Source organism: Calonectris borealis, chromosome 21, assembly GCF_964195595.1.
Source record: "Calonectris borealis chromosome 21, bCalBor7.hap1.2, whole genome shotgun sequence".
In the NCBI taxonomy this organism is placed as follows: domain Eukaryota; kingdom Metazoa; phylum Chordata; class Aves; order Procellariiformes; family Procellariidae; genus Calonectris; species Calonectris borealis.
The window spans coordinates 4,714,173-5,002,530 of NC_134332.1; the positions used below are offsets into that span (position 1 = coordinate 4,714,173).

The 288,358-nt window shown below is 44.2% G+C and overlaps 1 protein-coding gene across 1 annotated transcript; it reads right to left on the reverse strand.

Moving 5' to 3' along the window:
• Positions 1–207: 207 nt before the first annotated feature.
• On the reverse strand, positions 208–179,686 carry PAPPA (pappalysin 1). Its single transcript, XM_075170430.1, has 22 exons — positions 177,202–179,686; positions 150,630–151,698; positions 125,024–125,169; positions 120,315–120,608; positions 116,069–116,261; positions 109,403–109,524; positions 103,392–103,899; positions 86,190–86,318; positions 84,479–84,570; positions 71,756–71,952; positions 53,397–53,510; positions 52,853–52,988; positions 48,993–49,206; positions 39,446–39,614; positions 32,758–32,941; positions 29,953–30,163; positions 29,173–29,344; positions 25,648–25,795; positions 22,869–22,978; positions 16,169–16,240; positions 12,172–12,270; positions 208–315 (listed from the first exon to the last, which is right to left on the reverse strand). The coding sequence occupies exons 1-22, from the start codon at positions 177,596–177,598 to the stop codon at positions 208–210; spliced, it is 4,884 nt and encodes a 1,627-aa protein (XP_075026531.1). The 5' UTR covers positions 177,599–179,686.
• Positions 179,687–288,358: the final 108,672 nt, after the last annotated feature.

The window sequence follows — 288,358 nt, forward strand, 5'->3', positions numbered from 1 at the left end:
TATTTAAGATATAGTTAATACATAAACCCCTACTTTGAGTTCTCCTTGGACAGAAATTAAAGGCAGACTGGTTGAATTCTAAGGGTCCCTGGTGCAGAAATGCCATCCAGTTGAGCAGCTAAATGTTAAAAACGATACCAAAAGGGATGTGGTGTCTCTCCTAGCCTGCCTTGAGCAGTGTGGTCCTCCATTCCACGTTGCTTGGCATTACCCAAGACTGAAGCCGCGGAGGTCTTTCTGATTGTGCTCTTGGGCGTTGGGGTCCCGGCAAGCACACTCTCCTTGTAGGTCACAGGACATAGGGAAGGGAGTAACCTGGGGAAGGAAGCCAAAGACACAAAGACATGAAGGAGGGCAGACACCTACGGCACCCTGGAGAACAAACGAGACCTCTGGAGTGATATCTTCAGAGATCAGCTGCAGTCTTCAGCTGTGTTACTTTTTTTACAGTGATTTATTTTAGTGCTGAGCTGGTGGTGCACTGAGGCCTCAGGTGAGCTACCTGTCCGTAAGAGAGGCTGTGAAAAGTGTAAAGAAGAACCCGTTCAACTCATGCAGTTACTAGTCAGCAGATACTCCCTTAACAGTCCACATCAGGCACATGAACATAGCTGGCTAGGGAGACATGTACTTCTCAGGCAACTCTGGGGCTTTTTGGGGTACTTACCATGATGCTTGGATGACATTACGCTGCCAACCTCTTCTGAAAAGCTATCCTTACCCCAAAGGCTACAAACACTAAATGACAGCAAAGTTACAAAACCCTCACCTCACATGACCAAGTCAAACGATCACCAAACACAACTGGGTCCAGCAGGTCCCAACTCCAGTCTTCCCGTAGCACTTCTATCCACCTCCAGCTTGGGGCTTTTGGTGAACCCTACTCCTGGGCCATAATCTCCCCTCTGTAGGCTACCACTTTGCAGTAGGGCCCTATGGCTTGGGTGCTGCTGCCGTGCCTAAGTCCATTTGTGCACTAATTATGAATGTTCTTGGTTTCAATTCCTCAGGGCAGGAGCTGAACCAAATAGTACCTAGCAGATCCGTGAAGCTGTAATCCAATAGAGAGACTTCTCTAAATACCTGTGGTGTTTAAGGTCAAGAGATGCAGCTAACGGGCACTGAGGAACAGCAAAGGAATGCAAGTAAGAGACTGCTACGTACATCATCTGTCATCTGTCCGTGATCTCTTTGGAGAAGCGTGGGAAGGAGCTGAAACAATAGCCTGCAGTGCCTGGCTAGCGGAAGTTGATTCTGGCCTATTGCGTCATGGTATTTACATAAAGAAAAGGGGGTGGCGGTGGAACAGTGTCTCGCTTGCCCTGAAGTGAATTCCCAAGAATTTCTCCCATCTGCACAGGCTGAGCAAATGACCTCATTCCCCTCCTTTACACTCCTTCCAAGACAGTGTCACAACCTGTTCAAACGTTCCCGGCGAGGGCTACACGCGCGCGTTCCGTCTGCTTCCCTTGGCTTTGCTGCCACATGTTTGCTCTCTCTTTTCTCCAGGCTATGAAGCCTGGGTCTGCCTGTTCCCTATGTATCATCAACAGCACATCTAGGAATGTGGACCCAGCTCTGTGTGTGAACACATAGCTGTCATTTCCACCCAGACCTTCCATACGTGTCCCTGCACGTCCATCTCTAGCATGCCTTTCTCCCGACGCACACAAGAACGGGATGGAGAGGTGTGGATCTTTATTTCACAACTGGGGAGCCTAAGGCAGGGACATGCTGACAGAGACATTAAATAGCCAATGCTCATCACCAAATCAGGGTTTAGAGAGCCTCCTCCCCTTGCTTTTGACTTCATTCCCAGAAGACCTGACCCTCAAGGTAGAACAGGGTGATGACCCTTCATCAAGCCATGGCCTTGATGACTTACGAGCTAAATAACCAACCAGTGAATAATCTGAATCTACAAATATGGAGGTTGCAAAGAAAAGAGACAGTCCAGAAAGTTAAAAGCAAATTATTTCAAATAATTGGAAACTAAAGAAGTTTATAAACTGCAGAAAACAATAGGAGCTTAAGGGTCACTTGATCCAACAGAAGCCAGCCAGAGCAGGACTGTCTCATATCACAGTGTTATGAATATTCTTAGATAGGAAAACAGAGACGTCTGCAAACAATAGGGTTTGGGGAGGAGGCTGAGGATGGATTGTTTAATGACTGAATTAAAATACTGGAAAGGAAAAAAGAAAAGATACATGAAAAAAAAATTTACTTTTTTTGTTCAATGTAGAATGAAGCATTTTGGTTTAGATTATCTGCTACAGTTCAGGTTTGACCTTTCCCTCCAAAACATACAAATAAAAAAGATTATTTCAGAGCAAAAGTTATGTCTTGAAATAAAAACTTATTTCACTTACAAAATGTCAAACAAAACATTTAAATATGTCTGGAGTTTTCCCCTAGTTTTATATTTTATCCTGAATCATTCACTTCAGTCTGGATTTGGCAACAATTTTGACTTAAAAAATCCTCCCTGTTGTACAACGAAGCTACTGGTTGGAGGCAGGACCTGGGAACCTGATTCTTTCATTTGTCTCGATCAAGTTTTTTCCTCTCCTTGGCCTGGATTCACTGCGTTTCTCTGAAACGGTCTAACAAAGGCGATTAAGTGGCCCCTGCATTCAAAGGAGAGAGACAGGCTCACAGAGAAGGTGGATACACATTTTGCATTGAACACAAGACAACCACACACCCAACTCGGGCATTTCAGTAAAGTGGCTGAAATTAGCCGTTACAACCTACTGCACTTTGTGCTGCTGTCCATGCGTAAGTGGGACAGTAGAACGTGTTGCAGGCACAGAGAACCCATAAATGCTACCATTTCACTTGCCAGAACATCAGAGCCAAGAGTGAAAGCTCTGCACGACTTGTCTCCAAACTACCAGCTCACGTTCCCCTAACCTACTCTGTGGGCTGTGCTGAAAGAGTGACCTTAGAAACCCAAACTGCCATGAGTTTGATGTTGCCTTGAAGTGATCTACCTTCTTCATTCCCTCTCCTCCCATTTCTCCTTGTGAGTCCCTCGTTTTCCCCTTTGCTTTCTTACAGGTCCCTGTAAGTGCGTGCTCAGCACTGGAGCAACCTGAACAAGAGGTGCACATAAGAGACTAGATCGCTACTACATTGCAGACAGTTTCTGGGGAGAAGGAGCCACTAGAGAAGAAATGTCTTGCCATGTGTTGTTCTCTAGAAACCCTCCAGTCTCCTAACAGCGGTCATGGAGAGAAGTGCAGCAGCTTTCTCTCTGGGGCAGAGCCGTGGCCCTGAGAGCAGGCAGTTTCATGGCTCAGCAGCAGTCACAGCAGTGGGTAGACTGAATGTAAGAGGGTTTCTTCCTGATCAGATTAGCCTTATTCACTTTATGTCCCTTACAGAGGTTTTTTATGCAATTTGATTTTTACAGTGCTATTGTCCAGACAGATGAATTGTTTTGTCTTATGGCAGTGAGCTCCAGAGATCAGTTTTCTATTATGTGAAAAGGCAGAGATTTCTATGGGTAATGAGCACATCCACAGTCATGTTAGACAAGACAAAATTCTCCAAACACTTAGTGGTAATACAGGGTTTCCACTTTAAACATCATCTACAACAAATACACATTTGAGTTCCCCAAGGACCTGACTTCCATAGATATTTAGGGAATCAAACCCACACATAGCAGCTACTAGGACTGTCACAAGTACCCAACTCAGAGAAACCGTAAAACCCCTTAGAAAAAGGACTGTCTTTTACCTTGGGCTCGTACAGTGATAGCTCTCTGGAATACAGAGCCATGAATAAAGCTGCCGGATGTGGTAGAAATAATAAATCCTGAACCTTTTTCTGAATGATAGCCCATTTAGGTGTGGAGCCCAGATATACATACTCCAAGATTAACTGCTTCTTTTCTTTTTAAATAGGTCTGTGAAAGCCCAACTCATTAACAGAATATACGACCTGCACTGCAATTTCCAGATATGCCCATTGTAAAGCCAGTATTAAAGAATCAGTTCTTCTTCCTTCCACCTGCCAAGTCCTGCATTCACCCTACATCTATCTCCCCTTGTAGAAAACCTGGCTAATATCTAGGAGGGCAGGGAGGAAAAGCTAAAAATTAAGCTTAGGGCCTGGCTCGGTCATTTAATGTAGTGGTGCAGGATATTGTCTCCTGACACTAACTAAAATAGGTTGAAAAAGGCACGACTGAAGAACACAGTTCCAGATGCCTACACGCACATCTCCTGGAGATGATCCAGCACAGCCCCACGGTGTGGATCGACAGCACTCAGGGGAACGTGAGTCACACCTGAACCGCACTGGACCAGAGACTATCTATCTTCAAGAGAAAACAGACACAGCCTAACTCACGTCTGTCGCCCCAGGAGCGTGTGCTGCATGACACGCCATGCTCTGAACCTAAAGGAGAAATGGCAGCAGGCGTAGGCTTATGGGCTAGGCAGGAGGCTAGCATGGACGTCTGGGGTGTAACGCGCAGGAGATCTGAGACACCTCTACCTCGACCAACTCACCACCCACGCTGCGCAGCGTATGAACCCATACTTCCATTCTCCACAAAGGTACGGGAGCCCTAAGCATCCTCTCCCACACTAGGCAATGAGACCTTGGATAAAACCCAAGCTCCCTCTTGGAAACACGACGGCATTTGTCCTTGATGCCATGCTCCCGACTGTGGGAACAAAGACGATACGACAGACCAGTGCAGAACTGGGATCGAGGTCATAAAATGAGTGAGAGGCCACAAATCCTCGCTAGACGGCACCTATCTAAAGAGGCTGGTGACACCCCAAGACAGATCCCTGCTGAGAAAGGCCAGTCTATAGGGAACTGCTGGGAACGTTGACAGGAGAAAGGCCAGGGAGGGATGGGAAACAGTTCCGCAAAGGGTCAGAGCTCTGCCCTCGCTCAGGCTCCCATCAGGTTGACCCGGCTGCACCTCCCGTCCAGCGCACTTGGGGCTGGTTCGCAGCAGCACCAGGGCAGGCAGAACCAGGCCCGGGGAAGGGCCCGGCTTGGAGGCGGAGGGGGGGAAGCAGGGGAGGAGGGCTGCAAAGCGTTGGGAAACAGCCTGTTGTTAGATTTCAGCCCTGAAGTGTTTGCGAAATCTCCCAGACAAGCCTAACTGGAAATACGAAGGCCCTGCTGCAGACAGAGCCTCTGCGGGCGAACGCGGCCTGTCGAGATAAGCGTGGCAGGCCGTGCTGAGTGCCGCAGCCCCGCGCCTCCCGAGACCCTCGCAGCTCAGAAGCCGGGGAGTATTTTGTTCCCTGACAAGGCCCTTGTGGGACAAAAATGCATCTTGTAAGGGTCTTCTCAGTGGTTTTCGGCATTTAGGTCACCAGGGCTGTTTTGAGATAACAGAACAAGAGTGAGCCCCCTTGTAACTCCGGGGGCTGGTATGCAGGTTCACACCTAGGGCACCGCTCCCGAGGGCCTGGGAAAGGCGAAGATGAAGCTCGCAGGAAACCTCCTCTCTGTGCAGCGCATCAGTTTTAAAGGCTTGAATTTTTGTTAACTGCCCGGCCCATACACTCCCCCATTGAAGCCAGCAACCACGGTGTAACAAGACGTAGCTCAGCTGAACTCAACAGATGCTCCTCTCCCTCCGTCGGGTATAAATCGGGAGCAGCCTCACCAGAACCGGTGGAAGCAGGATGGCCCAAAGCCAGCAGGGATCCCCGGGAAAGCCCTGCCCGCACCGATCCCCGCATCCCCCCCTGCCCGCGGAGAGGAGCGAGGGAGCCCGTTTGCCAAACCACATGGAGCTCAGTTGCTCAGCAATCAGCTGCGCTTCCTACCCTCGTGCTACTGATTGTGCAAACATGAATGTAATTAGTCTAAATAATCACCAAAGATTTAATAGGAGCCAGACCACCCAGAGGCCAAATAGCTGGCGGTGGAGCAGGGAAGGTTTGTTCGCTGGTTTTTGTAACACTTGCTAATGAAGTGAGGTCGGATAGCAAAGCAAACACCCTCCACTAGCACGTCCCCTGGGAACGCTGTATGTTGTGGGAAGCCCCATGTCCCTTGAAGCCAAGAACGTTCTCTCAGGATAGGCAACATGTGCTACTACCATCACTGCTTTTAATTTATCGCCGCCTGGAAAGCCTCCCTGAACGATTATGAAACCAAGCTCTGAGCCCCAAAATAAGCTCCCATCCCAACCAACCATGACTGAAAACGCTCCTCACATGGCAAACAGCTAGCCACTGAGGCTGCGACCAACAGCTCATGGGTAAGTGAGGTCACCCACACGCCTGGGTGAACCAGCGTGCTTGGAGCACGCAGCAGCGCTCAGCCGCTTCCAGAGGCATGAAGCAACACTCCGCATTGTATCCTTCCTTCCTTCGTGCTCACCCACCATTCATTGTATCTCTCCAGCTAATTATAGAGCTGACAAACACACCCAGCTGGGGACATTCAAGTTGTTGGGAGCAGCATCGTGGCAGGAACATCAATTCTTCTGAACAAGCAGAATTTCCTCAGCCGGGGTGGTCACTTAGGCTGCTAATTGCACGAACTGCCTCAAAACCGTGTTCTGCCCATGGAGCAAGACCTGAGATTCCCCAAGACAGGTCTGTGTTGCAGTTAGAGAGCTGGGAGAAGGCGCTTATGTCTCTAAAATACCGAGAAGTAGTATTTCTGTTTTCTTAGGGGTAGGAGTGCAGCAGAGCCCCCCTTTCCAGGGAGGCAGGGACAGTCTTTGGAAATCCCTGCTGGAGCCAGCAGCAGCCCCTCAGTTCAAAGCTCCTTTCTTTAGGCCTTGAATTCTCGGCCATAAAGTCTCTGAAGAGGTTTTGATAACTTGCCTATCTTTCAGATAAGCAAAGCTTTGGATGAATCCCACACGGTCCTCTATCTACTGCAAGTCCTCATTTGTTTTCCGCTGAGGCACTTGCTGGTTTTCCTCTCCAAGGTGTTGGACAGAAATGTCAAGAGGCTGAAGGGGCGGCATTTGAGATGGGAATTTTTGCCAGGACGATTTTTCTTTTTCTCTTCTAAGTGCTATGGGGCAAAGCCGTTGAGGGAAAACCTGAGTGATAACTGAATGAGACAGGTTTTTCTCACGGGAGCAGTAGGTTTACTCCTTATGCGATGAAAAGGAAAGGTAGAGAGGAAAGACAGATGAAAGGCTGCCCTTTCAAATGGTTTAAGTTGGGGGAATTTTAAAAAGGCAAATTCTATTTAAATTTGCAGGGACCAGGCTGCAGAATCTTCAACTAAGCAAATCTGGGATCCGAGTCTGGAACAAAGTACGTAAGCAGAGCCTAAAGAGAGACGTTTCTGATTTCTGCAAGGCCTTTCTAGACAGCCTTGTCCAGGGGAAACTTGTAAAAGGGAAGTGTAAGAGAAAAGAAAAGAAGGAGAAAGAAAAAAGGGACTAGAAAGAAGATTTCCTGAAATGAATCAGAAAGAAATAGCCATAACCTCTCTCCCTGCAACACCACATGCCCCAGGATTCCTGGCAGGCGGCCGCCAGCCCAGAGACAGCCAGTTATGCCCAAGTTATTTATTTTTCTCACTTTAGTGGTGTCACGTATTTAATGTTTTAAAAAATAGTATCTTCTTTTATCTGCGGCAGGATACAAAGCAAGAAGCAGCTTCCTAGAGCAGCCAGGCGGAAGGAGCTGGCAACCTGTGCTGGGTCAGGAGGGTAGGAAGATTAAAAGGAGATGGGATTTTGCTTTGTCCTTCACGGAAGACTTTATCCCCTCCAGATACACAACAGAAGCTTTCTCTCCCTTGGAGGTTGGCCGGCAATGGCCTTCCTGTCTCTCAAAGCTGCTCTTGGGTCACGCACAGGGCAAGCTGCGAGCAGCGCAGCCCCGTCCTCTGCCCCAACTGCAAACCCTGCCGCCGGCTCCTGCTCCCCACCTCCCCGGGGCTGCACCGTCAGGCGCCGCAGGACGCGCGTCCCTGCTTCCTTGGGTGGCACTCGTCCCTGCGCCAGCCCTGGCTTCTTGCCCGCTGCAGAGGGATGCTGATCAATTAGCACACAACAAATAATTAAGCTGATGAATGTCTCTTTTTCCTGCTTGCTGACTGCAGTTGCCTCAAATTTATGCCCAGAATATGACTGAATTTATTCGTTGCCGTTTGTAGCATTCAAAAGAGGTCTTTAATGATTTCTTTTAAGCTCTCTAGCCTGATTGTGCATAGTGCAGGGCAAATACTCATTATTTCCTATCTAAGCAGCAGCGCTGATTAGTCGGCAGTTGGTCAGATAAGTCACACCGCTCTGTTCCCCTCTCGCTGCAGAAATGCACAAGGTCATTTGCTGCTAACGCTCAAACGCAAAGGGAAAACGTGGCCTAAGCAAATGCTGCATGGAAGTCTCTTGTGCATTTTCAGGGCAACAAAACAGGAGCGTGCAAAATCTCACGTTAAGTAAGAGGGCTCAAAATTAAAGTGAATATGGGTTGAATAATTTTGCTTTCACGCAGCCTGGTTCACAGCATTGTGTGCAACTGGAAGTTTTTGGGAGGGTAGTGGGATTGCAGTGAAACTTAAGTCTTGACAGTTTGCGGACATTAAGGATCTGAAGCCAGCTCTTACTTGACTGTTAACTCCTGAATCTTCACATGATGCAATGTTAATCTTCAGCCCTTTCCTAAAATAATGTGCGGAGTTGCTATGTTCTGTTAAATGTGAACCATGTGTCACCTCAGCAATGGCTGCAATGGTGAAAAGATGATAAATCTAAAGCTTGTAAAATGTCCTGTGACATTTTGGGAGAAAAACAGGTGTTGCATAAATGTTAGACATTTATGGGTAAACTTGCAGGGGCTTTAAAAGACTGACACATCTGCCACATAGTATGTAACCCTGAAAGAAAAGGAGCAAAGCAGTCTCTTTCATGTGTCTCGCTCTTTCTACAACCATATGAAAATACATCCTCATCTGGTATTGGAATTAACAGAGCTGGACTCGCCCCTCCCTATGTCTCCTCCAGGTTTTTGGCTTTTACACCCAATGTGTATTTTAAAATTGTGCCTTTTTAAGTAGGTGGCAAACTGCGCTGGAAGGATTTGGTATGCGGAGTATTTTTATTCAGCTCCCTTTTCTCTCACCTTTCATTGTTTTTCCCTTTGGAATATCTCCTGTAACGCTCCACTCATAAACCTCTTCAAAGGCAGGGCTGTATTTGAACAGCCTTGCCTGAAATCTGGTCCCAGTCAAAGGCCTCAGACGGGAAAATAACTCACAGAGCCGAGACCCGCGGCCCCACGGCTGCTGCCGCAGGTGTCGGCGGCCGCTTTGCAGGCAGAGAGGTGCTGCCTGCCGCCTCTTCGGCTTTGACGCCACAGCCCCGCCGGCTGGGTTATTATTCCCCCCTTTACCCTATAAATGTAATAAACTGGGACTTAGCATCTTGCTTTTGGCATGGAAGGTCCAAAGAAAAGGTGGTTTCCTCACTCCTCCCGAGCGCCTTGTTCAGCTCCTGGGATGTTGTTGGTATTTTGGGAGAGAGAAGAAGATTTTGGAAGCTGAATGAGTGCCGAGGAAGCGATGGGCTCTGTGGTTCAGCCCTCAAACCATGTGATCTCTAGGATGGGTGTTTCTAAAATACAAACTAGGGCAAGTCTAATTCCCCTGGTCACAAAGATACAGCTCCCAATGAAGTCAGTGAAAGCAGACTTATCTCCAAAAAGCTACAAAACCTCCCCCTTCATGGGGGAAATGCATCAGACGTGTGACCACCTGCCTGCCTCTGAACCACTTGCCCTTTGCATCGGGCAGTTTTAGCACAGAAACCAGTAACCGACAGGGCTACAAAGCGTTTTCCCCCTCTTGGGTGGTCATTTCATTTCTGGGTGGCAGCGAAGCAGCAGATATTTTGAGCGTGACTCGCCTGGCTGGTAAGTGCTCACGACTCTGTGCAGATCCCACTCTATCTCAACTCCCTGCCCAGCAATAAATTCTGCTCCCAAACCTTAATCCTATCCCTCTCCCCCTCAATTTGGCACTCACATCCCTTGTGTTTCAGTCCCGTCCCCACCCCAGCAATACATTGTGACCTTAGCTCCTGTCTTGATGGGGCTGGTTTGGGTTGGTCCCCTCCCAGCCACCTCACTTCCATTCCTCTGGCACCTCTTGGGATTTTTCATCCCCTGCTCTCAAGCCTGAAGGCAGCGAGATAAAGTTTCCCAGGCAGGCTGTTGTAGGAGGAGAAGACCTACGCCATGCTGAGCTACTGGGCACTTCCAGCTCTGCCCTCCCAGCAGAAGCCAACGAGCAAGCTGTGCCTGCCCTTGGGCTGCTCCTCCCAAGGAGGTGGAAAATCAGGCAGAGATAGGAATCTCTTCTTGGAGACGACACTGAAGACGAGCCGGTGCCTGTCACCCCACTCGCCTCTGCAGTGGTTGTTGCAGCAGGGAGCCCCGTACAGGGTCTCCCTGCCCTACTCCACCCTTGGGGAACAGAGAAGCTCACTTGCCCGTGCTTCCCTCCCAGCACGTGGCTCGCAGGGACTCACAAAAGAAACACAGCAATACAGGGGGAAAAAGTGTCCAAAAAAGCACATTTAGGAAAACTACCTCTTCCCCCACGTCTGCCCCAGTGGAGAAATGAACTCCTTCCACTTGCCAAGACATGTCCACTTCCCCTCCCCAGTGTTCCCAGATGGGCCAGAGACAGCCCACAGCGCTGTACTGGTAAGGGATCTTTGGCTGAACCAAGGAAATCTCCAGCAAAAGCTGTCTTAGAAAGGACTGTTCCCTGCAGAGAGGTCTTCAGTCCCTCAGCTGCGGTAGAGAGGACCTTCCTCCTCAGATGGGTGAAATGGATGATGTCATATGCTGAGCCCAAGCTCCCTCTCTCTGTTCTCAGTTTTTTTATTTATTAATATATATCAGATACTTAACATAGCTGGATTTTCTTCGTTCTGATCCACACTCAAATCTTGAAGACAAAGTAAAAATCTCACATGGCAGAAGCTAAAATTTTCTTTCCTTTCTTTGGGAAACAAAGAAAAATCTATCCTGGTTAGAAACACCTGAAATGTTGTACTGCTTCAAAAGCTCCATCGCTCATCTCCTGTCTCTAACAGTGGCCAGAAATGGGTGTTAAAAGAAGCATAAAAAAAGGGGGATGTGTGAAGGGATCCTTCCCTGGGCTCAAGCAGTCAATGGTTTAGATACTCCTGAGCCAGAAACTGCATCCAGATCAGTGTCTAGCCACTGATGGAGCTAACCTCCTAGAACACACCTATTCTCTTTTTGACTTCAAATATATTTTTTTCTTAATAATACTCCGTGGCAATGCATCCTATCATTCAAATACACATTGTGCGAATAAGCACTTTCTTTCACTTGTTTGGATCCTGCTTTGGATCCTAATTCCAGGGTGAATTACCATTTCACCCTCATTAGTGTGATAAGGAACAGCGGATTTTATTTTCCTAAGCATCCTTCCTGCATTAAATAATGTTTTTACAAATCTCTGCCACTAACCATGCCCACTGTCTCTTTTGCAGGATTTGCAGTTCCTGGTCTATGTGGTCTCTGTTTGTGCAGAAGATATTTCACACCTCTGCTCAGCCCTGCTGCCCTGCTCCCCACTCCTCTCTGTCCCACTCTATCCTTTTGGAGATGGGATGGTCAGCGAGCCGTGCACACGTGGGTACGCGCGGATCAAAGCACAGAACCTAGTGATGCTTTTGGTTTCTGTTCTTTTCCTAATGACTCCTAAACTTTAGTTTCCCTTTTGAGCATTGCTGGTGGATATCAGGACGGGCAAATATACCCTTCTCAGTGTTTCTGTGTGAAGGTCTCCTGAGCAATAGGTGCAGCTTTTCCGATGAACATGCCCCAGGGTTTTAGAAGGAGCCAGCCTTTGCCTACAGAGAAGCTAGGGTTTATTTACAGTAAGGATGAATGAACGCCTCTGACTACTTTATCTGAGAACCCTGCCTACTTTATTTGAGAACCTGCCTTGCACAGGTTTAAGGCAGGTTATGATGGGAAATGCACATGCATATCAAGAGAGAACTTAAAAATGAACCATCTAGAACTCAGTGCCTATGGTGAGTTGATGCCTGGACTGAAGGTCCTTCTGAGACCTTGGACCTCCTCTATTCTAGCAAAAATAAAATTTTTCTAGGCACAAAGCAGCACTCACCAAGGAATTTCCAGGGAAAAGAGGAAGGAGCATCCCTACCTTTTTGGTCTTGACCGTTGAGGCACAGCAGTCCCCACCATCATAGTTGCAGAAGGCTCGGTTGTTGATGGAGTCACAGTAGTTGTCCCCCATGAAAGGCTGAAAAAGGAAAGAGCAGAAAAAGACTGAGAACGCAGACATGGATGAAACCTGTAACAGTATGTCAGGAGGAAAACATGAAGACTCGAAGGAGCCGTATAGTTTGTAACATTACCAACTGCCCTGAAAAGCAAGAGATAATTATTCCCTCTCCTTTCAAAGAAGACAGAAAAAAAAAGAACACTAGATGGAAGGGAAATGAGCCCTTGTTGGCTTTTCACATCCCACATAAGATGATGCTTCAGGAATATTAATTTGACTACGCCCAGAGATAGCATCAAGGCATCTAAAATTGTGGCACCTTTCGATAATTTTAAGCTAACCTCCCGAAACTATGTGGGATAAGAAGGTTATGTATAGCAGCAAAACTGGCTTGCATTTAATAGCTGTACTTTCCACCACAGTTCTCCTAACTATGCAACAAGTGTCAGCACTGAGAGCACAAAACACATCACAAAGCGAAACAGAAGTGGCCTGAGCTCAGCACAGGGACCACATGCTCTCCTTCTCTGACCAGCAGTGACTGCGTGTGACCTTGGCCATGACACATAATCTCCCTCCGCTCCACAGCTCAGAGCTGGGATAATGGCAATTATTCAGAGGGACGTTGTGGAGAGCTATTAAGTAAAATTCATAAATCATCTTGAAAAAGAAAATGTGGTCACTAATCTGTGCAATGTGATCACTAGTCTATGGGCTCCACAGGACCTGAATAATAATCACAATTCTGAAGAAAAGGCTTGAAGTCTGATTTTTCATTGCACGTTAGAGCCCTCTTGGTGAGCAAGTACAAAAGTCTTTCTTGGAAGTCAAAACTGTGCCTGATGCTAAAAAAGGCCCATGCCAGGTATGAGAAGCCCAAGCAGCTCTGAAAGCTCGGAAAAATGGATGCTCAGCAGAGAGCAGAGTCATATCTCTGTAACACTTCTTACATGCACAGGCTCGTGGGGCCATTCCCATTTTATCTGCTCTTTGGAAAATTCATTTATTCTGCACTGTGAAAAACACACCAGGGACTTTCCTACAAGAAGGCATCATTGCAGAGCGGGTGGGGAGGCTTGTGGAGGTTTCCTGGGAGGCTTTTGCAGCAATTGCAGTACCAGAGTCTCCCTGATGATAGAGATCTGAAGAACCAGCAATGAGGGTTCGCTGTGCTCTCCCCAGACAGAGCCATGGCCATGCTCATCAGTATTGAAATGGACACTGTGGAGTGGTGCAGACGCAGGCTTTTACTGCTGATGTTTTGCAAAATTAAATACTTCTGTCAGGGTACAGGAAATCCAGGCAATGATGACAATATCGGACCAGAGCAGGACTACCAGGAGGTAACTGTCTCATCGCGTGTCACTTGTTCAGCTACACGCAAATACTACAAATGCTGACAAGGAAATCAGAGTTACAGGGTGAGGCTCCTATCCTTGTAAACTGACTTAACTCCATTGACTTCCACAGAGATTGACTTATTTATGCAGGCAAAGACTTTGTCTTGCAAATGCCCTTCCAATTTAATTAATATGCTAAGAGTTAAAAGGGAATGATTTATAAGTAGATGGAGAGATATTTTTATGCCAACCTGGTCATATTCAAAAAACTGAACTTTGCCCAACCTCCCAAGACATTTTGTAGGCTTCTCCATGTTTCCCTTGTATTGCCTGGCTGTGCCTGCCTGTCAAGAAAGGCTTGCCTTTAATTTTCCATGCCTATGCCTGTACCCTACACCTACGAACACTGGAAAACCAATAAAAAAACATTTGTGGAAGAATTTACCTTTCATTTGCACTGGCACAGAGTAGGCAAGTCAGTCCTTTAGAGGAGAAGAATGGGACAAATAACTTCTATTCTAATTTGGTACCAAAATCTCATTTGGGAGACCTTGGAGGCCTGGCGGTGGAGGGTGCGGTCTCTAGAAGTCTTTGTGGATCCTAGTGCTCCTATATTTTTGGGGGACTCTACAGGTAGTCCAGGGGGACCAGTTTTCTACTGAAACACCTAAGTTAGCTGCCGAGAAGTACAGGGCTGACTCAAAAACCTCTGTTCCTGCCACTAGGGAGCGATAAAAAATCACATTGCAGCAGCAGTCCGGGTTACCACTGCAATCGCCAAGAGTAAAATAATGCCCCACTTACAGCCTTCTATTCAGGGAACCCTCCCTAATGCTAAGGATATTAATACATTAGGGATTGTATCAGCTTAATAGCCCAGTATTATTGACCTACTGGCTTATTATTCCCTGTTTCCATAGTCATGAAAAAAGGCTTGGTGAAGATGGCATTTCTTCCGAAATCTTAATGCCAAAGAACAAGCGCTGGCCCATTCGTGGATCCTGGAAGCATCATCCTCTAAAAATGATGCTAGAGGCCATTATCAATTGTCTGGGCAAAGCCTTCCAAGATGATAGATTGTGATGCAGTGACACTGCTGAATGAATGATGAAAAGAAGAAAGTTCCTATTGATGCAGAGGGGTCTCGCAATTAACAATGATGGAAGGGGAGAAAATGCTGAGAAAAAGCATGTCAGTAATAATGGCTTCTGGTAAATTATTACATCATTGCAAAGTTTGCCTCAGTAACAACTATCCTTAAACAGCAGGAGAATGGATACCCAATGGTGCATCAGCACCTGAATGGCATTTCTTAATGGTCGCTGGATGTTATTTTAGCTCTCTTCGGAGAATAGGGGCGCCTAGCCAGCCTGCATGAATGTAATGCGTGAGATGGCTTATGACATTCAAAGCACTGACAGCAGAATGCTTTTCATTTAGGGAACAACTAGACAGAAACTATTACATTGTTGGAGAGTTATTACCCTCTTGGGCCCAACATTTGTATGCGAAGGAAACCTGTCTTTCACTTCAAGACAAATCACGTCGCACAGCAATGTGGTCTAGAGTTTCGTGTCAAATTTAGGAGTTCTGTGCCATGTTCTGCCACTCCAGGCAAATAACTTCAATGCGCCTGTAAAATTGGGTTACTGGGTGCTGAGAGCGCAGTCAGTGCTGCAGAAAGTCGGGAGATGTGGGGTCAAAGACACAGCTCTTCCGCTGCCCGTCCATGTTACCAAAGCAGCCATCTACCCCTCTGCCTGTGAGCTGCTCCATTTCTAAAATGGGCATGAAGCTTCCCAGCCTTAGAGAGGTACCACAAGGATTGATTTCTTGACATGGGTGAGATACTCAAGGGCTGGCATGATGGAAACTGCATGAGCACCACAACCCTGAGAGAGGTGCTCCAGCCCTGTTTAACCACTGGAAGCATCTTAAGGCTTCTCAGATTTTTCAAAGACTGTTGTCAACAGAAACAACACCCTTCAAAATAATTGCTTTTTTCAAATAACACACAAGACTGTAAAAATGTATCACAGCTGAAATGTAACCGCATTTTTCTGATTTTTTTTTCTAGTTCAGACAGAGGTGCACAGTGGAGGGACGTGTGATTTGCTCACTGTCCAGCTGTGCTGTCCACCCAGTGGTATAATTTCTGCCTCTAGCTTTCCTGAAGTTTATCTGCACACACCAATGCCCAAAGCCTTGTTGGCCTTGGAAAGAATTAGTCCTCTAATAAGATGTCAAAATCAAGGCAAAGCAACTGAAGGTTTTTGCAACTTCCCAGAAATTCCCAGATCCTGGGAAATTCTGACGGTCTACCAATGTTGTTGAGCCACTTGATCGTTTAACTCCCGTTAAGAGAGAGTCACCCAACCATCGGCTCTAGGAAAACAACCCATTTCACCACTGACTGTCAGAACTGAGGCAGGAGATCACAGTCTGTTTGATAGATAGTCAGGGCAAAAGCCTGTTTGCCCCACTTGAAGAACAGCATTTACAACCCCAGCGACTGCAGCGACTGTTACCGTAACACAGAGCAAGCACGGACCACCTGAGCTAACGTGAAAGCTCACCTCACAGCCTTTGACACAATGAATCAGGGAAGGGTGAGGGTACCACTTGAGTCCCGCCGTGCAGACAACGCTCTGGAGGGGAGGAGAAGAAAAAAAAACAGGTTAAGACAAAGAAATCAGTGTACAGAAAGTCAGCGTGCTGGCTCCTATGGCTCTCCTGTACTTAACCAATGAAGTTCAGTTCCTAACACCTCTTGTGTTCTCAGGACCTGGCTGTCCTCCAGGTATTTACAAGAAGTGTTGGACTTGACACTTGCAATAACAGAACATTTGAGATTAAAATAATATTTAAGGTTCTCCTAAAATGTCATGTCCAATATTTCACTCATGGTGGGGGAACGTGGCAGGGAAAGGCAAAGGCACAGGTCCACTGTCTTGCTCTTGGATAGGGGGGAGATATTTTAGGAATTAATTAAGGGATTTCTCTGGTGCTGCAAAACATTGTTCTCTCACTACCCATCATATCTGTGCTTCTTGAAGATGCTAAAGGTGGACTTTCAGATACATTTTCGCACCATCCTTTAGATCTTAAATGGAAGCACCTCCAACTACATGCCTTCAGAATAACTCCCAGAAAGGACAGGATCATCTGCTACATGATATGAGTTTTATAATAATTTCTGTATTTATAATAAATTCTGGAGCGCCTAGTTTTGGGCAAAAATGATGATCAGCCTACTCAATGATGACACACCAGGGCAGCCATTGTTTGCCTGTAGACATGGTAACTTCAATTTTAAGAGTGGATGAAAAGTTTGGCCAGTCAGTGGAGATGGTGGTTCAATACCATGGAGGTCTAGGAGATAGGACACCCATCCATTCACCAGGACATCAGGCACAACGTTCATTTGGGGTTATCGTCCATGGATGAAACACTACAATGTCCAGTTGGGCAAGACGAACACATAGGCACTTGCCCAAGGGCAGGAGTTGGGGTTGGATGGAGGCCTGGGGAAGGAAGGGATTAACATTTGGGAAGACCTGACGCACAAGCCATCCCTTCCCCTGTTTATTTGAGGGCTAATTTAATCCATCTGCAGGGGAACCTCAGCATGTTTTTACAGTTTCTGTCATTTGAGGCTTACCTGGCGTGTGCTAGAAAAAGGACTTTTATACTATCTGACTTGGGCTGTTTATCTTTCCGATGCTCTCGGATTTTCCACTATTAGTCAAGCCCGGCTTGCCCCACCTGCCTCGCAACAGGGCCTGTCTGTGTGAGCGGAGAAGCAGCCGGGCGAGGGGGGAGGACGTTGTTTATCCCCCAGGAGGGAGGCTGCAAGGTGCGGGGGCCCTGCGGTGTCAGACATTCCCCCAGCGCGCTCTTGACAGACAGCTGGAGATTTCCAGGCTGTTGCCTGCCACAAATGGTGAGATTTTTTTTTCCCCTCTTCTGTTTATTGCACTTCACAGGGAAAAGAAAGGAAACTTTTCTAGGTTTCAAAATAAACAAGGCCAGTCAACAGACCGGGAGGGGGTGAGTGTAAAGGAAGCAGTTCAAGAGCATTTGAACCCAAGAATTAAACCAAAGTAGAAAAACTCAGGCATTTGCCTCCCGCATCCAAGGCCAGCCAGACAATAAGTAGAAGAAGTGCACTTCCAAAGAGCATCTCGCATTCCCCTGGTAAGAAGCATCAATATTTACAAAACCTCTCGATATGTGTGAATGTGTGTGAGCATTTGGAGCTAACAAAAGGAGCCAAATAACCCTGAAACCTTGAGAAAGGAGCTTTCCAAGTGAGAGCGATCCCTCACAGAAGATGCACTGACTACTTTCCTGATCCTCCCGTATTAAAAACCCAGCACCCTCCCTTAGAGGAACACATGGAAGGCGAAGTCTCTGCTAGGATGGTGCCCTCCTCGGAGCTCTCACTCAAGGTCATCTTCAATCCCAAGGGCTGCACAGCCTTTGGGCGGACGTCCTCCAGGAAAAGGGATTGCAGCCTCGGGCCGCTCTCCACAGCGCAGGAAAGCCAGTTGACCTTGTGCTAGATTAACCACCGGGTCAGTGGGACATTCACATTGCTCTTGAGTGGTACCTGCCAATGGCTTAGTCCCAGTTACTTTGCCCTCTCCTCAGATGATACTTTGCTAGCGGAGACCATTAAACTACACCAGCTGAATTCAATCCTGCTAACATTCACGGAGCTGGAGGCAGAGCTCAGGGAAGGGCCCTCGGCCATGGTCCTGGCTCCTCTTGCTGGTTTTCCAAACCCTGAATTCCCACCACCCAGCCTGTTTGTACCCTCAGGCTGCTGCTGTGGTGTGTGGAGTGCAATGGGAATGGGAGAGGGGGTGTGCGTAGAGGGAGAGACCAGGTTGTAAAATTGAGAAATTGTGAAGGATTCAGGTTGCTGGGCATCGTTCCTGCCTCTTGCGGTGCAAACAGGCACATAGGTGTCATAGGGTGCTGCATGGGGCAACTGAGATAAACAGATGTATAAAAAGCAAGCAAGGAGGGATACAGGCAGCACTACTGCGGGACGTGACCAGGATCCGATGGCATCAGTGCACGGAGAGAGGAAGGCGGACTCACAAGACCAACAAAGGATGCAGTAAGAGGTGGATGGAAGGACCACATCTGACACGTGCCAGGCGGTGCATGGGGGATAAAGCCCATCTGGCTGCTGCCTCTGCGAGCCCCATCCCTTCCCCGTACCACCACGTGCTCCAAGCCGCTGCGGTGACATATGCCGCCCTCATGGCCCCTGCTCCCCTCATGCATCGGCTTCTGCAGCACAGCTGCCCTCCCGCGCGGGCCCTGCTGCGCAGCCGGGTGTATTGACTTTGGTCCTGTCCCCGTCCCAGAAACGCCATCCAGCTACATCTGCGGTTTGGTGGCTGTGACTCCATCTGCTGCGAAGGGAGAGGAAGCCGGGATGCGCTCCCACAGTAGGTAACAAAGAGCCAAGAAAGCAAATCAAGCTGTCATTTTCTCCTTGTGAGGGAAGACCTAGTGCCTCCGGTCACGGCGCTTCCCTCCCATGGTGGGACTAACACAATGATGTCAACCATTTGCGGACTGCGGAAGGGATTAGGTTTCCCCAAGAGAGGCCGGTGGAGAGCTCTCCTCCACCTTAGATGGGTCAAGTGTCCCCCAGGGCTAAAGCCCAGGGACTGGTATCTACTGGTCTCAGCTAACTCTCTCCTCAAGCACTAAATGAACATGACAATTAACCATGGGCTTAATGTCGCGGTGGTGACCGCTACTGCCAAGGGAGGGGAGACACGGCACTTTGTGGCTGTTTCCTCCTGTAGCTGCAGACGGGGTGGGAAGTCCTGCCTTCCTGGGCGCTGAGCCGCCGCACTGCAGTAAGTCATTTCACCGCTCCGTGACTCAGTTTCCCTGCCTGAAAAATGAGCCCAACACTCACAGAAAGAGGAGAGGGGAAGGAAGGAGGAAAACTGCAAAGTTTAAAGGAATAGGGGAGTATTTTTAATGACTTCTGGACATCCAAAATCCCAGGGCTTGCAGTGCACATGGGAAAACACATCACCAGCAGTAGGGCATCGTCCCAGGAAGGGCCATGGCCACACTCAGCGCCGCTGGTAGGCAGAGTCGGGGCATGCCGACCTTTCCAAGGCTATCCTGTGCGTGCACATGCTTGCACAGTGTTCGGCCTGCTCCTGCTCAGCACAAAGGCAAAGACCCAGATCCAGGCAACCTAAGAAATTAGGTGTCTGCCCTATTTCTCTGCAGTCAGTGGGAAAGAGCTGTCAAGCTGTCTTTCTGAGACATTTCACTTTTTTCTCTCCACTGCCTGCATAGTCAGCCTTGGCAGCTCTATCTATGGATGTCTTCAACAGCTCGCTGCCCCTTGCACGCGCACGGTAAATGGGAAATCGTGGCAACAGCAATGGTTGCTCCGAACATGGCCTGCTGCAGAACAACAGACACAAAAAAGACTTCAGGTGAATTTTTTTTTCCTGCTGAAAATACTGATTTGGAAGACACTGCCAACTTTCACTGATTTCAGCAAACTGTTTCAGACCCAACAAAGAAACTGAGCCTAAACCAATTCTGAAAAACACAGTAATATTTAGACACTTTTCAAATGAAGTAGCTGTTGTTGTTGTTGTTCCTTTAAGAGGACATTTAATTTCTAAGTTTTTTTCATTTTCATTAAACAAGAAGTTTAAAAAAATCCTTGGAAATGAAATGCTAAGTTATGTTCAAACCAACATGGTTTTTTCTCCAATTTTTTGGTTCACCAAAAAATCACAACAACAAAAAAGTCACTTTGATTAGGAGAAAACATTTTTTTCTAATTTGACAAAACTTCCAGCAAACCGAAAAATCAAGTGATTTGCACAGCTCTGCTCTAAACAACCCCCAGAGGAGGGATGGTTCCCTCTTCCCACTTTGCTTCCATAACAGCTGTTGCTTGAGCAGCTACATGCAAATCATTTTTTTTCTTGCCGGCTCTCCCTATGTTTTATCTGTGCCTGTCCTCTCAAAGGTAAGCTCCAGAGATCGGTCCTGCCTTTATCTGCTTCTCATACTGCACTCATTTGTACGTTACTTGTGCCTGAAATTAAGTAACTAAAAGCGTTTCCTTTGCGTCATTCAAGTACTTTGAGATCCACAAAGGCTTGCTGTGTAAACGCAACCAGCTGCTCGCTTTACTCGTATGGCACAACAGCAAGCTGTCACTGACCGTAAATAGAGACACATATTATTAATGATATATAACACATTGCCATGGGGACCTTCCCCTAAGGCATCCCAGTCCCGTCTCTCCAGGGTCTCCCCGGTCCCACCAGCAGCAGCATTTTCCCCAGCGGCACCCTGCGAGGCACCGCTCCCTGTGGGTGACGTCCCCTTATCTGGAGGCTTGAATAAGATGGATGTCTTACAGCTACCAAAAAAATCCCCTCCAGCGTGTCTTAGCACCATCCTGCTTGTCTCCTAAAGGCTCCCCTCCGTCTCCCAACGCAAGTTTTCAAGCCCAGATCTCACCCTCTAGTTACAAAGTGTTTATGGGGTCAAACTTGCGTCTGCTCACAGCCTAAAGCTCTTGCAAGATCCTCACCATCAGAGCAAAAAAGGTCTTATTTACCACTGTACTCTTGGAAACCATGATTTCTCCTCCATCCCTCACTCCCCTCATCTCCCCCTTTACTACTATATGTTTTCCCTGCTGCCTAATGAGCCCTCCAGAGACCTGCAGGTATAAAACTCGTTACAGCTCCTTCTGCGTACCCGCATCAATAAACGAAGGAGCACAGCAGAGAACGGGAGGGAAGCTGTCACTTTATTTCACCATGAATTACAAAACCACTTTAAAGTCTAGCACTCGGGAAAGGGCCAGTGAGAAATTGCCCCTAACACAGAGATAGGGGTTTTCTTTATGTTTCATGCCAGAAACTTGGCAAAGCCTAGGCTTAGGCAGTAATATAATCTTGGCGTCTGGAGTGAATGGGAAGCCGGGAAGGACACTGTGAGCTTGTCGTATTCTCTGGACTTAAGTTCCCCACCCCTTTCCAGGATTTATTGTTCCGTGTGAAATAGGGAAGTGTAAAGTGGCAGAGATTTTTGGAGCGGCTTGCTATCCACAGCCAAGGCCAGATTTCAAAAACACCAAACCCTGGGTACGTATTTAGGCATGTAGAGTAGCAAATAGACTGTCAAAGCTGCTCAGGACATGGTGGGGCTGTGTTGGCTGCTTGTTCTCCTCCTAAATGGAGTTCAAGTGCGTAAAACGGACTCCTGCAAAGCCAGGGCCAAGTATGTAAAAGCCAACAGTGTTTCCTCAAGCACCACCAGCAACCTGCACCCTGGTGACATGTGACGTGCCAGCGTCTTCCGACATGCACTTGAGCATGTCCAGATAAACGTCCACACCTACAGAAATACCGCGCAGGCACAAGCGCCTGGTTACAGGCATTTCTAGGGCACGTTTGTGCAGATGGCATGAGGGTTTTCAGAAAGAGGTAGATGAGTGTGTCTGGCACTGGTATCCAAGCGTAGGCATGAAACCAAGCAGCTATTTGCTGCAAGTGGCACGCGTGTGCAGGGGTGAGCGTGTGTGCAAGGTGCCGTATATGGGTGTGCATGGCCCCATCGGGGCAGACCGATGCCGGCGTGCGCTGGAGGACGCACAGGACGGAGTGCCGTGAGCAGTTAATGCTGCCTGCACCTTTGCAGCAGGCAGGAGGAAGGAGTGGTGACCTCTGGAAGGGGCTGTGCTGAGCAGGCATCTCTCGCATGCGGGCGAAGGGGCGGGGGGAGGACTCAGCCAGCTCTGCTGGTTTGGGAAATGAAATACCCTCTGTATCAGCTTCTTTTGTCATCCGAAAGCAGTGCAGAAAAATCCAGCCCTGCCACCCAAAGAATGCAAAATACTGAACGGGAGGAAGAAAAAAAAACCTGGCCAGTGCCCTTTCTCTCCCTGTCCATCACATCCTTCTGTGTGATGAATCATGTTTTCCAGATCACACCCACTGTAGGTGCTGGGTGGATCTGGGGCCTTTACCTTGAACTGACTTTCACTGGGAAATCACAGAGAGAAAGCAACTTGGAGAGAAAGCCACCACATTACAGAACAACATGCAAAGACACAACAAAAATCAGGAATTCTTTTCTAAAGGGCAGAATTCCTGATGTACTCCCCTCATTGAATGAACCACGGGTAACGCTGTTCACTCACTGCACGTAAACATGCAACAAGGGATACAGTTAGGGAAATCGTCAGGCACTGACCTTCACTCTTTGAGGGTTCATCCAGTGCTGGATGTCTTGCACAGTCTCGTTCACGCGCAGGAGGATGGGCTCGTGACTGTGATCCAGACATGAGGTGGTACACTCCGCGCCTGCACGAAACACGGAGAGGATAAAGCTAAAGGATAAGGCAAGCAGCTTCTGACCCTTTCAGCATCCTTCCAGCTGAAGGACAGGATTAGGGCTCGTTTTTCCTAAATTGCAATTAGCAGTCAACCATAACTATCAGATATCTTCTAGCCACACATGAAATGCTGAGTACAACCCTGCACCGCAGCAGGAGACCGTGGGGGTGGCAGATATTCCAGGGCCTTTTTGTGTGAGCTGCATATCTAGGTATTTCTCTGGTTATTAACTCCAAGAAGGGGGTCAGGTTTTGTGCTTTCAGGTCATCAAGAAAATGCGAAGGTTTTTCCGTTTCAACTGCTCTTTCAAGCAATGGGACTGATTAAGCAGAGGCTGTCAAACTCATCTCACCTATGACATGACAAAAACCTACCGTTTGATCTGTCAAATTTACAGACCTTCAATAATAATGTTTCGGAGGGTGACCAAGCCTAATGATATTGCAGACGAGCTATCACCTAAGTCCCACAGTCGATAAGAAGTACGCAGAGAGGTAATGATGGCTTTGTTCACACATAAACCTGCTTTTTCTCTGATTAACTGTCATGCCCAGTGGGAATCCTGTCCTTTCTTTATTAAAACATGCTGCGATACTCTGCAGCAATATCCCAGAGCCCTGTGGTGACACAACCGTAAGCCCTAGTGTGTTGGACCATTACCATTTCCCCCCTGGAAAATCACTCTTGAATGGCACAGCTGCTGCAATCATGTCATTAGGATTTCTGCACTCCAATCAGCGCTGGGGGAGGAATTAATCTCCGCGCTGGTTTGGAGAGCTGAACCTTTGGCTCAACACACACCTCAGCCTGGAAGGGCAGATTAGGTGTCTGAGGAATTACCGAAGGCGTGTGGGATTCATAGGGACCACGACTGGATGCTATTATTTCCCCCACCTGCTTCTGCCTTCTCACGTGCTCCCACATGGAGGAGTCAGTGGGAGCGGAGCAGACCCGGGATGTTGAGCAGGACGGGGAGCGCTTGGGGTTTGTTTTGCTTTCCCAGTGCATATGGTAGCAGCTCCACGGACCTGCTGGATGAGTGCCTGTTGACGCTAGCCCTACTGTGAGTAAGTGGCAGGAGAGCACCTTCTCAGAAGGACATCAATCAGGCTTCCATAAACACACAAAAAAGAGAAAACCCCAACAACCTGATCCCAAAAGGTGGTGCTGGGCGAGCCTAACAAAGTGTGTGGTATGTCTCCACCTGCTGAGGATAAGAGCCAATGGCCGCTGTGCCCTCGCTGAGCTCTCATAGAGGATCCGTCCCACCTCCATGATGGCTGCATGGTCCCATCCCAGGATCAGGCCCGCCGGACCTTGCATCTGGGATCGGCACCTGCCGGTGTCCCAGCAGGGCTGGGACAGGACCGAGGGCTGGCAGGCGCCCGCTGCCCGGGCAGCTGCAGACCCTCCTGCTTCCAGCACTGAGATGCTCCCCTCCAAACCAGGAATCGGTATTTCTCTCTGTGCAAAAACCTGGCCGGCCGCAGGAGGTAACCTCATCTCAAGGGTAAAACGCCTCGCCACATTAAGAGTCGCCGCAGCCTGCTCGCCGCTCGCTCTCCTGCGCTCCGCCACGCTATTTACGCTTACGGAAAGGAGCGGCTCGGAATTGTTTTGATATATGATCTGTAATTGGCATGATTACAGAGCGGTGATCTCATCCAGGTTGTGTTCTCCTCCCCGGGGAGGGAACACAAGGAGGCTCGTGGTCCCTCCCATGGCTGTGATATAATGAGGGAGCCGCGCAACGAGGAAATTTCTCCAAGTTCAAAGGGACAGGCGGAGGGAGGAGGGGGCTGGCAGGGGCTGGGAGTGGGGCTGCAGGAAGGGGCCTCACAGATCTGCACGGGCTGCAGCCAGTGCAGCTCCCGCTGCAGCCCTTACAGCAGGGACACCTCAAAACCAGGGGCTGAAAATACAATATAGTGTATTTTCAGTGTGTGGTCTATCCCTCCCTCTGCCTGGGTGACACAAAGCAAAGCTGAGCGCAGGAAGCGCCCCAATGCTCATCGCTCCTTGCAGAGTGACCAGGTACCACAGAAGGAAGGGGGAAAACATACCCTTACAACAGCTCCTAAACAACTGTCACACCAAAGGGGATGCTCAGCTGTTCTCATGTTCATTCTGGAGAGACCTGAATTATCCTGATGCTGCGCTTCCCTGCCAGCTTCCTGCCTTTCAGCCTCTGGGGTGTGCGTGTGTGCATGAGGTTGAAGGAGGGGGATATTCCAAAAGTGTAAGAGCAAATGCCGGTACAATCTCTTCCTGTATTTTGAGGACTCGACGTGTCTCTGGCATAGTCTGGCTTGCTGGCTGCCCATTAAAACCAGCTGGCTAAGAAGGGACACGATGAAACTGGAAGTGCTGCAAGCAGCAGGCAACCAGAGCATGTTACATGATGCCTGGCCTCTCAAAGCTTCATGTTTCCTAAAAGCAGTTCCCTGAAATGCCTCCCATAGCAGCCTCTCACTCAGGCAAACAGATCCACAGGAGAAGGTGACTTCAAGGACTGCAGGCTCCTTCCTTCCTCCCTCTTATTCCCATCCTCTTCCTCGTCTGCTGTCCCACTGCTCCCCACTCCCGGCTGAGCTGCATCCCCCCACGGCAGACGCCCGGGGCTGGTGCTCACAAACCTATGCCGTAGCCGCTGGCGCACTGCAGCTTCAGGTGGCTGTTGAGCTGCGTGGGCAGCGTGCACTGGCCCTGCATTTCCCTGCAGAGATGAAAGGAGCCGCTCCAGGTGCCATCCTTCCGGCAGTGAATCACGTTGCTTCCACGGCCCTGGGAATGAGAGAAGGAGATAACGAGGATGGTCACAAAAACAACAGCAAGGAGAGGCTGAGAAGCGAGAAGCGGGCAGAGCTCAGCTGGGAGCAAAGTTCTGCTGGAGCTGGAAGAGCCCCCGGTTGGGACTGCCAGCCCTTGGGGGCAAGAAGGAGTTTTCTTCCAAAGAATAAAAAAAAAGGAAACCTGCATTGCATACAAACACACCCACACTCTCCTCTTCTGTGTAATGCAATGTCTCTACAAGGCCCTTGCAAAGTCTCTACCTTAAAATAGACCCACTGCAGTTGCGATAAAGGTGCATTCACCCCATTTGCCTTCTTTCCTGTTGTTGAGAGGTTTGTGTTGAATGCAGACCTCTTCCCTCTTCCCATTTCCTGACTAGTTGTATCATCTTTGTCTCGAAAAAGAAAGAATCCCCAATGGCCATCTGAAGGAGGAAGGAAAGCGGGACACGAGCAGGGATGCTTAGCAGGGCAGAACGTGCTCTTTAGAGCTTGGCTGCCTTGAGTAACAGCAAGCGAAGAGGCTGAGACAGACACGCACAGAGGCAGGTGGAAAAGAGAAAAAAATCCTCTGGTGTGGGAATGGGCGAGGAATAGAATATGACATTTCTCTTATAGAAAAGATTCTCTGTATGATACTGAAGAATGAATACCAAAGTCCGAGGGGAAATATCTTGCCCTTTAGAAACAACAAAGGAGCGCACAGGCAATCTTTTGTCAGATCTATCCTCATGGCATTGGGGATTTCTGCACAAGCTGTTCTGCAGGATCTGCGAGCCCAACTGCCATGGGGTAATGTGGGACATTCAACAGGAGGATGTCTGGTGTGGCTGGGCTCCAAACCTCCCGCGGGGTCCTTGCTGGGTGGGAGAACCATGCAGGATCTCTGCTTCTCCTCACCCATTTTACATGCCAGGCATGTTGCCTGCAATCTACCCACCCTGCTCTTGGAGACTGTGCTGGATATCTTTGGGGATCCTTTAGTACGCTGTCTGTGCTGGGATCCCTGCAGGGCTGCTGAACTTTTCTCAGGAGCTCTTCCCCACGACCCACGCCCGTTGTTGCACAGGGCTCTGCACAAGCCCCTGGTACCGGCGCGGAAGATTGCACAGCCTTCAGTCTTAGTCTTGTCCTTAATATCCTAATGCTTTTTTTGCTCAGCTTTGTTGATGAACACAATGTTTAGTGAGATGCAAAGTGGTCTTATCAGCAGACTACTGCGTGGGACCTGCTTCCCCTTCTCTAGACATCTGGCCATTGCCAGAACTAATAAGAAAATCATATGAAAGGATGATGGACCAGATGGACTCAGGGTGTGATCCAGCTTGGTGACTCTCACCTAAGGGCCAGTTTGGCAGAGACTGATTAATATAGATCTGACTATTCATATGACTTGTGCACAATATTCAGAAATGGAAGACTCTTGCTCTGGGTGCCAGGGGAGGTACCTGCTTAAATGACCATCACGTTCCTGGTGATTAAGAGATGCCATATGTACAGCTGAATAATGATCTTTCAGCGTGGTGACATATTCAGGAAGAGATCGCTAAGTGATAATTGAGCACAATTTGCTGTTTTAGCAAGTGTGGTGCACTTCCATTGCAATTTGCATGCCAGGGTTCAAGCATGATTTTTAAAGGTAAGCCATGAAACCTGATTTATGTTCCTGGAGCTGGTTGTGTTTGAGGGTACTATTGTATAGTTTCTGCAACATACTCTGAGATCCCAGGATATCCATTGCTATAGTAACATACTGTCCATCATTCCCTGACCTGCAAAATCTCTTGTGAAAATCCCTGCTGGGTTTCTTGCTTGGATGCAACGTGCATTATCACCTTATATAGCTGAGAGAGACTTAGTGGGGTTTAATCCTTAAATAATTAACACCTCTCAAATGGTTTTGGCTTGTGCCAGGAGTCCTCCCTCTTTTTCTGTAGTCTATTTTCCGGGATATCTGGAAATACCTTTCTCTGTAAATCCCTTTCTCAAGATGTTATCTGCTCCTTTGCTTAAGGTGCTTTCGCAGCTGAACAGTCACACTCTTCCTTGCAGTGCACAGAGACATAGCTGTATCTCTCACTTTCCACAGCTCACTTCATTACTGCTGTAACCCTGACTCCGCTGCGTGCTCCTCTTCACGTTAAGCTCATTTAAAAGCAAACACAAACCCGTTACACCAGTTGCCGTTACCCTGGTGGCCCCACTTTCCCCTGCATGGCAGCGATGGTAAATGTCTTCAGCCACGCTGACCAGTCTGAACAAGTGGCAGAGGCACAAAGCCACAGACGCCGTATCCCAGAGCTCGCACCCAAACTGCACCCAGGCGTGCAACTTCTCATTTCAGAAGGCTCGTAACCTCTCCTAAGTCTTATACAAGGAAACTTTTTCAGGTGCCCTGATGCAAAACCCCAGGGCTCTGCTTGCTGTCTCTGTGAAGAGGGCAGGCCAACCTGGCAGGGAACGGGGGCAGCAATCGGCTTTTGACATTTGAGCAGGTGTCAGAGGTGTCTTTCAGACCACTGGCCCTAGGGCAGGGTTGGTGCCTTTTAATATGTCCTTAGAATCTGGAATGATATTAAAAGGCCTTTGACAGAGCACTCCCGGCTCTCTGCAGCATGTGTAGTAGCAGCAGCTTCTACATCCCCACTTTCTCTTCCCAAGCGTATTAAGCAGCAGCAGCACTTCTGGGAGAAGTTATTTCTCTCACAAACTGTAATTACCTCTGGTGACGAAAACTAAGCATTCCAAACAAGATACTAAAGGCCAGACCTTCTCGTATCAGTGAACACAGCTCTTAGGAAGTCAAAGGCAACACACTGATTTATGCCAGATGAGGATCTGACCCTTGATGCCAAATGACACCTTCACAGCCAGAAAAACATGAAAGTTTAGAGACAGTTCACCTGAATAGCTGTAATCCCTATAAAGTTAAATTATCATATGGCACACATACATATAACGATAATGAGAAAAAGAATTGGAGAGAAAAGCAAGATAAAATGGAATGAACAAATACGACAAGTGCGGGTAACTCATAACCTACTTACTTTCATTCATTACTCCTTATTTTCTAGCTAGATCACAGAGCCACTGAGGCAGATTTTTCAGCCACTTATTGTCCGGAAACAGTAAGTCACTCACTGCTAGTCCTCTATGGGTAATAGTTAATACCATTAAAATAATATTTCCAGGCTCTTCGCAGTAGCTCTCTCCCTCTGCTTTAATTATGTATTTCCCTTCTCCATTTCTCCGTCTCTGGTCTCAGAAGAGCTCAATGGCACTCGGCCCCTCCAAGATCAGGGTCCTTAGGGAACATATGATAAAACCACGCTTGTATGGGCTGAGATAATTTGGATAAGAGAGACTCACCGACTGATTGTCATCATCTTCGCACTTGATCCGGCACTCACTGTTGAACTGGAAGCCGTTGGAGCACTGGTAGAGCCCGTGAAACTTGGAAGGTGGAGGGTCACAGGTAACGGGCACGCAAGTGCCCGGCAGCCACGTGCCATCTTGCGTGCACTGGATCTTAAAGGCTCGCCTTTTTGTGCGGAAAAAAACAAGACCATTTAGTGAGCGGCTGAGTCAGCTAAGAGCCTCTAAAGCCTCTGAGCTCTGCTAGCAGGTTGCAGGGGATGGGTGTGCTTGAGCTTTTAACACTTGGGGAACAAGTTGTGAATCTGCGTCATGAGGTCTCTGAGCAAAAATAACGATTATTTGCAAAGCCAACATTGAGCTGCCCAGCCTAAACTCCTCTTTTGGCCTTGGACACATCTCCCAAAAACTCCACTTCCCAGGCTTGCGGGCTGTGGTTGGTTTGAAGTGGGTTTGTGCAGGGTCAGAAGTATATGATAGCACTAACCCTTTCCTGCAGAGTTTCAAAGGGGACTCCCCAGCCTGCATATCAAAGGGCTATTTCTAAGGTAAGGTCTGTTTTTTGAGCACTAGTTAGGACTTTCAAAGAAGCCTAAGTGAGCTAGGTGCCCAAATCCCCTTGAAACTTCACAACTATCTGTATGAAGGAATTGCTCAGTGATATACCCTACAGCACATACCGTCTGTTATAAACAGCCCATCCCTTTCCCAAAATCATTTTAACTCGTGGCCTTCTGAATCATGCTGACTGCATGGCACTACTTTTTCACGTACTTTCTTGCTTTTCTGGAGGATCCAGGGACATGGTAACCTGGTTTGCATTTGTACTTGCAAAACGAGCCCACTTTGTGCTTATCTTCTCGGCAACGAGTAGTCTGGAGATCTGCATTAGGGACGATGGAGGGTGCTCGACACATCAGCTCACACAGGGCCTCCGGAAAGGACCACAGCCCATCCTCCATGCAGGTCAAGTTGCTGTTGTTTCCTAAGAACAGTGAGCAAAGTTAACAACGTTCAGCAGGACTATTTTTTTCAAAACATCGTTACACCCATAATATATCAAAAGCCACCCCAGTTGGTTTGACAAATTCAACTGTGTATGTCCTATGCATTTTCTCTTTCTAGATGATGGCATTAAATCATTACGGACTCTGTTTTCAGATGACAGGCAGACAGTGCTTATTTCAGGAAATGCTATAGCATAGGGGAAACCACACTGGCTTTGTAATCTTTTGTATTTCTCTTCCTTATTTTGTTCTTCTCTGAAAGGAAGCTTGCTTCCTACATCAACCCCCTCCTCTCCAAAGTCATGGCATTAACAGAGGGTTTGGTGCCATTACATTCTTCATTCTGCTTCTGTGTTATATCTCTTCCCTGAATCTGTCCTTTTCATTTCAATTTTGAGCCTTTTGGAGCAGCATCTGTTAGTATTAGAGTCACTACTCCAACACAATGAGGAGCCATTCTCAGCTGGGGACTCTCAGTCCTTGGGGACTACTGTGATAAATACGATTCATAATACTCATTAGAGACTCATTTTCCTTAGGAAGCTTTCTTGGCCAGCACCTCAAAGGTAAAAGGTACAATAGATCTATTTGCCTCTGCTGTGACCTACTTGACTTCAGAAGGTTAAGCTAAAAGTAGCCTAGTCTCAGTGTATTTTACATTCTTTGTTATTTTATACCGTATGTTGAAAAGGAATAAGCTTTTCCTAAGAAACAAAGCACAGCTATGAGCCACTAACCCTTCTAAAAATCCCTAATACTCTATTGAAATCCCCGAGCATTGCTGCAGGAACTCTTCTCAACCCACAAGGCATATTTTCAACAGTAAGCCAACTTCGGAGTTATCCAAAATAATACTGACAAACTGCTAACCCCAGAGCAATGCCATCTCTCTGAGAGGGAAGGAAGAGAGCCGGGGCATGAGGCTGGAATTCAAAGAAGAAGAAAACAAAAGGCTCTGGAGGGCTCAGGAAGGTATGTGGAGGAGCCCTTCTGCCCTACCCACAAAGATAAGAGAAGCCGCATTAAATCAGCCCTGGCTTTCTCTCTCCCCTCCCCAACTGCAGATGATTGCAGAGGTATTTTGTGCAGAAGGGAGCTCTTTTCTAGAGCACCAGCATGCTCCTCTGCTCTGACTCATGCAGAGCTCTGCAGACCAGCCGTGGTGATATCATACTTGCCACTGCAAAGTGATAAGCTGTGACATTACCAACAGTGGCTGTCATGACGTCAGTGATTGAATTAGGCATGAGTCATTCGAACACCATTCTCCAGAAGCTTAGTAGCAACATCTATTAGTCATCACCGATGGCTGTACACCAAATGGTGCCTTTACCTCACAGCTCACAGAGTTTCTGGACAAAAGCGAAGGGATGCTACACAGCACAGCTGCACCCCCTGACCTGCATCCCTCCAGCTACCCCCGCCGCAGTCATCAGCTGAAGCTCTTGTTGGTCATGACGAATATAATTATTTTCACTGCCCCCTCAAAAAAATTCCAGGCATTTTCAATGAAAAAACACCTCTTATTGAAGATGACCCTCTGAATGTATGAACAGAAAAAAGGAATTCTTTGATAAAAATCTCCCCTTCGAGTAGTCTCAACTTTCACTGTGTGCAGGCTGCTTGTGGTTACTCTCCTAAGTCGGAGTTAGAAGAATTAAGCAATTTGGTTATCTATGAAGAAATCAACACATCTTTTCACTGAAATGAAGAATACTTCCCATGCCTCTTCTGGGGTTTGCAATGAATCCTAGCAGAAAAGGTGATATCACATGTACAAAAAAAGCGTTTGTACCTGAGTTGACAACAGCAGTTAAGATTACTGTACTTCAAGATGACAAGTTAATTTGGCTCTAATGTTCCTTCAAATTAACAATGATATCTTTTCGTGTTTCCTGAGGACCAGATCAAAAAGGGTAATGTGCCAGTGAGCAGAAGAGTTGATGGCGCTGAGAAGATGATGGGGATGCTAGCAGAAAAGCAGCAGGGAAGAAGATGGGGGAGAAAAGGAAAGAAGGCAGCAGAGTGTGTTATTTTTAAGAAAAAAATATTGTAGAGGGTCCCAAACAAGAAGAGGAGAGAAAGGTCAGAGGTAGAGCAAGGTGAGTGTGCAAAAGGAGAGAGGTGATGGGTGGATTAGGAAAAACAGTGATGGGGGCTGTGCCACTGGGACATGGGACTTTCAGTCTTCTCCTGCCTTTCCAATTACATGGAGGAGGCATAAAAGGAAGACAGACACAGAAAACAGAGAAAGCATGGGAAAGAAGATGAGAGAGTTCAATTTGATTTATCCCCATGACTTTTCTATGTTTTGGTTGTATGGAAGCAATATTCACTGTCATTACTGCCTGGCCAGCCGTGATCAAGGAAAGGTCAAAGGAAGGTAATAGAGAGACACAAAGGAACTTAACTTCTAATATAAATAAACCTTCCCATAGAGTCTCATAATTCTTCATACTTAAAATATCATGAATAATTCTAAAACAACAGCAACAGTAACATGTAGTGCTAGAAACAGTCTGTGTTAGCCGTGCAGCTATCCCCAGGTCACTGCGCAGACACCCTCCGATACCTTTCAGAAGAGCAGGAGGTCGGCAAGTGAAGGAGCATTTCTTGCCAAAGGTGGTCCCCTCGCTGCAGTTGAAGGTGGCTGGGTAGACATGGTACTGGTCTGGGACACCGCAGTCCACGGGCTCGCAGGTCACCTGCTTGTTCCACTTCCCATCCGTGCAAGTCATGGTGATGCTGGACTCCATCTGGAAAGAGACACAGGCCTACAGCCACCCCAGCCAGCCAGGCAGAGATCAAAACCATTTCAAGCCTAATAACAGCCATTATTTTGGCTCACAAGTTAAGCAAAACTGGGCCTGATCGCTACCATCATCATTTGGACAGCAGCTACTAAAACCACCAAGGTCCCTCAAGAAACAGTGTCAGAGAACCAGGATGTATTTCTGTTGCCTGCGGGGTGAGACACCAAAGTGCTTCAATATAAAGAGCCGAGCACTACAAATCATCTGAACTCTTGCCTGCATCGCCTCCGGAGACAAGCCGGGAAGCCTGCTGCTCTGCCCTGGATCCGAAAGGAGCGTGCAAGTCTGAGCTGTCTGGAGCCGACAGCTCTCCCCGCTCCCAGCCACCTTGGCAGTGACACAGCCACTCCAAGGGGATCCCCGTGTACTTCTCACTCCTGGGTTTGAAGTAAAAGCCAACCTGACATGAGCCCATTTGTGACTCCCATCCCAGGCTCTCCCAAGAGGTGCACCCACCCTTGGACTGGGGTACCAAGGGAGGTGGCCTGGGCCATGTCAACATTGTGTTCAGCTACTGACAGCTCCTGTTACGGCTTCCACTACCAGAGGGCCCCAAGGCTCAAATGAAATCAGGGCTCTGCTGCCCTGGCACCGGGGGTACACCCGCTGAGGGACAGCCTTTCTCCTGGAGGAGTTTGCACTGGACAGACCCAAGAGCATCCTGCCCGTACGTTCACCTGGCACGTGAGAGGTGGCATACGGAGTCAGTGCCTGTGCTCTGACTTCCCTAATGTCACTCCACCGTCATAGCTACACAGAAGCTACACTTCTATGGATTTGAGGAATAATCCGAACAATGCAGCAGAGTGAAATCCTGAAGTGCTAGGGAGAGAGAAAAAAAAGGGGGGGAGGTAAAGGAGCCACCCGTCCAAAGCTAAGGTGAAGAATTTACTGGGTGACGGAAGGACAAACAGATGTTGGCAAAGAGAACAGAATAAACAACATATCCACTTTCTAATTAAAAAGGAAAAATTATTAAAAACTAGAAGTGAAGAATCTGAAAGTAGGACTCTTCTCTCCATACCAGAATAAAGAGAGGGACAGAAGAAAAAGAAATGTGAGAAACCCAAACACGAGAAGGGGAAGAGACTCGTGAGGAATCTGACCAAGCCGTACAGCAGCACTCCTCTGCCTCCGGGGAATATTTTATTCAGGGCTGGGACGCTCACAGGAGATTTGCACCGCCGACCATTGATCTGGGTTTATAAAAGGAAGGGGAATTTTTCTAGCACACATCAAAGGGACCTGGATTCCCTTTTTGCAAAAACACCCTAATGGTTTCAACAGAAGTTCAGACCTGTCTCCCTTTGATATATGGTTGCGTTCAGAATGGAAAAAGCAGTCCCAGAGCTGAGAAACTGGACACTTCCCAAGTGGGCACAAAACCCCTTTTCTAGATCGTGGAGTTTATTTAAACAGGGAGCACTGCTGATGGAAAAAAATCTCGTTTCTACAAATTCAGAGCACATTCTGGGATTCTCAGACGCTCAGGTGAAGTGACACTTTGTGTTCTCATTCCCAATCATTTTGGTCCCAAGTGGCTATTAATTCTGCCTTTGTCACTTATCCGAATATCTGCACCATTAAGAAGTAGATATATTCTGTAGACAGTTGATGACTTGATGATGCCTGTGCTTCCAGGACGTTGCCATGTGATGGCCACAGGAGAAGGAATGATACAGCATATTCCCATGTCTTCATAACCCACACACAGCAGCATCACCACATTTGCACTCCAGGCTGGGCTGCTCCAGCATTCAGCAAAGCCTCCATTTCCCTTAACAGATGCTATCATCAAATAACACTCCAGCACTGTGGCTGCTGGGCACCTTGACAGCAGGAGGTTAAAACATAAAACCAAGCTATTGATGTCAGGGGCTATCCAAATGTTATGGAAAAGACACGGGTCTTGCACTGTATCTTGCTCGATGCTGGATCCACGCTGAGCACAGGGAAGCTCTATCAAGTGATAGGAGATTCAACTCCAAGAACTCAGTTATTAGTGTTGGTGTAATCTAATTTAGGAATAAATGATTGTTCCTACCAGCTGACACTGGCTGCTGAGACACAGTATGGTGCACAAAGGAGTTTCTCTAACAACAGGGTTGCACATCGGATGTACCTTTACAGAACACCAAATAAACAGTGCAAATTCAGAATCCGGAATATAACACAAAAATTTAAGCAGAAGCCATATCTGTGCATGACAGTCACATCTTACAGAAAATGGGCAAGAACGTTTTGCCCAAGCTAACACTTGTGAGAGTATTTCAGCTGCAGCCGTGGTCTTTGTTAGCAGAAAGCTGCAGGACACTACGGCCTGCTGGAAAGGCAACGTGCCTGGGGTCACCCCTCCTTGGAAGGGATCCCTCATTAGAGCCATACACCCACTGCACTTTATTTCTGCCCCTGTTCTAGACCTTGATGTGAAAAAAAAAAGAAGAGTCTCTCCACGTTTTCATCTCTGAGATCTTCCCCGTGGTACTTTCCCAACAAAACACTAACCAAATCTGGAAGAGTCACCTTCTTCCAGACCCATATGACTTCTCCTCTTCCTGGCACACTGGCAAGGCCATTCCCACGCAGAGAAGCTGTGCCCATGTGGGTAAGACCCTGGCTTCTCAGCTTTTTCCAGTAATTTGTTCCACACTTTGTATGATGGAAGCTGAGGTTTTCAAGGTCAGACATAATAATGGCACATTTTAGAGCATGTCTATCATGTCATCACTTCAAGCAAAAGGAGCACATGCGTTTCTGCAGCAGAACATAACAGAGAACACTCCCCGCAATGGAGACAAAGACTAGTGGCTTTGACTGGAAGCACAGAGGACAACCCTAACAAGGAAATTATTGCAGATGGCACCCACCAGCTTTCAGCTTCTCCCTCTTGCAGGTGGGACCATTGCAGGGCAGGACCCCAGGCTGCTGAGCAGGAGCCCGGCTCTCCCCAACATACGCTGCACCTCGGGGAGGGTATTTCCAATCGACAGCACGAGCAGTGCCGCCTTTGGATCCGGCACTGGGTCTTTGTGGCAGCATCTGCAGCTCCCACCCGAAGCCTGAGCGGGCAAGTGCCTGTTTCGCCTGTCTGATCTGACAAGGTCACCCAGCTCACAGCAGTCCATACGAAGCACTTGGCTTTCTCATCTGGTTTATTAGCTGTCACTTTGGGCACTTTGTGCTGCTTTGACTGGCATCACAGCAACCGCTTCCCTTCATGTCCTGCCTTCCAAAAGAGGCTTACGCAAGGAGGGAGGGTAGGTGAGGAGGAGAAAAGAGGGGAAAAAAAAAGGTCCTCCAAAGATACAGTGTGCAGTATAGTGAAGAGGATGCAAACTTAAACAAATCTGGTGCCAGAAAGATTTGTTTCTTGGGACTTTTAACAGCCTGGGAGAATTCATGTCTCCTTCCTGCTGCCCAAGATCCCAGCCGGCTCCTTCTTCAAGCGATGCTTCACGTGTGAAGTTTCCTCTCCTTAAAAATGAACAGCTGTGCCCTCCCCTCTAAGTATTCTTCCACTTCTGCCCACTACTGTGCCTCTAATTGAACCCACATGAGCCGCGCTTTCTTTTCCTGGCATGATTGATGATGCCTTTGCACAACATTAGGGAGCTGCTGGGTTTTAAATAACACCTCTTGACCAGAGCAGCAGTGGTGGTAGCTTCAAGGAGAGATGACAACAAGTAACTGAATGAGCGGGGGCTTTCAGCGAAGGACAAGGGGGAGGAAAGCAGTGAAAGACAAAGGGGGAGAAGGGGGAGAAGAGAAGAAAGAGCGACGGAGTTGTCGGGGGGGTGGGAAGAAATCGGGGGGAAATGAAAACATCCCGAGATCTGCTTTGTGAGGAAGATACATGAAGGATTTTGCTCCATTACTATGCAAACCCTTTTTTGTTGTTGTCGTTGAAGTCCCTAAATGAGGATGAGAGAGAGCCCAAGAGTCTATAAACAGCTCAGCTTTTTTTTCTTTTCAAACAGCAAACAGTTTCTACTGCACACAATGCTGATGGTTTTTAGGGTTTGGTGATTTTATGGAGTTTTAACAGAATTTGGGAATGGGAGCTTCTCAGAGAGCAGAGATGAATGAATTTTTTGCCCTAAGACTGATTAAAATGGTGGCTTCAGAAGACACAGAGGCCAGAAAGTGCAGAAACTGTTAAGAAGATTTTCAAAGACCTCTTAGATATAAAAGATTGATTTGAAATGTGACTTGTGCCCCTACATCTCTGAGGTGCTTTTGAAAATTTTGCTTTTAATTCTCTGTTCACCCTTTTTTTCTGCCTTTCAGTGAAACACGGAAGACAAATGTGGTTCAGATGCTAAACCAGGGTGTTTTCACTGGTCTGTCAATCATCTTCATCAGCATGCGGTGGTCATGGGCCACCGAGTTCAGTCTGCTCTTTAAGACGCTGCCCTTCACCTCAGCCTCCTCCCTACCCAAGAGTGTGAAACATCAGCATGTGCAAAGCTACTTTCCCTCCTCCTCTTCCTTGGGCAGCCCCCCACACTTTCAGTGAAATGAGAAAAAAATAGCTCTAGACCCTCAGATCAGTCAAACAAGCAAAATATCCAACTAAATGACAACAGCGAAACAACCAACAGCTTTGTGCAAGGTTCCTCAATCATGGCAGAAAGTCCCTCTGACCACAGATAACAGCCACATGCCCCATCTCATCTCCAATGCTCGTGATCAGAAGAGGAGCTGAAGCGGGGAAGCAATTGTGCAGTTCAATACAACACAATATGAGGAATCCAAACCACGGATTCCGGACTTTCTCAGATAATTCATTTCCACAAGTTCTGGCTTGAAGCACCTGACACAAAGAAATAAAACGATAGTGAAAGAAACTGCCTGTTCCTTTTCAACGGATCTCCGAAGCACATGAATAAACTTTTAAAGCATGTGTTTAACGTGCTTAGCTGAACATGGATATCTTTAAGATGCTCCACTCCTTCCCTGATTTGAGCAGTGAATGCACAGCACTGAGCAAAACAAAGCCATTGGCCTCAGGGTTTTTACTGGCGGAAAAAAGACGATGAAGTGCAATAGTAGACCAGGGTGAGAGGAAGCGTGTTGTAATAGGCAGTGAATCACGTTAGCTAGGGGTGCTAAAATCCTCCACTCCTGTCATATGAGTCTGATCAAGGCTCTGAAACCAAGCTTCTCAGAGCAAAACCATACACAGTTGGCTGAGCCTCCCCAAAAGGTACTTCTTGCGTTTAAATAACACAGGGCTGGTGAAACATGTTTAGGCTGTTTTATTTGGTTTGGGATTCCTGTGTGCTCAATGTACAGATCCCTTCCAACTATTTCCTGGTTCAGCCATTCAGGCTCGTTTGAGAACTTGTTTTCTGTTCTGTAAAAATGCTCAGCTGGAGCTGGGGTTCTGGTGCTGATGCCAATTAGGATGGAAGAGGCCCAGCTCGCGGGGTCCTGTATTTGTTTTGTAATTGAGTTGAAAGGGCTGACTCATTCCCCTCCATTCTGTCTCCCCCCTCTGCGAGCTGATGAAGAACACAGCATTTCACAAATACAGACAGGCTGCTGAGCGCCGCTGCCTGCCCCCAGCCCTCCCCGGCCCCAGATGTGTGTGCTGCCCCGACAACGCGCCAGAAGGTGCCGATGGGGGAAACCACCCCCACGTCGCGCTCACGGGATCCGGCACCATTTAGGGATGAGAGCACAAACTGGGGTGCCCGCGCTGCACCCGTGTATCCCGTGCACCCTGCTCCCGGCGGCATGCCGAGGCTGGGCCACGCTGCACATACACCTTGTCCACCTCCCCCTGCACAAAGCACATACTTTTTTTTGATGTTTAAAGAAATTGATAGTTTTCCTTGATACCCCACTCACTCCATCAGGACATGCTGCTTTTGTAGGACTGGATTATTAATGCACGGCTTAGAGAAGATGGGGAGTGCTCCCTGGCCCACCGGGGTAGGTTTTTGGTGCTTTGTTTGGAAGCAAAAAGGTTTGGGTGCTTCTTCTGCCCCCTTGATACCATGCATTTCTGCAGTGTCAGGGTGTGGTTGGGACTGTAACACTGCAAAGGACTTAAGACATTGTTAGCCTCAACCCGAGGAATAAAAATGAGATATTTTGCCCAGAAACTGGTTATGCAAAAAACCAAACACCCCACCCCCCAAAAACCAACCTAAGAAACACTGTTTGGCTGAGTAGAGCCAGTGAGATCAGAGAAGGCCTGAACGCATATTTAAACCTTTTGGGTTGAAAATTTCTAAATTTGGGGAACATTGAGCTTTGCTCACTGTCAGTACCTCTTCCTACGGAGTCAGATGGCTCCTATTCTGATGAGGAGTATTTGGATAAGGCCTTGTCCCAAGGCTGAGCTGAGATTTTGGGTTTTAGGCTGGGTTATTTCTCAATTTCTCCACATCTGTTTGCTCATCCCTGTCTGGAGGGTCACACAAAACCAGCAGAACAAACCTGGCTCTTGCTGAGATCGTCGTCTCGCTGGACTTGCAAAATGTAGCCTGTCTTGCAGCTCACGTTGCACTGGGCACCGTTGTACCACCCGCCACCGGTGCAGTTCAGCAGCGCGTTCTCGATCTCCAGCTTTTGGCAGTCGGTGGCTTCGCAGGAGTAGTGGACACAGCTAGGTGGGAGACAAGAAGTGGTATTTTTATTCAATTCATTTAATTCATTCCACAGGAGCAAGCGTGTCTGACTCACAAACTCATCACTTGTCAGGCAGCAGGTACCCAGCCTGCATACTGAACCCGACTCGGCAAAGGGCTCCTCCCCACCGAGCACACCCTCTAGTTACGTCTTCCGAAGGACAGGGATGGTGGTAACAGGGGTGATGACAATGAAAGCAAATCACAGATCTTGTGGCAAAAGGGAAGAGCCTGCCAATTCTGCAGAATTACTTTCTGTTCCGCAATATTCAACTGCACTGTGGCCTTCCTACTCCTGTACTAACACGCATCCATCCATCCATCCATCCACCCATCCATCCATCCCACGAAAACACTCTCCCTCAAAGAGCAGTCCTTACGCCCCATCCAATTTTAAATCTCTGCTGAATTCAGGAGTGCCCAGTACTGCCAGTGATGTGTGCATGTGTGTACGTGTGAGGAGGGGTTTCTTTGATAGACACTCTTATCTTTGAGAAACTCGATTGAAATCAACACATTCATTTTATTCCACTTCACGAGGAACACCAAACATCAGCTGTGTAGCTGTGTTGATAAGCTCTTATCAAGCTCAGCAGCATGCTGTCATTTCAGATCTCTCCGGTTGCTGTCCTGCCATCCATAAAATGTTTCCCTGGATGGAAACATCTGCTCTCCCTACAGTAAATTATTGTAACATTTAGCACAGCTTGTAAAAAGAGGTTTTTGTTTTATTTTTGTATACACGGAGATGTCTGGTTGACACAATATCTTTCACCATCTCTGATGACCTGTGTCAAACATTATAGCACATGTTCAAATGTGAGTATGGGGCAGTCCCTCAGCTAAAGGGCAATGAAAATGCTGAGAGTCTTAAAGCATGAGGGTAGATTTAGACCAGATATAAGGAAGACATTTTTTACTATGAGGGTGGTGAAACACTGGCACAGGTTGCCCAGAGAGGTGGTGGATGCCCCATCCCTGGAAACATTCAAGGTCAGGTTGGACGGGGCTCTGAGCAACCCGATCTACTTGAAGATGTCCCTGCCCATGGCAGGGGGTTGGACCAGATGGCCTTTAAAGGTCCCTTCCAACCCAAACCATTCTATGAGTCTACGATTCTATGTGCAAAGACGTTTTGCTGGATTAGAGACAAAACTTCTGGGGTTAAGGATTCCTACAAGGTGATATGCCTCTGCTGAAAATTGAAATGAATTTAAATTAAATACAGTTAAATTAATTCCGAGGAGGGAAAACCTTGCCTTATTTCACCATCTATGTGGGTAGGGAAGAACCTGAAACACAGAACGTTACTGAAAGAAGGGAAAGCAATGCATCAATACACGTGTTTTGAAATGGATTACAAGCAAGCTATTCCCATCTCCTAGAAAAAGGGTTAACAGCCACCAAAACCCCATCCACCTTAGCAAGCACAGGACTTAGCATGTACATGGTGTTTTGCTGTGTTCAAAGCATCGTGCAGACATTATCTAATTAATTTTCATGACACTCCTATGAGACACCTGGGCTGGTTTTGTTATCCCCATGTTACTGATAGAGAAGCACATCTGCACATGTCTCTATTGAGCTCTAGATCAGATTAAACGACAGTATTATGTACCTCCACAACTCATTTCTCTGTCCCAGACTAGTGCTATATGGGAAGTGCCTGCTGCTTGTAATTTAAGGTTACTTGTTCAGTGGTGGCCCTTCCCCGGAGTGCGATGAGCCATAAACAATTTCTACATTCAGAAAGATCTTATTTCTCATTGTGCACAAAGTATTACTGCTGACAGGACTGAGGAAGGAGAATTCCACCTCTGTGTTGGCCAACTCGATACCCTTGTATGCAACAAACAGCTCCCTGTCTATCAGCACTACAACTGTGACGCTCGTTACTCTGCAGAACGGATGGTCCTCTGCCAGAGCTGACCTACGCAGAGTGATCATGCCTTCAGCAGGATCCCCCTCCATACCAAGGGTTTCACGCATGTTTTCCAGTCGCTGCAACTCACAGCCTGACATAGAAATTTAAACCACCATTGATTTCACTTTGCACCGATCAATAAGACTGTGGATGAGATGGTGGAAGAACAAGTGGACAGTATACCCTAGTGCCCAGGTGGTCTTCTCTCGCAGAGAAATGAGGTGAGGAGAACAGCCATGTGCAATTGTCTTGTAAATCCCCAACATGAATCACCCAGGAACGTGAACCACAGACCTCACTCTGTTTCGGCAGCAGTCCCCCGGGCAGCTTCACATGATGAGGCTCCCCGAGCGGAGCAGTACCTTACTATTGACCTCACGGCACTGCTAGTTGAGTAACATTAGCAAGAATATCTGAACACGGATGTTGAGTGAGAGTGTAAATGATGAATGACACCTTGTCGAATCCTGCCTACGTGTCCCAGTTACACCTACCCATGAAGGCTAACCGCCACTTTGCTCCCCTCCGTTTTCAGACGGTGAGGCTGCAATACGAGTTCCTCCCGTGCCAGGGCTCCAGTGATGAGGAAGTTGACTCATTGAGGAAAAAAGCGAGCACTATTGCCAAGCCATTCTCAGAAGTACATATTGCGAACCTTGACTGCCCATTGCAAAACTCCTGCAAAATCTGAAAACCTTTTTGCACTAAAGTTGGAAAAATAAAATAATAGCAGACCTATTTCATTTAATATGTTATGTGAATCAATGTGCTACACATCAATGCAGCACTGAACTCAGCCTTGAATGGCTTCAGAGGGAAGGATGAGCCTAAGAAAACCTTTGCAATTTGCACAAAGGGAAATCTGGAGGAACGTCTCCGCAGTAAGTGGCATCGCTTTTCATTTCCATCAATGTAAAGGAGAAAAAGAATCCGGTTTCTTGAGTTCATATCAGGACACCAGATGAGCAAGCCTGGGCTTAAAAGTCCTACAGAACTGAAACGCCACAGACAAAGGCATTAAGAAACACTTATTGTGATGTTCTTCTTTCTGTTTACAAGTCCCCTTGTGGTCTTCTTAAATGGCCAGGGAACATTTTTAGCCACCCCCTCCAGGCTCCAGATTATGCCTCGGTTAGCAGATCATCTGGGCAGCTCTCTCTGTCTGTAACTCTATATGAATGACTTCAGTGACAAACAATACAACCATTCACTTTTTGTAAAAAAACAACCACTGCCACCAAATGTTTCCAATTTAAATATTTCTGGTTCTCTAGCTACTGGTTCCAATTTGGTATCAGCTACTGTCAGCCGTAAATCCCAATGAATTTTGAAGTCACGATCCTGAATTGAGTTCTGCAAACGCAGAATTAAGAAGGAGAAATGAATATCTCCAAGTAGGAAGTTTAGACAAAGAACCGATCACATCCATATTACAGAATTGTGGGTTACAGAAGCTCTTGCATGGGTACTGCTATTTAACAGTGGTTAATCATCACATGCTCCAGAAACTATGCATTCCTTGGGAAAGAAACAATATAGAGTATCTGAGAATGAAATCCTGGCATGGGACAGCTTATCCCATTTTCTTGCAATCAAAATTGGGTAATTCCATCAAAACTGCCTATTTCAAATCACCCCTGGTCTAGCCTAACTCCCCAAATGCACCTGGGAATTGCTTGCCAGAGTATGAGCTGGTCTTGGCAAAAGCTATGTAAGGGACCCAAGGACCACTCTAATGATTTGCCGATATCTACGTAACGAACAAGTGTCAGTGCCTGGGATATTCCCTGACAGTGTTGATTTTACTAGGTCCACCTCAGGATTCACCTGTTCCTGTTCTTGCCCTGGTAGCGTATGATTTCCTAAAGCAACGTTTTTACACCAAGCTGAGTGCAAGGAGCAGTGGATTTCTTGCACGCTTTCCACTGTCTGCAGCGTGTTAAAAATATAGATCAAGGCAGACCATTTAAATGATGTAACAAGTCCTGAACTGAGTTAGCTTCACATGTAGGCTGAAGTTCTGAGCCAGTTCTTACTTTATTCAAATCTATTCTGCCCATCCCTAATCTAAATGAGCTCAGTCATTAGCCTCTAAATCTTTATTTCTCTGTGCCAATATTGGCCCCAATTCAGCAAGGCACTTAAATATGTGCTTAACTTCAAAAGCACAGTTAAGTCCCACTGATAGATTTGACTACAGGGGGATGTAAGCAAATAGCTAAGGGCTTTGCTAAATTGGGGTCTTAGTGACACAATCCTAGAAACACTTGTATTTTAACATGTTTATAGAGAATTATAACAATTAAGTGGAACTCTTCCTTCCTCACATAAAAACAATCCAGGACTTCCTCTTTCGAAAAGCTTAGAGCAGCCAAACTTTCTTTTCCTAACCCTGGGGTCAAGCACTTTTCCAAGAACTCATCTTAACATAGCGCCCTAATTATTTGTTTCCTTCGCGATAGCTCTGACACATATATATGCATAGGTGAGCATAAAAGCTCACGGTATACACTTGTTATGAGAAGAGCCACAACATTATCTATTGTACATAGGAAAAACTTCCTTCTGCACAGTTCAGGCCAGCCTGGGCTGCAGATCTGAAGCATACTTTGGTTTTGTTCTACGCCACCATACATACAACAAGAGGTAACCTTCTGAGGGTGTTTCTAACAGCTTTACCCTTACAGTGGGTTCATCTTCCCCTCTGTAGAGATTCCCCTAAAGGCAGGAGCAGGTTCTCTCTCTCTAATCCAAACATATATGCACCATATTGAAAAGCAAAGGCTGCTAGCCACATTCCTTGTAGAAATAAAAAAGTATGAACTGCAAAGGTGGCAATGAATTTATCTTCTTCAGTCTTCAGCTAAAACACATTGGTCTCCTCGTACTAACACAAAATCTTAAAGAACATCTACCCAAATCCTTGGGGCTCGATGGGGACTGGTGCTGACCGTGCCACTGGAAGAGGATCAAGCCCTTTCCTTTTAGGTGTTTGCCTTCAAATCTGGTCCATGAGAGTGACCAAAAGAGTAGCATCACCTGTGGTCCCTTCAGCGATCTCACTGCCATACCATTGGGCCTGACTCCGATAACGATCACAACAAAACCTTAATTCAAACTGATAGGGTCAGGAATGTGGATAAACCCAGAGATTTCCAGAAAACACTTGATCCAACCCCAGGTAACTTGTGGGGAAGAAGAGGCATGAGCCAGCACGTCCCCACCGCTGTCCCCACCACCGGCAGGACAACATTCCCCCTGGGGACCGGCTCTGCCTTCAGCCTGCCTGCACCCCGTTGTGTGAGATATTCCTGCCCGGGGGGGTCCATATTGAACCGATAAAGCTCTCAAAGCCCCTCTGCCCTGCCAGCCTGAAAGCGGGGCCGTGCCTGGGCGTTAGCAGCCCCGCGGGTCTCCCTGCCAGAGTCTGTCCAGGCAAACAAAGAAAACGCATCGCCTTCCACTTTAATAAAAGCCAAATGATGCCGTTTGCCAATTACCAAAATGGGGCGAAGGTTAAAAACCCATTGAATTATAACACATGTCACGGACCAAAGCTTCTATGATTAACAGTTCTGTGAGAAATTCATTAATTTCACCAGAAGCAAGCTGACAGAGATTGCGCTTAATGACAGAACGCAGGGCAGGGGAAAGGCAGCTGAATCGGGAAAGAGAAAGCTGCATTAAATCACAAAAAAAAAAGAGACGAGGAGACCCTTTTTTCATCCCCCCCCTATAAAAAGGAAAAAAAATAACCGGAGTTACAAAGGGCGGTTGCATTTGTTCTGCTGCTGAAGATTTATCTTCATCATTTCTTGTTGGGGAAGCTGACAGCAGGAGAGAACAAGACAAAGAGAAGAGCTGGAGTGGGCTACGTCTCCCTGGGGCTTGTTTGGGGCAGCAAAGGGCGAAAGCTCGGAGGCCGGCTCTCCGCGGAGGCCGGGGCGAGGACAGGCGATGCCGCATTGGCCTGGCGTGGGTCTTGGTCTACAGTGCTACTCCCCCCCGGCTGTCAAATGCCCTGATGTGCACACTTATGGAGGAAGGTGAACCCAAAATCTTCTATGCAGAAACCCTTTTGCAGCCGTAACAGTGAGTTCATACCAAGATTTAAGCAAACAAAGGAAAGGAAAAATCTTTTTGCTACACTAACCCGAAAGCACAACGTGGGGCGTGCATGCTGGAGAGCCCCGGGCAGCCAGAGCCTGCTCCAGAGGAGGGGAAGCTTATCTTCATTACGACCTCGGAGTTAATGGAGAATTAGAAAGCTGGAAACTCCTGAAATCCACAATTCTGACAGCTGAATTGAGGTGTCTACCTGAGTTTTCACGCCTCCTGCCTGCAGTTTCCAGGAGAGGAGCAAATGGCACCAGGCGGGATGGAGGAGGGGACAGGTCTCATGAACGCGGCACGGAAATGCCAGCGAGGAAAAGCAGCACTTCACAAGGAATGCCTCGCCAGGGAGGGGAGACCCCCAGCTGGTGTCTCCTACACAGTGAAAAGGACAAAAACCTGGTTTCTGAGGAACCGCTGTCAAAGGCAGCCCCAATGCACCAGGATTTCTTGCTGCTCAAGTGACTGCGGAGTGGGAAATTATACCTCTGCATCTGCACACCCGATTTCACCGTCCACTCCACGAGGCTAAATAGGAAATAATAAAAGTATAATAATTTGAGCTATAAAGTGTGTGAGAAGAACTAACTGGGCCATTATATCTGGTCTAAGGATGCAATGTGAAAATAAAGTGTGTTGTTTTTACAGCACATCTCCAGCAGTGAGGTAAACTTTTGCTGAAAACAAAAAAGAGCCTGTGGTCAGCTGCAGCAAAAAAACAACTGGAAAAATACAACTGGAAAGTACAGAGGTTTTTTTTTAAACCCTCTATAAATGTCTTCAGAAGGATGGAATGGATTTTCAAAAGAGCTAACAATGACTGAGGACAACTACCTATAAAGTTCAATGGGACTTTTGCATTTAAGCTCCTTTTCCTTTTCTAAAATATTAACTGTAATACATATTTTAAGAAAAAAGAGTGAGCGCATGTTTTATTTTCAGTTATTAAGTTGTCACTAACCTATGGGAGTGATCCATTCACCCTCAAAATAAAAGCTGTGTTAATTTTTAAGGGCCAATATATTTCTTTTCCCTCACATATTTAAAACCTGCACCCTTGCCTAGAAGTCCCTGTATCTGGCTGTAAATCCTCTCCAACCAAAATAATTCTCCTTGAAGAGAGAGAAATAATATCTCTTGTAGAGAGAAGCCAAAAAGCAGGCAAAAATATCCATGTTTACCTAAGGAAAATGAAAGCGGTAAAATTGATGCTTACACATAGGAAGGAAAGTTCCTTTAAAAATTAAATAAATATTTTAAAAATCATATTAGGCAAACGCAGCCAGTGGGGAAAGGGGAAAAGGGAAGGATGGGCAGTGTGGGACTGGTGCTCAAAGGGGGTCTGATGGGGAGACCGTGAGCATGGGAGGTGCAAAACACACATCCAGCTTCTGAACTGGTTAAGAATAAATTTAAAAATCCCTCTTTCTATGTTCTTCCTGGATGGGGTAAAATAACAAAGGAAAAAGATGGTATCATCTATTTCCTGGCTGCACAACTTAATGCACAACTTTCTCTACATCTTGGATACCTGAACTGCTTAGAATTTCTTGTACAGAAGAAGAAAGCATATATGGTCACCCAAAACGATCCCGTCACAAGGCAAATTGGAGATTTTCCACTATAGCACTGTCATCAATGGAAAAAATCCCACTGATTTCAGTTGGCTTTGGATCAGGGCTTTATTTTAGAGAGTTTCTAGTTCCTTGACTGACATGGGAAACTTTATGATCAATCCAGCGTTGTAACCTGCAAGACCTAAAACGTTACCCTGAACGAGCGAGGCTCTCACAGAAGTTTTTGAGAGCAAGGGGCTGAGATGGTTCAGTGCATCACGAAAACAAAACAGTGCAAAAAAAAAAAAAAAAATCAAGAAGAAACAAAAAGAGGCAAACGGCGGGTAATTCTTCTCCAAGAGATTTCTAAAGGTTAGTTTGCTGGGCTGCAGAGGCTCACTGAAGCTTTGCCTAAGGGGAATGCATTTTTTATTAAGGAAATAACTTTCTAAACACAGAGCACTTCTAATTTCATAAGCGAACAAATGGTTCAATTCCTACTGAAAACTTGAGAGGCAGGAATGTGGTCCTGCGTCTCAGCCCTCTCGAGCTCCCTGTTGCTTCTCACCATCTCCTTCCAGTGGGTCTTTCTTGCTCTTTTTCTGTCCCACTCCTGCACTGGGATTTGGCCAAACTTCCACAACTAGACTTCTCATCTGAAACTTGATCCTGCTGTCTTTGGGCCTCTGAATTTATACAACCTATTGCACAGAATGATCAGACTCCTCGAATCTAGGTCAGAACACACTGACTGGATTGATTTAGCTATAGATATACTCCTTTTTTTTTTAATTTTATTTTCCCTTCCCTCTCCCCCTTCTCACCCTCCCGCCTTTCTTGGAATAAAAGCAGGTCCTAAAAACAAGCCAGAACATTATCAAAAAACCTGACAGCTTGCTTAGGAGGCTGAGCAGAGGTTTGCTGGGATATGCAACTTGTTTTACTATTGCTGCCGCTGTGGTATGACGACTGCTCACAACTTTGAATTCACAAAGGAAAAAAAAAAAAAATTATTCTTTCAGGGGTTTTGCTAAATTCTCCCCTCTTCTTTTCACTGCCTCGCTGAAAGGATCCGTGAAGCTGCCGCACCAGAGGCCACGAAAGGTCACAATCTCTGTGGGATGCTGTAAAGCAGAGACTGAGCGGGGTTGGTGGTGATCTATTGATGTGTCTGTAATAACAACAAGAATAAAACGGTAGCCATAAACCTTTCATCCTGGGGGGTCCCACAGAGCTTTTCAAAACGTGGGCCGGATCCGGAGAGGTGCTGAGGGCCCTTCCCCAGCCATAAAAGCACCACGAATGCTGGTGGCCAAGCACCCGCCACACGGAGCCGAGCACCTTGCAGGATCTGGCCCCGCCGGGGCACAAGCATCACTTTGTCTCTGCGCAACCGTTTCCGTGGGAGGTCCCTGTAGCACTTTGGCAGCACAAAGCGGTTTAGACCGAGGCCGGCGTGTGAGTGGGGAAAACGATGCCGTACTGGGGAATGCACGGAGAGTTAACTGGCCCCAATTCCAAGCTTGGGATAAAGGAGGGAGGAGAAAGGAAGAGGAAATAATTCACTAAGAGTATCCCATGCGGGTTAAATGTCCCATCCATCCTGATCAATGAGAACACTGCCGGTTTTTTACCAGCGACACAAAAGGGTCAGCAGGGTTCAGCTGCTGTGCCCCTCCTGCCTCCTCTTAACCCCCGGCGCAGGCGGGCGGCGCGGGGGGCGGTGGGTGGCGCGGCAGAAGGAAGCAAGCTGACAGGCTCACCTCTGCTCCGCCGGGCTGTAGGTCTGTCCTCGCTGGCAGCTGCTGATGGTGATGGGGTCGAAGTTGTGGAAGGAACGCAGGGCCACCCCGGAGATGGCCACAAACTGGGAGCTGAAGCTAATGAGGACAGCCTGGGTGTGATAAAAAGGGTGACTGAGGTCATGGATGACGGGGATAATCAGGGGATTGTTCCTGCAGCTCAGGACGTGGACACCTGCCAGAGGAGAGACAAGATCAGAGGAAGGGTCAGACTTAACACAATCGCTTCCCGAAGCCGTGGGCACTTCAGAAGCATTTCACCCATAGGAACAGCCCTATAGAGCTGAAAAGTTATGGTAAGCTGCCTGGAGGGGCTTCCCAAATCGCTCTGGAGAGCTTAGCCGAGAAGTATATCCCTCCAGACAGCCGAAGAAAGGCTGCCATTCTCTCCGCGAGCGCGGCAGGCTCTCAGAGCAGTTTCTTTAGACCACAGCTACGTTTCTATTGTGCTCTGTTAAATCAGGAGCAACCATCACGGAGGAAGCGGAGTTGCACTATTGTAAAACTGGTCTGAGAGGACAGTTGGAGCCTTTATACCGCGCATCAAATGGTGCCGGCAGGCTGGGTGGCTTTGTGCACCATGGGCAGGGCACCAGTGGCTTGTCTGTAGCTGTGCATGTCATTAGCACTCAGCGTAAAACTTTTTTGCATGAGGTCTACACTAAATGTGCCCAGTTTTGATTTTTTGGATGGTTTTCAGCCTCAGGGTATCTTGCTCTTTGCTAAAAAAGGCAAAGATGGTCCTGGAGAGAGAAACGAGGGTGATGGACCCACCAAGGATTTTACAGGTGATCTCATTTGAGAAGAAAATAATTGTGTCTCGGGGAAAACAAAAGTGTCTCAAGAGGCTGAGGTGCACAGAAGCACCAGAGAGGTGACAAGGAGACTTCTTAATCCCTTTTCTTCAGCAGAGAAGGCACTCAGTGATAGTCGGGAAGAAATGCCCACCCTCAAGTAGAGGCAACCTAAATTCAAATGGGCCAAATCCATCTCGGGGGTAACTCAAAGGACAGACAGCTGTCGGCTGGCCTCGAAATTCATTAATTGAGATTCACGGCCTGACGGCTGACTGCAAAGCTCTGCCTCCACGGCTCCATGGCATCGCTCCGAGGATCAGCTTGGCTCCAGCTCCATTCGCTTCACTGGAGCTCCCCCAGCAATGGCTGTGGCCCAGGCCCTTTGGCTACCCTGATATACTTACGAATTTGAAAATAAAATAAATTCTATTTGCATGTTTAACTGGCTCAGGGATTTCTATTATTATTTTTTTCCAGTTCAGGTTTCTTGACTCAAACGGGAAGGAATAAAAAAGTTTTCCTTTCTCTCTTTAGAAAGTGATTTCCTGTGAATTAAGACAGACTTCTGACCACTCTCTTTAAACATCTATCTCCCACCCTCTACTTTAAAAAAATCTTCCTGTAATGAAAAAAATAAAATAAAAAAGCAAACCTCTTTTTGTTTTGGTCTTTACCTGACCCTGCAATAACCTCCCTGTCTACTTGCCTCCCACAGGTCTTTTGATATCAGCTCCTTGTGGAACGGTGCACGTTTCTCACTTACAAACAGGTGCAGTTAATACTCGAAATCCCGGGTTCCCAAATTCCTTGGAAGTTTCTGCCTTCTCTGATGGAAAGCCAAGAAAGACCTTATGGTATGAGGCTGTTTATTCACTTCAGTTTCATTCCTCGCACTCAGGTGGTGTCCACAACAAAACAGACCCTCAGAGCTGTGCTGCAGTTGCTGGTGCTTTCTGACCCAGACAAGGTAAACGGGGGCTGAACAGGTCAGGTTCATTTAACCAACCTGCCTTCATTAGCAAAAAACCACTCAAGATAGTACAGGTGCCCACGGCAGGGGAGTTAGAGCTGTCTCCATGCTCGCCCCTGTTTCTGTAGCTCTGTATCCACCTATTCAACGCTCAACAGCTCTTGCGAACCAGCAGCTGAACCCCGGTGTCTACAATGGCTCTGAACTGACAGCGCTGAGGTGTTTGGCATCCCAACCTCTCCATCTCCTACCGAGACTCAGAAGAAGCTTCTCATTATCTTCTGGGAGTCCACATGGTAAAAACTTCTTCTGATTAAGGTGGGAAACTGCACTTCTGGATAGACTCCATTTTGCTCATGGGAGCGTCTTTAGCATACTGAGGACCGATCAAGCTTTAAATTATTGCTACTTCCTTTTGGATGTACTTTTAGTTTGCCACTGACTTCTGCTTAAGGCTGGCTGACCGTCTGCAGTCAACCCTGCACCCACTGCACGCCAAAGTTTGCATTTCAGCTGCAGTTTCTAGCTTGGCACAGTGATAATTCAAACACATTAAATACAATATCCAGGAAAAGGACTTAATGCCGCACCCAGAACTCAAGACAAAATAGCGACTGGGAGCTCTGCCTGAGCGAGAACTGCTGGGTAGCGTACCTACACCTCTCCTCTGCCCCAGGCCAGCCTCTTCTGAAATGGTCAGAAGGGCTTTTCCATGACGAAGGCAGCATTTCAGCTGTGAAGATCTCCAGGCGTCAGTCTCAGCCATGCCAAACTCATGTTGCAACTTCATCGAGGATTTCAAAACCTAACCCTCAGTTTCCTCTTTGCTCCTCTTTCTTGTTCTCTTTCTCTCACAATCTGTCTGTCTGTCTCTATAAAATGTCACATTAAGTATTTGTTGGCATGCTTGTGTCTCCATCATTTATTTCTCAGAGGGAAAGAGCTATGTGCCGCTGTTTTGTGAAAGGAGGAGGAGAAGACCAATCCAGGGGCTCTGGCAAACTGGGAGCTATTCTGACTCAACCTGCACAACTTGCTATGAATTTCGGTTTGTTCTCGGACAACAGACGCCACACACACTTTCTTTCTTTTCCTCCACACCCCACCAAATTATATATTACCCTGGAGAGTCATCCAACACCTGTCACTTGTGTGTGTCCCTTCTCCTTCTCAACACTACTAGGAAGTTCACTGGAGTTTCAGCTTGTCAAAATTGCAAAGTTATGGTAAAACAGAAAGCTGGGGGAAGGAGGTTATTTTTCCTTAAAAACTGCTCTCGGGATGACATGGCCAGCTTTATTCCCAGTGGAGAAAAGGGCAGGGGACAGCTGGAAAGGGACTATGTAAGTCCTACCCCGACACGGAGTTGGGAGCTAGGGTGAGCTCCGTGGTCCTGGAGCTTAAATGAAGCCAGAACACAGACACACCAGACACAACTTGCCCAAGTTCAGGGTGCCCAGGGTAGAGACAAAAATGGTCTGTCCTGGCACTTCAGCACAACCAGCAGGTCCACAGCCTCTGTCAGGCACATCTGCTTGAGGCCATGCAAGCAGCCCGCAAGGGCCCTGGTGTTAGACCTTCATCAAACCTGAAATACTTTGCATGAAAAATTTTGGCCATTAAATAGGTGTGGAAACCTCCCTGCAAGCAGGACTAGAGATCTGACCAACTACACCTTGCAAAGCAGAAGCATTTGCTGCATCAGCTGGTGCGGGTCCCTCACTCCCTGCTACCAGCAGTTCATCTGTATCACTGTCAACGTCTCTCCAGGGAGGTGCTGTGTGTGAAGCATTGAAATAGTGCTTATTTTAATGACTAAAGAGGAACAAATCACTTCTGAACACAGAGTGAACAGGTATGGAGAAATGTCTGTGTAAAATGATGTATCATTTTCAAAATACTCTAGTGAAACTCAGGTCTTGGAGCATTAAAGCAAGCGGGTTTTTTTGTCTGATCCTGGAAAAACTGAGCAGGAGTATTGGTCAGTTTGTGAATGGGGGTACCGACAGATTAAGCAAGCAATACAGAGGGAGTTTAATAAAATACAGTCTTACCAAGATCATGGCTTTGCTCTTTGGTGTCAAACAGCTGCACACCGATGGTCTCCTGCTTCTGATCCAGGTAATAGGTCCCATCAGTGACCAAGTGAACTAGGACTGCCGCAGCTACCATAGGCTGGGAAAAATAAGCCTGGGAAAACAAAAGCCCCACAAAGGCTGAGGTGGAGAACTGTGGCGGGCTTTAAAAAATACCAAGAGTCAGTCCAGGACTTTTAAAATAACAATTCCCATCCCAGGTCACACAGAAGTCTTCTCTTCCAATCTCTCCTCCACAAACTAGATACACTCGAGTCAAACAGCCCTGCAGCTGGAGGCTGTAACCTCTCAGAAATTCAATAGCCTTGTCACAGGAGGGGACTTCACCACTGACTCTCTAGACAATGCTCAGCAGCTTTGTTTTGCTATTTTGCACTAAACATGCTTCAAAGGAAGGAGCAGCTTGGCCCAGGGAAGGCTGTCCCATGATATTTTGCCTGCTGGAGAAACTTTGTACAGGCAGGCAAAGAGGAGACTTCTGAACGACATGTGCACTTCCTACCTTCAGCCAGAAAACGGTCTGTGTCATGTGGGAGTACTGGAAGTTGGCCGTGCAGGGATACCAGGCATACTGAGAGACGCCATCGTTCAAGTCAATCACCTTAGTTCGACACATCTGCGGGACAAAAAAGAAACACCAAAACACACGTAGATGACAGTAAGGAAGGATTAGACTGTTTAAAGTGGGGAAAAAAGTCCAGGTGCACTGCTAGAATAAAATAATACACAATAATGACGTTTCTATATACCACGAGATTATTCAAAAGTTGTTTCCAGTTCTTCCACCTCAATAAGAAAAATGGAAACATGAAAAGGAGCTGAAGACTCACAGCAGCTGGATGGCAGCCAGCAGTTTCCTCTTCATCCGGTGCGAGGTTTGACAGCGTTCAGAACAACTTTGCTCCCACCCAAATGGACCACGACTCTTCCCAGTGGAGTCAAAGTGACGATCACTTCTGAACGTACCAACTCACAGCACAGACAGCCTGCAGATGCTCTCCACAGCACTCACGCAATGTCCTATTTAAACCTGCATGTTACTGTAACCCCAGGGAAGCCACAGATGGCCATGTAAACTTGGAAGCAAGTGTAGCCAGGAAAGGCCTGTCTCTACAACCCAATTTAAGCAAACTAGTTTCTTGTTTTGTTCACTAGTTTCTGCAAGTGGAATCACCTTCTTCCTCCACCTACAGCACTTTCCACGGCAGGCAGCAGTGGGATTATAAGCAAACTGCTCTTTTCAATAAAGAATAAGTAGATGAATCCCAAGTGCTGGCATGGATGAAAAGCTCAAAGAAGAAAATGCCTGCATTTAAGTACCAGAGAGCCTTCCAGTGCCGTCAGTATGTAAGATGTGAAAATGAAGCTGCAAGAAATAGTAGGATTGACCCTGAAACCACACTGCTCAGGGAAGCTGCTTCAAAAAAGGAACACGCACGACCATAAGCCTTCATTCCCCCAACATTCACGAGAAAGGAAATGCCCACCAGGCAAAAGGCTACAACTGCATCAGAAGGACCCTTCCAGCGGAGGCTCGCGGGGCGTCTGAAGGGTACCTGTTAAGATTCACAACACTTCGCTGAACTCAGTGACTGTCATTACCAGAGTCATGGGGACTCTGGTCACACAATGTAGGGGCAAAGGAGCTACGAATGTAACCCAAGGGGCCAAACCGTCTCCAGCAGTTGTGCTAGCCACAGGAGAGCCTAGGACTGACCACACAGACCACCTGCGCTAGGTGCTAACTGGAGCTACATACTCCTGGGGACAGTATTAGATTTCTTTCCACGAGCAGAGCCTGAACTGAGCAATCAGGCGGTGATGTGCTGTCAGTAAAGCTGTTCCCATAAGCAATTTCCCTGATTATTAAAACAAAGAGAAAACCCTGAAGTGAAACGAGAGAATTAACAGAGATGTTTTTAACCATTCAAAATCCTATGCCCACTCAGTAATTCTGCATGGAACTGCCCTCTTGGTCTCGGCAGGCAAAGTCTGGGCAATGCAAAGAGAGCCTGGGATGCCTGGGAATGAGAAACCAGATTGGCTAAAAGTGAGGTAATCACCTCTATAATCTGAGTCCCTCAAGATCCAGCACAGAGGAATCTATGGGCAAAACATAAATCAGCTTTAATGGGCTGGAAGAAGATTTTTAGTTTATTTATTTTTTAAAACAACTGGGACCAAGCTTCATTGAGGCTAGCCAGTGGATAGTGTTACATTTTACAGCAGAGCAAGGCTTTACATAAACTATCTTCGGCATTTGAAATCCAGGCCAGCAATTCGACATGTACCATTTCGCAATTCTCCCTTCTTGCATTTTCAGCAGCCTGTCTCTTGTTGGGAGCATGGTTTTTATTTTAATACCTCTCCAGCTAGGGAATTTATCTTACCCACATCTGCAATTTATATGGTCAGAGAGCTCTTTGACATGAACAAAGGTCTCATTACTTTTATATGATTTTGTTCTTATTCTTATATCTCCTCCTGCTCTATTGGTCCAAAAAGGTGGTTGAAAGAAACAAAAGTACTGACATTTGGTGCATTTTAAGTGCCACTTAATGGATGAGTGAAAACCTGTATTAAGAAATCACCCAGACCTTCACCAAAAGTTTGAATCAAACCCAAAATAAACCCCTGCTGAGGTGGGTTGGAAATCTCTGATAACTTTTAAATGCCTTGTTTGATTTGTGTGCGTGTGTGAACTCTAGCACTTTCTGCTTCTGCCTGAGAATATTAGCAAAAATCTTAATGTTGCATAAAGAGCCTGTGTTTGAGACATGTGCAAGACTCGGTAGACTGGTCTGGTTTGAACAGGTTCGATAAGCTTCCTCCTGCTGAGACTGAGCCATTGCTGAGACTGATCAGAGAAGTGTTTCAAAGTGGTACCGGGGTAAAAAGTTCTTTTAGGAGAAGAATATAATTGAGAAGTGTGGGAAAAGTCTAACAGACACGACATCAGGAGTGGCTACAAGAGCCTCTTCTACACTAGCTGCTCTCTAGTGAACTTAGCTAATGGCAAAAAAGTTCTTTAAGATTTTGTAATAACAATCTGATTGGATAAACTGTCCCTATCACCTACAGACTCCACCATCTCAATAGGCTCTAACGCACGTGGTAAATACATCCCCTTTTCAATTCTACCCAGTTATTGAGTGTCACACCACAACTGCAAAGTCTGAGAACCATTTGCTGGGAGCACCTTTCACACCCCTGCTTTTAAGGCATCCTTAGAAGATGGCAGCAGCGTGAAGGCACTTACTACTGCAGTACCACCACTTTCAAGCTACAAGTTCCAATGGCCTGGAAGACAGAGCTTCATCTCTCCTCACGGCTACAAATTCATAGGAATTCACGCATAATTATGAGAAATAAATTATTTCCTAACATCCTCCGGTTTGCTACAGTGATGCAAAAGAGCAGCTAAAGCACCTGACAGCTGTAGAGGGAAGAAGGGATAGCTGTACTTTTTACTTCAGGGTGTTACCAAATACTAGAGTATTTGCTTTGAAGAATGACGGCATCACGCATTCTCAACGCTTCACTCACTGGGGCTTATCCAGGTTCTCAGACCCACACAGCAACTGGGATCCACAGGAGCTTAGTATCTGCTCCAAAGTATTCGGGGACTATTTGTCTCTACTTACTGGAAGCCCATGTCATACCCCTCCCTAGGAAGCTGTTTTCAATTAGAAGAGCTGATGTCTGTTCCTCACGGAGGTTCTAATCCAGCTCATCTCCCACCCACACATTTTGTACACAAACATCGAGAGACAGAATGAACAAGGCCAGAGAGCACTGTGGGATCTTCCCACAAGAGGGAATGCCTGGAGGATTCCCTTTGACTGATTTATACAACCTCTTGTCAATCACAGGGACAACATGTTCTTCAAACTGCCTCTCCTGTTTTCCTTCTCTTACTCAAGGGGACCGAGGAATGTGTCAGCAGAAAGGGAAAAGTGATATATCGGGAGCGCTTAGTTCATTGCCACATCTAAAACGCCTTTACTATTGCAATCAACTCCATTTCCTCATAATGTTTTCCTTCAAAGTAATATGGGAAAATTTGCTGAAGAGCAAATTTTGGAAGGCACCCTTGTGAATGATTCCCAGCCATCCCATGACTTCAGGCAATGTTAAGCTGTGTTGATGGGCTCCTGTTGCAGATGAACTACAGGTTAAGGATCACTGGTCCTGTGGACTGGGCACTGGACTAGGTCTCAACCTGACTGCGCCCAGTGCACGGCCCCATTACAACCTTCTGGGCAGCCCTTGGCTTCTCCAGGCTTGAGGCCCCCGTCCGTAAGACGAGGATGATATTCCCCCACGTCACACGGGTATCTTGAGGGTAGAAGCCATTAGCCACAAAAAGGTGCTCAGATGTTACAAAGAGAAGGCACAAACAAAGCACATACACGTGTGAAGGACATACCTCCCCACAGGAGTGGGTTAAATACTAACAGATGCCATCCCATTCTCTCCTTCCCATCGAGCAAGCACAGCCAGTCACCACAGGCTTTGCATACACTGGTGGCTCTCGTCTCTCACATTGTAACATCAAAATAATTCTAAATGCAGACAGGCAAAGCTGCTATTTAAACTAGGATGCTGCCCTACTCAGCTCTGGCATACGCCTGACGCCGCGGTTGGAGTGGACGTGCCTGTCTGCATGCCCACAGGCGGCTGTAAACAGAGCAAATCTCCAGCGCGCAGATCTGTCTGCTCCCAAAGTCCCATCTGCTGTCCCGTGGCGGGGCTCCCTCCAGACCGGGTCTTCAAGCTAAGTATGGCTGTGAAGGGCCATCGCAAGCGCTTGTCCATCAGGCAGTAGGGAGCAACTACTTCTAGAGGAGAAGTTTGGAAGTGGTTATCATGCCCCAGACGCGAGGCTGCTGCCTCTCCCTCCCCCCTTTTTACCGGGGACTGCGCTGCTGCCACTTCTGCACCGAGGCAGACAATGCTGTGAGCTTCTGGGATGAAACGGGCTATACCCTGTCCCATTTGCAAAACATCGACCACAGAACAAACAGGAACAGGATCTATTGGTAAAACCCACAGTACCATCTATTTGTGGAGCACTCAATACCCCGCGTGAGGTTGTACAAGTGCATGGAAATACTCATGGACTGATAAGAAACCCGTGGAGGCACAAACAGGACACGTTCTGTTGTTTGAAGATCCAGCTAAAGAACAGATTTCAACCATAATAATGGAACCTAATTAAGCCACAGTTTTTAGCCGACTGCTTTGCAGAATGTTATTTATATTTAACTCAACACATGCCAGAGAATCCCAACCATGACATAAGCAGCATTTTAACACATCCCTTACAGATGAAAACTTTCTCTCTCCATTGCCAGACATGGGGGCTGGCAGTCACCCAGATCTTTTATTCTTAAATATGTTATTGTTCTTGAGGACCTAAGGTTAATCTTACCCAAGGATGAGAAACGACGGTGCAGTTGCTAAATATCAGAAAGGTTCCGGCTTGTTTATCGCCCAATATTATAAGGCAGCTTGACTGCCACATGGACACCACCCAGTTTGCCGACTGCAGCACAGACCTCCAATCTGTTCTGAAAGCTGTTGCACTGTTCTTCTCATTTAGGCTGGGAATTGGGTTGGAGTTACAGAAAAAATGAAATCGTCCACATTTGTAAGCACTGAACCATTAAAAAGGCCACCATTTGGGTTCCAACAAACACCTCAAAAATCAGCCAACTTCTATGACCATTTCAAACCTCAGAAGCCCACATTGCTCAAATGGAAATTGTACATAAACAGGCCTAACTCAAGGGACATCAGAAATTTTGCTCTGCGTTTCCTTCTAGGTGTTGGTCAGAAATGCTTTAGGACTAGTCTCTTCACTAGTGTTCTGAATTTGTCCTGTCAGAAGATTTGCGTCAACACTTGTCTGCCCAACTATGAAAGTCAGCATTGGGTCATTTCAGGTTGGCCTCTAAAACTTAAGGGGAGCATTCAGAGTTACTTTTTCCAAACTGGTACACATATTACATTTTTCTGTGCGCTAACAACGAGTTTAAAATATCCTGTTGTTGTAAAATCAAAACGAAAAAACAAAACCAAATCTGAGATTCAGCAGTGTAGGTTATAAGCATAAGATGATGAGAAAGAGCCGTGTCCTCCCTCTTTCAATAGCCTTCTCACCTCCTAGCCTGCTGCTTCTTCCTCAGCAGCAACTTTCCTTTACCTCTGACGCTCATGAACTGCAGCTTCTACTCCAAACCTCTCCTTGTCCTCTGTGTCTGATAACACAGTTTTACTAAGTTTCATGCTCTTTGTCTGCTTTTGCCTGTTTTCATTGGGGTACTTAAAGGTCTGATGGCAAAAGATGAAAAACTGCAGCATGTCCTGCTCCAGGACAAAGGCATGCAGGCAGGTGATCAACAGAAAAGCTTCATCAACTGGAAGCTGATAAAACTCCTGGGGTAACACACTGATGCTATATTACTCCCAGATTCAGCTGGCTCAGAAGTAAGAGGAAATCTCATCTGTCAATTTTACCCGTGTAATGAAGAACAGGATTTGGCGGTGGGATTGGGAAGCAGCTTACATTCCCTGCAGGACGAAATAAAGCCCCATTGCCAGTTGCTGTGTCCAGTCTCAGCACAGCCACTTCCCCTTTGAATCTGGAGCAAGCGATGGTGTCTGGACCTTGCCGACTTAGTATTCCATTAGCATGTTACTACAGCTTGCTTCGCCCAGAACCCCAGTTTTCAGCTGAAGGTTTGGCTGGATTTTTCAGTAATTGGAAAGTGACCTTTATGTGTATGAAAACACCACAGCTGATATGACGTTGGCATCAGCAGTTCGTTTGCAGTGTGACATGATGATAAATTCTACTTTACAACAAAAATGACAGTGTTCATTTCCAAAGGGCAATTTCTTTGGGTAGAGTTTTGGATGTAACACAGGGCTGTGATTCAGAAATAAGTGGGACATGCAAGGGCTATTTTGTTTTGTCATATAAGTTGGTTTAGTTTCAGAAAAGTGAATAGGAGCTACAGGGATTTCCATTAGATGATGGCCCAGATTACATGTGTATTCAATGTGTGTTATTAACTTTAGCTTTCTCAAAAAATGCAGTTATTTCACTTCCAAAGAGTCTGTATGAACAATTTTTAAATCAGGCAGACCTGCATTCTTTGAGCTTTCCTTTGAATTTCTGTTATCTCCAGATTCAAAGCAAACTTCATTTAAAACCGGTGAGTTCAAATCAAAATCACATAAAACTATAAACTTCACATGGTATACCTGAAAAAACTGTAAATCAGTTCTGACTGGCCCTATCCCAAACCCACATCGGCTTTGACAACCAGCCAGGTGTAATCAAAATATCTAGGATGCTAGCTGGACCTGTGGAAAAAACAATATGGACTTTTGATTTTACAACAAAACCCTAACCAGATGATTTTTGCATGGTTCAAAGGATCACCCCAAAGACATCAGTTGAGCCAGGGCCAGAAACTACAGAAAAAGAGCGAGAAAAAGAAGAAATAATTGCATTAATGGGTTTTAATAACCAACTCAACTTTTGCACAAGCCCACCAGCATTTGGAGCTCATGAGTGCAATCTGTACGTGCCCCTGCTTCTTTTGCCATTCAGCAATGCAACCTGAAAGGATGCGAAAGCAAGAGATACCTCCGAGTGCACAGCCACACAGAATACAGTCTCATATGAAGCACATGAAGGTGTGCCATGTGCTCCTGTTTATTCATATTGGAGGTTTGCTATTTCTTCAACACAGCAGTAGGACATAAAGATGCTGCTCTTAAACAACAGCATCTTCCACCCCAGCACTGCCAGGATCTCACCTAGAAGGCATAATTCTTAGAATTAGCCCTAAACTGCATTCTGCTATTATGTTCAAATACACAAATACATCTACCGGTAGAAACAGCAGCCAAATGCAACCCGCTAGACAGATAGCATAAAGAAACAGCCGCCAAACAAGACCTTATATCTTTAGTTTTGCAAACATCAGCCTCATTAAAGCTAAAAGACATTTTCAATCTGTGGCAAAAGCTCCTGTCTACAACTTCCACATTGCTGCTCACAAAAGTGTGAAGGCATTATAGACTGATAAGTGCTTTAACAGACTATATATCCATCCACTGGAGAGCGAGGTTAAACAAATACAGTAGCCAGAACATTATTGTTGGCTGCACACTCGGGTTCCCGAACTGCCTGTCTCTAACTTGAACCAGCTAGGTCCACTACAGCAAAGCTTGCATGTAACTGCGGGCCAAGGCTGGCTGTGGGGGTGCTGCAGCAAAGGAAAACAATCCCATCCCATAAGCTTCCACCACTGATGAGCAAAGCAAAAGCCTTTTTTTTTTTTCCTTTTTTTTTTTTTTTCTTCCTTTGACTGGAGCGTTTCATCTGGGAGCAGCTGGCATCAGAAAATCAAACTGTCAAAGGCAGAATGTGCACTACACTTTAGGAGGATCTTAAATATATTTTTATTATTGTATTAGTGGATCCGACTCACTGGATTCATTGTAATTTTGCTGGTTTGGCACTCTTGCAAGGCAAAGCAGGATTGGGCTTGGTAACATCCCTTCCTTCCTTCCCAAAGCTGGTCCTATAAATTTGCTTGGACAAAGAAAGCATACAGCTAGTTAGAGAAAGCCCAAAAGCAACAACAAATCCCTAAAGAACTTCAGCTCGATGAGGAGTTCTCCATCAGAGTAACACACTGGCTGAGATGGACAGAGATGCTTAGAAGCACTTGGGCAACATTTCTGATAGGAAGAGAGACAAATAGGAAAAAAATTAAGCCACATCTTTTTCAACTAGCAAGGAGGAAAAAACCACAATGCTTTCGTTTCCAGCACAGTAGGAGTAGCCCCTAAATATCCGGGTACCTAACCCCACCTCCCCTGAACCGCCCCAAGTGCACGTGGGGCGCAGGAGCAGCTTCCGAGAGCTGTGAGACAACGCAGGTGCTACCACGAGCGCTGAAGATTGCTCGCTAAGCTTCGCCCGCGGCTGAAGCAAACAGCCGTGCAGTGGTTAATGTCAGCTCTGACCACATGATCGCATTCAGGAAAGGTCAAAAGAGTGATTTTTAATTTAAAAACATCTGTGTGTTTAAAGAACAAAACTTTCTCATGTGCAGAAAACCAGGGGTTTCCAGCGCTTTTATTTCCAGAGTTAAAGTCATGCTTTTCAGCTTTGTTTAGGGTTATGGACCATGTAAACATGCTGTGTAAACCACACGCAACCCTCATCACACAGCGTTTCCACATGCAAGGATAATTGGGGGTGCAAATCTCTCTCGCCCTGGCTCCTTTTCCCTCTCCAAGCTGCTCAGCTTCCCACACCACACTCCCAGCGAGCCAGCCAGCCACCCAGTTGTTGTCCTTCCCTATATGAAGATGTACACATGCCTCTAATCCTAAGGGTATAAGTCTGCTCTGGGCTGTCAACAGGCCTTAATTGGATACATCCAGGGAGATGATACATTGGGAAGAGGCCCTGAATTTAATAGCGGGAGGGAAGGCTGTGGCGGGGCTCCCAGGGAGTGCGGCGGGGGGGCACGGAGGAGAGCTGCCATGTGCCGTCCTGGGGAGCCAACTACGGTTACACCTCAGCAGTCAAACCCTTTCGGCTTCCCATCCAACTACTCAGCCCTACGTCAGCATGCATTAATTAAGATTAAACCGTGTGGCTTGTTTTTCTTAATACCTGAAGGCACGGCTTGTGGTATGCAAAGCAGAAGGTTCCCCCTTGCTTCACCGGGCTTCTCCCACTGAAACTGCTGAGTAACAGAACTGCCGCCGCGCGAGCAGATTCCTCTGAATGAGTTGGACCATCCAGGGAGAGCCTGCAGAGCAGCGGCCAGCTGCTTCCTCCAGCCCATGCACATCTGCACCCAAGCAAAGGTTTGGCTGCAGGTGACTGGGGAAGCCCGTCACTTCCCTCTAACCTCAGAAGAGCCCTGGTTGATCTGATAAACCTCAAACTCCAACAAATTAAACCAAAAGACCACTTGGAGTGTTTCACCCTTGATGTCCCAGGCCGGTAGGGGTGTTCACAGAAACTCCCAGCTGCTCCCCAAAGAAGTCACCCTGGGGACTGAATTATGAGCATCGTCTGTGGAAGGAGGCTCATGGTTTCTTCAGCCCCACTGCCTCCCAGGAGCAGGCTCTGGCAGGACAGACTGGGAGCACAGGGGATGGAGGAAATCATGGCTGCTCGGTCTCGGCCTCTCCCACCAGAAACAACCACTGGGACACAGTTAAATTTCCATACAGCGAGGCTTTCCTTTTCCAGCAGGTAAGGGTCACAGTGCAAACACAGTGCAGTGCACCAGGAACAGATCTGCTCTGCCAGAAGGGCAGATTTTTTGAAGACACTTGGTTGGAGAAAGGCGGAAGGAAAGTCATCTCCACCCCGCGCTTCAGCTTCCCCTCTCTGAAAACAGACTTGTCTTCTCTCAGGGTGATGACGCAAAGTTTAATCACCAAAAAATGGGAAAATAAGATCCACTGCCCAAAGCACTAAACATAAGGATTTTGGCCCAATGACCAAAATGGCTAAACAGAACTTGATGTTCTCCTGCAATGAGGCTTCTCCCAGTGAGTAGGTACATGCACAGACAGATAATAGCACTGATCATGCAAATACCCATTTCCTGGCACGCATTAAAGTTTGCAGCTGGACCCTGAGGCTACGGTGGAAACACAAGTCCGGGGAGGCTCCTGCTGATAGCAGAGGGAGCTGGGCCCACTTACCAGAGGGGTGAATCATGTCTTCTTACCAGATTCACCGCTGAAATGACCTCAGAGGAAACGGTGATCCTCCAGCTTTACAGGCAGTATTTCCAAAACTGAGCACGGATTTGGGGTTCCTCGACAGTTAAGACGCCAACTAAGGCAGCATGATTCAGGAGAGACTTAGAGCAGCTCAAGGTTTTTTTCCTTTTTAAAGCAGATACTTATTTGCAGGTGGAGACAGAGGGACTGACTTGAGAGACCTTCAGGACAGTGCTGGGTAAGCACCATCCTCCAAAAACCATGCCTTTTAGAGACATCTCAAGATGAACACCCTAAAATTCACTGGCATTCAAAACACGAGGTCTCTTATGACAATGTGGGCTAAAATGCCTACAGTTCTCCGAACAAGTAGTGCAGACAATCCTTCATTTAAAAAAAAAAATAAATTCTCCGCTCCTGGCATGAGAAAGTTTACTTTCAGGCTTAAAGAAATGATCGTGTGGTTTTGGGGATGGCATTCCGTTCTGCTGAAGAATAGCACCCTGCCTGCCTGTATATCTGTGGCTTTGTAGCTACATTACAATCCTGGAGAGCTCTGTTTACATATTTTACATGTTTTCTTGTGCAGAACATGAAACCAAATTACATAGTAAAAGCCGTTACGGCTTCGCTCTTGCACCCTTTTCCGTCCTCTCCTTCCGATCACTTGTTTCAATTCTATCCAAAATAATCGACTGGGTATTTTTAACTGCGCTTGATTGACCGGCAATGCTTCAGGCAGGTTTATTCGCTGTTGCACAGGGAAATCATGCAAAAGCTGGTGAAGCTACATGCCAGGGGGGTAGGGAGAAGACGGCTGGGGCGGGGGTGGGATGAGAAATGCCGAGGACCCTTCATGCATGAACAAAGCAGACGTGTCGATGCATTTATGCAAAATCATTCTGCTCTGAATGGAGAGGGACCCAAGACAAACAACCCGGATGGGATGCAGGAGAGCTATCCCACGCTTACGGCTGGACATGCTCTGCATCTAAAGGCTTGTGAGCAGCAACAGCAGACAGAGAGACTGGCAGGTTGAGGGGCAAGGGCCGAGGAGGGGGGTCTCCTTTCAGAAGAGCGCATGCTAACGAGCACCGCCGCTGTCGTGGGGTCCGGCTTTCCAGCTCACTGATGCCGGGGGGTCCAAGCTGTTTTCTATTACTGCATGTAATCTGGGTAGGCGGCTGGGTGTACAGCAGATATGATCATAAAATGGCAAGTTACCTCCTAAAGAAGCACATAATCCTTATTATTATCCAAGACAATATTCCTTTCTTGCCTTTCTTCTCGCCTCTAGCAACAACAAATGGCATGGAATTCTACTCTCGTTTCGTTAGTGGTAAATGTCTCCTGGTCCTAGGAAGACAGGACCAATTTCCGGCACCTGAGGATTTTTGGTTTGACCTTCATCTCTGAAAAGGTCATACTGAACCTCTCTGAGAGTACTGATGGCTGCTTTGCTCTCTGCATCATCCTTTGTTTCTTTTATCTATTTTCTGTACAGTACACAAAGGGAACACAGCGTACCAGCCCCTGGTACTCACTGTTCTGTTTCCCTTAGATGACTTGCATATGTGCTCTTGAAAAATTATTCTAAAAACTAAGGGGGGAGGGGAGTGGAAAGAAAAAAATATCCCTTGAGTGTTTGGCAAAATGCTTGGAATCTCCTCTGACATCTCATTGTGTTCTCTCTGTCCTCCCCTTACACAAACCAGCCAGAGGCTACGACATCAGCCATGGGCTCCGCTGGTTTACTACTGCTAGGAGCAGAGGAGCACGGGAAGACGTGGGGACGGAGGGGTGAGAGGGAGGGAATCACTGCCTGTCCCAGCAGGGAGCAGGCAGCCAGGTGATGGGCAGCATCCCCTTTTCTCCAGCTCTGGATCGACCTTAAGGGTAATGCTCTTTCTCAGCCATCTCTCTGCAACTGAGGCTTTTTCAAGCCAGCCTACCTAGAAATCCCATTTCTCATTTTATTTTGCTTCAGAGACCTCCCCAGCACACTGAGATCCTTCCTGAGCGGGAGCCATGGCACTGATGTTCGCACACATCTTTGTAGCATCCCCCACCTTGGTGTGGACCCTTCGCATGTGGCACCTCCTCCAAGGAGGCAAACCAGCAACACAAACGTGCAAATAAGGACCAGTGGAGTTCCTTTGGCAGAAAGGTTGCAAAATCCAGCTTTCCCTCAAGACAGGTGGGAAACAAGGTTTCTAGCCATTAAAGAAGGAGTTGGTGGGACAGTTTTCCAGTCCTTTTGTACTGGGAACAAACAGCCAAACTGTGCTAGGATAAAGACTGATTAATTCACAAACGGGAAGATGTGAGGCGGCTGACAGAGCTAAAATGCAGATTTAATGACCCCAAACCCCTTCCAGATCTCTGCTCCCAGACAGCGACTCTCAGCAGGCCCTGAACAGTTTTCTTTTTATCCAAGATTCGAACATTTCCCTTTCAAGATGTCCTGAACTTCCTAGTCCTGGGGAGGTCTAGGCTCAATAATGCCCAGTGCCTGCAACATCTCTGAAGGATATTGAGGTTTAATCCTCAAACAGTAGCTTTACCTTTCTGTGCTCCGGTTCCCACCTCTATTAAATGGAACGGAAACCAAGCAGTGTGGCTGTGATAAGGCTTAATTAATCCCTGTACATTGAAAAAATATGAAAAATATAATCACTTAAGCCAAGGAAGGAGCATGCCAGCCTGAATGTGCCTGATGGTCAGGGCCAGACGCTCCAGCCTTCAGGCAAAAGATCAAATTGGCTGGTCTGTAGTATCTGGGGGAAGGCTGAAATAAAGACGAAGTTTTGGACCCCCTTGAACTAACTTTAGACTTTGAGACTCTGTAACCTAAGCTGAAGCCTTTTGGTGGATCAGCCAGTACTGGAAATGAGCTCAGATGCGTACAGCAAACCTACATTCCTCTTGCGACAGCCTGTGCACAGTGTCCAGTTCATCTTTTTCCAGAACTGGTCTCTGATCACTCATGGTTCCTCCATTAATGGTTTTTCTTAGTGGGATTCTGCCGTCATCCTCCAGAGATTAGCGGTTCAAAGCCTGGCTCGGCTATAAATAACAAAGACATTTGCAACGCAAATCATCTTATTAAAAATGGGGATTTTTTTATCCCTCCAACCACAACAAAACTCTTACCGTTGAAGAGCAACAGGACTTGGCTGTGAATTGGGAAGTTCAAAAAGGGCCACTTGCAGAGCCGACAGACAGACACCCTCCCTCTTCTCAGCAAGATCACCCCAAAGGAAAGGAATGGCTTCTCCATTAAAAGTTGCAGGTTTCCTCTCTTCCCACTCCTGTTCAAGATTACTCTATTTGTTGGCTTTGCTAGATCTTTGGGGAATTATCTTCAGCATTATATTTATTAGACAGAATAAAACTGCGTGGCAGAGAAGTTCATCATCTTTCTCTTCAATTTTGTTACTGTATTTTCTTACCACTCTTGGAGCCCTTGCTCCAAGTATTTCTTCTAGTATCCAGAATATTTTTGTGTTCCTGTCTTCTCCTTTTGTGGGCAATTTCAGACATACTGCAATCCTAGACATCTTTCTGCTGCTGGTGGAAGAATAGGTTTGTTGCAGTGAGTCTGGACGAGTGCAGTTGTGGGAACTGTAATAGGGGCAGGAGGGGGCCTCTGTTTGTGGGAAAGATGTAATAAGAATCCTTTTCCACAACTTCTTACTCCATAACAGCCCCTGTGGGGTACCCGGAGGAGAACAGGGTGTGTTCATCAGTCCGGGAACGAAAACGAATCCCAGGATCTGTCTGTGCCCAGCAGCCTTGGGAAAGCGTCCCCTTTCAGTTAACTGTGCCTGAGCTGTGCAGCATTTTCTGTACAGGGGAAAACCAGGCTCGGACAACGGCATAGGGAGAAAAAAAAAAATTTTATATATATATATGGTTACTTGGTCTAAACAACTTCTGCACAACTGGGAGGAAATGCAATGAAAGTCATAGCTACTGGGGGACTGGCCCTCTAAATCGCCAATGCACACACCAACTTCTATGTCCTGAGCACGCATTGCCATAACAGGAGTAACACGGTTAATAATAAGTCACCTAAAGATCCATTAGTCCCTTCTTATAATTCTCTATTATAAAGGCCCCAAAGGAAACTGCAGACGAATCAGTTCTCCAAAAGCAGGAGAGCCACCAGCCAGAGGAAAGGAGAAATGGCATCTCCAGCCTCCCATGGTTGGTCTGCACCCAACCCATGGAGCAGCCCTCCCGAAACAGGCCTGTCAGAGGCTTCCTCCAAAGGCACATCTGTACAGAAAAGACACTTTACCAAAATATCCAAATCCTTCATGCTCAGTACAACCTACTCCAGAAGAGAGACTAACATACTAATGCACGCAACCCAGTGAAAACTGCGGTAAAACAAAACTGGCGTGCAATGAGAGCACGGAGATTGAGTCGACTAAGGTCAGTGCAAGACCCTGATCTCTTGAACCCTCCAGGACAGCCAACCTTTTACAGCGACCTAATCCAACTGCGTGTGCCTACCTGGCACTCCTCACCGATGCAGCTTCACCAGTGATGATAAAACAGGGGTCGTCCAGGTAGGCCATGAGTTGGCTTTTTAAACTCAGGCGTTGTCAAGCCCGGGTGTGCTTAACTTGGTGTCAGGGGGCCATGTCCTACCCCCTCCTGCTGGTAAAAGGAGGTTGACCCTAGCGGGGTACAAACTGGTCAGGGAAATAAGTCCCTGGGGACTTCCAGTACAGAAAAACTTGCAGCTATTCACAAAACAGATCAGCCGAAGCACCATTTGTCTGTCTGTTTACGCCTTCTGGATCTGTCCTTCAGCTAGTATAAATCTGCCCAGCGCTACTGCCTTTTTGTAGTCTTTGCCAGCACACACCAGCTGATGACTTAATGCTAGCATCAATAATCGTTAGCACAAGAAAGGCCCCAAGAAATAAACAGTGCTGTAGAAAACCCCACACAACCAGTACATCAACACTGATAATATTTCACACACAGTGGATGGCAAGGAGAGGCTGTTTACAAACTCACAGCAAGAGCAGTAGGCAAAAGAGCAGCCCAAGAGTGTGCAAAGTCCTTATTGCTGAATTCCTCCTGCAGTTGGCAACAGGTACTGAGCAGCGGCTGCTTCAAGATCTGCGGAGGACGCCAGATTAGAAATCAAACTGTAAAAATACCCTGCATCGGTGCTCGCATTTCTGTGCTGGTGCAATGTTGCTGACTGGTCCTCTTAGGCTCTAAATATGATGCTGTCAGTACTGAGAATATTTCTTAATCAGCACTGAAGAGTGGCTGCCAGGAAAGTAGAAGTGGCTGTCTATCAGTCTTGCTTCTGCAGAAAGAGCGATTGTTTAAAGGGGGGGGCTGTTTGACCTTTCCATTTTTCAAATGTGTATCTCTTCGCCAAGACCGTGTCATTCTTTGTAAGCATTTTGTTGTTCAAAACAAACCTTATACTGTGAACTTTTTTCCTCCTCGCTTAGTATGTTGCCATTCAGCAGCCTCACACTAACAAGTAAGGAACCGGCCTGCAAGATCCATCTCAAAATAATAAGCAAGTGCGGGCACCCTACTTCTAAGGAACAACCAACTCTGCAGAAATGGGCAATGTCTTAGGCGAACTGAGCAAACAGTGGTCAGTCTGCAGAAGCAACCCTACAATAACAAGCAAGTGTGCTCCAGCTTGTGCTCGTAAACAATCCTCCAACAGTGAACAAGCGCACGCAGGCAGATATTGCTGAGAAATACCACAATAACAAACCAACCTGCGATGCCTACTCCTCAGAAACAGCCTAGGCAAAACTATGACAGACGTGCAGAGAAACGGGTGTTGAGATATCTAAGGATGAGAAACATTTTAAATCATGAAGGACATGCTTAAAATGCTTTAAAGTACCTTGAGAGCGCTGGGGCAATTATGAGAAACGGGGATGGCTAACAAACAGGCAGCTTATGTATTCTGTATATTGCTGTGCACTGCACTCAAACATATCTTTCATGGCATTCTTGATGAGAAGCCAACACAAATGCCACTCTGATTAATCAGGAAACTACCCAGCAACAACACGAAAAGTTAGCACAACACCAGCAAGCACACAACCTACTCTGAAAGATATCTGAGTGAGGAAAGGTGCTCCTTTCATCAATACAAAAAACCCCTAAGGCTCAATGCTTGTGCAGATAATGAAGCCAAACATGTTTACACACCAGCGATCATTACATGCAGTGATTAGAGGAGATCTTAGGTTAATTTTCATCTCCGCTAGCTAACAGACTGATGACCTGCTGCCCCACCTAACCTCTCCGGAGTGACAAGTCAGGTGCTTTCCCAAGCCAACGAGGCTGAATTGTTCCTGGGGAAAACAAAGACTTTCTCAACATATATGATTAAAAAGGTCAATGAACCCCATGCACTCAAACTGGTGTAATAGGACCAGCTGAGCTAAAGCAAAAATTCCTTTTGCTGGAAGTAAATAGCACACTGTTATCTCCCCAGGGGCCAGGCAATAACAGGAGCATGTTCCCATTCACTCTGCCAGTGTGTGATATGCTAGTGCTCTGCCTATAAATACAACAGCTTTTTTTTTGCCTTTTTTTTTTTTAACAAGGCTGTGACAACTTCATCTCATCTGGGTACAACAAACACGCCTGAGTTGTGGCTACACAGCAGGGCTTTCTGTTGTGCGTGCGCGTGGTGGTGTTTTTTCCACCCCAGGACCATATGTTACCTGCTGCATGGCGTGGCTGCGTTTCTACCAGAGCAGTAGGAGAAAATCAGGGCAGCTCTCTGTAGCGGCTGCACGGGGACAGAGTGCTTGGGGACATGCACATAAAGCAGCACCTAAACTGGAGACAGCGGGCTTTGGACCGTAGTACAGCACAGGGAGCTCAAACGAGAAAGAAGTTACGAAGGCACTGGTAGGGGTCCAGAGGAAAGTTCCTTTTACAGTGTGAAATAATAAATGAGACCATGACAAAAAGGCAATACTGGGCTCGGGATTCTGTCTTGGTACTATGCCAGCTAACCACGCTTTGTGCATTTAAAACTGACCTGGTCATTAATTTGTTACAGACTTGTGCAATGTGAACAAGGCCAAGTCTCTTGGATAAAGATGTTTTCTCTTGCAAGCCAACTGGAAATGCTTAGCGTTTACTATTCACGGAGAAATCTGCTTGTCGTATCTGTGACACGGCATTCCTCTCTGCACTGCCCACTCAAGACACCTCCCAGATAATTAGACTGCAAGAACAACTTTGCTGCATCAAACCAAAAGCCCACCTAATCCACTGCTCTGTCTCTAGCAAGGGACAATGGTGGAGGCTGAAGGAGGAATATACGAAGCAGCTCTTATATATGATGATCCTTTCCCTGCTGTATCCTCTAAAAAACGAACAATAAGCAATGTGGGCTTTCCTGAGTCAGGTTGCATCTGGACTGTTGCATCTGCATCGTGTGCAGCTCTGTTTTCCAGGCATTTATCTAATGTCTTTTTGAACTCATTTGGATCTAATTCTCTCAGGGAGACAAAAGGTAAAGTTATGGTAACTGGAGCTATTTATGTTACAAAGGAGACATGTAAGAAGGGGGTTAAAGCTAATGAATGGCTTTGGGAATGGACGGGACCTTTCTCAGAATAGAACAATAGGGTGCTTTTATGAAACTGGGAGACAGAAAACACAAAACTATTAAAAAAGAAAGAACGCTCTTTTGTATTATTCGGCGTTAGCCTCCAGAACTCATCCCCACAAGATAGCACCCTGTGCTAGCTGCAGAGAGCCTGTATAGTCTTTTAGGTGATGATAGTTAGTCGAGGTGACTCCTACACAGCTTATTGAATCAAGCAGGCCACAATTTCAGCCAGTTTTTAGTTGGATGATTGGAATTGAATTTAAACTCATCGCTACTAATCAGGCTCAGAAAGAGGGAAACTGCTCTCAGGGGCCTGCCTTGGTGAAGCAGCAAGTTAACAGGCAGGGGTAACATCACACGTGAACGCTGACCATCTAGCTACGCTCATGAACGTTGTTCCTTCCTGGACTTCACTTTGGAGGGCTGGAAAGGCAGTACGCTTTCCTTACCTGGGTCGCTGCTGGCTGACCGATGACCACCCATCCGGGACACTGCTGGTCACTGTGATGCGAGACGGAGACGTTGGAAGCCCACTGATCGAGGAAGCCTTTGGGAGTGTAAACGCCACAGTCTTTGATGCTGGTCATTTGCTCAAATTCCTCGCATACTCCATCACCATCGTGGAAATAGCACCTGCTGGGTTCATCTGCCAGGAGAAAGCAGAGAAGAGAAATCAGAAAGGACTGGTTACACATGTCTGCAATCTAGTCGCTAGGACCTGATAACATCAGTGGTTGTGTGTCTGCTGGACCAGGTCACCGGGAAGTGAAAGCGTTGGTCACTTCTAGGCAATAGCAAGGTGATTTTAAAAAAGCCAAGCAACAATAGTCAACTTTTTTATTGGGCAATTCCCCCAAGATATTTCCTAATGCGAGGAGGTTCCTGCTTATTTTCATCTATCTTCATTTAAAAGGATGGAGACAGAAGAAAGCAGAGGTAGAAAATACATAGAGAGACAATGTGGGTGTTGGCATAATTCCACCAACTTGGATGGAAAAACGCCAACAGAGGGTCTGGTCCACAATGTTTCCCTTTTTGTTTTTAAAAGATATCTGCAAAACAACAACAACAGCAGCAACTGTGAATTTAGGGATGGTGAAAACTGCCAAGTTCACAGTTGTAGTGACCAAAGGGCCAAACATCTGTTTATCCAAAGAGCTGATACAGTATACGTAGTGTGAGGGTAAGCTCGCCACATACACACACGGCTTCAACCAACATGACTCAGATTTGACCTGAAAGGATCAAAAGCAGCAGGAGACTTTATTATCCTTGTCCATTTATTCTGTGGCTTCTCTAATGAGACTGCCAACAAAGATGCCAAATTTTTGAGGTTGTTTCTGTAACACTGGCCCATTAAAAACTGAACTGAGATCCATCTACTCTTTTCAAACAGACTGCATAGCAATAATGACTTTCAGTCATTAGAGTACTCTGTGAAATGGAAACCTTTGACCTGTTGGTATCCTATTTTGTATTGTATTATCATTGCCAGTCCCCAGAGGTATCCAGTTCTGACAGCCTGTTGTATTTTTGTCTGGCAAATAAGCCTCCTGAAAAAACGGTAGGAAATTAGCCAGAGCAGCTAGCTGGACTGATGGAAATGATCCCTGAGGAGAGTCCTGTCGGTAGCATTGGACTATCTCGAGCTAGGTGTCAGAAAATCCAACGGCTGCTCAATTTTGAGCTACTTCCAAACTACTAAATCCCCTGTTTATTTTTCCTCCTAGTTTACACAGTGAAATACCATCATGAGCCAGAAAAAAATCAGTTTATTGCAATTCAATTATTTAATGACTTTCACTCCTTTTCCCCTCCCTTCCTCCCAATCCCCCGTGCAAAATTCCAGGTCCTTAAGAGAGTGTGAGTTTGAAAGAATGGAGAAGTCTATCAGGGAAAAATGTCATTATGGTTTTGTTTCATCACGACCTCTGCGGCCAACTTGTGTACGTGGATAAGTGTGGGGAACTGTGTATTTGCTGGGCCAGAACTCCGAGCTGGCGAAAAGGAGCCAGCATGAATCTGGAAGCCGTTCAGGCTGCTGAGTACAGCCCTGCGTCTGAGCGAATATTCCCGGGGTGGCCAAACTTCTTGACCCTACATGTCACATCTTAAAATCTTCATACGGCTGGGAGCCACCAAACATATACCACACACCTCGAAGAGCTCGGAGGAGGAGCGCTTGGGAGAGTGCTTCACAGACAAAAGATGACAATGGCTCCCCGGGGTGCCCCATTACTCCACGGTGGGAGGGGGCTAGGGTGGATGTGCAGATGGGCCCTAAGGCAACCCAGCAGTGCTGGCCCCAGCAGCCCAGCTTGCCTTGCCTCCTCCCACGGCCGGATTGCCCAACAGCCCTGATGCCAGCAGGGCCCTGCTACTCCTCATCTGATATTGACCCAGCTGGGAACGTGTGCTTGAACTGCTCCTGAACCGTACGTGCCCCGAGAGCCCCAGCTTGGACATCTCTGTAACATACCTTGTTCCTCTGCAGGGCTTATCAATGCTGGCACAGGGCTACACCAGCGTGGCTCGTTCACCCCTGGGAGAGACACGCTCTGTGTCTGGCCAGCTCGAGGAAGGGGCAGAGCGAGCGTGTAACTGCGATGGCCACGGAGACAAACGCTTGGTTCCCTCACCTTATCCTTCTGCATCTCTTGTTCTGCTCCTCTCTCTGCAGAGACGTATCAAAGCGCAGGCCAGGTCTCTGCTGTACCCAAGAACAGCAAGATAAAGCTAAGCAGCTCACCCGCCTCAGAGCACTATGTCCCAGTTTGAGTGAGAGTCTCAGCAGAAATCTCTGAGAAATATTCAGCCCTGGAAAGACTTGGTCGGCAATCAAAAATCCTCAAAAACCAATCCCAAACATACAAAAATATGTATTTTTGGAAAAAGAGTTTCTTTGTGATTTTATGAAAAGGGGCTTATTTCTATAAAAAGGAAAAAAAAGAAAGGAAAATACCTACCACAATAAAAAGACCCAGCCTTCAGCCTATCAACACATGCACAGTCAGATACACACTTACAGTGAAACACCGGCACCCAAGTGCGTCCTGCTACACACCCACACCAACAGAAACATTGACACACAAACACATGCACGCTCTCTTTACACATCCCCAATGCAGCCACCCCACTGATGCAAACACACACCCAGAAACTCACAGCCTAATTTTAGGCATGTGCGTTTAGACAGTGTTTCCCTGGCCTTCCTGAAGCACCGACTTACTTTCACGACAGGCACTGAAGTAAGCACAACATTTATATAGCAACATACTCCTGCACTGGCTCCGAATGTTCCCTCCTAATGCGATGATAAACGTAATGGGCTTCTGATAAGATCATGTGTTTGGGATAAAAGAATACTCAAGACCTACTCCAATCCGATGACTTAATTCGTACTCACATGGATGGGAAGGCAGCCTTTGAATAGCTGCGATCCAGGCCAGTGTGTGATCCTAAAAGAGGCTAATTTGTTCCTGATTACGCTTAAGACCCCAATAAATCTGTCTGCTTGGAGTCTGCAAAACCCGAGGGAGGAACCGAATGGAGAGACTGAGATGTCTGAATTAAATGGAGACTGCCTAAATGATTAACAAAGTCTTACTGAACTGCACTGTCATGAGCCCTTCTGCCGTGCCGGTCCTGGAGAGTCGCGGCACCCTGCCCTCCATCGCAGCGCGGCTTCGCTGGCTGGATGACACCTCGCACAAAGGCTGAGGGATTAGGTACCCGCTCGCTTTTGTGTGCTTTGAAAAACGATGGGGGGAAGTGGCTTTACATCCCGAGTTTTCTATGAAGGAAGATCTGTAAGTCCTCTTACTGAGACGCCACCCCGAAGCATGCAATGCCATGCTCTGAGGGCAGCGTTGGTGAGAAGAGGGGAAGACCTTTCCTGCCCAGGAGCTTCCTACTTCTGCGTGATGGCAACGAGGGGGACTTCTTTAAATCCTCCCAGACACTGGTGAGGGGTCTGATGAGGGCATCAACCTACGGCAGCCAAATGTGGTGCATCGCTGGGTGGGCTGCCAAAAAGAAGCAGAGGCTCTTCCTTCCGCAGGTGTTGAGCACCAGCTCTGACTCCTGATTCTTACTGTGGTCGTGGATGCTTGGTAGGTTACACGTTGGACTTTACATTTTCATGAGCAAAGTGAAGAAAGACCAGATTGTTTCTTCCTACGATTGCCCTCACAAAATAAAAACTAACAGGCTTCTTCCCTTTCCGCAGTGGTGTGAACACAGCTCAGTTAAATCCGTAGAGCCCTACAGGCTCAAAGCCGGGGAGGGCAATGTCAGGAGTGCTATGTTTCTAGGAAGCAGTAGCTAACATCTTTATTTCCATAATGGTGCAAAATGCCTTTTCCATTCTCTTCTCAACTACTGTGACATGAAATGCACCCAGGGCTTTAGTTACATGAGCTAATTTTTGTCTCCACAGAGGTCTACGGGCTCCCAAGACCTGGTGAAGGTCACAGTGATGTATTGGTCACGTATGGCCTGCATCATGAACTATGTTCATCAACACCATGGACTTCAAAGTTGAATCTGACTTGAAGGAGACATGGAGGAAGGGAACATGAAGGAAATCTGATTTGTCCTCAAGGAAAAATGACTTCAAAAAATTAAAAAGCAGTTGCCTGAAAATCCAGCTTAAATCTAGAACAGTAAAATGGCTGCAGGCGCAGCACCTGGCAGCAGGAGACAGCATCTCTGGGGGACTGACAACAGATGCTGAAGGATCCTGAGCTGAACTCGGGGAACGTGTATTCATTCAGGCAGCCTGAGCTCCTTTTCCCTGACAAAGTTCTTACTGAAGGCACAAAAATGTTGGGGCCAAACCAAAGTCCCTCTCTTGCCCTTGCTTTGGGAAAAGGCAGTCTCCGGTTCAGCGAAGATTTCTGTGACATCTGGGAATCCCTGAACGCTCCGTGGCAGCCGTCAGCCTGCAGAAGGGGGGTTTGTTGCGGAAACAGATTGGCAAGACCTGGCCTGCTTACTATTGCAGTTGGGCTTCAAGATCCAGAACGATCTTGGGGCTCTTGTGTGTTGCACCAGAAAATGATGCAAACTCCATTTCTCCTTGCTGCTTAAGCTGTCCAAGCAGAGTTGCAAAAGGCAACCTTTTGTATTGAAATACAAACCCCTCCTCTGGGGTTCAGAAATCAAAGGATGCAGAAGGCAAGGCAGGGGATTTAGAGAGCACCTGGGAAGCGCCTGTCAGACCAGCTCTGGATGAGCAGGTAACTCCCCATCACAGTCGCCTGCTCAAAGCAAGGCTAGAAAATCACCAGCGAAGTGAATGAAGTCTGGTAAGATCAGGAAGCAGACATGCAGGACATACACTTATCTGTGATAGGTGGCCTTCCACCTCATTTAAAAAAAAAAAAAAAAAAAAAAACAAAAAGAGATAAAGAGATCTAATTCACAGCACAGGGCACATCCTCCAACAAGGCTTTTAATGTCCGAGCCGCATGGTCAAAGCGCTGGGGACAGACACTCAGGGCGGCTTCCTGTTTTCAGCTAGAACGCAGTGATTGGCATCAGCATAGTCTTCTTTTGTGCAATAACTACTATTTTTTTAAAAGGCCAGACAAAAAAAAAGGAGTATTTTTAAGATCAGCTGTTTACTTAGGGATGTTTCCAACTATAACAAGCCTCATGCCACATAACTATTCGTCCGAGAGAAAAAAAAAAAGAAGAAAAAAAGGGGGGACAAAAATGCAGAAGCATTGTCTCAGAGTAACAAATTCTTGGAACAGAGCGAGCCTCTCATTTTAACCCTGAAACATCTGGCCAGAGGCGTGCAGGCCCTCTCGGACACAACGAGGGCCAAATCACAGGCTGACCAAAGTCAGCAACTTCTGCAGAAGCACGATTTTACCACCGCGTCACTTAATCGGCATCTCCAGCGCTGGTGTTTATGTTCACAGATGAGAAGAAACGTATCCAGAGGTTTCTATCACAAAAGGAGAAATAATTCCACTGCAGATCACATGAACCCGGCGGCTGAGCGATCGCAGAACCTGCTCCATTTATTTCTAGGGGAGTTTCACCTTTGGCTTCAGCGGGAAGAGAGTGAATAACATGGCCTGCTTCCAGGATATCTGCTAATCTCTTCTTTAATATTGAAGAAGCCAGAGACAGAGATATTTCCTGCTACAGTAAAATATTCGAGAGTTACTTTCTTTCCTGGATATTCTGATTTGAAAAGAGGAAAACCATTACACGGAGCTTGGGCAGACCTTTCCGAATAAAGTTGCATATCAATATATTGTGACATTTTCCTTCAATGAAATAAAACAGACACCTTGGAAATGAAGGCAACACGGGTGTTGCAATCTACTGCGGAACATCCAGGGGCCTCGCAGGAGGCTTTTTTCTGTACAAAATGACAATCGTGTCTGAGCATCTCCTGAACCGAGCAGGCAGGCATAATGCATTTGCGGAGCACGGCTCCCTGGTAATTCAGCTGCTTCGTAGAAATGCATTCCTGGGCTTGTTCTTTGTCTGGCGTGACTCGGCTCATCAGTATGATATAGCGGTCGGAGCACAATAATTACGCAATTGATCTGCGTGCTGCAGACAGATACAATTACAACTCCCTCGCAGAGCCCGGCATTGAAATTTGATATTTCACCTCCAAGAACACGAGCCTTTGTCACTTAAGCGAAAGGATATTTTCCATCGCTGGCAGTGGCAGTAACACCTTATCTGCTCTGCAGCTAGCCAACAGGAGCCAATGTGGCCTTCCCCCAAGCCCGGGCAACCAGGCATGTTATAAAAGCACTGCAGCAGGCGTCCTCTTCCCACCTAATCTTGTTTCCCTCCCTGGGCGGTTGGATAAATCAGAAAAGCAGTGCTGAGAATATTTCAGTATTTCCCCAGACTTACACAGATCTATTAGCTAAACTTGGGGACTGTTCGACTGAAAGTCTTGAGGCTTCTGTCACACAAGGCAGCAACCGCTCCGACCATGAGCAGGCTGGGCAGCGTGGCCCTTCCCAACACCTGGACCACTTGCTGGGGAGGCTGGGAAGGAGCCCAAGAGAAAAAACCCAGCGGTGCCATTCACCAAGGGAAGCAAACTGCTTGTTTGTGCGTGTGGTCGGCTCTTATTGCAAAGGAAGGTCTTGTGCTCAGCATCGTCCTCCAAGCACAGCAAGTTGCTGTTGGGTCACAGAGGATGCTCTAAGGAGGGAAGTATGACCAGCCGTGGAAGCCTCTCTGATCCACGGAGAGTAAAGCATGAGGGATGCAACAAGCAAAGGAGTAATTCTTCTGTTGGGCTTTCATTGTAGCTGTGTCCTAAAAATCAAAGCTGGATTGAGCTGGGCTGGAGTCACTGGCCTAGGGAAAAATGCAGGCAAATACCACTCCAGCCCACATTCTCCCCCACAAAAAAGCATCTGTCCTTTGTATTTTGCTGCCTGAGATGCCTGCTCTCTCTGCTCTGTGGCTCAGCTGGCCCTGCTAAGATTGCACTATTAATGATGACAGTCTGAAAATCACTTTAAGAGACTTTATGACGATGCTGTGATTACTAACTTGCCAAATGACTGCTTAGACATTTTAGAACATGTAGCCACACTCCCATGAGCTGCAGGAAACAGTCAGCTTCGAAGTATTTGCCTTAAGCTGAAGGATTCACACAAATATCATCTGAATAGCCCCGGTCAGTAAATTCATTCCTATTTGCTATGAAATTCTGCTATAGAACCTCAGCTTCTTTATCGACAGCAATACTCGTTCCCAAGCCCCTTGGTCAACGCTTTAGTCTTACTGGTGCCCTGTGAGATGCTGAGTTTCTCTTGCAAGGTGGCTTGGTTTCTCCCATGCTGTTGTTCTACTGAAAGCCCTCGGCAGGGTCAGCCAAGGCTTATTTAATGTTCGTGAAAGGCGGCGAAATCGCCATTAGCTGCTGTGTGGGGCCGCGGTTTCGGCAGTCAAAGCCGTGTTCCTGTGCAGGGGTATGAGGAAGGGAGGGGGAGAGGACGGGAGCGAGGCGCGCTCTCAAAGCATGCCCACAATGAATATGGATGGTCATCCATCAATTTATTTTAAGCACATTACTCCTCTGTCAGAAAGGGAAAAAGAGGAAAAAGAAAGAAAGGAAAGAAAAGACATATAAAATTAGGTTTGTGTCACTCATTTAACACTGCAATTTCCCTAGAGGATTATGCACCAAACAGAGATAGCAAGCTCATGAATATTAATCATTTCCCTGAATGCAATGCAGCCCGCCAAACAATAAGATTAGGGGAAAGTGCTATGCTTAATTTATGGATAATGGAAGAGGTAAAGGATAGAGCTCCCACAAAGGTAAGGCTCACAGCTGGAGGGAGAGGCCTCTGAGGAGGAGGAGGACAGATCCAGATTTGTAAGGTAGCAAAAAAACATCTGAGGCCAAGCAGGAGCAAAATAAGAGGTGTTTAAGGATCATTGTCAAATTAAAATCATACTTCTCCCTGAACAATCACCGGCGACTAATGCTTCAAGCACGCCAGAAATTGGTGGGTAAATTCAAGAGCTAGACATATTTATTTTCTCTTTTCCTCTACTCTGTGCCTTTTCTTTGCATTTTACATCCCTGAGGCCCTGATCCAACAAACCACGGAGACGTGTATCTAACCTGAAACATTCACGTTCTTCAGTGGGACCACTCACATGTGGAAGCCAGCGGAAGCACTGCTGTGTTTTGCAGTAAAAAGGCTTTAGCGAAGAGTCTCTTATAAGCAAAGGAGATAAAGCGTAGCAATAACACCCCCAATAAGATGCGACTGAAAACCCCATAAATTACCAGGCAAACTTAAGGGTAGATAGAAGTTCTGACGCTACTTCCCAGCTGTGTTTCAACGTGTCTATCAGTCTTTACTCATCTCTTTTCATATTACTTTCTCTCCCCCTCCCTTCTTTTTTATTGATCTCTGCATCTTTTTTATTATATCCTTCTCTTTCTTCAGCACTGGCGAGCTAAATCAATGCATAATGCACATCACACTCAACAAAAGGAATGCAAATGAAAGCGGCGCTCTTTTTCAACATCCGCACATATATCTAGATGCGTGTGTACAATGTTGGTGTGTGGGAGAGTGCATACCAAGGACAAGGTGCTCAGCTGCTTGTTAGACACCCATTTCTCAACAGTCCGGTGGGAATGGATCAAGTGCTAAAAAGCTCCGGGTTCCCACAACTGCAAATCATAACTCTTACGACTGGGGCCTGTTTTACACAGGACACGTCGGCTGGAACTTGGCTGAGATCCGCAGTAATCGCAAAAATCAGTTATCCCACGAGTAATCAAGAGCAAGGTAAAAGAAAAGCAGCCAAGAGGTAGGAGAGGGGTGCATCAGTCACAGCGGACACGACTTTGATTCGCTTGTCTCCTACAAATCAAAAGGCAAAGCGAAACTTTCCTCATGGGAACAAATTCTGTGCGGAGGAGATAAAATATGCAAAATCCGCTACGCGAAGGGGAAAAAAAAGTAGAGATGATAAATTTCAGGATGGGGAAGGGTGAGTGTACCACAGAACTTAAAAAAGGAGCACTGCCAGATGCTTTCATTAATTAATTAATTAATCTCACTGTCGCTCTTCAGCATGTTGCAGGAAGAAAACGCTATTAATCTTATCTGTTTTCTGTTACTCGGCTTTGTGTTCAGAGAAGGCCAGGACAGCCTGACAGTAAGACCACACAGTTTTCCTCCCTGCCTCCCTCCTGCCTTCGCCCGCTCCCCTCCTCCCGTGGCAGAGCAGATTGATCCACTGTTATCTGATTAGAGAGGAAAGGAGGAGGGAAAACAAAACCGAGGGAAAAAAAAAAAAAGTCGCCTAATTTTATTACAGGCACTAGCGCAAAGTGTCTTGAGAGCCTTGTGCCATTTACTCAAAGGGATGTTGGACAAGTTAAAAAACCTCATAAACCTCATGATCCTAAAAGGCAAATGGAGCAAGAGAGGCAGAGGGACACCTGCAAAGAGGCTGCCTCCATCCTTGGAGATATCCCGAACGCAGCTGGACGTGACCCTGCGCAACATGCTCCAGATTTGAAGTTGGATCTAACTTTGACGTTGGCCCTCCTTGGACCAGAGACCTCCAGAGACTCCTTCGAACCTCAATTATTCGGTGATTCATGGCTCTAAATCTAAAGGTTGATGGTGTTTGCGGACTCTGTTGTTTTTCTCTTCTACCAAGTGAGGTGACTTGCGAGGTCTCTGCTTTGGAAGGAAGAAGCCTGCTTGGGCTTTGCTATTAAACCTCCTGCTATGGAACCCCCCTGATGACACTCCTTCAGCCCTGCCTTTGCAAACAAAACGTTTAGTGATTATTTTCAGCCATGTGGGACCCAATCCTGCAGACAATTTGTGACAAGCATTGCATTCACTGTTGTGGTTAGATTTGCTGAAGTCTAAAGAATGCCTTGTGGTAGTTCAGAAACATGCCTGGAAGGAAGCATTTGCAAGATCAAACCCTGAGGCCCCCAATTCAGCAAAGCCTCTGAACATGTGTTTGAGGCTCACTGAATTCTTTGGTGAAGAGGAGTGATTCCCGGGGCTCTAAAAAGCTACATAATACAACGAGAACATCACTGCAAAAATAACACTGTCTGAAATAATTACTTGTTGTCCTACAGGATTATAACATGTGTTAGCCTTGTAAACATGGAAATAAATTACACTTATTTTCCTGTGCTCCTCAAACAGGGACCCAAGCATTCTCTATTTTCCAAGAAAACACCCCACCATTCTCAAAGACGACTTTTGTTTGGCTGAAGGCAGAGGATCCGGTCTGATATTATTAGATTACAGAGAATGCTGAATTTCTGCTCTTTTTAATTATTACTTATTATGTAATACATACAGCCACTTGCTTCCCCAATATCTTTATGTTTATGTGAGATCTTAATGCTTGATATGTTAAAACCAAATACAAATCAGCACTGCTCATTTGTCTGAAAGATTAGCCAGCAGTTTCTCTCTAGCTCTTAACGTCCTAATTCTTGGTGGTCCAGCACCCATAAAAGCCAGTAGGGCTTGTTTCACAGATATTACCTTCCCTGGACCTTTCCTAGGGACTTGATGAAGGCAGTGTTTGCGCCAAAACAACAGCAGCTGATCTACCCTCGCAGACCCTGCACGCACACCGAGGCCATCACCACCACAACAGTCGCACCGCCACAACTGTAAAGTCACGCAGCAAAACATTTGTAAGGTCTGGGTCCATGCACCTTTCTGTTGATTCAGCTAATTTGATTCACTCAAGTGAATCCCCATATTCAGTATTTCACAAACAACTGAATTGGATTTCATTCGCTTTTGTAATCCAGGACCTGTGCAAAACCCTGAACTTCCAAAGCCCATGACAAACAAACAACTTTTTACCGCTGGAATTCCCCTTTCCTTTTCAACACAAGCAAATCTGAAAAATCACTTCCTCTGCAATGGCGTAGAAAAATCTGTGTCTATGTTTTAGTTGCTTCATTTTCTAATCATATTGCTGTCAGACAGGTTTTTTCCACACTCTTAACCAGCCCTGTTGCCGATACCGGAGATGAACATGTACATGGGCATAAAGCAGGCTCCTGCACTAACCCAGCAGGACACCGCTGTGCAGTCCAAGGCTTGGGACACCCCGCTTTTACTCCTGTCCATGGACTTATTTGGAGCATGATGCCGCTGCTGCCCAGCCCACACAACCCAGTTTCCTTGAGAACCAGCGTACACTGGGGAGGACCTGGGTCATGTCCTAACGTAATGCTGGGAAGTGGTCAAAGTACAGACCTGGACAAGGAGCTCAGAGCTGAGCAGGGCGATACAGATGCAATCACACAACTCCAACCCAAACCCTTGCTGGAACCAGTTTCACATTATGCCTGGCTTTTGGAGAAGCCAAAACATTTGCTTAAGTGTTTATCTCACTTTCAAAATATTGACTAATATCTTTCAGTGCTTGAGGCTCTAATGCAGCAAGTCACTTGAAACACAAACGTAACTTCAAGACCAGCAATAGCCACAATTAGCCTCGACCATAAACACTCTCAGATTTCAATAGAGTAATTTACATATGTAAATATGTAAATAAGTACATCACCAAATCAGGCCTCAAGTGCCACAGCGTGGGATGCTGAAGTAAAAACGTAGCCATTACAATGAGACAAGCAGTCCCCAGCTTACCATCCATGGGAAACATGGTGCCTGTGAGGTCCTTTCTGTGTTGCTCCAGGCACAAGAGATAGTCATCCGTTTGCCAAAAAGAGCAAATTTCAGTCTTGCCAACATTACATTATCTGCTTAGGACTGATGCCCCGAGCTGAAGGCATGGGATCACTAGATGGGTCAGACTATTTGCTTGGTCAGTCCAGATAAGGAATCTCATAAAATCTCTTGAGAAAAAGCTGACCCTTTATAAACATTAACTTTGGTTTTAGAAGCTCTGCCTGTTTCATCCTTCCCCAGATCTGCTGAGCCCTGTTTGGAAATGCAATCCCGTAACGCAGGGCTACCCCACAGAAGGTGCAGCGTAAATTGGTCTCCACTTCCCTTCTCTGCCCCCAGCATTCCTAGAGAGTTTAATAAATATGTAAAGCTCACAACTGCAGCCCTGCTATCCCCGATAGCTCGAGCATCTTCCGGCCATTGTGCTTACAGGTTTTGCTAATCAGAGCAAACCAGGCTTGCAAATGAAATCTGATTAAGTAGTTTTCACCTCTGAAAAAGGGGATTAGCTAGACCTTTGATCCTCCGATATTGATTTGCAACTCAAAGGAGGTGTGACCTCAGCTGGACTTGCTTCTGGTCTCAGTCCCTTCCCCTTTCACTCCTCCTCCTGTTTACCAGAAAAAATCAGTTCATGTCTTCTCACGTAGCCAGATCTAAAGCCTATTGAAGCCAGTGGAAAACCACCCACTGACTTCAATGGGCTTTGGATCAGTCCCACAATGGCTGACTTAGCCTTAAGTCCTAGGCTGTTTCAAAGCCAGCAGAACCAATTTCCCATCAAAATGACCAGAAGCTGGGAAGATATGTTCGCCTTTCAAACCTACAAATTCCACCTTTTTTTCTCTCTTCCATGACAACTCTTCAGCTGGAAATGCTGAAAATACTGTTGATTTTTTCCTTGCACTCTGCGTAGAGTTGTTGCCCACCGTGAGCGGAAGGGCTCTGAGCCAGACTTACCGATGCAATTAAAGGATAACTCCTGCAGGCAGAATAGGGAGCAGCCATCACCGTTGATCTTATTCATATCATCGCATTCTTCCCCCAAGTCTCTGTAGGCAGGGCACACACATGCAAAAAGGATTCAAATGGCAAATGGCATCATCCCAACAATTGCTGCAACCCCTCTGCAGAACCCCAAAGCCCTGAAATCCAGTATAGTGGCTTTGTGTGCCGACCCTTAAAATACTTCTCCCTTTCTCCTCCAGCCCTGACTTTCATCATTCCTGGTTCACAAGCTTGCCTGGCCACTTCCCTCCTGCACATGTGGATACCACTTGCTGTTCTCTGATGAGGATATGAGCAACTTCCTTCATAGCTGGTGTGGCTGCAACTCAGCAGGTGGGGAAAAAGAGAACAGGAATCTCTGAAACTCTTTGTATTAAATCTGGAAGGGCCAGACTGTGACCCCAGCATGGGAATAACAAGGCATAAAGCCTGGCGCTGGGCTATTCCAGGTGACCGCGCTCCGAGGAGAGCAGTCGACAGGGAGCAGGTGCTGTCGGGGACGGGGTCCTGCCTTGCGCCAGCCCGCACGGTTGCAGCAGCGTGCGGGGAGAAGAGCGCGAACCAAAAGAGAAAGGGGCTGCCACAGCTGCAAGTGGGGCCACAACCAACCGAGCTGTGACACAGTCTGGTTCCTGCTCGCTCCTGAGGCAGCTCAGCTATTGTTCGACGCTTGCTGCAAAGCCACAAGTGATGTTTGAGGAATGTGCAAACATAACAGTAGGAGAAAAGTTATGGAAAGCAAAATTAATCTGTCTTTCTCCACCTCTCTCTCCAAGACTGCCCTGGATTCACATGTCGTTTGATTGTTCTCTTTGATTTCCCTGCCTGTTGGGCCTCATCCTGCAAATACCTGCTGTCAGGTATATCATCTGACAGAGTTGTACTATGTGATTGCTGATCAGCATTATTTCAAGCAAATAATACTGGCTGGATTAAGCACTTGCTTGTTGTTACTTCCATAGTTTAAATAATTAAATTACCTAGAGCCAGGAAGCTTTGAGGCAGGTGGCCTTAAGGGCCAACATAGTAAAAGAATAAACCCTAACATAGTTGTGAATGATTGTTTTACGTTTTCAGTGGTCTGGGGATTGGCAGCCGGTGAGAGGGAGGAGCTGATTGAGAACATGCAATTCCCAGCACTCTCCCTCAGAGGCCAAATCTATCACCTCCAGATGCACCCCAGCTCCGGTGGTCGGTCAAACAAGAGGTTGCACCAGGAACTTGGCCCAACACGTGGCAGGGGTTTTACCCTGTCCACCAGCTGCCAGACACATGGGACTTCATGTGTAAGGACAGCATCAAAGGCTGTGTGAATTTTTCCAGCACTTACTTCAGCTCCATATAGGAAATGTCATATACATGTATAAAGATACAGATACACGAACAAACAGCATAAACAGCATATAGCGTACTTTCATATCGATCCTGCTGTCTGGACTCCATTATCTGTATCTCTGTCTGTATCTACTGGTGCCAGGATAGCAGGGCCTAAGTTCCAATTAAATGTCATCATCCTGGTAATCATCAAGCACATGAGTCATTATGTACAGATGAGAGCCGGCCTAAACTAAAGAGACATCAGAGGTCACCAATTCCTTTCTAGTCTCAGATTCTGGCTGAGTGGATGTGCCCAGATTTATCTGTTTGCTCGCTCCAGACTTACATTTGGATAATCCCGTCTCCACAGTATCCACTTCCAGAGATATACACAAGCGCGGGGGAAGGCTCGCTCTCCTCCGTCCCGGAAACAATGACGACCTGGTACGTGTATGTGGTCCTATCGCTCAGTTCCCTGCAAGACAAAAGGAAATATTAAGTGAACAGTACAACAAAGGCAGTAGCAAAGGGCAGAGAAGGAGGTACTGAAATGAGGGTTGGCTGCCAAAAAAGCAAGTTTTAGTTCAATCAGGCCCTCAGAATATTCCTACCTTGTTTTGATGGGATTAATTTTTGGTTGGGTGTCTTTTTCAGTGCTACCTACGTCCATGCTCGATTTATGCACAGCGCTGAAATAGGTGCAACTCTTGACTATTTGACAGCTAAACTATTTGCTGATGAAAATCACGCAGGTCGGTGCGTTGCTGCTTACATCTATACCCACTGTAGAGATGGCATTGCACTGACACCATGGCAGTGTATCAATCCTCCCCAGTGCAGTGGGAAACGGTAACAGCATTACCAACAGTCGAAAGTAGTGCAGCATTCGAGAAACCAGCCCTGTGCTTCACTGTCTTTAGCCTTGGACACTTCTGCTCCCGTTTCTCCACGTCAGGGATAGCGTTACCTGCAAGTTTGTGGCATAGTTCTTTTAAGGAACTTAAAATACCCTGTAAACACTGATTACTTCCTGAACAGCCCTGAGCTCAATGCAACTGCAGCTGGAGCCAGTGGGAATTTGCCTATTGATTTAAGACAGAATTGGACTGGGGATGTTTCAGTGATAGATAAATACGTTATCCACTTCGCGTATGGGTATTAAAACAGTAGAGTTAAAAAGAAGGTTTCTTCCTCTCTGGGAGAGCACCAAAAATAGGATCCACACCACAGCACTGGATCATGGTATTAGCATTGAAATATTCACAGAAAGAATTAGTAAACTGTTACATATTTATGCAAAGCCATAATTACCTAAATTCTGTGCATCTGTAAATGAGGAATAATTTTTTAATATGCGATACAGAAATAATATAAGCCTAATATAAATGTTTAGCTCTTTTACAATGTATTTTACATTATCAGAACTCAAAATGTTCCACAAAGAAACTCATTACCATTATCCTCGTTGTGCCGATTTGTAAAGCCACGGAGTGGCGAAGGCAAAATGATTTGCTCGAAGTCATCAATCAGACTAATTGCAGAGCCCATAACGCAACCCAGCTCTTTCCTAACCCATGCCAGTCCTCTACTTACTACGCTCCTATTGCCCCAATTACTGACAGTAATATAAATGTCTTTTTGTCACAGGAACTTGGTCAAACAGCATGTATTAATGAACTGTGTACTACGAAGAGATGTATCTACTACACAGAGCAACAAAGCCTCTGAAGTAGATATCAATGGACTGTAGTTACTGAAATCTTCAAGTTCGTGAAATAAGTATCTCCTTACAACATTCATTAAATTAACAAGTATGACTTAAACGCCAATATCACACATTACATTTTACAACAAAGCTGTTTCTCACGGATACTATGCCTGCAAAATAACTGTCATTGAAAGAATCGCATGCGAACAGCACTGGGATTTGATTCGTTGTTACCACACTTGAACTGGGGACTGAAACTCAGCGGAACGAAAACACAGCACGGCTGGCTTTCTCATGGCTTCTTCACCTGATTCCTGTCGGCAACATCTGTAGGTCCTTGAGCATTCAGGTAGCACAAACACTATCTTAATTCACCTACAGATTGGGAAGACAGCTACCCAGATATTGGTATGAGTGTTTATTCAATCAAAGTGAAAGATTTCAAACTTCTGCCCTTGGGACCTATTTAAAAAAACTGTTTTGAAAAAAAAAAAATGATAGGAAATAACTTAAGTGGCCAAATACACACTGATGTATAATACTGAGGGTTTCCTCTAGATTTTACTCCTGGATAAATCCACTTATTAAGACAGGAAGTTTCTGATATATACTGATGAAATCAAAGCAGAGGCAAGCTTTGATTATTAAAGAGCAGTTATTTCTCAAGTTCTTTCTTCAAAACCATTCGTAAAATATTTAAGATTAACAAGTATACTTGCAGAAATGTGGATTTTGTCACTGGGGATCTGCTAACCACAAAAAAGGTTCAATTCTTAGAAACGACTGTTAACAAATGAACAGTTCAGGCAGCTACAAAATAAATAAATCCATGCTGCTTGCTGATGTGCTGAGATCACGCACGCAAGTGCAAAATAGTAGTTTTCAGATTCTGATTTTTCCTGTGATTTCCGCCAATACCCATAGGTGATGGGCAGGCATTTGGCTAACAGCGGAAAGTGTGTTAGTATGTGCGAGTGTTTGTGTATGCTTGTGTGTACATGTAAGCAAACGGAAAACAGGAGAAGTTCACATTGTTTATGTACAGGGCGGGAAGTTGGCAGAACATAATGGAAGAAGACATAGTATTAAATTAAGCACAGGAGAGAATATGGTGTTTATGAATTATTAGGTGAATGGAGAAGAATGTGTATGTGGGTGAATAAGACAGAAAACTGGAAATGAAAGTTATTAGGTGGGGAGAACTCTGGCATATTTAACTGTATGGATTGTGAATGCAAACCTGCGTGTGGGGAAGGATCCTGTGGACATCGGAGAAGAGTGACTGCTGGCTTTGTGGCAGTGGGCTTTGGTCTAATCCTGTCACCTGCTACATGCTGGCGAGGGGAGATTTCCAGCTGCAGCCTGCTGCTCAAAAATGGAAAGCTCTTGGAGAAGTGATATGTCCTAACAGGCACATGATCCTTATAGTTTAGTGACAGGAAAAAAAAGGCCATTTCTCCTCTAAAATAGAAGGTGAGCAAAATACCTGACTTCTTACACATGCATTTAGGTATTTGCACAGCCTGGCGTCCCTTACTTCTACACAGCTTGGGTACAAAACAGCTGTTAAGTTATTTATGTTCACAATACCCCATGAGCTATGAACGTAATAACCTTGTCTTAGGTTAAAATACAGCGAAAGGGAAGACAAACGCCTAGAGACATATGGTCCCTGTAAAGCAACGTCAGGACTGGGAGCCAGCTCTCCAGTCCCACACTGCAGCCGCGGGGCCAATCCTCCCCATCGCACAGCCCAGGCGAGAGCAACCTGGAGCCTCGCAACCTTCCCCATGCTGGGGATGGCAGAGAAGACCCAGGCTGTCACACCCAGGGGCAGCACACCCAAACCAGCCATGCCCAGAGATCAGAAATGGGAGCGCGTGCTCCAGAGCTGCCCTCCAGCATCACGCGATGCCTCGACTGGAGCACCACAAAGCCACCTTAGAAACTCAAAACTCAAGCCAATGCGTTTTCAGCTCACCCTGGCCTGATGCAAGCAGTGGCAAAAACCTGATTGCAGGTGACTGCCTGGATGTGGCGTTTCACAAGTCTCAGCAACTGGAACTTGAGATACTTCTATCCTCCTGAACTGTTAAATATATCATATCGGCACAACTGAGAGCTTTAGCATTCCTTCACAGTACCCACATTTCGGAAAAATATAGCTGCTAAAGGGATGATATGTGCAATACTTAGGGCAGTAATCCAGTACCATAGTGAGGGAGGGAGGAAGGAATGCAGTAATGAAGGGAAAAAAAGCAAAAAAAAGAATTTATCTTCTCCTATATAGTTATGGGGCACCAAGGTCGATATTACAGACTGTATCTGGAGATGTCAGCAAGGCGAGCTCTGCTCCAAGTGGTGATAAAAGTGTGATTTTGGACCATTTATTTTCTCTCCTGCCTTCCCTCGGAGCTGACGGCACACTAACAGCGATAACGTGCTCTTTCCACTCTGCTGTCAGGCAGGTCCGACGAACGTCGGCTTCGTACGATGCTACTTAAGGAAGTGAGACAGAAGAACATCTTAAACATTAAGGATGTGAACAAACACTCTTTTAAATTTATATCTATGGTCTTTTAATGACCTTTTCGAGAACTGAGTAAGCCGCATTGATCGCTGCAGCTTCCGCCCGTGGGGAGGCAGTCTTATTAAAAAGCAATGACTCAAGCCCTCTGCTTAGAGGGGGAATTAGGACGTGCCGTGTGAAATACCACGAGGGCAACTTTCCTGTCTGCTGTGACGAGTGACAGATCCAGGGTCAGAAATATAAAACCCTCTAATTCTTTTCCTGTTTTTACTGGGGAGGCTGGGCAGTTGAGTTAATCTTGCTGTGTCCCCCAGGCAAGGGACCTCTGCTTTCAGTTTGGGTGTTCCTGTAAAACCTACAGGAAAAATTGTACCTCTGGGAAGTAGTTTTCTACTCGGATCAAGGTGGGTTTAAAGGCTCATTGAATTTACAGCAGCAACACGCACGCCCTTGAGTGCCAGCGGATCTGCCAGGGCTGACACTGCCCCAACCCCATCTGCTCTGTGCCCACCGTAGGGCTTCAGCATCTGAGGACACAGCGCGGCACTCGAGACGCAGTGAAAGCACCGAGGGAGAGCAAACATCCCATGCCTCTCTCTCTACTACAATGGCATATATGTTTTTCCTACTACAAATAACAGCAGAGAGGGTTTTTACACAGCAAAGACTCGTCTCCAACAAAATTGAAAATATCCTTAAGGCTGATCCCAGCTTCTGCCCTATGAAAACATAAATGGCCAGAAAGCAATGAAAGCAGACAGTGTTCCTGTTATTTAAGGACAAGATGACAAGGTCTTAGGCATCCCCAAGTAAATTATGGCTGTCAGAGGCAGTGTCATCTGGAACAGGCAAATTCTGCACCTCAACTGTCCTCACAAAGGACCCATCTTTCTTTGACCTTAAATAGCCACCAAACTCTTGAGCCAAAAGACGACGTTTCCTGGACAGCTCTCCGCAGCCCAGAACGAGCCCAGTCTGCCAGCAACATCCCGGTTTCCCTCTAACACCATTGCCTTTGCTCTTCTTCCCTAGCAAGGAAGCCTTGCCGAGCAAAACAGGAAATCTGCTGGTAGCAAATAGCAGCAACCGAACATCTTCACTTGTTGCAACGCTTTGGATCGGCTGCTCAAGGTGGACTGAATACAACCACACGCAGAAGAGCGAAAGGTCTACGCCACCTCCTGTCCCGTCCTCCACAGCCTGGAGCTGTCCAGTCTGTTCCCCACAGGCTGCTCACAGCCACCAAAACACCCAACATCATTTACAGAGGTCCTGAAATATCCCAAATATCCACTAACTCAGTGAAGAAGCACTGCACCGCTCAGACATGTTTAGAGCCTCCCAGTCCTGGGCACTGAACTGGGCTCAATGTTTCTAGATCAGAGGAGCTAACGCCGCTCTCGTCACTGCTGCTTAGAGGGTGGTCATTAAACTGCACCGGGTTGTACCTCTCGGCAATGCCACCGGGGCGTCTGCAGGCTCCCCCATCCTCAGGTGCTCCAAAAGCAACTGATAAAGCGTAACCCAGGGGATGAGTTCGCTTTAGGACAACCCGAATAGATTTGCTCTCCAACTCCCGTTCTTTCCCTTGCATTGCCATTGACTGTACAAATATGACTGTTTTCTTCTTTTATCTCCTCTCTCGCACACGCTCCCCCTCGCCTTGCCCTTCCTTCTTTTAATAAAAATGGCATGAGAAGCACGGCAGAAGATAATGAAGAGAATTCCTGCCCGGCTCTGCAGTTGGGAGAAAGGAGGGGTGGGATGCTGTAAACAAAAGAAGGACGTCAAAAATCCTGAGCTCTTGCGACGGGCTGTTTTTTCAGCTGCGGTCCGATCTCTCGCTGTTTGGATAAGCCCAGCGCCATGGCAGGTGCAAAGGCCTCAAAACAAGTCTCCTGCCTCCTTCTCAGACACCAAGCTGACTCAGAAGACATAAATGCCGAGGAAGCGGCCTCGGAGAGGCTTTTGTCTCTACCCGTGATAAGATAGGTCCCAACAGGGGCGGTGGGTTTGCTCTGTGCCCTCCAGCTTCTTTTATGATTTGTTTGTTTACAAGCAAATCAAAACAGGGTAGTTGAAGTATTAAATGAATGCTCATAGGCTGGACGGGGGAGCGGGGACTGGACGGTGGATTTCTGCTCCCAAGCCCAGCTTAAACCTGAACTGGGTATTTCCGAGGAAGAATGACAGAGCAGCCAACAACCTGAACGGATAATCTCAGATGAATACTTGGTGGGTACGTTTTGTACCATCAGGTGTCTCTGCCCTCTGAAGCCCAGTCTCACCATTCAAAGCAGTGGCATCAAGACAATGCCCAAACTCAACTTTTGCTCCTGACTGCATGAGGAAGGTATCTCTAAGAAAACCACCTTACCCACTTTTGCAACACCATGAGACCCCACGTATTTGAGACTGAAGTCAAAGGTTGAGGGACCCAATCTATTAGGAAAAGGAAAATATCCTTTGCTCCATGAAATACTTCTACAAACCAAAGTCACCACCACCTCTCATAATCACCACAAAATCAAACCCGGCAATTAGTGTGCAGCTCTGCTCTCACTTACACTGGTGCAAATCTCAAGTAACTTTAGAGACTTCACCAAAATACTCCAGGTTTAAACCAGTCTGTTCCTCTGAGTTGCAAACGTGTGCATTTGCTCAGACCAGCTCCTGCCTGCACAAGGTGCCCTGGGGCAGGACTATACGCCTGACTGTAGCACCTCTGCTCTGAAACCCAGGTCCTGTTTAGGACCTTAAACACATTTGTTTTTGAACATTTGTTTTTTACACAGACCGCTCTCTTCTGTCCTTCATGCAAGAACCGTAAGTTTTTTAAGTAGCAAACATATAGATATATATGCAACTGATTAACTCCAGCAGACTTTGATATAATCGTCCAAGTATTTGCCCTGGTACCAATTTAAAACACAGTAGCACATTTAATAAAAAACAAAGTTTGGAGCCAAGGCTTTAAAAATATTTCTTGTTTTTTCTCAAAAGAAAAAAAAATAAATGTCAACAGATAATTTTCTACTTTCATGTTTAAACAACAACAAAAATTATGAATTTTTAAAGTGGATGATATAAGTGGAGGATCTAAATGAGACTGGGTTACAAATCCTGAGATAAAGTAAATCCTAGAGGCCCAGGGCCTCACATGGGTGTTTGCACTAGACAGGCAATTTCACGGCAGCACACAGGTTAAGTGTCGGAGCACCTGGTTGCTATTAGAAGCAGGGAAGGAGGGGGAAAATCTGTTGTGTTTGCTTCTTCACCGCGGCGATCAGACCCTAAGCTGAGACGGGAGTGCTTCTCAACATGAAGCTCAGACGCGGCCGCCGCAGGAGGGAAGGCTGTTATGTTTTGACTGAGGAAGGAAAGATCTGGGACATGAAATGCAGGAAGCCCTGTTTCCAACCAGTGGAAGCCAGCACCTCTCTATTGATTTCAAGGGAACAGTGCCAGTATCCACCACCTGAGGATAGGGCTCCGGCGTACCGGCGCAGCAGGGAGAAAACAGTAACACGACCAGCGGGCAGGTTAGGACAGGTTAATTGCTTTAAAGGCCATCATCGTCACTGGCGAACCTTTGCCTGTTGCATCGTGCCTCTCGATGAGCACTGCCTGATTACTCACACCGTTAACGACATCCTGGTTGTGCCGCGGCTTCTCCGTGCAGGACCAGCGGCAGCATCACGCGCGGACTCCAGCGCTGGTTCAGACCACACTGCAGGAGAAGTGCCTGATGCACACCCTGCGCAGGGTCCGGGACCCCAACAACCACCCCTCAACTTTTGGATGTCGATTATTCATCACCGGGGCTCAGAGCACTTCGGCTGCTACCCTCAGCCCCATGCCAGTTGGTCAGGTTCAGCTCTCCCCGTGGGCAGAAGGCTCTTCCCAATTTAGGGTCATCAACTTCGCAGAATAACGTTCTCCAGCTTCTCTGAATCCAGACCTGACCTCTAGGATTTCCCTTCAACAGGCCTGAGCCAAGACCTGATTTTTCAGAACTAAATAATACCCTCCCGTTTCCGTGTAATCCCACCAAAATGGTAAACAGAGCCATGGGAGCAGACGCTCGCAGCGCCTGATCCAAAGGCTCCTGAAGCCCGTGGAAGTTATTATGTGCATTTTCAGTAGGGCTTAGCTTGGGCCCCAAGCGAACACAGATGTTTGCAGTTTTCTCTGGTTTCACCTCTACCATCCCTCCTCGACGAAACTCCGCTTTGGAGGGTAAGGGCACGGGGGCTGTGGGACTCCTGAGGCACTGCTGCTCCGGAGGAGGGAGGGAGCCTGTATGTACATGTGCATATGTGTGAGAGAGACGTATGTGCTGTCACGCACGCCGCAGAGCGGAGCACACAGAGATGGGCGAGGAGATGAGGTGACTATTCCAAAGGAACATTTTGTCATTTCCCTCCTTAGGGGCTCTGTGTTTTGCCTTAAGCCACTTCAGATTATGAGAAATCCTACTAGCTGGTCTCCAGTGGGATCTTTAATGGTTTAATAACTGAACATTACTGAACATATTTCCACCAGCCTCTTTCTAAAATCCCATCATGAGCTAATTTCCTCTATTGTCATTACATCTGCAACTGGTCTTACATTTCAAAAAAATCTGTACCACTGTGAATAAATGATCTCGTTTACTGCACTGAGCTCTCAGGGCCAGTATTTTTTAGTAGTGGCTGATAATTTGGGGTCCCCAATTGTCACTGCGGTACAATTTGCAGAGAAGAATGAGCTTTATTTCCACTTTTCCCTCCTATCACAAAAAGCTCCGGGAAAATGCTGGGGCTGGGGCATCGGCACGGAGATACCCAACGTCACTATACATTCAAGAAGATCCTGGCTAGAAAGACTAAGATCAAGTTTGGGTGAAGCAATCACACGATGGGTGCCGTGGGCCCACAGTGTGCTCAGTGCATTCCATGCCGTGCAATGACACACCTAAAAGGCTTCTGCCTTGTCTGTCGCTGTATCCAACAAGGTATTAAGGACAGCACAGGTATTTTAGTCTTACTGCAGCGTTGTTTTCAAGTCCTTGCCTGTTTGAGTGTAGCTCCAAATTTAACAGAGACTTGGAATTTATTTCCTAGGAAAATATATTAAAATAAAATGCCCAGGAAATGATCAGGGCAATAGTTCAGTAAAAGTAGCTGAAAAAAGCTGTACTGGCTGACACTGCTGATAAAAAGGTAGGTAACACATTTCTGCTTCTTCTGCGGTATTTGAGGCTCACTCCAAGTTTTACAAGAGAGTTATTTTTAAATTGTTGCATAACACATGTCTGTCCAATATTTCTTTCCTCAATCAAGCAAAGAAAATGCATTTGTTATTCCTGGGAGATTTCTGGTGCTTCTTATCTTATTTAGAGCCCAAAATAAAGATGCACACAAGAAGGCAAACATCAGAGAGAAATTATTATCCATGAGATAATGCACAGCCTAATTTACCACATATCTGAGACTGTTTCACCTGCAATAAATTATTTTGCCCAACAGGAAAAGTCCTGTTTGACCTTCATTTTTTTTTTCCCCTGCAGCTGAAAACTCTGCTACTACTTCTAGGTCGCGAGTTCAAATTCCACCCTGGCTGGGAGTGATTACATATATCAATTTCTAATAGTATCTATTTGGTTAATAATAGGACAGCTGTTAATGTTCACTTTTTCAGGGACACTTGCATATGGCTAAGTTGCAGGCTACGGGTCTGATCTCTCTACAGCCTCTGTGATTGCCCAGGAGGTACACTGGAGACATGAATCCAGGGGAGCAGCAGTCCTGGGGGAGTTCCTGGCTGGAGCAGAGCTGGCAGAGCCGATCCTGAAGCAAAGTGTCATTCCCCAAATGGGGCACCCCCTCTTTCCTAGCTCTTCCCATGCTCTCGAGTCGTATCTTTGAGAGAGGCAGCTGGGGGTCAATCAGAGCAATCCCACCCTTCAAAGATAGATCCAGGTTGAAAAATTCCTCTGGGCTGCCCTGTCTCAGGATCACAAACCCATAAAGATATAAACCCGCCCTTACTACCTTATTCTTGCATCATGTGCGGCCGAGCCAGAACAGGAGCTACGGATTTTGTCAAGTGCCAGCTATAGTTACAGCCTTACATAAGAAACCGCAACAGCGAAGAATCACAAATCTATCACTACAGCTGGCACCAAATGGCATCTCTGCGCAGGCTTAGCAGAAAAGCTGCCTACTGAATGGGCACAGACCGTCGAATTGTTCTTTCTCTTCTCCAGGGCAGGGTTAAGGCAATTTGGCAGAGGGTGGTAAGGGAAAAAATTGCTCTATCTGTTCTGTGTGTGGGGTCAGGAAGCAGGTTTTACTCTTTCGCAAAGATAACCCGGCACCTTTAATGAAGAAAGCGAGAAAGAAGGAAAGCCATCAGAATGTGGCTTCCAGCTGTCAAGTCACATCAGCCAAGCGGAGATGCATAATCCCTGAGAGCAGGGCACTGCTAGCCTCTAACATTTAATTGTGAGCTCTTGGAAAGAAGGCACCTGGCGTATTTCTTCTGTAAAACGCCCGGCACGCTACTGGCAGCTATAAATAATAACAACCGCTACCTCGGTATTTAGCAGCACAACATATGTGAAGGAAAGGTGCAGGAACAGTAGATGGAAAAGAAGCAGTTTTGCTCTTTCTGGCTTACCGAGCCCCGGTGTAGAGCAGGGGTACACGCTCCTATCTGGCACAGGGAGCAGAATCGGTCATCCCCGCTGCCTCCCTGCCCAGACCCAGCTCCCTGCTGCCATGCAAGCCAGAGGCGAGGCCACGCTGTTTGGGAAAGGAAAGGAATTTTCCTGGGGGGATGTTGGCGGTGAAGATGCTGCTGGGCGGAGGACTCTCCTTCCTACCAGCACTTCACCCCTCTTAGGTTCAGATGAGCCTATGACCAGTTTCCCGCTGTTGGAAGGGAAGGTGTGGGACAGGCAATCATCCCATAGATTTCTGTTCTTTCATCATGGGAAATTTCCAGGTTCATTAAGCAGAAACAGGGCAATCAATACTGGCTGCAGGAGGAAGGAGCTGACAATGCAGCCGAGGCTAGAGAGGGCCTCAGAGAGGCATAAAGGCGGACGATGCTTGCTAGTGGATCGCCAGCACCTCCGCTGAGCTCTGGGACTGCTACGCTGTCCTACACCAGCTGAATACTTCACAACTTTGCCAAAACTGACCACAGGCAGCTCCGATACACTCAAAGCTCTTCACTGACACGTGGAGGCTTTCAGACAGCGACAGCACAGCCACTACTCCACTGGGAAACTAGGGTCAGAGAGGCACAACTGAAACATTTACTCCTTAACCCAAGGACTCTGGATGAAGAACTAGGCAAGAACTAGCAGTGCTAGTACGGTACCTGAAACTGGAAATTATAGGGGTAAGAGAAACCTGATGGGACAGAAGGGTGTTTGCTTCTTGGGAAAGCTCAGAATAGCTTTGTCCATGCAGCACTGCAAACTAATGATAGGGAAGCTCTTAGGAATGAGCAAGAAAGCATGAATAAGAGTAAATCTGTTCCTGTTGAAGCTTGGTGAAAGTGTTTTTACTGGAGATGAGCTGTAAACTTTCATATGGATGCAGATAGAGATCTCTAATATATTACTAGAGAGACGTAATACAGGAATTGTGTAATTATGGGAAAGAAACCTCCTAGATGCAGACTGGGGAACAAATGCTTTTAACAAAGGTCTCTGGTACTGCTAGGTGTGAGAGCAGGCATCAAATACTTAGGGACTCAACAAGAGATGACACTGTTTTGCACTTACTTCTAGTAGCTGTAATAGGTTGGATTGAAAGAGAAATTTGAATGAAAATGGAAATTTGTCGTTCAGTTATCACTTTGAGGTTAACTAACAAACATCTCCTGCAAATAAAGATCCAAACCCCAAAAGTCCAAGTATCCGCAGACAACACAGAATTGGTAAATAGGCTCAGTCAATGCAAAGAAGGATGGAGTTACAATGTAGAAATGACTAATTTACAGGACCGGATGTCTCGAAATGGTGCATATGTTGGTATAATACAATATTATGCATGTAGGATCAAGAAATTCAGAATAAGCTGGGAGCTCTTCATTGCAAGCGAGAGGGGAAGAAGCAGTTGGGTGTATTTGTTCAATTGCAAGACAACTATGAACCATCAGTGGGATGTATCCACAAAAAAAGCATATGAGGTCCTTGCACGCACCAAGGCAAGGCATTTCCAGGGTAGCTGGGTAAGTATTCGTGCACAAGGACATCTGGAATACCATATACAGTTCTAAAGCCTGTTGGGAATCCAGATGTGTAGCATGCCGGTATCGCACGGACAACCTAGCAGCTCTTGCAGATAAATCTGGGCATGTAAAGTACTTTCTTAACATTTCAGTCCTATCTTAGATACTCCCCAGTATTTCCTGGCATATCAAGAATTTGGCATGGTAACTGTGGAGGAGGGGTGAGCAAAAGATGGTGATAATATGGGCTTCAGCTTTTGGTGTCAGGAGAACATCCACCCAGCGATCTGTATCTTGTTTGGGTGGAAATATGGTGTTAATTATCTTCATGACAGATGGATCTGGCAATTCATTTCAGCTGCTTTAGATCATACATTCCTCTGGCTGGTAGACCTTCAGAAAATAGAGAAATAGATCTTCAAGATGAAGGAAGGAATGCCATAATAAGGACAGATGTTGCCATGAAATTTCAGTGTTGCATTCAGCAGGGACTTAGGTTTACATATCATCATTGTGATATTCATATTTTTCCAGTCCTCTGTTCAGCTGGGCCTGTGTCATGTAAATGCAGTCTTCCTATTGAGTTCAGGGGCTAAAAGGCACACAATAATTGGCTGTAATGAATTACTGCTCACTATGAATAGCCACTGCTGATTCTCCAGCCTCTCTGCTTGTTCATATTTGTAGGAACCTTCAGACTACGAACTGTTTTCCATCTCCTTCACCGACTCATCATCTGGGGTTTCTGACAAGTCACTTATCACTGACCGGATACCAGTAACAAATGGCAAATGCATCAGTAACGCAAATTTTGAAACAAAGAATTGTTTTGGATAAAGTACAATGCTAAAGTACATGAAACACTAAGGACCCATGAACAATGCCACAGCAGCCCTTCCCCTACCTGCAGTCTTGATGATGGTAATTTCTCAGCCATTTTGCAATCACTCCAAGAAGCCCGAGTGAGATCTGCACTCCACCGTCTTAGGTGCGGAGTTAAAACACAGTAAATGACACGGAGTTTACAAGCTTAGCACTGAATGGAACTCCTGATTCTAACAAAATATTTAAAAATATTGTACTTACTTAAACAACAAGTGTACACAGATGACAACCAGTCCTCCAACTATTATCGAGTGACAGAAAAGTTTTAGCCATAGAATGTAGGCATAAAATAGCCAAAACTGAGAAGAAAAACATATTCCCTATATGAGAAAATGCAACTTTCTCTCTCAGTTTCTCTTTTTTCTTTCTTTTTCAAGTATGAAAAAGGTGTCACTTAGGTGTCACTGAGGTACTAAAGCTCTAGTCAGTGTAGGAATGGCTCAGATGAACATATCACAGGACAGCATACTTGCTTCTCAGTGATGCTCAACTCTGCAAAGCCAAAACTCGTACCAGGGCTCTGTGCTGGGATTCTTTCTAAGGTTATTTCAGTCAATGCCTTTGTCTTGAAAAAGCCTACAGGTTAACACCACAAAGACGACCTGATCCATTGCTGTCCACCACATTTTGAGGTTTCCTACAAAGTCTGTGGCAGAAAAGTTGGGAAAATTTCCAATTCTTAGAGACTTTTCTAGTTATTCTGACAACTTTCCAAAACTAACCTCGGTGTCCCTCGGCTTGGCCTGCCAGAGGGGAGAGTGTAGATCTCGCCAGCACACCCGGCTGCTCGCCACTCGCAAATTTGGCTACCGAGAGTGGAATGGGGAACACGGGCTGCTCACCCCCGACTGTCCCGGTGGGACTGGCACCTCAGTGTACCCGTGACATCCTCAGGAGAGCAGCTCGTTGTGGGCACTCACTTGTCACTGAGCTCTTAAAAAATCAGTGGTTGCTACAAATGAATGCGAGAGCAACGGTTACTTTCCAACTGCAACGACGTGAGCGTAAAAGCGCTACACTAAGGGCAAAGCGAGGGCAAAGCAATTACCACGTTTGCCATTGTGACTACCTTGCACTTTATTTCTAGAGAACAGCCAGAGCGAAACCCTCTACGTATGAGCACAACCCGAGCTGAGACTTTGAGACTTGCAGATGAGGCTCTTTCCTTATCACTCGCTGCGGTGTGAAGACTCAGCAGTTCTGTGCTGCACCTGGCCTGACCTCTTTTTTTTTTCCCCACTGATTTATTTAGCTTTCTGCTCTCTTCCTAGGCTCTGACTCTCATTTTGTATCACACATACCAGCAATTCTGGCTGATCATACTCAGTGGAATTGAGTGTATCTTGCCTGGTTTCTGTAAGGTCCAAGGATAAGGTCCTGTCCCTTAGAAATGATTGTTAGCCTCAGCCTGAGCCAAGAGCTGAGATGAAAATTCAGCTTGAGAACAGAAGGTGCGGCATTATTTTGCATTTCTTAATAAAAGGTTTCCACTGTTCCAGTTATTTACTCTCCTCTGTGGAGCACCCAGTGCTGACTAGGCAAGGGCTATCCATTAAAGGCTGTCTCTCCTCTCAGCTTAAAAAGAAGTTCCCTCTCTTTGACGGGAAGAAGGTAGGAAAAATTAATTTTTCTTTCAGCATCACCACACCTGGGGAAAGGATCTCGCTCAAAGATAACAGTGCGAGCAAATATTTTCTTTGGGAGAAAAAAAGAAAGTGAAGATCAAGGTCAGAGGAGGCAAGGGTAAAGATATGCGACTGCCTTCAAAATAACCTTCCATAGAACATGTGGGGGTGTCATTTTATTTAATATGGAAAACATGCAAAAGCATAAAGGAGGGGTAACTGGCTTGGAGCTTACAGAGAGATAAAGGGGCTGCAAAGTCTGGTTGCACAGATATGCTGAATTCCAGCTGTACAGAATGAGACAAACAGGCAGATGCAAACAGGTCGAGAGAGATTGCATCTACCTCTACATATATATATATGTAGGAGAACAGCCCAACACCTCTGACCCTGACTTCCCTGAAGCATCTTCCCTCCTCCCTGCTTTCAGAGTATAAGGACTGTGGCTACTCTTTGCAAAAGGTGCTAATGGAAAATTCATCTTGCCTTTGCCTCTGCCACATAACCACAACCCCATGCAGAGTTTCAGCGAGTTTGTTGTGCCTCAAGGTACGGCCCAGCAGCAGCCTGGACAGACAGCATCAGCCTACGAATCTGCACGCCCCCCCATCACAGAGGATACGGATCAGTGCTGTGCACACAGGCATATTAGGATAAATCACCCCACTTTTCAAGATTTCAAACACACGCTGAAGTCTTGAATCAAAACCAGCTACAAGTGCTTAAGAGTCTGCATCTTTGACTCCTCACCCAGCGACTAAAAACTTCATTTTAGTTTTCCAAGCATCTCATCGAAGCTCACTGGCAGGATTTTCCCTGTACTCCCTGGAAAGACACAGACAACCTGAGGCCAGCCAGACTAGAGGGTTTGGTTCGGTTGGCTGTGCCAGCCTCCAGGAGCATCCGTTTCTGTCTACTGATCACAGGTAGAGCCCAGAAAGACTACAGTAAATTTTAGGTCTGATTTTCAGCTGGCTATGTAACTAGGTGAGACATACCGACAGGTACAGTAATGTTACCCCATGTGATTTATTCAATGACGCACAGGAAAATTGTCATTAATCCCTTGCTACTGATTTAATTATTAGAGCACCCTTTCACTACAGCTGGCTATAAGCTAGAAGTTACCCGCAAAATCATAACAAAAGACAAGGGAATAGAGCTCAGAATACAAGTTATGTTTTGGGCTTTTTTTTTTTTTTTTTTCTCTTCATATTTTGTTATGAACTCAAAACTGGACCTGCTTCTGTGGGAACTTGTGCTAAGGTATGCAAATATTTCAAACCAAACCAGTCCCATTTTCCAATGAGAGTGGGCCAGGTTTCAGGCAAAGATGCTTTCACAGCAAAACCATGGGAAAATTCACCATTTTCCATGTTTCCAATATGCCAATATTCATCTCATGCTAAGTGCCAGCAATTGTTGGAACAAGGCAACAACCCAAGAAAGCACTTAAGCACATGCTTAATTTTCAGCACATGAGTAACCTGAGTGATGTCTTGGGTCTTGTTTTTATATTCACTATTGTTAGTCACCTTGAATTTTTAAATCCGTAGGGACGATTTGCATCTTTTGAGCTGTACAACTGGGCCATGAAAGGGATGGTAGCTCATGATTACTGAATTGTTAATTAATCATTTTTATTGTATTTAAATATGCTTTAGAAGACCATAATGATGTATGCTTCCTTGATATTAGCTGTACTAATTAGATCATCTTTTCTAAATTAGAGTGCAGTTTTCTTAGCAGGTTTCCTTTTATCTGGTGTTCATTTTTCAAAAGAACTTCATGTTGTTCCCACAGATGAGTGAATCATTTCCAGGGAATTGTGTTATGCAAAAGATGGTTTTCTTGCCGCTGTAGAATGCCTACGGGTAGATCATGGATCTCCTTGAAATCATTAAATATTTTGAAGTTGGACTTTCCTCAACAATCATACGTTCTTTGACTAGATAAGCATAACTGCATCTGGCATGAAACTCGGTCCCTACAACAAACTAGCGCATTACTATGTTAGAACAATCCCACTCCAACACAATTTGTTTTAGTGACACATGAAAGCAGAAAATGAAAGTGGCTGAAATATACCTGAACACGCAAGTGTATTTTTTTGCATCCTTTCTTTAGCAGTTAATTGGTGCTCCAGCACTGAAAGCCATTCTGTCTCCTTCTCGATCAAAATATTACTTTCAAAAGATTTCTAAGGAAATGATGACCATGTTATTCCAGAGGTCCTCATTTGGGTTATCTGAAACATTTAACTTATAATAGCTCAGGTAGTTTGCAATTTCCTTTCTGGTTAAGCAAAGCCCGAATTTCACGTCTCTGCACAACTAGCCCGGAAATTTCTCAAAAACTATCCGTGAAATCTCAGGCTATTTCACCTGAGTGTGATGCTGCTCGTTCCCAAGAGAAACTATGAGAATATCCTCTACTGGTGATACTTGGTACGTCTATCTAGTTCAAAATCCTAACAATCAATTGTGATGCTGGACGTTAACAGGAAGAGAAGAACAGATTATTGTTTTTCTCTGAACAAGTCTATTCAGCTCTCTGGAAAGCAGTACTTACGTGTCGACAAATCTCCTGCTGAGGTTTGAGATGACAACTGGAGATCCAGACTGGAAAGGAGGGTCCCGAACCATTTTGTATTGGATGGGTTTGCAGTCCGCGCACAGCGTGCTGTGGGGGACAGAGCTCAGCATGGCAGCATCAATTTCCAGGTGCTCATCCAGAGTGTAGATCTGGATCCCGTACACCTCCTCGCCCACTTGTCCCGCATCCAGCTTTATGGTCAATGGGATGTCGCAGAAGACGTTCTGCGGCCCGAGAGAAATGTTCTTCCCGCTGATGGTGAGCAACTTGATGTCATTCACCGCCCCGCTGGAGTCCCAGTCCGGGGAAACAAATGTCACCCAGACTGTGAGGGACTCTGGAGTCAGGGGATAACGGAACTCCAGCTGCAGGTAGCAGCCCTGAGGCTCGGGACAGGCTGGGGGCACCGTGTGTTGGTTGACTGCCGAGTTGGGACTCCATGTTCTGACACTGGATTTACAAGGCTGCTCAACATCAGGGTGCCCTGGAAAGAAAGAAGGAAGCCAAAAGGCACAAAAGAAGTTAGAGAACATGGGTTATCATTGGCATCAGTCTTGAAAGACAAACTGGTGGCAGGAGAGCATACCTGTCCAGGAAACTCATTATTTACATGCAGAACAGGCATGGCCAGCACGGAGAGGAGGAATATAATGCCAACGTCTCCTGGCCAGGTGAGAGACGCAAACCCAGTTTAAGTGCCCAGCTTGATTGGACACCACACAACACACACTGTGCCAGTGCATCTGGTCCTGTATTTCCTATTTCTAGTGCCTTCCCCTGTGCCAAACAGTATTTTCTACCCCTTCCGCTTGGTACTTTACCTGATAAACAGAGTCACTTTGCATTCAGTTCACTTCCACGCTCCTGCTTATTCCCTTGCCTCTCACTCTAAAATACAACCTTTTTCCCTCTAACGGAGACAAGAGTTTTTGTTGATTCCAAGAAGCTGTTGCACTGTGCTGTTGAGGGGCAGCTCCTATGCCACTTACAGGCTAACCTAGCACGTTGTGCAAGACCCCTTTTTTGGAGGCGCATGGAGCACAGGTCTGAGCTATCTCTTGGCGCTCGTTGTGATGAAACAACAGGCACTTGTACTTCTACATTTCTCACCGTTGGCCATGTTCAACTACATGGGAGGTATTACTAAAAACTAATGAAAGCCACAATGCTTGCTGGGTTCCCAAATACTATGGTAATGTTACAATTTGGCACGGAGTCATGGACTGCAAGATCCAGAGAGGTCAGATGGGTGGAACAGTTGGTAACAGAATCCAGTGAGAGCTATAAATTCCCTCTTCCTTCCCAAATAATCACACGAGAAGGGAGCAAGCAAGGGAGAAGGCAAAGTATAGAAAAGAAGAAAGGGAAAAGTAAAGATAAAGAAAGGTAATGAGAGGAGAGAAATGGAGAAGACAGAGGAAAAAAAGAGAGCACAGCTGTTTGCAACTGAGGAAGAAAGCAAGATAAAGCACTGGGCAAACATGAACAAACAGGACATCACTACTAATTTAAAGAGAAAAGGGCAATGTGTGAAGGTTATTCTTATTGTCTGTGATCCAATGAAGTGTTAGAAATGTGCCTCTTTTGTCAAGGATAAACAGCACAGGGAATTCTCCTGTTCATACCAAATGAACCCAGACGCAGAATAGATTTCCTGGTATCTCAGGCAGTCCTTCCCGCGATCCAACGCAATTGTCCTGCAGATGCACAACTTGTAACGCTTCTCCCTCACCCGCATAGCCCTCCTCTCCTCCTCGCATGCCACAGAGCAGCGGGAACGCCACTAACCTCAGCATCTGGAGAGACCACAGCAGCGATATATTTTGAAGAAAGCCAGAGTTCCATTTAACACGCTCAAGTTTTTTCCCCCTGGCAAGCTTGCAAGCACCGTGTATAATCATTCTGAGTAGCGAATACCCCATTCGACTCACGTTATCTCACAGCATTCGCTGCCGTCCGCATGTGCTTGGCTGGGCCCTCCGATGACTTTCTCACAGACTCGCAGCAAGCTCCTGACTGCAGCCCTAAGGAGGTGGTTTTTAACCGTAGTATCTCAGAGGGTTTTGGAAAGATCTGTGAATCTTATCGCTGTCATCTCGCAGATAGGAAAAGAGAGTTGATTAATGGCTCACAGCCTAGTACGTTTTCAAAAGTGGTCTCCTGCAAATTCACCTCTGGCAGTTCAAGGCCTTTGTAGGACTTAAATAGCAAATAAACCTACGTGTTTTGGTAGATCAGGGTGTGATACCCGGAGTTACGTGAATTGGACTCAGCCTCCAGGGAATTTAATGCAAATCATTACCCCAAAATGGGAGCTTGATTGTAGTCATCCATAGACTAAAAACTCAATGAAGTTGAGACCCTTTCTTAAATATCACCAAACACTTAGACCTGGGTAAGAAACATTCATTTAATTGTAGAAGAGGATGGAAACCTTATTCCATGTAACTAGATTTCTAGAGATGGGTAAATACTACAAAAATTACAAATATTTGTACATAAAAAGAAATAGTGTAGTAGTTATTCTGCCCCTGCGCACTCCGGTTCTGAAAATCCTTTGGCTTATGAGATCGTCAGCAAGATCATAGAACAGCACCTCATACAACATCATGCCTTGCCTAACACAAACAAAATATGAATGTGAGGTTTGTGAGGAGAAGTCAAATCCCATCTCCTGGTTAAAGAGCAAGGATGGGAGGCTGGGTGGGAGGCTGCCCCCAAAACGTCAGCCACAGCCTGGTGTGTCATGCAGTTAAGTGAAGTGGCTGGGATGAATGCCTTGGCACATGGACAGAGACTCAACACACTTGTACGGGGAGGCCAGCTGGGATCAGCAGCCTCTTGGGATGCAGCCGGTGTCACAACTACCACTCACCTGCCACATTTCTTACGTGGTCAAGACAAAGGGACAATCCAGTGGGACTCTAACGTCCAACTGAGACAGTTCCACTTGCAAATACAGAATTAATCGCTCTTGAGTCAAATATTGGCCCCTGGGAAACGCAGGGCACTAGAACAGCCTAAGGCAGCAAGATTTTTTATTATATTCTCACACTTCTTTTGGTCAATAGTGAGCCAGGCAGTAGGACTTGACTGATATATGCATATATTGCACAGCAAGCAAAAGTACTTACTTGGGTTTGAGCCAAAATCACCTTTCATATATAAAAAACCCCTTTGACCGAGTTGTGGAGGTGCTGTAAGGTTTGTTTATCTAGCTGGTGTTGCTGGTGAGAATCCAGGTAGGTTAGAGCTTTCTTGCTCTACGGTGAAGGTAAAGAGTAAATCAGAACGGCCTGATCTCCAATGCCTTCCCACAACTGCTGCCGAGGAGCAAACAGCCCCTCATGTAAGGGGCACAACTGGCTGGGAAAGAAGTCACAAAATATCTCAGGCCAGGGGGTTGGACCCCACCACGCTCGGGCACAAGCAGGGCACTAGGAAGGACACAGTCCCCACGGCAGAGTTTTGCAATGGGCACGGCTCACACGTAGTCCAGACCACAGCTGGTGTCAGCTACCTGGGGTAACTGCAGCGTTACAACGCTACGAGACCTCAGGAAAATGAAATCAGACCAACCAGGTTCAGAGCCGCTTCAGAGACACGCGAGAAATGTGGTTTTCTGGTAAGAAGCTGGATGAGTACTACGAAACATTTTCCATGAGTGTCGTCTCAAATTCTAAAATGAGTTCATTTTGGCCATGCTTATGCCTCTTTTGTATTCACTTTCCATGAACATTCAAGCAGTGGAGATTTACACACAGGAACGCTTGCAGAAAGTGAATTTAAAGCTTGCATGCTTGAGTACTCACAGATAGACAATTAAAGAAGCCAGACAATGATCTAACTGTGCTATTTGTAACTCAGACCAAGTGCAAATAGGCAGAGATCCTGAATGTCAGGGAGTGTGGTAGTGATGACAGAAAATTACAGAGCAACAAATACCATACACTTGGTATAGTTTCTACCCTAACGTGGAGAGAACTTATTAACGTAGTAAGAGGATAGGATTCCCAAATTTTCTTTCCAGAGCAATGGCACAACAGCAATTGAATGAGACAGATAAGGATCAGACTGCACCCTTCATAGTTAAGAACATGCAGGCACACACTGTAAGAAGAGGAAATTAAATGCAAAATGCAGCTGAGTAATAAATCTTAGAGTAGCTTAGTTTCTCTAGGAATGATGCCGCTGGCAAGACATGTGAGATCTAGAAGTTTTCAAATCAGAGCTCGTTCGAGAAATTTTGATGGAACTGCTATCTCAATGGAATATGCAGTTCTTTCAAAATCAAAACACTTTGCAAAATCAGGTGTATTCGGTCAAAATTTTATTCTGGATGAGAAAATGGGAAGAAAGTTCTAACAATATTGGAACATTGTGTTTTGACATTTTTGGAAGAAATTGTTTCACTTTTGCACTTCAAAACACTTCTCATTTTGATATTAGAAGTTGCTTTTGCCCTAGAGTGTATACTAAAAGGGGGTATTTTCAAATGTCATAATTTAACTGAAGTTCATGAAAGAGGAATTATATGAGCTAAACAAAACATTTTGGCCAGCCTCAAACACTTTTTGTTTTTAATTTTCCTTCATGGAGAATTTAAAAAGTTTCAGGTTTTGTTCCAAACGAAACCAGGTTTCAAAGTCTTGTAATCCTTGGCTAAGTGGAAATTCCACCTTCCACCCTGCACTACTACTGCAAGCGATCCAAACTTCGCTAATCCTGTTTACTTGATAATCCAGTCACACTTGTAGGCGGAGCACTGCTTCCCAGGTCGAAGCTCTAGAACAACATCCACCCAAGGAGCAGGAGCGCTCCGCGCTGCGCTCGGCAGCCTTGGTCCTTGGATGTCCAAACTGCGGGGGGTGAGCTGGAGTGAACCGCAACCTCTGCTGGGCCCCCACCCTGGGAGATGGGTGTGCGGGGCAGAGGACACTTGCCCACACATCTTGTCCCATCACGCAACGGGGACGCAGCTTGCTTCACGCTGATCTTAGGACTAGGGGGCCTCCTGGGTGCCGGGACTGCATACATCACCATATTAGCTTACAAAAAATCTTCCTTGCAGAATAACTCCCACGTACTCTAGCTGCAGGACAGAGAAGCCCTTAACGTAAGGAAGTATTTGTATAATGAGTTTGCAAAATCCAGGGATCGGCCTTTGAGTTCAGTGAGCCCACCTGTGTGATTACAGTGAAGTCTGGGCCCAGAGCGTGCTGCTCCCAAAGGAATAGCTCGTGATGGACAGATTGAAATAATATTCTGTTCTTTCCAAACCGTAACTTGTGATTACTGACCTCTGCCTGGCATAATCTTAAATATGCTCTACCACATCCACCTACTTACGTAATGGAAGGTACATATGGAGGAGAGTTAATAACGGAGATCTAAAGGCATTGTACGACCAGCTCTGCAGACCATTCTCCCTCCAACATGCTCTAAGAGAAGCAGTAAGAATGACTTGCAAAACACCCTGAACTAGACTGGGCTTGACGTAGTCACTTGCGTTCATGCTGCACAATACTTGCCTAAAGGGCAATCTCCACTCCTTTCAGCATGTCTGCTGGTGCAGCCCGCTAGTATTCAATGCAAGGGCAGCAGAAATCAGGCCCAAATAAGTAACATGCCATTCTTCACGTTCGGAGTTGGAGTAGAAGGAGTAAACAGCTCCCCTGAGGAATTCATCTGGCAGATGTGAATGGTCAGCATTTCTTGGCACTCCGCTGCTTCCTGAAATTCAGGTTCAGCTCCCGGAATTCATTTAATTCATGGGCAGGGTCAGGACACGGGGGGCAAAACACAGGTATTTCAGCCAGTGGCATTTCTTCAGGGCACAATGTATTCATCTGTCCTCTAGTTTTGTTCATGCTACAAACAGATAGCAGTCACTCTCTCCCAGATTTTCCCACTGTCTTTGTGGCTCTCCTTTTGCTCTGGCCCATCTTCTTCCCCGCCACATCTTTGTCCCCAGCCCTGTGACTCACCTTCTGCTTCCCGCGGGCTCCAGTGCCCCGAGGGATCGCAGGGCATCGGGGAAGAGGCGCTGAAGGCGTACTGCACCAGGATTCTTCCTTCCGCACACAGATCACATGCTGATCCCACTTCTCTAGGAGGCCAGGAAAACAGGAAAACACACCAACTTAGTAACAGCTGAATGAGCTGCTTATTCAACTATATTAAAAGCAATAAGACTTAGAATTCAGTTCCACTTAACCCTCTTCTCACAGCACTGACGAGAGTGTTTTCTGGTGCTGACCTTCTGTAGGTTTGGGCTAACGGCCTGCATAGACAGCATCTGTGAGCCCGCCATCCAACACAAAATGACAGCAACCTGTGAAATCACGCTCAGCTATATCTTTTTTTTTTTCCTGCACTACAACTGGATCAAACCCTGACAAAAGAAAATACGTGTCGCTTAGTGGTAGGAGAAGAGAAACCCGCCTCAGGAGATTTCAGATCTATTTCTGCTCCCACCATGGATTTATTGCTTGAACTTGTAGTATCTTTAGGATTGTGAAGGACTTGGGCTTAGTGGTGATTAGAACAGAGGCGAAGTCCCAGGCTCTGAGAACATCAGACAGAGCTGCTCTGTGAAGCACGGCTTTGCTAAGTATGCAAGGACCTGCTTTTGGAGATGTATCACAGCCCAAATCATTACAAGCCTGGAAAAGGGGTGGGTTATGAACATACAGAAAAGAACATGCCCTTAATCCTTTTCGCAGGGGAAACTGGATTCGATACCTGGCAGCTTTGGCACCAGCGGATGGCTTTTTCTGAACTGGAACATCTTACGGCTTCACGCCATCAGATGGCATGACATGGCATTAAGAAAGGCACTTCACTGCCCGGCGCCAGCATTACTTCACCTACACAGTACATCTAATGCCAGCCATTGTCAATAAAGCACTATCAGCAGAAGTGGTTGAACAGGAAAACGCAGTTAAACACTGATTCACAAATATTTTTGCTAATACATTCACAAGCTCAGGGTTTAAGCTGATGTAGACTGGAGTAACTCTAGTATCTTCCATAACATTACGCTGATTTATATCAGCTGAGGATGCAACTCACACAGTTCAGCCCTACGTTCCTTGGGGTCACAGAATTTGGAACCGTGTATGACCCAGAATGTGCGGTTATTCATCCCAGTAAGTTGCTTATTATTCAGAATTCATTGTTCTGCTTTAAGGAACGCTGCCCACTCAAAATGAAAGGAAAAAGTTAATTATCTTATTGATTAAATGCACCCAGGAAAGGACAGAAGTTTTAGGCAAACAATTTGTGTGTAACACATAGCGTACTCTCAAGTAAGTATGCATTAAGTCATCGATTATTATAATCAGCTGTGCAAATTTTAACCATCTCCCATTGCGCAATTTATTTCGGTGCTGCTTTGCGAAAGGCACTGTGATCCTCAGGCAGAAGTTATTTTGGATCCTCAGCGAGGGCACCGGGACTGTAAATTTACTCTCACAGCCCTCCCAGGCTGTGCGATCTCCCTCCCCTTTGGTGGTAGGGACGACACACGCTCAGCTGCTCCACAGCTTAGCATCTCCTATTTGTTGACAGGGACCTATTTGAAAGTCAACTTTCTGTTGGCTTAATTAGGTGGAAGCAGGGATTGTCAACAGGGGGACTTGGAATGAAATCGGTGATAAAACTCATATCCATTTCAATATGGCCCACAGCCACCCCTACAAAGAGCTGGTAAATGATTGAACTCGCAGACAGTGCAGCAAGGGATGCACCTGCTGAAAACATCTGAAGAATAAAATGTGGCAATGGGGTAGAAAAAAGAAAAGGGAGGCAAAAATGCCCTCCTCTTCCTTGCAAAATCTGTAACGCTGGTAATGAACAAATTTGGGTATGTTGCGAATAACTTCTCTCTCTGTCTCATTTCACCCACCTGCACTATTGGTATGACACTGCCTCCCTATTTCATTTCTCAGCTGTCTTTTTAGCAGTGGTTTAAATGTCTAACTCAGCTTGCCTAAATAATATATGCAAAAAAATTCAAGAATCCAGAATAAAAGGTACTGAGAAATCAAAATGTAGAATTACTATTGTGCAGTTGTTTTTCAGACACATCCACCAACAGTCAGGATAGAAGTCCCTGCAATAATAATCTTTCAGTTTCTCTACAAAGAGACTCCTGCATTAGCGCTTGGTCCTGGATGAGGACAGGGCTTTGAAAGCCAAGTTTCCACAATTAGGACTGCTTTTTACTCGAATTAGCAGCTATACAATTTCATCACAGGCTGCCATGGTGGAAAAAACTGTAGGCTTATGGACAAACATTTCCTTTTACCAGCAAGGACTTGGAGGTAAGAGAAATCACAAGGAGCATCATGTGGGAAAGGCTATGAGCGAACTTTCTCTTTTTACTTTTCCAATTTGGGAGCCAAACTCAACCCTGATGTAACTCCACTGGCTGAAAGGAGTTACACAGGGGATGACTCCTGGGTTAAAGTTTTTGGTCTGCAGACTCTTGCACACAAATCCTACAAACAGTCATGAATGTCAAAACTAATTATGGAATCGCATTTACAGGCTTATGAAAATCTAAGCCAGATCCTTACACCTTATGCAGCCACTGACATCAAGACAAAATGAGCGTAAATTCGTTCAAAACACTATTAATTAGGAACGATAGCATATCTGACAACTTATACACCGGTGCACATGACTCCCCAAAGTGCAGGGTAATGGAAAATCTAGACTTCTCTGTTTTCTAATAAGCCAAGTACTGGGGAAATTCCAGCTTATGAAGTTCAGAGCGCAGGAGGAATTCATTCCTACAGCATGATATTTCAGTGAAGTGGATTCAAAATCTAAAGATTACTAGTGAAAAACAGACAATTCTCTTCAGGGCCAGCACCAGTTCAGTGGGCAACTCAAAACCAGTAAAAATCTGTCATTCCTTTCAGTAAAGAGTGCCTGTTTTCAGACTAAATTGTATCTGCTTACTTGAAATTCAGAATTGGTGCCCTCCCCTCCAAGGCACTGAAACTTTCCAGCAAGGTTTAAGCAAGCAATTATCAAGCCCAGCCATCTAGATCTGGGACACCATACTGACCAAAATATTTGCTTGCTAAGAATGAGATAGCATCAGATTCATGGAAATTAATGCAGTCACCTCAATGAAAACTTGGAAGAGCAGATGTATTCAAAGTTTCCTCTCCAAGCAGAATTTGCTGCAGAGCCCTATTACAATAACTGTTTACATCCTGCCTACGCATATCAAACAGGAGGCGCATGAATGGATGCTTAGCGACAGCAGATGAACGCATCTAATAGATGCAGTCAGGAAATGAATGGAGTTTTCTTTTTCTCACTTGTTTTCACTTGTTTTGTTGGCTCTATTATTATTTTATTATTACATATTATTATACGCGCATGCGACATTTTTCATGCTTTTTTTCAATGGGAGGATGGAGAATGGTAAGTATTCCAATCCCGTGTGTAGTAGCTACAAGAAGAAATGCTGGTTCTTGATATATCTGATTATCAGAGATGTTTAGAAGCTCAACCAGCTGCTGGAGTTTAGGGTCAAACACATGCTGGCAAATTTACGTGCAGGTAAATGACTCTCTAGAGTGATACAGCAGATATCAGTTGAACACACTTAAACAGGTCAGCAGGGTCTGTCAGGAAGAAGGTTTTACTTCTGTGCACAGCTCATGTCGCTACTCTTGCCAAGGTGTGAGGACACAGGATAGTCAACCCCAAATTTACAAGAACTATGAGTTAGCATTACTCTCTGTCCCCAAATCCACACAATTCATCACATAATTCCTAGAACTGAGGCCCTAAGAGAAAAGCACCTAATACTGTGGCACCTGTGACAACGTTGCATCTAAGCAAGGAAAAGACACATAGTCTTTACTTCCACGCTTCATCTCCCCTCAACTGCAGACCTGTCAGGAACCTCACCCACAGATACAGCCAGCCCAGCGTGACATTTTAAACACAAAGCTAAATTTTCCCTTCCTGACTTTCATTAAGCAGAGGTCACTGCCTATGCACAGCTCTAGAGAATAAAGGGGACATAAAAGGAACTTGAGTTACACTGAGCGCGCCTACAGCAGCATTGTAATTTGGATCAGGAGCGAGTTTTTGAAGTGAAACTCTTCATCTTCCCCACTTACAGCACTCGGAGCAATCCTGGATCGTGGAAGCTGGACCCGGTTTTGCCTGAAACCAGAGTGGAGACGTGCTCCAGGACCACACCTGATGTGCTCCAACTGCTGCTGCCATGGGGCCAGGCTAAAGCTAGGCTGAAACACACCCCCCCCCCCCAAAACCCCTACAGCGTTGACGTCAGGTCTTCATTAACAAGTGTTTTGCGCTAGAGATCTACTTATATTGGGCCACAATACTTGCTAATGTAGCCAGAGCCATTCATCCTTTTAAGGCCCTTTTACACTGTCAAAACAGCATGGAAGGGGCCTCTGTGCATTAGAAACCAGGCCCAAGGCTCTCGGCAGTTGAGTATCAGTCTTCTGTCTTTTACATGAATAGTCCCATTGAAGTGAATGAGTTTATTCATTCAAGTGAGGCAAGTAAAATTTGGGCCATGGTGTGCACTTTGTGTAAAAATATCTGCAAAGATTTACAGTATTCCCACACACAGATAAGATTATACTTGGCCAATTTTACCTCCTACTTGCCTTGCACAGTGACCCAATTTCACAAATTGATACAGGCACGTATCTCTAACCGAGCAGCGCTGGACACATCGGTACTGGAAGTTCAGCACGTGAGCTTTTCCAGTATTCGTCACTATAATACTACTATCGTCCTTGTTTTGATTAATATATCAGAAGTTTGGGCATGTTTTAGACAGGATCATTTATATATTTCAGTGACATTTTTAAATGGTCACAGCAACATTTCTGTATCTGTTAGCGTTGGGAATCTCATTTTAACAAGGAATTGGACTCAAAGTATTTGAGGCTGTCTCTTTAAATCTCTTCAGTAATACTGAGCACACAGATTTGAAAACCCAAAGGATTTTTTTTCTAGAAGATCACTGTTTATTTAACATATGATAACTCTGTTATGAAATTTTAGATTTAGCAGGCTATCCACTGTATGTTATTTAAGAACCAACTAACTAGGGGTTATTAAGAACATATTGATTGAGTTATAAGAAATATGTAATAAAGACATATTTGGTTACATAACAATTAACTCTGCATCAATGTGTTTTAAGAGGCAGATGGTATTTATTTAACACACAATAAGTATCTTCTGAAGTCTAAATTAAATTGGAGAAACTTAATTTACCTAAAAATGATTATGGGCTAAAAAACTCTGAATTAATTTTCAGAACTTCACATAAGTCCTTTTCACACGTAGGGAATAAAAGGATTCAGTTGCAACACTGCAATTAAAACAAATATTGTTTAGAGCACAAGATCTTTCTTTATCAACCCCTAATATGATTTGATTGCCCTCCCCGTAATGATCTGCAATAAAGGTGGAAAATCTCATCTGAGCAGAAAATAACAGCTATCTGCCTTCTCCGATAAAGTGCAAGCTGGCCACTGAAATGGCCACGGTGTCCTAGCAGTGCTGGAAGGAGTTTCATCCCTGATGGAAGCAGTGGCTTTCAAGGTGCTCTCACTGAACAAAGCAGCAGTGCTGAGACAGCTCTTTGGGTGCTAATATGCTTGTAAATTCGGCCTCCTGTGATATGTACTGCTACAGCCCTGAAGGACACTTGAAGTTTGTTCTCTATAAAATAACAAAGCAAAAAGTGGAGAAGAAATGCAAACAGGGAAGGTGAGTTAACGGTAATGCGAGAAGGTCAATCATTTAGGAAGTTCTCTGCTAGAACTCCCATAGCTCCTGCAGCCCATCCAAGCGCTGCATAAGAGTATTTAGACGAACTACCCAGTTGCTCAGGTCATCCTGGGGTAGAGTTGCTCCGGCTGTGAACTGCAATGTGGTGCACCTCTTGTCCAGAGCCCTGCATTCATTTAATTTTTATTGGTACCAAGTAGCTGCGTGCCTATCAGACACGAACACACACACATACTCTGACATACATGCTCTACTCAGGGCGCAGCAAGATGACACTTGCATGATACTCAGGGTTTTAGGTCTTTGACTCTGCCCTGCTCAGCTCCCATCTCAGACCTGCAGCTCAGGGAAGGAGGCAGCATTCGTCCCTCTTCCAGGCCCTGCCACCACCTTGCCCTGTGAGACTCCACTGCCCATGAGCTCTGTGTTGTCACGGGAGTAGAAACAAGATTCACCTTCTCCTTGCAAAAGAAACGTGCAAGAGGAGGAGGGGGAATGTGCAGGCAGAGCTGAAGCCCACAGGTATTTGTGAGGAGCAATAACAGCAGGAATCACAGGGCCAGAATCGTCGATTGAAAATTCCTCCCATAACATATGGAAAAAGATTTGCCCTTCACCTGGCAAATCAATGGCCCTCAACAGAGTGCTACAGGCTGAGAAAGGAAGAGCAGAAAACAGATCAATAACCTCCTCGATATGAACCAATTTAGGAAAGAGCCTTAGCCCAGACTGAGCGTACCACATATTAAAGCTGCGCTCCTGGAGTGCGGCCCCAGGTTGTTCCCCTCTTTCTCCCCTTTCCATTCAATTCAGCGCAAGAGTACAGAGCAGCGCGTGATCACCTTTCAAAGAAGTGGCCATCAATGGGCGGAAACCACTCCAGGGTGACAGAGGTGGAGGTCCGAGCCACAATCTGGGGGGCAATTGCAATAGGAGCCGGTTTCTTCGCGGGCTGCCAGCTCTGATAGACGAGGTCCAAGTAGCAGTGCATCCTGGCCACTTGGTTGGGCGTGAAGGAGTCGGTGCAGTCATCATCTGAAATTAAAACAGAAGCCACATCAACCACGTGGGAGATAAGGTGGGAGCAAGAAAGAGAATTACGACCTGGAGAATGGCAACTTCTTGCAAGGGCCGGGATGGGGTCTCACAGCACTCAAAAGTTAATAGCCTGTGAGCAAATCAGTGCGGTCATCACTTGTGGAGGCAGGTGAAAGGAAACAAAAGTTAAAAAGGAAAAAATAAATCAATAAATGTTCTTTTCCTCTTGTTCAGGATACATATGAAGCACCTAGAGATCATCCCAAGATAAGACAGAGACACGTGGAGGTGAAGAAACAGAAAGCCTCAGTGCAGCACCTTCTGGTCAGAATTGGGGCTACCAGTGGACCTCTGGGCTTAAAAGAATTTCATGTCTAAAAGAATATCTCTGAGAGAGGATAAAAGGGCAAAGGACTGCTAGTGTTAGGATAAAGCACTGACTGAGATTCATGCAAACTGTGCGCAATAGACTTTGACAGATTTCTTAGCGTAAAAGAAAACAGAATTTTAAAAATACATAATTTTTTTAAAGTTCTTAAATTTTCTAATGAACAAATAAAAATGTTCTAAAAGATCAATTTTTTAAAAAATCATTACAAACACTGATTAAAAATTTAAGTTTTTGGTGCCGTAAAGTAACTTTATTTCTATTAAAAATCTCCCCTATTACCATTATGATTCTAACCCCTTTCTGAACTTCTCATAAACATTTTTGATATTTCAAATTTCTTTTTCTTTCAAAATGGAGGAATCATTTTGCTGGATAATTTCCCATGAATAGCCATTTCTCATTTCATCTGTTTTACCCAAACATGATTTGGCAACAAGAACACATCTAGTGCCCTCTGAACACCACACAACTTTACAACTACAATGCCCCGGAGAAGTAGAAAATTACTATTTCTCTATTGTGCAGATCACAGAAGGAATAAATATGTTGTGCAAAGTCACTCAGAAAAGCTATGCTGAAGAACTTTTTGCTACCACTTTAACCATTTTTCTGGTACTCTTCCCATCAGATGAAAAGCTCTTGAAAACACAGTGTGTTTCTTCACATGTGCCTGCAGAGTTCCCAGCCCAGTAAAGCTCAGTCCCAGATGGGACCTCTGCCTGCTGCCGCGATACAAACAACAATGACAGTTTTGCACAGGTCAAGTAATACACTTTTCTGTGAAGATGCAGGCCACCAAAGGCCGTGCAGAGAGTCGCTTGCATGTGTGTAAATTGGCAGTTCAATATTGTAATAGCGTTACTAGATGCTCTGACGTCTGCAAGTCCGTGCCCTGTGGAACTCAAGAGGAACGAAAAGATATGAATTTGTTCTAAAGAGAAGTGTGAATTTGCTCGCTAATTTAAAACCTTACCACATCTTCCCTGAGATGCAAGCAAAAGGAGACAGCTTCGGTTGGGATCCTGCTCAAATGACAGCCCCAAATACAGTCCTATCACAGTACGGACCCGTCAGTTCACATGTTCTCCTGTGTCTCTCCTAATTCCACTGAGCAGCGAACCTGCCCTCATCAAACATGCACAGCAGACAGACAGACACTACCGGCTTGAAAGTATCTACAAATCCCTGTGGGTATGCAAAAAGCTGCTTTAATATGGCATCTCTGGATTTCCCTAATAATTATCGATAGTCTACCCCTAAGCATGTTGTTAAAGCCGTAAATATTCTTCACGGGAGCTCAGAAGGAGACAAAGGCCCTTAATAGCCATCATAAAGGAACAATAAAATATATATAGGACAAAGCAGTGAGACAATGGCACAGGAGAACGATGACCTGCATTCTCAATCTGTTTAAACATCAGCAGAGGCTATGTCCTGGGGGAGGGGAAGGGAGGAGAGGGAGAAAGGTATTTCACTTGATCACTCGATTTCAAGAAAGGTTCAAGATCCTCTGATGAAGTAATAATTAGAGAAAATCAAGAGACTTTGCTGGATGATCATTCCAACAGAATTCAGAGGCAGCATTCCTGCTGATTTCATGGAGAGTGGTCTAAAAGACTAACTTATCTTTTTTATTTGGGAACACCATGGCTATTTGGACTTGTAAAAATAATTTACAAGTCCAATTTCTCACACTTCTCCATCTTCTGGACATCGTAGCTTGTTATTTCAAGGAAAGAAAAGTTACCCTTTAAGTCAGTGCTTTGCTACAGAGGTGGGGGTAGCTGGACAGATGGATGTTAGACAGACAGACAAACACAGTATGATCAAGCTGTATACAAGCAGCAGAACAGAAAAGAAAGAAAGGCAATGTTTAGAGCTGCATGACCTCAACCTAGATGTTTCAAAGGTATTTCTACAGCAATTTGATATCCTGATATATTTTTATTCCACTGGCAACAACAGAAAAGCAGATTCATGCATGAGCTCTAGAGATGCCTATCATGTCGCTTCACTTAATTTTTCAAGAAGAAGGAGAAAAAAAAGATTTCTGCTCAGAACACCAGCACATATTTAGCTCCCAAGAGCAGATAGGTATCTCTGTGGTCTGCCTCTCTGTCTCAGCTCTTGAGAGAATTGGCAAGGCAAGTCTCTTTGGAAGAGACCTCAGCATTTTGAAACACACACGCTCCACCCCTTGTCACAAACAGACAAGCAGATTTGGTGGAGGGATGTTGTCATCTGAAGTGGCACTGACTTATTTGTGCGATGTTACCAGGAGGCCGTATCAGGCAGCAAGACTCTCTGTCCTACCGCATGCACAGAAGTGCACAACACGCTGAGGAGCTGACTTAGTGCGTGTATGCTTGTCTCTGAAAACACCCTCTAAACAAATAGAAAACCAAGCATCACTTTTAGCTAGCGCCCTGAAGGGCATAAAAGCATTTCTGTTATAAATCATTTCAATCTGTGCCCCAGATGACATTAAACACTTTGCTTCTTTACAGTTTTGTTACAGAATAAGCACTCCTATGACCTTTTGAGCGGGCAATCTGTGTTTTTGCCTGGAGTACAAAGGTGCCCTTCAGTGGCTATAAGTATATTGGTCACCTTTAAAATGTTGTTGATGCTGTCAGCTCAATGTCACAGACCTTCATCACGGCTAGACCCTGTGACCCACAATAAGGGGAAATACGAGCCAAGGTATCCCCTTTTGTTTCTGGGAAATAACAGAGGATCCCTCAACTCCCCTAGAACTTCCACGGGTGCAGCAAGGACCCCACCCCACCCTTGTCCGATGGGCAAGGCTCACAGGAGCTCATGTCCTCTTTGCATTACGCTGTGTTGGTAGGAGTGCCACGAACCAACACCCCTGAGCAACACAGCTGTGCCTGCAGAGTTATAACTACAAAATCAGGCTTTTGCTTAAGCAGCTTATTCCTCTTGGAGGGGTGGTTTTACCGCACTGATATGGAGCCTTTGTAATTGTACTCCCAGCACAAACCAGCACAGCACACTGGTAGTCTTTGACCAGAGAGCAATCCTGATCCAGGTACTATCCCAGTATTCACACTCTGATGATGAAACTCAGATGTGAGTGATTGTAACTGAATGACAGTGACTCCAAATCAAACACCAAACATGGTATTTGAGCAGACGCATGGAGGCATGAGCAGTGTTTCATTAGATGTCTACCTATCACAGGTTCATTACACAGCCTCGGTGGTATCAATATTCATCTGACATTCAACATGTCCTTGGGGGAGGGTAAACAATCTCTGAATTTGGGTTTTTCCAAGAAGACCTCGTAGATCAGGCATCCGCATCCCAGGGAAATAGGGTGTCAAATTTGCTGTAGAGCCTTTAGAAGTTGTTTTCTTAATGCTTATCTCATTTCTTCCCTCACCCAAACCTTCTGCCTGGTCATCACATGAAACTATGTAAAGTTGGGGAAAACTGGGAAAAAAGAACAGGAGAACTGGATGGGATTCCTGAGGCCATCAAGTTCGGTCCCTCATCAAGTCTGGTCCTAGACCAATGGACACACATGTCAGCATAAAGCCCCGCATGAACGGTCTGTAGAAATCAGAGGTAACACTGCTATTCTCTGTTCCTGCCCAACCACAGACACCAACAGCAACCCAAGGAAACCCAAGTACCTGCGTAGCTCATGAAGTTACTGAACGGCGTGTTTAGGAAACTGTGGAAACCGCATGTGTCATTGCCAGGTCCAGGATCTCCACACAGCTTGTGCTTAGGAGCAGGGTTGGTGTCACTGCAGAGGTCCCCGGTCTCGAAGGAGGGCTCAGTTTCCATGCACGGATCGCTGCAGGAGAGGATCTCTGAGATTCCCCGGAAGACGTGATAGAGTCCCAGGCTGTGCCCAATTTCATGGATCATCGTGTGTGTGTGGCCAGGGATTCCATAGAAGGAAGGATTCAGCACAATGCCACCTGCAAGGGGAAAACAGAAGAGCTTTGTTTGCCTTGTCTTCCTCGGAACAGCAAGAGAAAGGGAAAGGAAGACAATCCTAAGGGCAGATCCACTGCCAGTTCATCGGATCCTCTATAACACAGACTGGTTTTTGCACAATCAGGCACATTGCCTGCTCAGAGAAACTGCACAGCAAGGTTTAATCTCACCCTTAATCTGGGGCTCTAAGGATGAGGACTCATGGGGCAAAGTCCAACGTCCTAATGAAAAACACAGTGACAATCGGTCTTTCCAATGAAAATGGTCAGTTTGGTTGGTTTGTTAACTCAAAGAAAAATCCTACGTGCAATTACCTCATATTATGCAATTTCAAATCATTTAGTGTGCTTACATAGAATGATTCTGCCCAGGTAAGTGTAAGCAATGCGTTTGATACCAAGACTCAAACAAAACATACCTGAAGCACTCTCTGTATACTATTCCACAGAGTAAAGACACAATAGGAGCCCATTAACTTCTGAAACACCCTAAAAATTGCAGTAGGTTGCACCAATATTTGCAAACTAATAGCTGGACAAAGAAAACAGAACACACCCAAGGCTGGAACAGTTTTTGTGGGGTGTGCTCTGATCATATAGACAGCTTTGAAGTAAACTGTCAGAAACACACTCTGTTCATACACTCAAACAAGCCTAGTTTGATCAGAACTGCACAGTCCACTAATGAATATGCATAAGTCTAATGTGTCAAAATATGAAATCCTGGAATGTGATAATTCTAAAAGAATTGCATGGTTGTTAAATGTGCACGAAGAAAATCAACGGTGATTTTTTTGTTGTATGCATTATGGGATGTGTAGATAAGCAAATAGTAAATTAGTGAGGCTTTACAGTATATTGAATTAATCATAAGAATTATATTTTTAGCTCAGCTAGATGTACCTTTGGATTTATGATATGCTTCATGTTTTCTTTACTTAGCTTGTTGACCTCAACTTTTCCAAGCCTTTTATTTAAAACTGTTTGTGTATATTGCCTACCATGAGAACAGGAGACTGCTTTGTAAAAGTTATAGTGGGAAAATAAATCTTGGATATGGTACACTAATAATTTAGTGACAATGAGGAGAGAAAAGGTTTTGGCAGGAGGAACTTTATCAGTGACTGTAGCGCAGGGAAGATGAGATCACTGGGTTCTGACACACCATAGACTCTTCCTTCTCATCTGCCTGGAGACTTGGTTGCAATAACCATGAAATTACAGGAAAATAAGACTGAGAGGATCTTAAGAAGTCACCTAATTCCACTCTCAAACAACACAGGACCAATGAGGTCTATACCGTCCCTCACACATATTGGCCTAGCATCTCTTTACAACCCCTGATGACATGACCACCCCAGCAATCAATATCAGCACTCAGCATCCTCACGGCTGCAAGGATTTAACTCACATCTAATCTGAATTGATTTGTTGGCAATTTAAGTTCATGACTTCAAGTCCTGCCTCACACGGATACGAAGAACAGAAGATTCTCCTCCCCTTTCATCAGCTTTTATGAGATTGTCATCATCCCCACTTCAGACTCTTTTCCTTCAGTCTGAATAACTGCAATCCATTCAACCTTTCCTTGTAGCTCAATCCTTTTTCTAGACCTCCCTGACTGTTGTTCTCCTTTGGTTTTCCCAGTTGTCTCACGTTTGCCATCAAGCACAGTGTCCACACGTGATACAGTGTTCCAGCTGAAATTTTATCAATGCTGAAGAGAGAGGAAGAACCACTTCGGATGTCTTGCAAAGACACAGGCAAATTTAAATACAGACACAAAAGAGTGAACAAGATCAATCACACTGCGACACCATGCCTATTATGCCACACGCAGCATCTGCACATCCTTTTCACAGCACTGAACTGGTCCTTACGCTAGCTCTCCACAGGCTCAATTAATCGTCTACAGACCTATCAGTATGCAGCCACTGCAATCCCCATGCTCCTTGCATCCCTCTCTCCCCCTTTATAAAATACATGCTCTGAGTCCTCCAGTGCTTGGGGTCTACCCATGTGGAGCCATTTACACCCAGAGAATACCCTGGTCTATTGTTTTATGGGGGTCTCTTTCCCAAAGATACTTCCAGGGTTTGTTTTCCAATGGCAGGAGTATTGGTGAAATTCCTCAGCAGGACGTGCCTTCAAAATAAAGGCTGGGTAAATGGTTCTGGCATTGGACAGCCCTGAAGCAGCTGGAGACGGAGATTTTATTTTTGCCTTTGTTGAAAATTTATATTTTTCACAGCTGTCAACAATCTAAATCAATTGCAGTTTTACAGAAAAGATAAACTCCCTCACCCAGACAATCTCTATCCCAGCCTTTAGATCTGCACCACAGGACATATTTCATATTTTTTATTAAGTACATATTGGATTTATAGAAGAGAGTAAAAAAGATTAAAGATGAATTCTTACAGACCACGCACAGGTCTGGGAGGGCTATTATGACAGGAAATTATGACCATTATTTATTTATTTTTACTTTTTTCCACTGCAAGTCAACTCTAAACTGTTGGCTACTGTCTGTTTTTCTCATGAGATCTTTTTTTGGTCAATGAATTCTGTCAATACACTGTAGGAGCTGAATTTAAATTGGTTTGCTCAGGCATGATGTTGACAATTAGCTTAACGAAGTGACAGAAGAACTCATCAGGGCTTTGGGCAAGCCCCAGCCCTCTTGCAGAAGGTTCTTCTTGGCACTCTGGAGCTCTCCCCTTGTTCTCTGCTCCCTCCCATGGCAACACCAAGGGAAGCTATGAAAATACTCATTTAAGGAAGGATCGGCTATATTGCAGCCTTATTTCACTCCGGCAGTGGCATTAGGGCTAATGTTTCCCACCAGCAACCCATATTGTTGCACAATCAGAAGCATTACTTCTGTGGGGCTAGTGCAGGAGTAGGGGGTTGTGGTATTACAACGTGATAGAAATCACAGCAGCGTGGGTGCTGGTCGAGGCTGGGGTTAATATCTGTCTTTGTTTTTGCCATAAGATGTTGCCATGGGGGATGCTCACTGGCAGGCATTTACAGAATCTTCTGTTTTGGGTGCTCCCAGCAGAAGCCCGTGGAGATGGGGCTGGAGGCAAGGCAGAGTGGAAGTGGCTTCACTTCCAGCCTAGCTTGGCAGGAGGCTGGATGTGTGTCAGTGCCGTTCCTTGGGAAGGGAAGTTTGCTCACACCTCTTCCAGAGCAGCTGCAGAGCTGAATGTCGTAATAAAACGTTTACTAACTGAAGTAGGGCAGCCAGCTCCAACTGCTTGGTTTGACCACGGAGCCTCTCTCAGCTATGGAGACAGGTGACTATAAAGAAATGTTAACATCTAGGTCTTGGGGTAATGTATTTTTGAACATGGAAAAGCCTCCCTGACTGATGGCTCGAATTGTAGTTCAGCTCCCATAGTATGCTTTAGAATAATAAACACCATATTTTGTCCTCCTCGTCTAGGTTTACATTTGCCACAACTTTTTTGTTTTGCTCAACATGGGGTTGGGTAGTATAAAAACTGGCTGAAACAGCCTTTCACAAAGACTGAACTTGGCTGAAACTAGACTTCACTTCCAGCCTAGGAAGGTCTGGACAGGCTGGAGAAATATCTGGAAATCTTGTGAGAAACCCTGCTCTTGTAAGATGACCAGATCAGGTTAACAGCCCCAGGGAGGTTTGTGCAGTTAAGAGAAGTACATACAGACTCAGTCGGTGCCTTCTGAACCTTTTGAAGTTCATCTAACATTTTGCAAGGAACACAGGTCCAGTGGCACTGCAGGTGTCAGGGCAATGAGTCATTTGGGAGGTTGCACAGCTTTGTCTGGATCCCTGGGTTCCAGCAGCCATAGTCAGCAACCTAGTTATGAAACATGCAGGGCAATCTGCAGGGCAGTGAACTCCTTCCAGTTCCACTCAAATGAACGTTAGAAATACAATCTCTCAGCAGTCTGCTCTTTTGCTCATTGGTAGAGAAAAACAGCAACAAATGTGAACTATAGTCTGTGAGGACAATTAAATGAACACTTACTAAGTAATGAACTAAGGATCAGAATGTAACAGGCTAAGGTTAAAAATTCACTTCTGCCTAGCATTCTCCCACCTATCCCCCCCAATCTTCTTCGCAAAGTGCTCCCATGGAGTGAATGCCCTGTAAAGTAGCTTCACTTAAAAGGTGAAATACTTTCAGCTTGACATCATCTACAAATACCATAATATGCTTTGGGTTTATAACCTAATATTTTCCTGGTTGTGAGCCAGTATCTGGGAATCGTGAAATACTTTTTTTCCCCTGACTATATATTAGAGGAATGATAAGAAATCAGAACAGAGCCTAATGCATATTTGTCTTTCCTTCTTAGCGCCTCAAAAGAATGCTTTACAAAGAAGAAACATCTTTATCACTCACCTAGATGCATCAAGGCTTCCTTGTCCCAGGGCCAAGTTGCCACTCCAGCCAGCTCTTCCTCAGAGGAATTGGCAAAGAAGATGTTGAGGTGTGTGGATCCATCCAGTTTGAGTATGTTCTTTAGTTCATTCACATCTAAGTATGCTCTGTAAAAAAAGAAAAGCATTTTTTTTTCTAAAGGCGACACAAAAAGCAACGAAGTATTGAAGAAATGCTGCAATCCAGGCAAAGATCTTATAATATCCTGCGTATCAGTCACCTGAAATATTTTAATAACCCACTCCCAAACTTCAATTACTTTGCATTCATATAGTGAATCTCATCTAAGGACTTCAGGCCATTGATTAACTACGGCCACAAAATCCAAGGTAAATACATAAAGCTGTCCACATTCCTAAGATAAGTATAGGAATCTATTTATTATGAACGTAATTAACCACATATTATGGTCAGTAAATCTTTTTATATCAGCAGTTACCTTGCACATTTCCTCTAAGCTGTTTATTATTGTTACCTCTAATTTTCCTTCACAATAACAAGTTTCACAACTTCAGGCTGGCACAATAACTAACACCAGCTCACGAAGTTATTCCTTTAGCACCAGTGGCAGTCACTTCTGCCGAGTTGCACATGGTCTAACCCCGACATAGGATGGTTGGTTGGGAATTGCTATTTCCAGTAAGCAAAGCTGTGCCTAAAGATCTCCTTGCAAGAGATCTCCACAGGAGTGGCACCATACCATGACATAAATTCCTAAGGCTCCTTAAGGCGAGCAGTGTTTCTTCTTAGCTTTTGGGATGTCTGGAGGTTTCAGGGCAATCTGCTTGCAGGCAAGCAAAGCCAATCCCTTAAGCCTGATGGCCGCTGGAAGTACTTTTAGCGCTCCTTTGAAGGAGTAGGCTTTGTCAATACTGGAATACAGGAGGAGCTACTTGCCGAAGTGTGTACCGTGGTGCCACACTGCCTTCAGTGCCACCGTGATGCTCTAACTCAGAGTAAAGCTGGAGAATGTGAAACATAAGAGTAAACCCATTGCTTCTCCGTCTCCAGCTCACATTATCTTTTAATATGAAGCATTGTACTAACACATAGTCTAAAACAAGCATGAGTTGTACTATCTTCACTGGACAGGTGGAAACAATGGAAAGAGAGATCACACTGAGCCAAGCACAGCTGACTAGCTTGTAAGGACACCATGATGGTCTTGAGCAGGTTGATTCCTGCTTCCCAAAGTCCCCCTTTCCATATATGCATGGGTGTGCATAGGGCTCGTGTAGCTCTCACAAACCAAACGCGCTCACATTCAGTACGTAGGGTTCCTTGCATACTTTGCAAGGCTTTCGTTCCCAGAAGGGTGAAGAAAAAATAGGGGAGTTGGCTCAGCACCAAGATCTTTCTGTCCTTCCCTGGAGGACTCCCCAATGGAAAACACATTCATATTTCCACAATAGCTTCCCCTGCCACTTGCTGAAGTCATTGCCTCCAAAATAGTTCATGGCTGGGTGTCCCCAGGCCCTCGCTGACTCATGGAGGAAGACGTGCTCTTTGGGGACACCAGTGGAAGGGTATGTTTCCATTCCATACAGTGTTTATCTTCCGATCAAATGTGGATGACATCCTGAAGGACAGGTCAGCACTGTGACCCTTTACACATTTCTCATCTCTCCACTGCTCCCAACACATCTATGGAAAATACACAGATCTCTCCCTTAGCTCCTCAAGCTTGTTCTGCATGTATCTGCAGAGTGTTCTGAGGCTGCGCGTAATCTGTTTCCAGGATCTTCTTTGTGCCTCTGAAAACATCTTTTCCAAACATGGGCTCATACTTACACATGTCCACGAGCAATAGTTTGCAATTACATATGAGAGCTGATATGCATTTCCAAACGGAAGTGTAAGCGCATTGGGGGAATACGTGACGGAGGGTGTGTGCACGTGAAGGGGACGATGTGTATGTCTGCACATATAGCAGCATCAGGAAAAGACAGTGAGCAAAAGTGTGAGGGAGAATGTGGGAGCGATGTGATACTTTGTGCTAGAGAGAAAAGGACAGAAACAGAAGCGCTGCGTATCTCTGAGTAGAAAAACGTTTGTGTGTTTTGTATCACAGTGGGAAGGAAAAGCCCACTGTCTGTATTGAGACTGCAGTTGTTGACTCTGGATGCAGACACTTTATGGCCTATGCAAATCCCTGTAGGAGTAACTATAATCGAACTTCCCTCCTGAGATTACCATTTTTATCCTCCCTCTTCTCTTATGGTTTCAAATAATTTAAACTAATATTTCTTTATTCTCAGCTGTCTCTTTGCTGATTGTTTACACAACCAAACCCCATTTATATCATCAGTTCATGGCCACAATCGCTCTCTCACTTGCATACAGGCTATGTGCTTCAACATCTAGGGCTGTTTTGTACGTGGATTATTACTGCAGACAACATCCAGAGCAGACAGCATTTAACTAATTGGCCAGTGATGTCAGTGCATCACCGAGACTGAACTCATGTCTTGCGTAAATCCACCATAGTAAGTCAATCGGACTTGGTTTTAAAGTATTTCTCTGACCACTAATTCTCTGCTAGCCAACGGAAGTCTGCGAATGAGCAGAATATACTCAAACAGCGTAAGAACAGAATGCTGAGAGGATTTTTAGCAAAAGGTCTGCACAGGAGTAGGTGTAAACAGACCACGCTTGGGAGGAAGTAAATGCAAACCCCTTTGTAAAAGCAGCCGGCAACCCCCAACACATAAACATGCTCAAGCATCTAACTCAGGCAAATCCCTTGTAAGCGTGTGAACATGCGCCTGCATGTGCGTGCACGAACGGAGGTGTGAGTGTGTAAGCAAGGGTTTTGATTGTGCACACATGCAAGACAGCCAAGAGTATGTATGGAAAGGAACCAGCATGTGTGTGTGTGTAAGAGATAAAAACACGAGCTGGAATTCCATCCTCTCCTTCCTCCCCATGTTTCTAATAACCTCCCATCCCTATCCATCATCGCCACATTCCTACACTCAAGGAGGCATAAATTAACTACTTTTGCAGTTCATGTCCAACTACGTAGCCGCAGGCAGCAGACCCAACAGTTACCAGGTCAAAATAGTTTTCAGTTATTGCGTTGGACTAGGCTGACTCCCCCCTGCTGCCGCGGCTGCTTTGTTATCAGCCCAGACTATCTGACCCAATGCAATCTGCGAGCATTGCTTACACTTCTCAAGGTTATGTGGGTCCCCTGATAGAGGACATAATGTCTGTCACATGGGCTCATGCCAAAGAGAGCCAAAGAGCCCAGCCTTTCCAGCACTGCCAAACTCGCATTTCAAAGACATGAGTGCAGTCTTGGAAAGGGATCAAAGCCTTTCCAACTGTCATTAGAATATTTCCTTTATGCATCTCTCCGTGAGTGCCAGCAACATATTTCATAAAATTCATTGGCTCGAGATGGTACCTCCAATATAAACCTGAATGGGGGAACTGTCAGGGCAAGTCTATGTGGAAAACAAAACAAAACCCAAAGCACAACAAAACACGTGTAATTCCTGTAATGGAAAAAACATACGATGCTGTGAGCATGCCTTGCTCAAGAAAGCCTAATGAGCCTATTAGTGCATCATAAAAGGTCTCCTTTGCTGGAATCTGTTTCAGACGTAGAAATTCTATGGGCTGTTTAAGGCCATTTGGGACACCAAATCATATCAGGCAATGTGCACATTCCCACCCAGATCTTTTCATCAACTTATTGGTCCAAAGTACAGCTTCGGTTTGCTTTTTTTCTCCACCGCTGTGTAAATAACCCTCTGAAACGGTACTGTACAGCAGCTCAGCCTTTCCCCAGTAAGCCCCAGACTTCAAACAGTAGTATGTATCCCATACAGTGCTCCAGTTCAGTTTAGTGGAGTCTTTAGCTCATCCAGCAGTGCCTCGTGACTGCCCTACCCACCACGCAGCCTGCCCCATCAGTCCTACAAGCCATTATCCCCGTGCCTGTCCCATCTGCCAGGCCTGTTCCCTGTCCATTTGGGCTGTGGCTTTGCCGCAGCAGGACTTGTCCCCGGGCGGCGAGGTGGAGCCCCAGCCAGCAGCCCCAGCTGCCCACGGGGGCCGCTGCGAGGAGCTCCCTTCTGCGGCCCTCAGCTCCAAAGCCAAATCCAGCCACACATCTCTGCCGCTTAGCTACAGACCCATTTGACAATGGCTTTTAAACTCAGTTGGTATCAGGTCTATTGATATCAGGACCTGTATCAGGTCGTATTAAGTCTGGCCTTGGTGACTAGAGTTGAGCAGTTTTGTAACTGGGTTGGAAACTTTTCTTCCCCCATTTTCTTCCAGGTCAGAGAGTGGCTTTCCCGTGTTTCCCTAATGTGGCTGGGGTGCAGCCTCTTGCACTCGTGGTTGTTTTTGCAAGAAACACGGAGCCTTCCAGCCCTTATTGTTAGGAAATGTTTTCTACTGTTTGCTCTGAGTTATTCTCTATTTGACTTTGTTTTGTTTTTTTCCTTCAAAGACAAGTGTCGCTTTACAGCAAGAAAACAAACAGGGTACTTAAGGGATTATTTGCAAGACCCCACCCAAACACAGAGTAGGAACTTTGCTATCTGCTCAGCATGGAGTATGGTCTCCCACTGCCTGATGAATTTGTTAGGAATAAAAGGCACTGCATTTCATCATTAAAAAAAGAAGAAAAAAAAAAAAACCAAATCAAAACCGCCAGCATCTTCTGAATTGGGAAGTCAGCCTCAAAAAGTCTCCATTTTATCTCTTGACGTACAATGTCCTATCCTTTACCTAGCGGGTTCAGCACATGGCAGGACAGAGTAAATCTGCTGGAATCGTAGGGACCCAGTACATCACCTTCCTTCCCAAGACTCCTTGTTTCTGCTTTCGTTTGGCGCTCTCAAAAGAGCTGTCAGCCCACCTTAAACCACGGTATACAGTTTAGCAGAAAAGAGAAAGCTTTTCTGGACAGCTCTGGCAACACTCGCCGGCAGCCTGTGACAGATCCAGGTTCCCAACGTAGTGTGGCTGATATGTCTCAGTGGTGTTCCCTTTGTCCCTCCAGCTCTGATCTTTGCCCCAGGATTGACACTAACTCATTAGAGCAGCAAAGACCACAGCAGTCAGGTCTGTAGACAGGCACTCACCAACTGTCTGTCCTGTTTGTTTAAGCAATGTGGGGGGCCCAAGGTTTTAGGGTGCAGTGTCCACCTAGAGATTTTCAGTATCTGCAGCGAACAGCAAGAATGGTTTTGAGATAAATGATGTTCTTCCTGAAGATAATAGCAACAGCCGTGACTTCAACAGCACTGAAAGCTGACCTTGAAATGGGGCCATTTGGCAGACGCGCACAATTGTAATTTAGCGTTTCCCCCTGTGATTTCTCAGTCTTGGTGGTTAGACGTGGAACTCTCCTTTTGGAGACGCACTGTTGATGCCAGTGTCTAAGCTGCCTTTTGCCTTCTGTCATAGAGTCACAGAAAACCAAATCTGGAAAAGATGTCCAGAGACCATCGCTGGTAGCCCTCCACCCCAAAGCAGGGGCATCTCTAAATGTCACACCAAGCAAATTTTTATCTAGCTCATACTTAAGACCACACATGACAAGGGCTCAGCCACTGCCCCAGCAACCTGCAGCCCATGTTTCAATACCTTTACTGTCAGGAAGTTTTTCTGAAGGTCCACCTGAATCTTTTTTTGCTGCAACAGATGTGTGTGACTATTTGTGCCATTCCCCACAGACAGGGAGATTAGATGATTCCCTTCTGCTTTACCAAACCTATTACTTATTAGGAAGCTTATTATATCCCCTGTAAACCATCTCATTTTTAGCCTAAAACCACCTTATTTCTTCAGCCGCTCCCCACTGGTTATATTTTTTACGACCTCTGGTCATTTCTGATGCTCTCATCTGCACTCTCCACATCTTTCCCAAAGGCAGGTCATCAAAAGAGGACACAGTCCTCGAGCTGAGAGCTAATCAGTGCCATGTAACTGCTACATTCGTCCCGTCTATCACCTCCAACCTGACATAAAGTACACAGTAGAGATTTCAGACCTACAAACATTTATAACATTTTTTCTTCTTTTTTGCCTGAAGTGCTACAGGTCTATCAAAAACCTGAACAAAAAAAGACAATCTACAAACCCTCTTTAGCAGTGGACTTGCAATAAAATTTTTGTCTGACCTGATGTTAAAGATCTGCCTTTGCTGGCAAATTTAATTTTGCTCCTCATTTCAGACAGATTGCCATAAATCATGTGAAGCAGGAAGCGTGCCTCATCTACATTTAGTTTAGTGTTAATTTAAGACACTGGTGTAAGTGTAGTAAAAGTCATGATAATTTATTGATAAAGGTATAAATCTTTCAGTGATTGGGACAGAGCCTGAAATAGAGCGGAGCCAGAATATTACAAAGTGAAAGGCTTCAGGTCCCAATTTAGATCCAGATCACTGCCTGGGTTCACACTGAAATCCAAATGTGTAACTGTAATTCTGACCGCATCCAAACCAGGCAGTCACTAGGTCATGTCCACAAGCATAAATTGCAAGCACTGTCAGCACATGTAGGCTTGGCAGCTTTTAAAGAATTTTGGTTTATCCGCTGCAGCACAATGTCCTCTACAGCCCCCAAATCTGATCTCCCGCTAGGAGGGATGTTTTGGCCAAAAAAATAACAATGATAAGGATCCAAGAAAAGACACTTAGGATAATTGTTCAAATATAAAGCCAGCTTCTTGGGTAGGTTTGGTAGCCTGTGCTGAACTCTGTATCACCCCCTGTGACACTGCTAATGCATTCAGGTTAGCTGGTTAAAGCTGCACGAGGTTTTTTTGTATCAGCAGCAGGTCCTACAGTTAAGACCGACCCTAAGCAACATATATTACAAAAGAAAAGCCCACATGGCTACAAAAGTCTGGGTGTTCGCTGATCCTAGGGTGCCCTCTTTTCCAAACTGAATTAATTCTACCATTACGCTAGTGACTCAGGCTTTACTCATCCTATGAAAAAAAAAATTTTAAAAAAAAATTATAGAAAGAAGAGTTTTACTGTACAAAATATAGGACTCATTTGGGTCTGGGTTTTCTTTATCCTGCAACAGAGACTGAGAGCAGCTCCTTGGTCTAAAGTAGGAAATTTTTACAATTGTCAAGTCATCAGTTTCATTCCATTTGCTCTGAAATGCTGGCTTTCCAGCAGGACAATCCTAGAAATAAGCATATTTCTACTGTAACATATTGCACTATAAATCTATAGGACGCAAGGAAAAAAATCCACCCCATACATTAAGGAAATTATTTGCCACCGAGTTCTAAAAATCAGTAGTATCATCTAGAGAACCCCAATGGCGCAGCCCTGCTCAGCCCTTTCTGACCTTCTCATAGAAGACCTCTAATAAATGATACAGCTATATTTCATACAATTGCATATAGATAACTTCTGGATGTTGTAAACGCAATATCTACTTAATGGGCTGAACCACAGCAACAGGTTGGAATAAACCTGACGGTTGGACTACTCCAGACCTAGCTCTGGGTCCTCTTTTGGTTTGGTTCATGTGAGCTTGCACTTTGAGCCAACTCCTGTTCTCACTGGGCTGCACACAAGTATCAGCTCCGACTGTGATGTATTTGCTCCAGTGTAAATCTAGAGTTAGTCAGAGCAAAATTTGATTCTCAAAGTGCAGGTTCAGGTTCAAATCCAAAATCTCAAAGGAAACCTCAGTTGAAACGACCAATTTTTGCCCAATTTCTGGCCAACGCAACTTGCTTTTTTAAGGAGGGAGGAGGGTTTCCTCAGATCTCCACACGGATTCTCTCAAAGGTTTGTAAATCCTTGCCAAATCCTTCACAAACCTGGGCTGAGATTCAGAAATACAGTGAAAACAGATTATTTTTTTTTTTTCCCCGGCACTTTTGCTGCTGGTTCTGGCCAGCATAAGAAAGAGTAGAGGCTCAGGGAAAAAGAATGGGGAAAAAGATGATGCAAAAATTTTCAAATGTCAAACATGTTCTGTCTGAGCTCTGGGCAAAATTCTGGGGCGGCTGTTAGCGTACACAAAATTATTTGTTCCCTCTCTCCCTTTACCCTCCCAGGCTTTACTGCCCACTCCTTATACCAGAGACCCCACCTTTATATAACTTGTATGTACGTTTATAAGGAGTTGTTGTGCTACACACCATAAATACGTGATCTCTGAGCCTTCTTCCTTTCAAGGTCTACGTCCAAGAGCGGAGCAACATTTGAGTTCGCTCATGCAGCAAGAACTGAAAAGCCCCGTTTCCTCGCACGACCATAAAAAATAATTAAGCTAACCAACTACACAGAACTAGGAAAAGATATGCTGGCTGGCCAACTTGCAGGAAGAAAAAAGAAAACAAAGGGAAAGCCTTGGCAAAGAGAATTGTGATCTTACTGTACAATTAACTTCTGAGACAGTGAGTAGGATTAAAGCATGGAACATTTCAAGACGCATCTCTTTAAAATAGCAAAGCATTATGAAGCATATATGCACACTTCACAGACCTTTGAAATCAGCAACACTGGCAGGTTTATTTGTTTTGATTGTCTCTTTTTCTTTCTTTTACTACTTTGGGATTTTTTTTCTCTCTCCTTTTCAAGACTAGAGCCAAATGACCCATGAGAAATGTACTGTAATTTGTCTCTTATCCATCCCTCATCTCCATCTGATATTCCCTCTGCCCTGGTTACCCTGATGTTTTTCCAGACTCTACAGGCTGAACCGTTGTAACAAGGAGAAAAGTCAAACGATAAAGAAAGCAGTGGTGTAAGGATAATTTCAGGGACCCGTTCTGTTAGAACAGATTTCCTTTGCCGCTTTCTGAAAACCTCTTTTGGCGGCAACAAACCTCATTCACGTATACCCGAGAATTGAAATCAGTATAGGAAGGTATATATATTTTAGGCTATTTTAACCATCAGTTATACTGCTTGGCACTTCCACAGTGCTTCCCCTCTGGGCCTCAAAATGCTTCCTAAACACGAAGAGAGAAATTCCACTCTGGTCAAAGCCCTGACACAAGCCCTCTGCACCGCTCCAAACCCCGTCCAAGGGCTTACGTGATACAAAAGTGGGACAAGAACCCTTGCGCTGGGCCTCCCCTCAAGACATTTTACCGTGACTGAAGAAGCCATGAAATAGGCAAACGGAATAATTTTCCTTGTCTTCTGAATGGGAAAACGGAGGTAGAGAAATGCAATAATTTGTTCAAAGTAACAAAATCATTCAGGGTGACGGCTAGGATTAGAAACTCAATCTCTTGAGCCTACTTTCTGTGATAATATGGATCATCTTTCTTTTAAAGAAGCGGTGGCTTGTGTTACTGATCCTTCAGGTTTTCTGTTGGTGGCCACTAATCATATTTTACAAGCCTTCACTCTTATTTTACAATCTTTTACTCATATTTTACAATCTCCAAAAAAGTCCTCAAGGTCTGGTGCTCAGCAGATGGAAAGTCAGAGCTCCCTACAATAAGCTGGTCCTTCCTGAATCCCTTGGCTTCACTGTTTCTGAAGACAATGTAGCACATTTATTTCATAAACAGATTTTCTTGTGGAACCAGGGCTCTGCTTTCAATGAGCGAGCAGCCACCGTTCTAATAATATTTGGCATTTACATACCGCCTCTCATCCCAAAGCTTCCAAGAACAACCAACAGATATGTGCATAGCACACTGCACAACAGTTCAAGCAAAGGACATTTTGGTTTCAGTCACCAGAACAAACCTGATTTTTTTATAAAAAGCACCAGAGACCAGGAATGCAGCCTGTCATCACTCCCTTGAATCAGGTCAAGAGTTAGGTAGAGCTTTTGTTCATCAGACTGGAAGTTAGAGATCAAGAGGCAACTTGAGGCTTTGACACAGAATTTTCTTTAATTATAGGAGTAGCTCATAGCAACTCTCTATATTAAAGTTGTCTAACAATTTCCACTACTAATATTCAACTCCAGCCTCGTCTTTCTCATCTCCATCCCAGTGGCTGTGGGGTCAGGCTTGAGGTCACATTTGCAGCCTGCCCAAACAAGTGCCCGGCTGGCGTGACGCTTGGGAGTCACGGCTGGAGTGACCCAGGTTTTGGAACTTCTGGAGCACTGGGAAACACTTTGTGTCCCCTCCTTAGAGTCCACGGAAGGCATGCGGTTACCCTACTGTGTGGACTCTGCTCTGTCCTGGGCTCCATCCACCTGTGCCATCTGCCCTTGCAGTAGGCAACCACAGGCAGGCAGGATGGGTCAGGACCCTGCCTGGGTGGGCTCCGGTGGGAATATCTGGTCACCTACCGTGGGAATATCTGGGATTTTTAGGAAGCCGAACAGAGGTCAGGGTAGGGAGCACTGTGGCCTTGAGGTGCTCGCAGTTAGATTGCAGTTGGTCACAGCGCCTGCAGAAGGGTGAGACGTGGCGCTGTCCCTGCCGGGGTGTGCAGCTGGGACTTTAAGGGACCGGTTCTTTAGCATCTTCCCTAATCAACACGCAGTAAAAAATGCAGGATGAAAAAAGAACAAGATCAAATTCTTTGCTCCTTTCATCTCACTTTTTGACACTAATCCTCCCTGCACATAAACCCCTTGCCACAAAATGAGATATACATTGCTATTGGAATGAAGAGTGACTTGGAATCAGGCCGACATCAGCAAAAAAATAAAATAAAATCATACATAACCACAAAGGACCTAGCGTGTTTATTACAGATACGTCTGGAGTTGATGGGCCAAAATAACCAGTCCAAATATGCATCTTGCAAAACATCACTTTTGCTTTGGAGATGCCGCTTCTTTTCTGTTTTGTTTTTACAACTCACGGACTTCCAAATCTCATTTCTTAACCTTCTGGCAGGGTTGTGCATAAAGTTGGTCTTGCTGCAGTGGGCAGATCATCAATGGCTTATAGTTAGGATAATCCCAATTTTCCTCTTTTCTGAGAAAGAAATGAAAACCTGATTCAAATGAGATTGGTTGAAATTTCCTCTTATTTCATCTTATGCAGGAAAGGGTAGGAGACACCAAAGAGAGATCACAAGGAACACAAGTCTGGTGATGGAGACTTTGATTCAGGGAAACCAAGAAAAGCTTGTGCCCTGGCACTAAAAGCCTCACATTTTAAAGTTCATGAGATTTTTTTCTCCCTGTTACAACAAAGGACTAATACTTGGCTCTTTTTGTTTTCTGTTTTTTTTCAGGGGGTTTTGGTGGATCATACCAGTAAGTCTTAATCTTCAACAGTGAAGTCTTGAACATGTTTTTTAAGGAAAAAAAAAGAAAATTGAATAGTCAGATTCAAAGAACCACTAAATATTATGAGATCTACAAAAGCTGGTTACTCTTGTTCTTTCCCAGCAGTGAAGAGATTACAAGGAAACAGAAAATGTCAGTCGCTGAAACAGAAATTTCGCATAAGAACATTTAGCTTTGAAGTTCCCAGAATCCACAGTAAATTGCCAGGTGATCTGGCAGAAACACCAACACACCTGCAATGAAAATAGTTCAGAATTGCAGAAAGAAAATATTGTGGACAGTGTTTTTTCTATATCCAACAATTTTTTAAAATTCTCCCCCCCCCATTTCTATTCCTGTTCACTAGGAAGACAGACAGAAAGAAAGAAAAAGAAAGAGCAGGAGAAAGGACTTGGTAGATCATGACTTTGTCAAGCGACTACTGTTGGGAGACAAAATGTTGCAGCAATGGCTGCAACAGATACTGCTCATGTAATTAACTCCCTGACATCAAAATCCTGCCCCTCATTTCTCTCTGTTGAGCTAGAGACAAGCAGCAGGAGAAAAGATGTAAATGTGCTTTTTCCAAACACTCAAGAACTTTCAGACTTTCTGGTTTTTAAACCTATGCGGGACCTGCAACTTCTACATAGATACAAGGTAAAGCAAATACCATTGTACATGTGTGCTTCTGAGAGTGGACGCTTCTTGAACTGAAGAATGTATCAAGCAGAAAAGGTCCTCTATCCCTTAAGTAAACCGTGGGCAGCAGACACATCTAATGCCCAGGTTATTAGTCGGATGGAAGGACATTTGGGTTGCCTCACATATGGATCTGCTAACATGTGTACCAGAAAACAGGCACTATCAGTGCAAAACATAAGGCTGATTGTAAGCATTCCCTGGAGGACACATTTCCCAAGACCCTACAAAATTGGACTGGCAGCCTATGAAACGTACAATACTGATCCAGCATGTAACAGTAAACTATAGGAAATCATACCCATATATTTGGCCTTCAGACATGAGTGCAGAAATTGCCTGTTTTGGCACCACAAGCCTGTGGATCCACTTGAATCAAACACAGACCTCTAGCAAAGGGCTACGAGAATGCAAAGATCTGTTCTCCATTGTCGAATACTAACACAAGAGGGGGAAAAATCTAATTTTCCTTTATGGCAACTTTCTTGACCAACTTTTGCCATGAGTATGACCGCTATAGACAGGCCATGCAGTTTAATTCCCCCATAACATTTGCACCCTCTGCCATTCTATTTGCGTATCTCAACCACACATCAACTTTCACTCTGGTTTGTTGCAGTAATTTATTGGTAACATGTCGCTAACAACTACTACAGGACTTAAGATCTTCATGACTACAAAACTAGCTTTGCAAAGGATCCAGCAAAAATTGCAGGTTGTCAATTTTGTCCACTGTTTCCCACACATAGACCCTGAATTATACAAACCCACATTTATAAAACGTATGTTAGCATAGAAACGTCTTGCAGCTCCCTGTCAAAGACAGAGGGGGGCTGTTATGAATTCCCTCACTTCCACAACTCCTCTGCTGCCAGCTCAAGTGCATCTCAAGAACTTTGTAAAACCTGACATCCTCCTTTATTCAGTTGTGGGGGAAGAGAAGGCATCCCGGAACCACCTTTTGGACTATCTCCTCCTGATGGTTTTCTAGATCAAAAACTGGAAATGCTTCAGGTATTGTTCCCAGGTGGATAAAAAAAGAACTGTGTGTCTAATCAAGATGAGGATAGCTAAAGGTTTGAGCCTGCATTTTCAAGACAAAGTAAGACATTTTGAAGCAAAAACACATGAATAAATCTATGCCCAGAAGTAAAACTATTAGAGGAATTCTGAGTCTATGAGGAGGAAGCCAGGAGACTCCTAGCCCTTTTCTGAATCCAACTGGATGCAGGGGGGGAATCAAACGGCACAGATTTCTCCAGGCAAACTGGGAGAAACACTCTGATGTGTCTGACGGAAGCATTTTACTCTGTGTTTGGAAGTTTATCATGACCGATCAATTCTGGAAGAATTAGTGAGTGAGTTCTGGTTTTTGGCACTGACACAGTCGTGGTAAAAAGGCTGGAGGCAAAAGGGAAGTAATTTTCATAATGCTGTGAACTGTTGCCATCAATCCTTACCCAAAACATTTCTTCTACTTACTCTAGTGCAGTGCTGTTCTGTAGGAGCTTTCCTCCTAGCTATTGCCCTTCGTCTCAGGAAGGCTCTCGACCTCACTCGTGCTCTGGATGTAGCGATCCAAGCCAAAGACCAAAGTCTTTGGGAGTTCAATCTTCCTACGGACTTCAAAGAGCTTGGGATGTGTAACTTAGTCCAGACAGAAAGCATAACATACATTTGGAACAACGTATATACGTAAAAATAGAAAAGACTGAATGGCTTTTAAGGAATGCAGTGTGATGGGGAAGCCTGATGTAAACTGTGCATGGCATTTACATAGCTATTTTCAGCCTCTAACCTAGATGCTCTGAATCCTAGTGGAAGAACCTACCTTTTCTCCAACAATTATAAAGACTTTAAGATTTAATTCTCTAAATCATGCCTATGCCGTGTGTCTATACCTGCTGTGAGCAGATGGCGTGACTGTTCCCCTAAGGAACTAACTGAGCAACAACTACAAATAGCCAATGCTTATCCTCAGCACTTTGTGCAATAACATTGAGATGACACATTTTGGGAGGAATCAGCAACTCGCAGAATTAGTCCTTAAGAGAAAACACGCCAAACATGGAGGCAAAATGAAACCCCTTAACCAGAAATGCCAAGCCCAAACATATTCAGGTATTTTGAATAATATAAGTTTAGATAATTCTTAATATTTCTCAGGCATGCCTATGTTTGTCTCCATTTGCGCTTGCTGGGATTGAAGACAGGAGTAGAGCATCATCAAGCTCGTGGAAATCAGGAGATCACAGAAAAATGCTATTTTGTAATTGTTCTCAACCAGTTCTGCAAACCTAAGCAGTTCAGACAGTTTGGAAACATTTCCATACTCTCTGACGCTCACGTGAAGCAAACTAAGCTCTGGCCTTTTTGAGGTCTACCCACGTTCTCTAAATGAGTGTATCATATTTCTTTATTTACTTAGAATTTTTCACCAGTTAATCTCTCCCTGTCTCGTTTTTAATTAAACAAAACAAATAAATGAATCAAGGAAACACAAAACAACTTAAGGCAAAGCTTTTCAAAGTGTAAAGGGGATTTTGATACCCACACACTACTGATCGTCAGTGGGTCTTGCCTTGGGAATAGAATTCCCTTTTGTGCCTTTGGAAGGTGTACAGCAAACGGGTAGATGATTACAGTGATGGGTCTATTAATTGATATCATCTGGATTTTATGTTATTTAATCAATGTCTAAGCTCTGACTGCAAAGAAAGCTTAAATTGACACCCTCACTCCTTTCTGCTCAATGCTCCCTAACCTGTCTTCTTCAATATACGAATATAATTTGCGAGTCTGACAAGGGCACAAGTCTCATTACATCGTATCACAGAAATTAGAAATGAATCAGTAAACAAAGAGGCAAACTCCCGATCAGCTCGTTCCTACCACACAATGTGGAATTCTTCACATTTTACACCTAATCCCATGTCTGATCAAACTGAAATGTCTTCAGGGTCAGGAATGCCTCCGCTTCCTTTTGGTATTTCTTTCACAGTCTAATCACATCTCAGAAAAGCTGGTATTTTGTGTCTATGTGTCTTATCTTTATCCTTTGTATAATTTGTGCTGTTCAATGCTGAAGAAATAATTCAGCAACATACTTCATGCAATGGGACAGATCTTTAATGGAGGAGAAATGCTGGCATGGCCCAAGTAACAGACTAAATCCCCTTCTTGGCATATTCATTTTTACTGTGTCTTTCAGTATAATTTCGACATGGAATTTTCCTGGCATAAATCACACAGGTTTCCCTATTCCCCTCCACACCACGCTGCGTAGCTCTGTGTTTTGGTAAATCTCATCTATTAATAGTTGCCCTCTGTGGCTATAAAAAAATACCTCAGTAGTCAAAAGCCAACCCTTGCTAGGGAACAGCTGTGGATGCCTGAACGCACGCAGGACCCGACATCACACAGCAAAGCCCTTTCTTGGCTCCACGTCAGAGCAAACCGATTAAATAAGGCCATAGTCAAGCTAACGGAAAAGGAGCCCCTTCCCTGCAACAGAGGGGGAGAGAGGCCGACTCCAGCACTAGGCTGGAGAAACATCAGGGTATTTCCATTTTCTCACTGACATTTTCTTTTTCCTTTTTTAACTCAGCAAACCCCCCTCCTGTGTCTTCCTCACTCCACCCTTCTGCCAAGTCCCAATAAACTCTTGCACTTAAAGAAATAGAACAAAGACGTCATCACAGCAAGTATCAAAGGTCGCGGGGTAAATTTTAAGGTCTAGTCTACTTTTTTTTGCCTGATTGATTTAACTGATTAAAGCATTTCTGCTCTTCCTGTGCTTTCAGCAGCATCCTGGGTAACTCAGGGGAAATTCAAACCAACCAGCTGTGATCCGTATTACAAAGTCAAGGCTGGAAATACAACACAAGGATGTTGACGGGGCCGTACTAGAAAGGCTGAAAGAAGAGGAATATTGTCTCCCGGTAAAGCGACAAAGTGTTTTATGTGCCAGAGGATACAGGGAGTTCACCACCCTCTCAGCACTGAAGGGTACCAGTCCCATCACAGAGGGGCTGGTCGGTGACGAAGTACCTGGCTCCAGGCAGCAGGAATCCTCCCCGGATTTCACTTTGAATTTTCATTTGCATGAACTAACGTTCTTGAAAATCCTCAAGAATTGCTGAGTTTCAGGGACTTCCATGCAAAGTCCATACAACGCCACAGCCATCGCGAGGGTTGGTAGGGAAATGGTACGGGAGCCTCCAGCCCTCTGGAAACCAGGCTCGGGCTCTCCACACTTACAGCACCCCTGGTCTGAGGCTGCAGGCACTTATAAAGCCGATGCCACATAACTTCAGCACTTTGCAAATCTCCCTAGGGACATTTCACTAAGATAAATTCTCCTTGCAAAGCTGATGGGAATGATTTGAAAAACCAACAGAGCCTTGTGCTGGGGAAACTAGCTACCACAGCTTCTCACTGAAGTCCTCAATTTATTGACACAACAAGGTTATAGCATGAGAAGCAAATTTATTCCATATTATCTGCTGGCAATATAGCTCAAAAGATGCATTTTGAGGCAGCAGAAAGAATTTTATTCTCCAAAGCCTTGTAATTCAACCCTGCTGAAGCTGCCTTCACACAAATCAGTGATGACACATCTTTTCAATGTCTAGGGCCAAAATTATTTTTAAAAGCATTGCAGGTAATTGCCACTGCTGTCATTCCAAACCACTGCAGTTTCCACTATTTTACCATCACTGATGTAACCCAACCCAAGTATCAACAGCAACCGTGGGCTCCTTCTGCAATTATTGAATTAACGGAAATAATACATTTCACAACAAACAGCTCACACATGTCAATGGCCATGACCAGACCTTTAACTAGAATTAACATGAGATGTTCTAAGTTTCCAAGGTTTGTTATATACTACTCAAACATCTGGGTACCTTCTAAAATAATTGGTCTACAGGGTGCAGATTTTATCGATCTTTTTCACTGGGGTGGATTGGCCACAAAAGTCTTTAAAACAACGGTAGAAAAAATTTGCTGAACCTAGTTCTCCTGAATAATTTCAGAAAGATCACATTAGGCCAAAAACTCTAATCTTGTTTTCAGTGGGGTCCCTTTTTAGCAGGGGTCCCTCTAGTAGGGTCCGTCCTTTAAAAGAAAAAGGAAATTAAAAATGAAAAACAGCACTGGGGAAAAGTTAAGCATGTACTTCAAACTCACACATGCCAGGAAATTTAGAGTTAAAGGTGAAACTCCACCCTAAAGAGCTCCATACTGGAGATATTTCAGCAAACAAACATGACGTGTTCTGAAATACAAAGACGCAGTAGGGTGCACTAGGTATGGAGTTTCAGCCTTCACTCCAAATTTCCTGGCTTTTTGGAGGTTTATTAGAGTTTCATACCCCAAACATTTAAGTACTCCAAGAAGTTTCCTCAGTGCAGCTCACCCGGATCCTTTTGGAAGCTGAGAACAAGCCCTCCGATGGTGTAGCCATCCATCCATTATTAATGAACCTGAAAACACTTTCTTGCAAATTTATGTTAATTTGAGTGCTGAAATTATGTGCAAACTAGGTAGTTTCAGTTGAGTTACCCTGAGAAACTCCAAAATTGCAAAACTGATCAGAACAAAACTGAAGGACAGGATTTCATTGACCCCAGCAGAGCGAGTGCTCCTAATCTTCCTCCACTGTATGTGGGTCCTGTAACTCCGCTTCAGCCAGGGCTGCAATCAAGCAAACGCAGAATTGCTTTTGACAGTAGTGGTTTGAATTCCTGGTCTAAACACTCTACCTGGTTGTGCGGTGGGGATATATCCATCCTACTTCTCAATGAATCTGGCCCTAATGGATGAAAAATGACTATGGCTATCAGCATCACGCTTTTTTACAGCACAGCTTCTATGAACATGTGTTAGAAATATTGAAGTGGTTCCAGAGTATCTCAGTAATCCTAAAAGATCTGTCGTGAGGCTCTGCATCATTGCATTTTCCTGATAGCTCTAAGGAAATTATTACCAGCAACTCTCTGTAGCACCTCTGATCACCCACACTCTTCATCCTTCTCAAATACACACACAGAGAAAGCTTTAGGACTCTCTATGACGATTTCAATGGGTGTTTGACATATAGCTAATGGAGAAGACATCACACGTACTTTGAAAATGGCCTCACCAGTCACTCTGCAGAAGCATATCTTAGTGGTGGGCAGGTGCAAAAGTGATGGGACAGCTCCACACTGTCCTGATCTTGGGGTGTTTGAGGGACAACTAATTCTTCTCGCTGCACGTAAGATAAACTGAGACATGCACTTCTTGGGTTTCCCCTAGCCCCAAACTGGGCAGAGGAGAGAGCCTATACTGAAGGGATGACCTGCCTCAGGGAAAGAAGGAAAACAGAATAGGGAAGAGGCAAACAGGGACTTAAAACATCAGGAACTGGTGCCAAAGAAGTTCAAACAAGGGCCAATAGACAGAGACTGTGCTTCACGCTGTTGCCTACAGATCTACCTCTGCATCCTTTCTCCTTCAATCTTTTCCAAGGCCTTCCTCTTTTCCATCACCTTTCCATTTAGTTAATCCCTCCTCACTCTGTTCCAGCTATCAAATTTAAACATACATACATACACAAATCCCCTGACATACACTCCTTCTCATGCCTCTGAAATACCCCAACAGGCCAACAAACTAAAAAAAGAAAGACTACAAAAAAATTACAAGCAATGATTTCTTGGGAGAAATATTAATTTTTTTTTTTTTAACAGATCAACTGATTAATTTGGGGGAAAAAAACCCAAGTTTTCAAGCTCATAAACCCTTCTATGTATTATTATCTTTTTTTCCTAACCCTATTAATTGGCTTAAGAAAAGACACCGCCCCTGCTGCTGAAACCTGCCTTACTTGTAAGCTTAAGCTCTCCCAGCTACATCTAGAACATCATTTCTCTGAAAATCATAGCACTAGCACAGTATTATCTGCTCAGAACTTGCTTCCCTTTTCCCAATCTTTCTATCACATCTACTGAGGCTGCAGGCAAGTCCTCTGTGGCATAAAGGTATTTTTCTATGCAAAAATATAGACCACAAAAATATAGAAATGGCTATTTTCTGAGTAATCACACTTTTGGGTTGGCTTTCTCCCCCTGCATTGAGTTCACAGCTATCGGGCAAAGGCAGAGCCGCTAGGCCAGTATTCAAGCCTCTGCTCACATCGACATTTTCAGCTGAGTCTATATAAAGAAAATTCACCTTATCCTTCTCACCCCTTCTCCTGAACCCTGCGAACCCACTACGTGAAGGCACCAATAATGCCGAGGGTTTGAAGTGTGGCTGCACAGAGCAAACTCCCCCAGGACACAGCACAAGTCAGCATCATCTCTTCTGAAAGATTTCTGTACATTTCCACCGGCAGCAATAATGAAGGGATCGTTAGGGAAAAAAAAACCCAACTGAAGTACTTTTGCCCTACTCCAGCAACCCATGTGAGAGGCAAAGTCAAATGCATCATACTCATGGATGTTGTAAATGGAGCACGGTGGAGGTGGCTGCTCTGTATTTCCCCAAGGGGCAGCTATTGCTTGCAAGAATTGGACTTAAATTCCTATCAGAAAAGAAGTCTGAAAGATGGGATGGGAATTGCAAATATAAGTATTGCACTTGGTTAAGCTTGCCACAGAAATAGCCTGTGCTTTGCATCTTCCTCTGTGTGAAAGGTGCAACCTCCTGAATTTACAGAAGGTTTCAGCTGCCGCTAATTAAAAACGCAGAGGGCACCTCACACCCACTACCGAAGAGAGGTTGTACACAAATGGACATGGGAGAAAACCAGGGTGATTAATGCAAAGCCCCATAGCACCTTAAAGAGGCATGTTGGACGTGATCAAACTGTGGGTCTGTGTGTAAGACAGTATAATTTGAATTGATCAGCAAAGAGAATAAAACAGCTTATATACACTGCTACTTTTCAGAACATGGGAGGGGATGAGCTCCACCTTGTTTGCTTAAACAGATGCTGGTAACGGACTGCCGGAGAGTGTCCGTGCCCGCAGGGCAGCCAGGTCTGGAGGACGCAGTGCTGCAGAGCAGCGAGGGGCAAACTCAGTCCTTGCCAAATCTGCAGACTCTGCGCTTGCAAATCTTCCACGTGGGGTTCCAGAGCCAAAGCCAAATGGGTCTGCATTAGCACTGGAGAGTATAATAATACTTTAATCTATTGTCTCCCACAAGGATTCTTAATGATCTCTGATAGTTTACTCCATAGATTTTATAGGCTGTCTTCATTCCAAGCATCCTGCAGTTTGACCAGACAGTGATCTTTTTACATAATGGATAACATCCATGAAAGAAACCATGAGTCCTATGAGTCTTGGGGAAAAAATGTTTCTTGAAAAAAACTGTTGGAAAAGATGACTGTGGGTCAAGCTAAATCAAGCAAACTCCTACTGTTTCTAGGGTATGCAATCGTATACGTAGAAATAGTTTCTTTAGTACTGAAGTCCTGTCTATATCAGAATTCAATACTAGGCTTATAAATGTCAGTTGCTAGCATGGGAACAGATGCAACGCCTCCCAGCTGATTAACATCCCTGACATCTGGAATAGAGGACAGAATAAACAGAGAGAACAGAGGATTTCCTGTTGGGACTTGGATTTTGGGTGACAACTACCAAGATACAGCAACTCTGTCCTTGAGAGTGTTACCTCTCCACCTTCTAAACAGCCCTGGAGCTGCTAATTAAAGAACCGGACATTTAACGCCGAATCTCTAAACAGAAACTCAGGTATTTGCTGTATGTCTGACCCATACCTGTGTGAATGCAGGAATCCTTGATGTCAAGAGCTGCACAATGGTCTCTTCCAGGCAGGGGATTAAGTTCTCAAGCTTCCTGAATTGAAGAGCTTTGATGAATTTCTTCTGTTCTTTTTAGGATTAGGTGGAAATTAATCCTTTATTGGGAATCAACGAGTATTTCTAACAACTCTTCTAGCTCCTAGAAAAGAGCATTATGCCTCCCTCCACCAGAGTAAATTGATCGTATTTTGCAAAGAAGCCTCATGAAAAGATTTCCAGTGGAAGAGAAGGAAAGAGAGTTAAGAGGCTGATCTGATCAGAAACTCCATGGAGGAGCCCTGAAGTGCAGCCACAGCTCCGTTACCTGTACGAGGTTAACCTAGGCTGTGGATTAGCCAGCCACCTCCTGCTTTTAATGCTACTGCTGCCATCCACCTGGCATAGCACAGCATGCTCTTCATACAAGGCTCTGCCATACCCATTGCTCTTCAAAACCACTATGGAAATTTCTACAAATTGTTCAAACATGCATTCAGAGTCTAATTTACGTATGACTGGAATGTGCCAATGCCCTTAATCTTGAGCGAGCTGATGTGACGCAACGCTAAGCTTTGCTGAACTGCACAATACAAGCATCGGAAAAGGCCACAGAAAAGGGTGGGATCAGCAGGACACTGGACTCCAGCTCTTTGGTTCGGTGTCACCCTGAGTCTGCAGGCAGGTGCTGCAAACAGACTCTGGAGTGTGTACTGCTCATCCCTGCCCCTTGTTTAGGCGGAGCAGAGGGTTGCAGGAGCCTTCAGGGCACACATGTGGCTGTTGAGAAAGCCTGTCCCCAGGGTCAGTTATTCTGAGGGGATTTCCAGCAAGTCTTCAGTAGATTGTATGAATCGAGGGAGTTTGAAGACACTCCAGTAGCTTTTACTGTTTCAGGAATTTCATCAGCATTTTCCTAAGAAGGCATCAAGGGGAATGCTTTCTTATCTGTCTATGCGATCCTGTGGTGAAGCCTGATGTGCAAACCCAATATTACATAAAAGGAATGGCTCAGTTAACCATAGTATGGTGCAAGAATTTGCCACATCAAATGGCACTTACAGAGCATGATTTCCTATGATCCCTTGCTGTTTGTTTCAAGTTTTTTGAAAAGGAGCCATGGTAGGTGTCATGAGCTCAAAGTCTTCCCTATTTTGTAACCAGCAATACCCCAAACAACACAAGGAATGTGTCTTTCTGGCAAGTGTGTTTATCTTTGCTCCTTCCTTTTGTATTGGGCCAGACTGTATGATCTTAGCGTGTTCTAATTTCCCAGAACTGCAGAAATAAAGAAAAGCTGAACAATGTTTGCAAGTCTTGTGCTGGGACTAAATACATTTTGTCCCACTCTCATGAAATTAATAAAAAGAAGTGAGGCAGATATTCTTGGATAAAGCCTGCTGTGTGGCTAATGATAACCAGTCTTTTGGTTTTCCCCTGTAGGCTATTAAAAAAGAGGAGAGATGATCTAGTTGGTACCACAATGTTTACAGCTTTCTGCTGAGCAGCTCTGAGAGCAGAGTTCCCATCCATCGGTGCTGTCCCTCTGAACTGTCGCTGTGGCAAACTTCTTTATGGATGTGCCACTGTACTTAAATCTCTATGCACCAACACACCCGCTACCTGACCATGACACAGAATATCAGCTCTTTGGAGGAAAATATTTTTGGAGAGATGCCAGAAAGAGAGGTTGGAGAGAAAAAACAAAGAAACCTCAAAAAACAGCTCTGCTGCTGGGATCAGCTCTAAGGTCACCATAGTTGAACCGCAACAGTGGCTAAAGGACACCATCAAAGTACCTGAGCACTTTGTCCAAGGTGCCAAAGGGATCACGAGAAACTTATAATGCAGATCAGAGGTGTCTTGAAATTGTTCCAGTGATATTACATCTGTGGTTGCACTTAGTCGAGAAGCATCCACAGAGTTTTTTGTAACAAGGCTCATAGCAATTTTGTCCCAGGATGGAGGCTTGATGGGCTGAGACTGAGACAGTCAGAAGAAACGGGTACATCTTCTTTTGGGGATGAAGAGGCACTGAAGAGGGTTCCTGTTTATAACAGTATTAATCAAGCGTTAGCACTTTTTGGTTAGTTCCAAAGGACAAAAGTATTTCAGGAATAAACTGCATGGTGAACAGCTGGCTACAACTGCTGACACTAAGGGTGCAGAAGGAACAAAACCCAGTAGCGTCTGAGGGTTCCCCCAGTACCAAGGAAGGCTGTGAAGAGTCTTAACAGCACAAAGCTCAGGAAACTTTTTACTGGTACCATTTCATCTTTTTTCCCCTTTTTTATTTGATGCCTCACCAGACTGAGGGCTCTCTTCCCTTTCTTCTGCTATTGTTAGCCTGAACTTTGGCAGAGGAAATACCTGGAATTAGATGTGAGCTCTCAGTGGCTGTAGAGATGTCTTCATTGATGTGGTGCAAGGCCTGCACTAGAGGGGACTGAGGACTCTTTGCCAATGAAAGTGATGACAAGAGGGGCTGGTGATGCAAAATGGGCCCAGATGGTGCCAACTGAGTCACAGATTTTGACTGAGTCACTAATTGGCATGGAAATCTCTCTCAGGGGATGATGCTGAGGGCAATACCAAAGCCAAACATAGGGTTTGAATCTTCACCCTTTTAGTCAATGAAGGCTTTGCTGCCAAAGCCACTGCCCTAAACCTGGATTTGTTAGCCTAAATACTCAAAGCAGTGTTCAGCCTTACAAACCTCACTGATCAAGTCCACAGCTGTATTTTGCCATACTGAGTGCAAACACTCGTCATAGTGGTGGGTATGAGCTCAGCCTAAGCACATCAGCCACCAAATAAAGGCTCCATAGAAGCAGCATATCTTCTACTGCCCTTCTTGGTTTCATTGCCAATGATCAATGCTGCATTACAATGTCTGTGCAAAGACAAATAAATGAAATCTAACTGTTGTAAAAAAATGTTTGGAGGATCTATGGATTTCCTCAGGCTCTACACTGTGGAAGAGGACCTTCAGGCCTCCCTCAGTCAAGAGAAGGTGCTTCTCGACCCAAAATGAACGTGTAGAAGATCTGTGAGCTCGATGCCATGAAATGCAAATCCTCCAGACAAGTTCAGCAAGGTGGTTGTCTCCAAAAGGAACATATCACTGATATGAAAAGCAACTATTCTATGTTAAAGTAACTTCAGATTTTGGAACTAAATTCCTCGCTTGGGCTTGTGCAAGTACAATCTGTGCAGCAAAAAGACTTCATTTGAAATAGAAACATCTCTGTATCTCAGAATAACATTAAGGGAGTCTTAAATCTGTCAACTAAAATTTAAAAGGTTTTTTAAGGCTTTTCTTGTTTCATTTTGTATGGGTATTATGCTGGTCACATTACAAGTGATAAAAGGGTACTATCAGATTAAAAATAATGTATTTTTCAAAAAATTGTCATAGCTGTAATAACTAACACCTCAAGTTCTCAGAAACTACGGTGTTAAAACAATCCAATTTGCATTATGCCTTTGATGATATTTGCTTGGTTGTGTTCCTCTCCAGTTGAACAGTATTAAAAGATTGGTATTTTTCCTTTCGATATTTTCAATTATTAGTATTTAAAGTATTTCCTCATTTGAGCTTTGTTCACTGGCAACTGACTGAAGTCAAGCTGAGCTAGAAAGATTTTTTAAAAAACAACCTCACTGGAGTTTAAAAAAAAACACTGGAAAGGAAGCATTTCTTTGCAGCTTAATTATGTGTATTTAAAGCTCCAGTAGAGCTGATAATGTTGTTTAAAAACTTTTCTCCACTAAGGAAGTTACAAATATAACCTGAATTGCTATGATGGAAGGGACTCCAGAACAGCTCATACCTTCTTTCTTAATCTGAACCTTAGTGTTGACAACACAGGGTGTTCTGACCATCTAGTGGTTTTCCCCCGTGACTCCATGAATTGCCCTAAAAAAACTGTAACAGGGGATACAGACAACAGAATTTCAGCTTTAACCTTCATCTTCCGTGTGTTTATATTTCTAACTTATTCACAAGGAACACTTTTTTACTTAAACATTCTAACTCTTATCTGAAGACGATCAAAAGCAAGTTGGAGGAATTGTAGATTCGTGGTACTCAGCTGATGAAAGTTATTCAGGGATGTCCCTCTTCAAACTACAACAAAGGCACTCAGGATTTTATAAACTCACATCCACCCACAGAAATTTGCCCTGCCATTTGCAACGAAGCGGCACCACCCACATTTTCATATGTATAAAAAGGGGCACAGAAGAGTTCAATTACCCGCCCAACGCGTGCAACAGCACTGCCAGGAACCTGGTACCCACCTCCCTCCTCATAACCCACAGACTGAGCTGCCCCTCTGCAGCAGTGCTTACAGAAGGCTGTACTCATAGCATTAAGAATATAGAATAACCTACTTACCTTCAAAGAAGTCCTATAGAATTAAAATCTACCTAAGAGTATTTATGTTCTGTTCCATGCCTGAGGGGCTCTTCCCTCTCCAAATACATATGAGCTTTCTATGACATCCAATCCCCACTCCTAAGAGTCTGTGGTTAAAATAAACTGCGCAATGCTACAATATACTGCTTATAACCAACAACTAACGGGTCTCCCAAAGTTGGCTGCTTCGGTCTTTAGCATGAAGTTTCTTTAGCTTAGATGGGGAATACCAATTCAATGTTAAGATGCTGTTGAGACCATTACTGAGATTGCATTTGGATAACTGTAATGTGAAGTAAAGTTCTAAACACTAAGAAAAAAAAAATTAATTAAAACTCCAAAGCCCATAATGCCAATAACACAAGGGTTCAACAGCCAGCAGACTGATCAATACCTAGACAAATATTCATTAATATGATCATAAAAAGCTTGTTTGTTTAAGAAATTGCCTACCTGTAAGGAGAATATGGGTCAAAGCACGTCTTGGTGACTTCTGTTATCTCTGGGTTACAGCATTCCCCACCATCAAAGTTGTATCTCTCGTAATTACAATCCATGTCACACACACCGTTCTGCTTCTTCTTGTTGAAGAGTGTGTGGCGTACGTGTCGGCAGTCTCCGCCGTCGTACCCGGTCAAGGTGTGGTTGCACTCAGGATCACAGTTCTCATCCCCGATCTTGCTGATATCACAGTTGGCCAGGATGAGTCGGTGGCGAAGGGAAGAGTTCTTCACCTCCAGCACCTCCAGCTCCCAGGTGATGTTGTAGCGGCTGAAAGCCTCATTTAAATGCTGATGCTGGAACTCAATCTGCTGCCGGCTGACAGTGGGGTTCTGGTGCTTGTCATCATAGAGATTTACCACACGGTAGCGAACGATTTTGTTGCGGCGGAAGCTAGGGAGCTTGTTGTAGCTGGCGATTACGTCTGTGTTGTCACAGACTGTCTGTCCACAGAGAGGAGGCTCTAGGCTGGTATCCAGCAAATAGCCATGATGATAGTTGAACTTGCTCTGAGGACTGCTGCCATCCTTCATGGGAGACCAGGTGTTTTTCACATTCAGTAAACTGTCTTGAAGAACTAGCTGAGGTAGAGGCGTGTCTTGTCTGTGAATTGCCTGGCCCATGTCCAACAAGATCTCCTTCTGAGACCGGGCTGTCCTCCAGAGGCTGAAGTGCTCTACGTAACCCCGATAGTTCTGGTTCAGGGCATTTCCTCCAACCATGAGCACCTTGCACTTCAAGGTCAGAAGACTGAAGATGCTGCCCACTTGCTCTCCACTTGTGGCCACCTGGGCACCATTCACGTAGAGTTTCATCAGGTGCCCATCATACGTGGCAGCCAGATGCACCCACTGGTTGGGGAGGTAGCTGCGATGTGCTGCAATGGTGGTTACTTTGCGAGCACGGTCCGTCTTCAGAGAGAAGAAATAGCGGGGGTCTCTATTCCCCTGGTCACTGACGGTGTTAATCCCCAGGACCCATCCTCGGTCACGGGAGGTGTAAGAACATTTGTCATATAGTCCTATGTGCCCCCAAAAAAGAAATATGAATAAATAAGGATGACAGAATAAAGAAATCAGTCTTTCAATTGTATAAATGTATCTCTCTATATGTATATACACAGACTCACCTACATATGTTAGAAAGTTAGTGTGTAAGAAAGACATTAAATCATCTAGTGCGATTAAATCATCTTCCAATTTTGGGAGATCATGTTAAGACTTGCTATTAAAGGTCACGTTTACCAGTGGCGTGTACGAATGGGATTCCCCTTTCCTGACCGAAAACCAAAACCTTTTTGCAAATTTCTATCAGCAAAATGTTGTACCGTGCGTTTGGTTCTTACCTTCACTCAGCCCATTCATCACTGCTTGAAAATAAGAAGAGCCTTCAGAAGCAATCCTTGTTGATCTCACTCATATCTCATACCCCTGAACCCTCTATCTAATAAGGTCCAGAGGAGAAATAAGTATAAAATCTAAGTACTGCACAGTTTGAGAAACACTGAGCAGCTGCAACAATCTTGGTAGGATCAAGCACCCAAATCCTACAGAGAGTGAATGGGATGTGTTCAGGCTACCTTCAAATTCATACTCAATAAAAATCAGTAAGCAAATGGCATACATTGGTATGGTGGATGTGCTGAACAAGGTATATACCACACCAGGAAAGGGCAAGAAACATGCACGGAAGGACACACACATTCAGAAAGATTCCTGCCCCCTCGCACACACACTTAATAACAGTTTGGTGCACCACAGGGAATACACACTAACGATTTCTCTCATAGACAACGTGTGGATCCACAGCTAAAGATCTCTCAACTGGTCTTCCGACAGGTCCAAGCGGTGGGAAGAGCCCACACCTTCTCAGTTTGGGACAATAGGTTTGGCAAGTTAAAGACATACACTTCCAGCTTTCAGTTCTCAAAGGCCAAGAGCTGCAGGGACACCCCTCAACTGAAAAAATAATCGTTAGAGCCTTCAGCACCAAATGGCCTTTCTACTATCAGCACATAGAAAACAATCCTTCCCCCAAGCCTTCACTTCCAAAAGCCTAAACGAAAATCATAAATCTCTGACAGTTCAGTCCTCATGAAAAGACTAAATATCCCCTTACCTCACCCCTGCACCCTAACCCTCCCAGCACTACAACCAAATAACATCTTCTGCTTCTGACTAAGTTGCTCAACAGCCATCTGTTAACAATCACTCATTAACAGTGCAGTCTTGTCTAGTATCAACAGAGCAAAGGTTACAGGAACATTCACTGTATTTTTCCTCCCCTCTCCCAGCACCCACCTTCCCCCCTCTCCTCACACCCTTCCCTTCTCCTCTTCCTCCCCCTGCAAAAAAAGTCTTCTGATGGGAAAGTTAAAAAAATTTAAACAGGCCTTTTTTCTGCACGCTGGTATTTTGCTAGGGACTCTGAGCTCCCCCTTTTCCTGTTTCCTTTGGAAGAGAGATCCCAGGGTTCGGAAGGTAATGTGTTTATTCATCTGTAGGGCGCACTCAGTTCAAAACCTTTTCGAGACCAGCCTCTAGTTTATACTGCTACTTCTGATCATGAGAAAGGAGAGGAGGAGAACCAGGGAAGGAAAAAACAAATAGGCTAAAAAAAATTACATTTGCTGGGATGGATATTTACCTGAGAAATTTGTGATATGAAAGCCAAAGCTACCAATGACCTTCTGGAGTCTGTTTTCTAAGTGTTTTTTAATTTTTCTTTATGGGATAAATACTTCTACAAAGCATCATTTTCAGAGGTATGAGAGCCCGTAAACATCTGCATTTTTATGAATCTCATATGAAGGTATTGTCCAACGATAGTGGGTGGGTAATACTGCAATGAATGAGAAGACAGCTGGCAAGACAAGTCCCTCTTCCAAATAAGTCATAAAAAAAAAAGTTATAAAAATCACAACTTATTGTAGCAAGACCATTAGAGCTGGTCAGACATTTTGTAAGAGAGTTTTTGCCTGCCAAGAAATGCCAACATGGTGAGAGCAGAAGAAGTGATGCAGAAATGGGCTAGTCCCAACAAATCTCTCTGAGAAGGTGCGGGTCTTCAACATGGCTAGGGGAACCCCAGGGACTCCCTCGGCTGTTTTGACTGCAAAGCATAGAAGGTCAACCCATCCCAGCGATGCTCCCCATCATCTCCTGCCACCTTTGCCACCCAGCGACCAAATTCTCCAGGCCTGCGGACCACAGGGCAGCTGCACACACAGTAGCTGCTCCACCTGTTTCTTAAGGCATCCAAGATCCCTGCTGTTGGACGGACGGCCGGAAGTCCTGGAACAGGCTTCTGGGGTCTCCAGCTCTGGGGAAGTCCACCATACAGTCTTTAAGGGTCAAGCTTTTTGGCTTTTTGTACTGACTGGGGCTGGAAATATTCCCCCAAAGAACTAATAAATTATTGTGGAATGGAAATTCAGTTTCCTAGCCAGCATTAAAGAACATCTCCCTCTCTCTCTGAAGTGCTGCATGATGCTAGTGATTGACCTCAGCTGAACAGATGGAGCTGCTGGAGGAATACTACAGAATAGTAGCAATCCTCCCTTGCCTTTGAGCATTTAAACCCTGATGTGATGCAACGTGTCTTGAGTTTGGCTCAAACAGCTGCCATCAATTCAAGATTTACAGGGAGCCAAAGGAGGGCAGAAAAAGAAAAAAACAGTGACAATAGGGACACCACTGAACATGCCAGTATGAAAGCTGCTGAACTAAAACAGTCTACTATTCCAGTTCCTTACATTTTCTAGTTTAGGGCAAAGGTCATTACTGAATCCATATGCCACGTACAGTATTCTTTTCTCAAACTTTTACTATTACAGACATCCAACTCTTGATGAAAAGATGGATTGCACACAATCCCTTCAGCAGCAAGACTTGTTTTATTCTTAAGAGAAAGGAAAAAGAGTAAGAAAAGGGATAAGAAACCCACACTCCCTATAACTTGCAAGTCGTACCAGTTCTTTATGACCCTCTTTTGCTTGTATGCTGTACCTACTTTCCCAATCCTTCATTTACTTTTGGCTTTAGACTAAGAATCCTCCGGCTAAGGGAGTGTCACTTTTCCGTTTTGTCCCCAGCACAATGAAACTAATTTCAGCTGGGACTTTGGATGTCATAATAAAAGAATTTATTACTTCTTCTATGACAACTAATAAGGGCAAAGCCATTGGAAGAGGGACATGTGAAATAATTGCCAGAACTTCTGAAAACTGAATAATTTGATGTTTTCACAATTTATTTCAATTTAGTAAAAGGTTCCATAGCCATGAGTTATTTCTCAGACATAATTAAGAACATTTTAAACAAGAGGCCTCTTTTACCCCAAACAAGGCTGGTTTTGAACAAAATCACCCCTCACGATGGTTGACACTCCGAATTTCAAAATTCAGCTGTGACCACAACCAACATTTACATGAAAAACATACAGAGTTTAGATTTTCATTTACACTGAGAATTCTTTACAATAATGTGGTAAAGGACATTTTTAGCTACTTAATATCCTTTACAAACCAAGAGTGGTGTAAAGAGGCCTCATGGTAAATGAGACTCAAGCCAATGACTGCAAAACCACAATTTGGCGAATATGCCTGAAGTTTCTGAGCCAAGAAATGGTGCGAAATAAAACTGATGTTTGTTTTCCCCACAGCAATTAGATTAAAAAAATATGTACAAGTTTCATACAGCAGCAAACAGTTTTCCTCACTTCTGCTTGCCTTGAGTTGCTAGAAAGGGATGGAGCTACAGCTGAGAAGAATACTGACAGCCCTTCTAACTCCTTAGTTTGAATGATTTTTTCCCTGTAAAGCTCCTGTTCCGAAACCCAAGGGATTAAAATGGAATTTTATCTTTTATTAAAAAAAAGAAGAGGCACTAGTTCAGCTTTCCAGTAAGAGTCATTGGTAACCTTCCTTCCCCACAAAAAAGTGAGTCACTTTTTAGACAACTCCAGAGAAGTGCATGAACAGAGTAAGATGCCACGTTCCTGTATGCTTGGCCAAAGACAGACTTTGATGGCCCACGAGGCTCCTTGCAGTCCCGTGATGTTTGTCCCTTATAGGAAAAGTAAATTCCTAGGCATCAAAAGAGTGGGGAAAGCGGGAAAATTAAGCTCCAAAGCTCCAATGCCAAAAGCCAAACATGGAAAACCAGAAATATAGTCTCTCCCTTTTTTTACAAGTGAAACCTCAGTGCTCTCGCTACTGACCCACAATTGCTCCAGCATACGACTGTCCATCTGACCTCTTCCAGGAGGCCCTAACCAAGGCCAGTGCGTGATTTATAACCCAGTTTGTTTTCAGGACTTCGCTGGGGATTTAAATAGAGCTACATCCTTGCATGGGTCCTGCGCACTGGACAGGATTTGACAGCACGAGCACAGAGCGTAGCATCAGCTGCTGAACTTCTGGAAGAAAGTCCTGGGTGAAGACACAAGGCATTGCTGTAACCAAGCTCGCGACGCCGAGATTGGAGCAGATGTTTATCAGCAGCAGCCACAGAGAAACGGGAACTCACAGCTAGAGGCTGTAGCTGCTGGAGTCCTAAGTAGCTCTCTCTGTGGGCAGAGTTTGAAAGAAGAGAGGCTGAAGTAGCCCATGCAAGCTGCTGTAATCCACTTTAATATTATCAATAACAGACTCCAGGCCTCCCTCCTCACTTCAGTGCAGTTTCTTGCATCTTGCTAAGAGCAATCTTCCCGGTAATCAGCCCAGCCATAGAATTACCTAAGAATTTAATTCTTTATGCAGAAAAAGTTTCCCCACTTCGCTGAGGGGGAAAAAAAAAAAACAAAAAAAAAACAAAAAAAAGAACTTGTTATGCTTTCCTTTCCAGGAGCCGAGAGGCTGGGGGAAGGGGAAGAAGGAGGTCAGTTTGACTTTGAACACATCAGGTGTGCTGCGGAGCCCGTCACAGCCGTGCAAGGCAGAACGGAAAACAGTGCCCTGCACTTCTGAAAGTTGGCTGTGCCTGTTTTGCTGGGAGACTACAACCAGAGGTGACAGGACTCAGTTATGAAAGGGGAATTTAGGTCAACAATCAAAGCTGCAGTCAGGGGGCCCAAGAACAGGGAGCTAAAGGTTGGGGCTGTTTTTTTCTTTAGCATGCTTTAATCGTTTAGTATCAAAGCACAGAGGAACGCTTGAAAGAGCAAATATTCTACAGGAACCTATAGAAAGCTTTTATCTGTCCAGAGGAAAATAATTAAAACCGACAGATTTGGGTTAAGTATCCCCATGTTCCATGCAATTGGATAAGTCAGCGAAGATCCACTGGAGCAGTTCTTGAGTTCTGCATTGGATATTTCATGGTATGATGTTGAACCCAATACAGTTTCACAAAGGGCAGAAAAAAAATCTTTCCTTTCCTTTGCCATGCTTACCCCAGCCCCCACTTCCTTCCACAATAGTTAAATAATTCAAAGTCCAGAGTACTTAAGGCAACATCTCTGTCTATAGCATTTCCAACACAGCTAAGAGGCCTCCTGAGGTTGCCCCCTGAGACGAGGAGTGGCTCAAGCAAACCACCCGAGACTTGCTCAGGTAGCAACGTACTACTTAAGCAAGCAAAAAGGGGATGTTTGCTCTGCTATCAATCTAGCTGAATTCACACCAGATATTATCATTTACAAGCTATGCAATAGGGTTCAGATCTGAGACAGAAGGACGGAGTGCTTTTTGTTTTGACATGAAAGACAAGATCTTCATCATGTAGAAATACAGAGTCTAATACAGCTATGCCTATTGAACGTTGAGAATTTGGCCCAAGGCTCTTTGCAGTATCAAAATCTTTGTATCATTGCCATTTAGCATTAAATTAAGCATATATTCTGTACTGTTTCTCAAATTCCCAGTCACTCATATGCTCAATGAAATACCTTGAAGCCTGAAAACAGGGAGGTGAGAACGGCTAAAACAGCAAAACATTAATTTGTAGTGGCTGGTTAGTTATGAACATTACATAAATCCTTCCCTTCTGATAACAAAATCATGTAGGCTGCAACAGAGCAGCCACTGGCATGGACAATCATATTAGTGACACTTCACTGAGCCTATTGTGAGAATATACCCGCTAACAGTATATAAGAGCTTACTGCAAATAGATCTGGGGTTAGTGAGACGTTATTAGATTGTGAGGGTTTTGAGGTGTAAGTGAACACACAACACTGCATAACCAGATGGCCCAGAGGAGCGAGCTTCAGTCCTTGCAGTATTGTAACAGGGTCATCCTTGGACTGGGTCTTGCTTTTGCAAGGGCTCCTTTGTATACAGCATCAGCGTAAACAAGTATTAGTGGGAAGGTTGGCTTCTTATCTAGATCTCCCTAAGCATTTCACAATAAAGCTGCAGAACCAGTGGAGACTGGTACTTGGTTAACAAACTGTGGCTGTTTATGATCTAATAACTAGGTTTAGGCGGGCTTTTAGATGGATAGCAAAAAGCACATCCTTCGCAAGGGTCAAACTTCAGTCCCTGCTGTAAAGTCTGGGACCACAGGAACATTCCAGAGAACAAGAGTAAGGATTTTCTAATATCTACAAAACAATTTATTTGTCTGCCTTGTTCTCAGAAACAAACGAGTATTTTTGGTTGAAGCTTGGAAAACCAGTATGTGTCCATGTTATTAGAGATCATCATAACACATGCAGACATAGGGACAGTATTAAGATAGTACAGGCAGGCTTCGTTCTGATACTACTTAACTTTAAGTCATAAACTCTGCAGCCATCAGCATGTTCCTTCAGAGAATCACTGGTGTATGTCATAAATATGGGAGGCTTTGCATCAGGCTTGATTCAGACAAGCATTCAGGTTGGTGGCTGCCAGTTTTAGACATGCTGGTGTGGCCCATTGGTAATAAAGCAGAGTTCAGTGTTTATGAAAACCCAGATATCCTTCAAGCAGGGAATGGAAAGCCCTCAGTAAGTTTGTTGGTTTGGCTCAAAGAGACTTGAACACACCTCTCAGCTCCCAGCTTATCTATGCTCACTGATCAGCAGAACCAGGTTACGAATTAACTATCCTATTGTAGCTGAGGCAGTGTAGTCACCTGTAGAGAAATCCAGCATTAACATCATTCTCACTTTAAAAGCAGATATTGCAAAACACATGGATACATGCATGAAAATCACCCATCCTTCACAGACGCATACACAATAACAGAGCAAAACTGGAAGCACACACAAACCTGCAAAAAAGGACATAAATACAATGGCACACCAGCAGAAGGGCAGCTCTACACACACAGGTGAATGTACCCAGCAACGTGCTTGGTGGAACGTAAGTTACCTCTGCTTCCACATCTCCTCCTCCTCCCTGCACTATTAACCAAATACTGATTAGCTATCAAAGCTCTACAGAGAAATTTACTCTTGTGCATGCTAACACAGTGTGGCTTTTCTCCCTTTTGTAAGAGTTAATGCCTGGGAGCAAACACAGAGAGTATCTTCTACGGAAGGAACAGACACATAAGTACCATAACTTCCAGGCAATCTAAATGATAAAGTGGTATTTCTGGGCTCATTTTAGAAAACAGCAGAGAGAATTGATCATAAACTGGGTCAAGATAGGTCAGCATACCTCAGAGCAGATCAGATGGCCAGAGCATCCCAGGAGGAAACGTTCTCCTGGAAGGATTATTAGGGGCACATCTGTGCCATCAGATGACCGTGCACAATACCCATCAGCTCCCTGGGAGTTCAATATGGCATTTCCTTTCAAAATGTGCTTTGTGCCTGACAAGCACTGCAAGTCAATGAGCTGCAGCAGCGGCCAAGCCCGTAGTCATGCTGGAAAAATGCCCGACATGCTGCCCTATGGAACCCCCTCGATGGCCAGAAACATGGAGCAGCAAGAAGTGGAGGTCTACACATGAGATTGCTTGTGGTGCTGATCAAAATACACAGCAAGGATTGAAGGGGGGACAACAACCCAGCTTGTTTTGCTTTTTAGAATTCCCTTGTCTCTGACCTTTACAGGAGCTTTAGGGCAGCACTGGAACCAGCTGAGCAGTTACTACTCCCAGCTGCAGAGAGAAGAGCTTTTACACCATTGCACAATGCATGTGTGTTTGTGGGGGGGAGGTTAGGGCTAGAGAACAAAGAAGGAAATCTAGTGGCACCTAAATCAAACATCATGATCAATGAGGGAGTGGGAAGAGGACCTGGGGAGCGGGGACAACCTTACAACCTTTCCAGGATCAGACAGATGGCCAACATCCACATTATTACAAAAACAAAACAAAAACAAAAAATTCCATGAATGCAAAGTAGGGCACCCTGCGAGGAGACTCTAAAAATCACATCATGATAGCTTAGACTTGTCTTTGTAATTGAGGGGCATTTCTACATGAAACAGTTCTAGTTATTTAATTGGATTTTGAGAACATTCTTGGGCTGATACTTTGTGAGTGCAAAACTGAGTAGTTCCAGTGCATTTACACTGATTTATACCACGCAAGGTCTTTGCCTCTGTGAGAATTAAATATCTTGTTGTAAAAATACCTTAGATCTTATCCAGACTCAAATATCTTATTGCATCTGGCTTTCTCATATGACTGCATCTTTCCTGTACTAATAGAAACAACTGAGGAATTTACCAACCTTAAAAGAAACGTCTGCGATGCAATACACAGAACAGCATGCAATAACAGCAGGCAGAACGGAGCTGATTGTGCCTGTTTTCTGCTGTCGCTTTTGAAAGGGATCCGGGCCTTCTCTAATCATGACTATTTCATGCCTCAAATTCCCCGCTCCATACTTGCACACAAGTTCCAAACCCATACACAAACCACAGAGATATTTCTGCTTTCTAGGAAACATCCTGCTGAAAAAACCTGCCTCTCTAACATGATATAACTATTATAGTATGCATTCCAGATAGGCTGTAGTCACCACATACTAACCTAAGTATATAATTTTAGAGCTCTATTTTTCTGCTCAGTTTGAATCCAATTTCATTTGTTTTGGTATGATTTTCCTCCTGGAAATACCTGAGCCTACATTTCTGCTCTACAAATATCAGTGATCACTTGATCTGTGAGCACAAATAAATAGACATCTAAAAGAAAATTCTCACACAGATACTCACGCTGTCTTAGAAGTGTATAGAAACAAATTCACACCTATTAAACTGAAGGCTGTAGCTGAAAATTCAGCCTTTAGTTCTTAAAGGACAAGATGGGACAGCGATGGGCAAACCTCCAAAAGGTCATAATTCTACTTCGCTTTCCATAAGCGTTGCCAAAGTCAAATGCTTCTCAAAAGTAATTGACCTTCTCAAGTCCGCAGAACTGGGAGAAAAATGTAAAAGAAACAAGCTACCTTGGAAGATTTTTGGCAATTCTTGTGTTTAGCTGAGCAGCAGGAAATATCGTATATCCAACCTTTCTTATGTTATTTCAGCCCTTCCACTTCTGGTTAAATTTGGAACCAAAGAAATGAAGACTAACAAAATAGCATGTACATGTACTGCTTTCTCTGTGCACAGGCCTATATAGACACAGGCACGTGGGTTTGAAGGGGCAGACTGGGGCATTTTGAGCACTTGGCTTAAATTTGAATTTTGAGGAATGGATTCCAGCTCGGGATGGCTCAAATGAAATGAAATCCTGTCTCAGAACACTAATTGCCCTCGATAGGTCTTTGGTCTATATTTTCTGTGTGCAACTCAGCCAAAGTCCCAGGAATAGGTCATTTCAGCATACAGCCTGCATACCCTTCTGGACTGCTGTTCTGCCCTGAGACTGTGAGACAGACCACCCAGCAAGGAGATGACAAGCAAAAGTCACCCCAAGCTTATTCTCTGCTTTCTCATCCACTTCTTTGTTTTTAATGGATGTCTGCTGTGTTAGCTTCACAGTCCTGACATTGAGAATACAAACTCCCCGAAGTTTGTATTCTGGAGGTAAATTCTTGGCTTCACTGAAGTCAACAGTAAAACTCTTACTACTTTCAATGAGAAAAGATTTCAGTCTTGTTTTTCAGCTTGCCTTCAGACGAGCAGACTGGACTTGTTTTGAAGGGGAAAAATCAAGTCATTGCTCAGCACACCATTCCGGTTAAAGATGACAAAAATCTAAGCAAGATTAACAACATACGAAACTGAGCCTGACAATTCAACTATAGTGATGCCCAGGAGATCCTACGAAGAGCTGGAAATATTATGGTGATTACAAATATCCTACCAGTATCAAGAAGAAACCATAGAAATACTGGAAAATTAAAGGATTTGAAATTAGCATCCTAGTGCTACCTGTGCTTTACTGGTGGCTTCAATTATTTTTGCGGTAATAGCTGAAAAACCCAGAATAATCTGACATTAGAAGCACTCAGACACAATACGGGTGAGACTGAATTAACTCCTCTTTAAAGAACGTGTAATTTGGAAAAACACTGAATTTTAATTTGAAAGTGACAGATATTCCACCATTCTACTCAGAAAGGTTTTTCAATGACTGACTACTCTCAGGGCTAAAATACTGCATCTTCTCTCTGTTCTGAAGTTGCTTAGTCTCCATGTGCATCCATTAGATTTACTCATATCGTCTATGATTAGATTTCCAACCTCGAATTATCAGATTAATATTCCTCAAACATATACTTGAAGATCATGATGATCAAGTCACCTCTTAACCTTCTTGAGTCAAATACTTTAAGACTTGTTACAAATCATATAATTATTGTCATTGTTAATTTTTTTTCTCTAAATCCTCTCTCATACAACATCCTTCTTAAACTGTGGACACCAGAAATGGACAAAGTACTTCAGCAGCAGCTACTCCAGTGTCAATACAAGGATAAACAACCTCCCCAATCCTGTTCAATGCTTCCTTGTTTACATAGCCAACGATGACTCTAAACCTTTGGCCACAGCATCACATTGGCAGCTCACATGTACATGCTTTATCTATTCCAACAGGCAGTTACTCCTACACATTTAGCTTCCAGGTGAAAGACCCTTCCCCCACCACCCATCCTTTATGTATGACCCGCCGCCCGTCTTTCTATATGTATGACTTCACATTTGGCTTTATTCTAATGCATACTGTTTGCATGTTCTCAATTTTTGAAAACACCCAAATGAGAGTCCTGTTTTGGTCATTGTTTACCACTCCCTGAACTCTGCAACATCTGCAAATTTTATCAGCACTGATTTTATGTTTTCTTGCAGGTTGTTGACAGAAAATATTAACTAGTAAAGAGCCAAGATTGCATTGTGCTGAATAGGAGGGAATGTGGCCAGAGTCACACTGTTCAGGCAACAGCTCTGGTTTTCAGTAGGGGAAAATAAATACCTGTGATACTCATGAATACGAGCTTACACAAGTCAAGAGAAAAAAAGATGGGACAAATAGATAAGTAGGAGATTGGCAAGATATGCCTCTGTCTTTTTGTCTCTGGCATTCCACAACCTCAGTCTTCTCTTTATAGCAGCACAGTGCTGCAGGGACCTAGCACGACCCTGGCCAATGGGACTTCTTGGCTGGGCATTTCTTCTTTTTGGTACAATGGAGTGGCCATTTACAGTGTCATACACGATCAAAGCGCTGCACTGACGATATTACCTTATCCTTACAAACAGCATCTCTCTGAGGGCTGCTGAGAACCATTATCCCACCTTCACAGATGGAAAGGACAGAGCTGAAGGCACCTCAGAGCAATTGCAAAGAAGCAACTAAAACCCCAGAGCACCCTGTCTGCCTCCAACCACTACACCACAAAAATAAGCAGCTTGAATTAGCAGAAGAGGGAGCCTGTTTCTTTCTCACACAGCAGTTTCATCACTGCTGAAACAAACACCCTTTCTTTATCCCAAAGCATCTAATTTATCGCTGAAGGAAATCTCTGTTCTCTTCCCGAAACCACCAGCCAAAAAGAAACCTCTACCCTTTGCAACTGCTTCTGTTTTCTTCTCTGCCAACTAGTCTGTCTCTCCTTTCCTTACAGAACATCTTGTTGCAATGCCCTTCTATAATAATTTTCACATAAAAACGTGTGCCTCGTCAAGCTTGCCCTGTCACCAGTGTTTGACAAGTGTCAGAGAAACCCCATAAAAGCCAGGCTGCCAGTTCGTCAGTACAAAGGACACCATGTGTTGAACACATTGACAGTTCTCAATAAATAACATCCCTGCTGAACAGCTGGTTGGATTGCTTGGGTTTGGAAGAATGTTGGCCACGTTGCCTACTTACGTGCATCCTCCTCAATGATGCACAGAAGATCCTGTGCATGGGGAGCGGAAATACATCACTTCCAGAAGACACCGAAGTATTTAAAAAAAAAAAATTATCTGAACACAAGTTTAGAACCTGACTCAAGGTTTATGGCCAATTTCAGACATATAGATGTGCAATAAAGTGTTGGTTTCTTGATATAGGCGCAAGAGAAGTTCATCCTGAGGGAGGGGAGGTGAGAGATGGCGATGGTAGGAAGAACTATCCTAATCTCATTTCCTTCTTCCCTCTCTCTCATGAAATGCACAGCTCCCATTTCATTTAGTGCCTTCTTAAGTATCAGAGCACAAAAACTGTTCACCAAAACTGCCTGGCCTTCACAGTGTGAGAAAAAAACACGTTTGGGGCAGAAAGGCCCTTGCTTCTCTGCCTCTGCCATCAAGTGCTTGAGGCAGAGGGAAGAGTTTGGTCCAGTGCTCAGCCTCCTACCGCAGCAAGGTCGTCCTCCACGAGTGCAAGTGCTCCTGGCCCACCTTTGCGGCCAAATCCCAACCCTGCAGAAACCTTTGGAGAAGAAACACAGACCCCTCACAGTATCATTTTGCCTCTGTGAGATGCCATCCTCTCTGGCCTATTCCATAGAGCCTGCAGGTGTTTGGATACAGCCATTTCCCAGTAAAACTGGTAGTATGCTGATGTTTAAAATAAAATAAAATAAAATAAACCCCTAGTATTACAGCGTATAGCTGAAGACCACCCCTGTTTGAGCATTGCCTTTGGTGAGACATAGAATGTAAACAGTCTGTTTGATTAAACCATCTCTAGCAAGAGGACTTTGGGGAATTCCAGTCTTTCCCAGCGCAAAGAGCAGAAGCTACTCTGCTCTTCATTAATTCAGAGCTCTTCAAAGGACAAGAATGAATCGCTCAACTTTCCTCCTAGGAGAAACTGTTGATAGCTATCCTGGAATTCCTGGAGGAAGCTCACCAGGATAAATCAGGTCCATTTCCACCACCACTCTGCCCCCCTTCTTTATTTAATCTGTTCACAGGCAAAGGGGTTGTGCAACAACTGATAAACTTTGTCCATGCTGCAATACGAAATGCTCATTTCTGATTGTCTTCCCCACGTTGGGGTGGGAGGTGGAGAGACCACACTGGAATAGTCTTACAGGTAAGGCTATTAATTACATGACAGAAAATATTTGTACAATAAGAGAAACTGCTCTTTCAACAAAAAACAACAGATAAGACTATTTTAAACCATCACGTTTTATGGTATGGAGATTCTGTCAGCACTGGAGACCTTTTGTAATACAACTAAAACTTCAAGGCTCGTAGAACTAAAAGTGGGACCACAACTTTCACATTCATTATATCTGTAAAAACTCCCTTATTCCCAATTTCCAAAGACACTCCTTATGGAAGAGGGGGAGCCTGGGATGGTGACATGCGCACTGCATTGATACCACACCTCTGCACAAGTGAGGAACCATTGCCCTGACCAGTGCTGCCTCCCTCACTCCCAGAGCTTTTCTTTATCTGATGATTTTCCCATGCATTTTGAGGAGCCAGAAAGGCTTTTTAGAGGATCCCAGTGTCTCCGGGAAGAAAACAAACACATAAGTCCCTCACCTCCTATCTGAGACAACCAAGGTGCAGTACTAAAGGCACCCAGGAGCAGTCACACGAAAATGGACATTTTCTTGGGTCCCCTGTGCTGTAAGGGGTTTGGGGGACCTCTAGAGCAACCTAAAGCATTTTGTGTTTTCCAGCTCACAGCACCACTACCATGCCAGTCTGCCCCTTCCTCCAGAGCTCGTTGTGACTACACAGTCCCGTGTTATCTACTTCCTTGGGTCCTGCTCACTCCTACCTCCTTAAGCTGGTGGTTCTGCGAGAGTGATGTGCAACACCAGATGTATCAGCCTCGTGCCTAGACTATAGTAGGACAATTATCCTTTGGGCTATTTTAGTCCTTCTACAGCCTTTGCGCAACTCAAGAGCAACAGTTTTGCCAGCAGCCAGAATCTAGATTTCAGTGTTTTTTAAAAAAAAAAAAAAGAAAAAAAAAAAGAAAAAGACAAAATCACTGGATTTATCAAGAAGAAATTCTACAAGTTCATTGAAGCTAGCCTCCCTGCTCGGGGTTCCTGAATACTGTCCATGCTGATTTTAAAGGAAATTGAGACTATAATTTTAATCCTTCTTTTTTCATATTTTCCGTGACGAAGGGAAAAGAAGAGAAAGAGACATAGTTAGACAGACAGGCAAACATCTCATCAAAGAAACTCCTACAAGCAGATGCAGAGTAGGAAACATCCAGCAACCCTGCTGGCTCCAACCCACAGCTTGGACCTGAGCGCATGGTTGATTTTCATTAACTAACTTTTCTTCCTGTGAACTTCCTCTGAGGGTGTTTGTTTATAAACAGAGGAGGGGATATTATTGCTGCAGATGAGACAGCATGGGAGGGGGTGAAGGACTTTAGGGCCACAAGACTGGAGAGCAGAGTTCAGAAGTGTTTGTTGCCGGAAACACAAAAGGCCCACTGTAAAAACGGTATATGGCCTAATTTCACAGTCTAGAGGGATTACGACAGGTATATGCAGAAAATGCTCCAAAAAGTAAAAACAACACCACATTGTACAAATGTTTCCCACTGCATCACCATAACCATTACACACCCAAATTAAGCATCGACAGTGGTGACGGTGGTTGGAGGTTGTTCTCCATGACATCCACTTCTCAGCTTGTTCATTTTCCCCATTGCATGCACTCTGTCTCTGCCTCAAATTCTACACGTTCATCGGTCTGGAGCAGCCCCCCTGATTTCCTCTCCAAAGGAGTTACTCTAGGTTTACATTGGTGTGTTCAACAGCAGAATCTGGCTTGTACTGCTCACCCTTTCCTCTGCCAAGTACATGTTTCAAAATCATGTGCGTAATGCATTTAGTTAACATTTGCTTTTTCTCCCAGTACTCCTTTTTCCCTGAACATCTCCATTCATGAGCTCCAGCACAGGAGGCTTCCAATTCTTGTCTAGTTTATGCCGAAAATAATTCCCATTAAATTATCACTGGTGAAAGGTGCTGTTTTGACCTCAGAGAGGCTGCTCTCTTTATCCGCAAGACAGATGCAACGTAAGACAGTAGTAATGCAAGCTCCAGATTTCAGCGTTAGCACCTCAGTCTGTACAAGCACAGATGCTGCTGAATTCAGAACAAAATTGCGTGGATTGTATGATGTGCAGCCTCCCTGTTGACGCTCCCGACAGAAACACCGGTTGTTTAGCCATGAGTGTGCACCAGATGATGACCCCTCCCCAAAACAGTCTGGGGCACTAACATGCTGTCTGCAAAGCCCCTTCTGCAACCACTCACCTAGTCCATACTTAACTATGGGGTAAATGAGTTATTTTTGCCCTTAATTAATAACCTGAGATATCCAGAGACAGATTTGCAGCATTTCCTAGGAACATGCTTAGCAGTTACAACTTGCATATTTTACAAGTTGTTTCAGCAAGTCAATATATTAATCAATGTGCAGATGTATCAAAAATATCAAAGTATTCCAATTTAAATAAGAGCACTCTGAACTGAGGGGCTTCGGTGATATTTGCTTTTCTCTCCCATTATGGGCTGCATACGCAGTTCTATTTGAGAAATACAATAATTCATGCTGATTCAAACATCACCAGCACGTCTAGGTCAGAGATATTAATTCCAGACCACCTCATTTTCTGCCATCTCCAAAGAGCTCATGTCACAAATGCCAGTCACCATGCATGTCACCCATCACCCATGCTGCCAGTGCTTTCAACAGTGTGACACCAGGTGAAAGACCTCATAACCACCATCAGCTCAGTACAATTACCCAGCGAAGAACCATCAGCAGGAATGGAAAGGAAACATCCTACAGGAATTAGCGTGTGTTGACTTCACATGGAGAACAACCCAGGGTGAGGAATAACTATCATCGCCCCTAAAAAAAAAAAAGAGTTTATCAAAAGGCCAAGCCTGCTGGGATCTGTTTCTAGCTCTGTCACCCACACATTGCCAAACCTTGGACAAATCAGAGCATCCCTCTGTTCCTCAGTTTCCCTGATTTTAAGGGCAATGTTCTCTCACGCCTGAGAAACTTATCGCCACCATCAGGAGGATGTTTTGAGGCAGTTATCAGGACTACAAAACCGCAATCTTACTGCAGTGATAAAGGAAAATAACAGTACTAGGACACATTAGAACAGAAGAAAAAAACCTACATTCAAAACTAAGTAACATTGGTAACAGTGAAGGCCTTTCCTTTCCCTTTCTTTCCCTGTCTTAAATAAAACAAACAAAATAATGGTGATAAGATCTCTTTCCTCAATCCAGTGGATGATCTTTGTGAGTATGCTTCCAACACTAACAGCAGAGAACAGGCAAGGAAGAAAACAAAGAAGGAAAGGAGCCTGCAGCTGATGCTCCGTGTCGGGAACAGGGCTGCTCTTCTCCCAATTCCATGACGACAGAACACTCCTGGGAATCAGATGAGGGAGGGGAAGATGGGTCAGAGGAGAGAAATCCATATGGGAAAGTGATTTAAAGCAAATAAAGAGACAATAAATTAGATAAGGAAAAGGAGGAAAAACACAGCAGAGGGGAGGAAGGAGAAGAGATAAAAGAGCCCTAAGTATCACTCAAAAGGAAGACTCAAGGAAAGCCTACCAGACCCCAGGAGTTAATCAGCAAAGAACAGAGTGGTTTTCTTCTCTAACACGGCAGTTCTTTTGCTTTCATGAGCCGGTATCATATCTCTCAGATGCTGCTTCACCAGGCCAATTCCAGATGCTTCTCAGTTTCACTTCACCCTCACTCCCTCATTGTGAGAACAACGGCTCGCTCCTTGTTTGTGTACCACTAGGATGGATATTAAACAGAACAATATCGATAATTCCTGGAAAATATGCATGAGCATATGCCTGACTGAGCACACAAACACACAGCCTGCTTACCCTCTGTTCCCACAGCGCTTCCAACATGAGTTGGCTGAAGCCACCAACCTGGTGGCCACCCTTGGTCCGCAAGGAGGGGACACCACTCTCCTGCGGCAAAAAGAAGATGAGAACTACAGAAAGTGCAGGGTTACCCACAGCACGTGCTTGATAGGGAGGAGGAAACCAGCAACTGTGCGGAACAGGAAAAAGGGAAAGACGGGGGAATCAAGGACACCAGATAGTAGAGAAAGAACCGAGACTATGATGGTGATAAGGGAGGGTGGAGAGATTGGACAGGAAAGTTACACACTTACATCACCCAGCAAAACAGAGAACTGGACAGCGTGTTTTGAATAAGTGCTCTTTTTAACGCTGAAAAAAAAAACAAAAAAAAAAATCAAAAAAACAAGAAGAGAAAGGTTGAAAGAGACAGAGGCCAAAGTGGGATTTGGAGTATAGCAAAACCAACTAAAATAAACATGTCCCCTTCCCCTGGCCAATTTCTCTGACGTTAGGGCTTCGCAATTTTTCTTCTCTTGTATCCAAAGCAAGAAAGGACAGCAAAATAAAGGATGTTAAAGCAAGGACTATGGAAGGGTCCGGGCTGTAGAAGAGAGATGCAGAAGACTCTCTGAAATCAGAGCCTAAGCCAGAGTCAGCCAAGGTCAGTAGTATTTTTTCACGATCTTGAAGAAGTTTAGGATCAAATCCATGCTGCCTGCATACATCTCACATCATGAATCCAGCCCCATTCTCACCAAGGCATAATCCGACTTGTATTTATATTTGTTCACAGTTTTAACTATGATACATACTGCACCCTCACCTGGTGCTGGCAACGTTATGGATGTTGAACAGTCCTCAACTAAGCAAATCGTTCTGATCACTATGAACAAGGATAGCAGAAAGCAGAATTCTGGGACAAGATATTCACTCTTGTTCTCTTTTTAACTTGCCTTTTTCAGTTCTGCTCTGCTCATGTTCAGAGTAAGAGTACTTTGACTTCATGGATGGCTTTGGGGAGACTAAACTTTATAATAGGCACTAATATCAAATCAAAGCAGTTTACAAGATCTGCCACTTGTGTCAGAATATGTAGGGAAATAAACAAGCTGTTCTTCCTTGATCATTGGAGTTTAAATGCTCTATTGATCTGGGAAAAAAAATCAAAGGTGCTTTGGAAATCGTGTGTGTATGTGCATGCATGCTCACAGCAGAGAAAATGAAAAGAAATGTAGGGACGAGTAGAAATTAGCAGAAGAACAATCAAGCATTTCTTCTCCACAGAAAGCTAAAATAAAACTAAGAATCATATCCAGATGTCAGCTACCCCAAGGAAGGGAAATTCCCATTGAGCAATGTAAGTATAAGGTCAGAAGAAAGGTACACCTTCATTTTTAGAAGTCTCATTTTTGGGAAAATAAACAAACAAAAAGGACAGCACAGTCAATTGTTCTGTGCCCAGAACCATGCATGAAGCAAATGCCCAGAACCTAGAAAAGAAATAGAAAAGTCCAATATATTTTGCATATTTGAAATAGAAAGAGTAATATATACTGATCATGTAAAGACAGTATTAGATGAAAAATTTGGTAGTATTAAAGAGGAGGTTAAATGAAGAAAAAGATCATATTAAAGCAGCTGGTATAGTTGAGAGAAAAACATAGAGGGTTTTGATCAAACAAGGCTTTTCTGATGCATTTTCAGAATAATCTGGAATACAAGATTTGAAGAAGTAAAAATGTAATAAAGCGAACACGTTCATTCTTACTATGACGGGATGTAGGAATTGCCACACAGACTAAGACCAGAGAAGGGTGGGAAATGTTTGATAAAATATTTTTCTCAGGAAAAAGGAAAATTAATCAAAACAGACTATCTGTGGGAAAGGATCAGTTTTGGCAAATATTCTAACTTAAAATTTCAATAGAAGTTTCGTAACTGTCAAAACACCTGATTCTTTTTTAACTTTCTGAAAATAAGAAAGCTGGTATCTTTTACCAGCAAATGTTTTTCTTTCTCATACTTAACACTTTTCTAAACCAATGCTTTGGATTTTAGGTACTTAAGATGTTGTCAATCTGTCCTTTTCTTTTCCTGTCTTACATTATAGTGGTGACTCTTGGTCTTAGCTAAAGATCTTTGGTTTGTAAGTAGAGCACTGGGAAATTTTCTGTGGCCTGTGCTATATCAGAACCTACAAAGTGGATATTCTGTGAATGTTTGGACTAATTATCTGCTGTTATATCCCTGACACTGCAGGGGACTGAATTTGGCAACCCAGGTGGTCCCTTCTCTGCTTCTGCTCCTATAATTTCTGTCAGAGAAAAGAAAAGAGGAGCTGAAAAAACAACGGCTAAAATTGGAAGCAAAACTATTATACGGGAACATTTCAGCTGACCCCAGCCATGGAAGGGTTTATTTTTGTTTTTTCAATATGTCTTTTTGAAAAAAGCCACTATATTTTGGCTCCTTTTTCTGGCTCAGGCCAGCATGAGCAATGAAAATCCAAGGTGAAAGCGCTCAGTTAATCCCGTGGTCTTGAGAGCTCCTAAAACCCATTGGTCCGGCAGTATTTTTGTGATAAAGCTGCTCAGGCAGGCGTCATGGCTGCACCTCTCTTGAGACAGACCTGAGGAGCTTGGCACCTATGTCCTGACGGAGCCAGGCCTGGGCTCCAAAGAAGTAATTTCTCCACCAAAAATCCCTGCTCCACCCAGCCGGCGTGCCCCTGCAGCATTTCACTGGGGTCGGGCCCCAGTGACCAGGGAGGTGCCCGCTGCGGTTCGTCTCTTTGCTGTTCGACGCGCCCGGCCAAGGATCTCTCCCGCCCTTGGCAAAGGCTAACAAACACACGAAGCTCGTGGAGCAGCATCAGCAAACTCCTGGGCCCGCTTTGAAAGCAGAGACCTTCCCGTTCTTCATGAGAAAGGTGAGTGGCACCTACCTTCATGGGAGGGTCTGGGTTAGGGTGCCTGGGGAGCCAGCGTCGCCCCTGCCAGCCGCTGCAGTGCTCAGTGAGACCTCTGGGATTTGGGGTTTCAGTGCATCCCTCACTATGCCACGTGTGGCTGGGGCTGACGGTGGGCGCCTCCGCCTCCACTCGGCGCGGACGTGGCCTCGGGACCCCCATGGCCATCTGCATCGCTCCCCTGGCGCCGTGTGGGGAGGCAACGTGGGGACCCGGAGAGCAGCTTCAACCTGATGCGATAACTTTCAGACATCTGAATCACCGACCAGGTCTGTCCTTCCGCGATGGCTTAGCGTGCGAAGGCTCTCCAAGGGCTTCTTCTCGCCCTCACCACTGAGGGCTGCCCGATGCAGCTCTGCTCTGCGCTTCTCCAGACGTCTCCGCGAATCCCTGAGGAGAGCCCCGCTCCCGCTCTCTCTCCAAACACCATCCTCGCAGCTTGCTTTCTGCCTCGCATGAGCTTTTCTAACTGAAACAGGCTAGTTTGAAATAAATCAGGCCAAAATGAAGCTTGGAGAGGAGAGGTCACCCTGGGACACATCTCCGTGCCTACAGGAGACAGCCATACATCATTTAGGAATCTAAATTTACCATCCTTCACACACACAGTCAAATTTCCCTCTTTCTTTTATTACCATTTTATTAATTAGAGCAGTCTACATGTAAGTGCTTTAGGGAAAAAAAAAAACCAAAACACAACTTTCTTCTAACTGTGCTGTTCCGACTCTAGTGTGTAGCTGGTCAAAAGAACGAGATTGGTTAAAATTGGAAATCTTATGGAAAGAAAAATTCTTTTTCTTTTCCAGTTTCTGACTCTTGTCCCGGCTTCTGCAGGCTGAAGGAAATGTGCTGTTCAAATGCAAATATTTAGTAAATGACAAGCTATGCTGTAATTTTTCAGTGGCCTATTAGTCAAGGCTTATCCAGATCCATAGTCATGCAGTGGCTAATCACTTGAACCCATCTACAGGGAAGCCCAAACCACACAGCTACCTGTAGCCTTCAGCAATGGTGTATTGGAGGCTTGTCACCCTGAAGGAGCATCTGGGCAGGTGTTCAAGCTCCTGTCACTTTGGTCCGGCTGTTACTCCACTCCGCCCATCATGCCCATCACCCTGGGACCTGGCACATGCCAGCGCTAATTAAACAACAAGCTTTACGTCTGACTTATTCTATAGTCCGTAATTCTACTACTTCATCACAGATCAAAACAAGAAAATTCATGCAATTAAAAGACAACAGCCTGTTGAAGATGAGAAAATGCTGCATTATCTATCTACCTATTATTTTAATGCCAGTGGAACTCAGAGTAAACTCTCTATTGAAAACGTCCTCAAGTTCCCAACACACCCACTACAAGGATCAGCGCTGGTGACAAGACCCAGCTCACCGATTCTACCTGAAGTGTATTAAATCAGTATCAGACTCCAAAACTTCAGAACGGAACCAAATTAACCCCCAAAAGTAAACATATACTCTTAAACCCTGTGGAGGGAACGGACCTACGCAGTGTCAATTACATATCTTTATAATTGCCCAATTATTGGACCCCGACACAGATGTTTCTCAGTCTCTTACATGCAAGAGATGTGGCTTTAAGTGAGCTCCACTGTGCTGATTTTGGCATTTCTTTGCCTTTGGATTCTGCTGCAGTTTTATGTTCATCAAGGACTGAAGTTGGGAAAACATAGGCACTCCCTTACATATGAAGCTTTATTAAGTTGGGATCATGCTCTCTGTTGGCAGGCAGAGGAATAGAGAGACAGAGGAGAATGAAACCAGGAAGGGAAAAAAAACCAAAACAAAACACAAATAACTTTCACTCTTCAGAGCAGGCACGCCTTCTTACTCCGGCTCCCGCTGCCGATCATTCATCCCGCTCCTCTCAGCTCCCAGCCAGTAAAGAGTCAACATCTCATTCCTATGAAAACATGAGCTATCCCGCTCCTGAGCCATACCAGAAAACACACTGACAGGGACTCAGGAGGATCCTGTTTCTTAGGGTAGAGTTGCATTTCCACAGTAGAACTGAAATATCTTTGATTACAACAGAAGCAAGGTCAACAGTGCTTTGAAGCGTCTTATTTTGCATGGCATGTGCATTACCTAACTTGACTACAGTCTGGACCTTAACTCCTTCATTCACAACTGGAGATGCACTCAAAGACTCTACAGGGGAAAGCGCACAAACTTGCATGATTAATACCATGTGCACATGTGTGTGCTTGTAAGAGGGATGTACTGTGCTGTGTGGTAGGTACGCACATCCAAGGAGTGTTTGTCCAAGAACTATGCGGCCCGGGAAGGGAGGCAAGTACGCACGAGCCGAGAGCTGCCTCCGCTGGAGAGCCGCACCGCGGGAGCCGCACAAACGAAGCACAGCCCAGCTCCAAAAACGCTTCTGAGCTTTTGCGTAACACAGATCAATGGGTCAGACTTCTAGTTTCCCAACAGCTTTCCCTGACAAATGCCAGAACAGATATCAGTGAAGTCAAATAGGGCAGCAATAACATCACTGCCAACCAGCGTGAAAATTGGCAGAGCCTGGCACCAAGGGCTGCCTATCATCAGAGACAGGACATGGCCCAGCACAATGACGAACCCACTTAACAGCGCTGTAAAATTAGCCATTTAGGAAAACAAATTGAATACTGCAGCAGAGGGTGACGTAAGGAGAGTTGGCTCCAGACAGAAACAGAAACTCCTGTAGCCTGGATTAGCAGAAGAGCTCCGTTATATCAGGGCTCAGGCGTAGAAGCTGATAACAACTTGGGTCCTACATGAGATTTTTAACAGACACAACAGGCTTCCCCTATAGGCACACATGTGGCTCCTATATGACGTGCAGTGATTACTACAGCATGGACGGATGGAAGGGGAGCAGTCAACACAAGCGGAGGGTGGGGGCAGAAAGTAGATGAAGATACAAGGAGGACTCTGAAAAAGAGGTGTCTTCCAGTCAATCCTGCCCTTTTCCTCAGGTCTGTACAATCACAAAGTTTCCCACTTTGCAACTGGGATGGAAGTTGGGGAGAAACTCACTTCTGGCTCTGTCAGCAAATTTGCCCCCCCCCAACACCCAGAAGGGCTCTTGATTTCAGTGGGGTCCTACAGATGCAACTTCAATCACAGAACAGGGCTCCCGAGTCTGTCACATCCCAAAACAGTGAAAATGAGAAAGCCAAGAGTTTTGGCAGCCAGAACCCTTGATTTCCTCATTGAGGGAAGCGTAATCTCTCCCTAAGCTTGCTGCAGGTCTGGGAGGCTGTGGTGTGCGGAGGATACTCCGAGTGAGTTCCTCTTGGACCTCTTCCAGGTGTTTACACACAGAGCCAAACCTGGCTCCTCTTCAAGAGTGCGTGCGAGGGGGGAGGGGGAGCTTAAAAATAAAATAAAAATCACAAAGTCCTCCCGAGCTGAGCTGCAAGCTCTGCGGTGCTAAACTGGGGCATTTCTTTTCATTTTTCACAGTGGAATGTTATTTCCATGCATAAAATGGGTCAAGTGTTTTATACAGGCAACAACCCAACCTCCCCCATCCAATTAAAGTATTTTACTACAAATGATCTTTGTGTGTGTTTGTCTAGGTTCCCTATTGTATGAATTAGAGATACTTGCACCAAAGACAGACACGGAGTCTTAGGTGTTGGATCAAACACATTAAAAAATACACTGACTGTGTTTTGCCACTGATGAGATCCCTGTAAACCCAAATTCTGCCTTTCCTAACTTGCAAGAAAAGCACTTTGGCGTTTAAGTTAGATTGGGAACCAGAAGAGTGGCGTATGAGAAAGCCAGGGGAAATAAAGCAAGTAATGATCTATTTCACCTATGAAATTGTTCATCCGCCTGTCCTACTAAAGGCAAAAGGGACCAGCCCATGCCCAGCACCTCCTGCCCACCCCGGCAGCCACACACCCCCCGTGTGCTCACAAGTGAGCAGAGCAGCTGGGATTGGGGAAAGTTAAGGAAATGCGCTGCTGAGTTCATCTTAGTTTTTGTTTTCCTTAGGACAACGCAACTTTCTTGCGAGACGAGAGACGCGCAGGTCAGGGATGGGGCAGCGGAGATGGAGAAAATCGCAGACGGGAGGGTGGCAGGGGAGAGGCGAGCTGGGCTGGCGCGGAGCAGCCGCGGTACCACCGGCACAAGCATCCGCTGCCTTCTGGTAGGAAGTGACTCCAGTTAAAGGGAACGGGGAAATCCTCCCTGTCTCTTTAAGGCATCCTAGGACATGGAAACTTTGTACTTTCAGGGAATCTCCTTGCCAAAAGAACTGTAAAACATGTCTTCCTCCACCCCCCCCCCCCGTTTCTCTTTCTGACTTGTTTTCTTCTTTTTTTAAGGGCATTTCCATTTTCTATGACTTCCTTCAGAGCAAAGATGGATGTGGCGACATTTATAAGTGTTTGTAACCCTCCGAAAAGTATCCGATTTCACGACAACTTCGCTGCACTTTATCACTAAAGCGGGGAGAGGGCGGGAGGTGGCGGGAGGGAGGGGGAGAGGGAGCGAACGCGGGGGAAAAGGACCCAAATTCATGATGGGCTCATAAAATTCAAATAAGAAAAGTGCAATATTCCTCATTATTGTTCAGCTCAGACAGCTTAGACTGGTAGCTGTTTTGAGTACTAAATGATTTTATAGGGCTATTTGACCTTACAATCATTTGTGTTACACTTGCCATTTCTAAGGGGAGACAAAAATACTCAACACATCCTCTGGCTGCAGTGCTATTCCCAGCCCTAGCTGAGTGTCGAGGGGTTGGGAACTTTATAAACTCATTTGATTCATTTGAGGTTTCACAATAGCCAAAAGTTCCTTTATAGCTTTTTGGAAACCACATGCTAACACTGCATCTAAAAAGGTAACAGTGAAGTACACTAAAAAGCTAATAAAACTAAGGAAATTGTATAGGGACCTTAGATATGCATTTCTTTGCAGCCACACACTACACACATACATTTCTTTTCATACATACATACAAGCTACTCTCAAATGCTCTATTTACAGTTTTCCAACCTGAAAATCAGGTAAAAACCCACCGTAAGAGCTCTGTCTCCTATCTGCATCTTAATCCGTACACACAGAAATAAAGAAACTACCCAGGATCCTGCCATTTCCCCATGCAAAAGTTTACATAACTTTTTCTGCGAGCATATACTTTCAGACAGTTTGCTGAGCTCCGGTTTTTCACCAAATATATATATAATAAACGCACCCGAGCGTGTTTACACATGCACTCCCATACATATGTATGTCGCAAGGCACACACGCACATTTAAATGTACACACACATATACTATACACACGCACGCCTACAGCTGGCTGTTCTGCCGGCTCCCGAAACGTAAAAGGGATGCTGCAGCCACAGGCACGACGAACTACCTACCTGCAATGACAGCCGGAGATCTCTGTCCTCCTTCAGCTTTCAGCCACACTTGCAAAGTGAAGGCATCTCGGGGCAGCTCAATATCTGCCTTCAGCCGCAGCTGATCACCTTGTCCACTGAAATAGAGCGCCCTGCTCGGGGTAAGGGACTCCTCTTCGTCCTTTACCTCCCGCTGTTGCCTCCTGCGGGGGACATGCCCAGGCTCCAGCCCAGCAGTGGAGCGCCTTCCTCGGGCTAACCTGGTGGCACAGGTGCCCGGGGCAGTGTAGCGGAGCTGGCGGCTGTGCCTGGTGTCCCTTCTTGCCCTGCGGGAGCGCTCGTCCATCCCACATTCGGGTCCACTGGCTAGGGCTGTACAGAGAAGCGCAAGAGGCAGCAGCAAACTCCAGAGCTGCATTTCCAATCTTCCCCCCCCTTCTCCCCTGCAAATCCTCCCGATCTGCCAGCTTTGGGCTCCTCCTTGCCTTGACTTTCTTCTCTTGTTCACCCTTCTTGGTATTTGCTCTTTTTATAACCCTTCTCAGTTGCTTTTTCTTTTCTTTTTTTCTTTTTCTTTCTTTCTTTTTCCTGCTTATAGATTTTTTTTTTCCTTAAAACAAATAAAAATACAATAAATCAAAACTCCTTCTTGGTTGAAATGTATTTCTCTGTTCTTCCTCCTCTATCTGTCTTCTCCTCTATTCCTCCACAGCTGGAATTCCTCTCTCTTCTTTTCTCTGCTGGATTTTCTTCCCTTTATTTTTTTCTTCTTAAAAAAAACACACACACACTCTCACACACACACAAAACAAAACAAAAAAACAAAACACCCCCCCAGCTTTCTCCAAGACTCGGACCCACTGATTTCCCTCCCCCCAAAAGATGCTCTAATCTATTTATTTTTTTGGCCTCCTTTATAACATAAGCCACAACCCCCTCCTTCCCCCCAGCCTCCCCCCCTCCCTTCTTCTCCACAAAATGAAAGAAAAGAGAAAAAGCCCCTCAGAAGATGAGTAAACAAGAATATGCTAATCTACTCTAGGGTGCTCCACCTTCCCAATTGAATGATTCCCATTAAAACTGCAGGGATCATGACTAATCAATCAGCTTGAAGGAGCAGATAGCTCCAGAGGTTCAAACACTTTTGCTGTTTTCTTTTTCCCCCCTTCTTTTCCTCTCTTCCTCTTTCCCCCTATCACTTTCCCCCCTCTTATTTATTTTTTAAAGAAGACAATCAAGATGAATGGATCAATGTGACAAAAATCCTGCACCCCCCTTTTTGCAATCTCCCCAGCTTTCTTTCTCAGTCCAGTCCAAAACACACATTCCTATTTTTTTTTCTTGGCAAAAGAGAAAGCTATTTCTCCTCTCAGACTCCCCGTTGCACTTTGCTGGTAAACCTTATGCTCCTCTGCAGCACATAAAGAGTCTTGAAACTTGAGTCTCAGATATTTTTTTAATTGCTTTCTTTCTTTCTCTCTTTTTCACTCTCTCTCTTTTTTTTCTAATTCTTTCTTTTCCTCTTATTATTTTCTTAAAGTTATGCAATCAGCCAGGCTCCCCCTTTTGTGGTCCCCCTCAGTGCAGTTGTGTGCAGCTAATCCAAATGTTGCATCAAAGGTCCCCATCGAATCATCAGGAGCTAAAAGGAGAGAAGCTTTTTGAAGAGCATTTGCCTTCCAGAAGCTGTAGCAACAGAGCAGGATTTGGCTTTTGAATGCTCCAAAGACTCCTGTTTTTTTTGAAATAATAATAAAAAAAAATTACTAATTTTATTGGTGGGTTGAGTCAAAAAATCCTCTCTCAATATTGCTAATTTTTCAGTCTAAGGAATTCAGCTCCCCTGGTTTCCTTGGCTTAGTTGTAGCCACAGGTAAGATTCTGGCTGCTTGCTGGTTTGTAGATCTCTGTTTCTGAGCTGGGACGTTTCTTTTTTTTCTCCTTTTTTTTTTTTTTGAAATTTTTTTTTCACTCTTGAAAGATCTCAAAAGCTCCCCCTGATGGCAACAAAAAGGATTTTGCTAAGTACTTAATAAGTGGAAATGACTTAGCAGTAGCACACTCTGAATCTACGGGCCACTATTCCACTCAGAAGAAGTCCAGCAGAACCAAGCTAAATCGCACCAAATTCAGTCACAAACCCAGTAACCCACATCATCCTCTTCTTTGATCTCAAAATTAACGATTGCCACACCCTACTTTCCTATGAACTTTTAACAGCAAACATGCAAGGGAATTTTCCTGGGACTGTAATCTTTCTGCTTTTGCAGATTACCCTATTAGTATGAGTTTGTTATGGCTACTTACACTTAAAATATATGTGATAAAATTAATAAAAGTAATTTTTTCAATGAGAAAGAGTCGTTGCATGTTTGCAAGGCTTCCGAGAGATGTTTTTTCAGTTCCTTACTAATTTGCAAACACTCAAGAAGGTAAAATTGGCATTTTCAGAGATGTTGGATATATTCACAAAGTCCCACCAGAAGTCAACAAGAACTACAGCCGACCAGCCCCTCCCTACAGACCTTCCCTCCACAACAGCTCTCCTTACCAGAAAGACACAAAATACTGGCAACACCTACAAAGGTTTTAACAGAAGACCTCAAAGAAATTAAGCCTCTCAACAACCAAGAGGAAATTGTTAGCTAGGAAACAAACTATAGCATGGTATAAACTCCCATAAATGTTCCGAAGAACTCAGAGGGATGCAAAAAAGACACTTATGCGTACGTGCCTGCTCGGCAGAAACAATTTAAGATCAGAGCTTAAGTACTGCACTTTACTATTCTAATTTAACACATAGAGGACAGTGCAAATCAAACAAAAATTCAAAAATTTAAAGTGAACCTGTTCAACTTCAAATAAGAGCTAAACCAGGAAGAGTCCTGCTGCCAGGGACACTGCTTTCTCCACTTGACAATTCCCCTGAAGTCCCCGGGAGCTTTGCCCACGTGCAGTCTGGAAGAGCAGGCTGCTTTAACTTAAATAATGCAGGTTCCAGTTTTTCCAGTGGAAAAAGCTAATTCTGTGAAGTCACAATGTTTCTTAGGGACACCATGATTTGGCTGAAATCATCAAACAAAATTACTGAAACATTTGAATTTGATGGCACCATTTCATTTTGAACATATTTGACCTTCTATCTCTTACAATATTACTGGGAAAAGAAAGGGCTTCACTGTGACCAAAACACACCACTTCAATGCATCAGACTGCAATTCCAGTTACAAATTCTGGGGTATTCTTGCTACAAAGGAAAGGCCCAAAGCTCAGCTTTCTGTACTCACGGAAGACAGAAGAAAGTATGAAAAGATAGAATTTACCTCTAGAGCACGAATTTCATGTTTAATCAGTTTTATTTCTAAAACATAGCAAAAGCATAAAGAAAATGTCATACATAAACTCTTGAGTCCCGAGTGATAAAGAACAGAGAGTGGAAGAGATGTGATTTTAGGAATAGTGAGTAAATCTGGGATTCCTTAAGTCTGTGGGTCAGATCTAACTTCCCTGACAACAGATGAAATTCTACCCTGCACAGATGGACATTTATTCTCTGCTTAAGCCAGTACTTAAGTGATGTACGGGCCTTCTGGCAGGGGGGTTTCTACCCAAGGAGAATAATCCTCCTGTTGAACTCGAGTGGAGTATTCTCCTAAGTAAAGGGAGCAGGATATTGTCCTGCATCTAGAGGTATTTTCACAAGAAAAAGGAAAAAGCACCAAACCCTAGATACACATACAGAGACAAAAATTAAAATAGATATTTATGATGTTATGCCAAAAAAATAGCATTGAGCTACATGCTGTATGCAGTCATTATAAGTAGAAATACTCAGCAGGAATCTTAGCTGAAGCTGCCAATATCTCCCAGGTTCAAGACTAAAGCTGAGTGAATAAATCATAACAAATAATGGTTTTGTCAAATTTCGACTTTTTTTTCTCCTATTTGCAAGCAGACTGCAAAACCTCTCAAATATGTTTGAAATTATATGCCCATTTCTTCCTCATATTTAGTATTTCTCTAAGGCAAATTAGCACACAATTTACTGTAATGTACACATTTTCACATTTGTTCTGTGTTAATTAGGCAAGGAAGTCACACAGCATTATTTTTGGCTCCCTGGGGTCAAGTTTAATCACTCATGATATAGCAAAATTACTCGTTTTACATATGATGGGAGACTCCACCATTTGAAACTCTCATTGTGAAAAGCAGCATTGGCTCTTCAAATTACTCACATGAAGGTCAATTAAAAACAATGTTTCTTGAAAGTCGAGCTGAAAAGTCTGCCAGTTACAGCTGAATTGAGGCCCTACTATTTTGGGCAAGTATTTGTACATATTTGTCCTCACTGTGCACAACTCCATCAATCACAGCAGAAGTTTGCATGGTTTTTACCCCTCACCGATATCCCAATCAAGTCTCTCCGAACTTGGCTTGAGTTGAGGATCGCTGAAACGCAATCCAACAGCTACTCTGTTCAGAATCAGACAGGGCCCAGACACCAGATTTTATTGCAACGTGTTGGATTCAGGGAATATTTTATGCAATCAACAATGGTATGATAGGAATCATGCTGCCTCCACAGAATAGCGAGGAATGAATCCCAAAGAACCTAGAATAGCTTCAAAGAAAAAGGGATTTGGGCATTCTGGGTTGCGAAGCACCTCTTAGGAGATAGGTAGAGCCACTCGCTTGGTGTCAAGATGGTGAGGCAGGGTTGCATTAGGTGGAACGTGGCTACAGCTCCTCATGAGCCCAAGAAAATGCAGAAATGCTAATAACCGAAAAACCAACAATAAAAAAATGTCAAACATGTTCAGCCCTGGAAAAGGTTTAACAGAAGACCTAATTTGGACTCAGTGTAGATTCACCAGTTTTTTAAATGTTTTCTCTATCTGTCCTTCCTCCTCCTATTTTAAAAAAGGACGAACGAATAAAAGTCTGTGTGCTGCCTTTATTTGCACACTCCATACTAATAACAATCCTGATTTTAAGGGTCCTTTATAACTATTGCCTGCATACTCTTAATTCCATACAACTACACTAACTTGAGCAGAAATCAGAACACCAGCACTACACTGCCTTTACTAGTGGGTAAGAGACTCTTCTACTGCTCTTCCACAAGTTGTCCCATATGTACAATACATGCTATGTTAATTTACATCAATAAAACAGCTTCATGTCAATTTGAAATATACCATTTAATCCAGAAAAGTTTACTGAACAATTAAGGAGTGCAATAAATGACAATCAAGACTAAACATATAATTGATGACTTTATGAAGGTATCGGTGATTTTATAAGATAATTTGCAGGCAGTGGCTATAAATTCCTATTTAAACCTGGCATACCACTCTTTTTTGCCCTGCAGAGAGCTGTATTTCCTAACAATACTGATGCCTGTTCGCCTGGAATTCGGTTACTTTATCCTTCAAATTTCCCTCATGAAATATCATATTTCCAGAAAAGTTACATATTCTTTGTGTTTTTTTCACCACATTCTTTAAATACGTTCTTGGGGGTGGGGCAATAATCTCTATTCTACAATATTGTGGAGGGAGCAAAAAGACACTGTAGATGGTGTAAGCAATGGGGCACATTCTTGCTCTTCAATTAAACCATGTAAATGCTGATTAATTCAGTGGGTCCATTTTAATTTGGACTGTATACTGTAATTCTGGGTGTTTGGGATGGACTGCCTGGTTGAAACCCCTGCTCAGGCATGAGAAGGAGAACAACCACCGGACCTCACCTACATGTTGCCCAGTCGCCACTCCAAGGCCACGTCTCTGTGACCCAAGACGCACACGTGAGGATGCACAAGGCTTATGTGAGCAGCCCCAGTGGGTCCCACGGGGCGACCTTGGGGCCAGGCCCTTTACCTCTCGCTTCTGCATGGCCATATCCTGATACGGGAGAGCACCACACAGGCAAAGGAGGCAGGTTCCTAAACCAGCAGACTGATGGGGGCAGCAAAATCACAGCCTAAAGCAAAAGGTACCGAGAGGAGGAAAGACCTCCTGGGTCTCAGCAAGTGCCCACAGCACCATGCCCAGCCGGCCCCACACCACCGGGGCAGCAGAGGGGCTCCCCTGTGCGCCCTTGGCAGGAGAGAGCTCCCAGCACCCTCCCCAGGCCCTCCCGGCATTGCCCCTGTATCAAAAGCCCTGCCTGGAGCCCGCTGCCCCTCTTGCACAGGTTTAAAATCCCAACAAGAACACAAAAACCTCTTTGCCTCGCTTTCCCCTCTCATTTAAGGAGACTAAAATGATACCTATTTTAAAAGTCTGTCTGCCCAGAGATTTAGGATCCTCAGATGAAACCAGGATGCTGAAACCCAGAACTGTAGAACACACTTTTTATTGCTTCTGCACTGTTTGCCCAATGAGGAATTTCTGAGGGGCCGTGAGGAGGGGATACCAAATGTTACTCTTGAAAAATCAGGTAAAACCCAGGGGCATGCACGAGACCCCCTGATTTTCCAGAGCGCAAGATGTGTTATGTGGTTCCCAAACCATCTCACCCAAAGGTTATATGCCCTCCAGTATTTCTGGGGTTGGGTCAAATGCTGGGGGAAGAGAATTGGATCTGGCTGGGAAGGAAAGGGGAACAAGACAAGCAGTCAACTGACCAGGAAAGGAAAAACTCCTTGCGATTTGCATCTCCTAGTGATTTGTAAATACTGGTAGTTGGTTTATGACCTGCAGGAGGAGGACTGCACAGGGCCATTGCTTTATTCACCCCTTAGCATTTTCAGTTTGCTGGTGCTGCCCCGCTGCAGTCTGTAACTCGAGAGAGCTGTATCCGTGACAAGACCCACAAGCCCACCCTGACATCCGCTGGGGCCACCTCAAATCCATCTCTGGGATGCACAGGAGTACTCAGGCTCCCAAAACAGCCAAGACCAAACTGGGAGGGCAACAGGGAAAAAGAAAACACTATTTCACTGAACCAAAGACAGCACCAGACAGTCAAACAACTCTAAGACAGAAAAGACAGGGGCTTGCTTATTACACAGGGGTCCCTTCTTTTGTAAACATATGGTACATTAGCAGATACGTTCTACCGAAAGAGGCACGTATCTACAACACAGAACACACCACTGCAGTTGCTGTTAATTACTCACCGCCCCATTGGCAAGTCTCAGCCGAGAGGTCAAGGACTGGGTGAGCTCTGGAGCCTAAACTATCCTCTTAGACTTACTAATGTTTTCCCCACAAGATAAATAGCGTACATGGGTGCAGAGAGGGGAGGGGGGCTGCCTTGGAAAGGCATAAGGGGCCTTTGCTAGCTGGGTACCTGTTCAGAAGATACATGGGAGTCATCAGTCTTCCAGTGCTCTGCTCTGACATCTTCCTCTAACCATACATCACTTTTAAAACATTAAAGAGAGAAAGGTCATTATCAGCCGTCCTGGAGGAGGAACACAGCAGAAGCAGCGGGGCGGCTCTCCAGCCCCATGCGCCAGGGTGGCCTCCCTCGGGCAGGGTGGCATCGGCTGCTGGAGGAGAGGTGGGTCCAGGAGGTGGGGATGGAGAAGAGGACTCTGCTTGCTGCACTTTCAGCTCCCCCAAAGTGTAGTCAGCACGTTGTAGTACTATATCTAAGAGCCACACAAGCTGCTCTGAAAGCCAGAAGGGAAGTCTGGTGCTGGCACGTAAGTATGCATGGGGAGAGATGAGGAGCAGGACTCAGACAGACGGATGGAAATACATGGCTCAGGAATAATCTAGAAAATTCAAACATATCAGGCCATGTTTTGGTATCCACAGGCATCATCTACACGAAAGTTTAACATACCCAAATGTTTTTCCTAAACTAAATTTCTGCTCCAATGCCAGTACTAACAGGATTAACAAGAGAAACCTGTCGTGTCTTGCTATTGAAGAAGATAATCAAGCAAATGATAAACAAATTGATCAAGAGAAAGACACTGTGTGTCATTCTGCAGCAAGAAAGCCAAAAGACAGAATTCAGAGGAAAAGCTTCTCTCTGCATTTGAGAGCTATTCCCAGTGAAACGGGATTTCCCCTTTCTGCTTTCATTTGAATGGCATTTGAAAAACACAGCTGCAGAGTCCCATGCACACAAGGTATAGAGCCAAGTGGGGAACCCTCCCAGCCAGGCCGTCACAGCCTTCAGCAGCAGATCTGAATTTAGCAGTCTGTCCTGTCTTCACAGCACACAGGGCCCAAGTCGAGCCCTTGACTCAAACACTCCCAAATCTCACAGGCATCTGATCCTCACCCGGACTTGGGTCCAGAAATCACCCATAGATCAGCAGTTCAAGGCTAACTTCTGCCCCAAGCTGACACAAGAGACGACGTCAGTCCAAACGCAACGCACCCGGCATCTGAACCAACTTCTGCCAAACTATAGATTATACCTTAAACCTTCAGATTTAAGGCAGGCAGGATCTGGCATCGCAGAGCAAGGCCATTACCTGCCTGCCTGGAAGATATATCTAGTCTTTTCAGTCATGTGCTTAGCTTCAGAATCTGAAAAATCCCATAACTTTATCTGTCATCCCCTTGCACCTGAAGCAAGCACTCCAGAGTCCTCCCTTTCTGATCCCAGCCGTGTTGTCAAGCTTCTCCATCCTCATACCAGCCTTGCGCCCTGGCTGCTTCATCTCTCTGTACCCCCAAAATACTCTGCCCCCAGAATCCACAGATATTAATTGATTTGTCAAAAGAAAGATCAGGCAAGGATGTATTAAATAAAAACATTCCACTCATACCTCCCAGGCTTCGCAGTGCAACTGAGATTCCTCAAAAACGGTAAAAAAAACAAAACAAGACAAAACAAAACGGAGAAGGAAAGAACAGAAAGAGTGGAAATAGAAACCAGACAGATGAAAAGCAGAAGGAAAAAGAAAACCAACAACAAAACACAAATAAATTGGAGGACAGCTCTCACTAAAAGCTGCAGGTTGGGAATTTTTTTTGTTAAGAATTTGGCATCGGTGGCTTTCTGTGATATGTCACTGTGGGAAATAAATACAATATAGCAAGCATTATAGGAAACGAATGCCATATGTGAGGGTGGTGGCAGCCTGTGCTTTCCCCGCCACCCCCTATTGCTTTTGTCTGCACTAAACCTGTGTTTAAACTCGTGAAATCCATCTCTATCTGTCTCAATGTATAAATACGTTTTCAGCCAAGACCCACCACTGGCTATAGTTGTATGGCAACCCTCAATCGAAATGTCTAAGCAGGGTTTTGACTTTATCCCCAGCTCATTGTTAATGCATTTAACAGGCTTTTTTAAAATTCCCTTTGCTCTTTGAGGTGATACCCGGTTCTCCAGTGATACATAGCAGATCTCTCTGATACAGTACAGCTCACTATTGAGTGTCAAACCCTGTTTGCCCACTAGCATAGAAAAACAGAAAACATCATATGGACAGCTATAAAAGCTACACAGAACTGGATCTGAGAAAACTATAAGCTTGTTTGTATTGGAGGATACTTCATGTATCCTAGTTTTAAAACTGCTTGTTATTGCACGAGTACATCTGTGCACAGAATTAAACACACTAAATGGACTGGACTGTTGAAATGGCAGCTCAGATATACTGATAAGGCAGGTAATTAAACCGATGAGTTCGTGAATGACCTGGTTAAAAATCTCAAGAAAATAGAAAATTCCTCAGGAGGCAAAAACTGGAATTGAAATACCAAAATTTATCCTGTAGCAAAAATAGCCTCCTTTCATTCCTTTGCCACCAATGCTTTAAAAAAGGATGAGAAAAAGAAAAGTGCATCAAATGAAAACCCAAATAATACATGAAAACATTCTCCAAAACTAAATAGGCATAGAAGCACAAAGCCCTGTATATATTCAATGCTATTTTTAGAAACATTTAAACCTACAGACTTCAAAATTAATTCTCTAAAGTACATTTCTATAGCGCAATACAAATCTCATTAAATTCCATAGTTCACAATATTTATACAAAAAGGTACCCTTTGCTATTAAATGCTATAGGACCTGCCCAGAAAGGTTAGCAACTCTTTCTAGGATACCAAAATCTTTTCAGTTCAGTTCATCACTAAAAAAAGGTTGGACTGATTTAATTTGATCAGACTTGAGTTGTTGTCAGAATAGTTTCCTGAACAGCTACTATGAAAAATAGGGAGGCTTTTTGTTCACAAATGAAATCAACTTTGTTAGGAGTATTCACAATATTTCAGTCCTTAAAATGTCACGTGCTCCAAAACAGTGCATGCTTTGTGGCAAGTAATGTATTGCCAACTTTTAATAGGAATAGCTGTACGTGGAGTTTACAGCAATTACTTTGTGGGGAATGCGGGCAGCTTTCTCACTATAGGTGAGTCGGGTGATGAGCCCCATTGTATAGGTTGGGGCAAACCAACAAAAATCAAGAGCTGTATAGGTATGCTGGTGCCTATCCTTCCAATTATGTCAGTGGAAATGAAGGATTTAAATAGGAGTTGATGTCTACATATTCAACTGCTAAGTTTCTACCAGGTTGCAATGATAGCTGTTCTTTTTCCAACTTGGTCAAGTATGGCCAAGGTTATCAAGTTGATCTGATTCTTTTTGATTGCCTTCTGTGATGTGATTTGTTGGAGGACACCGTGAGCCTTCACTCATCAAAAGTGAGTGAAGGTACCAGGACGTAGCAGAGGGACCAGAGCAGAGGTGCAGCAGACAAAATCATGTGCTGACATTTATTATACAAGTTCAAGCCTCCATCCTCCTATGTCTAGCATCTTTTGCCAACACTAAATTCACCAAGACTACCATCAGAAAAACGCAGTTGAAAAATGAGAAAGATTATCAGGCTCAAGAACCAGTACTTTAAACCGCATCCTATATTGGGTTTTTGTTTCCTCGTTCCACTAACTTACTTTTAATAAAGCTGATTGTAACAATGGCATGAAATTAAGAGAGAGAGAGGGAAAAAGGAGGGGGGGGGGGAAGGGAAGAAAAACACTCTCTGTTTGTTTAGATTGGGTCACATTGTGAATTTAGGTTTCATTTTTCTGTTAATTTTGTGCAAAGATTGGCCTTAAAAAGAAACACATTTCTGGAATTGGGAACCTACAGCATGGTACAGCTTTCAAGACACCATGCCAAAGTGTCTCTTTAATTATTTTTTAGATGAATTTGCCTTGTTCTGAGCTAATGGGTTACAGACCATGTCACAAAAATATTCCACAGCCCTATTTATTCAGCAGAGGAGAGCTTTTTCTAAGAGTTTTCAAGGGGTTTAAAAACCTATAGGCAGAGAGTCCTCAGAACCGATGTCTACAGGTTGTAGACATCTAGTTCAGGTTCACTGGAGCCACATTCAGCCAAGGACTTCCAGTTTCAGCTGCAGTTTTTAAAGATTAAACTCAGGATGCCCATGAAGCAACAGACCTGTTTGCTTTCCTCTGTTCCCTCACTGCCTTCACACCCCTGAGTAAAACCCTAAGAGAGCTCCCAGAAATGACAGGTATAGCTTCAACAACCCTTTAAAATGTACAAAATAAACCTGCTTGAATGATTAAGATGTTTTTGATGTTTAAGATTACTGAATGCATGAAAATTAACAGATACCTCTGAGCTCTCTTCAGCCAGAAAAGCCATAAGAAACCCTGGAGTGAGCCATTTTCAGCTCTAAAAGGTGCCGAGGTCCATGGCAGGAGTCACTGTGGGAAGCTGGCTGAGAAGCCTGGCTTTGGGAAGCTCTCAGCCCCTCCAGGTTCAGCCTTACTCTTCAGGAGCCACTGCCAGAGCAATGTGTTGGCTTGGGGCACCTCAAGCAAGAGAGATGGCTGAAATTGGTGTAGGATGCCGATGTTGGGGAGAGGGCGGCCACCCAGCCGGCCTGGGGGGGACCAAGTGGGATCCTCTTTCTGGAGGAAATCACACTTTTCTCTAACGTGAGTCCTTCCCAAATGGGCTGCTGAAGCCAGCCTGCTTTTTGTTCTCAGTAATCACTTTACCAATATTTCAAAGGCATTATGTAACTGAAACAGTGTAAAGTTATTGCTACCGACATTGTCAAGAAATCATTAACATTTCTTAACAGGAACAGCACAACTGTTCATGTCATGGCTGTCTCATTCACTTTCAAATCAAAGCTTTCAAATTAAATATTCATTGAATATTAAAATATTAATGCAGTCCCACTGTTTCTGTAACAAATATTAATTTCTTATGGCATTTCCAGGCAAATGCATATATTATAAACTTCATCTCCCACAGGAGGTCCCTCAGCCTTCCCTTTCCCTCTTTCAGCATTATCCTGATACCAGGCCAGAAAGGAACTTTGAAAGGAGGGGCTGCCTGATGAAGGGAAGCAAGGTGGATAATTTAACTTAAAGCGTACCCCATTCCTCCCCTCCCACACAACCTCCCCACCCTTAGATCAGGATATCGAAGGCTGCCATTATATCTCCCGCCTACAGAATGAGTCATTCATACATTCAGCAATTCCTGTTGGAAAAACAGTGAATGCCTCTGTCACCAGAGCCCATTACAGAAATTAAACTTCGCAAATCATCAGGGAGGGGCAAGATTTAAAGTCTTTCAAGGCGCACGCCTGGTCTCTCCGGTCTCAGTAAGAGCAGAATTGATTTGACAATAAGCTTTTACAGCCTTAATGTCTACGGTAGGCAGCACGCACATACCCGGGTAGGAAGCAGGTCAGAAGAACAGAGTACTTCTCTCTTTTTTTTTTTTTTCTTCAGTAGTTCATCTCAGGCAAAAAGACACTGAATGGAAATCCACAGTGGCATTTCCATTGCTGTACCACAGCTTGACATCTAAGGCCCGCACGAAGAGCGCTCCTTGTCCATCCACCTCTGGCCGGCTGTCTCTGCGTGAGGCTCCCCGCAGGCAGTGAGCCGGGGGGGCAGCGAGCCAGAGGGGAACCTGCAGCACCCTAAGGAAAGCTTCAGGCTTTCAAGGATTTCACTCTGCAGGAAACTCTGATTGGGAGGATCCAGGAAAAAAGCTAAGATTAAGTACTGACAAATGGTCAAGACATAACCCCATTCAGAAAGGCTAATTTTCTGCACAGTTTACTATAATTACTTCTGTTTCTTGTAGCTTCCTTATCCCTCCTCCTGAGACCATTAAATCTACACTACTCTTCTTCAGAGTGAGGAATAAAAGCTCTTTGGCCTTCAGGCTCTTTGGTATTTTCTCTCACTATTTCCTTCTCCAGTCATGAAACATCCTGATTTTTGGAGGGGATTTGTTTGTTTGGGGTTTTTTTGTGTTGTTTTTTTAAACCAAGTACTTCACCTGCATAAAATTCATTCACTTACATTGTTCAGGGGATGGGAAATTATTTCTTGTTTCAATTTGTCAATGGCTCCAGACCTCCCTATCTCTACATCTCTCAAAGGCCTGTGAGGTCTTTGAGACAGGGATAGCATTATCAAGGCTTAACAACGAGCTTCTAAACAGGAGTGGACACAGGTTGCAACTGAAATACTCTGGTGCTGGATTTCAGACGGGCTGTTGGATGCTGACTTTAAAATAATGTTGGGAGATGCCTTCCTCAATAGGAAGAGCAGGAAGTGCCACTCTGGAGGTCCCATGTCTCTTTATGCCCTTCTAATCCTGCTACATGCCAAGCCTTTGTGTCTGGGTATTCACGAGTACTCAATAGGATTACAAGAGCTACCTTCTCAGTTTATTCTGAAGTTAAGAAGTCAGGAGAGCTCAGGTGAAAATCTGTTAGCTCAAATGGGATCTCATCTTTCTTTGGGGTTTGCCATCACAGGGCATGTTGCATAAGCCATATAATCACTTAGAATTAAAACCACAAAGGACTATCTTGGACAGTGCTAACTTCGGGTACTAATCACTGAGAGAGGAGTTTGGATGCTTGGTCTACCTGAGAATGTTTCTGCTTTGCAATCTTTCTTTCTATGCAAATTGTATACAGAGACCATCCTTGGAAAGAGTGCTCCAGTGCAGAAACTAGTGGCATGACCAGTGAACCGAATATTGGAATTGTGTTTCCTTAAATTCCCAGAAATCACGTATCAGAGTACAGCCGTCACCTCCAGGAGAAGCACGGAAACCCACCGATTCGGTCAGGCAAATGTCTCACCCAGCCATCATCCCTCCTCTCACAGCCCTTGCCCCTCTCCCTCCCCTCTCAGCAGCCACCTCCCACTAAACCCATGGCTCTCCCTCCTGCCAAAACCTGTTCCTCCGCATCTAGCCCCAAATGTAACATTCACCTCCCCTCTTCTTTCCCTTTCTATAATTGCATCCTTCCCCTCTCGTACTGTCCAACTCCTCCACATTCATTTTCTTTCTCCCATTACTCTCACTTTCCATTCTCTCCCGTCATCCTTCTCGCTTGTAAATGGTACCTGTCCTTCTTTATATACCACTTTGTCCTTTCTCCCTCCAAAGCAGCATCCAGCTCCTGGAAGCATTCACTGCCTATTTTACCTCCTCCCTGTAAAATAATTCCTGACTTTTTTTTACTTTTTTTTTTTTAAAGGATGCTACATAAAAATAAACTATATTCTTTTCTGAAAGTCCCTGTGACCATTAAACCACCACACTCAGCTGTGAGTTTTTACAGCTTATCATAAAGCCTCCTGCAGTCCCATTATAGTTGACTAAGGAAATAAAACATGGTTTGAAAATAATCCCAGCAGGCTACCATTACTGATTTCCTCCTGTGCTTCTTAACCGATTAAAAAAATCAACGTATTAGAAGTACTCTGTCCCCAGGTTTTCAGAGCAGTGCCCAAAGGAAACAGGGAGAGCGTGCAGGGCAGCTCATGCTGAACCCACCACACCGGTCACCAGTCCTCATGCAAAACAGAGAGCGCATGAACGCTCCCAACCACTCGCCTTGCCCCGCAATGAAGAGGCATCAGTCACACATTTGCTGCCGATTAGGACACCTTTGAGTGGCATGGTCTAGTTTTTCAATCAGAGATTACAGAGGGTATATCGAGGCCTCCAGAAGGGATGTAAGAAACCGAAAAGGAAACAGGGCAGGAACAGCCTCAGAAGCAGAGGGCAATGCTGGAACGGGCCCGGGCTTGGCTGCAGGACCAAGTGGACGAAGGCACCGTGGGGCCCCGCTCCAAGGATGTGTTTTGGGGTGGGTGTGAAGGAGGAAGCGGCGCAAACATGAAGTATGAGTCAGAGCCACACCTCGCAAGTGGCTGTCACCAACGTCTGTTATTGTTATGCAGGAGACTCTGGCATTAGTAGGAAGGTTTTCTGGGTTGTGGCCAATGAAGCGATTGCTGTGGAGGATATTAGGTGTAGCAGGATGTTTTTCTAGCAAGGGCTAAAGGCAGAAGCTATGTCATTGCTTTGGCTTCCCTTCTTCCACACCTCCACTAGGGATGAAAATGGATCCCAAGGTGGGGGAAAAACTTTGAACGTGCAGTCAGCAACCCGCTCTCCCTCCTTTTGAACAAGTTATTTAAAAGTACTAATAATTGCATTAGGGACGAGCACAGTTTCTGGCTATCCAGCTCACTCTCGCTCCCTAATACTGACATTTCAAATAGACTGTTATAGAGTTATACCATCACTAGATTAAAAGGTTGTCGCAGGCAGCCTCAATTATAAATTCAAGTGATTGTATTAAGTGAAAAAAACCTCCTGAAAATAATAATGTTGGTTTTATAACATTAATCTCTGCAGTTGTGGCACGCTCTATGAGCAGCAGGGAGAATCAGAAAAGCTCTACACCCAGTATCAGAAGGTGGGTAACGTTGGCCCAAAGTCTCTCTTACTTCTGTGTGATGATTCTCAAAAACTTTCATTCAAGAGAAAAGCAAGATGACCAGCAAAATCTACAGTAGCACAGACCTGCAACTTTTTTCAGCTGATATATGGCTTTGAAAAACAAAACAGTCAAAAAATCTGCCACTAAACCACCAAATCCCCAAAGAACTACCAGCAATATAGAGAGTCCGAAGGATCGCGCTACAGCATCATAGCGGAGCAGGGCAGGCATGTGGGTGTCTAGATTTGCCCTTATTTTGTCTCTCGCCAAAGCCTCTTTTGCTACCTGCACTGCCTCTCAAGCTGTCAGCATCTTGAGCTTGGACCAGACAAAACTTTTCACCTGCATTCCCACAGATACTGAGCAGGGTTCAGCATGTCACATTCCTGTCACTAGCCCTACTAGCATTCTGTGAACAGCTCTGGTTTTGCTTTTAACATTGGTAATATTCTCCTTCTGCTATTAAATGTATACAGACACTCATCTCTCCATGTGCTCTACTATCCCATATAGTGTCTACCTAGAAGCCTTTGGAATAACAGGGGGCACAAAGACAACATTTGATTAACTATAAGCAAAAAGTATAATCTTTAATCAATGCGTCACTTCTAGGTAATTGCTCTGCAAAGCTAAAATGCAGCCTTTTTCTGCATAACTTACAAATGGGCAGACATCATTTGGAGCAGGAACATTTCTTCCCAACACTGGGGAGTGAGGAGTTGTTCCCTACCTTCATTCTCTAGTTTTCTCCAGTTTGCTTATCCCAATATCAAATTAGGTAAACTCTGACATTTTCCTTAGATCACTTACGACGCCCAAAAAGTTCAGAGGTTTCTTTGAAGAACTCTCCCAAAAATTCAGATATTCTGCTGCCTTTGCTCTCCAAAATTCTTCAAAATTCAAAGGAGGGCAGGAAACCTTTCCTAGGATTTACATCTTGCATCTGGTTGAACTATGATGCCATCAAAACAGCCTCTGGCATGACGTTTTGACATACCTGGTGCTGTGAAGCCATGAATTGCAGAGGTCTACAGAAACTGAAGCTTTCTGAAAAGGTAACTTGAATCTCCTCTACAACACTGGGCTCACAATGTACATTGAATTAAGCCAAAGATTTGGGGAAAAAGCTGCATTTCCTTCCTCCAAACTTGTATCACCTATCCTTAGCTTGCAGCCTGCAAGACAGACGAGATTATACCTTCCCATCATTTGTGCTCTGTCTCAGCTCAGTGTAGGTAGGCTAAGGATGATGACGCATCCACATGAAGCTGCCATGGCAGAGCTGTAAGAGCTATTACAGTGACAAGTAGCTACTACCTGGCCACTACCCAGAAGAAAGTAGTGTATTGTGAGCTATCAAAAAAATATAAGCAGGGATTTTTATAACATTGATTAGGAAGACTGCATTTTATAGTCAGGGAATGCCAAATGTATATTTGTATCAGAACCTGACACTTCTTCATACAGTGTATAACGTCATAGACCCCAAGACTCACAATTTTTTACTATTTCAGTTTTTTGCCATATCATGGTTTAAAAAAACCCCAAACAACAGCCATCTGTTGCAATTATAGCAATGAATTACACCACCACAGATGGAAGAAAATCATAAGGTTGCAGAGTCAAGATTTCAATGATTAGGAAATCCCTGAATTATGCTTGATTGAGCAACTCAAATTTGCTCCCCATGTGTGCACACACACTACAACAATGTCCCCAACGCTACGATCACATGCTCCTGTATCACATGCTGCTTAGGACTGCCTCGCTCAGGGCACAGATCCTTGCTCCAGGAATGAACTGGGGTGGAGAGCAAATGAAGCTCTATTTTTGGCATGGGAGCATGGACAGCAGTCTCTTCCTCTTTCATGCACTAATAGTTCAGAAGCAGAGGCTCCAAAACCATGCAACATGCACAGTTGGAGACAGAATTAGCTGCAAATTTAGGACCAGAAAAATGCACATCAGCAGAGTGAGGCCCCCACATCCTATCAACAAATATCAAGTCTTTTTGTGTGGATGTTTGAGAGTTTCACATTGAAACAGCTATGAATTTGTTTGGTTTTTTAATGGGTAATACAACATAATTTTCTCCCAATTTGTTCCTGGAAAGAGAAGACTACTTTGGCTCAAATGTTTTAAGAGATGAACCAGCAGGAAAAATTTCAGCCTGCATGAGTAACTGAAAAAAAAAGTCATAGTTTTATATTGAAGGCACTAGAAAATCATAACCTTGGCTGTTATCTCTCACACAGCCTATTTTCAGAAGCAGCTACACCTGAAGGCATTTGTTTTAAAGTAGGTTTAGTGTTTCAGTTTGGGTTTTTGGGGTTTTAAGTGTTGTAAGTGAAATCCTGGACCATTCACAATTTCTCTTGAAGCTATATAAAATTAAGCTAATAGTCTTGGCCAAAAGAGATGAAAAAGAACAGACAACAAAAGCTTTTGAAAGAGTCCAAATGTTTCGGTTCCAACTTTTCAAAACAATGGGATTCAATTTTTCACACCGTGTGAAGTTTTGAGACCAAATTTACCTCCATTTAATTTTAAAGCACTGAATGCCTACATTCAACACTTTATTCTGAGCTACACAAAAATTGTTGTCTAAGCTGATGCCCTCCACGTCTTGAGGGGAAGGCACTTCACAAGGTGGTAGTGACAAGAGGCCATGTCTGCAACAAATGGCAGCAGAGCTTTTCCGCAGGCTGAAATCTTTTCAATGCAAGATCTGCAGAAGTCTCTTTCCAGGAGTTTTTGGATACACGAGACAGAGGAAAATATTTCCAAGACTGGTTATCTGAGACTCTGCTTTCCCTATCTGGGTGTGGTTTGGAAGATGCTTTCCAGAGACATCCTCCTCAATCGTGCAGTCACTATTGACTCCATATTTGGCTGAATTGTTGGTTCAAGGTACCTCTGGTAGTTAGTTGTGCAATGCTTACCTCCATTTGCAGCGCTGGATTGCTTGGGACAGTTCTCTGCAAGGGCATTTTGGTTCATCTCTGGAGAGTTTGCAGGAGATAGGGGAAAAGGTGTTCATTGAAAATATTTCAATGTGGTGTTTTGCCTGTCCTCGGAGCAGCCCAGGGGTCACTTCCTCCAGGGGTAACTTATTATCCTCCACAAGTTATTTCAGAAGATGCATTTCTTCCCTTCATGAGGGGAGGAATTTCCCAAATTCATTGTGTAGCTCTATCATCCTGATGCTAATTGGGCCTGTTTATCAATGAAGGCATCTGTCACCTTGCAGAAGAGGTCAGCTCTAGACTTAGGGAGGATGCTCATTCCCTTTGCCACGCAGGAAGCACAAGTCAGATTGTGCTATGCTATCAATATACTCAGTCTATTTTTCAGGAACAAACTATAAATTTTTCCAGCAAGTGCACTTATTATAAGTTTGTTTGCCAACTGGAGTGGTGTTGTCTCCCTCCTTGATTACGATTAAGTAAAAGGGTTTTTGTTTAAATGGGAACACAAATGGAACAGATTCTCTGGCCTTCCAGCCCTCGCAGGCACCTTTGGTATGAGGTTTATCACTCAGCAAGGGTGAGGGGGAGAAAATAACTTTTTTGGACACCCCTTTTACGACATGGACAGCTGATCATAATACAAGATAATCCACAACGAATTATCTTTGACAATGTTTTATAAAACCGTCACAATGGTATGCGAGTCAGAGAAAAAAGCTCTAGGCCAAATCCCTAGAAAACATAAATTGATTTATACTGGAGAATATGCCCCTTTGTCTATAGCTTATAGAATTATTCATGCCAAGTCACTTCATAGGGAAGTTTGGGCTTTTTTCTTGTTGCTGGACAAGTTACTTAGCAATACAGTTTTGCTGGTTCCTGCATAAGAATAACCTTATGATCAGACCCAGTCTCCACCTAGCTCAGTATCCTGCCTCTGCGTCCAGGGGACAAAAGGCAGTGCCTGGACCAGAAGGTCCTTCATCCATATGACAGAACAACAGATGAGACCTGAAGGTAAACCAAACCCCACCACTTCTTTATCCCAGAGGAAGAAGGAGCCAAGTACCTGCATCACCGCGTAGCTTTTAGTATTGTAGTCCACAGGTAACTGATTTCACAGTTCCCTAACAACTCTCAATTTGCTAGCCATGCACTCATTTCTACCTGCCACCTTCTGCTAGATCAATGCTAAAAGCGTGCGTGCACATGAAATACTGAGCTACGGGCACCCCGGTTCTGGCATTTTATATGAAACAACTCTATTTCTCTGGCAGGGTTAAAAGAAATCATTACCTATTTCTCTCATCTGAGACTGAAACATTCAGAGTGGCATTTCTTATCTACTAAACTTTCCGAGGGCTGGCCTGAAGGACGTGGGCTCCATTTCCTTGAAATAGCACACAGCATATTACGTCAGGCTCGTGTGTGTCCCAAGCTGAACTACAGAGTAACTGGAGAATGGAAAAAACGCTGCCAGCACCCAAGTTGCCTGTTGCCACCTCCCACTGTAAGCTCCTTATCTGGGAAATGCCTCGTGAATTGGATGGCAGAGTTTCAACTGAAGAGCTGCTGCCTCTTCTGGTGCCCGTCCTGCCCAAAACAGCCCACCGCGGCCGCAGAGCTGATCCCAGGCAGGACAGCCCTCGCACCACGTCGTGGGAGGAGGGACAGGGTGCATGGCCAAGTGCACCGAGGAGGATCGCCCTTTCCAGGCTTTCGTAGCATTGCGTGTAATGCAACAGGATTCTGATAAGGAGGGAGGGGGAACGACTAATTTTGCCATCAGATGGAGTAAAATTAGCTTAGGTGAGTAAGGGTGTCTGGCTGGCAGGCAGCCTATTTCAAATACAGCCCAGTGAGCTCAGCTCCACGGCCAAGAAAACAGTGGGATTTGTATTTTAATGTGCTTCGTTAGATCAAGTGCTCGTAGCCAAAGCTGAGAGCAAGTCGTAGGGGGAGGAATGGGGTGGTGGCAGCTGGGAGTCTGGCAGCTGTGTGATCTCTGGGGGCTACAAATGAACATGTAAATTTCTATATTAAGCAGCAAAAGCATCTATTAGAGTAAAATTGCTCCAGCTTAATTGTTAGATAGGCATGTTTGTTAAAATACAATTTAAGCAAGATCGTATCGTTCTTCCTCACTCAAGAGTGTATGCTCGATAACGTCGTTTGTCAGCAACTGCCTATTATGTTAAATAGCTGAGGAATTGCTGGATATCTTTCTGCTTAGATAATAACATTAAAGTTTCTTGAAGCATTTTAGAAGTCTGACTAATCTCTCTGTCTCTCTATTTTATTTTTCTAAAGTGAATTTAGTGCTGGTGAAAGGTTCCAGATTGACAGCCCTGGAGACAGGAGCTGATTGCTTATCCACATAATAGGTACAATCCAGACAGCTGCAGTGCGCGCACCGCTTCCTCCCAGCCACCGGGTCTGGTTCCTGCACCTTGCACTGTCACTTCGAACACTGAAGAGTGGCTGCAAGGCTTTGCTGCATGCGTGATGGTGGCGGGCACTCACAGAGGTGATCCATAGTTTTGTCAGGTTAACCTTCTCGGGTTCCCTTTATAGCCCGAGAAGTGGCTATATTGAATCACCCTCCAGAAAAACCAGCAGGAGCCTAACTTAGTCTTACCTACCTCCTTTTGACTATTAAGGGAGCCCTCGGACTTCAGGCTCACGAAGGTGTGGTTAATAGGGAGTCTATGTGGCTCACTCTGATCTCCTGAGAAGTGACAGCTTTTGTGCAGGTGCCTTTCACTACCGCAAGCAAATAACCACAGCTTCAACCCAGTCTCGAAGTCCAGGCCTTGAGAAATGCCTGCAGCTGAGAACTGGCAAAGACACGGAAAAGAGTCTTTGGCTGAAACTGCCTAAAAGTGCAACAGCTGGAGCCAGCCAAACAACAGAGGATTTGTTTGTTTACTTCTGACACATACAGAGCTGAAACCACCTAGATGCCTGGACAATCATCAGCTGGCAACAACGTTCAGACACCAACAACCCAAGATGCATTTGAATGACAACCTAGTTACAGGAAAGCTAATGATACGTGGTACTAAAGCTATCCAAGTCCCTGACTCACAACTTCACTCTCCATTCAGCTCTCATTACTGGGCATTCCCACATACTGAAAGATGTATGCATTTGTAGGAAGAATATCGAACTGCAGAAGACATGACAACTTGTGGGAAAGTACTTTTTTGAGGATACAAGGTAGAAAAGGCACCTCTGGAAAATGCATCGAGCTAGAAAAGTGCTCTTGAGTGCTTCACATATTGCACTGTCAGATTTTCTCCTGCTGGCAGCACTTGAAGGTCTGCTTTGGCAAATCCTACTAAATCCGTGCAGTGCATGGAGCAAACAGGTAAAAAACCAGCAAATCTAACTCAAGCAGGTAGATCTGGATGCTATCTTAAATAAATGAGGATGATATTTCATTTGGCTGTCATCCCTGTTTTCATTTGTAGAAATGTTATTGCTCTTTGGATACCAATATGGCAAACAAGGAGGTAACAAACCAAAACAGGCTCTTACTTCTTCATAGTGGACACGGCCTGTCCTTTCTCCAGCCAACTGCCTCCAAACATCCACATTCAAGCTCTGCATTAGCAAGCATGCTTCTGTAATGAATTGGGGCAGTTTCTGGCATCAAATCTTTGTGACAGCCAGAGTGAAAAGCAATCCTAGGGAAAACCATACTAGATAAATGACCTTTACTCAACAATTCCTAGGTTGCTCTTGAGAAACTGTAATTGTTGGAGGAGGGAGGAGGATAAACCACAAGCCTCAACAAGGAAAAAGGTTTTACACAATAGTTCCTTGTTTTCCAAAATTTCCCCATACAAACATCACAGTGGCAAATTCTACACTTTTATTTCATTCTGTTTTGGCTCTCAGAGGGAGAATATCTACATCCCCAGTCCTGTAAAGACACATGTACATCATTAGTATATACCTTATGATTGCTGTTTCATGCAGCTACTCCCAGGAAGCAAAGTTTTGTTTACACACAAAAGCCTTTACAGAATTGGGGTTTTGTCCTCTTATATGCTTATTCAAATGCAATCAGACATTATCAATTTCATTTCCTACCATTGGAATATTACCATTTCAAATAATTTCTCTTTTATCCCAAATATTGACTATTCCAGGGCACAGAGTGAAATTGCAAACATTTTGGTTATAGCTCTAAGCAATACACACATCATAAGTGCAATGAGCTGAGCTCACTCCAGTCCCAGAATTGATTTGGCTTCCACACCTCTGCAAATTAGGTTACATATTTCCATGCTCAAGTGAAAAAACCAACCTGCAACTTTAATGCTTAATATTTAAACAAAGTGCTTAATGTTTACACACTAAGTTCTTTTTCTAAATTTAAGCCTTTGCCTAAGTTAGACAGAAAATAGTAATAGGCGAACCTCAAACCATTGGAAGGTTGGGTCCAGTTCAGAAGCTTATCCAAACCCCTTCTGTATTTAAAAAACATTGGCTTAGAGACTTGCAAGAACATGAGTCATCTGGATGCCACTCTGACTTATTATAGGCCATCAAACTTTGAGTGATGGTTCCCAAGTTCTCCTTCTGATCACCAATTTGGTCATTGCTTTCAAGTTTAATGAGGCTGAGTCACACCAATGATAAAATATTTTGGAAAACCAGCTTAATCTGTTGGCAGAGCCACAGCCAAATGTAGGTCTGTCTGAGCCATGCCCCGATTTGCTCCCATCTCAGCCTATTCCAGTCCACCCTGGAACATTCCCCAAGGCCAGGGCTGATGCAAAGGTGATACAAAATTAATAGATCTGCATCTGACTCCCCAGTCCTCCTATTACCAGGGGTATTCCAGAAAGGCCCTAAGATTTCACCTGCAGCACCTCTCTGTCAGTTCGGTTTATGTTAAGAGCCACAGAAAAACGTCAGATCAAACCTTGTGGCTAAGGCAAGATGTAAATATTTGATGCAGTAGAGTTACATAAACTCATGACAACTACATTCACCCAAACTACACCCCAGAGCTGGGCAATGCACCATAGGAGGAGCAGTTTTTCTTGAGACTGAACGTATGTCCACTGTAAAGAGAAAGTTGCATACTCTGCAGCCATTCTTAGTGACTTATCTCCAGAGACTGTCCAAAGCCTTAAAAGGCAGCCGTGGCCAGGTCTGGGTGAACTCAGGGGCCTTCAGAACATCACATGGAACTCTTGTTCTGTTAAAACTCACCATTAATCCACCAGGTTGAGGCATCCCATCTCACTTTATCTAACTGTTTACTGTAGGATGAGATGATCCACCACAAAAATCACACCAGCCCTTATACACCAATAAACAATTTAAATAGTCTTAGCTCAACGGTCCAGAAATAATAACCATTCTTATCATTGAGAGATAAAGGAAAAAAAGAAAAATTAATAAAAAGGGAATAACTAAGCTTTCCAGAGCCTAAGGAAAACTTGATACAGCTCAGAGTTTCAGTTAAGTCATGGTCGTCTTCAGTTTCAGTCTTAGTGGAAATAAACTACATAGCTAGCTGGTGCCACTGAGTTCATTAAAAAAACCCCAACGGGTAGGGGGTGTTTTGCAGACAACAGTGAGCTGGTAAAGCATGATTATTAAAAGAAAAAAAAACAACTACAACAAGAAATCCTGTTCAAGCTCCTCCAAGGCTGTATTCAAGGCCACTGACGTTAACAGAACTCTTCACTGACTTTATCGTCTTCTCCATCAAAATTGCTCTTCCTTCATGGAATTACCTAATTGACATCTAGGCCAGCCTCACCCCTCTGCTGTTGTTCATTTTAGGGCAGAGGATTGCAGTCATTCCCATGCTTGCCGAAGCAGAAGACTGCATCCACTGGCAGACCATCAGGCTGCTGTGAGTGAACCAGTTGGGAACAAAGTCACCATAGTGGTAATTTGTTCTTAGGTATTTATGCTTACGGTTGTATCACCACAAACAGAAAGAGAAAAGACCAACAGAGAGAGCCGGAGTTTAAGAAAAAGTTACTGCCTTTAAGTAATGGCAGTAACTTACACCAAAATTATCCATCATCTGTGATGCTTCTCCAGGAATTTCTGGACCCATTCCTGTCACAACTTCAGAGAAGAAGCCTGGGCTATGAAAGGACCTAAGTTGTGTCCTCTGAGGGCAACATCACAGAGATCAAATTCAATCAAGGGAACCCAAAAAACCTATTTTTATTCCTGCAACTTCTGGTAAATTTTATTTCTGTGACTTGAGGTGATTATTTTTCCCTTTTGATACCATTTTCAGTGCATGCCCTTCACCTCCCCTGTGGAGCCAGCCCAAATGTCACAGAGACTATTAATGGTGTATACTGAACACACATACTTACAGTATGTTCATTCTCAGGGAGACTAAACATTATTGAAAGGTTACAGCATTTATTTTGATGTGTGTCTGTTTAACCAATTCTAGCAAATGTTACACAAACACAAAATGGGCTTTCCTTCCCTGTTCCTCACAAGCCACCCTGAGCCATTGATTTTTAAACAGAAATCCTCCCTCAAATCAATGAGGAACTAAAAAACCTGATGCCACATATGGCACGTGGAGATAGTTCAAACGTACAGCAAACAAACACATAAAGGAGAAAGAAACATTTCATCTTCGCCCCCTGTAGCCCTACTAAAGCCAGTTTCAGCTTCAAGTCCACCAGTTTCTACCAACTTCTGGCTGATTTCAGGGACCACCTCTCCAGCAGTAATGTGTTATTAGGAAGAATCAGCAGTTTGATTCCTCACTATTTTGATTTTCATTTAATGGATGAGATTTAGATGGATTTCTTGCGATTCATAAGGATTTCCTGTTTTCATTGGGACTGGACATAACAGTCAATAAATTCAGCCTTTCCTGTGGCCAAGTCCCTAGCAAGGAGCACAAGCATGGAGAAAACACCAAACCTGTAAACCACTGGTTAGAATTTAAATTTTCATATTATCCCAGCTGTTTAGAGAGGATCTAACCATGCAGCCATCCTTAACAGTCACCACTCATCTGCAAAAGTGGGATTAATAATCCCCACTGTAGCTACTAACAACTCAATAGACTCTTAGGTGTTATTTCAAGAGAGTTAGACCTTTAGAAAAAAACACAAACAAAACCAACCAAGTAGTTTCCCCCTCTTGCCTCAAACTGTATAAAATCACAAAGATTTAGTGCTAGGGAAACCCCACTCAACTGACTGCAGAGAGAGTCAAGGGCATATGAGGCCACAGCAAAGTCAGGCGGTTCTATTTATCGTCTGCTAGTTCCACCTCGTTTTACCATACCTTAGGAGTTGCTGTGGGGGGATACATCCAATGCCATCAAAGCAGAGTGCTAGCATGAACGCTGCTCACATGAAGCCAGAATCATAAAGCAGGAGCAGCAGCTAATATTCAGAATATTAGGAAAGCTAATGAATAGGTTCCCTCAGTATACATCCCCAGTCCAAAAATACAACCTTCCACTGCCAGTCACCAATTAAATTCAGTGTCTTGTCTTCATGCTGGAAGAAATTAGTCTGACTGGACTCCGTAACCAAAAGGCCAAATGTGAAAATAAACTAAGAAAAACCAGGCTGTCCTTTCCTCAAGCATCACACTGCTCTGACACCTTGTCCTTGGACTCTAAGTTGCCCTTTTTCTCAGAAACTCATCTTCAAGCAACCAACGTTTCACACCCTGGTTCTTACCTACTTTCTAGCTGCCAGCCAGCGCAGGTATCTGCCCAGACCTGGAGAAGCTGGAGCAGCAAGGAGGTTTGCAGCTGCGGGCAACTAGGAAGTGGTGTCAGAGGCCTCATGGCTGGCCTCTTAATTGCTCCCAAAGAGCCCTGTAATCCTACCTGTGCCTTCTCCAAATGGACCGGAGTTGTATCTTGGGTGATACTATGGGGTAAAGGAGGAGCCTGGAGTTAGGACAGGAGAAGTAGAATAAAAGAGCAGCCGGTTCTCCACCTCAGCCACTCTTCCTGCTCTCCACAGTGTCCTTGCGTTCACACCCGTCACGTCCCAGCCCTCCCAGTCAGTCAGATGGGGAAAATCTCAGTGCACTGCTTCCAGCCGAGCAACCTTGGAGGAGAGAAGAAGAGAGACTCTGTCCCTCATCTGAACACAGCGATCCTTGGTCCTCAGGAGATGTCCTTGAAAGAAATGTCCTTCTCAGGGCAGACAGCCCAGTGATGCTATGGAAGGGAGCTTAGCGGCTCTTGCACAAATAGCCATTGGCATTTTCCTATTGCCAAGACTGCAGCCTTAAAAATAAGTAAATAAAATAGAAACCTAAGACTGGGCAATATCTCCATTCCTTTGCCAATCCTGAGGAGTAACAGGGAAGGCTGCACCCTCTACTGCCGTAGAAGAGGGTCACTGGGGCAGTGGTCTCCAAACGTTTCACCAGTGGCTTCACTTCCACCTGGAAACATCATTTCATGTGAACCTGTCACAGCCTCCTGAGCCTCTGTTGTGCCAGAGTCCTGCTGGGAACACGGCAGCCTCCTTGGGGGACCAGTGCACAGTGGGTTCACAGTGACCCATTCCTATCATGGCATCCCACGTTGTCCCCGTTCACTAAGGACATGTAGGGGTGGACTTGTGGGGACAACTCCAGCATAAAGAAATGCCCTTCTCTCACCTCAAAAGATGAATGAACCAGAAAAGTACGAAAACTTCAACCCAGCTGGAATAAAACAGGAACTATTCTCAAACACGACACCAAAGCTCTTACTGAAAGTTAAAAAGCAAATATTTTCATAATTCATTTTTCAATTTCATGCCACCTCTGCACTAATTATTTGCGGCCAGGATCATGCCTGCCAAAATGTTACAAAATGCTACCAACCAATGCTACAAGAGAAATCTTTTTGGGGAATTCTCACACAACAGTCCCACAGCCACAAGAAATGATGGAGGCAGATACGCTTCGAAAGAGCCACCCAGACCACTTCACCGATGCTTCCCCGAAGCAGGTCTCCAGCCCCCTAAAGTGCCCTCCCTCTCCTCCACCCCCTCCCCATGTTTGCAGCAGGATTGGTCCCTGGCAGAGGCTGCACTATACGGTATATAGGGTCCTACGGGGTGTTAGGCGGCTGTATGTGTGCAGAGCTGTTTAAGCAGAGGACTCAAACAGCTGCATAGTTTCTGACCATCTCAGCACAACAACCCCATGTCGATACGCGGAGAGGAATGCGGAGACCTCAACGGTGCCTCTCGACACCCATCTGTTTTTTAGAGTCAACTTCCCTGAACTCCTCTGCAAACCATTAGCGCGCTGAATGTCCAGTCGAGTGTGTGTGTGCGCTTTAATTCCAAAGTAAACTCTTTTGCCTCGAGAAACATGCAACACAATAAACTAATTTGAGTTGAGCTTAGTTTAATCTTTCTGGGCTTTTTGTTGTTTTGATCTGATCCCAGAAGTGGAAGTCTGGTTTAGGTATCGTGTTTTTGTTTTGTTTTGGGGTTGAGGGTTTTTTTTCCTCTTTCTGGGATTTGCTCTCCACAAGCCAGATTCCTGGATTTGACAAGTTCTGTTTTATGCTACTTACACTGCCACCTGCGCAGCCGGAGAGAGATTTAAAAGGCCGACTTCCCTGTTGGTAAAAGCAACAACAAGCAAACAGAGAGCTGTGTTCAGGACAGGCTGAAAGGAAATTTGCTTCCTTTCTTCATATTAATTTACAGATGCGTCCTTCCCCATTTTCCTGTGCCCTATCCTTGTACCTGGCCAATGCTTTTCCTCCGCAGAGTACACTTAAGTAGTTCTCCTGCCACATTAGTTCTGTTTAATAATCCTCTTTTTTACACTTACTAATTTCGCCACTGCCTGAAGACAAAGCGACAGGGAGCCACGCAGGTACACAGGCTGCCTCAGGGACACTGCTGCGGCAGTTTCTGCTGAGCAGCGTCACCTCCATGTCATCTCACCGCTTCTCTCACCAGGCCAGGAAGACCCAGAGACCACAGCTGTCCCGTCAAGAACCCAGTGATGTAATTTGCCCGATATTCAGACAAAATGAGGCCAAGCTTCGCTGACTGGTGAAGTGACTCACGTTGTACAGAGAGTCCTGCGCGGGGTCGCGAGGAGGTTCAGGAGTCCTGATTCAAAATCTCTTGCGTGGCTGAACAGACCACAGCTCAAACAGGAAGGGTGGGGAGCAAAAGCGACGGAGCAGAGAAGAACGAGGTTCACTGCAGCCCAAACCCGGCAGCATCAGCCTGGATATTTAGGTGATAAGCCTAACGTACACACTTCTGCTGCAAATTTTAATTTTGGAAAACCAAAGGTCAAGGGATTGGAAGTTTTGCTCAGTTCCTAGTAAGGTCTGCCAAGCACTACTGTAACAACCCAGCTTTCTGAGTACGTTACAGGCACAGTAATGGAAAAGGAAAAATAATAATAAAAAAAAGGAACAAATAATCCCTTTGTATAAAAATAAAAGCAAATAATGCACTGTAAATATAAAAGCTATTTGGAGAGGTGAGATCTGACGTTACAACTCAATGGGATTCTCCAATACAGTGTACAACTCAGAAAGCTGTCTTAGAAAAAACAATGTTTTTATGGACTTGTCATTCTTTCACAATTGTATCACTATTTAGAGTAAGTCAATGAAATAAAAATAATAAATAAAAAATAAAGGCCAACTGTTTCTAAAGGTAAGTGGGACCTTTCCTTCAACCTGCATACCCTTCCCACTCCCTCCAGGTTCCCTCCCTCCCTATTCAGATAAACCAAAGAGAATAAGCACACCAGGATGCAAGAGCAGAACAAAATGACTAAGACCTCGATGTGTAATAATATGTCTGTACTGTAACTAGACATAAACCTTTTAAAAATTCAAAATAGGTGACTCAAAATTATAGAGACTTTTCCAAACACCAGACAGAACAAAAAAAACTGCATTAGGATATTTTCAGTTAAAGCAATTACATTTAAGTAAAGCTGCTTATTATTGCAATTGCAGAAAAGCTCTGCAATTCAGTTTGGCTTTGATAATAAGGCATTGACTGAGCAGCATCTAGGACACACTCTGCCTTGATTTGACATCTGTCTCCCTCCAAGTCACTCATCTTCACCCACTGGAGATATAAGGATAGACTGTTATTTCAAGGAACTGCAATTAGATGCTGTTTCAAAAGCTGTTTCAAAAGTTGATTTTGTACATAAATCACAGCTTCTTGTAAACATTATAGTGCTCATTGGTTTGCAGAGAAGGAGGAAGTGCCAACAGGTAGGAGGAGATATGGTCACTCCTGTGCTGCAAATACTGCATAAACCAGGGACTAGAAGCATGAGATGCTAGTCTGAGCTCAGCGTAGGACTGAGACCCATAACTTGTGTGCCAGACATAAGTAGACTGCTGCACAGCTCATACAGCAATAAATGGCACCCAATCCCTCACTCCCACAGAGAGGCAGCTTCACAAACCAAATTCTTCTTCAACTATCAACTTTCAGCTAATAAACTTGTAAGAAGACCCACATCCACGAAATGTGGTGCAGAGAGTAACTGTATTCCGTATCAGTTGACCATGTAGGCCTTAAAATACCTTTTTAAAAAAAGGGTAGTGTAATTGAATATTCAGTCTACAGTTGACAAAAGATAACTCCACATCAAGGTACTCCTGGAACGCAAGAATGCAAAATATTCTGCTCCAGGCCTAATCCTGATTAGGTGCCTTGGGCTAAAAGGAAATACTTTTTATTTCTGTTACAAAACATGAATAAACAGAAGCCCTGGGTAACACAAAGTGAAAACTGAGTAGGGATTCCAAGATTTACCTCATTAATCATAAATTACTAAGAAAAACAAAATATAAAATAGCTCGCTTTGTTTTTCTTCAGTTTCTGAAAGAAGCAGCAGCCGCAAAAACGTAAGTACGGATGATAACATAGAAATGATTGTGTAGAAATTGCGTCTAGGATGTGCATGGTTAATTGTTCATTAGATGGCTCACTTCCTAATGGAAGGGCCAGGTTGTGCAACAACTTCTTACACAGGGAAGAATTACCGGCACAGTAGTCCCACCGGTGTCTGCAGAGCTGGGAGACGCCCGTCATGAGTGTAAGGGGCTGCGGGTCTGACCCACCCGCTGAAGCGATTCAGGCAGCAGGGCTTCAGCTTTCCTCGTGGGAAGCTGTGCTCAGATCGCCAGAGCTGGAGGTGGAGAAGTCCAGTTAGATCATCCAGCTTGTTTCCCTGCCAGAGCAGGTTTGTCTTCAAAGACGTTTTCTAGGATTTTGTCCAGACTGCTTTAAAAAAGCCCTGAACAATGGGATTCCACCATCGTGCTGCAGTGACTATTTCATAGTCCAGTGCCCTTCGCTTGTAAACATTTCCTGATAACCACATTTATTGTGTTTCTTTCCTATGTAACTCCATTATTTGTAGCCCCAGACTGCTCCCTCTCCGCCAAGGGGATGGCATAGAATTAAAATTCAGCAGGATTCACCTTGTTGGGATTGCAGTGGCTTATCCCGTGATGACAAAGCTTCTCTTTTAAGGAGATAAGTACAGGATTTTGTTCCAGGAAACGTCCCCTGGATCTTTATGATCTTAGGAGGGCTGGGTCATCAGCTCAGAAGATCTGGAAAGGGTCCCTGCAATTGTTTTTTCAGTCCTTCTCTACATATTGCTCCCTTGATTTAGGAACATTTGGGAGATTCTGTCCTCTACCTGCTCCCCCTCTTCCTTATTTACAAGCTGTATATCCCACAGTGACATTACACCCTCACCTTGTATTTCTTGCTGCCTTTACTCTACAAAGTCTCTTTTGGCCACGTCAATACAGAACTATTCTTTTCTTTTTTTTGTTTTGTTCTGGACTTACGGTGTACACCCAAAAAAACAGTGCATACAGCATAGCTGACTCAGTCTATTTAGGCTCTCTTTATCAAGCAGTTCTCACCACAATGTTGCATGAATCCTAAAACTCTTACTGATAAATAATGCATTCTAGCAAAATATAAATCCATTTCCTTCTATTAGCTACAATTACAGCCTAAAATAGTAATGGAGGTATTGGGTTACTAAAGCAGCCACGCTTTTATTAAGAGCATTCACCATTCAGATCGCACTCTAAGCCCAAATAGGATAAGTTCACATTCACCTTTTTGGTCATCGTCTCCCTCCACTTATTGGCATTGAGAGGTTTACCTGATTTGCTCCTGCACTCCTTCCAGATCCTTGCAGGGGCTAATGACTGAATCAAGCCTTCCTTTGCCTGGGTTATTTAATCCCACCTGGGCATAATAAATGGGAAATCCCCAGCACTCTCTACAATATTTGTAGCACTGGGACACTTTTACGACATTATTACAACTGGAGCATTGTTGTACCTTGAGATTTTTAGAGAGGTCTCACTACCAGGAGACCTTGATACTCAGGCAGAGTTTTACTTATTTTCCTTCCACTGCCTACAGATTTGCCTCTGTTGGCTCAAACTAGACATTTCTGTTTCTCTCTAGTATTTATGTGTTTGAAGATAGTTATCATATACCTACTTAGTCATTTTAAACCAAGCAGCCATATTTAGCTCTTTTTAATCTTCTACTCGTAAATCATCCCGCCCTGGTCTCCTTTGCCAATGTCAGGAATGTTTTCCTATAGCTCCAAAAGTGAAATATGCCTCTGTTACAAAATAGCTTGTATCTGATTGCAGACAGAAGAAAAAACGGATTCAGAAATTACAAGAAAAGGGAAGCCGAATATCTTCTGGCAAGTAAAATTCCCATGAGTCCAGAGCCTCATGCCTTACGTTCCCTGCTTCAAAATCCTTAAAGAACCTCAGAACCAAGCAACAGTGTATCAAAATACCCAATAACGCACCTAATCACTCATGTCACTTCTGACCCTTGCCACTTGGGATCAGGGCATTTCCTTCCTTGCACTTTGTTAAATGTGTTTTTAATCTGCTTAAATTGCATGACAACATGGCACAATGTAAATGGGCGCAGGACCCAAGTGGTTTTTAAAAGACCTTATTACAAAGGTGGTTCTTTCCCATTCAGTCAGTGAAAAAGATTGGGGCCACGTCTTGCTGCGACCTGGTTTAGGCTCTGAGTGAGGGAAGGAAAGACGAGAGTCCCCAAATCCTTTTCCCACGTTGCTGACCATGCCTGCTCCCTCTACCTACCTTCAGACATCCGCTGCAGGAGCAACTAGACCGTCTGTCCTGCCTTTTGAGCAAGGCCAGTGTCGCCCCGGGACAGTGCTGCTGTCCCTTCCACAGATGTACACAACGCATCTCTCTGGGAGGCAGAAATGCTTCTGCATTGCTCTGCCCAAGTCTGGCCCCAAGGATGCGCACACCTCCATACCGCACGCTTGCCCAGCTGCTGCTTGGGTCCCCTTCTGACCTTTCATCCTCACTTTTCTAACGGCATGGCAGGTAGGGAGCAGAGTTCCCAGGGTAATTATCCTGTAAAACAAACCACTCTACATTTCCTTTTTTTCTTTCTTTCCTTTTTTTCTTCTTTAAAAGAGTTAATACACTGGATTTCCGTATGCAATCAGCCAAACATTGCAGTAAAACTCTAAAAGACAAAACAGGGATTTTTTTCTTAATACGTTTCTCCCACTGTTCACTTGTTTATAGGATTCAGTCATTCTCATCAAGCCAAACCTGGCACAACTAACTCTGATCCCACGTTCAACAAAATCGCTGCTGTGTTTATATATCCAGGGGGACTTTTCAGAGGGGGAGAAAAGCACCTCCAGTATGTTAATTCCCAAGGACTTGACGATTAATGAACTAATCTTATTACACGTGCCGGGGGCGGAATCCTGGTGGATGAAACCTGAGCTAATGAATTAAAGCCCAAAAACTCCTTTGGCTGCATAAACATGCTTTTAATTTCAGCTAACCTTTCAATAATAATCCTTCAGGATTTTTTTCCATTATGCTTATACTTTCTGAAGATATGTGACTCCTCTTGGATACAAGCTCCTTTGTTATTTTATTTCTTGGAAATATTTAGCAATGTCCCAATAACTTTCTTGTTAAAAGTGTATTTGCTTTTCCTGTCCTGAAGGTTGTAGCCGAGTTTTCCTCTCTCTATGGAAGGCCCTTGGCTTTTTACTGAATTTTTACTGCTGGGAGTAAACACAGAATAGGAGAAATGTTTGCCATATGTTGATATAATGGTCACATTGTGGGAGGGGAGCAGAGAGGAAGGCTGGCCCCCCTGACATCATGGTAGAAATGCCCCTTTTTCACAGTTAAAAGTAGGTAAATAAATTATGGTAAATATAAACCAACTTGAACTTTCACTAAGGACTTCAAAGGAAACCTAAATCCCATGTGATTACAGAAGTTGAAAAAAGATCAATTAGCCTTCCACATGTTCAGAGACATTGGTCAGAAAGACACATTATGAGCAAACTTACACTCACAGAAGGCCTCCTCAAAAAAGTCACTTTTTCCTGTGAATACCTTACATCCAATATTGGACAGCAGTAGAGGAAACACAGAGGTAGAGATCTCTGAAAACCTTTCAAACCCATTCCTATCTCTGCACTTTCTGTTCAGTTTAGATCCTTAGCAGTCTCCTTTTATTTACTATTTGTATGTTGTCCATGATAACATACTCTCTTAGCACTTCTGTGTATTTCCTTATACATGATGATTGATCTAAGAACTTGTACCAGAATATATTGATTGAGTCACTAATTAACCTGCTGCCATGGTCTTTATTTGAAATGGTTTGGAAGTTTATTCTGGGAGCATCAGAGAGATTTTAGTGTCTTACTATGCAATACAAGTTGCATAGTGAGACATGAACAATCCTCTACCTCAACTTAATCCATCAAAAAGACTGGCAAAGGACTAATAATTTTCCCTCACCTGGGTGAAAAAAAAAAAATCGAAAAATTCCTTTGCGATTTTACACCAAGACAACTACTACTGTGTAAAACACCAGGTGGACAGGGAGGATCATCGCTTTCACGTCCACCTGGCTGGCTCTGAAAAACCTGCTTGGGAAGAATCAGTGGAGAGATCTTGTCAAACTCTGGAAGGAAAACTTCCTCATGTCCTCTGTACGCTACAGTTTCACCTTGAGATAACTGACTCGATGTAAAATGTTTCCTTTTTCTTTTTCAAACAAAGACAGCGCAACTTTTCCCCATAAACATACCTCACGTTTCTGATGAGATGGACGCACATCCACCCAGCGACTTCGTTCCATTTTGATTCGGTTAATATCTTTTGATAGCTTACATTTATTTTACACTTCCTGGCCCCGTATCTTTCAGCCATGATTTTCAAAGACTTTTTGAGTTCTGCAGCCCCATTTATCAAGACTGGGAGACAGGTAGACAACTTTTGGTCAGCCATAAGATAAACAAAATGCCAACCCTTCAAAAATGCAGAAAATTAAGAATTAAATCCTATGACGTCAGGGAAGCACCTGACAAAGAGAGGAGAGGGAAGCTCCAGGGGAACAGATACATGAGTGATAAGCATGTCCATTGAGATTCTGCTGGCATACCCATATGCACACCCTGACTGCTTCGATGCAGTTTAAGGCCCTAAAATACACTCTTTCAAGAGGAAAAACACCATGCCTTTTGCAGAACAAAGCACTTGTCACTGTGAGAACGGGGCAGAAACAGCCACACAGAAAACGGCCAACATACAAAATTGCCGAGCAGCCTCTGTGCACCACGCTGGCAGCAGAGGAGACCTGGCTTTGCCACCAAGCTCCGGCGTGACCCTCAGCGAGCCATGGCAACCTCCCCTCATGCAAGTTTGTCTGTCTTGCCCACGTGGACCTGAATGTCATTACAGCACTACCTACCCAAGGCCCAGATTTCTGCAGGGACTTCACGATAATACCACAATATAAGCATTCATAGCTTAACAAAGCCTTGCTTTGGACTAAACGCTACCCCACAGACGTGTGCAGGTTTGCCTTTTGAGAATAAGGGGGGTGTTTCCTCACGGCTTCTCTACCTCTCGCTCTATAGCAAAAGCCTTCGGCAAAGTATTAAAAACATGCCAAAAGGAAACGAAGGGGGAGCAGGAACGGATGTCATAAGGAATTCCTCTGACATACAAGAAACCAAAACGCTGCTGCCTGTCTCGGATGGGCAGCAGCGGGGGAGACCCCACATCCCAAGGCCGGGCAAACCCGGCTGCAGAGCAGCACGACCGCGCCAGACTTAGCAGCTCCGGCAGCACCGAGGAAACCACCTCACTCAATTGATACCCTCTCCCCCCACACACGCTTCTTTTTCCAGACGTGCCACCAAAGAATATCACTTCTAATGATATGCCTCTGCTGGCGAAGTTTACAAATAATTCTTTCAAGCGGGACAGCGGGGGCGAGGGCGCCCGCCCGAGCCCTCCTCGCGGGCGCTGCGTGGGGAAGTGGTGGTTTTTGTTGGCAGCCCCGAGGCCTGAGCCCCTCGTGCCGGGAGCTGCGGGAGGAGGATGGCGGGCTAACGTAAAAGCAAGCGCAGGGTTTGGCAGGCTGGCGGCAGCCGACCTTCCTCCCGAGACACACGCACACACACGGGTTTATTCCACACGCTGCTGTTGGCTATTTCAGCTATTTTTTCCCCTAGACTCCCCCTCTGTCAGCTCCATAAAATAATACATAAGTATGTGATACCTCAGAAGTTGGACGGGGCGGTTGCGAGCAGAAAAACCGCTATTTTAAATTCTCTGGAAAAACGGGTTATAGATTCTATGTTTAAATAAAGGTTAGAACAATAAAGCTGCAGGGTTTTTCCACAGTAACTCTCACCTTCTCAAACAGTAAGTGCTGAGTAACCGCTCGGCCCTCCTCGCCCGCTCCCTCCCGCGCCCCAGCCACGGGGCTCCGGCTTCCCTCGTGTTTACTGAACGTCTGCAGCGATGTCGGGGCAAGCCACAAGGCCGCTCTTTTTCGGAGACCGTTCCACTTGTCACCGCGTTAGGGAAAAAAAAAAAAAAAGGGGAGGGAGGCAGGAGCAGCCGCCCGAGCGTGGGCCGGACCAGGCGGAGGGCTGCTGCAGGCCGGGCTGGCAGTGCTTCCACCCGCCCCCGGCCGGGCCGGGGCACGGCTGCACCGATGGCCAGCAGCGCGGCAAAGGATCCGTGCGGACGCGAGAGGGGCACTGGCTATTTTTAGGCAGCTGGAGTTTCCACGAGGATTCCTAAATCTCTAGTTTCATTAGGGCGTGTGTGCTTTTTTAAGAACAGGTCGTTTAAAATTGTGGTTGCGTTGCTCTGCTTCTTTCCCTTCCACAGTGTGAGGCTCGCGATATAAATAACAAATCTATTAAATAAACGTGCAAGCCTGCCGTAAGGCACAAATAAGGCCCGGCCAAAAGGCTGGAGGCAGGGCGATGAACAAGGGGTATGGCCTGGCGAGGGGGTAGAGCGTCGGGGGCTGGTGACAAGTGGCCAGGGCAGTCACAGGCAATGGCTGGTCGGTTCAGCGATGGGCCTTTGCCTGCTCTGGGCTGTTTTTCCCAGGCTACAACAAAGTCGGATTTACCCACTCGAGCCACTCACAGTCCAAACCTGACTCTTTCCCATATGCACGCAATTTCTATACACTTTGGAATAAACAATATACATTAGAGTCAAGCTCTCACGCCAAGTCCCGTGATGCTCTCACTGGGGTCTTCCAGTTTTAAGCCTCACACGACACTTATAACTGTCCAGTGATTTGGCTTGTCAGCTCACTGGCATAGGCACTTGTGCACATTGCTCTCCTGACCCCAAAATGACAATCCACCCCCCTCCCACCCTTTCTATTCCTCCTCCCCCCGGCCTGACAAGGCTAAACTGTCTACTTACCGATCCCCACACAGCAGCAGCAGCTGGGAGCATCTGGCATGGGACATATGGAATTTAATTTCCCGATATTTACATAGATTGAAACAATTCCGACTCCAGACTTCAGAAGGCCTAGTGCACCAGACCTCAAGGCAAAAGCTTTCAGTTCATTTCATTTTCCTCCTCCTCTTCTTTTGGCGAATGAGCTGGGAATACCAGTTTAAAGTCTGCACAGGCTTTAGGATGTTGAAAGATACTCAAGTCCTTGATCTACAAGGCTTACAGGGTAAATGCTGCTTTTTTGCTCCTGGGGAATCCAAAAGGACTTTTAAGAGCCCTAGCCACTTTAAAAATATCTTTTTTCAATGACCTTGACTAGATTTGAGACAGCCCATTTGAGAGTTTTGCACATGTGGCTACAGATACAAGTTTCTTTGTAAAAAATAAAATAGCTAAAGGGAAATATTCGGTCATTCAAAGGAGAATGAAAAGGGACATGTCTAGTGCTGACTGCAGGGCTAGCGGGGCTGCTCTGCTGCTGTTGAGCAGAGAGTTAAACCAGGACACGCTCCCGAGCAAGACAGATGCTATATGAAAATGGCAAAGCAAAATGTGGCTGAAACACTTCGCTCCTCCAAAACAGTTGGTTGTCTTTATTTTGCTGGTCAGTTACCATCCATGACGTTTTCAATAATTGCAGAAACAGAGACTTTTAAGGTGATGGAGTCCATTATCAACAAAGAATTGCCAGGGATGGCAACACACCAGTCCAGCTTTGCAAAATCTCTCTAAACTCCCTCTTGTAACAACACTTGAAAAGAATGGCTTAAAAATCCCACCTTATTTTAAGGACGTCCGCAACAGATTCATCAAATAGAAAAGCAGATAGGATGGCTTGTCTTCTTTATGGCTATAAGTGACCAGATTCTTCACATGGCACTGGTGCAAATGTGAATACCAGCAGTATCAGTCATGGAGCTCCTCCAACGTACAGCATCTGAGGACCTCACACATTGACGTGCAATTTCCCAGTAAAATCCCAGTGGCTGAGCTAGTAAGATACTATGGTTTCCTGGGAGAGTTCATCCAACAGAAAATATGCCTGTTGCTTGGTGTATACACATTTTTTAAGACAAAGGTAATTTTTTTGAGAGTACATCAGGTCGAGGCCAAAACAGGACTCGGATCTTCCGATTTAGATTCTGGATTTAGATTCCTATGCTCAAAACGGCAACCTGAAAACTTCCGCCAACCCTAAAGGCACCTCATTCGGTTCCTTTGAACTCCCCAAGCTCCTCCGGTTTTGCTTCTTTGCTTGCTCAGCTGTTCCATGAAAAACGCTTAAACAACCTTGGAGTTACGGCTGGAATTCAGGTCTCCTACTACTGGCAAAGGCACTTTTTACAAGGCCTCAGATTTTTTTCCCCTCCTCCTTATCCAATGACTCCTGCATTCTTCTTAAGAGACCAGTAAAACTAACTGCAGGAAAACGCACCCAGTGCAGAGCAACCAGCTCCCTGGGCAGAGATCTTTCTGGAAAGAGATTTCGGAGACTTCAGTCTGAGTTCTCCCAGGCAGAAGTGAAAACTGAATCTGGGTCTCCAACGTCCTGGGTCAGCATTCAGACACAAGGCCGTCATGTAAGAAAGGGTCAGTTTGGGGAATCTGACCCACCGTGAGAATCAGGTCTTCAATGTTTTTCTAAAAATGCCGATCTCTCTGATAATGCCACTGTTGAGGTATGGCCATCACCAGAGAAGGTTTGCAATACGCAAGGCAGATCTCTGCTTGTGCTAAATTAGAGCAGTTGAGACTGGAAAGAAGTTTAAAGTCCCCACTCCTAATTGCTTATTTAACTTGCTTGTTAAATTTGATTTTATACTTGTGTGCCAAAGGATCTCCTTGTTATGGACTTTTTAAAAAATCTAATAATATATAGTGTTTTAATATTGGGTTCGTTCAACTTTTGTTACTCTATTTAGAGGACCTTATTATAGTTTTATTGCTATTAAAAGAACTGTATTCTCCTTATGATTATTTTACAGGGCTCTAGACAGTTGATCTGGATGCTGTCTTATTAACTGTACCAGGTGGTAGAAATGCCAATTATCCTCTTTAATATCAGTAATTCAGACTACACAGCAAGGCTGACCTCAGCATCTCTCATGTCCCAGGAGACACTACGTTGTATCACCGCATAAGGGGTCAGAAATGAGAGAGCTTTTGGCAAGGGCTTTCACTTGTAGATGAAAGCATCCTGATTAAAAATGATGCTTCCTGCATAACACTGCTGTTCTCACACTTTCCAAACCCACAAGAGGCTGCTTTCTAAAGATGGGTAAAATGATCCCTCTATGGTTTATGTAATATATTTGCTGTGTAGTTTTACGGTTTTTCAGGATGAAAGATACTGTAGTACAGTCAGGCTTCAGGACAGGTTGTTTAGCATCCAAAAGTAATTGGTACTGAGAAGGAATAAAAAGATGGTGAGATGTCCCTAGGCTGCTCTAAATTGGGCTTCAGAATCGGTACATGGGATTTACACTGTCTCTATTAGCTTAGTTCCCAAACTCTTTTTATAGTGTTAATGCATTTGTCCTCACAAATCCCTAGGAGGCAAGAATTTTAAAAAGCAAACAAACAAACCAAGAAGTCAGAGCATACCAACTGAGAACGAAACTGAGCGATGACTGAGAGTGCCTCCGCTCTCACCACCTAATTTGGCATGTATCAAAGGGCAGAGGTAGGTCTCAAAATCAGGTCCTTTCAAAGTATCTTATTTTTAGGACTCAAAAGCTGAATCACTTCCTTTTGACCCTCAAACATCCGTTAAACAGCCTGAAAATCCCAGCCAAAGACCCTGAAGGCCATCTGTGGCGGAGCAGGGAATGAAATGCCTGCCTCCCGTATCGGAGGCCCCTTACCACTTCCTCCCATAGCATCCCGCAGGATGTCACACCAGCCTGGCCACTCACACTGCATGGCGTCACACCACTGGAAACCCCAGGGCAAGGAAGGCAGAATCAACCCCAAGGTATCCCCAAACATTCGTTGTTTGTCCAAGAACAAGAAATTTGAGGCCAGCTTTCTGAAAGCCTTGAGCCCCAGAGTAGACGTGAAATGTAGACTCTATTTTCACAAGTGTTCAGCACGCAATCTGTTGAGCTCTTCTGAAAATCTGGACCTTATTTAGATGAGTAAATGAGAGCCAAGCTCTTTTTAAAAAAGAGGGTTTAATAGAAATGTCTGCCGCCTCCTATTCTTAGGCCCCTAAGTAAGTGGTGCTGGCTGTGGTGGGAGCTGCTGGTGCATGGCTGGTGACTGGCTTTGTCATCCCAGGAGATCCTTTGGGTTGCTAAAATGTTCATGAAAAGCCAACAGAAAAATGTGCACAAACAGAGCAGACAGAAAAAAAAAATCAGCTTCACACTACAGCAAATGTTCAGGGAAAATGTTTGCATAGGTCTAGAGTGAACTGGTTAAAAGTCAAATCCAAGTGCTGGTCTCCTGGCAGCTAAACCCATATTACAAAATCCCATTGCCTTAGTTCACTTCAGAATTGTCTCAGCTACTCATTCCTGTATCAGTGGGAAATTTGGAAGTGACTTTGGATTTGCAGTTTCCTTTTGATAAATGTATTAAAAATACCAATATAACAGCTTTTTATATCATAATAAAAATACATGGAGGATTAAATCCTGCCTAACTCTTGCTGACTTGGAAGCAAGTTTGCATGCTTTCCTCACATCCAGATTCGATTACACTAACTCTTAATGTACAGCTTTGCCAGAAATGTTTTTATTAGAAGAAATTGCACTTGGTCCAGAATGTGGCAGCAGGAATGATCTCTGGCATGCATGGTAACAGGCTTTTTTCACCAATCTGAGATCTCTACATGGGTTTCTAATTTCAGACGGAATTGAGTTGAAAAATTGGCTTTTGGATCAGCAAGAGATTGGATATGATTATAGGTAATGCTGGACTTTGGAAGTCTTGGACAAAAACTTTTGGCCAATAAGCTTTCTGCATTATATTCCTCAGCTGGGAAGCTCTCTGCCAGAGTGTACTCACATTTACTCTTGACTTGCCTGCTCTTGTTACTAGCGTGTATTTTATTCCTTAAAACAACTTTTTTAAACCCTTTCTTTCCCAAAATAATTTAGCTGCATCTGGAATTGTACTATCTATCCCAAACAGCTTTTAAAAGTATTGATAATTTTGTGAAGGGCTTTGAAGTGGCAGCTGTGAAAGATACTGCAGAGATGAAAAGAGATTGAATGGTTGACGGTCTTGCTTCTTTTTTATCGGCTCACTTTGTAGCACTACTTCATTTAGTCAATCAACCAGATATCTTTCCAAAGTGTTTTTTTTTGTGCAAGCACCTTTGGCATTATTCACAGCCAACATAAAGTGAACCAATGATGGTTTTGAACAGTGAATGATGATTATTGCATTCATCTTTCCATCAGATGTATAATCTTAAATAAAAAGTACTAGAATCATTCCCATTGCTTTGTTGAAAGTTGGCAAAGGCCAAGGGAATGTAGCTCCATGCGTTTGCACAGTGATTCCCCCTGTCTTCCTCAGGGCCTGTGGACGGAAGTCTACCACCGCTAAAATGAGACAGTTGCAATGCAAGGCTGGAATTAGCACAGTGCAGGACTAAGATCCATCTAAGTCTTCTAGTTGACTGAATTCTGCACGATTGAAGGCTCTGAGGAGCACAGGCTGCAAGATCTGTAAGTAACTGCAAGAATCACGTTGGGAGTTAAGATTAAAATGAAGGACAGACTGAGGTTTCTGAAACCAGCTGAGAAAGCCTAGGTCTCAATCTTGCTATATTCCTGAGGCGGTCAGAAGACACTTTAATTACATGATCAATACAGTTTCAAAGTAAGCACGGAAGCCACAATGACTTTGAGGGCACAAACATTGTTTGAAGGGTAAAGTGAAATCCCGTTGAAGAAAAACGTGAGATCTCTGCTTTAGAGAAACCAATCAATGCCTGCTCAGTCTCCTATGTGTTAAGTTTAGAAACATTTGAAGACATCTGAAATGGAAGTGTAAAGACAATTATGCAAAAACTCAGCAATTCCCCAGATCCCTGAGAAACTGAACAGTGGAACAGACAATCACCAGCAACGAATTCATTCTGCTGAGGCAAAGCAGGTGCCTGAAACATGGCATTGCTTGTTGCAAAATCATGGGACTCCCGTCACACAGAACAAGGCTTCTAAGTAGATTGTCCCCTTCTTCACAGGCTGTTGATTCCTTGGACAAATGAATGAAGATTTCCTTTCTCTCTGAGAAAACTCTGGAGCCAATATCCCAAGAGAGACATTTGACTGAGATGCTGCAGCAGTAAATACATAACCTATCCTGTCTTTACCAATTAAGGTAATAGTCCATAATTATAGCACATACAGCAGAGAAGATAAAGGAACAATAGCAATGATCCCTATTGGTATTTATTTGTTTTTAGAGAAAATGCTGATTTGTTGAACCAATCACTGTAGTCGTAAGTTTCAGTTACACTATTGTTTTAAAAGAAGATCAAGATGGGATTCATGAATCTATTCCAGAATGCCCTCTAACATGATTAAGGGTACCCACCTAGATTTGATGCAAGACCCGAATAAAGAAAAGAAGGACTCTGAATTTGAGTCATCTCACTCCAAGCAACTGGACAGTGATGGTTTCGGATGGATGTAATCATATCCTCCCATCTCCCCCATCCCGAAAAATGTTAAAAGTTTTAAATCTGAGAAAAAATGAAAACAAACATTAGAAAGTCAAAAAATGTTTTCTGTTGAATTGAGTTCTCATTTTCGGGCCAACTGTAACAAAAACATTGTAGAAGTACATGAGCAAAGCCCAGACTTTCCAGGCTGGAACACAGCACTGGTCCATCAAATCCAGGCCATCACAGTCAGGTCCCTCCTGCAACAGACAACTGCATCATTTAATCACTTGCAGAAATCTATCACTCTCCATCCTAAAACCACTGCGATTTTCAGCAATTAAGTAATGCCATCACGGTATAATGCAGAAGAATGGTGTCAGAAGGAACGACTCTGCAAAGTAAATATAAGCTTGCGAATGAGAGAAATTTAGTTGATAAAAAGAGACAAGCTGGTAAAGAAGAGCTTTTTCTGATCTGCAAAACCCTCTGACTCTGCATTCCCTCTTCCAATCCTTTTTATGTTCCGCCTACTTGAGAAATAAAGTCTTTGTGGCAGGGACACTATCAGACTATACATCTAGAGCAACCAGCTCCATCTGACACACCACTCTAAGTCAGTCCCACTAAGTCCTTACACAGAACACCCAAAAAGAATTGCACTCATCCTTGGTCATGCCCCACAGGGTTTTGCTGAGGCTTTGAACAGAGCAAGAGGCAGTGGAACTTCCACTGAAATTCAACAGGATCCAGGTGCCAGCTTTCCTCGGCTCCTCAAAATATCCCCACTAGTATAAAAATTTCAAACTACTTTTCCCTTCACAGTTAATTTCTCTTGCCCAGGACTAGTCCAGAGTTAAATTTTATGGACTACAGATTGAAGGGCAGACACATCCAACAGACTGATAAAACATGTCCCTCCCAAGGTGTCCCTAATTCCCTGTGATTACAGAATGAGGACACTGCAGGTTTTTATTGCTGATGAACTCCAAGAGCAAGAAATTTTCTCTGTACTTATTGAGAATGATAAAGATGCAAGAGTGATTATTAATGTGCATCTCATGCATTTGCAATTATGCAAATACACATGCAAATGAAGTACAACCTTTGGGCTCCTGTCATGTTGCCAATGCTTCCCTCTGTGGCACAAATTTTGGATATGCTCCTTGCTTTAATATCAGGTCTTACACACAGGGCTCAGATACCGTAGGATTCTGAGTATCTTCCAGCCAGCTCTCAACGACATGGGGCTCCCTCCAACTTCAACAGATGCTCAAGGCTCTTCATACCATCCCCAAGTCTCAAAACCTCTCTGGGGCAGGTTAGGAGGACACTGAAGTCACCACTCACAGGGGAATCTTTGAGGTAAATCACCAATACGTGAAGAAAGGCAGTGAGCAGTGCCCCAATTTGCTGGGTCTGTAATCATTCAAGAGATTGATTAACACTGTGGCTCACAGTGAAGCTGAAGTGTATGCCCACCTTTCTGTTTAATTAAAGCACAAAATGTAATTGGTAATTTGTTTGGGGATTCTCTTGGGATGCTGAAGAGCAGACCTGCTAAGGGAGCCAAGGCGACGCAGTGTGCGTGCCGAGGTGAGACTCATCTGAATGCACCTCACAGCATGCTGCCTTGGACATACAGAAACAGCCCTCCCTCTCCCGCTACCCACCCCCACCCAGGAACTGCTGAAACAGGATTAACCCACCTCCTAAAGGAATAAATCTGTTGCTTTCATTCCTCTCCAGCCGTGCACACGTTGAAAATCTCGATAAATGAACAGGATATAAACTTCCTACAAGAACTGCTGACTGTACATCAAAGTTATCGTACTTCCACCACCCCGGTGGTGGGGGGAACCATTGCTGGGACAGACCGTGATCTTCTGCATCCAAGGGCCAACTGGAAGCATGTCCCAAGCACATTTCTCCGCCCCTGAAGGTGAGGGGTTGATTAAGTGACTTGTGCTGAGCCTGAAGCTGCACCCTGCCCTCTCTTCCACTCTTCAATGAGAAGCGCAGGTAGACCCAACCCAGGGATCCCACGGCATCATGCTGCAGATACTATAAACGTGGAAGCCCACTGTTTCTTCCAAAAGTTGTGCAAAGCACAAAAAAGCAGAAGTGAAAGGCCATCTCTTGTTATGCTAAAACAAGAACTCCTCTGACTTTTAGTCACCCCTCTGGTTCAGTGACTTTAATCCTGATCAGGGGCAAATAGAGGTTGGTCCCTCAGCTCGAAGAACAGTAAGAACAAAGTGAAGAATGAGGAGTGAGCAGGCGTGGCTGGGTATTTTTTCCTGCAATGCAGTCTGTGCTGTGCGTTCCCTCTCTTCAAAAGATGTCGAAATCCAACCCTGATTTGATTCCCATCAAAAAGCACTAAATAAAACTCCCAGATCACAAATGTGCACAGAGAAAAGCATTGCATGGGGGTACTTGCAAGGTGACTACTGCTAAGGCAGTCTCTGTATGAGCCTCCTACACATCCAACTCCTAAGAATCATCCCCCAAAAGGGAAACTTTTTAAGGGAAGACAGGAACAAAAATCAAGAATCAAAACAGGGGTCAAATACAAAAAGGTCTAAAAAATTGAACTGAGAAAACATTTGGCAGAATATTTTTAAACTTTCTTTGGTGACTCTGGGACTGCAAGTGTGGGTGGAGGTGGAGTACAAGCCCTGAAGAAATCCCTTACCAGCCAGTTACCTGCAAGGCAACGTCAGTGTGCAGAGTTTTCTACCGTGCTCAGGACAGCAAGGGACTTCAAGTCCTAACTCGGCCCAGGAAGGATTGTGCAAGCGTCTTCTGGACCATGCTCTTGTTGTCCCTCTCATCACAGCAGTGGTGGACCAGTCCCCTAATTCTGTGGGGTCAGGAACATGCTAAAGGTTTCTTTCTAAAGAGACCTGGATCTGGGAAGAGCTCTGCTCTCGAAATACCCCCCCCAATTATGTCTGGTTCCCAATTCATGCATTTCTGGAAATCTTGCCTTGCTTCTTTAAAGCCTGGAAAACCATTTATTCCCCTTATAGTGCTGGGCTGTCTAGAAAGAGTCGTCCCTGCTCCCCTCCAACCCACCAACTCAGGTAAAAACAAACCAACAAAACCAGTGGCAAACAGAAGAAGATAATCCACATCCTTTTCATAACCTTCCCAATCATTCTCCTTCTAATGCAATTAAGAGTGAGGGCTGTGAAAGCCCTAATGAACCACAACTCCTTTCTCTTGCCCTCCACTGCGACTGCCACAGTGCTTATTGCTCCTGCCACACTGCCACCACCAGTGACTGCCCCACCTTTCTTGCTGGGCAATGCACAAACACATGGGGGAAGGAGAAAAGCAGAGAAAAGTAAGCCAGGATTAAAGAAGCCCTTCTCACAGCAAAGACCAGACACGCTGCTGCAGACTGCACTGACTTAGTCAGGATGGTGTCCTCCTCAGCTACGCAAAACAGTTGAAAGGAGAACACCACGCACCAGCCAAAATTCTTCATGTAACAGGATGTCATCGCTAAAGCCAGAGACATCAGAAATGTGCCAGATGACACCAGAATTTGAACTCTGAAGCACTGCTGCGTTGGAACGCACCCGTCAAGATAGCCCCTTGGATCAACGTAGACCAGTGTGTGTTGAGAAAGTTGTCATAGGTTGAAATTCAGAAGAAACTGGCTCCGTCTGCTGATATACTTTGTTGAGTCTACACTTCACAAAAAATGCAGTGGCACCATTCAAAGCATGACCAGCACAATTCATCATCAGCTAGATACCGTATATGCTCAAGTAATGGACGCAATTTTGCCCTCAAAAACCCAGGTGCAGCAGTGGTACATGCTTGCTTAAAACTCTCAGAAATCTATTGCTTGCTATAAATCAGGGCTTGAAATTCTATATAGCAAAAATCTTACTCTTACCCTGAGCATCTAAGTAACTGTGTCTATTCAAATTCCTGTTTTGCCTGTGTCCCTTAAAAATATACCAAGATCAGCATAGAAAAAACAGGTCATAAACCAAGATTTTCAAAGCAATTACAGGGCTAATTCTCAAGCACTTACAACTCATTGACTGAAACAGCATTTCAAAAGATCTCAGGAACAGAACCAACCAGTCAACTAACTCTATTAGTCAACCACTTTTCTTGTCCCAACAAATGGGATAGAGTGCTGAAACCATGAAAATATAGAAATGGTTTCAAAACCTGGGATTGGGAAATGCCAGACATATTTTCATCAAAGCAAAGTTGCACTTTTACAATTTTCCATTAAAAAAATCAGAACATTTAATCGAAACAGACAATCTTCCTTCCCTTTCAGAAGTGTTCGATTCGGTCCAAAGCCCATCATGTTCTCAGAACACACGTCTAAAATGGTTCAACCAGTCTATTTAAACACCTTGGATGGGGAGCGCTCAGCTCCTACCATCTCCTGGTGAGACACAACCTCACCATTCATAAAGAGCCTCACAACATGCAACACCACACGGACTTCGCTGGAAAAAAAATAAAACTCCAGCAACCAGAACAATGGCAACTTCAGTCCTGCAGCTCTTTCACGTTCACTTTCAAAAAGGAAAAGTAACAAGCCTGGGAGGCTGCATTACCACAGGCACCGATCCCTCAATATGCATGTGAACTCAAGTAACCTCCTATTCATCCAGGCCCTAAAATAGGAAGGCACAGTTCTGGACAAGCATATTGATCTGGATTCCTGTAACTATCCCTTTGAAACACAAATAAACTATTGTTAAAAAAACCCCAACAGATCTCAGTGTGTGCTCTGGTTCCTTTGCAATGTGTACTATCTGACTACAATCCATCTTGGCAGTGGAACAGCTACGCAGACGTTCTTCTGAGCCAGCTCTAATGTAAAGGGATGCCAAGTATGTCTTCCCTTTTGTATTTACAGTAATAGTTTCAGCTTTCCCCACCACTGGGAGTGCTGTTGGGGATCAGCTGGCAAAAATATACTTATCTAAAAGGACCACTGTAATTCCACTTGAAGCTGAACTGTTTTGCAGGGGTTGTCGGCAAGGACCTTCTCCCACATTAATCTACAGCAAATAACGTCGCGGTGCTGTCACTGGCACGAAGCTGACAGCAAATCCTGTTTCTGCCTCCTCCCAAGCCGGACTATCTGCTGACAGACCACTGGCCTCGGTTTGGCTCTCTTACGCTGGTCTATGTTTGGAGTGAGGCTCTCTCTTTGGTGTGTCTGAGCTGTGCTGCCTGCTCTGGAAGTGGAAAAACAAGAGTGATCTATCACAGAAGCCGTGCTTCAGAGAGACAGGTATACAAATATTTGAATCAAACAGTGCTAAAATCCAGCCGGGGTATTCTGGCCTCCAGGAACTATCAAGGAGTGGGTGGGGATATGGGATGTGCACAGCATCACTGCACTGAGCAACCTGCAAATAGGGCTGTTTTGTGGCAGTAAAATTTGCCAACTTCAGGGCTGCTTCGCACTGCGAAGCCTAGAACAAGATGCCTCCAGCCGACCTGACAACACAGCTGGCAGGTCACCTCAGAGCAGCCAGTGCAACTGGCCACTAACTTTCATGAGGACTTCCAATATCTGAGCAATAGAAAGTTTTGCTGCTGATGATCTTCACTATGCTAAAAAACAAGAGCTAGAGACCGGTTTTCCACTAGCCTGAACTATGGATGGACCCACAGGTCTCAGCATTGCCCTAAACACAGCACCTAAAAGGACGCAGACGACAGGCTGCCGGTTTGCAGGCAGGAGAACGAGCTACTGGCGAGGTCTTGGACCCAGCAGATTGCTGAGCGGAATTAAGATTACCATTTTTCACACAACATAGATGAGCAAATCTGCTCTGGATTTTGATGACTCCCACCATTCTACACATCTTTTCTGAACTCCTAAAATGCATGACAACTTGGATCCCAAGGTCTTACCACTTGTGGCCTTTTTTGCACTCATATGAAGGAAAGGTGCAAATCCTGCACCAGTGTGACACTTCAGGCTTGCTGCAGCTGTATTGCACTCTTCCACTCTGTAACATCTGCCCACCTTAGCATTACATTCTCTCTTAACAAAACAGACAGAGAATGCATTGAAGATCCCTCTGTGCAGGAGGTGAAGGAGGGAGAAATTATGTTATCTTTCCAGGATATATTCCCGGGTATCAAAGCTTTGCCCAAGGCACTATGCAACACAAAGCAATCACTGAAGTCTGTGGAAAGGAATTGCAGGGAGTAATTTCCCACTGCTAACAGCAAACTCAGCTTAGAGAAGTTTGGGGTACAGGAAGTCTGAAACCAGCCTGTGTCCTCTCCATTAAAATGGGGCACAACCACCATATGACTGCCCTGTCCTCTCAATCCTGTAGAATAATGTACAGTTTTTGCCATAAAGCTAAAACTCCCACCAGGATTTCAGAAGGACTTTTTTTGTTGTTTTTTTTAAAGGTGATAATTCATGTAAATAAACTACCCCCCACGACCATTTAACATTTAACTTATTATACCATTATCCTAATTTATATTTTGTTAAGCCTTAGGGGATTTAGCTGAGAGCACAGATCCACTGCAGCAAGTGCTATAAAGACACACAGTAGAAAGCAGTCCCTGCTTCAATGAATTTACAGTCTGAATAGACAAAAGGCAGGAGAAAGGCAGAATTATTCTCCAGGCCCCACCAAAACAGCCAATAAACCTACCCCCACTTCCTGCTGACTTGTGCTCCAGAACGTCAGCTTTCATTAAAAAAAGCAACAACAACAAAAGACATTTCTAGCTCCTGTGGTTGTAAAAAGACTCTTGAAGACATGCTAAATCAATGCAATCGCATTTACCCAGCTATGCAGATGACTTCGGAAAGAGACATAGCCATTCGTCTCTGACAGGGCCCAAATAATTACAAATCTCTGCAGCCGCAGACTTCTCCATTTCAGTGCAGCAGCTTTTAGTCCGTATCTCCCTGTCTGTCTTCATCCTACCTGAAGTTGTGACTTATCCTCCAGTTTTCCCACTCCGAATCCACATTAATATGCATATTTCCATTACTATTGCAGGCAGTCAGTGACTAAAAATTTTGGCTGCTGGAGCTGGTGTCCTTCTTACGTTCAGCAGCAGGAGAAGCACAGCAGGGTTAAAAGATGGGAGTCTGAAGTGAACTGCTCTGGAACCAGGACCCAGAGGAACAGACCAACGGGAATGAGCAGAGAGGGGAAAAAAAAAAAAAAAAAAAAACAACCAACAAAAACGTCCACCATCCACAGCAATACCTCCTCCTGAAAGCATATGTCCATGAAACATCCATAGTCTGGGGGACAAAGGGAATTTCGTGGAAAGGAAAGAAAGCAAACTTTACCGCATCGTTTAGGTTTGTACCACAAAACACGTGAATCGCCAGTGAGCATCCCCACCGCACAGACGACAGAGCTCGTGTGACTTCGAAGTCAGTGCTTGAGCCAAAACCAGATCTTCCTGAGTGAAACCAGTAGTGTACCCACTACCTTATCCTTCTTTTCCAATAGGACATGTTGCGCGTTAGTAAACCTTCCTTCCTATACACAATTAAACACGTTGAAAGCACAGACAGGTCTTCAACAAAAAAAACCCAGTCCTGTCTTCTCTTCTCATCTTGAAAGGACGCGGCCAATCAAGGCGATGTTGGGAACATGACACACTTGGGAACATACGGGTGCTTTCAGCACCTGCTGGCATGCTCGAGACAGATCTAGCTCTGCGAACTTCACCTCCCCTGCCAGCAGGAAATAAATCTTGTGGTTTTAGAGTTGGAGAGTGAATCCATATTCAGTTAGGAATTTATGGTGACTTTATGGATCCCACAAATGCTTCACTACTACCATTTTCTGGAAACTGTACAATTCCTGCAGTTCATTCACTGTATTCAATTGCCTTTTTTCAGGGAAGCACTTCTAATTACTTTTTTACAGATACGGGTTTCTGTAAAGAATAGAACATGGCTCATACCGTATGAAATGTTACCATAGCCTTTTCAACTATATATAGCTTTTATAGCTAGTTTTAATTTCTCCAGAGTATTCATCCCAAAGGGTCAAATCTGTCCCTCGTGTAACTCCCATGGATACACACCAAAGTGTACTTGGACACAATAATCACAGAACTACAATTCAAGCGAAGTTTTCTCATACAATTTCTGCCATCTCACAAGGGCCCTTTCCTTTCAGCTGCAATGAAATGTATAGCAATAAGCAAATACCTGTGCAGTCTGCACTGATTTACAGATATCCAAACACTGTTACCAGCCGCTATATCCCCATGGCTGTTTGTTTGTTGTTGGGTGGGTATTTTTTGTTTTTAATATTGCATCGGATTGTTTCACTCTTTCCCTGGGAAACATTTGTACACATTTCTGCACCACAAACACTGCAAAGCCAGTATCAATTTTCTTCCTTTATATTAGCCCCTCTGGTACCTTTACATTAACCCAGAATGAATCACTGGCCTCCCAGTCATTTCTTGCAATGTACAGTTTTGAGAAATGGTATAACTCACATTTCGGAGAAGGCCTGGTTTCTGCAGACGGGTTCCTCAACTGCCAAACAGCCGGTGTGATGGCTCACGCTTCCTCTGTACACGCATCCCATCCAGACAGCCCCTGGCAACTGGTTCACTTTTTCTCCCAGCTCTGCTTCCAGAGTGCTGGCAAAGAAACTCCACTGCAGCCAGTGCAACACACACAAGGAATGGCGAAGCAACTCCAGTCCTCCCAGCAGCATTATTTGTTTCCACCAAACAGGGTCAGCTTGTACTGTCAGTTTTCACTGCGAACTCGGTGCCCTTTTTCTATCCAAATTGCTCATCTTTTTCATTAACTGACTCTGTCGCCCTGTACAAAGAGAGACATGTTTACCCTGTATGCTCCTCACTGATAGAGCACCCAGCTCTATCAAAACAGACAAAAGAAAGACACAGCACACACAAGCTGAGCCAATGTTTAACAAACTGTCCATCCATGGCAAACTCTGGGCAAGCTAATAATAAAAAAGAGTCCATAAGTGTCTGTATTAGACCAGTGATATGTGAGTTGTGTTTTAGATTGCAGCAGACTCAGATGGATGAGTGTCTTTAGCCCAGCATAAAACCCAAAGCTCCACGTATCCTTCACGGTGGTGGAAGAAATATGGGAATACAAAGGACATATTGGTGACTTGAGGATTTAAGTCCTGCTTGGTCCCCTCCTGCCTGGCCAGGAGAAAAGAAAAACCCAGCTGCGAGTGCAGCAGTGTCTCCTCTTCTCACAGGGGACCCAGCGCAGACAAAAGTACTTGACAGTCAAGACTGAATATTTGTCTTCTTCCTCTGCATTTCCACCAGCTAACTGTAGAAAGACGCATGTCGAATTTGCTAACTTCAGCATCTCTGCTGGGCTCTGTGAATGTCACCCTCAAACCCAACAAATACTTTCCAAGGGGCCTTTTCCCCTCACCAAGGGAATAGTAGCAGCAACACAAAGAGACACAAAATGACCCACAAAGCTGAAGGGCGTCTAAACGGTGTGTCTTTGCATACCACAACAAAACTGAAAGGAAATTAAAGTGACTATTTAATGAGTAATGAAAACAGCAAAGAGGAAAGAATTCATTTAAACAAAATAATAGGACCTCGCAGAGAAAAGACATTTTTTTCCATCTTCCTGGCCAGAAGTCCCCTTATTTCATCGGTCTTATTCACTCCACTCTCAGAAGCGACGTTATCCCCATTTAACTCATGAGAAATTGGGGCATAATAGAAGTTGTTTTTGAAAGGCCATGCCAGGTTTGTATGGCAGAGCAAGAATAAAATATTTTCAGCATTAAATACCCAAGCCTTTTTTCCTTAAGGCACCGGCGGGCTGAGGTATTGACTTGTACAGCAAATCTGTCTTGACAACTACAGTAAATCTGTCTCACGACATGGGTATTAGGATCAGCCCACTACAAAATGTGACATAAATCTGTCCCTTATAGTTTGAGGAGAAGGTGTAGATTTGGGTATTAAAACCATTGAAATCTCCTATTACAAAACCCCAAACCTCATGAAACACATCTGTTCCTTTCAGGGCCTGATGTTCAGATAGTTGAAGTCCATGAAAACTTTGATTGGGGTTAATACATTTAGTTGGGAAAATACAATACTGAGATTCAAGAAACGCAGTTTTGGTCCATAGCTCTGACATGAATTTTTTGTTGCTTTTGGACAACCGAGCCCCCTTGCCTGCCAGGTTGGAATAGCTGCCGTCTTGTCTCCTTAGCTTCTAAAGTTCTTCACGGAGAGGGTCATCTCTACAGGAATACATAGCGCACTGGAGCTCAAACCCCAAATAGGATCTGGAAGTCAGATCACTTAAAATACAGCCTAAAATGACATCAGATACATTCTGATAGCCTGCACAATTCCAGTATTAGCTAAGGTTTGGTTTGGGTTTTTTTGTGAAAATTCTGGCTGGAATCCCATGGAAAATGCCCAAAGGCTCCCCATGATGTGGAGTCAGCGTGAAGTGAAAAAACAAAATCATTCAGGCCATGCTGGTGCCACAGCCCCCCCGCCCCCCCCAATGCCGCACTGCTGCTGCCTGCGCGGCTCTCCCCGAGCCTGGCCCTCCCCGAGCCCTCCTCGCCTGCACAACGCGCTCGCGGCAACGGGCAACACATTTCCAGGGGGGGTACTGTGAAACAAAGCTGAGCGCATTTAAAAATGAATGTGTTGCTAGTAATTTAAGCTGCATTAAAGAGCCAGTGTGAGTACTCCATTGGTAATATACTGCATACATTTGTCAACCAAACACAAATCCGTTTGAATAGATTTCTTGTGGCCTGTTATTTATGAGGGGAAAATATCCCCTAGTCTCTGGGCTGATGAGAGCCCATACTTTCCCTTCTAATCTTAACTGCCTATTATTAGCAACCCCGTTTATAGAATGCCCCTCTGCCTTATATATCCCAAGTACCCCAGTTTTCCACTCTGCATGGGTATGCGGCAGGGGAAGACACAGAGCAGTCAATTACTGGCATTTCAATGTGCCTTTTGCAGCACACTCCTACACTTGGGATAATCTAATTACACAGGGCAGAAACCTCACCCAACCATATATTTTCCTTAGACCCTGTTGCCACCAGCTACTTTTACTCCTCATTGAAACAGAGTCCCCCTCTTTTTTATTTCCTCCTCCTTTTTTTTTTTTTTTCCACATCGTTAAAAATTTATTATTTAGACTGATGATGACATCATCTGGAAAGGGACCCAGGCTGTGGTCATCAGGGCCTTTTTCTGCATTACAGAGAAGCAGTTTCTCCTCTCTCCCTTGCAGATCATTAATTTTTAAAATAGAGCTTTGCTTTAAATATATACAGCTCATTTTGCTTTCAGCTGATGAGTCAGAGAAGCTGTCTTTCAACCAGGTCAGGCGCCCCCCGTGCCATGCTTCCTGCCCCAACCAGCATGCACGCTCCCCGGTGAAGCTCTGGCTTCAGGCCTCTGCAAGGAACAGGAGGGAGTTTCTCTGTAAATAAACAAACGATTGCATTTGCAGGCTGACCAGCTTTGCTCCGCCACGCATCCTGAAATGGCCTGGCCCTGCAGGTGCTCCTCAGGACAGGCTTTGCCTGCAGATATTTTGTTTAAGGGAAGACTGCAATACGGCTCTTCCACAAGGAACGTGAGCAGGTTTCAGCCTAGCATGGGCATATTTCACCATACCACGTTGTGTTTTTATGGTGAGTATCCCACGAATCCTGACACCACCCTTTTGAGAGCTGTGGTTTCCTCTCCCCAGTAGACACCAAGTCAGGTCTCTGCATTACCTGTAGGATTACGCAAGGGATTAACAAAGCAAGTGCTAATTGGGGGTGTTCACTGCTTGCATCCTAGACCTGAAGGGCTGGACCACATCCCTTTCAACCAGACGAGCGGGCAGATGTGTGTGTTTGAGCACCACAGCTCTGCAGGCTGGCTGACAGCAGGAGGACCAGCACCCGAGGCAGCACACAGCCCCCCGAGAGCAGATGGAGCCTGGCAATGGAGAAGCTGCAGAAAACTGTATGCCTGTAGCATCCTTGCTTGCAGGGAAACACCTCCATCCCCACAGAACCCATCATCCAGACCTCGCCTTGTTGGGAGCAGGAGCTCTGGGTAGCGCAATTCTGCATTCATCCACTTAAACTTTAATCCAGCCCTAAGTCTACAGGCAGTGGTTGCTAATTGTATCACCTTGGGGGGGAACCATGATTTTCTTCAACTGCATGTATTTCTTCATCCTTTAGTATGCTCAAATCCTTGCAAGCATTTCTCTTATTTAAGGCATATTTTACTGCTTGCAAGTCCCTTCAGATAAAATAGATTTTATCACCCCCATACACATCTGGCTATTCACAGAAGCACATGGGATCACGATGGATGTGCAGCCACCTTGTAAATGCTTTAACATGACATAGCAATTTAGGAGGAAGGGACAAGGCATATCTTATCTGAATGAGGATGCAGGACACACTTAGAGAATGGGGGTGTAAACACCACTTACTTTTAGATACTTAACTTAGCCTACATTATGAAACTAATCTCTCTAGATTTCTTGTATACTTAGTGAGGGGAAAAAACATACTTCCAGAAAGCAAATAAGAGAAGAAACTTAATTTAGATGCACTCTCCTTTCATTGATTCAATGGAGAAAGAAAGTGATGGAGAGCGCCTCCTAAATAAGGTGTTACAAATACCCACAATCAACACGTAGAAGAGACTCACTCAAGTAAGTGTCTGACCAGGGCAAGGTGGCAAAAGCTGCCACTGGTTCTTTAATGAGCGCAAGTGGCTTCAGCTTTGGTTTTAGGTTTACTCCAAGCACAACACCAGTCCTCAAACCGTGCTGGGGCATGAGTTCAGGACAGGTCCATGAAGAACAGTGCTCCCCATTCAATCGTGTCCAGCTATTACTTTCTTTAATGCCTTGTTTTTCACTGAATTTTCCACATCCTAGAACAGGCCCGTCCCTTAGCTTATGAGCACTCAGAAGCTACTGAAACCCTTGCACAGTACACATGGATTCAGGTTTAAGAAAAAGAATTTTATAGTCCTTTGTTATATTATTATTATTATATTATTTTCCATAGCTCTCTAGGAGATAGGGAGGGCTGTCAAAGTTCATACATAGAAAACAGTGTCATACATAGCTTCTGAGAAGAATATGAAAAGGTCATAAGTATAAACAGGCTGTTACATGGACATGTGCTATAATATTTTCTTGGACTCAGTGATCCAGTAACACAGTTCAACAAAATCTGTCAGAACAATCCACAGTGCCTTGCTTACTCTCAAAATCACTGCTTTCCCCTCCAGCTCCTCAACCTGACTGCTTGCAGGTCCCGAGCTCCCTCCCCACCCTCCGAGCTTCCAAGGGATGATCTACAGAGCACTAAATAATCCTTCCTTTTTGGCCAAACAAAACAGATTGGAGGTGAAGATGAAACAAAGAACAAAAGCAGACAGCACAATCAAATACATTTCACTGCACTTAATAGTTATAACTACAAGAAGTATTCTCCAAATACAATTTCTGCAGGGAATAGGCAAGGGCAGAGAAGGGAGGGTAAAATGCTATATGGTCATAAATGGAAAAGAGCAGCCTATAAGACAATCTCTGGGTGCAAGAAGGCTCTATACTATGTAAATTTTTAAGGAAAAAAAAAAAAGCCTCTCTATTTCAAATTACAGAAGAGAGCCTGCTTCAAAACTCATTGCTTTACCTACACCTCCTGGCTCTGATTCTCCTATTCACTCCTGAAACTCTGAATCTCCCTTTCCTAGACCTCCTGTTGCCCTCCACAGAAGACCTCTGCCACCCCTACCATCACTACTGTGCCCTTGCCAAGGGCATCCTGTTCAAAACCCGACTCTCAGCCCCACTGTGCGGGAACCTTCCCATTACCTGCCACAAGCTCGTGAATTGGGCCCTAAGTGCACTGCTGGAGGAGAGAGGAAGGTTTTATATGCAGCAAAAAAGAAGTTAAAATGAATTAGATTATGGTCGTATTAATTCAGGGCACCTACCCAATCCTTTCATTAGCTTGATTCTCCTGCTACTGTAGCAATCTATAAATATTATAAGCTTTAAATGCTCTATGTACTTTAAGCTTCATAGGAGACTACTACTATTAACAGTTATACAAGTTGGGAGGAAAGGGGGATGCCGTACAGGGTTATATATGAGCCTGTCAAAGCCATGAATACACAATCTTATGCTAAACATTCCCAGAACTTGGGATGAGACTTCCAGATATTTCATATCAAACAGCTCCCAAGGTGACATCTAAGGCTACAATTCCAAGAGCGTTCAGGTCCCACCAGCAGTGTGTGAAGCCTTCCACCTTTCTGGCCATTCATTGCCTCGAAAGAAGACGTTACATGACTGTGACCAGGTCCGAAACACTGAGCGATTCAGCCTAACCCTTTACCCTGCAGCCCAGACAACCACAAGCGTGTGGTTAGCAAAAGAGTTCCTTGAACTTCTGAACTCTACTTTTTTCTCTTAGGTGGGGAATTAAGTGGACTTAGTCACACAGACCTTCAGTCAGGGGTCTTTGAAGACGAGGAGCTGGCAGTGATAACGCTTTGTGTGTATGTGTGGGGAGGCATTTTTTCCTCTTAGTCCCGAACACCACGTTCAGCTTCTCGATGAGGAAAAAAAACAGGGATGAGGGCAGTAGCCTTCATATGGCGATGAAATCACTTCTTCCTAATCACCATTGGAGCCTCAGCAGCAGGAGACCATCAGGTCGCAACCTAATACCTTTTCCAGTCATAAATTTCTAGATATCTCCAGTAATAGGTCTGATCTCAGTTTACTGGAGCTGGGCTTTTTTTGTTCGTTTTTCTCAGAATAGCCTTACAGAAGAACAGCTTCTTTACAGGCAGTACCATGAATTTCTAGAGCTTTATCTCAGCCACTGACTGACCATTAAATTCCATATTTACATCTATAGCCAAATGGGTAAACAAGTACAGTAATTTTAAAAGTCAAATCTCAATTAACTTTTATGTAATTGAAGATGAGATGAAAGTACATAGGCATCAAGCCTAGCCTCGGCATGCTTTCCAGGAATAAAACTATGCTGCTTTGTTACCTTCCATAAAGAGATCAGGACGAAATATTAATCAGTAATAGTTTCACTTCCTTTTTACAAATGAAGAGTATTTCTCTAAACCAATGGTTTCTGTCTTTACCAGCAGCTGCGTTACCAACAGATGCCCATTCTCAGCCTTCCACCTGAACAACAGAAAGTCTCAAAAAAACAGCTTCAGAATAGGATACATTTCGTAACCAAAACACACAACAGCAATAGGGGAAAAAAACCAGAAGCACTTGCTCACAGTAATAGCTATTTTCCTTTCCTCTTAAAGCAACGCAATGAAGCAATTACTGTACGCTATACTTCCACGGGCTGTTTCAGCCAAAGCAATCGACTGGACGGCTTGGAGGGGGCTGGAGGTGTGGCACAAGAAAAAGAAACAACTCCTACCAGGTATGATTCACTAGCAACAAAAACATGCCCATGGTACCTCTTACTTTTCATAGGATGAGGACAGGTTTTCCACCAGCAGGGTTTTCCAATTAGGGGAATTTTTCTGTAATGGGATTGATGACATAGGTGTCGGTATGAAAATAGGAAGGACCTCAAAGGTTACAGCTAAGCTGGGAGTCTCCTTGTACCTGAACCGTTGCAGATTCTCAGAAAACTCCTTGTGGTCTCAAGAGGACATACCATATGGGAAACCCTTTAATTTGCTTGAGAAAGGAGAACGCGTTCATAGGTAATTACCTCTCTGGAATTAGACTAAATGAGGAATATATGAATAAACATAGAACGGTCCTTGTTAGGCGAGCCATCGTGTCTCACACAAACGTGCACCATCTATTGCTGGACACACGGAACGAAGAACTAGCAGATTAGACCAGGGAACATCATATAAATTAGAAATAGATTAAAGAACATCATGTAAATGTGTTCTGTCTCCAGGCATCAAATTATGTGAATGATCAAACCCACTTTATACATATATATTCTAAAACATGTCTTTCGTTCTGATGGCCTTTGGCACACAGCTTTGGTATGAGAGTGCCTGTAAATTTGTATTTGTTTTAAAAGTATTAAAGGCAGAATTGGCAGCAACTTCTACATTTAGCTTGCTTGGTACTTTCTTTTAGAAAAGATTCTTTAAGTCTTTTTTTGGAAACTTAAAAAAATTATGAGACACCCACTATAAAATTAAATTGAAGGACAGGCAGGTGGGAGAGAAATACTATTACCATTTTTCTTCATGTCAGCAGGCACTAATGGTTCAACGTTTTGTATTATAACACATGAGCTTTTGTAATTGTCTCACAGAGATGAAAGTTTGATGAGACAGAGCTGAGGTTAGGGGTGTCTGAGATTTCTGTCTGTCATCCGTTGGAAGTTTTCCTAATATCCAGGTTGTTGTACATCAGTAGGGAGTCTGATGCGGCAACACTGAATGCAGTTAAAGGTTGTGTTGGTCTGACAAATGATTAAATTATCGTATAATATATTTGAAGCAGTATTTCAATATGAGGTTACATATTTTTGCAACTTTGACTCACGCATGCTACTCGCAGCTCCCAGAGTTCAACCAGAGATGTGAGTACATTGGTACATCTTAGAGACAGACTTTTTTTGACCATAAACCAGTGGGTAATATTCCTGTAAACAATTAAGCGGATGATTTCTTCTATCCCACAGCTGTGCTACCACAGCAAGTGGAATGGTCATTTTACACCCAAAATGTGCTTTGGATGAATAAACAAAGAGATGCATGAAACCAGAGATACAAAATGATAATATTGCCTGACTTTTTTTTTTAAATAGATAACAGAACAATATCAAAAAGCATAAACAATAATTTAACTGCCCTTTCAAATTAATGAATCTGCTGTAGGATAAAGGTCTATTAATACCAGATTTCTAGTAATGGATAAAACCAGACCTAGATAGAATAATTCATAAAAGAGAAACAATACCCATGGCATTGGCAGGAATAATACATGCTGTCCAAAAATGGCAGGAAAATTCATAAAACTGCTACAATAAAATAGCTTATAAAGATCTTTCTCTTATAAAAATGTAAAGAAATATGAGAAAATATACTAACGTACAAAATTTCAAACTAAAAAATGCCGTTGCATGCTGACATTTATTTTCTACCCCATCTGAAATTGCTTGCAAACTTTGTATGCTGAGGAGTAAGAAAGCAGAGGAAATGGGAAAACATTCTCTTACTTTTTTCCTTTCTCCAAATCTCATAATTTTGATGGTACTTAGAAGAATGAGAAATTTCTATCACCTCAGTCGATCAATTATACATCAGTCAGTGCAACCTAAACTTGACATTTATCATCTGTGGATATTCCACCCCAAAACAGGCATGAAAGACCTAAAAGATTCTTGTGCAAATGACTATGTGTGTCCCTTATACACTTATTACTGCAAATGCTACCTTAACTGAGCAGTAAGAATCACACCTGCCCGTCACAAACATTTAAGAGCACATCACCTGCTAATGCCATATTGAAATGTAGCAATACACAGCACTGTCTTAAAAGATCTGCTGATTCATTGATGCTTATGCTTTCACTTCAATAGCAAATATCTGGTTTTGTCTCAAATAAACACATGCAAATAAAGCCACCCTTTATGTCAATAAATTATGGTTTGTGTACTTCATTTTCATGCCAATGGGAAAGATGTTGTAAGAAAAGTAGTTCGAGGATGGTCAAAGAGGATTGCAATTAATCTGCCAGAAAGAGTTATGGTAAATATTATTATTATGATTATTAATGATTTGTAAAGCGCTGTAAATCTCCATGACAGTAATTATGATGCTTTGTATATATAAATTTGGCATTCTGCATATACAAGCACTTGGGCTTGAACTCTTCATAGATCATTAGGAAATTAGAGGTCATATCATCGGTCACTTGAAAAGTAATTTCCTGCAGATTTTCAGGCGATTCTCAGATTTAGCCTCACTGTAAAAAAGGTATGATTTCTCCCCAGGCAAACAAGCTTACAGGGAGGCTCTGATTAACAGCCTTTTAAGTACAGCGACCCAGAGTTGCAGAAGACACAGTGAGTCTGGAACCCCTTCTGTGTCAGCCACAAGGCAAAACAGGGTGGGTACGGCCTGTCGGGACGAGGAGGTGGCAGGCTGAGGGCCCATGTTCTACATATGTTGGTAGAGTTTCCAAAGATAAACTGAATCTGTGGAAAGCATTAATCTTCAGGGGCCTCCTCCAGGCTACGTGTCACTTAATGTATTGAGAAAGGCAGTGGGATTGAAATGATCTGTCGTTCTCATGCTAATCTTCCACGTGGAGGAAATTCTCCAAGAGAGGAGTCTGCTTCTTCCCTACTCCCTTTCTCAAGACTAAGACTCAGATCCTTGGAAATCTGTGATTCCAGGTAGGGGATTCCCACAAAGCATGACTTGCTGTTAGAAGAGGAGAGAGGCAGCTTCCTATCTCCTCTTGCAGGGAATCAATAACCTTTCTGCTGGCAGTGGTTCAGCTGCATTTGGTGCTCTGCCCTCTTTTTCAGTAGATTCCTCCTCTGGTGATAAGCAAAAAGGACATTACAAGTCAATTCCATTGAAAATTAAACCCAAGTGTCCTCTCCTCAGCTAAATAAGCAGTTTCTGCAGTCTAAATGCCCGACAGAAATAATTCACCTCTTCCATCTCTCCTACTAAAACGCCCTACCTCTCATCCCAGCCAAGAGCGCTGCTCCCCCGCACTTGCGGGAGCGCCCGCGGGAGCAGCTGGGGATGCGCTTGGGGGGACATGCCGTCTGCGCACACACCAGAGCACAGCTCCCGTAAAGGAACGTACACTCGCAGGCTCAACTGATGGCAGTGTCTGCGAAGCAAAGCAGTAACGCTGATGTTAAATCTCACTACTCAATGCTGGCGAAACAGGGAGTGCCCAAGCAAGCTGGGCTCTGACATGACATTATTTCTCTATCAAAAAATAAAAATAAAATAAAATAAAACCATTGGGAGTAGTTTATCCACTCTATTATGACTGAGTTCAATAGCCTTGTGATTCCAAGCTTTGGAGTGATGGCTTTATGAGAACATCAAAAGCAGTGAGCCTGACCAACCCTCCTGAATACATGCATGCTTCTCCTACAAGGAGCCGCAAGCGGCTGCAGGCAGCGTCCATTGGGAGCTTCCCAAAAGAGAACCCTTCCTGAATTATGAGCGGGCCCACACACGCACACACTCAACTTCACAGTCCATTGCTTTCCCAGGAGCGGAGTCTGTGCTGTCTGCACCAAGGCAATATATCTCTTTATGGCCTGCCAGTGACTTTACAGAGAGATAAACAAAGCTTTTAAATCAAAAGGAGAGGGAGCAGAAGAAAAAGTTTGGCACCCCAGAACACACGCCGCTATTTATTTTTTAACCCTTCAGGACAAACAGGAAAGCAAGGAGTTTCTTAGGCAGGATCTGCCAACCAACGACCAAGGGAGAAACAGGAAACACAAGGGTGGAAATTCAAAGAATTCTCCTAAGTTTGAAAATTTATGGCAAAACCTCTGTTCTGCGAAGAGAGGGCCTGCATTCATTTAAAATAATCTGAGAAATGGATATGGCACTGAATAAGCTGTAGTATACAGCACTGAATTGAGCTGTAGGATAAGTGGTCGTAAAATAGAATAGTCTGAATTTGCTGTTAACCAAGGATGTAAGACTCTCTTTGCCTCACCTACACTGACTGTAAATTTTGGGGGGGCAAGAAGGAACATCTACTTCATGTGCATATCATCAAGAATGAGATCCTCATCAAGGGTGGAGTCTAGGGAGGTTCTGTGATGTAAACAACAGCAGCTCAGGACAGTATGTGAAGATTTTGTATTATTTTGGTACTACCAAATCATCACACAATGTCCTGAGCTGCTTTTCAACTGTGGAGCCTTTTAGGTCAGGCAATAGCAAGCAGGACCATAGCTCCATCAATAACTTGATTTAATCATTTTAGAGTTGAGTGGAAAGTTGAAATTTTCTAAGAAATAAAAATCCAGAGCTACTACAAGTCAGAAAATATTAGGAGGACCCAAAGCATTCTGGTGACTCATTTCTTTAAAAGTTTCATTGTTTCCCTGCCCCACAACCTGTTTCATGGATCTGGAACATGGTTTGTCTATTTGTTGCTAGAAGAATGTCTAAATCCATCAAACAACACCTCTCCCTCTTCATACAGAGACACTGAAAATTCCTCCATCTTTTCACTGCAAGTGAGTATGTTTGAGGTTTCCCTCCGTTCCCTCCTAGAAAACTCCTTCTGTCTGCAAAGACAAAAACTCCATTTGTATCCCCAGAAGAACTAGCCCAAATACTGCTCAGCAGCTACTGCTATACAAAAGTGAAAAGAAAGCTTGTGGGGATAGATTTCACGGGACCAGGACGTTCAACTTCAGGCAAAAAAAGAGGGTGAAGGCTTAGGGGTATCCATTCACTCATATAAGCCAGGATCTGCTTTTTTCATATCCACTAGACCAAGCCAGATGCTTTCTGATATGTGCGCAAACTGTTTGAAAAGCCACCAACTTGCACATGCAAAAAGGTTATCTGTGTGAACATGTACAGGCCAGTTCTTCATCTCCAGCTCCCTGTCTGCAGCCAAAAAAGTCTTCAAGCCCATGCAAACCAATTTTTCAGGAACCTTCCCAAATCCTAGTCCAAGCCACGCTGCTATAATAAAAGGGTTGCTTCAGGGCAGGTTCCTGCAAGAGACGATTTGCAAAATTCAGGACCAGAATGGGAATGAAGCTGCAAATCCTTTCCCACATGCCCGGATGCTCAGAGGTTTCCCTCAGCAGCTGAACCCCACCAGCTTCAGTAGGACTATTCCTGATTACACCTATGTAAAAGTCAGAGGCCAGAAACCCAAACTCAGTCCAAAGTAAAACAGACTCTCCCTTCTGGCTGTGACCACAAATCTCACCAGAGCAATCCCAGCACCTCAGCACAAAAAGCTGCTTTTCAGTATTTCTAGCTGCTTTCACAATTCTTTTCACCCAAAACTCAGAGTGCATAAAAGCAACTCCATATTCTTCTGATTTTCTTTTATTAAATTATTATTTCTAGCATTTTGGGGTGGTTTTTTTCTCTGTGATCACAGCTGAACTTCCTACTGGCCCAGAGGGAGTAGAGAGCAATAACTTTAAATGGCCTCATAGATGCAGCCATGGCTTCAAGCCAGCACTAATTTCCAATCTTGTTATGCTGAAGAAAGAGGGTGAAGAAAAAAAAAAAAAGGATTAAAAAAAAAAGGAAAAGAGGAAAAATGGAAACCAGAAAAACCAGAAATATCCCTTAATGTTAGTGAGAATTGGAAAGTCTTGCTTTCAGTGACAGGTTTAAGTTTCTATTAAAAAAAGAAGAATAATTTGGAATATCTGTTTAAAATGAGAGTGAATATTTTTCCTTAGACACAGAACATTCTTGTGACATTCAGGTCTTTGCGTACTGCAGGCAGGATGGAATTTTACTGACCAAATAAAGCATCGTCACTACTTGAGTACAGCAAACATTTGTAAAAACATATTAAACATGTCATAAATTAACTGGATTTGGGAGCCTGTAAACACTCACTTGAACTTACAGTTCTTTGATTTCACCAGCATCTCCAGATATCTGGATACCCAGAGGATCCCAAATTCATCCCTTAACCTGCGAAAGCATTGGCTTTTTAACTCCTTTTACATTTTCTAAACTCCTTTGGGCCTATTTAGTCTACTCACCATCCCCTTCCCTGACAGTGGATGAAAATTAAGAGCACTGGGGAAAAGGTAACATTCTGCAACACCTTCCCAAAAAGCTCTCACTTTCCAGACTCAGGCTTTTACCACTATAAGGGAAAAAATGCATTTACAGCAAGTAAATTACTAGCAAGTGCTAGTCAAGACAAAGTAAAACTTTATGCCGCACAAGGAACAGACGCAAATCAAAATAAAACTCCAAAAGGAATTTAACAAGGAAGTATGGAGTTACCCACATAGTTATTTGGCCAAGAAAATGGAGATACTCTTGTAGGGAGCGCTGTGACCACAGCCTCTAAGAGCCGAGGCCCCGGGCCGGCAGCAGCGATGTGCTCGGCTTTTATCCCCGCCAAAGGAGACGTGGGTCTGGAGCACAAGCTGCGGACTGATGGAGAGGAGAAGCACCGTTTCCTTACAAACTGGTCTCTACTACAGTTAGGTCACACTGGGCTCCTCGGATGAGGATGGCCGCACTGCACAGTAACATCCTGTCGGCACAAGGCGACAGGACTAAAAGATGCTGGTGGTCTTCTAATTTGTTTCTTCCCCCACTGTGTTGCCTCGCCTCTACCTGCAGTGCACATTCAACCTTCCTGTCCAGCAGCATCGCCCAGATGGATTCAGCGTGCAGCCCTGCTCGCCTTATGATCAGGATTTCTGTGCATGAGTGGAAGGTAGGGCTGACAAGAGTTAGAGTTCAGCATAATACTACAAACACAACACAGAGTTAAATCTAAACTGAGGAGGTCTGGCAGGTAATCCGGATTTGGTCCAAAGAGAGTTACACAAAGAAGTGTAATATGCCCAAAGGTGTGAGGAAATGCAGAGTATAAAAATTAACAACTCGTTCTATAATATCAAGTAAGGGACAAGGAAAAGAGATCCCCTGTCCTTGCACTTTGGTTTCTTTCTGTCCTGCGTTCAGGCTTTCCAAATTTGCTAGAGAGACTCTGACAATAGATGATGTTTTCTTTTGAGGTTGCATGTCTTGCATCCCCTGCAAAAGGCAGCAAGACACACTGTCTCCTTTTAATCTCACTAACTAGTCTTCAAGGCTGTCAGGCATTTTATTGCCTTAGGTGATGCAAAGCTGAATCTAGATTCCTGAAATCAGGGCCATCAGATCCAAAGTTTAGTTGTACAGTGTTAGATTCCCCAAAGGCTGCCACTAAAGCCAAGGAAACCACTGCTACTGCTTTTAGTGCGAAGTCTTCCCATCTACCTTGGACAATCCTGGTGAGCACTAGATACAGACCTGGAGCAGCAAAGCAGTAAAATATGGTCAGAAATAACCATAGCAGGAACTCCTTGGAACAGAGCTGTAGGGCTGATGGGACGATTAATGTTGGGTGATAGAGTGCTGCTTCATTGTCAAAGACACACAAGCGTTACTCCACCCACCATTTCAAGTCCTCACTAGGAGAGCAATTTCCAGGCATCTAACTCCTATTGATTTCTCACTGATTTGAATTGGAATTAGACAGCAAAGAATCACTTACACAGTCCCTTAAGCTTTTAAGTGCATAAGGAACATTTAAAAACAGGGTGACACGAAATATCTCAGGTACCCAGTTCCCTTGGACTTTGTTTGCCTGCTTTCTTCTTGACTTCTTTGACAAACAACTAAAAATTTGGGCCAGCGTGCCTAAACCTTCCACACAGATACCTCGCTCACCCTGAACCCCTTTGCACACAGAGAGCCAATGCCACACGCAGAACCACAGCGCGGAAGCAGCATTTCTCTTTTGTGGCAGCAGACTCAAGGCCGGCATTTGAACATGTGGCCTTAGGACCAGATGTTGCCTCCTAATGTGCACATGCATCTTTTCCCTCTGAATGCCGATTGCTCCTGTTGGTCTGATGCCAAAGATCCCCTCATGAGACACACGCACCTCCCCTGTTTTTTCACCTCCCTGCACTAGGGTAAATTGGGAGTAATTTTTTTAACATCATAACTGCCTGGGTACAATTGTAAGTAAATCCAGCTCAGTATGCCAAAATGAACTGCAGGTTTTAAAAAAATAATAATAAAAATATCAAAACACCCAAACAACAAAAATAGTCATAATTTCTCAGCATTTTATATCAGCTGTGGGCCCATGCAGAAACTGAGGCAATTTGGTCAAAAAACCAGATGTTAACTGAGGAGACGCATCCTGCACTGCAGGTCCTTGGCAGTAATGAACAAGCTGTGCTAAGAATTTTGTGCATTTAAATTGCCTTTAGAGGAAAATTGTCCCTGAGAGTGAAGACTGGAAGGTATTTGGGGCAGGGACCAACTCAGTTGCTCTTTGTATAGGATGCCAATGTCCAGGCATGTAATTCCTAATTAGGAACAAAAGAAAAAAATTATTGTCAGGAAAGATCATGCTGTAGAGAGATTCTATGCAGGAGGATTGGGGTTATGTAGGTGTCTGTAGGTTCCCAGTCCTGCCAGGCACCCTTTAAAAATCCCTTAAACACTGTGAAGAGCCTGCTTCTGCATCTATGGAGGGGAGTCTCATCAGATGGCCTCGCTTCACTGGAAAGCTTGTGAGCCTCTTGCTTCGAATGTGCTTTGAGATCCCCAAATGAAGGTGCTCAGTAAGAACAAACAAAAAACCAACACTGAGAAACACAAGAGATGCTGCCGTGCAAATAAGAGTGGATGAGCAGAGCCGCATCTATCACGAAGCCCAGTTCAACCAGAAGCTCACCTGAGGGCAGCAGTGTTTCTGGGGGAGACACCTCTCTGTTTCTTTGGAAAGCGCCTGCACAGGTCTGTATTTTGCCAGGCTGCTCTGAGGCCAGTGAGGAAAATGGTAATTGTTTCTTTTATTTTTCATCTCTCCCCTACATCTCCTCCCTAACAACTTCGGCTGCAGCCACATTCTATTTTTTCCCCTTACAATTGTTTCAATAGATTCTTTATGGTTTATGGGTTGGTTTTTGGTGTTGTTTTTTTTCCCCCCTTAAACTGAAGCCTGAAATATGCTCTGAATTAAGAAAAAGCTCCATGTCACTGGGGATTGGACTGCTGCTGAACTGTTCCGTGTGTGTGCGCGTGTGTGTGTGCGCGCAACCTCCCGGCCAAAAATGCCTCAGGGGCTCTCCCTAACTGTTGGGGTCCTAAAAAGGGTCCGTTTCTCCTGATTGGCCACCCTCCGGAACGGCTGCGGGGGAGAGCTTTCTCCACCCCCACTAACACCACGCTCCCTCTATAGCACATCTGTCCAAGCTTGCTCACTGCTGGCCCTTTCCTTCCCCATATGCTACAGGCATTTTTGGCCTGGCTGAATCCTTAGTGCATTAAGCAGGAGGCCCCTGGTTCAAGAAATCTCCCCTACTTATAATATGTAGCGCAGAAGAAATGGTGTGTGCAGCGGCGGGGTGAGAAGGGATCAGCAAGGAGGGGAAGAAAAAAAACAAAGGTGTGTGTGGGGAGGGGGAACATCTCGCCTGTTATCTTTCTCAGAAAAGAAGTAAATTCACTGCAGGAAAGTAACACACAGCTTTGGCTTTTAACCTTTTGTGTTCCCCAGGCAAAGTGTGAAGGTGGGATTTTACAGAGGCTTGCTGCTTGTAATCACCGATTCAGCGATAGAGAGGTCTCCTTGGTCTCTGTCTCTAGTTGGGTAGTTTATTCTGGGATGATGCAGCTGTGTAGCAAAACAACACACATGAACACACACACCCCCTAAACAAGAGACTTTCTGGACATCGCTTTGTTTGGTCCCAGGTTTAAAACTGGAATTTGGGAACCGGTCAGTGCAGCTGGAAGTCATCCCGTCTGGATCGTGCTGGTCCAACCCTAGCAAGGGTCATGTGCTGGGGCAGCCAGCTACACTGCGCAACCTCCCTCAAACCTACCATCAGGCTACCTAATCCTGCATCTCAACTCCCAAGGCATGAAAAACGGCAATCCCAATGCTAAACACACACATCAGTGGTGAGGACTCGGCTCTTGTTACTTGGACAATTGCTTCCTGCTGCTCAGACACACAAAGCAACATCGTGTAAGGGAAGACAGGGTGCTGCGAAGGCAGAATAGCTGCCAACCTCTGCTTCTTCTCTCAACTTGTCGTTAGGGTGATCCCTAACAAAATTACTTAACTGCCAATGTACAGGTATCCAGCATCCCTCGCACTGCTGTGCCAAAATGACCGTGGGCATTTGGTGGTGTTGGTAGCCTTGTTGCATCTCAGTTTCCTGTAATTGCACGAGCTGGGCTTCGCAGAGGCCACGAAATCTCCGGGGAAAAGCAGTTCAGAGTGGGATAACTCGGTGCTGGACTGCCAGCCCCTGCTCGGCTGGACCTCACCTGGCAGAGCCTCCCCATGGATTTAGCACAGACCAGTCCTGAGGAAATGCTAAAAAGCATTTCAGGTTGAAAGGGAAGAAGTACATTTTGTTGTTTTTGTTTTGTTTTTTTGTTGTTGTTGTTTCCTTTTTTTTTTTCTTTTTCTAAACAGCGTAATGAAATTTAAAATGCTGCCGGTTTTAGGTATTTGGCCTTTCCAGAGGCCACTTCCATTTACTCAAAACCTGTGTGCAACAACTGCGCTTATGCTACCTTTATGTCCCCTTTTACACTTCTAGGTTCATGCATGAAAAACAAATAGCATATGATAACGTATATGTCCTTCTAGTCACAATTCCAGAAAGAAAGAGGGAAGATGGAATTACATCCTAAATTATCCTTGTTTCACCAATGAGATGTTCATCAGTCATGGGAAGCTGTAGGTGTCTGGACCTCTTAGGCACTTTGAAAACCACAGTCTCCCTTGACCTTTGTATCAAAAAGTCATCTGTGATTTAAAATGAGAGGACTCAGTTTCCAGGAAGCAGTGTTCACCCGTTTGTGGTGAGCTTGGGAATGGAAAGGTGTACATGTACCACTACTGCTTCCACTCGGTCACAGTTAACTCACAGTCAACTGTACATAACAAATTAAGCCATGTAAAAAAAAAAAGCACACGAATTACTAACCACAGCACAATGAAGAAGAAAAGTAAAACAAAGGTAGAGAAACGTATGAGAACCACAACTGCTGAGGAAGACTACGATCATACACAACAACCATTCCCAGTTGTCTACTGTCCAAATAACCAGAGATGAGACAGGGACAACGCTTCTCACAAAACCTGAAGGATATTTCAGTTGAAAGGGCACCTGGCCTACAGCTTTTAGTTTATGTAATATAGAATAGCCTTGATGAAACTACTTAATCTACCTTGTTCTTCACCTACTGTAAGAAGCGTAATACTCACTTACCTTTGCATGGGTGTTGGATGAATAAAATCTTCCATGATTATAAGAACTTAGATGCTTCTACAGCCTCATCTCTCTCTGAAAAAAGAGTAGACAAACGATCATCACTCCATCTGCTTGCCAGTTCATAATATTTTATTCAGTCTAATCTTTAAATGTACTTACAATTACAAACTAAGATATAAGAGCCACAAGACACCCAAAGTCTAGCCTGCATACAGAGGGCAATGCAAAATACTCCTAGACCATCCCTGACAGATGACTAACTTGTTTTTAAAGACCTCCAAAGAAGCAAATCCAGTAATCTTCTCACACAGCTTATATTAGTACTGAACTATCCTTGAAGCTAGGAAGCTTTTTCTAATAGCTAAACTAAACCCTTTCTGCTAAAAATTATGCCAATTATTTTTCTCCTACTCATTGCTGCTATGAAGAACAATTCATCACCATTCTCTTTCTAGCAATGTTTTACATATTGGAGGAATGTTATCACGTCCTGTCAGTCTTCCCTTCTCTAGACTAAACAAATCCAATTCCTTCAATCTTTCCTCATAGGCTGCGTTTTCCAAACCTCTTATCATTCCTATGGCTCTCCTTTAGTCCCTCTCCAGTTTGTCAAGATTTTTCTTGAACTGCACAACCAAAGCGGAACACAGCCAAGGCTGTACGAAGGTTGCCTGAAAAGCAAAATTTACCCCTTGTCTTTTACCCACAAGTCCCACTAAAACTCTCTGTTGCATGAGTTGTCTTTCCTGAAGCAGTTTTATGATGTTATATCATAGGCAGTTTATGATTTCCCAGCACTCTACATCCTTAATTGTTTTAATTTTTAAATACTGCTTCTCTTGCTAAGTGTTTTCTGTTTTGCATTCTATTCTGTACTTGCATTTATTTCATTAACCATTATGATTTGTTTTTATCACATTTCAAGTTGCTAATTTCATTTAACCAGGTATAAAAATCATTCAGAGTTCTGCTTCTCCTTTCCAAAATGCTACGATCCCACCCAACGTGACCTCAGAAAATTTTATTAGTATGCACTTTATATCATCATGCAAGACAGTCACTAAAGTACTAAGCACTTGCTGACCCAGGGCAGACCCTTGAGGGACCTCCTTTGACATGCCCTCCCGCCTTGACAGGAAACTATCCATATCTACTTTTTGAGCCTTAATTTACAACTAGTTGTGCCCCCACAATATGGCAACTTGAAATAGAGCACATTTCTCTACTTTGACTATGAGGATGCCATGAATGACAGCATTCAAAGCCTTACTGAAAATCAAAAAACATCATATCCACTTCTTGGTTTTTATTTACTAGTTCATCTACCCTGCAAAGAAATTGTACTGGTTTGACATGATTTGCTCTTGACAAATCCATATTTGCTGTTTCTTATTAACTTCTTATTCTCTGAGTGCTTGTAACAGCTAATTCTAGAAACTTTTGGGGTATTGAAGTTAGTTTTACTATTCCATAATCCCTCTGGTTCTCATTTTCCCCCTCTTTAAAAATAGACCTTATGTTTACCCTTCCCTGGGCCTCTGACTCTACCTTGGTCATCTGTGAACTCTGAAAGATAATCTCTACTCACTCTGGGATTGTTTCAGCTAGATCCCGAAGTACTCCAGGGTAGATTTCATCAGGTCCTGCTGAACTGCAGAACATCTAAATTATCTAAATTTTAGCCAGCATAGTCTTTTGCTATTTTAGATGATCCCCTTGTTAAAACTTACTGCATTAGTATACAACCACAATCAACCGTTTTTTGGAGAAGCAACCAAAAAAGGCATTGAATACTTCATTCTCTGTATCATTTGTTATTTCCTCTCCTTCCTTTTTAAGTAATGGACTAACTATCCTAACATTTGTTGGTTTTATGTTTGCATTTATGTTTTTCAGGGGTTTTGACTCAGGGACTGATTTATGGGGGGTAAAATAATGCAACGGCAGGATCTGTATTATCTAGAAACTCAAACATCGTGAGCAGATGAGTTGATGCATAATTTTTTGCTTCAAATAACTCAGAGCCATTAAAAGAAAAAAGACAACATTCCCTTGGAAATTAATAAGTCTCAATAACATAAATACATGTGCAAAAGCTTCTGGTTTCCTTTAAGAAAGTTTATCATGTAACCAGTATATACAAGACAAGGACATTGAGTGCACCCTCAGTCAGTTTGCAGACAACACCAAGTTGGGCGGGAGTGTTGATCTGCTGGAGGGCAGGAAGGCTCTGCAGAGGGACCTGGACAGGCTGGATCGATGGGCCGAGGCCAACTGCGTGAGGTTCAACAAGGCCAAGTGCCAGGTCCTGCACTTGGGCCACAACAACCCCACGCAACGCTGCAGGCTTGGGGAAGAGCGGCTGGAAAGCTGCCCGGAGGAAAAGGACCTGGGGGTGCTGGTCGACAGCCGGCTGAACATGAGCCAGCAGTGTGCCCAGGTGGCCAAGAAGGCCAACGCCATCCTGGCCTGTATCAGGAATGGTGTGGCCAGCAGGAGCAGGGAGGTGATCGTGTCCCTGTACTCGGCACTGGTGAGGCCGCACCTCGAATCCTGTGTTCAGTTTTGGGCCCATGGAGGGGCTGGAGCGTGTCCAGAGGAGGGCAATGAAGCTGGTGAAGGGCCTGGAGCACAAGTCTGATGGGGAGCGGCTGAGGGAACTGGGGGTGTTCAGCCTGGAGAAGAGGAGGCTGAGGGGAGACCTCATCGCGCTCTACAACTACCTGAAAGGAGGTTGTAGCGAGGTGGGGGTTGGTCTCTTCTCCCAAGTAACAGCGATAGGACGAGACGAAACGGCCTCAAGTTGCGCCAGGGGAGGTTTAGATTGGACATTAGGAGAAATTTCTTTACCGAAAGGGTTGTCAAGCACTGGAACAGGCTGCCCAGGGAAGTGGTGGAGTCACCATCCCTGAAGGTATTTAAAAGACGTGTAGATGAGGCGCTTAGGGACATGGTGTAGCGGTGGGCTTGGCAGTGCTAGGTTAAGAGTTGGACTTGATGATCTTAAAGGTCTTTTCCAATCTAAGCAATTCTATGATTCTATGTGTGCATGCTTGTGTCTCTGTGTACGAGCTGATGGCCAAAAGCATTTTGAAATGCAAATTTAAATGCTAATGTGCCTAATATATAATTTCTCATTTAACTGACCAAATCATTTCCAAATATATTTTGTCCACGGATGTCACAGAAAGAACAGGAAGATGATGACAAAAGTACACAGTGTACTTCAAAAGCAAAATAACTTAAAGTTTTTTTTTTTTTTCAAGTGTAGCCATTAGCAAGAGATCCTTGGAAACCCTGCAGGTTTTATGAGGTTTGATTGAGGTTTTTCAATTAGAAATGGCTGAAATTTGAACTGAGGACTTCTGAACACTGTGTCTGGATGGAAACAGGAGGCTTGCTTCTGCCTGATTTCCTACTTAAAACAGGCTTATGTGCAAATCTGAATAAACCTGGCTAAGAATGATAATGCCAAAGTGGACTGGTAGCACAGGGCCAAGTGTTTCTGATACAGACTGACTAAAAAGCATTTCTTCCCAAACTCAGACCAAAATATACTGTGATCAGAGAAACAGGTAAATGGTTCAGAAGCAGGTTAGAGGCCTCAAGAAAGGAAAGAACGATAAGGCTGGGTCAGAGGAGGCCAGGGAAAAAAAAAAGTGGAATTTCAGAAATTGAAAGAGTCAGGCAATCACAAAAGCTCTGAAAAGCAGCTGGAAAAAATCCCAGATTTTCAAAGAAATCTAGGTGCCTAGCTCTCTTGGGATGTCTCAGCCTAAACTCTTAACTGGTGTAAATGAATGTTGCTGGAGTGAAGGCAATGGAGACACTGCTGATTTCAAAGGCAGCATTGCTAATTCCTTCAGACAAGCTGCATCCTATAAGCTCGAAAGAAATCTGATTACTGAACTTTGCTTTCCCGTAGCAGGATGATGGAACATCTTCTGTCTCCTCTTTATTAACTCATAGACCCCAGATATAGAAACCAAACCGCAGACCACCTGGAATCGCTGCAACCTTCTGTGCATTCACAGGAGCCACTGAATATGCTTACAGGAGCTCTGAGAAAGTTCCCTTATAGATCTGAGGCTTTTTATCTATTTCCAAGCTGTACCTGAAAGCAATACATTTATCTCTTGCACATACATCTTAACTGTTCTCCTTCTCTTTGAATTTCAGGCTGTATTTGATTAACTCTGCAAAATACTTTGGGATGTAGTCGGTCTGGAACAACATACGCAGAATAGATTATGATTATGCAGGGTGAACCAGATCACTGAACGTGAGACAGATTAGCAGCTATACTAGACAGCCAATCTACTTAAGTCTTCTGCATTTTATTGTGATTTAATTTAACTAAAATACCGTGGGGGTTTTTCCAGTGTATTACTTGAAAATAGGATTTCTTTTTTATCTGGAAGATTATAGCATTATTATTTAAGGGTGTTACAGTTCTGGACAAAAGCCCTCAATATTTTTGGTTAAAACTCTACATTTTCAAGAAATTCCAACTTCTAAAAATTATACATCTGATGAGGATGATTCTTGTTCTCCACTCCAAGCTGAAACACAAAAAACTTAGAAATTCAAGGTTAAAGACTCAGTGAAAGTCGGTGAAAGACTCCTTAAAAAAAAATTACAGGCCTAGAACAGAGTTATTGTTGTTTCTACTAGAAATATTAATGAAAAATATTTGCTAATTTCACACTGCCCTTTTGTACTAATCACTGAAGAGCTGCACCCAGTACTGTTCAGGTTCTTCTGCACTCTATGAACTTTTTTACTGTTCCTATAAAACATCTGGACATCCGTGCCAACTGCAGTATCTTTCTCTGAACAGAAAGTATGATCCTTAGGAAAAGAACTTCAGACCTGTACCCAAATGCTTGGGTGCAAAGATTTTCCAGCGGGAGAGGTGGCCCGCTCGCCTTTTGTTTCCCTCTTCAGGAGGTTATCCCATGCCAAGCTGCTGGATGCAGTTCCGAGAGACCCCATTTGGCTGCACATAAGCTAACGTGGAGGAAGTATGAATTGCATGTCCAGCAGAAGCACTCTCCTGTAGCTTTTGATTTCAACCTTTTACTTCAGAAAACTGAAGATAAGTATCAGCAGCTGGACTCCGAGTAAATCGCAGTCACAGAGCCTGTGTAAATACTGAGGTTTCAGAAGAACGAACTTATGCCAAACAGCTTTGTGCCGGCAAGGGAGGGGGGCAGGAACGCTGCGTGTTTGCTAGAGAAACTCCCGCTTCTTGAAACGTCCGTGGACATGTCCGAACAGGCCCGAACTTGCCGGAGGTTAAAGCCAAACAGAAATTTCTGCCTTTTTAGCCTGGCCCCTCTGTTTAAATTGGAGTGATGACATCAGAGGAAACGAAGGATCAGGGACAGAGAGAGGGAGGGAGCCTTCAGAGACCGAGACCTGCTCACTGCAGAGTGCCGCAGCTCAGCCGGCTTTCACAGATCAAATACCTCCGCTTTAACTTATGCATAAGCTGGCCCCTTCTTCAAGGGTGAGCAAGAAATCCAGTCCCCATGTTCAACTCACGGACAGAAGAGAAGAGTGATTTGATTAATGCATGTAGACATATATGTGAGGGGAGGGACGGGAAGAAAGAGATGAGAAAGTGCTCTCTGGAGGCTCTGTATTAATTAAAGACTACTCTCCAATGAAATAACCATCTACAGAACTGTATTCCAATTACAAGACCTCCCGTAACAATTTTAGCATCTCCCGCCTACGCTCCTGGAGTTTTCTGCATTAAGCCAGACAAAGCTCCTTGCTCCCTCCCGTCACCGCTGTCCCTGGGCTCTGGGCACAGCTCCTCAAAGCCTGCCATGAGGGTCACCTAGCAGGAGAAGAGGACAGCCCACAGGCGCACACAACAGGGTTCATATGAAAGCAAGGTGGTTATATTCATTGGAAACCAGGGGCAATAATCAAAGACAAACGGGAGTCAGAGTCCCAGTACAAATCAATGGGAATGAGGGCATCGGCTTAGCTGTCCTCCTTAAATGTGTCCTCTGCACCACAGAGATTTACCTATGGAAGACTTATGCACTACAAGGTAAGCCCAGATTATATAAACTATAGGTTTATTAGTTTTCTCTCTGCTCTGAAAGACCTTTAAGCCTCCTTGTAACTTTATATGTGTGGGTACAACCCTACACCTGGCTGGAACCCCCCTCTGAAATCCAGAGGCATCCATACGAGAGCAGGGTCTCCCAAACGGATCCCATTTCAGGTTTTCCCCAGCCTAATGTTAAAAAAAGCTTATTTAATTGTTTCAACTTCATAGAATCTCATTTTACTAGAGTTTCCAACATCCCCTGGGATCATGGTAGAATTAAGCTTTACCTGTCTTATAACATTTATTCTGGTACCTTGCAACATGCTGGATATTACAATGTGAGGGGAACTAAACGAGCTCCTTTTTTGTTTTCCAGATGAAAACTGCTTTGGGGGACTGCAAGACAAGTCATACCCCTTCATACAGAATACAGTCCCTGAGAAAGTTGGTCTGGCCTGAAAGGTTGCTTTTTTTATAACGTTATTCTACTCAAAAGCTTTATGCTAATTGTTCTGATCAGCAATAACATCTTCTGTTTTGCCATTTTATGGACATTATGTAAAGTAAAAGGACAATGAAGTAAAATGGATTTTGTCAAAGCCACCAAACCATTACAAAAGAAGATTCATTGCATAATGGATGCCCTTTTCCCCATAGGGAAAGAAAAATACCCTGGCTTCAGCTTAATTTTTTTGTTTTGTCTGTTTGATATCTGATGCCTACCAGAAGGATTTGTAAAGAAACCTAAGGCATTTAGACTCCAATTTAATGGGATTTAAGCATTTACTTCTGTTGGAAATGTTTGAAAACAATATGCTAAAGACCAAATGAACTACTGAGTTTTAATCACCTCCAAACTTTGATACCTTCAACAATAACACGTCGAAAACCAGTAGAAAATTATGGGGCTGGAGGCAGCAGAACACAAATGAACACTTCTATGCCCCAACTTTCCAAAACATTTCAGACTATTAGTTCTCAATAATTTCAACTGAGGCTGCAATTACTAAAGTCTTCCAAAAGTCAGCTGTCAGCTTTTAAAGTGTTATTTTTTTTTCCTATAATAGCAGATGGTTTGGAGATACAGTAGCTTTCTCAAAGGCTTTCTCAAAATAACCAGAGCTCTGTGGCAGTATAAGGGAATAACAGAACCTTGGTGCCTGACTCTGCTACTTCTGCCTTTACTCTTGTTGAGTAGTAGCATTAGTTTCACAGAAATCAATCAGCCTGCCTCTGGAGTCAGCTATTATTTAATTTCACTGAAGGGAAAGGGCAGAATCAAGCCAGTAAATACTATCACGTTTATAGATATGTTTTGTTGTGTTACATGAGAAATAGTAGCATGGGACTGCTGGGAGTTTTCAGACTGATAAAGCTGTTATCGTATTTCTATTTTTCACTGGGGAACTGCAGCACCAAGAGATCAAGGTCATGTTTAGTAGAGAGGGCTTAGGGGGTATTTTACATATGAATAACTAAGCATATGTTTAAGTATTCATCTGAACTAGAGTCTCTACAAATGGCCTAAGACAATACAGATCAAGCAAAGTCCACAGCAGTGAGCATCAATGAGCCCCAAGTAGCTGTTCAGGGCTATAATTGCAAAACCATAAACTCTTTGCAGTGATAGCTCTATTAATGTCATAATTTTCTTGTCTCTGAAGAATGTTTCTGCCCCTTATAGCCCATCTAGCAAAGGAAAATAAGGAGACACGAGCTCCAAGTTCCTCTCCATTTCTTCTCTAAATACAGCCTCTTAGTTCATCAAGAGCGTCACACTGTCCTAAGCCTCTCATTTTAACAAGAGATGAGAGTTTTACCTGAAGTGCTTCAGTGACTCTCTCAGACGAGTCTGAAGCTCTTGAGACTAGTATTAAATGCACTAGGTGTTTCTTCTGCATTACTCAGATCCTTCAAGAAGTCAGAGGGAGAAATGAATATGTATTCTATATGTCAGCTGGTTATATCAAAGCCTATCTGTGTCTAATTATGGAAAACAATCTGCCTATGTGAAGTTAACGGGGAAAGCTCTAAACAGATGTTGATTAAAGAGTGCCTCTGTAGAGTACTTTTTGAGAGGTCATTTTGCTGAGTTTAGATTGAGATGGATGAAGGTGAGGTATTTGGCAGTGAATTGCATCTTTGAAGTGAGTGACGAGATCAGGTTTTAGTATGGAAGCACAGAGGTTACGGTGACATTCATCTGCAGGGGAGACAAGTAGAATTATTAAGAAAATGAAAAAACTAATTCGTCTGAGCGAGAAACCTTTTTGAAGTGAGTAGTTGCATTCACTTTAAAGGTACGTATGAATGTAAAGGTTAGCCTGAGTTGTGCGAGAGAAAATTAGTGAACTTTCTGCTGGAGATAATGGCGTAGAGAGGATACTCAATGATTTCCAATGAAAGTCTCTTAAACAATGAGCCTTTACTTCGGATTAAATTCTTCCTTACCTTGAACAATATTAGGGTGTATATGTTCCATTAAAAACTTCACAGCCCTGAAGGTACTATCAAAGGTCGATCAGCTTAACCAAGAAGAGGGCTGTTTTTTTAGTTCCCCTAAAACACTGGTTTAGTTCCCCTAAAGCATGGTATTACCCTAAACAATTTGCAAAGGATGGGCCCAATTCTTTGGTGCTGGAAAATGATAGAACTACGGAGCAGAGAATTTGGCCCATGTATTCAAGCCTTCATGGAGATTATGCCTCAGATGGAGCAAAGGAAATGCCACAAGTTCCTCCCTCTCAAATGATGTTGGCACTCCTCGTGACAATCCCAGCAGATTTATTACCTCTCTGAAAACATCCTACTGTGCTTTATACCTCCTTGTGGAATAGCCATTATTTACTGGTAGCCAGAAGCCATTAGGTAGAGATGGTCCTTTCTCTTTCTCTTTGATTTCAACAAGCAAAAATCCAATGTACAACAAAGAGCTGCAGATAGGAACTCCACTGAATGTTTGACTGTAAATGAAACCCTCAGTAGCTTACTGCTTGGAAGTGAGAGCAGAGGTTGAAAAGTAAATGCACTTTGTCCAGGGCAGAGCATTGCTAAAATAATTTCTGACAGCCTGTGCCAAAGAACTGAAGTCAACAGACTTAGCTAATCCACCCTGATAAATGCAAGAGTTACAAAAATAAGTATCTTCAAAAAGCAGCTGGGAGCTGGCCAACATGAACAATCAGAAGACAGCCACACTCGACACCCCTAAACCCTGAAATAGTCAACAGAAAAAATTACCTGTCCAGTGGCATTTCTATCAGGCGTGGACAGTCCCTGCTTGCTACCAGCCACGAACGCCTCACTTGTGACTAGCCTATTTTCTGCTCCAAAGGACTACTAGTGGGTACCAGCTGTACAGCTGTGGCTTATTTTCATGAGTTTCTTTATCTAGACAACCACCAGCTCTAAAAAAGACCCAGTATTCAAACTGCTCTATAGGACCTTCTGTTTTCTTTGCTTGTTGTTTAGCATTGTTGTCACCTTATCGCTTAGAGACAGGCAGAACAATTTGAGGTGACTTTTGAGCCCACTGCATCAAGACTGGAAGTAACATGACTCTCGTATTTCCTAGTTTTGCTGTATTACTCCATACAGAATGGAGAATGAAAATATAACTTAACTATTTTTTGACAGTTTATCTTAATTTTTTGGCAATTTAACTTACTTAAAAGCATATTTCACTAAGTACAGAGGAAGAGTTGCCGTGGACAGAAATGTATAAAGGAGAAGAGTGAAATAGATAATATATTTAAGAACTGCCCTTTCCTTTGGCCCAATTCCCATGGAGTCTTTCCATCTAACTTATGTGGTACTGTGAATCTCAGAGAAGTCAATGGACCTCTTCGCAACTTCCAGAAGCAGCCAGGAAAGAAAGATGCAAGTACTTGTAAGGAAATCCTTGAATTTCCAATAGCTTTTTATGCAGTGGCTTAATGTCTAGACTCTTTCTTGGAATGAAGGCTCTGGATCATTTTCCTTTTTTCCCCCCAAGTACTGCCCTGCATGACTGCAAGGCATGAAGAGCCAGCATCTCGCAAACTGTATTCCTTGCTTTCCACTAAATTTGTACCTCACTTTCAAACTTTAGAAAGCAGGGTTATGTTATAAAAAACATATTGGAAATGGAAACAAATGGAAAGTTAAAAGGATATTTTAATCACCATTGATTTTATAGATTTCTGACTAATTCTGCATTAAGCAAACCTTCAGAATATCACAGTTCAGCAACTGATTACCATCTCACAGCTAGGCCTTCATTTCATAAATAATTTTATATAGTTTTTCATACAAGATTAAGCTGTAGCTCTCCATACAATGTTGTTAATCTCAGATTCATTCCTCTTTCACAGCTTGCGCACCCTGATTTTGCTCCATTACAACCATTTCAGTTCAGCATATGATGTTCTATTGACACCTATGTATCACTACATCCCTAGCCTTGCTGCAGTCCTACTAACACAAAGCTTTAGCTCTGCTGCTGAACTGGTTTTGCAGGTCCATCTCTATGCCTTACAGAGGATGACAACTTACTACAGGTTTGCTTAAAGAGACTTTGCTCTTTCCTCAAGTGCTAGCAACTCCTGCTTTAAGAATTCAGAGACAAGCACCCCCTCCACCTTAGTCCAACCCTGGACCAAGTGCAGTCTGTTTGTCACCAGCAAAGTTATGTGATCAACAGCCCATACAGTTGCCTTTGTTCCCACTCTGAACTTGAACCGTTGCCTCCAAGTATGAAACCAGAATATATGGGCACGGTGATACAAGGTGGAAGCACCATTTATTAATATTGCCTATTTATAGAAGGAGCCAAAAAAATCATATCCCATCACATATCTAAAGTCACATCTCTGTAACCTCAGCAATGTTACCCCAACATGTCACTTTTGCACACAAAGGTCCCTCATCCTGTCTGCAAAGGAACTAACATAGTGTAGGTCCCACCAGAACAACTTAGTCCTGTAAAGCAGTTTTATAGACATCAGCAACCGTGGTGTCACTGTGCATCCACAATAGGAGCTTGCAGTGATTTAACTACGAGAGGTTCCAAACTATTCTTTATTTTAACCACAGCTTCCAAGTTTAAAGTATAGAACAAAGTCATGGTGGCAATGGCAGAACACTGCTTGTCAGGCAGCCCTAAATCTGGCATGTATTAACAGCGGTCGGAGACAGCCTACTTATTAATTCATACTGTAGGTTCACAGAGTTGTTGGCTACTAATCTATTAATTCAGAGAGTCGCTGGTCTGAACTTGAAGGAGCACGGGATCATCTAGAGAGTGACTCCAGTACGCAAGACAGTGATGAAAATGAGAGGCTTAAATTTAGAGAAAACGTGGGTCAGCTTTGGTGGAGGTATACGTGCTTTGGCATCACTGCTTTATTCTCTCGGTTTTATGTCACCAGCAGCAGCACCAAAACTTTGCAGAGGTTTTTCAAACACTGTCTCCCTTTAGTCATGAATCCTTATCATGGGTATTAATACTGAAATAAGATAATCAAGTTATGAAAGGCCAGCTCAAGTTATCTCCTGCCCATAATGCACTCCATCAGATGAGCCAGAGCGACAGGACAGAACCTCAGAATACATCATGCATTATGGATCATTTCTTGCATCTCTCAGGCACTGCATTCTTACATCACTTCTTTACAGGAGGCATGAGACAGGAACTAATATATGCGTGTCTTAGCACAGTATGTAATGCAGTGAAGTCCTGACCTTGTTCAAAGTTATAAGTGCTATTAATACATATAATGAAAATAAATATTAGCCTTGCTTTGCAGATTGAGCAACCTGAGACACAAGGCCCCTGAGTGATTTGTCAGGACCAACAGGGAGCCAGGTATCCTGACAACTCCTTTTACTCTAAGCACCTGACAAAGTTCATTCCCATCCATCCTAGGGCTCCTGCAGGGGGGGAAAAAAAATCGCCTCTAAAAAATGTTCCTGCTTTATCAGCAAAAAGAGGGTGATAACAAAAACAGCTCAGGCCAGACAAAAGCTAATTGAAGCATATGGGCTCACGCAGATACTTAGAAGCACTGCCTTAAAATAGCCCAGCAAGACTAAGGGATGAATCTTCCTCGAGGACTGCAATAGTCAGACAAGGAACCGGCAGTCAGCAGTAAGGCTTGAAATGAACCACGATAAAGCATTTCCAGGCAGGTCAGGCACCTGCTTCAGACTTTCTGAAAGGACAATGTGGTCCGCTGTGCTGAAAGCAGCAGTGGCGAAGAGAACATATCCCTAAATCACTCTCCGTCACGAGATGGCTGCCTAAACTTTCCAGTGGGCAGTCCGAGTCCTACCATACTCTTGCCTTAGAGCCAGCCTCAAATATATGTATGAGATCATGGGTACGGAGGTGCTATTGATGCTGCACTGAAGTGACCTTCTCTAGAACCTTGAATATAAATGGAAAACACCATAGGCGACCAGACGAAAACTTGACACATTGCCTGGAGGGAGAACAGACTGTTTCAGTGCTTGAAAGAAGAATGCTGTATGGCAGTAAGTAATAGGTAGCATCCATTAAGCAGGATCTCTTTGGACACAGATCTGGGGGATAAGTTTTCAGTGTGACATTGAATTCTTCAGACACCATAGTAGGCTTAGCTTCTTTAAAGGAAATTTGCTCAGAGGAATATAAGCCATTTCCAAGCATGAACAGAGTACATTAAAGCACTGACTCAGGCTTTGATTCAGAAAAGCACTTAAGCATCCTTCTTGTAAAGGGATACTTTTTGGCACTCGGACCTTGGAAGGCAAGGTGTATTGTGGTCTCTTTGGCTCAATGCCACATATCAGGGCATAAAATAAACCTCAAACTAATGCAATTAAGGAAGAATCTTTCAAAGTGGACATATTTAATCCATTACCGCCCACTGCGGCAGTTCTTGCACCTAGAACTGGTCATTGCCAGGAGCGGCACACTGACTAGACAGAAGAATGACCCATTTTGATAAAAGCATTGTCCAAAATATTTAAGGAAAAAAAAAAAAACCACTATTGCTTTGCACTGTAAATTTGAAAGTGATGACTTTGCTCTTCAGCTGTGATAGTTTTGCATGGGTTTATAATGTACCTCCATTTTTGTGGGTGTCACAAGGAACACAGCACAAGAAAACAGCTTCTATGGACAGAGGAGCTTCTTGCCAACAGCATCAACAGGCAACAGAGCCCTAGAGGACTGTGGAATTTTGTGCATGAGAGCAGGGGTGTGGGAGGTAGGAGCAGAGGTAGAAAAAGGTTGAATTCATAAAAAAATGTTTGACCTAAAAAAAGAAGCAAACTAAGGGGAAAAAAACCCAAACAAAACCACTCATATTTTATAGCTGGCTGAACTGTTTGAGAAAAAGATTACAAAGAATCTCACCAAAATCTACCTTTTCAAAATTGTGCCAAAACTTCCAAATTAAAAAAAAAAAACCTTGTGACTGCATTCATCTTTACCATGAAAGCATCAATGATTCTAGATCAGACTCATTCATTTTACAAGCAAAACTCATTTGTAATCCCACCGCATTTTATTTCATGATGCACTAGTAACTTTTCAGTGGCGCATTTTGCAATAATAATAAACTAAAAGCAACATGAGATCTCAGTGCTGTAACTTGGCCATTAAATCTTTTCTTGAAAGTGCTATGAGCTTGCCAGGATACTTGGTGAGAGATGTCAGGGTTGCAAATTGACACAGGAAGAATTAACCAGGTTCTATTATATACTACAGACTTTTCTTCCAGCTATTTCTGTTATGATTAATCTTCCAAACTCTTTGTAAATGTTTTTATTATAAATATTATTATTGACATTAATATTCTTATTGTAGGACACCTATAGTTTCAGTTCAAATTCCAGTTCGAATTTGATTCTCATCGCTCATGCCGTAGACACAACTTCCTCATGTCTCTGTCCCTTCAAAATATTATGTAGACATACCAACATTATACAATACAAGAAAATAAGATGAATAAGGTAGGAAAATTGTTTCCTTTCAGATGAGAAAACTGATCCTCAGTGTCATAGCCCGGGTTACATGAGGAGTTAACAGCAGAATTAGTTATTCCTGTTCCAGTGCCTTAATGATGCAATCATCCTTCCTTGCCAGTTAGCTCTCCTTATAATTACAGTGTACAATGACGCATGTTTTAAGAGTATAGACAAGCACAGAGCTAATATCATGTTAAGTGGTCTGTCGAGTAACTGCATCAGCTCTCTCGAAGTCTGTCCAACTAAAGATGTACTCAGAAGAGTGTGACCAGGGCAGCTGTGGATGAAGAACATGCAGTAAAACTCCTAAGGTTTATTTGCAGCCTAATTCATACAGTTTCTTTCTGTAGTTCCCAAGGAAGCAGATAAGGCCCTCTCAATAGTGAGAAGGGCAGTGCAGCACTTCCCCTTGGAGCACCAATGCAAAGTCAATGGATGCTTTTCCATGGAAAAGAAGAACTTCAGATTCAACCATGTCCTGGAAAGTGTACAGACTGAACTTGTTCATCTGTCATCAGGAGCTGATCCCTCTCTGGCTCCTTTCACATTTCTGTCTTCAGCCTCGTGTGACCAAAATTACTTTTGGCCCTGGCTGCAGAAGAAGGACAGTTCGGGTTTGAGTTCCTGAGACTCCATCCCCTATTTTTAAGTTTACATGAAAAGAGATAGCAGTGCAGCCAAAGGTGACGTACTGTTCTACAAACGGGGGGATCCTCTTACACTAGTGAGAGCACTCCTGGGCACAATGTACCTGCTGGTAAGAAGTGTCAGCTTAACAGTTCTTCCAAAGTCATGAAACCAGAAAAACCTTCCTGTCTGCATTGACCTTCAGCTTCCTGAAATATTGTGCAAAAATATCAGCGCTTATCTTTAAGATGTTGGTTTAGAGCAAGGGTTAGCTAGACAGTATCTTGAACTCCCTTCCATCCCCAACTTGCTAGGACTACAGCTACAGATAACGGCACAAGCTCTCATCCCCACTGGCCTTGTTGATACTTTCTTCAGCTTCTGGACACAGGCCTCCTTGCAATTTTAATTTACAGCTTCGTGTTCTATTCTTCTTCTCCAAAGTTAACGTTTCATCTTGCATGCATGGGCCATTTATGCATTTGAAGACTTATCGTATCCTCTCTCACTCTTTTCTTCTTAGATAAAATCAGTCTAGTTATTCAGAATTTCCTCAGAAGTCACATATTCTGTCCGACCACCCTGTTGACTCCTAACCCAGATTAACTGGGGAAATGGCAAAGAAAACTTTTCATAGCATTGCCATGTTATTAAGGACTTCTCTTTTAATGAATGTCTTTGCTGCTACTGAAGCTCCTGCCAAGGGTCTCTGCAGAACAGTTTCTTTCTGACTGAACTTTTAATAAACTCTTCATTTTTTCTAACTTGGTCACCTGATCATTAATGGCTATTTGTCTACTTCTGTAAGCCCAGCAAACAAACATTCATTGGTGAGACTGCTACTGGAACTACTTGATTTGCACAAAACATTACTGCTAGAGTATCTAGATACCATAATAAAGGCTGAGCCAAATTATATTAAGTGCTATAGAAATACATGGAAAGGAGAGCTCCTTACTAAAAGATCTAAACTAAGTCAGAAAAGACAGGAGATGTAAATATCACCTTTACTCCCATTTTACAGGTGAAGAACAGAATATAGAAATGGAACATTTAAAAGGTTCCTAAGCAATCAGGGTAACAGCTAATTTCCTAATCGGGTCCTAGCCTTAATGAGTTGCTTCAGAAGTCTACTCGGTCTCAGGTCAACACTTCAGCCACACTCCTTCCAATCCTTTATAGTTTTCAATGGAAAATGTCTGCTTCATGCTTCATGAAAACAGCTCCATTTTCAAAGCCCACAGAGGCTATGAAGGCCATAAACTACATGAAGACTACGACGACGATAGCAACACTCTATTGAAGCAATGAAAGGTATGAAGATCATCTTGTGAAAGGCCTGAGCTAAGATCATGCCCCTTATGTCAAAGAAAACTCAGTTTATCTGCCAATTTTTATATCCCATTTTTTTGGGCTTTCCAAAGCTCTGCAAACCAAGTCGAGAGTTTCATTATTTATTTGGGATGCTGTGTGTCACTGTGACACATTGAGAAACTGGCATCTGCAATTTTCACATGTCAGAGTGACTGTAACTTGAACTGACAAAATAAATTGCTGTTCACACACTCCCACTGACTTTGTTATGTCCCTGAAGCCCTAGGCCTATTTTTTCAATTAAGATCCCCCCTTCTTCCATCCCCCTTCTTCCTACTGCAAAAGCACAATGAATGGCTGGCAGGAGGGAACGTGACTTCCACAGCTGGCAGTAGTTGACTGGGAAAGGCAATGGCATTGCTGATACAGAGAGCAAATTATTCTCCTCGGCTTTTCAGGAAAAGGCACACGTCCTTCCTCCATCAACTAATGCTACGAAACCTTTCAGAGCTCAGTGTGCAGAAGACAACAGGGCTGTGTCAGGTTTGCTGTAGTCTTTTGGCTCTCAACTTCACAAAATGAGTTTAGCAGTTCCACTAGGACAGAGCAGTTCTCACTTAAAACCAGTGGAAAATTTCCTAATCAGGAGATTAAATTGATCTCCTGATGACTGGAATGTCAGAGATCTGAACGAGTTCAGTGAGAAACTATACTCATCTCCCTAGGAATCTCACTAGGAATGGTGGCTAATAAAATCTCACATATGGGGATATCTCATTTGCTGAACGGTCCAGCAAGGGAAAATAATCTTAAAGACCTGAGAGCCCCCTAAGCTTTGGCTCACTAAAGGCTCAACATGAACAGTTCCTGTCTCTCCTTTGCCTAATTTCCCATTAGTGAGCCTGTACCACCACCTCACTTCCGACTCCTACCTTCATTCCCTTCTTGTCCTGTCATAGCAGACATGGAAAACATTCCCTTCTCTGCAGTGGCGCAAGCCAAACAAAGCAAGCAGCAACTATTTCAAGCACCAGAACTAGTAAGGCTCATGAAGCAACGCTGCCCAACTTTCTTAGTCCTGTGACAATTACACCTCGCCCAAGCCCCTGACTTGGATTCCACATCGTCTTCCTCATTTGGTAAAATGCATCACATACTCCTAGGTGCTACCAAAGGAAAACACATTTTGTTTAACACTCCAGGTTGACCCAAGTTGTTCCCTCATTTTGTAATCCTTTCCATTTATTTGAGCTGAATTTGGAGCAACAAAACCACATGTCGCTTGCATGACATTTAATTGCAAGTACTTCACACACTTCTAAATTCCTTCCTTTCGTGTGCAGCACCACGTATTTAGTCAAGGACATGTTGGGGAAGGTCAGTGGGAGGGGAGAGAGAGAAGAGAAAACTGTCTTCTAGTGCATTGGCCTTTTCAGAAAGAGCACTGCTCAACCACAAGAGCTAGTCATATGTATGAACAATTCTATATTCCTATGGGCAGAGCTGCAAGGGTGAACTCAGTTATCCAATGACAGCCTCTCATCGGGCAGTCATCAACTCAGGCACGTATCTGGGTGTCTTGTGGCCTAAGAAGTTATGAGAACACAACATAAGTGGATTACAAATAAGGTTATGGAGGCTTCAAGGTTTGAGGTAGTGACTATCTCATAAAAAATTCTCCTCCTGGGCTATGAGACTACAAAGAACAACACAGTTCTGCCTATCCCAGATGAGCCATGAATAATACAGCAATGAAGAGAATGAAGGAAGGAAAGAGGAAGGGACCCCAAAGTCTCCACAGAAAGGCACTCTAAAGGAATAGAGTATAAAATACAAAACAAATTAGTGGTATCAAACGAATGCAATTATTCAGTTAAGGACATGAGAACAGTTATTGTGTTTCCTAATTGTAACTCTTAAATGATACGGTTAAAACCAAAGTAAAAATCAAAGAACAGATGTCATGCTCCTCCACATCTGGGCCCATGCCTTAGTACAGATCACTGTTTCTGAACTCAGGAGCTTTTAGTCTTCAGCTCAGTTATCAACTCAAGATTTCTATGCTGTCAGCTCCTGGTTAGGTTTTCAAGGACCAGTCAGGAACCTTCAAACTTATTTCCATTTCATTCCAATATTTAAATGCATGGGGGAGGGGTGGGTGGGTGATATTTAAAATGGGAATAATTCCCTTCCATGGAAAATTTCAAATTTGTACTTTTTTGGTCCAAAATAGAGGAAAAATTTTTCCCCCATAAAACAAACATTAACTTCACAGTAACTCTTATCCATACCCCTTAATTTCAGGTTCCTGAACTGAACCTGCTGTTACCCAAAGAGGGCTGCTTACACATGCTCTTCTCAGCCCCATTCCCGGATGTTCTCACAGCCAGATGTGTGCATGCACATATGGATCTACTCTGGTCTGGTTCTGCCCTAATTGCCACAAGAACAAATGGGAATAAAGCCTTTTTAGCTAATTGAATCTTGCACAGAAAGGATGAGAGATGAGCGTTAAGAACAACGTGTTCTGCTCTCCAAAGATATTGAGCATGAACTCAGTAACAGCAGCTAAAATGGGTGTCTAACAGGGAGAAGAAGGTGCACGAGCTAAGACACCTCTGAAGTGCCAACAGGAGTGCAGCATCCCTTGGGCACAGATGCCCACATCTCTTGGTGTCATTTCAAACCATGGAAATGAAACTTTCTTCTCAAGTAGGCATCAGCAAGGCCTTTGAGACTTGGCTGCATGCTAAGGAAATCAAGGACAGCAGTTGCTCTGTCTTTAACCTTGAAGTGAATCTACTGAAAACAGAAACTGCTAACTTGACAGTTGATGAGAGTATATTCCTCTGCATCTACACAGCAGGTAGAACAAAAATAGCAATAGTATAAACTTCTTCCCATCAGCTCGTTCCTCCTCAGCACTCACATTCAAAACACCTGTGGGCTTTTTGCTGTGCAAGTAAGGCTTGTCTGTGTTTTCATCCCCCTGGCAGGGATGGTGGATCAGCAGGAGGTGTACACAGGATAACCAGAGGAACAAGGAAAGACTGGAGTAAGCATGTACACACCTCCATACAGGCAGCCCAAGGCTCTAAAAAATTCCCTGAGAGCTTTTGGGGTCAGTGTGTTGCTGTTTCCTTACTCACCCCTCCCTGATGCACACGAAAAAAATTGTTCCCATATGAAAGCATGAACTGCAGATACATAATAGAGGGAAATTTAAACAAATTTCCTCCTCAGAAGGACCGTCCAAGGAAGAATGGTCTGATTCATGCAACTTAACTGTGACTAAAGCTACTGTTTGTGCTTTGAAAATGTGCTTAGGTGTTGGCAGCCATCTCAGATCTTTGTAGTGTGTCAGCAGGTTATAGATTTGAAGACCAAATTAAATCTTTCAAACTCAATGCCATTCCAGATGAAGGCCTTAGCATTTGAACTCAGCAACACACACTAGAAATATTTTAAAGAAAATACTGATTTGTCAAAAACAAAGGTATTTTTGTTTCAGCAAAAGCAGAGAGATGTATCTTCCTGACCCTTAATTCAAACTAAGCAGCAGTAGCTGAGTGATCACAATACTCAAATTTGTGCAGGTTGAAGAACTGCCTGCTTTACAGAAAGCACCTGAATTGAAGTACTCGGCATGCTATGCAAATACCCATGCATCATACAGTTTACTGGGTTGGGAAGTGGGGGAAATAGCAAAGTCCCTTTTTGGGAATAGAAGAAGGAAGAAAAGAAAAGAAAAAAGAAAAATCTAGTTTGTGATTTCATTCTGTAGAATACATGTCTGAATGTCTGTGACACCAAGCTAGACCTTATGTTGTCCAGCAAACCCCTTTAGCAGAAGTACAGCTTTCCCATTAATAGGGCATTCAATGAGAATTCAGCAAGGCTGAGACTGCCCCAAGGTGCTTATCAGTCAGCAGCAATACACACAAGAGAGATCCCATCTTAACCAGACTCTATCCACCAAATACATTAACATAGTGCTTTCCAGGATGCAGGAAATTTTGTTTTTCCACTGTGATGCATGCTACTTAACAATTACACACAGATGGCAGTTTAAATAGCATTTTTTCCCCAGAAAACCTTCATACTGTCCCAAATTTTCTTTAACCACCTCCTCCGGAATACGAACAATGGCCATCACTAATAAAGGTCTCTATTCCGGGAGAGCTGGACTTGAATCTGCTCGTCTCCAGAGATCCTGCTAAATCATATTACTCCTTCCCCCACTCTCCTTCCAGAGCAGAGCTGATAAAGAGCAAAAGAGAATTTCAAGGTGAATAAAAGCCCTGTGTTAAGCATAAGGTTATACGCAGGGGTTGTGGTATCACAGTAGCTTTGGAAATGCCCATGAATCCCCAAAGCTTTGATTTCAGCATTAAGTAATGCTGGCCTGAACATTCATCCGGAAATGTGCACTGCACAGAATTTTTTATGTATAACTTTTCTTTTTCAAAAGGTTCACTTCTCCCTTCAAGTCGGGAGACTAAAAAAATGCCAAGAACATCGGATTCGCTGTTCGGGTCAGTCCAGTAATACATCTCTTTCAGCACCCTGCCTGACAGATGAGTTGAGCCAGCACCAGCTGCTCCAGTGGTAAATATGAAACTCTGCAGTAGGCAGTTATGAAATAACCTTGGTAAGAGGAGGTTTCTTGCTAGCCCCATCCTAGCCCCTATCATTTAGTAGCTGGCTTACACCCAGAAGTACATAGTACCCAGAAGGATGCATATACCCCTTTTTAAATTATCCTAACATAATTGGATGTTCTCATTAGCCTTACATATTTCTACCACAGTCAATCAGCCCATAAATCGAAATGCCAACTGCTTATTTACATGTCAGGCAGAATATTCACAATATTCAATAAATACTTGATGTTTATGTTCCACCAGGCCTTCCAGTCCAAGTCTGACCATGTTTTACACATAGCAAGAGACAGTGTCTGCTCAAGCAGGAATACAAACTGTCCAGTCTGAACTGCTGAGCAGCATTGCCCTTGTTGAGAAGAGGCAGATGAATATTTTGGGCAAAGTTAGCTGCGAGGTCTGTAACAGAACAAGGAACTGGAGCAAGGTCGGTGTCTCCCACGCTACCTAGACCGGTAACGTTTTTGCACACTTTTGTGGCTGGCTTACCATGGTCTTTTGGATCATGGAGGAAACCAGTTTCACAGTCTGGGAACAGCTGGTCTGTGCAAGAGCCTCCCCACTCGGTGCAGTAATGTCAAGGCAGACATGCAGGGAAAACTAGGATAAATTTATGGACAACTGGCAAAGCAAACATGGCTGAAGACACAGGGAATATTTTTCAGAAATGGTTCTGAAAAAAGCTGGTCACAAAAGGAATCAGACACGTCCGATATATCAAGAATCTCCTGTACTTATACATATGTATAAGTATAAATAAATATATATATCTGTATCTGTGGATCTATAAGTATTTATATGCCCTGGCTTTCTCAACCAGGTGAAAATTGTCCAAGCAAAACCACATGATGTTTTTCTCCGCTGTCATGTGCATGTTAATGTTGATGAAAAATTTTCACTGCTTTCCTCCTTCTCAGAAAAGAGTTAGGACAAGGGTATTTCTCTTGCCTGGGGAAACACATCATCAATTATCTTCCATTTATCTGCAAAGTTCATAACAAACACTTTTAGTGGTTTTTGAGCAAAAGCTAGCTTTTTAAATTTAATCTGCCTTTCATTCCTTCTCCAAAGCAGCAGTAAAATTAAAACTATTTTCACTTTCTTTCCAAAACAGATAAGATTTTCCTTTGCTGGCCTGGTGCTCCCCCACTCCATTTAGCACTTGTTTCCACTGCAGGGGAGATCCAACTTTCAGCAGAACTACTTTTCCTGGTTTACACGGAAAGTATATGCAAAGGCAACAAGTACTGATAGGAATAGTTAGAACTAGAAAGGAGCCATCAACAATATAGCAGTTATATAACAGCAACATAGTGGGGATTGAGCAAAAATCAGGCCCCTTCATTGTATTACATGCACAAGAATGACACGCTCCCTGGGACAGGGACTCATAATAAAAAAGGCAAGGGAATAAAACGGTGAAGCACATTCTGATCTTAAATGGTCAGTATTTCCAGAGTGAGAAATTTGGTATCATTTTTTGGGTGCAAAACAGGCACGGTGAAGGATTCCGAAGGATTCACTCAGATCTCCTAAATGCCTTGTTATTTCATCTGGACTAAACAGACAAGCAAACACCTTTGAACAACCTAATCCAAGTCTTACCCTTAACGTAAAAGACTGAACCCTGGATCACGGTAAAACCTGGAAAGTACAGGGAAGGTCCAGCTACAGCATGCTCAATTCACCTTGCTCTTTATAAGTAAACAAATAAATAGCCCTTAAGACTTTGTTTAGCTTCAAAACTTCGTTTGAGGGTTTAGCTTCACTTGCTACAGCTTGCCATCCTTTCAGGGCACCCAAATTTTAGCCAAATTTGAGTCTACACAGAAACCAAGGGAAAAGTGACTGGAGGGGCAGGGGTAGGAGCGGGAAGAAAGAAACAAATTTTTTTCAGGGTCCGAATACAGAAACTAAAACAAAAGAGCCTATGAGGTGACACCATCACCTTTCTCACAGCTCTAAAAACTACATCACATCCCAAAAGGCAGGAGGAGAGCAAAATAGCAGCTCTGAACAGCTCAAACATATTTGCAGATGCTGAATCAGTTGAAACTCTTCATAATTATAATACAACAAACATCATGCTCACTCCTGTCAAAACTGGAGGCCTGTGAGTTGAAAGGAAAAGTCTTCCTTGCATCTTCAAGACATAGAAAGAATTTCAGGGTGGCTGTACAATTTTTTTCAAGTCTCCCACCTCCCTCATATCTCACTGAACAACAAGAGATGTTTTCCCTTTAATCTGCAATGCCACCTTGTGGCTATAAACAATGAGAACATTTAAAAGACATCAACATTTAAAACAAAATTCTAGGTCACTTTGACCAGACATGGAAGTACCACATATGTAAGAGAAACACTTGATGCAGAAGGACAAAAGTCATCTGTGGATGCCTGCATTTTCTTGAAGCTAGTGTTTGATCTGTATGGGCTTAAGTGATCCAAATTCATAGCAGCATATGGACAATGAGCTTATTATATAGGTCCAGTGATGGCTAGTTTCATTGCATCCTCTCCCTATGTACTGCCAGGAGGCAGGTGGATAGACAGTCTCCTTGGGAGAGGGATGCAGATTTTCTCCAGATCCCTTGTCTCTTATTTCCTGTAATCCTTTCACACAAGACCTTCAGAGGAGCAGCAGTAGCTGAAGCACACAGCCAGACTGTGCAGCCAAGGCATAAACACTGTTCCCAGCCCATAGCACTGACGTTTGCTGAAGGCATGCAGCGATCGTCTGAACACCTTGGGCATCTGCAGATATCGCTTTCCAACTCGCCCATTAGTCACTTCTTGCAACAGCGGGGCTCCTTCTCACCAAGGATTTATAACCCCTTTCAAGAACGGCAGTCAGAATGACTTCCCCAGGCAAAACAAGATTTGTCCCAGGTAGAACCACTTGCCTGACAAAGACTGGTGCTGAGAGAGGATATCCCATCTGTAAAAGAAGCAATTACAGCCATAGCTTTTAGCTGTGTGCTACAAAAAGCCCCAGGCTCCAGTCCTTCCCAACCCTCCTGGACATAGGCTATGACAACAGCCCAGTTGGTCTCTTCCTTCCTTCCTTGTCTCTCAAGACAGGCTTATTCTTTAGGAACATGTGCCTTCTCCAATAGCTCCTTCAATCCGAGACAGAGTGAAACATCCACAATCTTTACCTTCTTGTGTTATGCTGGAAGGTGCACTGAGGTCTCTCTGGACTGGAAGACCTGGCTTAATTGAAGTTGGACACTGTTAACCTGTCGCAGGTCCAGTATCTAAAAACTTAGTACAATTCAGCAGTTTTCTTCTGAAGGCCTCAAAGATATATTTTGAAATAATTTAGCATGTCTCAAAGTCGCCTTTTGAGCAGACAAGTATTCTTCCCATCTCACAGCTGGCAGGCCAAGGCACACAAATACTAAACCCTTCTGGGTAGGGAGTAGCTGCCCTGCTATGCACAAAAATTATTGTATTTTTAAGCTTTAAAATACGATTCTCTCAGGCAAATTAGGAGCAGCTGTCCCTCCCTGGGACAAGTTGGCTTCTCACAAATATTTGGCATTTATAATAGTCTTGTCCTTTGGCCACTGGGCCTGGTTTGCAATCAGGCCTGATTTTAAGACCGAATAACCAGGCTATTGCTCTGGGTTGCTGGGGCATGAGAGGTAGCACAAGGCTAAATTCAGCAGCAGTGCAAGTCAGGGCATTTGCAGAAGCTAGATGGAGGAGCTCCCACCTCGATGCCACACCTGATCTCTAATCCAACAGTGGTTTCATTCCCTACTCCTTGCATCCTGTGGAGCTGATTGCACCTGGGAAGAAGATGGTACAGTCTACTTACGTTAACACACATACATCTACTCTACCAAGGTGCTTTTCTTCATCCACTCTCAGCCAGGCAAACATGAATCACAGAGAGGGGGTTCCTTTCTCCTCAGGGAGCATTTTGCACGTTACCTATGGGATTGAGTATGAAGAAATCTCCACTCATGGTTCTGCTGGCAGCTCCATGGAGCCAATAGACTTCTTCTAAGTGACAGCACTGAATATTAGCTTAGATTTATCCCACCTTACTTTATAAACTTACTGAAGCCTTTAAGTAGGAAGTCCAGGAGGTAAAGCCTAGGGTAAGCCTTCTAGATCCCCACTCTAATCAATAAAGAGACAACAGCCCTCCTGAAAGTAATTAAGATCTGAGATGGACTAAGACAATGATTCCATAACTTACTTATAATGTCACTGAGTCGCTGCCAAACTGAAATCTGGATACATAAATCTGCTGCTGCTTCTCTGTCCACAAGACCTATTGCCATGCTGCAGAAGGAGGTTAGATGGTTTTGATGAGATTTTTGGCATGCTATTCTTATCTTTGTTATCTCATAGGTGTTTAAGAAAGGTTGTTAGATTACTTGTTCATGTACTTTTCCAGAAATCGATGTTAAGTTGGTGGATCTCTAGCTCCCCAACTACTCTTCTTTCTTCCTTAAGAATGTTCACTGTGCTAGACCTTTCCCAGGCTTCTGATTCTCTCCTCTGCAAGTTAACCCCACTTGCAGCACTGATTTTTTTTTTTTAAGTATTCTAAAATTAAATTCATAATTCCAACCAATTTAAAAACACCTACATTTATCCAGGTTGTCCCTAACCCATTTTCACATATCTAGGTTGGGACCTTACTGCTTTGTAACTAGTCCTAATTACAGAAATCATCTCATTAGTGTTGAACTCCATATGAAGAAAAGACATTAAACAATAATCTTCAGTGCTGATATGTTGATAGCTTGCTTTCCCTAGTGTATAGCAGAACAGCCTCTTGTAACAGTGATACAGAATGATATCTAGTTACTGCCAATGGCTCTTAAAATGTTATATCTTTATTTAGTTCTTTGGCCTTTCTGATTTCGTCTATGCTCCCGCTACACTTCTGTTCTCATTCTGGGAGCCTGACCTAGTTTCCTCTTATTGCATGTTTCTTTCTTGCATTTGAGGTCAATGATGAGCTCATGATTAAACCAATTTAGTCCCCTACTATACATTCTGAATGGGATAGCTTGAACTTGTGGCCTTAAGACTCCCTAAGGGTCTGCCAGCTTTCCTTAAGTCACTTTTTCCTTAGCTCACCCTCTCAGGAGATCTTTTCTCTCAATTCTTAAAGTCTATTCCAGTTACCTTGCTTTCCTGACAGCTATTTGGTTTAGTTTTGCTGTGATTTTTCACCATATAAAATACACCCATTTTGCCTTTACAGTCTTTATAAAACGCACTTAACCAATCTATCAATAAACATTTAATCAAGACTTTATTACATATAATACATGCTTAATAAAATGCAGCAAGTAAGAGGAGTAGAAAAATACTGGTAAGCAGCAGTAAAAGCAGAATCTGTGAACACCCAAGTACTTTAGCTTACCAATATATTGTACTGTAAAAATACAATATTTGCCAAAGCCATTTGTTAGGCAGTATGCATTGAACAGATAGCTTCAAATTGACAGTGTGTACTGTTTTGGCCAGAGGAGATGCCTAGCCAGAGAAGTAATCATTCATACCTCTAACTCAGGCAGTGCTATTTTGAACAGTTATTTGAAGCAAACTGTGCAAGTACAGAGAGGAAAAAAAACACAACATTTAAGTAATTGATCTAATTAATCAATTTACCAATGCTACTCTCGCTGAGCATCTTAACAACTGGAGGTACACTGAATTTTAACAATGCATGCAGTGCATATTTGCTTACCTTCAGGATACAATGAAAACATAGATCCCCATCCACAACAATGAAAAAAGCCAAGAGCATGAATAAAATTAATCTGTATGATATTCTTACACTGAGAACTGAAAATAATGCATGGTCTTTCTCAAACTATTCTGTATCAATTAAAAACTGAAACATGAGGATCCACACTACTCTTCTAGTTTGAGGGCTTATTACACTTGCCCTACTCTAATGCAAATAATCTCACATGTGTAATCAAGAATCACACGTTACCTGGAACCTGCCATAAGGCTGCAAAGAAAAGAAGAAAAGCTGGGTAGATTCTAGCAAACAAGTTCGAGACTTTTGTGGTCCCAAATTGGCCCTCTCTGCCCCATCAATTTCCTTTCTCTGCAGTCGCCCAGGCATTCGTCCCTTCTGGTGCTGAAGCAATCTGCCTCTCCAAGAAAGCAACACATAGTCTCTTTAGGAATTAAAAAGATACTTATCTCAGCTCTTTCTCATTTACCATGATTTTGTGCCCTAGTCACGAGTTAAGTTCCTGTTTTCCAGGACCCTGAATTAGAAGATGGTAACAATCCTTTCTTCCTCCACCTCCTACTCCTCACTCCTACCCTTATGACTTTAACAAGTGGGCTGATTGCCATATAACTCAAACTTCACAAACAGAAAACATCACTTCCAACTCCTATTTTCATTATTTCCCTGCTTTCCAAAAAAGCACCCTCACACACCTTATTCCTGGCCATTTTCACCTCCTGCCACATTACTGAAGTCCTCTTTTTCCTTAGGGACAGGGGTAGCCGGTTATCAGCCCCAGGTTTGGTGGAGCCCTGCATGAGGATCCAGCTTTACAATTCAGGTAGCCTGCGTCACCACCAAACTGGAAGATTTCCTATCTTCCTACAATATGCTTCAATGGCTTAATAGTTCAGGGGGAAAATATCACAGAAGCAGTAAGAGCAACTGCTTTTTCTCACTTATTCTGTGATTAAGCATGGGTGCCAAATCCTGGACAAACAAACAAGTTCTCTGGATAAAGAAAAATGGAGAACCACTCAAGTTGGCTGATTTACAGATGTTGTCAATGGAGCATCAAAAAAGTTCATCTGGGGATACATACAAAAGTCTTTGCACTTTACAGTCACTGAACGTCCTTTAGCCTCCCCAAAGAGGTCAAGATAAGATCGACCATAAATAAATGCCATTCCAGCAAATGAGTGTATTTTTTTTCCCAATGTGGTTTTTTAAGTGCTGGATCAAGCTTGTAAACTCTCTCATGCCGAGTACTCTTATTTATGCAAAGTTTGATTGGTCTCAGCCTCCCAGAGACACCTGAAGGGGATGCTAAGATAAGACAGCCTTGGCGTCCCTCTGCATCCCTTACAGCGAAACAAGGAGCAAAATGAAGCATTAATTTTGAAACCTTCAGGAGAATGAAGCAGAATAGATTCACTTGTCAGTAATGTCCGTACTGATTAATATAAATGCATGTGGTAGCCAATATCAGAGCACGCTATGTGGATTTATTTACATAATTATTTGAGAACTCACCCTCCCCTCCTTTACTTTGATGCTTGGTACATATTTATTTACACAACACTGCACTGCCAAACAAGCCAAATGTTTTCCAGAAAGACATCAGAAGAATTACAATTGTTTGAGCACTGGTTATTTCAGGATGATAAAAAACAAACTCAACTCAAATCCATTTAGCAACTGAAGCGCTTTCCTCAGATCACAAACAATGCTGCTGCTGTCCTTGCGTGGTCACCGACCTTGAGTGGCTCTGAAGTCACCAATGCAGCTTAGGAAAGAGCTGTCATAGGTATAACTCAGGCAGAAGATAACTATGCTGCGTTCAGCAATGTGGGAGCAGGTTAGAGACAAAGCCCTAATGCCCACAGGTGTTACACATAGGAAAGAAATTTTGAGAAACAGTCCCTCATATTACAGGGAATAAAGAGATGAAAGTCAAGTGGCTTGTATGAACCTGTGTCTTTACCTGATCAGCTGATCTGCAGATCTTCTGGACCCAGCCAGGTGCACCAAAGCCTCATTTCCATCGGTGCCCAGATAGCGACAAGGCACCAGTGGACTCCTGTTACGCCGACAGACATCACTGCTTATTTTTGGTGCTCAACACCAGTCAGACCACAAGTATCACCTGCTAGTAAGGGGACATGCTGTATGTGGTCCTTTATACATGCTCTAACACTACTCCACCTAACTCACATACCTTAACAGCATGCACAGCACAGACCCTGATGGGATGGTAGAAAAACACTTATTCTGACGGGTCATGACACCACCTTCACACCATGTCAAGCCTAAGCCCATCTTTGCCCAACGTAAATGCAACCGATGCAGCTCACAGGGCTTAGCTCTGACCGGTGTGAGCACAACCCTGTCACATTCCTGTCATGACACAGTGAGAGATGCAATTAGCCAGCGTTCACTTGATATTTCATTATTTTTATAACATTTCTCATTAGTTTGCCGAAATAAAAAAAAAAAATACTCTCACAAGTTAAATCAAATATGGGGAAAAAAGCTAACTAAACTTTTTAGAACTTCCAAAGGTATCAGTTGGAGTTTTTGGCAGGGGAGGCTCTGATTTTACATTCATCTGGACACAACATGTTTTTTTTTCCAAATTCTAATTGATCACTAGAGTTACTCAGCACACAAACAATGCCTGTTGTTTTGGAGCTGATTTCTCAACCTATTATGTGTATTCCTGTTTACAAACAGTGGCTGCAGCATGCAGAAAATCTGCAGGGGACTTGACTGCACCCACTTAACTCTTATGCCTGCCTGCATGTAGGCAACCCTCAAGTCATTTTCCATGTTCACATCGAGTGTCTGGAGCAGAAGCAGAAACTGAACCCTGAATACCCAAAATTGCTGTTCCCCAAATAGCATTGGATTTGTGGGGGGGAGGGTAAATGGTGGAAGGAGCTAAGAGGAGTAGGGGAGGCAACACTGCAATGCTTTTAATAATTATAACAATTGTCACAATACATGAGATGGTGGCACATGCTTTAAACATGTTACTTAGTTTATATTCTGGAGCATATGCGTAACTCCTGTGGTGTGCTCCTTTGGGGAAAAGGCAACCAAGTAGGAGACATCAAGAAATTCAACCTACAGCTAGAGATATCAAGAAGCAGGGTACAGATTTGTATCTATTTGCATGGGCTTGAAGTTTTGGTTTGCACAGAATCATGGGCCCAGAGTTTTATCTTCAGCTCAAATGTGAACAGAAGTGCTCAAAAGCTGAGTGTGAAAAATCAGCCAGAATCATGAAGTTTTGCCTGGCTCAGGAGAGGGATCGGATTCATGTAAAATTATAGTTCAAATTGGTTTCCACCCAAGATCATAAATCCACCTAGGTTTGCCAATAGGATTCTGACTGTCAGCAAATCCTTTCTTTTGGCAATGCTGGATAATTTCAAGAGCTTCAGAGTAAAACTCTGAGGGTTTGCCTGAGCCATTGGTCTTTGTGGGAAGAGAAGGGGGTGAGGACCAAGGACACCCCTGAGAACAATGTACACCCCAATAACCTACCCACACTGGGAGTACCATGGCAGGGAGATGATCTCTGGGGCATTTTTTCCTTCTGATCGGCATAAGCTGTGGAGCACGCACTCCTGCAAGACAGGACACAGCCTGGGGACCATGTAGCCCTCCAACATTTATACTGGGGCTTCTCCTATCTCTGCTTCACCACTGGCATCTCACCTTGGCAAGTTATACAGCTAAATCAGCACCTGACTCCCAGCGGAATTAGAAAGCCACATTTTTTAACCTCTCTGAGGTCCTGTGGGTATAAATACCATCCCCTAAACCTCACTTAGTGACTTTCATCCTCAGAAAAACACATCCTCTACCACCACTCCAACACAGGCCGGATGCATTTAGCCAGCGACACGAGCCAGTCCCTCAGCAAGGGAAACACAGACTGGGCTAGTTGGGGGAAAACAGTGTTTTGAAATGAAGGGATAATTAAACAAAAATCACTTCTCAGAGCTGCAGGGACTTACTATTTTGCCTGCAGCTTATGGCGGCTCAGGGAAGCAGCATTCACAGTAGTATTCTTTCCTGATAAGTGGAAAGGGCCCTCTCATATTTCTACTTCTTTCTGCAGTTTAATACATGGGGGCTGAGGCTGTGACCATGACCTCAGCTGTCTTACAATGTTCCCCCCCAGGGAAGCCCCACGCTTATCGTTTAAGCAAGTATTAAGTCTGCACGCAGCTCTGTGCATTGAGAAAAATCCCAGCACACATTTCTCCTCTTCCACCCAAAGCAAAACGAGGATTGATTTTGCTCCAAGCAAGGAGGAGCATTTGGAATATAATGAAGTTGGAAAGGGTGGAGTGGGAGTACAAAGAGATGAGTCCAAGCTCAGCATGACAAATGGTATACAGGACCACTTGGTTTTATTATACACTATCAAATATCCGTAACTTAAACAGCAGAGCTAATAAGCATGCCAATGTATATATTTACATTGCCTGAAATGTGCACAACCCTGTACAAAAATTAGAGTGCAACTGTTATGATCAAGCCATTAGAGAAAACAAAATCAATCCAAAGCATAGAGCAGCTTTGCTAACAAGCTCCCTGCTTTGCTGGCTCTCCTTTCCTCAGAAACTTTTCAGAACAGTGAAGCTTTTCTGACCTCAAAATGAAGGAACACCCACAGGAAGCCTTAAGAACTAATTGTAATGGTACTTCATATAGGTAAAATGCAAATAAAATAGCAGCCATGAGAAAATACACAGCATGAATCAGGATCAGGGGTAAGAGGGAAGTTAATTCCCTCTATATTGATGTAAAGGTAGACTAGACTTTCTGGAGCACTTTCGGCAGTGGGCATGCCATACCCACCTCCCCTTGGTAACTTAGAGTGATTTCTCTCTTGCTCTTAGGGCAGAAAAGGTTTTCTGGATTTTGAAGATTCTCCCTCCCCTCCTACCCTCATTCCCAAACCAGACAAAAAAAAGTTGCCATTGCAGAAATTTTGTATGGAGCAAAAAGCTAATGAGGAAAGGGAGAAAAAACAGTTTGGGTAAAGTGGAATGCTCTCCTTTAAAACTTTAAAGATATCTTGTTTTGCTTTAGATCACTTTTACTTGATGTTTCTTTCTCTAAATTTAGCTTAATTTCAGCTATTATATAACTTAGAATTCTTTGTTGTTGGATAAAAGAGTATCTATAAAAAACAGAGCCTTTCTCATGAGAAATTTGGAATAATCCAGATTATTCCTGTCCATGAAGATATTAATATTTTAACTGAAATTTTTCCAAACCAGTTCTCCCTCTTTATGCAGAGGGAAAGCTCTTTATAAGTGCAGCCTACATGACCTTTTGTTCTCGCAGATTTTTATTTGCATTAAGTTATTCAAATAGTGTAAACTAGTAGCCTATCAATAAAACACTCTTAAAAGGATTTTAGTGGACTGCATGTTTTGCAGGCTCACCTGCAGGACTGAGGATCTGCACCAGCCAGTCACGGAAGTTCAAGACAGCCAGCACTTCTCTTGACAATGCTGATTTCTCCTAGTTCTGCGTTGTGAGGATGACAACCAGCTTTGCTGTAGGATGTTGCCAGGCTGTCTGTCTCCTAACACGAGGATGGCTCAGCCTCCACACAACAGATCATGCTCCATGCTTGACAGAATAGCATGCTGCAGTAGCACAGGGGATAGGAACAACATGCAAGGGCAGACGGGGAAGAATGAGCAATTTTAAAGGTAACTGTCTCTAAGCCAGCAAAGAAAACCTCTTCTGGACTCAGAAGATGGTTTAAATGAAGAACCAAGCGCTTGACAGAGAGACCTTGAAAGACTGAGATATGCCTCTGTCCGATTACAACTTCAACAGTATGATTGAAGACATCCTGGACAGATTCTTGGCAGACAGAAATGGGCATTCACTAATTTACATCTCCTGAGGATCCACTTCTCCTCTACTATCATGTCAGCTGGGATATAAACAAATCTAAAGAATAAATTTGCATGGCATTTGTATCTGGAAGGACCCCATTGGAACGTATTTAGCACTTTGTCTGCCATCAAAATGTAGTCACCACAAAGGTCAAGCACAGCAACTCCTCAGGTACAGCAAAATAAATCAAGTTTATCATATCCATTGGAAATTGCACAAAGGAGGCATGGTACAAATAAAGTTTATGCCTTCTGGAATTTAGCCAGTACTCTGGGACTATGTCTTTGACATTTGTAAAGACCTTTTGGCAACCCAGAGGTAGAATTTTGATTTTACAGATTTCTAAAGTAACTCCTACCATCAGATGTCTCCTGAACAACACTACCATGTGCTGTCGATACAGCATCTAACCACGAAGCTACTTGCTACTCAGTAACTCCTGCTCCCATCATCCCGTCTGTAGTTCATTCTGCAAACATCTCCTATCCAAGTTCTCCACTGGCCGTGGTTCAGGCTCATGTGCAAGCTAGGCAAAACAACACACATTTTCTCCTGGCTATATATTCATGCCAGCAGATGTTTGAGCTGAGATTTTCAAGATGCATAAGGTCTTTTGGGTATGTAATCCCTCATGTAAAAATCCCTTGCTTCCTAAAGCAAGCCTTTGAGCCCTGGAATCACAAACTGTCCAAGAAGAGGCATCCAGTGCATTTTAAGGACAAGGTGTTTTTATCTGAAACGCTAAATCATCTTTCCACAGCAGCAGCGAATTACTAAAACCATTATTGAGCAGTTCCTGAAATGAAACAGAGGACTGACCTCTACAATGTCTCCAACTAACGTGAATTCAGGCCAACAAGGTCAACTAAGAATCACTTGCACCCTTTGCATTCTCACAGCTAATTAGGAAACACTACTGAAAGAGCGCTATGTGTCAGTGAATGGTACAGGAATTCAGGAAAAAAAGCATATTAGGTAACTTCATCTGACCATTATCCTCAATAAGCACAATTACTAGAAAAGGGCATTTGCTGCCTGCCTGCTGACATGTACCATTCCTCTCCACTTAACATTAATATATCCATTGCTTTTATTAGGCAAATGACCAGAGACTCAATTCAAAATTGGAATCCCATTTTGTTAGGTATTACACAGATATCTGAATGTCTGTAATGGTCTAGCAATTCACAGATGCATTGAGAAGCGCTGCAGGACTCCCAGCCCCCTTAGCAGTATTTTCTACCAGTCACTTAAAACACAGCTGTGTTTCCACAGGTTAATTTTCTTTAACTTCATGGGGCATTTCCATGTACTGCCCAAGTTTATCTAACTAGCTATTGTCCCTCTTTCCGATATATCAACATTAAACCACAATATCAAGATCAAGCAAAATTATTTGTAATAACAATGAACAGGAGAAGTAGAAAGAAATGATGATCTGTAGAAACACTAATGTACCAAGTAAAGAAGAGTTTAGGCTTATATTTCTGCATAAAGAAAAATGTTCAGTGTCTGCAAAACCAGTTAAAATTGTATTTTCAGCAGATTCATAAACGTAAACAACACTTGACATGTTTGACTCACGTTTTTTGGCATTTCTTTTGGATTTTTCACAAATTTAAAGGCGAGAACCAAATTAGCTATTAAGCCATCCATTCTGAGCAGCTACCATTTATCTCATGCACCAGATCTTGTCCACAAATAATTTCTTGAGAGCTGGGTTAAGGCAGAAAGAAAATGTCCTGATATAACCTTAGTGCAGAAATATTTTAGATAACTGTAGCAGCAGTAGTTTGAAAATTTAACCTTCTCACAGATATCTTAAAGTCTGGTATTGCAAGGACTGTACTGCAGGATATATAGCTCTTTAAGATATTGCAAATACGGTTTCCTAAATCGTATTTTCACACCAATCTGAGTCCAATGGGTGATACATCTAACTCAAAAGAACAGGCACTAATAGCCCACACTTTCATCCAGCTTAGTCCTTATTATAGCTTTTTGGCTATAAAGTATTTATAGAGTTAAGTTTTAATAAACATTTAATTAATGCTTAAAATTAAGCTAAAACATCTATTAAACAGGTCTCAGCTGCTATTAATATTCATACCAGAGCTCTGTGATTAATGCATACAAGGTTTTTATGATCTTTAATTCAAATTCTGAATCACTGTTTGATTTGGCCATTGTTAACATACTTTTTTGTTGGCGACTCACAGATTGTTTTACGGTTTTGAAAGCATTTGAGAAACACTGGTTCTCTGTGCAGAACAAATCTACTTCATTAGCCCTCTTTCCTCTTTTAAGAACGTAGTCTGCTTAAATTTTGAAGTGTCTGAAAGGCAACAAGGGACAATGATTGTTATTGCATAACGTTTCTTTTGCCTGAGTGCTAGAAATCAATCGGATCAGGATTTTCATGACGCTAAGTGCTGTATAAATACATAATAAATGAAAGTCCACACCGCAAAGAACACATCCTCTGAAAAGAAGACACATACATGAAGTCTGCTGAGACAGCTCTGCCTTGGGCTGGTCTTGGCAGAGGCAAAGGACCAATAATAGATTCGACTCCAACCAGAAACGGTATGCTAGAACACACGCTGGTTCATAAATATGCTAATACCTTAAATTGTATTGCTATCATACCAGCAACTGGACAGTTTATGGAGAATAAATGAAACAAGCTACCGTTCTTCAAGAAGGAAGAATAACCTAGCAATTATACTCTGTGCTCTTATTACATTACTTATGATTGAAGAACATCAGCAAAGAATACACTGGGCTAGCCAGTACAGCATTTGCATGATCAATATGTTGAGTGCTATGTATTTAGTATACAAACGTATATATAAATATATAATTGTGCATAATAGCGGTTCCTTATAGATGCAGTTCCTTATACTCTTTGGGCACAAATGCTATATGGCCCCTCTTCAAAGATGCCCCAGAGAATGACCTTTTATTCAAATGCTGTACACGTCTCACTGATGCTAATCATTAGCGCGGCCACATGCCACCACCCACAAATTCTGTGGCCAGGACCTCTCTGAGCTGACTTCCAAAAACCTCTGAAGGGAAACCCCCCTGGACAGTTGCGCAGCAATCCCCTGACGAGCCAGGTGAACCATGGAGGAGTGTTGCACTATCAGCACAGCGGGGATGCTGCAAACAGTCCTTCCCTCCAGCTATCTCACACACACGCTGCAGGGTGAGGTCAAGAAAAGCCAAACTCGTAGTGACCCCACAAGAGGCAGAAGTGAACAGCCATGACATGGAACCTAAGGATGCACAGACTAGATCACTCCCCACCAGCTCAACCCTTACACAAGGGCACAAAGCATTTGCCACTCTTGGGGACCATGCACCAGACCTGCCAACACCTAAAAGCACACACCAAACACATCCCAATAGAAAAAGTAGGGTTGGTTTTGGTATTGTGGACACTTAACCATGAGGATAACCGACCAAAGGCTCTGCTGCATTCTCCACTCCTGTTTTGATTTACAAATTGGTAAGACTCCTGATACCCCGAGATTTGTTCCTGAACAGAAAGGATTCAATCTGTGGAGTTACTACAGTCCGTGCTACAGAAGATCCGTGGAACTGACTTCACAATGATCACTTTTGGTTTTTTGATCCTTGCTTCTTTACACCACATTACAACCTGCTAGCTATCCAAGGAAATAAGTAAGTAATCCTTTTCAAATACTATTTTTTTTTGCAAGAGAGAATGCAGATGTCAATATCTATATGAAAAATAAATTACTGAAACACAAAGCAGTGCACTTGTAGGAACAGCATAGGAGGAACTGTGAGAAACTACGTCACCACATTACTCTTTGGTTTTGGGCAGATCCAAGTTCCCCTCCCAATTTTTGTTTCAATTCTAAGCATTTTAAGACTCTCACATTAGATGGAAACAACACTCAGCATGCTGAAGTCCAGATTCCCATCTGGGACTTAATGATATTGTAATAATCATCTTAATACAGAGCGATGTTATAACACAGAAATTCAGCACTATGGATCTTTCCCCATCCCTTGAGGTACCCAGGCTTACAGATAAGAGGAACGTGGGAATTCAACTCTTCAAACTTCATGTGTCTCATTAAAATAGTAATTTATAGTCTCTCATTAGAAAAAGTGATTTTGTTTTAAATTGTTGTGCATGACAAAAAGCCAACTATAAGCAGGGGAATTATTGAAGGTTACGCTTGCTCCTTTATCCACCAACTCCAAGTGGGATTAAATTGCCTTGATACAGATTCAAATTTAATTTCAGAACAATGCATCATATTTCTCTGTGCAATATCAATCTGAAGAAAATAAATTATAATAAGCAAAAAGGATATAAAAATATGATACCAGATATGACTTGTCTCCACTTCAGCTGAATGACTTTATTGTTAGTCAAAAACAGAAGTGAGTCATTTCTCTATCCACTGAACTTCTGACTCTGATGCATTTCAGTCGCAGATGCAAATGGATGGGGCTCTGGGTGAGTCCATCTGCTTCTTGGAAAATTTTGAGGTTTTGATCAGGACTACAACGACAGCAAGTTTTCTGGTGCTATTTATTCAAACATCAAGTCAAATATTCCCTCCATAGCCATAAATCTGACCAGATTTCATTCTGTGAAAAAGAGTTGACTCGACTAGTTTAGCATACGATTGGTACTTTCCACCACTACAAAAAAAAATTTTAAAAAATGTATTGCCACAGTAAGTATACTATCTGTTTTTTACCACTGAAGAGAATAATAACACTTCTTCACGTTTAGAAATATTCGTATTATTCTTTCCCACCATTTGTTCAGGTTTGGACTTAATTCATGATACAGTTCAGCAGCCTCTAAGAACTGCAACTAAAACAATTTACATTTGAAATTACCGTGTTTGAAGTATCTGCAGTGTGACCCTGGTCCTGTTTCCTCAAGTTAAAAATGACACTGGAGATTGATTTTGGGTGGTACTTTTTAGTTCACTTGAGGACAGGATTTATTCCTGTGCAGCGATCTACCACAAACACCTTTGCTCCATAAGCTACCTGAGTGAAACTTGTCTATCCCAAAGAAAATGCAACTCCAGTACTGTGCTCTGCTAAACAGCATTCGTTTAAGCCAAGTAATCCATGCTTTTAGTTTTCCTTTCACAGTTATAGCTTCAAGCTTTTGGACATAGCTTCAATTTCTACTAACAGCTAAAATTGTATCCATCACAAGTGTGGCTGTTTCAGAAAAAGAATTGCTGTGGGATTCAGTAAATTAGGATGAATTTCTTTTGCCTAAGAGAAGCAATAATTTCACCAGATGATGTCTGTAACATACTCTTTCCCACCCCCACAAACCATGTGCCATGGAAAAAGTCAGTCAGTTATAACAGCCGAAGTCACCTCCTAAATTAGGATGCAATGACACAAATTTTGGTACTGGATCCCACTATTCAAAAGCAGCATTCTCACATCACTGATGGCTTTTTTATTCAGGCTAAAGAGCAAGAATCTAAAAAAGATAAAAACTAGCAATTTGCATCCTGCAAAGTAGGTGTAAACACCCCTGCTGCAGGGTTGCACAGAGATACTCTCCTTGTTGCCTGCACCTGTATAACAGATCTCTGTTTATTTTTCAACAAACAGAGTATTCTCAGAGAAGAAAGAATAATAATTTTTAATTCCCAGTACATTCAGGTTACTATAGGTTATTATAGAGTGAAGTTCGTATCATACCAGAGATGGCTGAAAGTATTTTTCAGATTAAACAGTTTTCTTATGGGGAAAATGCTTTTCCAAACAAAGCTTTTTTTATTCTGTGGAAAATTGTCGACACTGTTGAATGCTTCCATTGGGAAGAACTGCAGCTTCAACTCCTTGAAATGAAAGTGCAAAGCTTTGTAAAGGTTTCATGGTGCTAATTTTGAATTGTTTTGCTTTTACCTGCACTGACTTCTCCTTGTTTTTTGTTGCAAGTGCGACATGCAAATCCACTCACAACATGTGATCACTGCTGAAAGATACTGAAGTATCTGCAGAAGTGAGTGCAGGAGAGAAGAATTAACCTACAACGACAGGCATGAATCTGCATGTATGTGTAGAAATGGCAAGAATCTATGCCCAGCTCTCACACACCTCTGAAGCAATGTGGTGGGTCAGGACAACAAAAGCTGTGGCTGTTACACACAGCAGAAATTACGGGGTGGTGAATAGGAGCACCATACATGACAAATGCATATACCAAAAAGCAATGATGTTTCGATCTGCTTGCCAGAGTGAGCATGAGCCTCAGTTGAGGATCCCCCAGAATAAAGACTTTCACATGGCACGCGAAACCTGCGCGGCTCTCAACACACAGTTCAGCACCCAAAATGGTTTGTAAGTTTTGGTGCATTTTACTAAAGCATGTGAAGAAAAAGCTACAGTCCTAATGGCTGGTCAGCTCACAAAGAGCTGGGAGCACTGGAGAAACAAGGCAGCAGGAGTCACCGGCTCTTGCACACCAATGGATAACCAGCACACCCACCCTGCCGGCTCCCTGCCCTTCCACAGGGCAATGGCTCATCAAAACGGGGCACAGCTCGCAAGGGGAATGCAAACATTTTAACTGACAACACCCTCCAGTGCCGTGAAAAGAGAATGGGCTTAACCGGACAAGACAAGGCTGACTTGCAGTCGTCTGCCCCTGCAGCCCCACCGTGCTGCGCCTGCTCCCGGGGAGGCTTCGGCCCCTGGGCCGTTGTTTATGTTTGAGCAAGATGCAGCAGTTCAGACAACGGGGGGAGAGGGGGGGCAAAAAAAGCAGAGAGAAAAAGCATACAACTTGACAGGATACAAAATGTCTTTCTGCCTCTTTCCAACAAAGCAGGAAACTGCCCCTTGAAGCTTTACCTCAAATACCCCCTCTACTCAGAAAAATACCAGTTTTGGCATTAACAGTCACACATAATGTGGATAGCAGCAGCAGGCAGGACTGCACGCTTCCCTCAGCTCTGCGCTCTTGGCTCAGGGAGAATTTGTTGTTGAACAAAACATCCAAAAGGAATAAACCCTCCCGGTGCTCAGAATAGGACTTTTCTCCCTCTTGCTGCTTTGTGCTTTCTTCCTCCCTTTTTTACTTTCAGAAATATAGAACATGTATTTTTAATAAGAATACAAATACAGGTTTCTAAAGAACTGAGTATGCAACACTTTTTTCCCCTAGGAACACAACAACTGCTGTACTAGCACCAACACAAAGGAGAACATTTTTGAAATCCATCTGCCAGGAGACTCAAATCAGTATTACATTGGCCATAAACGCCGCAATTATGTCTTCGGGTTGAGCATTAGTGCTCACCTGAAAAGTCTGTGCATGGCAGGGATAGCGTGACTGCATTAAAAAAACCCCACTTCTGCAGCTCGCTGCACTCGGGGGCCACAGAGCCACGAATGGTTCATCTCCCTCCAGCCCTGGAGGACGGGAACCACGCGTAGGAGCCCCGGGGTGGAACTTGCGCTGTGCATCTGTAAATGAACATCGCGTTCAAACCTTCTGCTGCTCCGGAGGGATCTGCAGGAAACCAGAGCGAGTCGCAATACGAGGGAGAAAATGTGCTGTTGCTGAACTTCTAAGCTTATGAGATGGCTTCACAGTGTATAGAGGGATGCCAAAGAAATAAATTTCATCTTACAAGTCTAAGGCTTGACCTGAAGCTTATTAAGGTCAGTGGGAAACCTTCCACCGATCTCTCTGAATTTTGATTGAGGTACACAATGCACTATTCTCAACTAGTGTTGCTATCATTTATTTTTGCCATTGCAACTTCATGTATATAATTAAAGTTGTAGTTGTTGGGTCCCTGTGACCTTCCTCCACTAAAATCCCAGGTTGTTTTGGCAGAAAAAAAGGGCTTCCAAATTTTCAAAGACTTTCTGATTGTAAGGAAAACAAAGAGTTGAAACTTTTACCCAAGATAAAAACAAGAAAATGGAGAAAAAAAATAGACATTAATCCTAAAAATCTCCATTCTGTTACAAAGAAAACAACAAAAAAAAATCCCAGAGAAAACAATTCTTTTCTCTATTATTTGGCTAAGAAATTTGTTTGAAAGGTTCTCTTAAAGCATTTTTGTACATTGACACTTCATACTATAGATATTGGCTCAATGCTTCGATACCAGAAAAATAGACTAAAGCACCTTTTAGCACATCATTAATCCTGATCAGAAAAGGAAGAATTAGTCAAGTTGCTGGGGAAGACTCCAGTAAACAAATTGAAAAACTTCATTCAGCCGAGATTTCAACCAAGCCACTTGGGTACCAACGCAAAAACACGCAGCACTTGTTTGGCTTAAAAATAAATAAATATTTTTCTTTAGAAAAAAAATCAGATAAATAGATTCAGTCTGTGCAAAATGAAACCCTAAATCTGGAAAGACAGGAAGTAGGAAATGGGTGGGAAGAGACAGATAATTCTATACAAACAAAAATATATGTCAAGTAGCCAGAAAAAGTTCTGAGCTTAGACAGAAACAGAGGGCCAGGTCCTCAGCAGAGATAAATCAGCCCAATTCCATCAAAATCAAGGGAGGCACAGCTCTTTGCACCAACTGCCAATCTCATCCACCAACCAAACCCTCAACCAACTA

Excerpts from the sequence above, each read along its gene's own strand:
- PAPPA (XM_075170430.1), bottom strand. The coding sequence starts at position 177,598 with ATGCAGCTCTGGAGTTTGCTGCTGCCTCTTGCGCTTCTCTGTACAGCC. Across the intron at positions 22,979-25,647 it reads CGCCAGCGGCTACGGCATAG|GCGCGGAGTGTACCACCTCA; the intron begins GTTTGTGAGCAC and ends TGTTTCGTGCAG. Across the intron at positions 16,241-22,868 it reads TGAACCCTCAAAGAGTGAAG|AGCGTTGTCTGCACGGCGGG; the intron begins GTCAGTGCCTGA and ends CCTCCCCTCCAG.